Source organism: Spermophilus citellus (genome assembly GCF_964194105.1).
Source record: "Spermophilus citellus genome assembly, chromosome: 14".
In the NCBI taxonomy this organism is placed as follows: Eukaryota; Metazoa; Chordata; class Mammalia; order Rodentia; family Sciuridae; genus Spermophilus; species Spermophilus citellus.
Window position 1 is genome coordinate 50,083,595 of NC_138194.1, and position 288,358 is coordinate 50,371,952.

General features: G+C 34.3%; 2 protein-coding genes and 1 long non-coding RNA gene across 4 annotated transcripts; 2 read left to right on the plus strand and 1 right to left on the minus strand.

Moving 5' to 3' along the window:
* Positions 1–13,532: 13,532 nt before the first annotated feature.
* Positions 13,533–58,442, plus strand: ZC2HC1A (zinc finger C2HC-type containing 1A; the record flags this gene model as incomplete). 2 transcript variants are annotated; one of them, XM_081266111.1, is made up of 10 exons in its annotated part: positions 13,535–13,647; positions 26,686–26,762; positions 28,927–29,043; positions 32,822–32,963; positions 34,962–35,110; positions 43,621–43,720; positions 44,296–44,395; positions 49,107–49,223; positions 52,276–52,383; positions 56,005–58,442. In XM_081266111.1, 10 exons carry the CDS (start codon positions 13,590–13,592, stop codon positions 56,168–56,170), a joined length of 1,134 nt encoding a protein of 377 aa, XP_081122237.1. In that variant the 3' UTR covers positions 56,171–58,442. The 2 variants fall into 2 exon arrangements, with proteins under 2 accessions (XP_081122238.1, XP_081122237.1); XM_081266112.1 differs by lacking the exon at positions 49,107–49,223 and having other exon boundaries at positions 13,533–13,647; positions 56,005–58,440.
* Positions 58,443–70,399: 11,957 nt separating this feature from the next.
* On the minus strand, positions 70,400–134,127 carry IL7 (interleukin 7). The gene is made up of 5 exons (XM_081266816.1): positions 133,603–134,127; positions 127,497–127,630; positions 75,487–75,567; positions 74,338–74,469; positions 70,400–71,247 (listed from the first exon to the last, which is right to left on the minus strand). Exons 1-5 carry the CDS (start codon positions 133,610–133,612, stop codon positions 71,134–71,136), a joined length of 471 nt encoding a protein of 156 aa, XP_081122942.1. The 5' UTR covers positions 133,613–134,127; the 3' UTR covers positions 70,400–71,133.
* On the plus strand, positions 133,246–162,631 carry LOC308633771. The gene is made up of 3 exons (XR_014018859.1): positions 133,246–133,349; positions 134,367–134,410; positions 162,493–162,631. It is a non-coding gene; the product is annotated as an uncharacterized lncRNA (long non-coding RNA).
* The last annotated feature ends 125,727 nt before the right edge of the window (positions 162,632–288,358 follow it).

Below are 288,358 nucleotides of genomic sequence, written 5' to 3' on the forward strand. Positions count from 1 at the left end.
TTGTATAAATACCATGACATCAACATCATTAACATTACTTATTTATGATACTTTACAGCATTTCAAAGCAAGCATTAAGGATCCCAGGAAGTTGTATGATAATAAAACTAAAAAGGAAAGACTCTTGATATTTTTTTCTTTTCTCCTCCATTTCCGTTTGTCCTCATAGGAAAAGGAGAATCTGTAAAAACTTGACTTTCTTGAAGATAACAGGCAAAACTGGATAAAGATGAAGTTCTTAACTTCTCCAAATCAGTCCTGGGCATTTGTACCTATTCAAATTGTTGAGTTATCCAGTAACACACAAGATACTAGAATATTTTTTGTGGTTGCTGTCAGATTCCTTCTCCTTCTAAATCTGTCTTTTCTGAGGATTGGATTTAGCTGCAAATGAAAACCAATCCCCCTTACCACCTCCCTCCTCTCAAAAAATGCAAAATAATTTCTTTCTTTTTATAAATCTAAAGACCATGGTCCAGATGCAAAGATCTGTTCTTCCTCTGGCTTTTAGCTCTCCTAAGATTGCGCTCTATTCCTAAAGTCTCTTTTATGATTCAAGACAGCAGCGATTCCAGCTCCAGCTGTCATGTACAAATCCTAGCCAACAGGAAAGAACCAAAGGAAGAAGAATGGGAAGAATGGTACACTCTGTTTTTTAAAAAATACAATTAAAAATTACCCACATAGAATTTGCCATGATAGTTGGACTACCCAGCTGCAAGAAAGGTTAGAGAACATATTCCTTATTGTTTATCAATATGCTCAGCTAAAATATCAGTGATACTATTATGAAAATAATAGCAGAAGGCTATCACAGAACAGTGAGCAGTCTCTGCACAACCTCCCATATCTGTATGTTTCTGTATCCCCAACAGTTCAGGCCTCCCATGGTCTCATGTTACATTCTGGGAATCTAAGACTAAGCCATTCTTCTCCCACACAAACCTCTCTACACCCCTTCCTCCAACCTGATTCCAAACAAAAGAGCTAATTCTGTTGCAGACATGGGTTGCACCACAAATCTAGTTATTGGATAAATGTGCTTCAAATCAAGGTACACAATCCTAAATATGAGAATTTAGTCTTTAAAACCAGAAACACATTTTATCTTTTTCCAACCCACTCCCATTCCAACTGGTTAGTTTTCCAAACAGAGAACAATAAAATAATAAACTACCATTAGTAAAAATTCTCTAGATATTACATACCCTCTTCAACATCATCCTTCTTCCACCCACCATCATTAATCATACATACACATCTTTGGATTCAGCAATGCAAAGAATAACAAAAATTGGCACAGGAATGTATCTTAAAGATTTCAAATGCTGAAGCTGAATTAATTTACTGTCAATGCTTACAATGGGTTAAAAAGCAGAAGTATAAAATTTATGCTTTATTTTCTATTGTTAAACTATAGTTGCATTCCTAAAATAAATAAAATTTATTTAAAAATAATGATTGCTTTTTCTATTTCTATGAAGAATGTCATTGGGATTTAAATAGGAATTGCATTAAATCCATATAATGATTTTGGTTCTATGGCCAGTTTGAAAATATTAATTTTGCCTATCCAGGAGCATGTGAGACCTTTTCATCTTCTGAGGTTTTCTTCAATTTCTTTCTTTAGTGTTCTGTAGTTTTCATTGTAGAGGCCTTTCACCTCTTTTGCTAGATTAATTCCCAGGGTTTGTTTGTTTGTTTGTTTGTTTGTTTGTTTGATTTTGAGGCTATTGTGAACCGAGTAGTTTTCCTAATTTGTCTTTCAGTGGATTCATCGCTGATGTATAGGAATGCATTTGATTTATGGTTGCTGAATTCATTTATTAATTCTAGAAGTTTTCTGGTGAAATTTTTTGGATCTTCTAGATATAGAATCATATCATCAGCAAGTAGTAATAATTTGAGTTCTTCTTCACCTATTTGTATCCCTCTAATTTCTTTCTTTTGTCTAATTGCTCTGGCTAGAGTTTCAAGGATGATGTTGAATAGAAGTGCTAAAAGAGGACATCCTTGTCGTGTTCCAGCTTTTAGCAGAAATGCTTTCAATTTTTCTACATTTAGAATAATGCTGGCCTTGGGTTTTGCATACATAACATTTACAATGTTGAGGTATATTCCTACTATCCCTAGTTTTTCTAATGTTTGAACATGAAGGTGAATTTTATCAAATGCTTTTGCTGCATCTATTGAGATGACCATATGGTTCTTGTTTTTAAGTCTATTAATATGATGAATTAAGTTTATTGATTTCTATATGTTGAACCAATTCTGCATCCCTGGGATGAATCCCACTTGATCATGGCACACTATATTTTTAATATGTTTCTGTATGCGATTTGCCAGAATTTGATTGAGAATATTTGCATCTATGTTCATCAGGGATATTGTTTTGAAGTTTTCTTACCTTGATGTGTCTTTGGTTTTGGTATCAGGGTGATATTAGCCTCACAGAATAAGTTTGGAAGGGTTCCCTCCTTTTCTATTTCATGGAATACTTTGAAGAATATTGGTGTTAATTCTTCTTCAAATGTCTTGTAGAACTTGGCTGAGAATCCATCTGGTCCTGGGTTTTTTTGATTGGTAGGCTTTTGATGGCCTTTTATATTTAATTACTTCAAATTGATCTATTTAATCCATGTAGGACGTCCTCATTCAGTTTGGGTAGGTCACATGTCTCTAGAAATTTGTCAATGTCTTCGATATTTTCTATTTTATTAGAGTATAAATTTTCAAAATAGTTTCTAATTATCTTCTGTATTTTTGACGTGCCCATTGTGATATTTCCTTCTTCATCTTGTATTGTTTTCTCTCTTTTTATCTTTGTTAGCATGGCCAGGGGTTTATTTATTTTTTCAAAGAATCAACTTTTTGTTTTGTCAATTTTTTCAATTGTTTCTTTTGTTTCAATTTCATTGATTTCAGCTCTGATTTTAATTATTTCCTGTCTTCTACTGCTTTTGGTGTTGATTTGTTCTACTTTCTCTAGGGCATTGAGATGTAGTGTTAGGTCATTTATTTGTTGACTTTTTATTCTTTTAATGAATGCACTCAATGCAATAAACTTCCTTCTTAGTACTGCCTTCATAGTGTTCCAGAGATTTTCATATGTTGTATCAGTGTTCTCATTTCCTCTAAGAATTATTTTATTTCATCCTTGATTTCTTCTACTATCCATTCATCATTCAATTGTGTATTATTTAGTCTCCACTTGTTACAGTAGCTTCTATTTTTTATTTTATTGTTGATTTCTTTTTTCTTTTTTTTAAAGAGAGAGAGAGAGAGAATGTTAATATTTATTTTTTTTTTAGTTTTCGGTGGACACAACATCTTTATTTGTACGTGGTGCTGAGGATCGAACCCAGGCTACACTCATGCCAGGCGAGCGCACTACCGCTTGAGCCACATCCTCAGCCCTTTATTGTTGATTTCTAATTTCATTCCACTGTGTTTTGATAGAATACAGGATATTATCTCTGGTTTATTTTTGTATTTACTAAGAGTTGCTTTGTGGCATAAGATATGGTCTATTTTAGAGAAGGAACCATGTGTTGATGAAAAGAAAGTATATTTGCTCATTGATGGATGAAATATTATATATATATCTGTTAAGTCCAAATTATTGATTGTATTATTTAGTTCTATAGTTTCCTTATTTAGTTTTTGTTTGAAAGTTCTGTTCAGTAGTGAGACAGGTGTGTTAAAGTTACCCAGGATTATTGTATTATGGTCTATTTGACTCTTGAAATTGAGAAGATTTTGATTTATGTACATAGATGCTCTGTAGTTTGGGGCATAAATATTTATAATTGTTAGCTTGCTTACATATACTTCCCTTAAGAAGTATGAAATGTCCTTCTTTATCTGTTATTATTAACTTTGGCTTGAAGTCTACTTTATCTGAAATGAGAATGGAAACCCCTGCTTGTTTATGCAATCCATATGAGTGATAAGTTTTTTTCCCATACTTTCACCTTCAGCCTGTGGATGTCTTTGCCCATGGGGTGAGTCTCTTGAAGACAGAATATTGTTGGGTCTTGCTTTTTAATCCAATCTTCCAGTCTATGTCGTTTGATTGATGAGTATAGTCCCTTAACATTCAAGGTTATTATTGAAATATGATTTGTATTTCCTGTCATTTTGATTTATTTCTAGTTTTTTATTTGTCTTAACTTTGATGCTTTTCACTGTTTTTCACTTCATTCTCATGGAATATTTTGTTGAGAATGCTCTGTAGTGTAGGCTTTCTAGTTGTAAATTATTTTAATTTTTGTTTGTTATAGAATGTTTTAATTTCATCTTCAGATCTGAAACTTAATTTTGTTGGATATAAAATTCTTTGTTGGCATCCATTTTCTTTCAGAGCTTAATATATATTATTCCAGGGCCTCGTATCTTTGAAGGTCTGGGCTGAGAAATAAGTTGAGATCCAAATTGGTTTCCCCCTACAGGTAATTTGATTTTTTTTCTCTCACAGCCTTTAAGATTTTATCTTTATTCTCTGTGTCAGTCATTCTCATTATAATGTGTCTTGATGTGGGTCTGCTATAATTTGGTATATTTGGGGTCATGTAAGTCTCTTGTATTTGATTTTCCATACTACTCTTTAGGTTTGGGAAATTTTCTGCTATTATGTCATTGAAAAGATTGTGCATTCCTTTGGTATGTACCTCTGTTTCTTCATCTATTCTGATAATTCTTATATTTGGTCTTTTCATGTTATCCCATAATTCTTGTATGTTCTGCCCAGTTTCTTACCATCTTCTACACATGTTCAACTCTACTTTCAAGGTTATATATTTTGTCTTCATTATCTGCGGTTCTGTCTTCCAAGTGGTCTAATCTGTTGGTGATGCTGTCTATTGAATTTATAATTTGGCTTACTGATTCCTTCATTTTGAGGATTTCTGCTTGTTTGTTTTAGGATCTCTAACTCTTTATTGAAGTGGTCTTTTACTTCCTGTATTTTTTTCTCTGATTTCACTCCTTATACTATCCTTTTCTTCACATATCAATTTAACTATATACAATCTGAACTCCTACTTGGACATTTCTTCTACTGTGTTATCAGTGGTTTCTATTGTTGAAGCATCTTGGTTTGTTTGGGGTGCTTTATTCCCTTGTTTTTTCATATTGTTAGTGTGTTTTTCCATCTAAAAGTTTGGATCTAAGGCAGGATAATTTCTACCCTGTAGATCTATAGTGTCCCTGAAGGTTCCCAGCACTTCACCTTTACTGGAAAGACCAATATCAGCAGCACCCAATGAACACAATATATAGCATTATACATATTTAATGCAATTCCTATTAAAATCCCAATGAAATTCTTCATAGAAATAGAAAAAACAATCATGAAATTTATTTGGAAAAATAAGAGACCCAGAATAGATAACACAATCCTCAGCAAGAAAAGTGAAGCAGGAGGCATCACAATACCAGACCTTAAGCTATACTACAGAGCTATAGTAAGAAAAACAGCATGATATTGGCACCAAAACAGACTGTAGACCAATGGTACAGAATAGCGGACACAGAGACACACCCACATAAGTATGGTTATGTCATACTAAACAAAAGTGCCAAAAACATTCACTGGAGAAAAGATAGCCTATTCAACAAATGGTGCTGGCAAAACTGGAAATCCATGTATAGCAAAATAAGATTAAACCTCTCTGCACAAAAATCAACTCAAAATGGATCAAAGACTTAGGCACTAGAACAGAGACCCTGAGCCTAATAAAAGAAAAAACAGGCTCTAATCTTCACCACGTCAGCCTAGGATCTGACTTCCTTCACAAGACTCATAAAACACAAGAAGTAAAATCAAGAATTAATAAATAGGATGAATTTAAATTAAAAAGCTTTTTCCCAGCAAATGAAACAATAAAGTGAGGACAGAGCCTACAGATTAGGAGAAAATATTCACCCCATGCACCTCTGATAAAACATTAATCTCTAGGATATATAAAGAACTCAAAAAATTTAACACCAAAAAAATCCAAATAACCCAATCAATAAATGGGCTATGGAACTGAACAGACACTTCATAGAAGGAAAAAATACAATTGATCAACAAATATATGAAAAAGTGTTCAACACCTCTAGCAATTGGAGGAATGCAAATTAAAACTAATCTAAGATTTCATCTCACTCCTATCAAAATTGCAATCAAGAATACAGACAACAATAAATGTTGGTGAGGATGCGGTAAAACAGGTACACTTATACATTGCTGGTGGGACTGCAAATTAGTGCAACCACTATGAAAAGTTGTATGGGATTCCTCAGAAAACTGGGAATAGAACTACCATTTGACCCAGCTAACCAAGGAATGGCCTTGGTTTATAGCCAAAGGACTTAAAATCAGCATACTATAGTGACACAGCCAAACCAATGTTTATAGCAGCTCAATTCACAATAGCTAGACTATGGAACCAACCTAGATGTTTCTCAATAGATGGAATGGATAAAGAAAATGTGATATATATATATATATATATATATATATATATATATATATATATATATATATATATCACAAAGTATAATATATATATATATATATATATATATATATATATATATATATATATTCCCCCCCCCAATGGAATGTCATTCAGCTTTAAAGAAGAGTAAAATTATGGCATTTACCAGTAAATGGTTGGAGTTGGAGAATATCATACTAAGCAAAATAAGCCAATCCCACAAAACCAAAGGCAGAATGTTTTCTCTCATATGCAGATGCTAATTCACAATAAGATGGGGGACACTAGAGAAGAATAGCGTTACCTTAGATTATGTAGAGGGAAGTGATGGTAGGGAAGGGGAGGCGATCTGGGGATAGGAAAGTTAGTAGAATGAAACAGACAGTATTACTATATGTATATATGAGACTACATGACCAGTATGATTCTGCAACATGTGCACTCAGAAAAATGAGAAATTATATCCCATCTATGTATGATATATCAAAGTGCATAAATGCATTCTACTGTCATGTATAACTAGTTAAAACAAATAAAAAAAGTAATGTGAATGAACTTAGTCAATCCTATTTGGGACTTTTGCATATATTATTAGAAGAGAGATGATCCTATGTTTTTCACATATTACCTTTATATTGCTTGAACAATATTGCTTTTATTGGTCTTAGAATAATATTTTGAGCTCTTCCTCTTTTGTAATTTTATAAATAACCTGAATATAAATAAGATTACTTTAGCCTTCAAAAGTTTGTAAAACTCAGCTGTACATCCTTCCTCATCTGGGCATTAAAGCAAAGAGAAATATATCATTTCAATTTCATTAACACTTTTCATTCTACTGAAGTTTCTTTTATCCCAATTTCTTATTATATCCAGTTAAATCCATTTCTCCACGTTTTTATGTTTATAAGAACAAAGATATTCATAATATCATCTTATTTTTAAATCCAATGTATCTGAATTCATTTCCTTTTTTTTAGAGAATGTTTTAAAAAACTGAATTAGTATAAAGAGAAAACTAAGATTGTATTCCTAATACCTATCATATGTAAATATGACCTCCTGACAGAATAAGAAACCTGATTAGGAAGAATAGAAACTATAATGCAGAAAAAGAGTATAGGGAAATTCCCTCATAAGCCACAGGGGAAGAGAAATTTAATAAAAACAAAAATGAATCAGACATAACTTTCCTGTGTTCATATATGAATACACAACCACATCATGTAACTCCACATCATGTATAACCACAAAAATGGGAAGTTAGACTCCATGTATAAATGTCAAAATACATCCTGCTGTCATGTATAACTAAAAATAATAATAATAAAACTCATTATGCCCCTCCCAAACAATAAACAATCCACAAGAAAAATATACTATATTCCCATTTTGTCTATGGTTTTACTTCCATAGTTCCAGTTACCTGTGATCAACTAAGTTCTGAAAATATTAAATGAAATATTCTAGAAATAAACAAAGTATCATTTTTTTTAAAGAGAGAGTGAGAGAGGAGAGAGAGTGAGAGAGAGAGAGAGAGAGAGAATTTTTAATATTTATTTTTAGTTCTCGGCGGACACAAAATCTTTGTTGGTATGTGGGGCTGAGGATCGAACCCGGGCCGCACGCATGCCAGGCGAGCGCGCTACCGCTTGAGCCACATCCCCAGCCCAAACAAAGTATAATTTTAAATTGTGTACTGTATTAAATTGCATGATAAAATTTCATTCTATCCTGCTCTGCCCTGACTGGGATGTGAATCAGCCCTTTGTTCAGCATATTCATGATGCATATGCTTCCCATCTCTTAAATATGATTACCTTAGCCTTCAAAAATAAGACATATTGGTTATGAGATCAACTTCCATGGTATTTGTAATATTTACACTTAAGTAACCTTTATTTTAGTCTTGCCTCAAAGAGAAAGAGTAATGAAGATGGCAACTTTATTACACTGCATTGTTACATAATTGATCTATTTTATTGTTATTGTGTTAATCACTCACTGCCAAATTTATAAGTTAAACTTTATCATAGGTACCTACTTATAGAAAAATAATACAGTTAATATAGGGCTAAGTGTTTTATGTATTTTCAGGCATCCATTGAGTATCTTGAAATGCATCCGCCATGGATAAAGAGGGCTACTGTATTGATGGATTTGACAGAATTAAATTACAGAATGACATCACAAGGAAAATTATCAAGTATTTGACAAACTGGAAGAAAATGTTTCATGTAATTGAAATTAACAAGGGGTTACCATCTAGATTATACAGGAATTTACAAATGCACAAGTAAAAGATGACAAGCAAAATTTGAGAATATATAAAACTAAGCAATTTATTAAAAGTCAAATATGAATTTGCAAGTCAATGAAGAAAATCCTTGACTCTTAACTCACCAGAAAATATTATAGGTAAGCCAGCCATTAACAAAATATAGAAAGATGTATACTATGCACAATGCTGCTGGGAGTACACACTGGTACTGCCATCATAGAGAGCAATCTGGGCATATTTAGTGAAAATAAATATGATCCTGTAATCTATTCCAGGGAGGTATCCCAGAGGAACTTGAGCACAGGTTCAGAGAGGGACAGGCACAAAGATGTTCATTGTAGCAGCAAGTTAGAGGCAGCTGGGCCCACTTTGCTACAGAAATGAATAAGTAAAATGCTGTGAACAGTAAGATATCATCCATTGCTCAGAAGCAATAAACTAGTATCATATATAGCAGCATGGGTCAATCTTTGAATGAATGGTAAGAAAGATAACATTAAATTTAAAAATTAAAATTAATTAAAATACAACAATTAAAAGCAGAGTGAAGCCTACAGAAAAATGTCTTTATGGAAATTAAAAACAGATGCATATATAAAACAGCATCATATGTTTCAAGGAATCATATATACTCAAAGTTTTCTGTGAACTTGGAATGTAAATGCAATAAAATGGTGCTTATAGCAAGAGGGATGGTAAACATAGTCAAAATGGATGAATGAAAAATAATCAAATTTTTAAAAAATTTGACTTAAAATTCGACTGTACACAGACAATTGAGGTATGCAGTCTGTACTAGGATATATAGCTAATTCGATAAACTGTACCTGAGATTAAAAATATATAAATTATATAGCCATTTTGCCTGTCCTCTGTAACTTGGCCTGGAAAAAAAGAAGTGTTAAACTGAACAAAAATACTCTCCTTGCTTTTCTCAGAACATGCAAAGCTTGCAATAATTTAAGGAGGATTATGCCGTTGTCCCGGGATACTTAGAGATCTCTACCTATCCAAGTACATGCTTCAAGATACAGTTTATGCTCTGCTTCTCTACAAAACCTTTTGAATTGTTTCATTCACATAAATGTCTTTTTGAAACTGTTTTTATAATTTGCTTCATGACATCTAAGACTTAACTACACATACCCTCTCTATTGCTGTGTTATGTCTTTTCCAGGACTTTCTTTGCTAGATGCTAACATCCTAGAGATGAATTTCTTTGAAGATCCCTGTAAGGTCTAAAACAGTGTTGTGCACACAGGAAGACCTCAATAAATACCTTAATTAATAGATTTTCAGTTGCAATGGAAAATTTATTTGAAATGTTGGTAGCAAAGGATATATAAGTGGGATCATAATGGAACGTTGAAAAACTTTATTGTTTTGCAACTGGAAATTAGTTTTGAAAGTATGAGAGAACTGAGGTTCTGTTGGGAACTATAGTTCTTTGGGGAACTAGAGAAGAATAGAGAATAATCCCTATCACATTATGAATAGAGTAGCTCTCCAACGGTGGAGGGAAATGAAGTTTGCTTTAGATTCTTCGATATGTCAAGGTTTTCTTTCCTTTTCTTGGTGTTTTCTTGTCTAGGAAACCTTTCACGCAGCATATCTCCAGCACTGACAGGCTAATGTACCTTTGCTTTTTGATTGTCCTAGGCAATGATAAATAACACTACCTCTGCCCTGAATATGTAAATAATTTTATTTTACTTTAATCTGAAAACGAAAGCTAATAAAAGGCCACTCAAAATGTACCCCCTTAATCTATAAAACTGTTCTACAGCCCATTTTCCCAGTTTTAAGGAAAAATATTTTTTGTTTTTGATGAAAATTATCATTACAATATGATTACTAAATATAAGAATTAATTTTTGTATATAAAATTGTGGTAATTCCTTTCATTGCCATGGAAGGAAGAAATAGTCTACACAGCAGAGTTGATAAACTGAGCAGTGTTCTCACTGAGATTCTAAATCTCTTTCAGCTCTGCTCTACAAATAATCTGAATGGGAATCAAAGGTTCTCTTTGAAAGGGAACTTGAACTTTGTGCAAATCCAACAAAAGACTGTAACTTCCAAATAAGGAGATATGTGTCACTTGCTCAGCCCTCTAGAAGGTAAAGAAAAAATGTGTTCCTTTTGACCACCATTCCAGATTCAGGGAATGGTGGTCAAAAGGAACACAATGCAAAGTGGAAATCATCATGGAGATGAGGTAATAAAAAGATAAGCATTCAATATCTACTTCAACTACTTCCTAGTTTTGTTGTTTGAGCCAAGTCAGTAAGAAAACATTTCTGAAACTTTGCTTTTGGTATGATAAGAATGTGGGAAGATCTTTTTTTTATATCAACCAACAAGATCATTTGGCAGCTAAAAATAATATGTACATATAATAGCTGCCTGTTAGGAACATAAGAAACTGAGTTTCATACATTCTAGCAATTGATCAGTGATGAATGGACCTGGAGAATAGAAGGTAATCCATAAATACTTGCTGAATTAATGCAATAGAAAAATGGAATACAACATTGAGGAAGTTAAGTCAGAAAAGAACAAGAAAGAGACTCACAGGCCAGGCATGTAAGAAGCAGAGGAAGAATTCACAAAGGCAGAAAGAAAGATGTCCTCTTGATTCAGGAGTCAGTACCAGAGAAAAACTGCAGGACTCAAGGTAGTTGTAGCATAAAAGTGTTGCAAGCCCAGTGGAAAAGAACAGCAAGCACGTTTAAGGAATTAAGATGCACAGTAGCAATGAACTACTTAATATAGATTAAACAACCTATGTAAACACTTTGATTTACACATTTGAGGTAGCTATAAGACAAGAAATGAAGGAAGTTGGTATCCCAATGAATGCATTATAGACTTTACACTTAGAGCAATTTAAATTCAGGTTCTACCATTAACTCTGAGACATCTAGAAAATGAAGAATTCAATTCTGAGAAATAAAGATTGTAGTATCTACTTTGTAGGATTGTCTCTTTGACAAGAATATAAAAGGACCCAAAATATGCCTGACATTTCTGTCATTACCATTATTATTGGCATTACTGTAGATTTTCACGTCCAATTAGGTGTGTATCAGTACTTTTAGGTATATATGTCTTGACTGCAATTCAAGAACTTGTAATTTGTTAAGAAACTTTAATTTGTAACTTGTAAAGTAAGTGACTTCTTTATTTTTATATTGTCTTCTATGTGTACTTTTTACTCCTTCATGTCCTTTAAAAGCCACACTTCCAACCAATTAAATAAAAAAAATTTCTAAATCTGGCCTAGCACCACTGAAGGAGGAAAAGGGACCATTCCATACTCATTCTATAGTAGTTAGGTTGCCTGCCTATGTGGCTGCCCTCTGGCCAGTTAGGCCCAGGATCTCAGAAGAACAGAAGAGACTGGGCAGTACTAGGGGAAGGACAAGTGGTAATTCAGGCATAGTTGAAGTTTTCTTTTTCTTTTCTGGTATGGGAATTGAACTCAGGGGCATTCTACCACTGAGCTGCATGATCAACCCTTTTTATTTTATTTTTTTTAATTTTGAGACAAGGGCTTGATAAGTTGCTGTGGCTGGTCTCAAACTTGCCATTGTTTTGCTTCAGTCCCCAAGTCACTGGGATTACAAGCATGTGCCACTGTGCCCAGCTATGGTTGCAGTTTTCCTTACATGATTCCATACAAGAGTTAGACTACAACCTTCAAGTGACTTAGAGCAGCTTCCCAATGAGACATTCAGGCCTCAAATTTACTTTTTAAAACAATACCCTCATGTAAGTGGTTAGTAGTGAGAATCTTCCTTCCAAAAAGGTATATAAGGTGCATACTTTTAATTGTAGACAAAATGTCAAGATTTTTGAATTACACAGAATAAAGAGAAAAATAATGTAAGATTTGTTATTTACAATACAGGATATTGATGACTTGCCTGTATATATATATATTAGAGTTAACAAACAAAACTGCTTATCACTACTAAATCCAGTTTCCAAAGAAACTTAGTTCTGGTGAAATGCATTAAGAATGTTAAGCAAGGCCTTTAGAATGATTTACATAATTAGGTAGCTAGCTCCCCAGTTTAAACTCCCTGATCAAGCATAGTTTTGATGTTATCTCATTAGTTAGCAAGCCAGCACACTTTTTGGCTCAAGGAAGAAAAAGCATAGGGGTCAGGGTAGGCCAAGAGTAGAGGAAGATGGGGGAGGGCTAGGTTTCACTTCTAATTTTTGGCCCAAGCTTTCATGAAGCTGAGGAAATTGTTTTTACGGAGTTAGAGCAATCCCAGTCCCACAATCCCAGAGAGAAAACGTGATTTCTCAATGATAATGTTGTGTTAATTCATGAAGCTGTGTGTGAACATAAAATCTAGGGGACACCCTGTGGTAAAGTCGTGTGACCTACGACGGGGAAATGGAGAGAGTGCTGCTTACAAGTGTACAGCACCAGGACGTTGGTACGATTTGCTTTTTGCTTATGGAGTTCCCGCACAGGGATAAGCGACAGGACATACTTGCATCGATTGGTGATGGGGCGCTGATATACTCTAAAAAAGGAGACTAAGGTGAGAAGGCAAACGAAGCTGGATTTGAACAAAGGCGCTGTTGAATCGCAGAATACAGCTTTGGCTTCCCAAGAGGGTGGCGGTGAGAGCTGTGAGCCGGAGTGTGGTGAGCTCAGACCGCTGTAGGCACGTCCCAGCCGTTCGTCGCCGCGTCCACGCCCCTCTGGAGCCCCGCCCCCTTGCGCGGACCAATGGCAGGCCGGGATGTTAGCAGGTGGGAGGCGCGGCCGGGTTGCTACAGCCAAAGCTGGGCGGCGGCGGATGCTGCTGAGAGAGTTGCGGGGAGTCGGAGGCGGTGGCGCAATGGAGGGGCTGGAAGGTGAGGAGGTGAAGGGATGCGGGCCGGGAATGAACATGGATCCGGAGCACTTGGGGGCCCTGGACACCATTCCCAGGAAGGCGAAGGCCGTTCAGGAGTGGGGATCCCCGTCGTGCCTGCGGAGGCCCTGGCGGGTAGAGCTGGACAGCCCCCGGCGTCTTGGAACATAGGACTCCCAGGCTGCCCCGCCTCAGACGGTCGTCAGCTGGACTACCCCACCCCTGCGGGAGCTAGCCTCGGTTCAAGAGTGCACGTCCTCCCCTACCGTTTTCTGGTCTTGCGGAACTCCTGAGTTTACTGTAATCGCTGTAATCACAGGGGCTCTGGCCAGATTTTATTTTCCTTGCAAACTGGTCTTGGTAAATGTCCACGGCCTCTCCACCGCCAAGTCTTTGCTGGCCTCACGGGATTTATCTTTCACTTCCAGCCAGCTTCTGACACTTTCTTGGCCAGTTTCCCCAGATAACCGTTTGTCCATTTCTACAGCATCTTCCATCAGAGAGGTGCCAGAGCATTATCCTAAGGCAGTGTCTCTGGCCAGCTCTAGAGCCGGGACAATAGATTACAAGAAGTATTTAATGGTTTATTCACAAGGGCTGTGTAAGGTAGAACCAGTATTGGTTCCTTATCTTTGGGTTTATCCTTGTGCTGTAACCATGACTCCAGATTTTGCTTTGTTCCCAGTTCTTTCACTTTTTCTGTATTCTCTACCCATTTTATCTTGTGTAAGGACAGCAGTCGCTTAAAAACAAAGGAAGAAAAAAAAAAACAGCATTGGCAACAACGGTTTCAAAATAAATTTTTTTTTAATTGGTAATCCTTCTGATGAAGAAAAGGCTTTCAGATTGAAAGATTCTGTTGTCTTGATTCAGGTCCTTTTTTCTCCTAATTTGCGTGGATTCAGGTGAAATTAAGGATAAGCAAAGGCACTGAACCCTTTGTATTGTTGTGTGATAGGAAAATACTTGTGTTATGAAGTGAAAAGTGATAACTAGTAACTTCTTAGTAATCTAAAAGCAAATGCAATAACATGAGTATGAGTTTTTTCATGCTTTTCCTTTAGTCTAAAAATCTTATTGGACACCCTTATGATGATAGATAAAGAATTCTGACAGTTCTCCATTTTTGGGCAGCTATAGCTATGACCTATGAAGATCTTGTTTCCTTTCTGAATTTACTTTTATGAATTTTACATAAAATCAGAAATTATACTGATAGTACTCTTTTCTTAAAGGATAATCTATTTAGTGGACTTCTCTGGAGGCAGCCTATTTTTAAATTATCTTAAAATATGTAGTGATGTTATGACAAAGTGGCTTGGAGCATGGGTTCTGGAGTTCTTATAAGATTATTATAATACACATGAAGTGCTTTAATTTGCATATTTTTATTATTTTATTCAACATCTGCAATTAAAGCAATGATCTTCATCTAATTTTTTACTTACGTTTTCTAAGCACTCTTCTGTCCTGAAAATGTACCAAAGAATAAAAACAGTCAAGGTCTAGCCGATTTTGTAGAACTTACATTTTTACAGTTCTGGCAGTACTATTACATTTAAGATATAATGGAGCCTAATATAATATTAAATTACATGGGTCAAGAAATACATTCTAATGAAGTATGGAATGGGCATGTTTTATGGACCTAGCTTATGATATATCATGTTAAAAAGTACTTGACATTTTTAGAACAAAATAGGATGAGGTCCTAAACTATAATGCATCTAAATGTAATTAATTAGGTTGAAATATATGAAAATTGCTTTTTGTCTGGCAAAACAGTTGAATTTTGGGTAGTGGTTTAGCCTAATAAAGCTCTTTTGAGTTTTCTTTTGAAGGGAGGACAGTGCCTTTCTTGCTTAATTCCCCTAACCCCTCCTCCTTTAAAAAATTAGTTCTTATTAGATCACATTTGCTGAAACTTTAAATCTTAAGCTTGCCATTAATTAATTCATCCACCTATGCCTTCATTTAATAAATATTGATACAGTGATAGATGTCTTTTCCCTATATTGGAAATTTAAGTCTACTACTTTGACAGTGTCTGATAAACATTATATTGAATTGATGCATTATATTGCAGTATCTAGTGTAAAATCTTCAAGTTTGCATAATGTGTTGTAGTGGTATTTGCATGTAAATCATATACCACTTATATTTTTTTATCTTCTGGGGCTTTTTAAAAAAATGTCAAAGAGATGAGCTATTACACTCAATACTGTATTTTGAAACCAAATTTAAGTTAATGCTCATATTTTCTATAATTGATAACTGAGCACTTCTGTAAGGTTTGAACAGTTAAAACTAAGTCTTTATTTTCTTTCACCTTAAGGCTGTGAGGTGTATCTAAGAACAATAAAAATAGGTTTAGATTTAGGAGACTTACAGTCTCTTATAAGTTATCTTCTGTAAAATTAAGAGCAGATAAAATCTAAGCAGATTTTATATTTCATTGTCATTGCCTTCATAATGTCTTCCTTAGTGATGATAACAATTGTGGCAGAGATCAGACTACCCATTCCTCTTAGGTTGCCAAAATTATTACATCTTAGTATTGCCTTCTGAAACTTTATTAGAAATGAAATTGGTGTTCTATAGTATTGCCCTTTTTCTAGTTGAAGGTAGCCATTATGTCCCATTAAAGTTTCTGCTTTGTTTTTCCTTAGGATAAATATATACTAGGTCATTGAATAATTCTTCTGTCTCTATTAATTTTTAGAATTCATTGTATTTTGGGGACTGAGTTGGATGCCAGATACTTTAATGGCAAATGTAGAGGCTTATATTTGAATCCTTGCTTTGTTTCCTTTTATTTGTATGATTTGGACATTTATTTAATCAAAACCTCAGTTTCCTTAGCTGTAAAAAACTGTTGTTGAGTACTAGACTACCATATTATTAAATACTTAAAGCATTTAGCTATGTCTAGACTGAAGGCTCTTCAGCACAGTTTACTGGATGGATTAAATCAAAGGAGATGTGTTAGATGCTTAAGGATAGTCTAGTATTTCTTGCCATGCTGTATTTCACCACCCAATTGTCACAGATCTTATGACTTTATTTTTTTGCAAAAAGTTAGGATACGATATACTCTACTATCATGTATAACTAAAAAGAACACGTATAACTAAAAAAAAATTGGAGTACAACCATTATGTGAAACTTTTAAAAAAATCATTAATTATTAACTGTCCTTAGTGCAAGATTAGGATATTCAAAATATTCCTGAAAATACATTAAAATATATTAAAATTGAATCGTCCAAACCTGCACACATCATTTCTTCATGACAGTTTGGCAAACGTATTTCCAATCTGAGAAAAAAAAGTTAACACATTAGTTGTTATTGATTTTTGCAATATAGTCAAATTAATATACTTGACAAAATTTACTCCAGGGTTACAAAATATAGACTTAGAAAATTTAATTTGTGTCTGAAGATTTTGCACAGCTATCCTTGATTCAGTATCTGAGCACTCTCCTCAGCTCCACTCATATAAGATTGCTTATCTTTAATACTGCAGCCTTCTCAACACACCACAAATTGACTTTCAAAAATATACTGACCATGTATGTACACTGAAAATTGTAAGCTCTCCTGGCAGCACAAGAAGACAAATGCACATCCATGTGCTACTGTAAATACATTACTGTTCTGTTTACCTTATAAGTGAGGTGATGAACAGAATTATACCATGAGACAATTGTTCAATTTTTGGACTGAAAAACAGGGCACGCCGATTATGCAGTGGTGCCACTTATGCAGAGAAATATAGCAGGTAAAACATGATATGTCATCTATCTCCCTCGTTAATTATGGTAGTACTGGAGGTAGATTTGGATAGACTGAAAAAGATAGAGGCTGAAATTCTTAGATGTGATGAGGTTTGGAACTGAGGAATTAGTATAACAAATTAAAAGGGAGGACAGATATTTCTTAGGTAGAAAATTGAGATAGCATTGCTATATGTGTAAGGGAAAAGAAATCAAAGATAAAGCAGCTTTCTAGCTTTAAGTAGAAGAGGGGTAATATCTTTAAGAGGAAGATCTAGTTTGCTGGATGAGCTAATGAGTTTGGCTTTAGAGATGTTTTTGTGCAGTACTTGGGGGTATCCTGTGGAAAAGTCTCATAGTTGCTTGGAAATAGCTATCTATTTGGAGCTTTTGATTTAGTAGTAATTGACATATGTGACTCAAACGGGTGCAGTAACCCAAGCAAACCATAATTTACCAAAATGAGGGAAGAAACTTGCAAAAAAACTAATGCTTTAAAACTGAGCAGGTCAGGAAATTAGGGTGGGAGAGTCTTTAAAGAATTTTTAAAAACTGTCATGAAAAGAAAATGGGGAAAAAACTAATATTTATGGAGTAGTGAATGTGTTCTAGAAAAAGCCTATGGCACCTGGTATTACTAGGAAGTCTGGATACTAACGAGTCCAAACCCTGCTTAGTTTGTAACATCTGGAAATTTGGGGCTTAGGAGAAAGAAACAGAAGCCAAGAGAGGAAGGAATTTAAAGGTTGAAGGGTTTTTATCAACAGTGCCTCATGCTGCAAAAACAGGATAAGGATGCAAAAGCGGGACTCAAATTTAACAATTAGTAAATTAATAATGAGTGGTTATCTCTGTTTCTTTAAGTCTTTAATTATCCTCATTAACGAAGCTTTCCCTTATCCTACCCATTTCCCAAAGATAGCTTTATGACTCTCCTGTTTTCCCTTATTCTCTTCTTCCTTCATTGTGTTTATCACCACCTGGCATTTTATATATTTATCTATTTTTACCCCCCATCCCCAACCCCCATTAAAATAGTAGAAGCTCCATGAGATTGGAGTCTTTGTTTTCTTTATTCCTGGATTCCTACATTTTAGAACACTTCTTGTCTTGTGTTAAGTGCTCAACAAATACGTACTAAGTCGAGGAAAGAAACTGTTTTAATATAATGGTTAGGATTAAAAGTCTGCCTGCAATATAGATAGGGAGTGAATGAGAAGTAGGCAGGGACTAAACAGAAAATGTCAGTGTCTCAAAAACTGTGCTACTTAGGATTAGTCCTGAATATCTCTTTTAGGAGGAGGGATTCTGGTTAAGTCAGTCTCCCCCCCCCCCCCCCCCCCCCCCCCGCTGCCCCCATAGTATTAGGGATTGAATCAGAGCCTCATATATGTTAGGCAAACGATTGATCTACCACTGAGCTAAAACCTTCAGTCCTTTATATTTTATTTTGACACACAGTCTGGCTAAATTGCTTGGCTGATCTTAAATTTGCAATCCTCCTGCCTCTGAGCCTGCCTATTAAGTCTTTTTACTGTATTCAGACTAGGTAGAAAGGGAAGTGCAGCCAGAAATGGGTTTATAGGAGTGTCTATGGATATACATTTCAAGATTACCACTGGATACCTGAAACCATGACAGAATCAAACACTATATATTTTTTCCTATACATAGCTGTTATAAATTTTAACTTATGTATTAGGTGTAGTAAGAGATTAACAATAACTACTAATAAAATAGAACAATTATAGCAATGTTCTGTGATGAAAGTTGTGTAAATGGCATCTCTTGAAAGAGTTAAAACAGATATTAATATTTTTGGCCTGTGGCTGCCTGTGGATAAATGAAACTATAGAAAAATGAAACAGCTTGAATATTTTTTGAGTCCAGAAGTGGCCTTTCTAAGTCATTTTGGCAAAGTTTTTTGGTTTTTTTGTTTGTTTTTACTGAACTAGAATGCAAGTAACTAATGTGGATTGGAGGGTAAAAGTTGTAACTTGAGTAATTCTAGTGTGATTATCTCCTAAAATGAGGTAAAGAATGAAAATCTTCTGAGATTTTGGAGATCATTGGTCTAGAACCAGGCATATTTTGAAAAGAATCTTTGGAAGAAAGTGGTATAACAGATGATGTATGCTTCAGAAGATAGATTTGTTGGATGTTCAAGGTTGGATTCAGATGCACTATGATAGGATGTAAGTCTGACTGCTGGTGAGCAAATAGACATACTACTACAAGGTCCAGAACTGTTTCTTTTTTTTTTTTTTTTTTTTTTTTTTTACTATTATTATCATTCTGCAACTCAGTAGCCTTTAATTTTTTTTATCTATATATGACAGCAGAATGCATTACAATTCTTATTACATATATAGAGCACAGTTTTTCATATCTCTGGTTGTATGCAAAGTATATTCACACCAATTTATGTACTTTGGATAATAATGATCATCACATTCCACCATCATTAATTGCCCCATGCCCCCTCCCTTCCCCTCCAACCCCTCTGCTCTATCTAGAGTTCATCTATTCCTCCCATGCTCCCTCTCCCTATCCCATTATGAATCAGCCTCCATAAATCAGAGAAAACGTTCGGCATTTGGTTTTTGGGGATTGGCTAACTTCACTTAGCATTATCTTCTCCAACTCCATCCATTTATCTGCAAATGCCATTATTTTATTCTCTTTTAGTGCTGAGTAATATTTCATTGTGTATATGTGCACATTTGTTTTATCCATTCATCTAATGAAGGGCATCTAGGTTGTTTCCACAGTTTACCTATTGTGAATTGTGCAGCTATAAACATTGACGTGGCTATGTGACTGTAGCATGCTGTTTTTAAGTCCTTTGGGTGTAGACTGTGGAGGACAGCTGGGTCAAATGGTGGTTCCATTCCCAGTTTTCAAAGAAATTTCCATACTGTTTTCCATATGGCTGCACCAATTTGCAGTCCCACCAGCAGTATATGAGTGTACCTTTTCCCCTGCATCCTCACCAACACTTATTGTTGTTTGTATGCATAATAGCTGCCATTCTGACTGCTAGAGATGATGAACATTTTTCCATGTATTTGTTGATTGATTGTACATCATCTTCTGAGAAGTGTTTTTTCATGTCCTTGGCCCATTTATTGATTGGGGTTTTTTTTTTTGTGTGTGTGTGTGTGTCTTTAGCTTTTTGAGTTCTTTATGTACACTAGTGACTAGTGCTCCATCTGATGTGTGAGGGGTAAAGATTTGCTCCCAAGATATAGGCTCTCTATTCACCTCACAAATTGTTTCTTTTGCTGAGAAGGAACTTTTTAGTTTGAGTCCATCCCATTTATTGATTCTTGATTTTAATTCTTGTACCACAGGAGTCTTATTAAGAAAGTTGGGGCCTAATCTCACATGATGAAGATTAGGGCCTACTTTTTCTTCTATTAGACATAGGGTCTCTGGTTTTATTCCTAAGTTCTTGATCCATTTTGAGTTGAGTTTTGTGCATGGTGAGAGATGGGGGTTTAATTTCATTTTGTTATATATAGATTTCCAGTTTTGCCAGCACCATTTGTTGAAGAGGCTCTCTTTTCTCCAGTGCATGTTCTTGGTACCTTTGTCTAATATAAGATAATTATAGTTTTGTGGGTTACTGTGTCCTCTATTCTGTACCATTGGTCTACCAGTCTGTTTTGGTGCCAATACCATGCTGTTTTTGTTACTATTGCTCTGTAGTATAGTGTCTGGTATAGTGATGCCACCTGATTCACTCTTCCTGGTAAGGATTGCTTTAGCTATTCTGGGTCTCTTACTTTTCAAGATGAACTTCATGATTGCTTTTTCTATTTCTATGAGGAATGTCATTGGAATTTTGATTGGAATTGCATTATATCTGTATAGTGCTTTTGGACGTATGGTCATTTTGATAATATTAATTCTGCCTATCCAAGAGCAAGGTAGATCTTTCCATCTTCTTAGGTCTTCTTTGATTTCTTTCTTTAGGGTTCTATAATTTTGATTATATAGATCTTTCACCTCTTGCGCTAAGTTGATTCCCAAGTATTTTATTTTATTTTTTTTTGAGGCTATTGAGAATGGGGTAGTTTTCCTCATTTCCCTTTCTGAGGACTTTTTACTGATATACAGAAATGCCTTTGATTTATGAGTGTTAATTTTATATCCTGCTACTTTGCTGAATTAATTTACTAGTTCTAGGAGTTTTCTGGTGGAATTTTTAGGGTCTTCCAGGTATAGAATTATATCATCAGCAAATAGTGCCAATTTGAGTTCTTCTTTTCCTATGTGTATCCCTTTAATTTCTTTTGTCTGTCTACTTATCCTAGCCTGTGAACTATGTTAAATAGAAGTGGTGAAAGAGGGCATCCCTGTCTCCTTCCAGTTTTTACAGGGAATGCCTTCAATTTTTCTCCATTTACAATGATGTTGGCCTGGGGCTTAGCATAGATAGCCTTTATGAGATTGAGATATGTTCCTGTTATCTCTAGTTTTTCTAGTATTTGGAGCATAAAGGGGTGCTGTATTTTGTCAAATGCTTTTTTCTGCATCTACTGAGATGATCATATGATTCTTTAAGTCTATTCATGTGATGAATTACATTTGTTGATTTCCATATGTTGAACCAACCTTGTATCTGTGCGATGAATCCCACTTGATCCTGATATAGGATCTTTTTGATGTTTTTGTATTCGATTTGCCAGAATTTTCTTGAAAATTTTTGCATCTATGTTCATTGGAGATATTGGTCTGAAGTTTTCTTTTTTTGATGTTTCTTTGCCTGGTTTTGGAATCAGGGTGATATTGGCCTCATAGAATGAGTTTGGAAGTGCTGCCTCTTTTTCTATTTCCTGAAATAAATTGAAGAGTATTGGTATTAGTTCTTCCTTAAAGGTCTTGTAGAACTCTGCTGTGTATGCCTTCGGACCTGGGCTTTTCTTGGTTGGTAAACTTTTGATGGCGTCTGCTGTTTTGTCACTTAAAATTGATCTGTTTAAGTTGTGTATATCATCCTGAATCAATTTGGGCAAATTATATGACTCTAGAAATTTGTCGATGTCTTTGGTATTTTCTATTTTATTGGAGTACAGGTTTTCAAAATAACTTCTAATTATCTTCTGTATTTCTGTAGTGTCTGTTGTGATATTTCCTTTTTCATCACATATGTTAATGATTTGAGTTTTCTCTCTCCTTCTCTTCATTAGCATGGCTAAGGGTCTGTCAATTTTATTTATTTTTCCAAAGAACCAACTTTTTGTTCTGTCAGTTTTTTTCGATTGTTTCTGTTGTTTCAATTTCATCAATTACAGCTCTGATTCTAATTATTTCCAGTATTCTGCTGCTTTTGGTGTTGATTTGTTCTTCTTTTTCTAGAGCTTTGAGATGTAGCGTTAAGTCATTTATTTGTTGACTTTTTCTTCTTTGAAGGAATGAACTCCATGCAATGAACTCTCCTCTTAGAACTGCTTTCATAGTGTCCCAGAGATTTCCATGTTTTATCTGTGTTCTCATTCACTTCTAAAAACTTTTTAATCTCCTCCTTGATGTCTTCTGCAATCCATTGTTCATTCAGTAGCATATTATTTAGTCTCCAAGTATTGGAGTAGCTTTTTTTCCTTATTTTATGATTGATTTATAATTTCATTCCATTATGATCTGACAGAATGCAGGGTAGTATCTCTACTTTTTTATATGTGCTAAGAGTTGTAGGTAGGCCAGGCAGAGTGTGTCAGCCTTGGAGTCCCTATGGGCAGCCCCTGGTAGCGAGATACCTGAAGCTTTGAGAAAGAAACCAAAGCTACAGTGTACACCCCTGGATTAAGAGATGCTCATAGTGTGGACTGTCTGCTGAGGAAAGCTGCTGGTTGCCATAGAACCAGGCTAAGAGAGAGGCCATGAGCACTACAACTAGCAAGGCCAGAGAGATGGGAATTCCCAAGCCCTTTGGAGAGAACGTCTTGTCATACGTGCCCCAGATGCGGGATATGGCATTACAAGACCTAATATTTGCCTGGATGCGTTTTAATTTTGTTTTGGTCCCATCACTTCTTTTGGAATATGTATGCCATTATATATAGGATATACATATCCTACTTTTCACAGCTAAAAGTTTGCCTTGAGACTCAGAAGAGACTTGACTTGGACCTTTGGGCAATGATGGAACTCTTAAGATTATGGGGACTCTTGGAAATGGAATAAGTGTAGTTTGCATTGCAAGCTGAACATAAGCTTTTGGGGGTCAGGGTGGATATGAGGTGTCCCACAAAAGTTCCTGTATTAATGCAGAAATGTTTGAACATGAAATGATTTGATTGTGAGAGCCATAACCTAATTAGTTCATAGTTTTAAATGGACTAACTGGGTAGTATCTGTAAGTAGATGGTTGTGGCTAGAGGAAGTTTGCATTTGGTGGATATGCCCTGTATGGGTTCATATTCCCTGCAGTCCCTTTCCCTTGCTCTCTTTATTTCCCATCTTCCAGGGTCTTTGTAACTTTCCTGATTTGCCCTTCAGTCATGATAATCTGCCTCTTCCAGGGGCAAGAGCAATGAAACTGGCCGAAACCTTGAGACAAAATAAACTTTTCTTCTTCTAAGTTGTTTTTGTCAGGTATTTTAGTCTCAGCTACCAAAAGTTGAATAACACATCTACCCATGTGATTAATCATACATTTCCTTGTAGTTCATGTAGTGTGAAGACTTTTCCAACAAGAAGAAAGACAACATGTGCTTTGCTATAGATCCTTTCAGTTTCTCAGTTCTATATATAGAAAAATAGAAATGATTCATCAACGTACTTCTAAAGTATTTATTCCATCATTTGCATTGGTTTAATCATTCTCATATTTGAGGAACTTTTTCAAAATATAACACCAGTAAAAAAGATGCCTTGTCATCCAGGTAAATTTCTTGCTAATACAGTCAGAAGGTGTAAAATTTTGTTAAATTATAGTATGTTACAGGTAGAAGGGGGCCACATATGTCATTTAAGCTAACTTCTTTATTTTGTAAAAAAGGAATCTGGACCTTAAGAGAAGTTAAAATCTTACCCAGGGATTCATAGTTCTTAATGACAGCATTGAGTCTTGAAGTTAGATAATATTAAACAAATTCAAGTGTCTTTCTACCACTATCAATTCCTTTAATGAATAATATTAGAACAAACTGTGGCTTTGGACTCCATGGCCTAACCTATTTATCATGACCTTTTGAGTATACATTTTGTGTTTTCAGTAGGTCTTGACATCAACCCATTTGCAAATTCCATATTTCATGAACCATAAGGGTATGCTTTTTGATCAACTAATACTCAGGAAATTAGAAATTTGTGTGTATCCTTATTTTGAATGAAGAATGATTTTCACAAAGATTTTTCTTTTACTTGAGATAACTGCTCTTAAATGCATTATTTTTTATGCCTTTTAGTGACAGTGATTTTCTTTTCCTTTATGACATTTTAAATGTGCTTGATGACATGTGGAAATTAATTTCAATAATTGGATTTTATAGTATGGTAATATTATGACTATTTTATGTTTTGTATGAAAAATGGAATATGATTTGTTTTTAGATATATTGAATAAATAAATAGTATTGTGTTAGCTTTATGAGAACAGTGGTTTTGTCATTGCACCCTGTGCTACTATTACTTGGTATATTTGGTAACCAGTAGGTATTCAACTAGGTACTCAGATTATTTTAGTGTGTTGAATTGATTTTTCTCAGTAGTTAAATTTGGGGGCAGGTGTACTAGGAATTGAATTGCCAGGGCCTCAAGTATGATAAGTATGTACTCTGTCACTGAGCTACAGACCCAATAGTTAATTTTTATGAGATTTTGCTTTGTATTCAACAAGTAGATATTAAATTATACTTTCTAAAAAAGCAAATGAAATATATATTTTTAATATGTGTATTGATAAAGTTTTAAATCATTGCTTAGTATATAAAGGAATACATGATAAGTGTAAGTAAGCTTATAAACTGTTGAACATGCCATATCACTTTGACCATCATTTTTAATGAACCTAAAGGATAGTCTATCTAGTAACTGTTTCAGCCTTCTGGGTTGCTATTGGAATTAAGGGATCCAGATAAATGAGATTGCTCTCCTTAAATAACCTAGCCATTGGTATTATAGAAGGACAAATCAGGAGAATCTTAGCTTTACTTTTGTAATGTTCACTGCTGAACTGCAGCTATACAGACATGGAGTCCCTCTGAGGTAACAGTCACTTTTTTACTACTAGAATAAGATAGAAGAATACTAGAAAGATAGAACGAAGAAGTTTTTCTTTTGCTATGTTAGAGTGTTTCTCACCAGTGCATTATTTCACTGGTTTTATATAATCTAACCAAATGCTGTAGAACATATTAAATGGAGTCAAAATTGGCATTTCATGATTTTTTAATGTTACTTTTAGAAGAAAATGTTTTTGTTGTTCGTATGGTAAAATAATTTTAACAATCAATAAAATATTCAACAGAAAATATTGGGAAAATTTTACAGGTTTGTAAAAGTATCACTTTTAGAAAATTAGTGGTATGAAAATATATTTAGGTTTGAAAATTGGCTAGAAAATAAATGACAAGTGGATTTAGTTATGTAGAATCGCAAATAATGTAGTTTTTTTTAGTTTAATTTTAGTTGAATGAAAATTGTAGCTGCTTTATAATTTAATGAATTGTCCTTATGAGGTCAGAAAACCTCAATTTATTGGTCTAGTGAATCTTAATAAGTATTATATGTGTAAAAAATGAAAAATTTGCCTCATAAATGCAGTTTGCATTCTAACTAAGTGATCTTACCTTTGGAGCCTTATACTTTTTGTTTTCTGGTGGTAATTGGAAGAAAATTCTTTTTATTCTAGTTTCTCTGTATTATGTCAGGAAGCCACTTAACCAGAAAAAACAACGATAATTCTTCATGCCTTGAATATTAACAATATTGATTTTTAAAGTTACTAATTTATAATGAAATCAACTCATAAGTAAGAGATGATAAATTAATTTGGTTAAATAATAACAAGAAAACTAGATATTTCTAATATCAGTTTGGTTGTTCTTAATCATTCTCATTTACCATGAAATTTTTGATCACTGATAATTCTAAGCCTTATGCCATTTTAACAGGTAATTTTGCTTATTTTGAAATGAAACAAAGCATTTTTCAAAAGAACTAACAATTACCTATGAACTAAGAGAAAACATTGAAATTTGAAGTTTCACAATTTGAGCCACAGAAATTATTTATAAAATTCTTTCTGTTTTAGAAAATGGAAGTGTTGTCCAAGTTGGAGAGTTGTTGCCTTGCAAAATTTGTGGAAGAACATTCTTTCCAGTAGCATTAGTGAGTAGACTGAATCTATACCTTTTTCCTTTGGGGTTTAATAGATCTGTAAATGTTCAGTACTTCAGATTAACTCACATGGGGAGAATTTATGTAGAATGAGTTTTGCAGTTTTGTAAAACTTGTTGAGATGTTTGGATTCCATTTGTGTCATTCTTCCAGAATACTCTCTTTTCTTCAGAGTTTGGTCTTCTGACTTCTCTGTTAAAGTGTTAATATTATCAGAAGCAAACAGAACAAACACCCCCCCCTTTTTTTAGTACCATCACCCCCCCACCTTTTTTTTTCATTTGTATGTTGAGATAGGGTCTTGCTAAGTTGCCCAGGTTGGCCTAGAACTTATGATCCTCCTGCCTCAGCCTCCCGAGTCACTGGGATTCCAGGCATGTTCTACAATACCTGGCTACCGAACATCTCTTAATGTATACAGTAATCTATTTGTAGATACAAAATGATATAATGTCTAGGATTTGCTTTAAAATACTTCAGGGGAAAAAAAGTAAGGCTACACAAAACAAAAGTGCTAAAATGCTATTCATTGTCAAAGCAGTGAAGAGTAAATGGGAGTTCATTATACTAATCTCTTAACTCTCCTGTGTTTGAAATATTGCAAAGAAAAAAACATATTTTTTTACAATATACAAGTGTACCTAAAATGCATTTTTCATTTTTTAAATAGTTTTAGTTTGCAAAAATGGTTTTGTAATCCATACAAATAGAAATACTTCTAATTGATCTTAATAAAAATTAGCTAAGTAAGAAAAAATAAAAATTATGCCTTATATACTTTAAATATTTTAACTTTAAACATAATTATATATTAATATTTTGATAAATAATATGTTAAAAATAGGGATCTGCTGGCAAATTGTACTGTGCATATCCTTGTTTCCAGTTTATTTCTTTAAAGCAAAATGAGGAATTAATGATAAAAAATGTTCATTTGACAGTAGACACCTAAATAATTTGACTTTTTTGTAATCCTTTAGAAATATCTTTCCCACACATGTAGGGATTTTTTTTTCTCATCAAATCACTGTTTTTCAAAGTATTTTCAAAGCAGTCAGCTGAATTTTCACAGACAAAAATGCCAATTCTCCCTCAGTTATTTATCTAATATTAAATTAAATGATATAGTTATAATAACTACACTTTGTATAATCAGGTTTGGAAATGAACTCCACAGGCACTTGACAAATAACAACTAAATTTGTGAGACGGGTGTAGTAGAAAATCACACGCTAGCCTCTTATTATTACTTAAGAACTCTTATTCTAATAGCTATAATTATAGTGCTTATTTGTTGAAATTGAAAACAGATCTGTGAAACAGTTGATTACTAATTGTCTACTGAAAGCATAACAGGCTTCTGACTTCAAATAAGCCAGCTCTCAAATTTGCTTTTTTTTTTTCCAGATAAAATTTAATGGTTCCAGCTTCTTCAGAGTTTCTTAGAACACAAAGGAAAAATTGCCTGTATTATAATGTCATCAGTCAATGTGCTTTGTATAGTGAAGGAAGAATTTGTTTTATCTAATTGATTAATTAAAAGCCAGTTAAGAGAAGTTTACTGGTATTTAAAATGAATGATTTGGTGACTATTTTTTAAAAACCCTATAGGAATAGAACACTAGATATCTTTAAAAAAAAATCTTAGTGAAGAAAAGTAGAAAGTGTGAATTCTAGAAGGGAAGAAAGAGATAAAAGACCATTTTGTCTTTATTTTTGTGTTAACATTATATTAACATACAACTATTATATTACTTTTGTTAATCTACATTATTCCTATTATGTTAGCTTTTGTTAATCCTAAAATCAATGCATTCTTCTCTATTTGCATTTCTTTTTCTAGTACCCATGTTTAGGTGTGAAGACCTTTACTTTTCATTCAAGTAGATTTGATTTTATATTCTTTTCCTTACCAGAAAGGTATTATATAACTCTTAATAAAATTTTACAAAAGTAAAATTTTACAAAAGAAAACTTATGCATTTTACATATACATTTTAAAAAATTATAGTTAAGACAAAGCATACATTATCACTATATGATCTTCATTTTTTTAATTAGGCTCAGATTTTTTAAACCGATCTAAACTTAACGTTTTATAATGTTCTCTTCTGTAGGGAAGAAAATAATATGTTGCATGTTTTCATCTTAACAGAAAAAGCATGGACCCATTTGTCAGAAAACTGCCACTAAAAAGCGGAAGACTTTTGATTCAAGCAGGCAAAGAGCTGAAGGAACTGATATTCCAACAGTAAAACCTCTTAAACCTAGGGTAACTTTTTAACAGAATTAACCTTACTGTTATGTATATTAACAATTATAATTATCTGTTGTTAACAATTATAATTATCTGTTATGCTATGATTAATAAAATTCTATGTATGTGTTTAGCTTAAAAATTTTTATTAACTTACATTGTAATTGAAATTTTTAACTGTAAATGGGACATCAAAGTGTCATCTCAAACTTCATCAAATATAGTGAGAAATTTGTAGCATTGGAGAACCAGTTGCTTATCTATGAATGGGAAATAATTAAAACAAATGTGTTCATACATTCTTTTTAAGTCATTGTTAATACTTAAGATATAACTTAAGTTTTGAACTCCTTCTTACCATTAGTATAACCTCTTAAGTTCATATATGGAAAATAAAGCTTTTTTTACAAACATGTTAGCATAATAGAAGTTGATTACTTTGATGAATTGGTTTATGGCCAGTATTTATAATTTATAATTTATATTATGCTTTCTGGGGATAAGATATATCAGTTGTTCAGTTGTCCCACATATATCTGTTACCTTATTTTCTTTCTTGAAACCAAAGCAAAGAACCTCTCATGATAGTCTCTTCTTAATATCTGTCGTATGTTACATAGCTAAGAATAAATCATTTAAATGCATTGTTACATATAGTTTTAAATGGTCAGTTCATTGAAATGATCTAGGTGAAGTACCTTATTGAATGGTTTTTGAAACAAAAAAAAACCCCCACTGCTTTCAATGCTAATAACTTCTTCCAAGGTATAAGAGGAACACTTCCCTAAAAGAAATTAATCTAAGAATAAAATTATTTCATTATAGGAAAATCAAATATTTATCTTCATTTTATAGTCTGTGAATATTTATGGTAAGAGTGGTGAAATTTGAATAAGGTGCAAAAATCAGTATTTGAAGTTTTTCTTAGTAACCTCCCAGATAATATGATTATATTAGTTTAAGTAGATAAACTATCCCAATCTTTGAATGTAGCATTACTTCATATGTATAGCCACATATCTGGATTTGACTCTGGCTATGTAACATACAGTGTTATTTTGGGCAAATTATGTATGCTTCCATTTACTATACAATGGTGATAGAAGTAGTATCTGTATTGGGGGTTATTGTGGAGATTAAATAATTTATCCATAGGGAGTTATATTTAATAGTTTTTTTAAAGCAAAGTAAAAAACCATTCTTTTGCATTAATTAATTAATTGCCTTGCTCCCAAAAGTGTGGTCCATAGAGCAGTAATATCAGCCATATTTGAAAACTTGTTGGAAATATGGAATCTTTGGTCCCACACAGAGATACTGAATTAGAATTCACTTTTAACAAAATCCTTGTACCCATTAACAAAATCATATACCCATGCAACTTTGAGGACAGTGTTTTAGAAGATTTGAACATTATAATATGGTTCTCAATGTTATTTACCTAGATCAAGGAAATCCTACAAAATGATAAGCAGAGTAGGGGCACAACAACTGTATGAACTCTATTTTTGGTAAAACTAAAGGCACAGACTACCAAATACATATTAGTGCTGCCCAAAGCAGTTGAGATCCAGGTTAAGGTACTGAAAAGGGAAAGTCCTGGAAGTTTCTGAAAGTCCCATGGATCAGATAGTGAGAATCTCATGCCTTAGAGGGGAAAGATCTCTTCAACTTGAAGGTGATTCTTCAGAGATGAGAGGTCTTGTTAGAAAGAATATATCCCTTTGTTAACTGCAGCCAAGGCAGGAACCAAGATAAAGTGTAGGAAATTGGATAGCCAGGCCCTAGAATGAGCAGAACTGAAGTTGGACAAAAGCCAAGGATGAGGAAGACAGAATTGAGCAGGCCCAGTAGCATAGGTTCTTGGAAACTTATGTGGAGAGGCCCAACTTAAAGGTCTGTGTGCTTTTTAGAAGTGGTTGTGGGAACTGAGAGAAGCAGAGCGGGCAGCAGTAGCCTTTTGTAAACATACTATTTTTGTTTTACACAAGTAGAAGAGTCAGAAAACTGCCACTAAAAAACGGAAGACTTTTGATTCAAGCAGACAAAGAGCTAAAGAAACTGATATTCCAACAGTACAACCTCTTAAACCTAGGGTAATATGGAAACAAAACAGAGAGATCTTATTTGTAGTAAGTAGTCTATATTTGGTCTAACAAAGAAAATGGTTGCTGATATGTAGCCTGGAAGTCTACCCTGGGCCTCTCTTCCCCAAAATCTCTTGCAAGTAGTTGAGCCAGGACAATCTGATGCATTCAAGGATGAGTAATAAGAAACCTGTTTACATTGATACAAAGATACTATGAGAAGAAAAAATACCAAGGAGCAGTCAAACTTACCAATAGATGAGTAGTACTCTTTATGGAGCAGATGAATTTTATGAGTAGACATTTACCTATAAAAGAAGAAAGTTTTTATTTAAGATTTTTTTGTGTCTATATCCATAAAAGATGTAGGTCTTTAATTTTCCCTTATATCAAAGTTTTGTGGCTCTCATAAACTAGTTGGAAAGTTGCTTTCTAGGTATTTAAGTAATATGATAAAATCTTTATTTCATGGTACATGAGTCAGCATCCTATTTATTGTAAAGACATTGGTAGTCCATTAAAATTAGGGATGAGATTAAACTGCAACCAATAGAGTAAGTGCTAACTGATACTGTTAGATAAGAAAAAGAAATTGGATTTATAGAAATTGTAAAAGAGTTACTAGGAGATACAGTATACTGGAAGGTATAATATTGCTGGTTAAAAGAATAACCAGGAAAATATTGCAAAAGATAATAAAATAGGATTACCCTGTTATATCAATATATGTTATAAAGTCTCAATATTTAAAATACTAGTACTAACTTAATGATAGTTAGAAAAATGGAATGGAAGAGAAAGTTTTGAAATATGCCCAGATTCAAAAGGGTTTAGTTTGTGATTAATATGTTTTCACAGTTCTGTGGGAAAAAAAAGTTTAAGGGTGGTTTGATAGCTGCATTGTCTTGTTAAAAGAAAATAATGAACTGAATTCATATATTTCACCATTTACCAGAATAATTACAACTGAATACAATTTTAAAATTTAAATTTTTAAAATGGAAACCATGCATGTTCCAGAAGGAAACATGGGAACATTTTATTTTGCCTTGGTATGTGTTTGGCTCAGGCAAACTTACTATGTTGGCCTTGGTATGTGTTTGGTCCAGGCACTTACTGTGATTGCAGACTATGAAAGAAAAGATTAGTAAATTAAACTACCTTTAAAAAAGTTCTGCATTTTAAAGGACCCATAGCAAAGTCAAAAGACAGGCCAGTTGTTGGAGGGAATAATAGCTAAAGAACTACTAGAAATTGTCACAAACAGACCCAAGAACCCAACCAATAAACAGGACAAGGAATATAAAAAGTTTATAGGATAAATGATACAGATGGTGTTTAGTGAAGTGAAAGAATGTTCAATCTCAAGAAAAATCCAATTAAATCCACATTAGAGAGGACAATATTTCACCTTTTAGTCAGTTGAAATCTCAAAAGTTTGCTAAATTTCATTGGAGATATTATAGGAAAACAGAAAAATGCACTATTACTGGGAGCATAAATGCATGTTACACCTATAAAGGATGTCTGTCAATTAGAATTATATTTTAAAAGTTGCATACAGTGCGACTGCATAAAAAGTTAATTTGGGAAGGAATCTTTTAAGGATTCCTGTTAAGAGAATATGATATTAAATGATTTGGCATTATCTCAAGTTTTATTTATATTTATTAATAGTTTTGATATTGGGTTTTCTTTATTTATAGCCAGAACCACCAAAGAAACCTTCAAATTGGAGAAGAAAACATGAAGAATTCATTGCCACCATAAGAGCAGCTAAAGGCCTTGATCAGGCACTTAAAGAGGGTGGCAAACTTCCTCCTCCTCCTCCACCTTCTTATGATCCTGGTATATATGGAATACTGTTGATATAAATATTCACATGGACAGAAAATAATGATAGAATATTTATGCATTTTAAGTTGTAACAAAACTTGAACCTAAAGCATAATCTCTAAATACTTTCATATTAAATAATGGTCATATCCCAGCCATCTAGGATTATAAAGATAAATCTGTGTGGAATGTAGGAGTACATTATCCTTTTATCACAGTACTTATATTTAAGCATAAAAATTATAGCATGTTTAAAAATTATATGGCAAATTAAATGTTAGTTTTCTAGGAGATAAATTAATCATGTTCATTGTGGGTTGAGATACAGTCATTGAGTAGAATTCAGATAGTTATGTTGACTGGTTCTTTGGTATCTTCTTATCTAGGAAGAAAAAAAGGCCAATATTTGTAAGGTATATATCTCACATAGGAAAACTATGATATAGACTGATTACCTAAATTATGCTTTTAATTTTATTTTCTTCATTGAATAGCTAAAAGTTGCCTTGTTCAGGGTTAACAAAATGTAAAACAAGATTTTGGAAAACCCACATGAGATATTGTGATCCTAATAGACAATTAGCTATTGGTTATTAGAACAGCCTAAAGTTTATTTTAATGAACAAGTTAGCCACATTACAATCGAGTTAGTATTCTAGATTTAGGTTTATTTCTTAGGAAAGAGAATGCTGTTCAGCAAATCTAGACATGATCTTTTTTTAAAATATTTTATTGTAGAGGAGAGGTCTGCAAACTATTTCTATAAAAAGCCGTAAACTTTTTAGACTTTGTATGCCATAAGGTACCTGTTGGAACTTTAACTCTTTCATTATTTCAATAAGTCATAGATAATGTATAAACGAACAGGCATAGCTATGTTGTTCCAATGAAATATTATTTACATAAAGAGGCAACAGGCAGGCTGAATTTGGCCCATAGGCTATACTTTGCCAAGTACTACTTTAGAGTATTAGTAATTACTTTTAATTGTTTTGACTATTTCTGAGATGCTCCAACTGGGCTTTGAAACTCTTCTGTCTTTATTTTCCCCATGAAGTTCTCTACTTTGGAGGTATTTGGATATTGCATACATTTTTTTTTTTCTTTTCATGTCTGCATTAGTGAGTGAGGGAGTACCAGTTCTTTGGAATGGTAATGGGATTTAGAAAATTCTCTTTGGCTTGACAAAAACTACTTCTTTGTTATTAGGGGTTTTAGTGTAATTTTTAAAGATCACACTCCCTATCCAAAAGTAAACATGTTGAAATATGTGAAGATTTTTTTTTTTGGCACTAATTTTTTGTTTATTCCCAGTTTTTCATTCAGTTGAGGTCCTTTGAAATGCTTCAAAATTTGGTTATGGGTTAATTTTGACATTCAATATTAAAAGAAATTTTATTTACAGTTACTACATTTTGGAAGAATATTTTGTCTTAGAAATATTCATTGTCTCTTAAATTTAAATTAATTATGTTAATTTTAAGTTTTTTAAAATCACTTCTTCCATCTGTTAGGACCTCTAAAAGAAAGTAAAGTTGTTGGAAGTGAATAAAACTATTTTTCGATGGCTTTCTCTAATGGATGTATAAGATTCTATGGATAAATCTATATTTTAAGTGGTATATTAGTACGGTATATTAGGTTTAACTAGTCTACCATATACAGTATATATACAGAATGAAAGCATACGGTATTATAGAAGTAAAGGAGAAATGATATCTTTTCTTCTACTTATTCATTCTTTTGTCCTGAAGATTTATCTTTTGTTCTTTTTTTCTCTTCAGTTCTCCTCAAATTTGATTCAAAGTTAGAAAAAAATTAGAATGAATTCATTGGACTTTTTCTTTATAGTCTTTACTAAGTTTATCAGGCTGGATGTTATATGGAAATGGGAGTTTTTGCTTATCAGATATTAACTATGTTATGCATCTTTAATTATTGTTCATTAAAAACCAATGATTCTTAATATCCCCTTTCAGATATTCTCTTATTAATCTGTTTCTGTCTTAGATTATATTCAGTGTCCATATTGCCAAAGGAGATTTAATGAAAATGCAGCTGATAGACATATCAATTTCTGTAGAGAACAGGCAGCACGTATTAGTAACAAAAGCAAGTTTTCTACTGACACCAAAGGAAAACCAACTTCTCGGACACAGGTGAAATGCTCAATTTTAATAATTTCTATCGATCAATGAGAAAATGACACTTTGAGATTCATAGTTTATGTTTATGCTTTATAGGACATTATACTATAATTTTATCACCTGATAAAATAAATGTCTAAGGGATTAAAATGCTTAATTGAAAATAATTATTAAAACTAATTGATTTGAGAAGTACTTGAGTTGTTAGGGACTTGAAAATGTATCAGTTTAAAGAGTAATAAAGTAATAAAATAAATTAAACATAGGATTACCAAATTCAGAGGAAACATAAAAGGGTTGGAAGACTGAGTTAATGGCAATAAAAGTCAAAGTTTGAAAATCATGTCAGTACTGAGAAATGTACATGAGGGAAGGGAAACTTGGATTCACATTCTAATTGTTTCTTTGGAACTTCTAGACAAATAACGTGCCATTAAGTGATAACCACCTGATGATTATGAAAAACAAATGAAACAATGTAAATGAAAGCACTTAAACTACTGATATATAAGGTTTTTATAGTAAATTAATTTTTATAACACTATTGTTTTTCTTTAAACACTATTACACAAAAATATTGATAATGTTAGACTTATGAGCATATTTCTGTTTCACATAGCTTTTTTTTTTACGAACAAATTTTTTTCTCTTTTGAGAAGGGGTTGCACTGTATTGCCCAGTCTTACCTTGAATTCCTGTGGCCAAAAGATCTTTGCTTTCTCAACCTCCCAATTAACTGATACTACAGATGAGTATCACTGTATCTGATCTAGCAGGTTTTATTGAGTGTTGTAAATCTAAACAACAAATGGTTGAGTCCATATCTCTTGTTACTTACAAGTAATATGTTAGATTAAAAGACCCCCAATACAATAGGGGCTTCTTTGAGAGAATCTTTGTACTGAGTTCTTAAAATGTTATTGAAAATAGACCATATCATTATTATCATTGTCATTTTGGGGAAAACACCTTTTGTTAAGCTGAGCACAATGGCACATGCCTGTAATTCCCTGGTCCTCTGGAGACTGAGGCAGGAGGATTGCAAATGCAAGGCTAGGTTGGCAAACATTTGATTTTTGACTGTGCAGTACTATATTAGCTAGCTGTGAGTTTTCATCTCTGACTTGTGTCAAGCTAAGAATGTTCTCCTCTATTTAATGAGGGTTTATTTGTTTGTATTTGTTTTTGTTCTTTAACTGCAAATGTAATTTGAATTTTGTATAATGCTGTTTGTCTATTCAAACACTAATGTGGTTTTTCCTGTATTATGTTATGCTTATGATAAATTACACAGATTTTCAAATGTCAAACTAAATTTGCATTCAGTGAGTAAATTCTACTTAGTCAAAAATTATTATTTTTATGTTTTTTAATTTGATATACTAAAATTTTGTTAAAAATTTTTTCATCTATCCTTATGGGGAAGGATAGATGAAATGATCTATAATTTGGCTGGTATTGATTGAGAGTAATACTTGCCTCATCAGAGGTTTGCAGTTATTTCCTATTTTCTGGAAAAGTTTTTGTTATTTTTTTTTCTTACATTTTCTTCTGGAATTCAACAGTGAAGATTTCTAGGCATACAGTTTTCTTTTTTCTGAGATTTTAAATTATTACATAAATTATTTTATTAATTGTAAGGTTGTTTAATGTGGTAGTTCTTGGTTTTCAGTTAGCATTTTGCTTTTTAAAAGCAATTTACCTCTTTTATATGTGTAGCTGAATTTATTGACATAAAATTATTAACTTTTTAATGCCTACAATATTTATAGTGTTTTATTCCCCTTTTTCATTCCTGATACTGATATTTTATATTTTCATTTTTCTCTCCAACAAGTAGTTTTGTTTTGTTTACCTCTTTTTCCAGCCTTGCAAGAGGCTTATGAAATTTTATTACATCTTTACAAAGACTTTTTTTCATTGCATTGTTCCAGTGCATCTTACAATTCTTTTTCTCCGCATTTTTTAATAGATGCATTATAGTTGGACATACTGATGGGATTTATCACAATACAGAATATAACAATACAATTGACCAGTTTCACTCCCTAACACTTTTTCCCTTCTTCCCAACCTCCTCTGGTGCCTTTTCCCTTTACTGATCTCCCTTTAATTTTCTTGAGATCTGCCCCCTGCTTTTGTTTTCCTTTTTTCTCTTTAGCTTGTACATATGGAAGAAAAACATATAACTCTTAAATTTCTTTTTTTTAATTATTTTATTGTTGGTTGTTCAAAACATTACATAGTTCTTAATATACCATATTTCACAGATTGATTCAAGTGGGTTATGAACTCCCATTTTTACCCCGTATACAGATCTTAAATTTCTTAATTTGACTTATTCACTTAACATATGGTCTCTAGTTCTATCCATTCTCTACAAATGACATCATTTCATTTTTCTTTATGGCTGATTAAAACTCCATTGTGTATATATTACCACATTTTTAAAAATTTGTTTGTCTGTTGGTGGACACCTAGACTGCTTTCACAATTTGTGAATTGTGCTGCTGCAAACATGGGTATGCATGAATCACTGTAGTATGATGACTTTAGTTCTTTAGGATAAATATTGAGGAGTGGTATTGCTGAGTTATATGGTGATTCCATGTCTAGTCTTTTGCGGAACTTCCATACTGATTTCTATTGTTGTACTAAATAGCAGTCCTATCAATAGTGTAAAAGTATTCTTTTTCTCTCCCCATCCTCTCTAGAATTTATTATTAGTGTTCTTAATGTCAGCCATTCTGACTGGTGTAAGATGAAATCTCAGTCTAGTTTTGATTTGCATTTTCCTAATTACTAAGGATGGTGAACATTTTTTCATATATTTGTTGGCCATTTGTATTTCTTCCTTGGAGAAGTGTCTGTTTAATTCATTTGTCCATTTATTAACTGGGTTATTTGATTTTTTTGGTGTAAAGTTTTTTGAGTTCTTTATATATTCTAGATTTTAATCCTCTGTTAGAAGATTAACTAGCATACATTTTCTCCCATTCTGTGGATTCTTTCTTCACACTTTTAATTGATTATTTTGCTGTTCAGAAGCTTTTTAATTTGATACCATCCCATTTATCATATTGTGAATCAACTCTTTTGATATTATTTCCTGAGCTTCATGGGTCCTATTAAGAAAGTTGTTGCCTGTGCCTAAAAGTTGAAGTGTTGGTCCTGTGTTTTCTTCTAGGTGTTGCATAGTTTCTGTTCTAATTCCTATGTCTTTGATCCATTTCAAGTTGATTTTTGTGCGGGGTAAGAGATAAAGGTCTAGTCTCACTCTTCTACATATGGATAACCGGTTTCCCAGCACCATTTGATAAAAAGGCTGTCTTTTTCTCCAATGTATGTTTTTGGCACCTTTATCAAGAATCAGATGACTGTAGATGTGTGGGTTTATCTTTGTATCTTATATTCTGTACCATTAGTCTTTGTGTTTGTTTTTATGCCACTACCATGCAGTTTTTGTTACTCTAACTGTAGAATAGTTTGAAGTCAGGTATTGTAATGTCTCCAGCATTGCTTTTAACCTCAAAATTGCTTTGGATATTCTGGGTCTTTATTCTTCCAAATGAATTTTAGGACTGTTTTTCTAGTTCTGTGATGAATGTCATTGGTATTTTTATGGGGATCATATTGAATCTGTATATTGCTCTTGGTAGTATGACCATTTTAACAATATTAATTTTTCCTGTATATATATGATCATGGGAAGTCTTTCCATCTTCTGAGGTCTTCTTTAAATTCTTTCTCAGTATTCACATCCTTGACTTATTCTAAAGGTGTTTTGTTGTTGTTTTATTTGTTTTCTGTTTTTTGAGCCTATTACAGATGGAATTATTTTCCTGATTTCTTTCACAACACGTTTATTATTGGTATATATGAAAGCTGTTGATCTTTGTATGTTGATTTTGTTCACTGCTACTTTGCCACATTTGTTTATTAGCTCTAGAAGTCTTTTGTTGGAGTTTTTTGGATCTTCTGGATATAGGATCATATCATCTGCAAATAGTGATGGTTTGGTTTCTTCATTTTCTGTGTTTATCCTTTTATTTCCTTCTCTTGCCTAATTGCTCTGACTAGAATTTCTAGCACTGTATAAAATAGGAGTAGTGAGAGTGAACAGTCTTGTCTTCTTTCAGATTTTAAAGGAATGCTTTCAGTTTTTCCCCATTTACCATGAAATTGGATTTGGATTTTTTCATATATAGCCTTCATAATGTTGAGGTAGATTCCTTCTATCCCTAGATTCTTTGGTGTTTTTATCATGAATGGGTATTAAATTTTGTCAAAGGCCTTCACTGCATATGTTGAGATGACCAAGTAATTTTGTTCTTAATTCTTTTTATGTGACGAATTATATTTATTTTATGTATTAAGCCATCCTTGCCTCTGAAATAAAACCAACTTGACTGTGGTGTACACTCTTCTTCATATATTGCTGAACATGATTTACTACTGTTCAAGTATTTTTTAATATAAGTTCATCAGGGATATTGGTCTGTAGTTTTCTTTCCTTGATGTGTTCTGTTCTTGTTTTGGTATGAGTGTAATATTGGCTTGATAGAAGGAAGTATTCCATTCATTTCTATTTCATCGAATAATTTGAAGAGTACTGGCATTACTTTAAGGGTTTGGTAGAATTCAACTAAAAATCCATCTTGTTTTTTCTTTGTTGGAAGGCTTTTTATTACTGCTTTTAGCTCATTGCTATAGTTATAGGTTTGTTTAGGTTTTCTATGTCCTCTTGATTCAGTTTTGGCAGATCTTATTTATCCAGATATGAATACATTTCTAGGCTTTCCAATATATACAAATCTCAATATGCTTCTTATTGTTCAGTTTAAAATATTTTCTAATATGTAATTCTATTACTCATAGTTTATTTCAGAGTGAAGCATTTAGTTATGGATAGTTGGGGCTTTTTCTCAGTGTTTTATTTTTGTTTAATTCTGTTGTAGTCTGGTAAAACATTAGGCAAAATTTCCACCTTATTGAGATTTGTTTTATTGATGCACATATTCTTTTTTTGGCGGATTTTACATGACATCTGGAAAAAAAATATGTGCTCTGCTCTTGAGTTTTACAAATAAGTGAATTTCTCTTTCTCGGACTATTTCCTGAAGACCTTAAAAGAGCACACTACAGGGATACTGCCACATCGATGTTCATAGCAGCACAATTCACAATTGCCAGACTGTGGAATCAACCCAGATGCCCTTCAATAGATGAATGGATAAAAAAAATGTGGCATTTATACACCATGGAGTATTACGCAGCACTAAAAAATGACAAAATCACGGAATTTGCAGGGAAATGGATGGCACTAGAGCAGATTATTCTTAGTGAAGCTAGCCAATCCCTAAAAAACAAATACCAAATGTCTTCTTTGATATAATGAGAGCAACTAAGAACAGAACAGGGAGGAACAGCAGGAAGAAAAGTTTAACATTAAACAGAGACATGAGGTGGGAGGGAAAGGGAAAAAAAAAGGGAAATCACATGGAAATGGAGGGAGACCCTCATTGTTTTACAAAATTATATATAAGAGGTTATGAGGGGAATGGGATAACAAACATGGAGGGAAATGAATTACAGTAGATGGGGTAGAGAGAGAAGATGGGAGGGGAGAGGAGGGGGGATAGTAGAGGATAGGAAAGGTAGCAGAATACAATAGTCACTAATATGGCAGTATGTAAAAATGTGATGTGAAACCGATGTGATTCTGCAATCTGTATTTGGGGTAAAAATGGGAGTTCATAACCCACTTGATTCTAATGTATGAAATATGATTTGTCAAGAGCTTTGTAATGTTGTGAACATCCAATAAAAAAAAATAAAGTACACGTATTATGTCCAACTACAACTAAAAAATAAATATTTTTTAAAAATAAAAAAAAATATTTATAATTTGTTATATATGTCCCTTTTACCATATGATGTATCCCTTTTCTGTGGCAGCATTCCTTTTGTTCAAATGTGTTTCATCTGGTAAGAATATAGCCATTTACTTAATTATTCATTTTTTGTTCTTTCTTTTCTTTAAACGTCTTTGCATACTCTGTAGACAAGCCTATAATTCATTCTTCTTTTTGTTTTTTTAATTTAGCTTAGCAACCATAACCTGTTGGTTGAAGTGTTGAGACATTTCTGTTTAATGTAATTATTCTTGATAGGTTATGCTGAGGTCTGCCATGTTGCATTCTTCAATTTTTGATTCTTCTTTTACTTCTCTGTCTCTTTTGTCTTAATAAGCAACACTTTTTTTTTGTTGGCTAACTCTGCTTTTTGTTTTTTTAAATTTTCTATAGGAATAGCATAACTTATTCTTATCTATGAATTTTTCCATTTACCTCTTACCATCTTTAGTGCTAGTGTGTATATATATACATATACACACATATATAGATATGTATGTGTATATATATATATATATATACATATAAAATATATGAAAAAAATAATGACTTTATAGACATGATAAGCCTGTCAGTACTCTTGATGTTGTTGTTATGAAATGTTAGACTCATTGTTTTAAAAGTCATCTGCTTTTAGCCAGGCATATTGGTGATATGTGATGCCATTGACTTAGGAGGCTGAAGCAAAAGGAGGCAAGTTAGAGACTAGCCTCAGCAACTTAGCAGACCTTGTCTCAAAATAAAAAATAAAAAGGACTGGGGACATATCTCAGTGGTAAATTGCCCTTTGGTTCAATCCCCAATACTAAAAACAAAACAAAGCCCAATCATCTGCTTGTAAAGTAATTGAAAATGTATAAATATTATATACATATGTACATAATATGTATATACAAATATATATACACACCTATATTAATTTATACATGTACTTTGTTTTAATTTATACATACACTTTGTGTTTTATATTACACATGTATTTATCTTCCCCAGACATAATCATTCTTGCTTGCAAATCTAAGCTGCTATCTTTTTTTCATTTCCCATCAGTCTGGAAAGGTTTCTTGAGTCAGTATTGCAGATCTACTGGCAATGAATTCTCCATTTTTGGTTATCTGAAACATCATATTTTCCCTTCCTTCTCGATTGAGATACCCTACTATTTATTTACTACTTATCATATTCATCGTGTTCCCCCTTAATTTTATTTTCAGAAGCATTTTGAACATAACTATAATAATTATTTTTTAAGTCTTTGATTGCTAAATCTGACACCTCTGCCCATGTGGAGTTGATTTCTGTTCACTGTCATTTTTTTGTTGAGTACGAGCCATATTTCTTTTTTTTTTTTTTTTGAGAGAGAGAGAGATTTTTTTTTTAATATTTATTTTTCCGTTTTCGGCGGACACAACATCTTTGTTTGTATGTGGTGCTGAGGATCGAACCCTGGCCGCACACATGCCAGGCGAGCCGCGCTACCGCTTGAGCCACATCCCCAGCCTGAGTACGAGCCATATTTCCCTGTTCATTTGCTAGAAATATTTTGCTGAAAACTAATTATTGTAGTTAATATACCAAACTGGTTATTTTTCATTGTTATTCTCTTTTTAGGAGTGGGAGAGTATCTTATATCTTAGGCAGTTAAACCCAGAGGACACAGTTTTGGGTCCTCTCAGTCTTGTTTTTTATGTTTTTTTTTTTTAAATCCTCTTGTAATTATTATCTACAGGAGAGTTATACAGCTACTTTACCCCTTTACACTGAGATTGTAATTTGTTACCACATTTTTAATTTCTTGAAGTTTTTTTAGTTTCCTACATTTTATTGTTTCCAATTTCTCATAAACTATTCTCATATCCATCATTTATTTAAGTATAATACACATAATTATTTTGTTGTAATATGTGTCTGATAATTGTAGTATCAGGCAGCTTTAAATGTGTTCCTGTCTTCTCCCCCATATTCATGGCATATACTTATTCCTTGGTTATTATTGACTATTTTCAATTTGTTACCATTCAGAAAGTATTTATGATGGTTATTATGCCTTCTTATATCTGCCTTCTCACAGAGAAATTTTGTGTTTGTTCCTTCCAGGTATCTAGGAGTACTATGACCCTGGAAATATTTAAATTAAATTATTAGTGTTATTTTCTTGACTAGTCTAATTTGTAAAGCAAATACATGTGATAGCCAAGCAGGTATTATAAATCTCAAATTGGAGTTAGGTTGGCAATTTCTTTTCCTCCCATCTGACTTTCAGTGCTTTTTAAATTACTTTGTACATACATTGTTATACTTTCATGCTCGTTTTTAGTTTTTCATTAAAGGGTTAGTCCAAATAGACCATTTTTGAGAAATAAACTTTCTATGATTTCAGCAAAAATCTTTGTAAATATGAATATTTTACTTAGACCATAAACATTTGAGTGTATAGTCAGTGGGATTAAATACACTTATAATGTTGTGCAGCATCACCATTCATCTCCATAGCTTTTTTCTTGTAAAGCTAAAATTTTAGACTTGAAGAATGTGAACTTTTGAATTAGTTTATAATTCATAATCAGAAAATTATGTTAATAGAATATTTTATTTTTATTATTTTAGTATAAGCCACCTGCACTTAAAAAGTCAAATTCTCCTGGAACCATGTCATCAGGATCTTCACGATTACCACAGCCAAGTGGCATTAGCAAAACTGTTGTAGGTAATGAGATCCCATAACATCACTTAATTTTTAAAAACTGTTTAGAGAAGGAAGTAAAGATTGTGCTCTATTCTGGATTATTAAAATAGTTTTATAATAAAGAGATGTGCATTAGTAATTATTTATGGATACAAATAAATCACCTTTCAATAGCTTATTCTTTAGATATTTTATTGTTTTTTTTTACTTAATATATGTTCAGAATAACTGGCCAGGTTCTTTTTTTGATTCACTGACCACAAGTATTTTCCTCTCATTTCTACCTTGGTTCCTCAGACTTCTCTGATTTGACAATTTTCCTGATTAAAAAAATAATAATAATGGTTTGAAGAACATATTGGCCACTGAAATGTACCTTTATTTTTATGTATATTATAATCTAGAAATTAGAAATGAATATGTTATTCCCTGGAAATAACATTTTAAAATATCACTTTTAAGAAGAATTTGTTTTTATTAATAACTTGACCTATAGCTGTAAAAAACATTTCTAAAGAATTGTTTTCCTTGTCAGATACTGTATTCTATGTTAATTTTTTAGAGAATTCTTTAACTGTTGCCTTTTTTGTCATAAGGTACACCTTCAGGTAAAGTGCCTTCAGTTAGCAGCTCTTTGGGAAACAAACTTCAGTCCTTATCTCCTTCTCATAAAGCTATAGCAACTCCTCAGGCAGGGTAAGTTTACATTCAATAATTTATTCATGGTATGTCTTTAAATGGCATTGAACTTTTATTTTGATTCTGGTAATCAGCCTTTTCATTAAACTTAATTTTCTAAGTTTTTTTTTTTTAATGTATTGTTGATTAGGAGCATACTCATCCTTGTTGAGAACCTAAACTAGTATTTAGAAAATAATCTGATGGTATTTATCATGAGCCTTAAAATGATCATATTTTTGGTTGAATAATTTTATTTCTGGGAATGTACTCTCAGGAAATATTTTGAAATATTTTTTTGAAGTGTTATTTAATGCTTATAACTTGCTAAGCACTATGTGTCAGGCACTGTGCTAGACATTTTGCATGTATTTTTATTAAAACCTCTCCACACCATGAATAACAAAATCAGAAGCATTTTTTTAAAGCCACAAGCTGTTAAGAGAAACAAGATACAAGATGAGATCTACTTTAAATATTTGAATATTTATTTATTTGTTTTTATTATGTTCACATTCTAATGTAAAAAAGTGAAAAAAATCACTAGCTTTGATTGAATAGTATGCTTTGAAAATCTATAAAGGGATATTTTACAGCCAGAAAAATATAAATAAATTTTAATAAGATAATTCTGCTATACACAGAGAAAATTATGTGTAGAAATATAGACAATATATGCTGAAATATCAAATGGGTAATTCTTTTCCTTTTATTTAATCCTTTTTTTGCATTTTTCACACATTGTTACCTAGATGGCTTTTAACCCATTTTGTCCCATATCCCATTTATGGAACATCTCTAAAAACTTAAAAGTGAAAACAAGTAGGCCATTCTTGGATTTTGAAATAATTGTTACATTGACAGAATTGAATATTTGGGACTTAAAAGGATTAATGAAGTAGCTTAAATCAACTTTTAATAATCCATTTTAATATGGAAAATTTGTTGGTAATGCCAGAGATTTTAATATCAAGTCACCTGTTATAAATTTACTTTCCCTTTCATTTTAATAAATCAGAAAATTAGGCTAATAATATAGCCCTATTGTTATATAAAATATAGCCATATTATTTTCAAATATAAGTTATCTGTGGCTCACATTCATTTTGATTTTCTTGTAGGAAATATATATAAGGGTTTTTATCAAGTGAGATTAACTACCTGTTATTTCCCAATTCATACCATATGCAAAATATAAGACCTAAAAGAGTTTAATATAGTTATTATTATAGGAAAAGAAAAATTTCAACTTGTTAGAGCTGATGAATTGAATATTTTTCTTACTATTCGTTATACTCCAAAGAGAAGAAGCAGGCTATCTTTTTAAAAAGATACATAAAAGAATCATATCTGTTCAAATTCTCATTGTCCATTTTATGTGTTAAAAGAGGGTTTCCCAGTACTGGAAAGAGAGCAAGGGTATCTGTTTCTGAACAATATATGCACTACATAAACCAACTTTTATAAAGAAACATTTGCTATGTTTGGGCTACTGAAAACATAAAAATGAATATTATTTGTTCCTCCTCAGAGTGCAGAAAAATTAAGCTATGCACTTGAAAAAATTCTCATGTTTGGTGATTAAATTCTAGACATCCTATGGGTCAACTTCAACAGACTTTTTAAGAAGCAAAACATTCCAATGTAAAAATTTTTCCATATTTTAAAAGATAATTATCTTTAATCCTAGGAAGTGTAATGAAGTGTAATGAAGCACTAAACTTTTAAATATTGCCACAGCCACATTTGAGTGTTGTACAGTTTTGCATTGAGAACTATGTTTCTTTTAAATATCAGTTTAAATGTATATCTCTACTAATAATTTCCAGTAGCTGAAATATCAACTTTAAGAGATTTACTTTTGTTCAGTTACTATGAAAAATGTAAGACTAAAAAATGTAAGATTACTTTGGAGATTAATAGATGAGGTTAAACTATAAATATGTATAAGAAATATTTTAACAAAAAAGTTGAATTTGCTCATACTTTCTTATGTTAAATTGTAAGAAACAAATATAGTTTTTGTATGAATGGAAGCATGTTTTTTCATAAGCTAATTTTTCCAATGTGTGTGAATTGAATTGTGGAACAATATTTAGATTTTTATAAACTTTTCTATCTTACTGATCTAGATTGCAGAACTTGGTTTGTTATGTGGATAAAAATGAGGCTATTAGGAGATAACTTTGCAATGGAAATAGAGTACTGATTTGTCTGTTAAGGCTTGATGGATTTAAGATTAAAAGTAGATATTTGACACATTTCAAAACTTTGACTACCTCAGAGCATCATAAATATAGAAGTCCACAAAGATATTAAATGCTACTTGGTAAAATATGAATTCAGAAATTTTCTTTTTATTACATCTCAATTTACTATGCTTAGTATATATAGTCTTAGAAAAGACTTGGTAAATCAGAGTGAGTGATTTATTTCCTAATTGATTTAGTAGTAAACAGGGACCTTTCTTAGTAAATTGGGAATGGATTAATGGCATTGTCAAATATTTCTTAAAATGTCCATTGAGTTGGATGAAGTAACATACCTGTAATCCAGTTACTCAGGAGGCTGAGAGCAGAGGATCACAAATTTGATATCAGACTGGCCAACTTAGCAAGATTCTATCTCAAAAATAAAATTAAGAAGAGGGTTGGGGATAGGTACTGAGTTTGTGGCTCAGCAGTAGAACACTTGCCTAGCACGTGCAAGGGCCTGGGTTCCATCCTCAGTACCACATAAAAATAAATAAATAAAATAAAGGTATTGTGTTCACCTACAACTAAAAAATAAACATAAAAAAAAGAAGAAAGAAAAGTGTTGGGGATATAGCTCAGTGAAGGTACTAGTTTCAATTTCCAATACTTAGAAAAAAGAAGAAAAAAAGTTCATGAGGATGTGCATATTGTGAAAGCCTGCAATAATATTGTATAAAATTTTGATCACTATTGAGGTGTCTAAATTTTGGCTTTGATACATAACCTAGCCATAGCAGATTATAGCAGAACATAAGTTTAGGTCATTTTAATATAAAAATAACATTACTAACATTGAACCTAGGAAATATTTGAGGTGTGTGTGCTTATGTGTGTATGTGTGATAACACATATACACTCACATACACTAAGTTGAATTTTATAACAGAAGTATGTAGGAGAAATCATCAGTGGAACCTGCCTTTCAGTTAGGTTTTTAAAATCTGAAAATATTTATAATTACCCTTAGATTTTTATTAGAGTCTATACATATCCTCTCTTAAATTGAATTTTGTTGATTTACTCTCCTCACCATATTAGAAAATCTGATTTTTTTTTTTTGGTGTTCAGGATAAAACCCAAGAACTTGTTTTTGCTTGGCTAAAATTTTCCAAATTTTAATTTTAGTATCTGTTATCCTGAGAAAGATTTTTTTATACCTTATTCATAAACCACTGGTGCCCTTTTAAAGATAAACCTAACCACATTTGGAACAATAATGTCTTTTTAATAATTGTTTAACAATTCAAAGAAAAAGCTAATTAATTCGAATACTAATAATCTTTTTCATTAAGAAACCAAATTTTAATATCAAACATTTTATAAGTTATGTTTAATATATATTTAAAGAAGGCAATTTTTAAATTTTAATTCCAAATTTAAATATCACCACCTGTAGAATATTAATACCAACTTTTATAAAGAAACATTTGCTATGTTTGGGCTACTGAAAACATAAAAATGAATATTATTTGTTCCTCCTCATAGACCTTTATAATATAGAAAAATGAATTGATTCTTTTTGGACATTAATAGTTTCTATTTAGTATTATGCCCCCAGAAATTAGCACAGTGTTTGACATCTGACACACAGTCAGTGCTCAGGGTTTATTGAGTTAGTGAATGAATGGGAAAAAAATGAATGAACAAACATCTCTTAAATATAATGTAATTTGAAGTTAAGCAGTGTTATTCAGTAGTCATTTAAGGTAGTTTTAAAAATTTCCTAATTTTATTTGTTGGTGATGGTATATGTGATTCATTTATTTGATTGATTTAAAGCAGGGAAATAACCTATAAACCTGCAGTTTGTACTTTATCCTCTAGATGGAGATCCTGTATACCTTTGGCAGAAAAAAAAAAATAGTTTTACCTGGCATGCTTATTTAACATATTATGTATGATTTTTTAAATTGTGCATCTATGTTTTTTTCACATAGTTAATACTTTACTGTTTCCTACATAAAGTTCAGAAATAAACTCATTCCATTATCAGAAAGTCAGATACAAAACTATTTAATTCTTATTTTTAGAATCATAAAATGCAGGGAAATCATAGAATAAAATAATAGAGAAGAAAAGAGAAAAGGTTAAATAATTTGTGAATAATAGTGTAGTTCACTTCTAGTTTTACAAAATTTTCATTGAAATATTTGTTGTCTTTCCTGATTGATTCCATTTCCCTGTTACATGTGAATGTGGCAGTTGTTCTTATGTGCATCAAAACTGTCAGGGTGAACTGGATAGTCAGAATTTTGGGATCTAATCATGGATATTGTGTGAACTCTCTTGAGAGTTCTTTTTAACATTAGTTGTTATACTCTGGAAGTCAGATAATTAAGGGATGGTAGTGGATTTCTGATGAATCAGAATGTCTTTTTCTAAAAGAAAGAAAGAAAGAAAGAAAGAAATTCTTTATATAAAGAAACAAAACAGTAGCAATCTCCTTATGGGTACACCTTTATATATTTTAATAGTAAGATGGACAAGTTAGGCCCTCCACTTCGAACTGGAAGACATGTGCAAAGGTTGTATGACAGTGATACAAAATCAGACAGTGCCATCAAAAGACATGAGTTGTTACCCATTTACAAGTAAGTATTTGTAACTCAGTTTGGTTAGTATTTTCTAGATTTTTAAAAGACTTTATATAGTAGATTACTGTAACTCTTACCTTCTTAAAAAGAAATCTTAATCATTTTAAGCTAAAAAGTGCTAAATAATCTTCTAGGACTTAAACACTTCATTGTTGTTCAATATTTCTATTCTAACTAACACTGTTTTTAAGGCATGTATTTTACTCCATTAAATATTTATTTTTAAAGGGTTTAATAGAAGTCACCTTCAACAGTTGTTTTTGTAGAGTTTATTAGCAGTAAATAATACTTTTGAAAAGAAAAATAAAGGAGAAAATTATGTCATGTAATATTACTAAATTATCTGTTAAGCAGACGCAGAATGATGTTAGCCGGGGGTAGGACGAAGGTCTTAGAAAATAATCAAAGGATTCTTACTCTTTTTGTTATTAGATGGCTGTAAATTACATATAAAACAGGGAAACGATATTACACTGCCAGATTCACTCCTTTGTGTTCTGACATAACTGAAGAGAGAGTGTGGCAAAAACAGTTATTTTTGAAACTCTACAGCAAGAGTCTACAGGGTTTACTAATTTAGACTTTTAGACTTCAGTACCAAATCTCATTGGAAATGATGAAGTTAGGGCCCAGTATATATTAATTTACTTATTAAAATTACAAAATACGTTACTAAATAGTTTATTTTAAACCAATATGTATTACACATTCTGCTTATTATATATGTATGATATATAATAATAAATTTAACTAGATATACAGTCGAATAAAGATGGGAGGAATCTTTATCATACTAGTAACAGTCATGGGTTATTTTTAAGTAGTTAGTGATAGGTCCTAGAAGGAAGACTTTGTCCTAAGCCATTTGTCTTTGTGCTACTGTTACTATCTGTACCCTCTGAATCATATCTAAAAAACAAAAACAAAAACCTGCCTGTCAGTAAGATGGATTAAAGTATAATTCTACAATGAAACTTACTTTTATTATGTTTGAGCAAGCAAATTGTAGATAATAGATTTTGGGTAATAGTCTTAAGATTGTGATCTAGAAGAAAAACATTAATATTCAGAACCTACCTCTTAGAGTACATTATTAAAAACAAATGTTAGGGGCTGGGGATGTGGCTCAAGCGGTAGCGCGCTCGCCTTGCATGCGTGCGGCCCGGGTTCGATCCTCAGCACCACATACAAACAAAGATGTTGTGTCCACCGAGAACTAAAAAAAAAATAAATATTAAAAAAAAAAAATTCTCTCTCTCTCTCTCTCCTCTCTCACTCTCTCTTAAAAAAAAAAAAAACAAATGTTAGGTTATTTAATATCACAGCTATTAATGCTGATAATCTTGTATTTCCCTCTAAATGTAAACATTTTAAATGTATGTATAGTTAAATGTATGTACTTTCATGGGTGTATTTGTGTCAATGGTATATCTTGGCATGCCATATTATAAGAGGTGATAGGATTTCTAATAAGATGTTCTAGAGCTTTAAAAAGGGGAGGAAGTATTCTTCCCAGTCAAATGCCATTCTTTGGCAATGATTTAAGAGATTAAATTCCTTAAAAGGCACTACAGTCATTCTACAACATCCCTAGATAGACTATAGAAATAGAGTAGAATGAACCTCATGGATGAACTTGGAAAGACTTTTTGAGGAAGTTTAGAGCATCCCATTCACATACCAAGGTAATTCTTTACTTACTCTGAAAAAGTAACTACCCAAAGCAACCACTTTGTAGAAGGTAGAATTACATATAATGTATGGGTGTCTGAAAAAAAAAGTCAGTTATTACCTATGTGAATTTTGGAAGTAATTAATTTAAAATTTTAGGAGATTCTCTCAACTTTATTATGCAAGTAGAATAGGGACAATTTCAGTCAAAGCTTAAGAATTTCTAATCTAAATGAATTTTAAAAAATATTCTGCTTGTTCTTATAATGTAACATTGGTTATGTGTTAAATGAAAAAAATTGACTATATCTTTAGAGAAGGTACAGGAACTAATGCTTTATTGAATATTGAATCCTGGCTTTACAGCATATTAACTGTTCACCTTGGGTAAGTTACTCAAGGGTTTTTTGTCTTATTTAACTCATGTATAAAATTAATCCTTATATGTTTCATAGGATTATTAGGATTAAATAAGCATATATATGCAAAAATGTGTTTGGTATGTAGTAAGCATTATTATATAAGTATTAGCTTGTATCAGTGACAATAGTATTAACATTAGTATTAGTAATGGTAGTAATAGTATTATCATCATCACAAATGCTAAATGTTTATATATATTTAGGTCTTATAACTTGCCTATAAATGATCATTTTATCAGTGAATGAACTCAAAGAGGTTGATCATATCTCAAAGCTGGTCAGTAGCAGGATTTGAATCTAGTTTTATCTGATTGAAAGCCTTGTAATGTTATATCATCATTCAACTTTATAATCTTTCTTTGATTTCTGAGGTTTCAAAATGGGAATTCAGTGATGATTCATCCAAGTCTCCCTGGTAGTAGATAGTCCAAGCTGTGTAGTTCTTATGGTTAAATTTCTAAAGGGAAAATTATATTAACCTATTTATTTTAGTTGTTCCTTTGAAGACCTTTTATAAGTTGAGTATTATCCTGTAAAGTGATTAGCTAATAGTTCTTATACTTTTAAGTCATATCTCATGCTTAGGATAATAATAAATTGCTTGTTTAATGCATTATTTAACAGTATGCCTAGTTATTTAACAGGAATACATATATGTTTTGAGGCATGTAAAACTTTATACTTTCAGAAACCTTTCAGATTTTAAATTTCATGTAAAGCGTGTAAATATTTTAATTGACTTTTATTATCTGGTAAGTGTTATTGAATGAAAATGCTTTGGTTTATCCTTAATATTAACTATAGCTTGTTTTCAGATTTAAAATAATTATGTGAACTTTTATCTTTTGAGCTTTTCTGTAGCATCTAATTATCTTTCTAATCATGTAGATAGATAATTTTAAAAATAAATGTCTATATTCAGTACTTTTTCATCATATCATTTCTGTCTCTTCTAGAGCTAACATCAAATCTCGAAATACCACACCACCTAGTTTGGCAAGAAATTCTGCCTCAAGTATACTTACAAACAAAAGAAAAACATATACTGATAGCTCCATAGCCAGGTATGTTTAACTTTCCCATCCTAAAACCAAAATAAAAATTAAGTGTTTGTAATTTTCAAAGTACCATGTAAAAAATAGATAACTGGATATTTATAGATAATCTGATTTTTTCTTTGTTATAAGATTTACTATAGTTTTCAAGTTATTCACAAAATAAATGGTTGGGAGTAACATTTTGTAGACTTTGTAGATTCAATTATTGTTTTAATGCTCAGAGATAATTTTTTCAGTTCTATTTGGATTTATTTGTGTTTCAATTTTAACTACAACATGTTTTTTTTTTAACCTCATGAAGTAGAATAATAGACCTGTGGACCACTGCTATTATCATTTTCAGCACATTTTAATATTTAAAACTGACCTCTTAGGTGATTATCCATGTACTGCTCTTTCTAATTTCTCATAATATGTACTTAACTTTGGCACTCACTGTTTTTTAACCATATAATTAACTCATCTCAATTGTATATAGGTAGGTAGGTAGGTAAGTAGATAGATATTCCAACTTCTTCTGGAAAGCTTTAAGGCAAAGCACATAAATCCATGGTGAGATCCAATATTAAAAAAAAAAAAAAATCTTCTAAAACTGAACATGTCCAGCACTCTCCCAGAGATTTTGATATTTTGGTTTGGAGAGTGGGCATCCTCATTTGCCATATTAAAAGCTTTAAAAGTAAATCTTATGCATAATTAAGAGATGAAAAATCATAGAGGAATTGATGAACTGCTGTCTTTCCAGCTAGATTCTTTAATAAGTACTTATTGTCTCTCTAAAATTCTTGATGTGTACTAAATATCAAAGAAATGAGCATGTTTCTTGGGAGTCTGAAATGTGGTTTCAATATGTTGTTTTAATCTGTGTAGATTTCAGTCTGTTTCTCAGCAACAGAAAATGCAGTTTAGAAAGATCGCTACAAAAACACACTCAAATTTAACATATATAGGAATCAGTTTAAAAGCCAAGCAAGAACTTTAATTTTGGTTGAAAAAATTTAGGAATTTCAAAGACAACTTAAAAATCTAAATAAATATGTATTTTTCATAAAATAGAAAGTTTAATATCATAAATCTGTCATATAAAGCTGCCTGTACTCCCCCCACCTACAGTGCAATTTGCAAACAAAATTCATGAGTCTTGACAAATTGTTTTCACAATATATATGAAGAACAAAATCCTAAAATTGGCCAAGACAAGTTAAAAATAATAAGGCATGAGTGTGAGTGATATAGTAACTAAGATAGTTAGTTTGATATCAATTCAATGAAAGACAAATAGAACAAAAAATCTGGGTGGAGTGGTTAGAAAAAAAGCCATTTCCACAAATGACTAGAAATCATCCATATTTTAGAGGTAGCAAAGCAGATTTCAGAAGTGGGCATACTGGGAATAATAGACATGTATATGTGGAAAAAATTTTTACACCTAAATCATCTCAGGTATTTAAAAAAATTAGTTGCAGAGCTGGGTTTGTACAGCACTTGCCTAATATGATTCAATCCTTAACAGCGCGCGCGCGCACACACACACACACACACACACATACACAAATAATTTATAAATTCATTAAAGTCCTAAATACGGAAAGGAAAGCTATTTGGATTTTAGAATAAGACTCAAGGAAGTATCATTATCATTTGAGTTAGGAAAGGATTTCTTGAATAATTTAGCAAATACTAATTGTACAGCAAGAGATTGATATGTTTGATCATATTAAAATGAAAAAAAAAGTGCTGTAAGACTCCCTGGATAAAGTGAAATAGCATGATGGATTGGGAGAGGATACTTAGCATATACATAAGTAAACAAATTATAACCCAGGACATATTAGGAATTTCTACAAATAAAATAGTGAACCCATATAAAAATACACCTGGTTTTGATGGAGATAGGACAGGGAACCTAGGAAATTCACAGTGAAAAAAAATACATATGCCAAAGAAATATATAAAAAGATGTTCAATTTCAAAAGAGGTCAGAAAAATGTATATTAAATCAATAGTAGGCTACCATTTCACTCTTGTCAGGTTAGCAAAAATGAAAATCTCTTAAGAGTACAAACTGTTAATAAAACCTCATAAAGTGAGAAACCTCATGCTACAAGTGGGAGTTTACATTTTCTGATCAGTATGTAGAGAAATTTGGCAGTATCTACTTAAGGTGAAGTTTTGATATTGTGTTAAATATGTATTAATGTATGAACATTTCCTCAAATGTATGTATCATAGTATTTAAAAGATCTTTTATATTTTGAAGTAATTCTTATGTATTTCACTGACAATAATGCTGCTTTATTTTGCCTTGGTACTTTCCTTTGTTTGGTGTTTCATCTTTGAATTCATTAGTATTTTCTTTGCAGTTTAAAGGAATTATGCTGATGCTATTAATTTACTCTCTTAAGAGAATGTGCTTTTAGTGTAGAAGATTATAATTCTATAACCCTTTTCCAGTGGGGCTATAATCAAGAAAGAGTAAGAATTTTTCAACCACATAGAATGCTCACATTGTGTTCATTTTTCTCTCTTTGATTTTTAGATCCATAGTGGCTCTTCTTGAAAATTACAGTATTTTTTTTAATCAACCTAACCTGTTTGTATGAAAGAAAGTACCCAAATTGGGGGGAGTATGCTACAGTTCTTCAGTAATTACTTCTGTATAAAAAAAAATATTTTTCTATAGTGTCAGTCTTATAATCAGTGATTTAAGAATCCCCTTTCTTAGAAAAACACCTGCCAGGAAGGAAAGTAAAGATGCCCGTATAGAAAACAAATAAAAATGTTTTTCCAATTAATTAACATTTGATCAATAGAATCTGAATTTTTTCTTCTCTTTTTTTCGGTGATGAAACCCTTTAAATTCAGGCACTTTGCTCTAAATTTTTGTTGGGGTATAGTTCTGCTAAATTATTCAAGAAATCCTTTCCTAACTTAGATGATAATGAGACTTCCTTGCGTCTTGTTCTAAAATTGTAATAACTTTCCTTTCCATATTTAGGCCTTTAGTGAATTTATGACTGTTTTGTTGTTGCTGTTGTTGGTTTTTTTTTTTTTTGTGTGTGTGTGTGTGTATGTGTTATATGGTTTATAGATTGAACCTAGGACCTATTTTGCCTTCATTACTATGTCTTGTTAATAAAGCCTACCCTGCTAGTGCATGTATAGAAATTTGTTGAGGATTTATTGCATCATAATAATCTAATGTAATTGAATAATAGAATCAAAATAAATAATAAAATGTAAGTGACCAAATAGAGAGACCTAGAATCTAACATCATCCTCAGGTCTGGGTTGCTGTTTTTCTCCTTATAAAAATGGTTTTGCAGAAAGGACATTGTAAATCTTCCTTTTCCCATTTTGTGGTCAATGGCTACATATTGAACAGATGGAAAGTATGGCTCCATTTGGTCATGATCAGTTCTCCTAACAGTGACAATTGTAATGTTAAAGCAAACATTTGGAATTAAAACATATACCAGCAGAGATCCTTTTTTCACTTTATAAGAATATTAAAAACGAAATTAAGCAAACTTTTAGTTAGATCTATTTTTCAAGGGTTCTAAGTTATAACTATTGAATGATGTAAACCTTTATTTTTATTTATTTTTTCTTTCTCTACTGCTTCAGGCCAGATATAGACTATGCATCTTCATTTAATGGTGGAAACATTAAAGGCATTGAAGGAAATTCATCTGGACACTTACCAAAATTCTGTCATGAGTGTGGGACAAAATATCCTGTAGAATGGGCAAAGTTCTGCTGTGAATGTGGCATTCGAAGAATGATTCTATGAACAGAATCCCAAAAGAAAGAGAGCCAGGTTGACAGTTTTATGATCATTGCTGCTTGAACAGCTAGAGTATATCCTCTAGTTATTTTGGGCAAAAACTATTCAAAATACCTTTTCCAGTAAGTTTTGGAGCATAATTCTTTTGCTGTATAATGTGTGTTTGTATATATTTGTATATATACTGTATATAATAAATACCTGATACCCCAAGCTGTGCCATTCAAGGAAATACTCATTAACCTCTCAGAAAATTACTTCAATGGAATCATTAACTTAGATGTCACCCTTCAGTGGTTGTTAATGCACATTCAGTGTACCTCCACAAATGCTCCTTCTCTGGTGGTTGACCCTTCAAACTTTAGAATAATCACAACTTCAAGCAAAAAATCAGAATAAACATTATTGGTGCTATCTGCAGATAATATCATAGTAGGATGGACACTTGGAATTTTGTAATTGAAGAAACTTTTCATTATTATTAGTTGATGTGGGGTCATTTTGGTATTGAATTCTCCAACAACTAATATTCCTAAAAAATAAGAGAAAGAAAAAACCTAAGATCTATTTTTACTCTTAACTTGTGACTTATTAATTAATTATATAATTTAAATATGATTACACATTCTGTGAAAATGTAATTATGCAATTTCCTTTTCAGAAACACAAAACTAAAAATACAAATGCATTTTATTCTATTTATAACTGAATGTTATTTTTGTACTTCTGAATTAGTTCAACATATATTCTTTCTACTTCCAATAGTGTTCCAAATTTCACTTATTTTATTTTTCATAATTTGTCTGAAGAATAGTTTTAATTTACTGCTATATTTTTGCAGTATTTGAAAGTATAACTCTTTAATGTAAGATGCCCAAAATTCTTTCTGAAATCTTACATGTTTACCCATTTTATTTCTGTGTTTCTGAATTTTTAAGAAAGTAATGGATTTTAAAGTAAACCACCTTATCCAATAAATAATAATTGTGTAATTATTCATTAGTGTTGAGCATGCAGGTAAAAAGTATTTGGATTTCAGTTTCTTATAGTACACTTAGAGGTAGTTATGAGTAGGTTGAGTATCTCCAATGTTTTCTACTCATATTTTCTTCTTTACTGTTTAATGTTGAGATACCATTCATATCACAATGAAAAAAACCACTGAAAATGTATTGTTTTGATGCATAGTTGATTTATTATGTAATTAAACATACACAAAATCTGTATTTTCTCTTTAACTTGACTAGCATAGAACTTTTGATCACTGTCACTCTCACTGTTACACAATATTTAGCAATAGCTTTCTTTGATGGCTTGTGCAATTTTATTTAGTAATTCTATAGTAATTCCAGTTAAAACCCAAGTGAACTTTCTTTTATTGTAATAGTACAAGCAAATCTTTTATATTTTATGTATTTTCTAGCTTTTATTATTCATATCAACTATAAAGATCAATGTAGAAATATTTTAAAATTTTATTTCTCTGAAATTTATTTAGTTTTTGTTTTGTTTTAGTTGGGGCAGGGGTATGACCTTAGTGGTAACAAGAATTGTCATTTTACATACATTATAGTTTCTTTTCCTGATATTTCATTTCAGTTATTTTATTCAGCCATGTTGATTTAAAAACATCTTGCTCAAGTAAGTTATAATCAATTTAGAAGACTAATGTACATATTAGTTTTCCATTTCAATGACTTCTGTCCTAATTGTTATAAATCATATGAAGAACTTTCAATTCTTATTTATCTAGGAATGAACACTATTTTCTTTCAAGTATATTTTTGAGACAACCTAATCTTTTTTTTTTTTCTGCTCACAGAGGAGTAAATAAATGAGTTTAAATAAATTGGCACATATTTCTCACTGAATTTTGCAGTACTAAAATTATTATAAACAGTAAGTAGGTAAAATAAACTTATGACTTAAGAAATGTTGTGAAAATGTATTTAAGTGTATTTTATATTACTTGCATATTTTACTCTCACATTAATTTGTTGTACAATAGTTTTTAAGCAATCTTCCTATGCATCATTTATTTTTATTTATTTGCACAAGTGTTTGCCAATGTGGTAGAATGATAAATGATTGTAAACTTAAATTTAAAATGTAAAAATTGCTTCTATATTATTCTGAAAGTTATTAGCTTGAAAAAGTAAGATTATTGTGACTACTGTTGTCTCTTGTTCATTGTTTTTTATTATAAATATCTTCATTTTGAACCAATTCAATAAAGACACAAAGCATAAAAATGCTAGTTGTTATTTATTGATGTCTTATCTTTTAGCCAAACATAGATAGATAGATCAATAGATAGATAGATAGATAGATCGATAGATAGATGCATGTATGGATAGATAGATAGATAGAAACACACTGATATATAAATAAAATATTTGGAATAAAAAATAATTTGTTTAAATGAAGAAGTGCCTCTTCATTTTTTTTAAATATCGTCAGTTTCTTTTAAATTACTTTTTATAGGATTAAAGGTTTTTATGGCTTCAAGTATTTTAAATGTTTTGGTTATAAAATTTTTAAGGGATAGAATAATTTTTTTATATCCTGTAAAATTTAGAAATTGAAAACAATGTTATCAAAGTTAGTAGGAAATATGATACTTCTATTTAAGTACTAAACATCAATGGCAAAAATCTATTTGTGGTGAATAAGGATTCAGGCCATATTTTATAAAGTTATTTCTTGTGAAAATGTGATTAGAATTGATTGATTTACTTGGTAATCAGTTTTTCTTTGACTAGAAGAGAACACTTTAGGAGTAGAAGCTTAGAGAGTGAAAATATAGTATGAGAAATGCATAGATGCAATCAGAAGACCTTTTGGAAATTTATTTGCATTGAATATAAATGCAAATATTTTATATGATATTTTATATGGTGGGGAAAATTTTAGTACTAAAGTAGGCTGGGTTTTTTCACTTTGACTATATTGTTGCATATAGCAGTGAAGAATTATTAAAACAAAGTTTGTGATAACCACATTCATTTTTATTTTTATTTAGAAAAATTTAAGTAGTATTCAGAGTGCCTAGTAAAATATACAATTTTGCTTAGCTTATATATGAATTGCTTTTTTTGCCACTAGAGGGTGCTTTGGGATAATTTAATATCACTAGCCTCCAATTACTTTAAAGACCTTTCAGCAGTATAGTTATGATTTTTTTGACAACATAAAATGACAGAGATTCATAGAGCAGTTTTTTTAGCAATTTATATATTGATATCCTAGAAACTTAGTTCAGCTCATTTTGGGCATAGATGATAATAACTAATAGAAATGTTAAATGTTTATACTTCCAAATATTTTATTAGCCCAATTAAACATCTCAAAGGTATCACTCAGGAAAATTACCAAATATTTGAAATATATCTTTGATGTTTCATGAGAGTTGTCTACCAAATTAGTAGGGGATATATAGAGAGAGACCTCTTCCTGTCCCACCTCCAGTAATCTAGGCTAACTTAACATTGTCTAACATGAGAGTAGCATGTATTTGATCAATATATAAGTGGTTATACTAACTGATTTAAGGTGCACAAAGCTAGAGCTTTATACTTACAACTTTTAGAAAAGGCTTTATGTATTCATCTTTCTATAAAGTCCTAGAGATCAAGAGAATAAATAAGATATGATTAAGTCCCTGCCTTTAAATTATTGGAGAGGCTGATGTGTAAACCCATAAATTACAATTTAGGACAAAAAGGAAAAAAATTTTTTACATGGAACTTTATCATGAAGGTACCAACAAAGTATTACAGAAGAAGGGGCTTCTTACCACCACAAGTTAATACAGCTGGCTATTTCCTATTTCCTTCTTTTATTTGAATGCTTAGGAGGAAACCTGATAGAACATGAGGCAAAATTGCATTACCTTTGGGTAAGGAAAAGGCAAGTGACTATGAAAACGATGTGTGTGGTACGGACCCTTCGATCTGAAAAATATGAACTCCTTCATTCTGAGAATGCAAGAAAAGCCGCATTGAGTGAAAGTTACTGATAATTCTCTCTGATCAATCTTTCTTCTCACATAACTTAGTCCTCTCATTTCCTTCTTTCTCCTTGTACAATTATTTCTATGCCTATTTTGAATTCACAGCAGTATGGCTGGGGTAAGAGTACCCAGGAGTGCATAGTACTGTTGAGTATAGTCAACAATGGAATGCTGATTTTTCACTCATCAAATGAGCAGTCTTAAATTATAAAACTAAAAACTGCTATGGGCTATTATCCACTGATAGCATAACTATAAATTGATAATACTTTTTTTTAAAAAGTTGACTAACTTTAAAAGACTTTATGTCTTATAAACTAGTAATTTTACTTCTAATTTTTTTAGGGAAATAATCTGAAGAACAAAAAAATTATGCAAAATGTGCTTAGTAGTTGAAGAAAATTTAGTAAATTAACCATCTTAAAGCACTTCCAAATAATTTTAAGACTATAACAAGGTAATAATTAATTTTTTAAAATAGTGCATATGTACAAATTGTTCCAATTACATAAAAACTACCATAGATTAAAGACTTGAATCTATTCAATATATTGTGCTTGTTTCATGCAAAGAATATTTGATAAGTTATATTTTATTTATACTTTTCAATTTTCTAAATTTAATGAGTATTATGTTTGTGACTAGCATCTTGTGACAATCATTTGATGAATTTTCTATATTGAATCTTACTGCAAGGGTTTGGTTTTGCATCCTTTTTTTTGTAATGAGAGAGTAGCTGTGTGACTTGGAGACAACTGAACAAATATAGTATAACCACATCTATATATAGATATAGATGTGGATATACTATATATCTATATCTCTATATAGATATTGATATGGATATGGATATCCTCATATATATCCTTATATATCTATATATTTATGTACATATACATATATATAATCTCATTCGTGGGATTTATTAATTGACTTACATTATGAGAAGCTGAATAGTCCCACAATGGCCATCTGCAGGATGGAGAGGTAGAGAAAACAATAGCTGCTCAGTTCAAGAAGCTGGAAGCATCAGAACAAGAAAGTCAAATAATGGAACCCCAGTTCCTCTCCAGGAAATCCTGTGGAGAGTAGTTTTTGCAAGTCTTAATTCAAAGTCTAGACAATCAGGAGTCTGATATCCTAAGGCAATGGCAGCAGCAAAAAAATCACATCCACCAAAAAAGAGTAAAGCATACGTGTATATGCAAGTTTCTGGATTATATGTTTTGTTCCATCTGGGGCCCCAGACAATTGAATGGTGTTGCTCACCCTCAAGATAGGTCTTCCCCACTGAATCTACTGACTCACGTGCCAGAAGTCTGGAAACACCCTTATAGACACACCCAGAAATATGCTCTACCAAATTTCCTGGTGTCTCAGTCCAGTCAAGTTTTCAACCAGGTTTAACCATCACACTTGAATTCTAAAACCAATAATATAAAGCACATGATGAACAATCTCCTTTTCCAAGTGAGACAATAGTAACAGTTTACCATGATCATCACTGTCATCCCAGTGAAGGGAGGCTCGGGCAGTCTAAGTGTCCCAGACCTTGTTTGAAAATAAAAACATTTTCAAAAGGCCTGAAGATGTGGTCCAGTGGTAAAGTGCGCCTGGGTGCAAGCCTCAGTACCAAGGGGGAAAAAAAGAAGGGGGAAAAAAAAAACAGCAGAGAATTAAGAATTGGCACTGTTATTTCAAGATGTGGCAAATGTCCATGGTAGCATTTTATTCTTGCCCTGTGTTTAATTTGTGCATTGTCTCTGGCTAAACACTCTACAGACTTGACTGTCTTATTCTGTCAGAGATTCTGTGAATTATTCAGTAACTTTTCACAAATTCTTTTTTGTTTGAACTAATTAACCTGGGGTCTGCACTTTGCTTGCAAAAACTCTTCACCAATCAAATCTGTAATGTTCTTATGCTTCCCCTTTACAATGCCCTTGGTAATGGTTGAAGTACTTAAAACCATATTCTATAGGAGAACTCTTTAATATAATGAATTACAACACATTCCTGATCCTAATCGTGGCATTAGATTACTCGCAAACTGATAAAAGAAAGAAAGAAATGTGCTTTGAGTTTAATGTATGCCTATCTTGCAGGACTAATTTGAGGATTATGAGTAATACGTACTAAATCTTTGCCACAATTTCTAATGCTTAACAGGCTCTCAGTAAATAGGATTAATTATTATATAACTTTGGATATTGTGCATGTTACACATTGATAAAATATTTATATAATTCCTACCAGACATTTATTTTAGTTCCAGTGAGCAAGCAGTCAAAAAAGCCTGCCCTTTATGTTCTAGTAGAGAAAGACTGAAAATAAAGAATATCAGTAAAATTTATATTAGATTATGACAATGCTATGTGGGAAATAAGATAGGGGATATTAAAAGAGAGGAAGGAGAATGGAGGCATGTTATAGTTTTAGATTAGGTGTTCCGGTATGGTTTTGTGAGAAAGTGATATTTTAACTCAAACCTGAATGAGGGATTGAATCTTTTTTTTAGTTGCATGCAATTGTTCATTGGATTATTTCCCCAGTTAGTTCCATCTGTCAGATTATTCAATATAGTTGAAATGTGCAAGGGAATGAAAAAAAAAAAAGAGCATTTCATGCAGAGAGTAAAGTTAGTGCAAAGAATCTGAAGTGGAAAAAGAATAAATTAAGTCAGGTAACAAGGCAATCAAAGTGTATGCTCTAGAGACCATAATATGACTGGTTTACTCAGAGTAAGAAAGGAGTAAGAAAGCAACATGATCAAGATTAAATATATAATCTAAATATAGGTTACTGGCATTAATTTAGTGAGAAAAAAGTGAAATAGTTGTCCCTTATTCTTCCCTAGAGTGACCATATATATTGATCAAATTAAGTAGTCTTAGCACTCAGCTTTCTTAAACATAATACACTTTTCCTCTTTGCATGATTACAACACAAAGGAACAGTTTTCTCACTTAACAGTACCCCACAGTCCATTAATCTGACCTCTGTTGTCACAGTCCTTAGAAATAAACTCTATTTGCTATTAGATCAACTCCTTTGTCAAGGAGGCAAAGTTTAGTCATTCCTCTACTTTCTAAATATGATTCCTAACATTCATAAATAAACTTGGCTTTCATTCTCATTTGTTTATTCAGCAGTGTAAAATAATCTCAATAAAACCCTAACATATAATGGACAGAGATCCCTCCAATTAAGTATCTTGAAAAAAAAGTTTTATGTAAATAGCATGTGGATTAGAACTGTCTGAGTGTATAATTTTATTGGTTCAACTCTCTTATTCTTCACTCACTTTATACCCTAAAAGCTCCCCTATTCATTCCTTCAGCTTGCCAATGTCCAACTTAATTAAACTTTATAAATTGCTCTCTATTTCAGACATTTTTGGGTAAAATCCATGTGGGTTTGTGGCCCCAATTCCAGGTACAAAGCACCTGAATAAACACATTTCGTTGAGTTATATGACTATTTCATCAATAGCAGGGCCTTATTGCGTTGCTCAGGGTGGCCTCTCATTCCTGGGCTCATGCAATTCTTCCACCTCAGAAACCCAAGTAGCTGGAACAACAGGTACAAACCTCCATGACTGACTGATAACATGCCTATATCTAGAAGACCCAAACAATACCAGAATTCATTTATCACTAGAGCTGATAAATAAATTCAGAAAAGTTGTAGGATACAAGATCAACATACAAATATTAATAACTTTCCTATATCCAAGAATGAATCTGCTGAGAAAGAAATAAGGAAAACTATCCAATTAACAATAATGTTTCTAAAAGAAAATAAAACACTTGGGAATAAATCTAACCAAGGAGGTGAAAGACCTCCACAATGAAAATTTATAGAACACAAGGAGAGAAATTGAAGAAGAAAGACCTTAGGAAATGGAAAGATCTCCCATGTTCTTGGATAAGCAGAATTAATATTGTCAATATAGCTCTACTACCAAAAGAGTTACACAAATTCAATACAATCCCCATAAAAATACTAATGATGTTTTCCATAGAACTAGCACAAAAACAGACCAATAGTGAATAAGAAGAGTGATGTTGGCAGCATCACAATACCTGATCTTAAATTATACTACAGAGCTATAGTAAAAGAGAGAGAGAGAGAGAGAGAGAGAGAGAGAGAGAGAGAGAGAGAGAGAGAGAGAGAGAGCGCCCAGCATTGTATTGGCATCAAAACAGACATGAAGATCAATGGAATAAAAGACACAGAGACAAACCCACACCCAGTCATCTGATATTCAACAAAGGTATCAAAAACATGTTTGGGAAAAGATAGCCTTGTAAAAATGGTGCTGGTAAAACTGGTATCCATATATGGAAAAATGAAACTAGACCCTTATCTTTCTAAAAATCAACTTGATGTGAATCAAAGACCTAAGAAATAGAGCAACAACTTTGCAACTGCTTGAAGAAAATAGGATCAGCATTCTAACATTAGTGTAGTCACCAACTTCCTTATCAAGACCCCTAAAGCTAAAGAAATACAACCAAGAATCAAGAAATGGGAAGACATCAAATTAAAAAACTGATACACAGCAAAGGAAACCAGAGAGTGAAGGTAAAGCCTAAAGAATGGGAGGAAATTTTTGCCAGCTGCTCCTCTGACAGGGGATTAATACCTAAAATATATAAAGAACTCCAAAAACTTAGCACAAAAACCCAATCAATAAATACATAAAAGAACTAAACAGACATTTCTCAGAAGAAGAAATACAAATGAAAGAATGTTCAACATCTTTAGCCATCAGAGAAATGCAAATCAAAATTATTATATTTTAAGATTTTACCTCATTCCAATTAGAATGACAATCATTAAGAATACATATAATAAGAAATTCTGGTGAGGATGTGGGGAAAAGTGGTATACTCATACACTGTGAGACTGCAAATTAGTACAACAACTTTGAAAAGCAGTAGGAAGACTCCTTAAAAGACTAGTAATGGAACCACCGTATAACCCAGCTATACCTCTTCTTGATATTTATCCAAAGAGCTAAAATCACATACCATGGTGATACAGGCATGTCAATATTAATAGCAGTGCAATTCACAATAGCCAAGTTATGAAACCAGACCAGGTGACTTTCAACAGATGAATGGATAAAGAAAAGGTGTTATATATACATACTGGAGTATTAATCAACCATAAAGAAGAATGAAGTTTTTGTATTTGCTGGTAAATAGGTGAAACTGGAAAACAACATGCTAAGTAAAACAAACCAGACTCAAAAAGTCAAGGGTTGAATGTTTTCTCTCATATGCTAAAGCTAGATCAAAATAAGAAAGAAAAAAAGGCAGTAGGGGGACCCCATTAAAATAAAAGGGAGATCAGTAGAGAAAAGGAAGTATGTCAAGGGGGATGAGGGAGAGAGTAAAAAGAGAGAAAAAGTGGAATAAATTTGACCAAATTATGCTATGTACATATATGAACATACCAGAGTGAATTTCACTTTCATTTATATCTGTAAAGTACCAATTTAAAAAAAAAAAAGGAAATGGAAGATTACTAAAGTAGAGGAAAGGGAACAGGGTGAGGGAGAAGAGAAGGAAAAGAGGAAGTCCTGAGGACTGAAATGGAGCAAAGTATATTCCAGGCATGTATAATTATGTCAAAATGAACCCCACTATTATGTATAACTATAATGTACTAATAAAAATATTTTTAGAAAATGTATATAGATATTTGGGGGGGATACTGAGAATTGAACTCAGGGGCACTCTACCACTGAGCCACATCTCCAGCCCTATTTTGTATTTTATTCAGAGACAGGGTCTCACTCAGTTGCTTAGCGCCTTGCTTTTGCTGATACTGGCTTTGAATTTAGGATTCTCCTGCCTCAGCCTACTGAGCCTATGGGATTACAGACATGCACCACCATGCCTAACCATTTTTATAAAGTATCTAAAACTATGTGAACAGAGACTGGCAATTATCAATGCACCTACTTATTTTGTTGTCTCTACCTGTAACAGTTACATATATTATATTATTGATCAAAATTAATTTTGAGAGAAATTTCACCACAAAATAAAATTTAAAAATCAAAGCAACTTCTACAGATTTTTGAGGACCCAAAGCTTTAAAGTCATAGTCTTAAATTACTTATAGCATGTAATACTAACATTGATTTTTTGGGGGGAAGGTACTGGGGAGTCAACCCGGAGGGGCTTAACCACTGAGTGACATCCCCAACCCCTTTTTATATTTTACTTTGATACAGGCCCTTGCTAAGTTGCTGAGGCTGCCTTTAAACTTATGATTCTCCTGCCTCAGCCTCCCAAGCTGCTGGTATTCTAGGCATGCACCACAATGCCCAGCTTATCATATTGATATTTAAGTAAGTTATATTTTATTGTAAAAATGTATTTTCTGTATTATTTTGTGGGTTTTCATAAGAAAATGGCATAATGCAGTTCATTCTTGTCATGAGCCATCTGTGGCCTGTGTGTGGACTGTGTTGCACATAGTAGCCTAATGAGGGGATAAGTCTGGCATTGGGAACCTCCCGTGGCAACCCCATAGGTATTGATCACCTGATGCAGGTGACTTTCCCCTCAAACTCTGCCAGAGATCCCACACAGCCCCTGTGATGGGTGTGAACTGCCAAGATGTTAGTCAACCTGATGACTGCAAGACAACATGAAGCAAGACTCTGTCCTTGAAATCTTATTCCTGCCATTGATGTCCCCCAATATAAATAAAGCAAGAGTGGGCTCCATTTTGCCAGAGTATAGAAGCTTGATCCATCTGATCAGTCTGCCTGTCCTGCCCCCTCTTTTGAAACTATTTCCTGCGTTCTGTAGTCTTTTCGTCACTCTATTTTTCTTAACCTTTATTCCACAGCCAGCTAATTTCCACCTCTTGCGTGGGATGTGGGCAAGGATCCTTACTTGGTAGCTACAAGTATGTCTATCTTTGCCCATGAGAAACTGGGTGGAAGACAAAAGGTTGGGTATTCATTCAGGGGAAATAACCTCTGTTAAATTATTTAAATAATGATTGTATTTAAAATACAATACTAAGATGAATCTTTTTAAATAGTAATTCATGATACATGTGTCAAAGTTCTGTGAGCTAAGGAAACAAATTAACATCTAGATTATCATTGAAGCCAGAACAATTGAGGAGAAAGAAATTGAGGTGCTCCTTGAAATTTGAGCAGGATCTGCACAGAATTTAGAAAAATTTTCTAAGCAAGTAAGATCTTAGGATAGACATGAAAGTTGTATGTACAGAACACCATAAAGATGACCTGATTTAGAGTGCAGGGTGTATGTTTCCAGAGAAATATTTATAGTAGAGTTGAAATGTTATTCTTAAGGTGATTGTCATGAAAGTATGGTCTACTAGAAAAGAAACTTCTCTAGTGCATGGTAATTCACTGTACTGCCCCATATACAGAATTTTGAGTCATTTTTTTTCTGTTCAATTATCACTGTATCAAGGTAGAGAAAGGTTGGTCAATGGGTACTAACTTACAGCTAAATAGGAAAAATAAGTTCCAGTGTGCTAGTATACATTATGTTGTGCATAGATAGCAGTAATGTACTGTATATTTTCAAAAATTTAGAAGAAAAAATTTAAATATTTTCACCATAAATAAATAATATTTGATGAAATAGATGTTTACCTTGATTTGAACATCACACAATATATACATACATTTAATCTTCATATGGTACCTCAGAAGTGTGTAGAATTTTGTGTTGATTTAAAAATGATATGATTATCTTAATCCTGAAGTATATGTCCTTCAATATACTAATGAAAAATCTGTTTTAAAAGATTTTTGACTGAGACCTTTTGTATGAAGTAATATTTATCTTGCTACTTTTTTAAAAAACATTGTATTACTTTTGTGCTGCATCAATGTTTTTTTAAATAAAAGTAGCCTTCTTTAATAAAAGAGGAACATCCAGCTAAATTCCTCTCCCACACGAGTTTTGGAAATGCTACATTGATGTTAAATTTCTTTAAAAAGTTATATTCATTGTTGAGAGCAGCAACTTAATTATGGGTCCTGAACTGTCCTGTGACAGAGGCGATGCCACTCTGGAGAACTCTGAGTGTGAAGCCATCCATTAAGATAGCCCAGTTGCTATGGTGATGTCCTGTTCAATTGGAGGTTCTGTGCCAACCATGAAGCTCTTCAGTTTTTATCCTTGAGGTTTAGATGCCTGCTTCTCGGGAGGTTGAAAGTTATGGGCACAAGCTGATACTCCTAATGAGGCTGCTCATACTCATGACCTTGATTCTGCTTGCTTTGAAGAAACTTTCTAACAATAAATCATTTTGATGTTTAAACATATATAATAAACATGCCTCGCTTGCTCATGGTTAGACTTCCCCCATCAGAGGTTAACTGAAGTACTGTGTCCCAGCTTTTTCTCTATTTGTGTATTTGTTTGTCTTTTCTCAAGCCCTTTACCTCCTAGTTAGGCAACCTGAATAAACAGCTGTACAGATCATGACAACTAATAGTTTTATAGACCACTGCATATACTTTTATGAATTATGAATCTCTAAGAGAAAATTTATATGACTTTCATCCTCCTTCCTAGTTTTGTTTTGTCTTGTTTATCCTTTTTAGTAGCATCAATAATGAACATGACTTCTTGGGACAAACTGAGAAAATGCTGATTTAAATCCACCTACAGGGAGCGTGCTATCACTTGAGCCACATCCCCAACCCCCCCAAAATAAATAAGTAAATAAATAAATCCACCTACATACATATTTCAAAGGGAATGTTCACTGAGATGAATTTCTATAATTAGAGAATTAGAACTAATAAAAATTAAATAACCAAGATAATTATAAACTAGCCTTTCACCTATACCTACTTTGCTGGTGGCTAAGACACAATGAGAAGGGAAATACAACCATAAATGTATGGGAAGGTTTTTTCCAACCATTTAGCACAAACGTTTTTTGCATCTGAATTTTCTCTAAAATAAAAAAAAATAGGAAGAAGATTATAACAACTCTTTTAATAAGTATTTTTTTTAAAATATTGCCCTTTATTCGGCCACAATCTGAAATAAATTATTTTCAGCACTGTTAGAAAACATTATAAACAGCCTGCAAGGTTTTAGAAGTTTACCCCTAGAAAAGTAAATGTCTTCTTTCCTACTTGATGGCTTAACAATAACACTAGTTCATCAAGATAGAAGAATACCACATGGTTAGATTTACCATGTTTTATTGTGGCTACAGCCTTGTTAGGGTCATCTGTAAAAGAAAGTTTTGTGAGGAATTCTAACAAGTTTAGTCCAGTCCCTTTTCTGGAGTAAACAGTGATAATTGAACAGAAAAAAAAAGATTCAAAATTCTGTATATGGGGCAGTACATCAAATTATGTACAAGGGACTATACAATTCTCTTCAGCTATTTGTTTTATGGAGCATGAAACTCCTTATAGGCTGGAGAAAATGAGGAGCAAGAAGGTGTGTCACCACACATTGAAGGTGTCACAGGAGAATCTTCTGTACATCCAACAGCCTCAGTCAGCACATAACCAGATGGCAATTAAGCTATAAAAGGTCACAAAGGGTGTGAATTTAGCAAAATGCATAATGTCAGTTGTTTGGGGGCCTTGGCTGCCTGAGGTTTTCATTTCCCTTTATAATTAGTTGAAGACTGATTGCAGCCTTTTCTAAACAGGATCTAAACAGGATACAAAATGTTCCTTTTAAAAGACTAGAATTTAACATAAAAACTGGTGTTCTTACTTATAGTTTTGGGATCCGTTCTCATGCTGATTCTTAGAAATAAGGTATTAAAGGTCATGCATTCATGAAAGTAGGGAAGATCAGATAGTTGTGGAGTATTACAAATTTTCTAGGGATTAATTAAATCTGACAGTTTAAACACATAGGTTATTTATTATCAAAGGAGAAATGTCATCCAAAGTAAGCACAAAGTAAGAAATTTGCAATACTGTATGAAAATATTTTATATACAGAAATAATGTCAAAATGAAATATATACAATCCATTATTTAAAAGGCTAACATATATTATTCTCTTAAAATATACTCCCTAAATTGGAAACTCTTTAAGACAAGTTTTATTATACATAAATGATAAAAGTATCTCAGTACTAAGTGAATTTCTATTTTTTGAAAGTATCCTTTGTTTTCATTTAAGAATATTTGCTATACTGTTATTTTTAAAAATATTTTTATTTGTAGATGGACACAATACCTTTATTATTTAACTTATTTTATTTTTATGTGGTGCTGAGGATCAGACTCAGTGTCACATGTGCTAGGCAAGCACTCTACCACTGAACCACAAGCCCAGCCCCTGTTATACTGTTATTGAAGGCACTGTGTTATACATTCATATTTAATTACAATCTCTTCAGATCTCTCTTAAGTATCTTGGACTTCTTTATGATGCTGTTTTTCAAGGTATAGAATACTTTTGTTCTCTGAGCATTATCCATATATCGCTGTTAACTCTAACACATCTCCAGTATAGAAGCTGACAATTTCCACTCATAATACAGTACACATATGCACAGTGGGTCATAGAATTGCTTTGATAATAAAACAATTTTAATTTTGAATCTTTATAAACTTTATATACTTCATAGATTTGATGTTTTCTCCTGAAATATTCATACAGGTTTAGAAAGTATTATTGCAGCCAATACCTTACATGATTGTCTTACAAAATCAGTACAGTCTCAGTATCAAATGACATATGTCCACATACATATGAAATATTTTGTTGATTGCAGCATTCATCTTCCATTGTTTATGTACATCTTCTGGTACTACAATATGCATTTCTCAATCCTTTCAATCATTCTTATCAGAATGCATTCAGTAACTTCTAGGAGGCTTTCTATCCTGAAAAATTGCATTAGCAGATCCATTCTTGAAATATTTTTATGTTTCTATATTGCCACTCCATACTTTTCAGTGTTCTTTATTGCCCCTCAAAATTTTATTCCAACAAGTTTTTATCTTTTGTAGTAATGTCTTTAGAAAACAAGGGTCATTCTTTTTCTGTTCCTTTAAATTTTTTTCTTCCTAGAGAAATAAATGAAAAGTTTAATTTTATATTTTTGCAAAAGTATATGCTTTAAAATATTCAATCTTTAATTTCCATTGTATTAGGTCATACTGAAAATTTGGTGTAATGTAAAAGGAGAATCTTGCCTGATATTTTAAAAACTGCAATCATATCTATAATTGTGATAGTAAATGTAGGAAATTCAAGTTTGTTATGCTTTCAGATTCAGTTATCACTTTCACAATTGCAATACTGAACAAAATAATACTGTTTAAACTTTCATTAAAATTTTGTAGACTAGTCAATTGAATTTTTAATGTGGAAAAAAATGTATTTTTAGTAGAAGAAATACATAACACTAAAACTATTTAGATTATTTTGGCAAAGATGATCAATAAGAATATGCCTGTTGAACTTATGTCCTATAGTCTACTCCAAAAATCTGGCCATCATTAGAGAATGGCAGATGTCTGCCTCAAAGGTAGGTTTTATTACCTGCTGAGACCCTTATAAAAGGGCTACCTATACAATGCAGAGAAAAATGGAGAAAGAGATACTTTACATGGAGCAGACACAAGGGAGCAGCTCTGTGTGGACTCATTCCTCTGAGCCCTCCAACATGGTAGGTTAATTTTTCATTTAGATAATAACTAGTTATTGCATATTTTCTAGGCCAGATATTGTACTCAGTCCTTTACATATATTATTTTATCTGCTTAATAACCCTATGAACTTTCTAATTTTACCATATTTCCCAGATGAGAAAATTGAGCCACAAAGAGTATACATAAGCACCAAGGTCACATGTCAAGTAACTATAATGGCTAAATCTTGAGTTCATCTGTACTATTTTTAGTTTAGTCACAAATTCAGATCTCTTTTAATTATATAGTTAGTAACACCAGCACATGCCATTAATAGTTTCAAAGATTAGCAACAGATTTTGAGGATAAACAGGAGGGAAAATTTTTCATCCTCTTTTTAGTAAGGTTCTAGGACATGTTTTGAAAGTACAAGTTGAAGTTTACTTAAGTAAGAGGATATAATTGAGTAGTAAAAATACAGTTGCTTTCCATATCCACAGGTTTCACATTCTCAGATTCCGTCTGTTGCAAAATGAAAATATATGGGGAAAGAATGCACCTGTACTGGACACAGATAGACATTTTTCCTGTCATTATTCCCCAAACAATATAGTATAAAAAATATTTACATTGTATTAGGCATTATAAGTAACCTGCAGATTATCTAAAGTATACTGCAAGACATGCATAAGTTATAACAAATGCTGTGTCATTTTATTAAGGGACTTGAGCATCCACAGATTTGATAAGTAGGGGTAGGTACTGAAACCAATTTATCATCAATACTAAGGGACAAGTATATATAGGTATGAAAAAAGGGCAGAAAAAAGAAAGTTTGATTTTACCTCTCCATTCCTGAGAACATATCACCTTTCTAAACTTTCCAAATTCTCTTAAAGACCTCAGTATTTTTGTATTACCTCTAGCTCATGTATTCATTTCATTTGTCTAACATTTTCTACTTCTGTTTGAATGCCTAAGTGTTTCCTAACTCCCAGAGTATGCAGACTCACTCTGATTCTCTAAGAATTGTATGGAATTTCCATGCTCCCATGTATATATTTGTCAAACAACATAATAACAAGGGAAATGTGAAAGAACCTTTCACTCTCATGAACTAGTATGCTGATTTTTCTTTGTCCCACCCTAGTCAATACATCTTTTAAAAGTTGGCTTTTTTTTAGTTGTGGATGGACCTTTATTTTTAATTATTTATATGTAGTGCTGAGAATCAAACCTCCTTTCTTACACGTGCTAGGCGAGCATTCTACCACTGAGCTTACAACCTCAGCCCTATATTTTTAAAGTTTAATCAGATTTAATTAAGTATTCTGCCTTTTAAATTCAGAAATATTTTCTATACTGATATATAATTTTCTATAATAATACCTAATATATTTATATATATAAAAATAGAGAAGTATATATAAATATGTTATATATATTGTTAATCTATCCTAAAAATAGGTATAAGATGGGTACTCATTTAATTGTTACTTATTTACAAAGGTGGCTTTTAAAAAACAGCATAAGCAAGCACAGAATATTGGAAATAAACTTGTCAAATCTGGGACACCAAGAGGACACTGTCTTCTATCGAGTAGATAAAGTAATAATAAACAAAACTGTCCAAGTTATATAATCTCTATTTCCACTAGTGCCAATAGGGTTCAGAGGTAATCTTACCATTTTACTTTCTATGGGAAACTTCTGGTACTGAAACAAAAAAAAATTGTTTTTTTATGTCATCAAATGTTTTTTAAAAACTTTAAGAAATTTAAGAAAACTTGACTTTGTATGTCAGATAGTAAAATTCCTAAAGGGAAATAATAATGGCAGTAATGAATATTATATTACATTTTGAATGCTTTTTAGTACTAAGCACTTAACATGAATTAATGCCATTTAATAATTTCAACATCCTACAATGTGGATACTATTATTTTTCCATTTTGCAGATGAGGAAATTGTTGTCTAGAAGTGTCAAGATAATGTCTTCCAAACTTTGTTGGTTGTTCTTAGTCCCTAATTCTAAGTGGAAAAGTAAAGGGAAATTAGCCTTAGCTTGTATTACAATTGTTAATGGCAAAAATTAAAGAAAAAAAAATTGACAGGCTTATATATCCCCAGTTTTAACACATATCTGTCAAACACATGTTAGTTGCTGTTTTACTGAGTAGGAATCATATGATTTTGGACATATCTGGATTAAAGTTATTAAGTTTGGGAGATAAAAATTGATCATGCCCCATGCAATTCATCATCCTAATCTCCTTGCAAGTAATTATGGCAATGAAGTATTCTTTTTTAGTCCCCTTTCACAAACTATTAGTTCCCTTGCAACAAACCAATAGGCACTTTCCAAGTGGAGACTTACTCCCAGAATGAAGTAAATATATCTCAATATTAGGTAGCCATAAGCACTTTCAATTCTGTGATATAGAATGGGATGGTGAAAGAATAATAGTATCCAAGCACAGAAGTAATTTATATTTTTGTTCAGACTAAACACTCTCAGCTTACCTTGCTGGGGCAGCTCAACAACTTTAATGTACCTTCTGAAATTCTTGATAAGTGGAGTTCGAAATCCTCACTCATATTCATTTTAAGAAATTGGTTCAACTTGCGAGCAGCACGATTTAGAAATGCAGCTTCCTATTATAGGAAAAAGTTACAAGGGCTGTGGTTCAAATAAAATATTAGAAACTGCAGCATTCTTAAGGAGCCTAAAGTCAGAGCAAATTATTAAGTAATACCCCACCTCCACCCCAGCTTTCTCTTCCTGTTAATCACGTGACTGACAAGTACAGGACTGAAACTGTTTAGCTCCTAGGTGACAGCATAAAATGCCCAGAACTTGGTTTAATGATTATCTGACTCTTAATGTCTTTTTACTCTGTTATATGTGACCTTATCATTTATAGGTGAACGCATTATAAGATTACTCCGTTTTAAACAGAATAACTAAATGAGAAGGCTTCTGGAAGCAGTAATGATGAAAGAGGTATGTGTGAGTTTTTTCTTACTGATACTACTTTCTAACCTTTGAGCTATGGATGAATAGCTAGCTGCTAATAAATAAAAAGTTCCATAGTCATGTAAAACACATGTTTTTTAGATCTTTAAAGAAATTAAAAAATAAAGAATTTATGGCTATGAGATGCCATGAGATTAGTTCAGATACTGTGAGTTAAAAAAAAATTAACAAATAGTACAAGAGATTCTGTAGCAAGAAATGATACAAACTTTTAGAGATTTTGTACATTGTATTACACCAAGTAGAGGTGGTATTGATTTAAAGTTAAGCAAATATTGAAAGAAAAAAATTTTCGAAATGTCTACATGACTTATGTTTGTCTATTTGCAAGCAAGCAAACACTTTAAAAAGTCTTTTCCCAAATAAAAAATTTAGAAAAAAAGAGATATGTGAATTCAATAGTTTTAATATTTTGAAGGTGAAAAATAGGATGGTATATAAAAAATTATTATCTATTAAGCCCAGGGCTACTTGTAAAATAATAGCATAAAAATCATAATATAATTTAATTGAATAATGGACTTGTGTGGATAGAACCAAAGGAACATGCCCTTAATATAATTGTCTAACAGGGGCACACAAAATTGGAGCTTCTATAAAATCAAGAACGACAAACTCTAAATAATTATCATTACCTTTGAATCACCACATGAATGTCTTTTAAAAAAGTTAGATTCATTGTTTACACAGTCGCTATCAACTTCTATCATTTTGTCCTGTAATAAATAAAATAATATGGTTAAACTGAGGACTTTTATAATATTTAGTAATTATAAAAATATCCATCTTATATATAATACCTGGTATTTATATGTTCTTTTTAAGGAGAATGATTTTTGCCTGGTTTAACTTACTAGGCATGAACAGTAGTTTTCTATAGCTAAAGGATAAACAAGTATTTATGCAATCCCCTCACATATTTAAAGCACTTCTTACATGCAATAATTTAATTCCAGAATTCACTAAGAGAATTTGGCTCATTTAGGGAAATAAACAACCTATTCTAGAGGTCACACTATGTAGACAAAATACTGTAAAATTTGAAATAAAAAAAAATTGATGAATTTAAGAGGTCACATCCCATTCAATAGCTTGATATTGATCAAACAGGGAAGGGAATTTACATTAGAATGAAGAGAAAAACTTCTTGACACCAGAGTTAAGGTTGAAATCCATTCTACAGCATTTTTAACAAGACAATTTGGTATTGTTGATATAGAATTTTGCTGAGAAATAGTGAGATTGAATATGTGTGTGTTTGTTATAAACGTAGAGTGGAAAAACACTGGCACTTGCTCACTTTTCATTTCTAAGAAATGCAGTTTAAGAAGTCAGGATTATCTGAATCAAGGATTTAGTTGACATACTTGAAAGAACAAGATTTCAGATTCTCTTTTGCACAAGATTGGACTAGCTCTGTCCAGCAAACTAGCAATTTCATGCAAACAGAGCTTCTAGAAGGACTTCATGCAGTCTTAGACTACATGACATCATCAAAGAAAGAGGATAAAAGTACAACAAGGACAGGACTTAGTTGTAGGATTCTGATTTTCATCTGCCCCTCAGAAAAGTGTCTATTCCTTGTCACTCTTATCATGTATAGAAATCATAAATGGTCTCTGTGTTTGTCCTGGCTTTAAAATGTAAATACTATCTGTTTTACCCACAGGATATCATGTCTGAATACACAATGTTTTTATTTACCCATTCAACACATACTAAAGCCCAATGTGCAGAGTTTTCTACAAAATTCTGGAAAATACAGTCCTGGTTTCTTGTGCCATTTGATAAAAAGGGTGATTCTGCATCTCTGGCACATTTACATCACTTCTTTAGAAAAATATACTTTTGAAAATAGAAGATTTATTTCTGTCAAATACACACATACTGCAAATATCTCAAGTACAAAAGGTATATTTTCTTTAACTGTCTTCAAGTTGCCATTATGCACATTCCCGAAAAGGTAGTGAAGAATTAATATTTTCCTGTCAAGCTATTTTTCTATTGACTTTCATTAAATTCCAAGAAGGACAATAAATCATATATAAATTTTTCTTTGGTTAAATATAGAACATTTAATTTTTGCCATGCCACCGTTCAAGAAAGAAAGCAGACCAACATAAGCCCTTAGTTATGATATTTTCCAAATTCACCAAATACATTATATGAAAATGTGCCACATAAATTGTGATAATTTCTTGGCACATTTTAACAAATTGCCTGACACATTGTGTGGATATTTGAAAAACATTAGTGCTTAGGCCAATGTTCCATGTAACTAATAGAACTTGTTTTGGGCAGATCTTCAGAAAGGTAATGTTATACCAGTTGATTTGTTGGCCAAATGTTGGATAGAGATGTAAAGGTGTTACTAGAACCTTAAAAGATGGACTTATATAAAGGTCACATTTATTATTAATAATTTGACTTTAGCAAAATTTATGAATATATTTAACATAGGTTTGCATGGGTGCCAATTACAATTGCTTTCTAAAACTGTTTTTATTCAAGTCCTATCAGAGAGTACTTCAGAGTAAGACTGTACACTTGTAGGACAGAAGCATAGGTCCTCATCTCTTGATTTAACAGAAAGTAGAATTATTTGACCAGTACCACAATAAGTTTCTTACACATATCTTAACATATGTAAAGATTACTTCAAATTTGTTGTGTATGTGGAAAATCAAAGAGAAAGGCCAAGATTACATTGACTGTAAGCTGCATTATTTTCCAGTATCAAATATGATGCCACATTATTTCTAAAATACGTAGTATCTTTTCAATTTGTAGAATTAGATCTTTGAATTCAGCAGTTTTATTTTATCTTTGAAATTTTTTCTATTACATATTTAAGTTTCTTCTATCGTAAAGTATGTATATATCACTTCTTCTTTTATGTATTTATCACTTAGGAATTTTGTTTTCATTTTGTGTGGTTTTCTTTACCATGTATTACACATGCATGTTTTAATGGTGCATTCATTTCTGGTCTATGTTTTAATGTTCATTTATTTCCCCTGAAATCAAATCTAATCTCTTCTCTGACATTGTATTTTTTTTAAATGTTTTTACTTTGTTTCTTAAAGAGTACTGAGAAAAATGTTAGCTGTTTTTCCCCTGATTTCATGGATAATTAATCTTTTGATGTATATTCTTCCTTTCCTTTTTGCTTGCTTATATATTTGTGTGTTCTTTTATTTATTTTGGTAGCATCAGAGTGCTTTATTTTTTTGTTTTCTGAAGAGATGCTAAAGCAGAATACTGTTCAGCTAGTATTTGACATCTGTACCCACTTCATGGGAGAATGTATTAGTTTCCCAGGGCTGCTCTAATAAATGACCAAAAATTTGGTGGCTCAAAACAGTAAAAATTTACTCTCTCATAATTCTGTAGCTCAAAAATCTAGAATCAGGCTGTCAGTTGAAGGCTCTGGGGAGGATCCACTTTTGTGTGTCTCTTTTATATTCTGATGGCTGACAGCATGCTTTGGAGTCCCTTGCCTTATGATCACACAGTTAATCTCTGTCTCTATATTCACAGTCCCCTCTTTGTATGTGTCTAGAATCTCCCTATGACTCTATAAAGACAATTGTGAGAGCAGTGGATCATGCAGGTTAATCTCCCTGTGTCAAAATTCTTGACTTCAATTTGTAGATTCCTTATCTTATAAATTTTCAGGGATCAGAATTCAATATCTTTGGGTGGCTATTAGCATACTAGAGACACAGATGTTCATCTGACCATTGATGTTGGGTTTGACCAAAAGGTACACTTTTGGTAGTGGATGTTAGCAGACTGTACTGGAACAAACAAAGTAGAAATGTACTTGCACTACTGATTTTGGTTCCCTTGTACTCTTAACTTTTAACATGAAGGTAAGTATCTGGTAGTATTCATATCTATTACTGTATAATTAACTACTACAAAGGTAGCATAAGACAATAAAAATTTGCTATGGTACAGTCTGTGGGTGAGAGATTTGGGAAGCATTTCTGAATCTGGGAGCTTCTGGATCTGCACATTCCATGAGGATGCAGTAAAGATGTAGGCCTTGTGTGTGGTCACCTGGGCTTGAGGAGGACAGGAGGATGCATTTGCAAGACATCTTGTGTGTATGGCTATTAAAGGAGGCCTCAATGGCTCATCATATGAGCCAAGCCATAGACTTTCTTCAGTGTCCTTACAGAATGATGCCTAGTTTTCTCCAAGTGTGCATTGCACAAGAGAGGAAGGAGGAGGCTCTATACCTTTTGCAACCGAATCTCACACTGCCATATCTACCTAATTCTATTTGTAGGGGATGAGTCACTAACTCCAGTCCACACTTAGTGGTAAGGAATGAAACTCACCCTTTTAAAAGAAAGAGTGTAAAGGAATTTGGGGGCATATACTAACACAACCACACAGTTACTCCTCCATCTTTTGATCTTTTGACTTAGAATAAAATATGTGGAGATCATCAACTCCAGTCAACCTGAATACCTGTGAATCTGAGATGTGTGTGTGTGTGTGTGTGTGTGTGTGTGTGTGTGTGTGTGTTTGTGTGTGGTCGTATACTTTTTTGGTTATTTTTTATACAGCAAATGCTGGCAGATAGAGAAATCCTGCTTTGGGGATCAATCAGTTGTCCAAAAATAAAGATGGAAGGGCAAAGACAATGAACAGGGTCAGCTGCTCATTCTTATCCAATTGCTATATTCTTTGTTATAAGATAGTTCTATTCTTAATTTTTCCAAGTTACTCTCTTCAGTAGAGGAATTCAATATGGCTCCCAGTGCATCTTCAGCATCACATGTGCTAAGATGACTAAAGTCTATCAATTGCTCATAGCTGATTCTGGTCAGTAGCTACAAAACTGGTTGTTGCTTCTTTTACTCCCACATTTCATTTATTTTGTGGTGGTCTTTGTAAGGATTGCAAAGTTTTAACATAGAGAAGAAAGATTCAATCTTAAGTCTTTTGCCATTTTTTGAACATAAACTTGGTTCCTACATAAAGATTCATCATTTCTGATCATACTTATCACACTACATCCATGGACAAAACATTGTTCCATAAAAAGACTCATTTGAGGCACATTACAAAACGTGCTATTTATTTTAGATAATCCATATTCTGTATAAAATTGTAAAAGTTTGCACAATTTTTGGAACACATTCAACTGGAACAAATTTTACCTATCATTTGTTAAGTAGCTTATCAGTTTATAACATTAATTGGTATTTAATTCCTGGTTAAAATGAAATCATTTATTCTTCATTAAAATACTTGTTGAGAATCTACCATGTGCCACTTAGTAGTGGGGATACTACTGATAAAATTATATATGGTTTCTTCTCAAAGTTTGGTGGGAAAGACAAATATTAATCCAGTAACCACAATCAATTTCCGACTTGATACTTTTTGTAAATAAATATGCCACTATGGAAATATATGCAAACAGATTTTTTACATAGGGACCTCAAAGGAGACTTTTTCTAGAAGAGAACACTTCAACTGGGATGTGAAGCAAGAGTATTCTAGGGGAAAAGGGAATGAGAAAATTCAAGATGTATAAACAGTTTGCATGGCTATCTTTGAACTTAAAGGGAACATGGCGTGTAGGTGGCTCAATATAAGACAGAAAAGGAAAGAAGGGTTGTGTCTAGCAGAGCTAGTGAAACCTCTGGCTCCTAATTAAAGCTAGAAGGTCTAGAAGAGACCAAGTAATGCATGGTCTTAAAGGAATTTTAAAGGAGTTTTTCTTAAATCCCTAAAGCAATAGAGGAATGGTATTCACAGATATACCTTTTCCAAGGATCATATTTATAGCAGTATGCTAGAAAGTATGGATTCAAGAAAGAGTTTCCAGATGGCTCTTTACAAGGTTATTATATAATTTATTCTTGAATAATTTTTTATTGGAGATGGTAATAGGAGAGAATCCAGAGAAAGGTTAATAGATTCAAAAAAACATTTAGGAAGCAAATTTAACATGATTTTTAGATGAAAATTGAGGAAGATTGATAAATCAAGGATGACTTTGGGTTTTATGATGTACATAATAGAATAAACTATGCTGCCATTCACTGAGATAAATAACAGTAAAATAGATGGAATAGATAAAAATATGTGGTTGGTTTTAAACACATGATGTTTTAGCTGATTTCAAAGATCAGAGAGCAGTTACATATATAGATACAAAATGAATCTAGAGTGTTAGAAGAAAAACCAAGGGAATAAATTGTTTGAAGAAGTGGCAATTCATAATATAAATGTCAGCCAGAAGGTCAAATTGAGTTGTGTACAAAATTTATCTGCATATGGAAAACAAAACTATAAAGGAAAATAAAAAGTCTAAGATAGGATGGCAATGTAATGATAGAATATAAAATGCAAATTTAAGCCAATATTATACTTATTTTGAGGTAGTATTTATAATAAAACATTCAAAGAAAAAGATACTTAGAAGCATATATGGAAATGTGTATGTATATATATGCACATGAACACAAACATCCGGAAGTACCCTTAATGGACTTCTGTTTAGCTGATCCTATCATGATCAATATTCTCTATCTTTCTATAAAAATGTTGACTACTGCCCACAAAACATAGCACTCTTGACTGGTAGTCTAATTTTCTCAAAATGTGCATGGTATTTTAACTCTAACCATTTCAGCTGTATATTTACTAAGCAAATTCCTTAATACTGTTATGCTTATTATTTAACTATAAAAATATTAAAAAATGACATGTTAGTTATGCAAATAGAGTTATTTTGAGGACTTCTAGCCCCTAGTCTGGCATGTAAGGAACCTAGAAGTTGCTACTCCATACTAACAGCACAAAGGTGAATCCATTGAAAAATCAGCTCTTCATAGATCACAGTACACATATCACGTAAAATATAATATCTGCTTAATATTTCATTTTATGTTCTATTATGACTTTTACCATTCTATTATCACTTTCTTTTTTCCATTTCAGTTTGTTTTTCTTATGCAGATAAATTTTGTTCAAGACTCAACTTGACCTTTTAGTTGGCATTCGCATAATGAACTACCACTCCTTAAAGCAATGAATTCCCTTGATTTTTCCTTCTCCGATTTAACTAAGTAGATGAGCAGTGAGGGCGAACTGCTGCCTCTAAAATTGAGAGAAACCGGCAGATACAAAGATGTGGAGATGAAAGTATATATAAATATAGTAAATATACAACTGAAATGTTAGAGTCAAAATACCATGCACATTTTGAGAAATTGTAATTCCTTCACCAAATTGGAGAAAGAATTACAAGTTATTGAAGCAAAGATTCATGAGCAGGAAACTTCATAGGAATCAGTGTGGGAGTAGAGATATCTAAACTGTAATAGATGAATTTCTAGACACACACTATGGAACAACTCTGAGAGAAGTCTCACATTTCATGAGTTCAAGTCCAGTGTTTCTAGCTACAATATTCTCACAATGAATATCAGAGAAAAAACAAAATGAAACAAAACAAAAACCCTTATGTTTCTGGCAGGAGGAGGGGAAAAGGAACTACTATGATATAAGTCAGAGCATTCTGTTCTCTTTACCAATTCCTACTTGGGAGAAACAATTTTTACCAAAGCCTAAACTTTTAGGGCCTTCTCAGAGCCTGACCTTCCTAAAGGAAGGGAAAGACACAACTCCATTTCCCTCTATACTCTCATGTATTGGAATGCCATACTATACCATCCACAGAAGAAAAAAAAAAAAACTGGTAAAGTTCACAGTCCAGGAAGGAAGGCTGATCAAAAAAAGACCTAATCACAGGCCCAGAGAGATACTCTCACCATGACATCATTATCAGCCTATTTAGCATTTTCTTTCATCTAGAACATTCATGATCAGATATTGATAAACAATTACAAAGCACATTAAAAGGCAAAAGCCATAGTTTGAAGAGACATAAGAAACATTAGAACCAGACTCAGCTCAGACAGTGATGTTTAAATTTTCAGGCCAGGAATTTTAAAACTCTGTAATTAACATGCTAAGGGAGTTAGTGGAGAAAGTCAGATCACAGGCTACTTAAAATTGCCAGAAACTAGGACTCTACACAGAATGGAAAAGAGTTAGAGAATAAATGAAGATAAAATGGACTTTTGGTTTTCTTCTTAACTGATATAATAGATAACACTTCAAATAATAGCAACAAGTGTCCAATTATATATATATATATATATATATATATATATATATATATATATATATATATCTGTGTGTGTGTGTGTATGTATAGGTGCTTACGATTTTTATGTATAAGTGAATGACAGCAATAATAGAAATAAGAGGTAGGAATTGGTAAATTTTATTAGTGGAATGTCCCTGCTATACCTCTGCAGCAGTACAGTGTTCTTTGGAAGTAGATTTGGGCGAGTTGTATAGATGTATATTACTATTTTAGTCAGCTTTTTCACCTTCGTAACCAAAATACCTGGTGAGAAGGAAAGTTTATTTATTTATAAGAGGAGGAAAAGTTTATTTGTGTCTCATGGTTCCAGAGGTGATAGTCATTGATGGCCAACTCCATTGATCTGAGCCCAAGGTAAGACAGAGAGAGAGAGAGAGAGAGAGAGAGAGAGAGAGAGAGAGAGACTCTGCTTACCAGGGAAAAAATATAAATCCCAAAGTTATGCCCTCAGTGACCCACCTCCTCCAGCCAAACCCTTTGTGCCGACAGACAGTTATTACTCAGTTAATACCTAACAGGGCCTATCAGGGGATTAATGTACAGAGTAAGTTAAGATTCTCCAATCATTTCATCTCTAAACTCTGGTGCATCATCTCACACATGAGCTTTTCAGACGACACCTAATATCTAAACCATAACAATTATAAATTCTAGGAAAACAACTGAAAGGGGTGAAAAAAGAAATATTGTATTTGGTATTATATTATATATAATATTATATTGGTATTCCAAGAAAAGAGAAAAAGTAGAATCATAAAATGCTCAATGAAAAGAAACAAACAAAATTATGGAAGATAAAAATAACATAACAAGGTCAATAAGTAGAAAACAGTAACAAATATGGTAGGTATGAATATTAATTCAACTATGTCAATAATCATTAAGAAAATCAATGATCTAAATGCATAAAATAAAGGAAAGATTCTCATATTCGGTAAAAATAAAGCTTAACTGTGTGTTGTGAAGAAGCCAATTTTTAAGTAGAAAAAGGTATTAATTTCAAATAAAAGGAAGGAAATATACCTTGCTCGTGCCAATAAAGAAAACATAAGTAGCCATATTGATATGCAAAAAAAATCAGAACAAAGAAAGTTATAAGGGACAAATACAGGCATTACATATTGATGAGGGCTCAATACTCATTAATATAACAATCCTTGATATGTGCGTGCCTAACAGCATAGTGCCAATATCTGTGAGGCAAAAACTGATAAAACTATAAGGAGAAATTGAAGAATTTACTAATATGGTTGGATACCATGATACCTACTACTAGAAATGGACAGATTAGCAGGAAGTAAATCAGTAATGACATAGTTGAATTCCACAGCACCATCAATCAATAGATATAATTGACATCAATAGACTTCTTAATCCATGAATAGTGTAATACATATTTTTCCTAAGCTTACATGGAACATTCAACAAGATGGATCACATTCTGGACCATATATATACCTTAATGAATTAAAGAATATAAGTTATCTAGTGTATGCTTTCAGACTGCAATGGGATTATAGTAAAAATCAATGATGGAAAGAGCTAGAAAATTCTCAAACACACCAAGATTAAGCAACACATACATCAAAGAAAAAGCTGGAAGAAAATTGAAAAAATTTTGACTAAATGAAATTATGAATTATCAAAACTTGTAGGATCCAGGGTAATTGATAGCTTAGATAAAATTTGTAGTATCAAATGCATATATTAGAATAATGTCTAAAATCAATAACTTCAACTTTTGAATGAGAAAATAAAATAAATACAAATTAAATACAAAGTGTGCAGAGCTAAAGATGGATCAGAAATCAATCAAGTTAAAAACAGTAAATCAAGAGAAAATGGAAAAAAGCAAAGACTTTAGCCAAGCTAAGAAAAAAAGAGAATATAAATATTGCTAATATAAAAAATGAAAAAGGGGACATAATTGAGGTCCCATGGAGATTAAAAGTATCATAATAATATTATGAACAAAATTCTATGTCCAAACTTTTCATCTGATGTTACTTGAAAGACTATGCCAAATTTCACACAAAAAACAAATAGAAAATCTGAATAAGCCTGTTTATTAAAGATATTGAATGAACAATTTATAATGTTACAAAAAATTTACTAAGCCCCTTAAATGTTCTATCAGACATTTAAGGGAAAAATTCTTCAATTCTATATAATATCTTTCAGAAGATGGAAGCAGAAAGATGCTTTCTAAGTCATTTCATAAGACCACCATTATCCTAATACCAAAACTAGACCAAGATATTATAAGAAAAAAATAACTAAAGACCAGTATCTCTCATGAACATTGATGAAAAACCCTCAGCAAAATACTAGCACATTGAACACAATAAAGTACAAGAGTGTACACTTAACCAAGTGATATTATGGCAGGTATACAAAGATGATTCAATATTCAACTGTTAATTAATGTTATTGATCATATCCTTAGGTCAATGAAGAAATATTGCATGATCATATTAATATATGCAAAAACAGGAGCTTGACAAAATCCAACCTCCATTCATAACAAAAATACAACAAACAAGAAATAGAAAATAACTTTCTTAACTAATTTTTTAAAAATCTACAAAATCTATACAACTAACATCATATTTAGTGGTATGAAATTCAGAGTTTTCCTGCTAACAAAATATTTACTCTCTCATCACACATTTCAACACATTAAAATGCAATAGACAATAAAAAGAAATAAGTGTATACAGATTGTGAAGGACAGAATAATCTGGTCTTTTTAGATGACACAATTGTCTATGTAGGAAAACTAAAAGAATAAACAAAATATCTCAGAACTAATATATGATTATTCTAAGATTCAAGGGTACAAGGTAAATAACCAAAATCAATTGCTTTCCTACATATAGTTCACTAGTCCACAACACATTCGTTCCAAATCTGCATATTTATCAACATCAGATTGAAACTATTCAGGAAATTACAAATTTGAGTTGCTGATGTGTATGATGTAATTAGGCCTACAATGCAGTGTGTGTACTGAATATGTACAGACTTCAGTTTATTGTCATTATTCCCTAAATAAGAAAGTGTAACAATAATAATAACATAACATTTACATTATATTAAATATCATAAGTAACTAGAAATGATTTAATGTATATGAGAGAATTCCAGAAATATATGTAAATACTACATCACCTTATGTAAGGAATTTGAGTAGCCATATATTTTGATATCTGTGTGTGTTGTGGAACCAGTCCCCCATGGATATTGAGGGATGACTGTATCAGTAATGAACAAGTAAAATTTGAAATAAGATATGTATTCTCATCTAGCTTAGCATCACTAAACTGATGTATTTAGGCATAAATCTAGCAAAATATGTATAAGATCTGTATAAGGAAAGCTAAAGACTTTAATGAAAGACATCAAAGGAGAAAAAAGAAAGGAGAGAGATTTCATGTTAATGGATAGGAAGACACTGTAGTGTCAAGATGTCAGTACTTTTCAACTTTATCTACTGATTAAATGCAATCCTATTTAAAATCCGATAAATTACTGTATGAACATTAACAAACTGATTGTAAAGTTTATGCTGAGGAGAAAAGACCCAACATAGCAAACTTAATATTGGGAACAGAATAGAGATCAGAAATAGTCCCACATAAATATAGTTAACTGATATTAAAAAAAAATGATTAGAGGCAATACATAATGGAGTAAATGTCATTTTCAGCAAGTAGTTTTGAAACAAGTGAAGATCCATGCGCCAAAACAAAAATATGCACACAAAGCTTACACTTCTCATAGAAATTAACTCAAAATGAGTTATGCATCTAAATATAAAATTAAAAAACTCTTAGATGATGACCTAAGAGAAAATTAGATTACCTTGTGCATAGTGATGATTTAAAAAAGAAACAACAACAACAACAAAAAACCCCAAAGGCACAATCTATGAACAAAATAATTGATAAATTAGATGTCAAAAACTTCTGCTTTGCAAAAAATAATAAAGAGAATGAGAAGGCAAGTCACAGTCTAGGAGAAAATATTCATAAAAGATACATCAGATTAAGGACCATTATTTTTATCTCAATTCTAAGTGGATCAGGGACCTAGGCATTAGACCAGAGATAGTGTACCTACTGAAGAAAGAGTAGGCCCAACTCTTCATCATGTCAGTTTAGGAACCCACTTCCTCAACAAGACTCCTAAAGTATAAGGAATAAAATCAAGAAACAATAAATGGGATGGTATCAAACTAAATAACTTCTTCACAGCCAAGGAAACAATCAAGAACGTGGAGAGAGTGCTTACAGAATGGGAGAAAATCTTTGCCGCCTGCACCTTAGATACAGCATTAACCTCCAGGTTATACAAAGAATTCAAAACACTTGACACCAAAAACTCCCCAAATAATCCAGTCAATAAATGGGTGTAGGAACGGAATGGACACTTCAGAAAGAAAAAAAAAAGAAATGTGATTGGTCAACAAATATATGAAAAAAAAATTAACATCTCTAGCAATTAGAGAAATGCAAATTAAAAGTACACTGAGACTCCATCTCACTCCAGTCAGAATGGCAATTATCAAGAATACAGTAACAATAATTAAGTGTTGTTGAGGATATAGGGAAAAAGGTACACTCCTACATTGCTGGTAGGACTGCAAATTGGTGTAACCACTATGGAAAGCAGTGTGGAAATATCTCAGAAAACTTAGAATGGAACCACCATTTGACCTAACTATCCCACACCTCAGTTTATACCCAAAGGACTTAAAATCAGCATACTACAGTGATGCAGCCACATAAATGTTTATAGTGATTCAATTCACAATAGCAAAGCTATGGAACCAACCTAAGTGCCCCTTACCACATACACAATGGAATATTACTCAGCCATAAGGAAAATTAAATTATGGCATTTGGATGAAACCAGTCCAAAGAATCAAAGCTGAATGGTTTCTCTGATATGGGGATGCTAGCACACAATAAGTGGGGGTGAAGGATGGGAAGAACAGAAATTTATTGGCATAGACAAAGGAGAATGAAGGGAAGGGAGGGGCGATGGGTTTAGGAAAGACAGTAGAAGGAATGAATTAGACATACTTTCCCATGTTCATATATGAATACATGACTAGCGAAACCCCACATCATGAACAATAAAAAATGGGATCCTAATTAGAATAAGTTATGTCTTATGTATATATAATATTTTGAAATACACTCTTCTGTCATGTATATCTAAAAAGAACAAATAAAATATTTAAATTAAGAGGAAGGAAAAAACATTATTTGTACACAGAAATCCTAAAAGTCAACAAAATAAGCAACATAGTAAAAATAATGTACCAAAGACTTGTGTAGAGAACTCACTAAAGAAGACGGATGCCATCAGTCTTTACATTTTCACTAAAGAAAATATGCAGATGACAAAGTATATGAAATGATGCTTAACATCATGTATCATCAGAGAAATACAAACTAAAACAATGAGCTGCTATGGCACACCCTTTAAAGAAAGGACAAAATCCAAAATACCACACCAAATATTCTCAAGAATATTAATCAGTAAGAACTCTCATTCATTGCTGGTGGGAATGAAAAAATGCTATATAGCCATTTTAGAAGACACATTGATGATTTCTTAAAATGTTAAGCAAACTCTTACTATACAACCCAGCAATCTTGATCCTTGGTATTTACTCAAAGGATTTGAAAACTTATACTCACACAATACATGCAAATGGATACTTATAGTGGTTTTATTCATTGTTTCCAGAATGTAGAAGCAATGAAAATGTCCTTCGATAGACAAATGAACAAATAAACTATAGAACTTCCAGACAATGGAATGTTTTAAGTGCTAAAGAAGCAGTCTGTCAAACCACAAGAACAGCTGGAGAAAATTTAAATGCATATTACCAAATGAAAGAAGCCAATCTGCAAAGGCTACATATTGCTTGATTTTGATTATACGACATTCTGGAAAAGGAAAAACTATGGGTACAGTAAAAACTTTAGATAGGGAAGAGGAGGTGGGAGGGGAAAGGAGGAGGCAGGGGGTTAGTAAGGATGGTGGAATGTGATAGACATCATTATCCAAAGTACATGTATGAAGACACGAATTGGTGTCAACATACTTTATATATAACCAGAGATATGAAATTGTTCTGTATATGTGTAATAAGAATTGTAATGCATTTCACTGTCATTTTTTAAAAAATCATATAAATTTTTTTAAAAAAGAAAATTAACCAAGTAATATATCTTTTAACCGACATCCTCCAAAACTTTTTCTGTTATTTTAACAATGACCAGTTCCAACCAAGTTAGGAATATGACAAGTTTCAGCAAGGGTGCTTTTGCTTCTCAAACTTCAAGGTCTACTTTTTTATCGTCACATAACCCTAGGTGCTGAAGAGTACAATTCCTTTACCTATGTCTTATGCACACACAACACAATATCCTTCTTGCTCTCAAAGCCTACACATGTGTGTATGAGGCATATAGCATACAAAATATAGATATGCATGCAAATGCAGTATTTACAAGGGCATTTTCCTCTCTTGTTTTATTAAAAAATAGAATAATAGTTTTATATATATAAGTATATATATCTTCAACTTGTTTTGTATTATTTTAATTTTGCTCTATATGATTACTCTCATTCTACATAAAACACATTGAGAACAATTTTTCATAACTATGTAATAATACACATTAAGTGTATTCCACCATTTATTTAATACTTCCCACATTGATGAGTAAACAAGTATTCGCTCCTATAAACAATGCTGTAATAGACATCTTTGTATATGCAGTTGTATATACACACATATTATCTCCTATATTAAGGCCTCCCTAGAAATGTTTTTCAAAAGTGAGATATGCTGAATATCATTTTTAAAGTGATCACACTTTTACCACACTTCTGCCAGCAAATAATGGACTTGTTTTGTTATATTCTTGCCAATGCCAGATGCCATCAGTCTTTAACACTTACCAATCTTGATAAGTGAAAAATTATACCTCATTATAGTTTTAATTGGCATTTCCTTGACAAACTAAAAGATGAGTATCATTTCATGTTAATCAACAATTTGCATTTCCTTTGCTGTAAATACTATTCTTATTGATGATTTTATGCTGTTTGTCTTAAGTGATCAATTTTTACATTTTATATTTTAAAAAGTTTCAAGGCTTTCCATTTTATCTTAGCTGTATTTATTATATAGCAAACTCTGTGGTGTGTGTGTGTGTGTGTGTGTGCGTATGGTCTTATTTTCAGAGTCTAAAATATATTGTCAGATATTCGTTATCTTTATGTTTTATGATTTTGGTGTGTAAATGTTTTATTTTCCTTTTCCTATAGTGACTTGAACAGATTATAATTCTTTTAAGCATTTTTTTCAAAAACTTATTAATTTTGTATTCTCCATCAGTTTATTTGAATACAAATATCTACTAATCATTCTTGTATAAGAGGAGGGATTTACTCCTTTTTTACTTTCAGCCCTTCTATAACCAAGTAATTTGTAGATTATTAATTTTTAGGTGAAACATGTCACTGTAGTCTTTCTGTATTTACAAATTCTATCTAAACATCACCAAATATTTCAGTATTTAATACTGATTGTGTTATATCACCATGTTTTTTCAAACAATTTTTTATTTCTATCTTTTTCAATTGGAATAATCTTAGAGTCAGGTTTTGTGGTTATTTTTCAGATAAAAATAAAGATCAGATTAAAAAAAAAGATCTCAGGATCTTATTTTCCTTGGCATAGTGAATAAAATTTGCCTGGGTGTGGGATTTTGGACCCACAGTCAGAACTCTTAGTAGTTCTCACAAAATTCAGCAGACATTGGCTAATTAGAGGTAAACATGGATGAAAATTGATAAGTAGTCTAATTTTATTTTCTTTTGTTGTAACTCTCCTCCAGGAGAGACGTTTTCTTGAAAAAAGAAAAAATCATCTTGCTATAACTTATTGTTTGCTTTCTCTTATCGTTTTTGAGAAATAATCAATACATGACTATATATATTAAAAATTCGTCTCTTCAATTTTGGAATGTTTTCTTTTATTTCATTGGTTTTTTTTTTCCATCAGAAAAATTTATTAGTCATAGGTTAGTTCTAATGGAGATAAACTCCCCTCTCAAAGTGCCTGTGATTTCTGAAATTCTCATAGTGTTATCTATTGAATTATCTGTAATAAACTCTGTAGGATCTTGTACTTGACCTCCACAACTTCCTGCCAAAATTCTAGAGATGATGACATTCATGAAATCACCACTTCCCTGAGCAAAGCTGTTTCTCTAGTGAAAACCACTGATAATCACACTCCATTTGTGGAGATGGAGAGACTTTATTATGCCAAAAGATTTTCCTGACTTTTGTCTGATTTGGGAACTTGAAAAAACACATTGTACTGTATGTGTGGTTATCATTCCATATCTATTTCTCCCTCTTTATTCTTTCATTAGCATGTGTTTTTTTCATGAAAGTTCATCTCACTCGAAGATCTGGGTTGGGTTTTTAAAAAATTTATTACTTTTTTTAAAATTTGAGGTTTTATGTTTTTGTTTTGTGAGATGAGGTCTCCTTATGTTGCCCATACTGGTCACAAACTAGGCTCAAGTGATTCTCCTGCTTAGGTCTCCAGATTAGCTGGGACTACAGACCTGAGCCACCACACCCAGCTTTGGACTTTATCTAAGATGTGGATATTAAGTCAAGAAGAGTTATTCCACTTCTCCATCCAGAGCAATTTGCTCAACTACCCATGGTCTAAAGTGTTTTGTTCTTCAACTGACATAAGAATTGTTTCACAAGGAATACAACCAGAATATACTTAATTTTAGGTAAGGAAATGATCATTCTACTGGATATTTAAAAAAAAAAAAAAAGCAAGAAAACCTGGTTGCTCCTGGCAAGCCATAGCATGAAGCTAAATGACACAAGGAGAAATGCAGAGCCAAAAGAACTCAACTTTAGTTCTGACTGAGTCACAACTGACAGCAATCACCTGTGGGACTTTTGAATCATTACAGGCTAATAAATGCTCTTACATGTTCTATTTTCTTCTTGTACGGGAAATCATACCAACCCAATTACTTAAGCATCCCAGAGAAGCAAAGCTTCTTTATCCTGGAGCCTTTCATAACTGATTCCCAGGCTATTATAAAAACTGCCCTTCCCTTTTGGATGCAACCACTGTCACCAGTGAAAATATATGGCTTGCTCCTACCACACATTCATGTGTCTAGGGGGAGTTTGTTCAAAACATCAGATCAGATCTAGTCCTCTTTCAACAGATTTCTAGAGCAATGTATTTCCAGGCCCAAAGAGAGGATTAAGTTTCCTCTCCTGTTTTAAAAAAAAAAAAGTCACTTTCCTATCCCAGGAATTCCTCTTTCTAGAATGACTGACAGTGCAAATAATGCCTAACAGTCATTACCACAACCATTATACTGCACCATCCAGACAGAACAGATTCATAAACAGATGAAGTGGGAAAACTAATGACTGTGAGAACTAGCTTGCAGACACAAGATTATAAAGCCCACGAGTTTTCAACTAAATTAAGTTTGCCATATCAGTAATGTAAGCATGACTTTTAGTTTCAGTCAACAAAGTTTAGTAGAAGAATTGAGGATACAAATTCTAGTAAAAAAAAAAAATACCAGGACAAAACACATTCTTTTTTAAATTCTGAAACCTGCCCTATGTGGTAGTGTTTGTGATAATTTTTATTTATTTTTTTATTCATGAATGTGTTTACTTTAAAATATTTATTTGCTATATATGCATATTTAGATTTTATGCATAAAATGTATAATGATTTCATCCTTAGCAATAATCAAGATAAGCTGCTACAAAAAGCAAAAGTATTTTTGACTTCCCTCCAAATACAGTAGAACCCAAGCTTAACCTTAAATAGAACTTAGATTTCTGTATGTGATTAACTGGAAAGACAGGGTAAGGAGGAAATTCCAGAATGGGAAACACAGAGCAAAGGTACTGTGGTACAAAAATATTGAATCCAGTAATAAATCCAGTTTGTTTGTGGTATTCAGAGTGTAAGGGACAATACAGAGTGAAACACATCAGAACAGATTATGTTTCTGAAAAGCCCCCAGTTAGGGGTGAATTCTGCATTCAGTAGACAAAGAGTAGCAACCTCTGGGAAGTTGTTGAACAGGGATTAGGCATCATTTCAACCCTGTTTTATGATGTTAAATCTGTATGTAGGAAGTATTCATAATGTTATGTCTGACTATGAAGCTTATCTACTTGCCAGAGCAGCAAATTTGGGGCTGGGTAGAGGTGAATTATGGGAGAAATAGAAAATGAGGAGGAGAGAAGGCAGAAGAATCAGAAGCAAGCCTGCTGGTGAGAATTCTAGCTCACTGGAAGGGTACAACTGGTTAAATGAAGTCACTAGCTCCAATTTGACAATATCTTCTTAGGTAAATAGGCATTCTTTAGTTTGGAATGTCCACTGTGAAACAAATTATAAACAACTCCAAATTTATAAACATGTTCTACCCAAAAAGTAGGGGAAAGAAAAAAACACATATAGATATTTGTGAGCTTAACTGTGTTTACTTTGCTTAATATTTTAAATTTCCTTATTTATAATATATCATTCTTAGTTAATAATTTTTGAGAAGGTAACAGATACCAATTATTTGCAAAGACTATGACAGTAGATCCTTATCAAACCTTATATGCCTGTCTCTTCCTCATTTACTGCCCAACATTGCAATTTTAACAAGAAAAAGGGGAGTGTGAAAACAGTAGCTGGAAAGTTTTGGCTTTAGAATTATTTCATTATTATGATCATAAATAAACACTATTTTCTGACATACAAAACATAGAAGATATGTAATACAGTAGTTTAATACTCAAAAGGTGTTTCCTGCTAAGTTTCATTCTCCATTCTAAGGTGAATACATACTACTATTAATTAATTAATTAATTAAAGCGCTGAGTATACAAAATGTGATCTTGTTAATTTCCCAGTTCATCTTATGACAAGAGTAAGTCAGTGAAGCAGTTCTCAAAGCAACTTATTTTACCATGCTTTTCATTTAACTTATAGTCCTAAAATAGCATATTTCATATTGCCTGTCTCTATAGTACAAAAAAGTTTAAATATTTAAACATTTAACATTGATGGTAATGCACTGTAGAGGACAACAACAATAAAAGCAAAGAATACCAGTCTGAAAATGATGTTGAAAACAATTATATTCTTAATTACGGTGTTTCTGAATAGCATTATCATGAAGGTGACCCTCCCCCATTTATTTAATTAAAAAAAATTTTTCGATGGACACAACACCTTTATTTCATTTATTTAAATCTGTGTGGTGCTGAGGATTGAAACCAGTGCCTCACATGTGCCAGGTGAGAGCTCTACCACTGAGCCACAACCCCAGCCCCCCATTTTTTTATGTATAAGAATGAGAAACGAAAACTTGAGATTGTGAGTTTCTGCTTGTGAAAATACCTCTAAAGAATTTCTTTGATGAAGTTTAACTTAAAAAAAAAATAATCTGCCAATCCATTGGAAATGCTAGTGGTGCTGAATACAGAGCAAAGTGGTTTCTCACAAAAGGGTAATTAATGAGTATTAAATCCATTCTTTGTCTTATGTAAACTTACATATTCATTGGATTCCATTTTCTGGAGGTGAATGTATGTTTTCTTTTTGTGGGAAACCCTCTCCACTTTACCAAAGTACCTTAGAAACCCCTTGTGGTATTTTATTAGTTGTATTAGTTAAGATGTGGTTATGTAAGACTGGGGATAAGAAACGGTGTTCCAGGAACTATATGATTCAACAGTTGGCAGATTTCCCTAGATAGCAATGTTTGTGTAAAATACAGACACTGCATAATTATTGAGAACCTGGCTGCATATCCACCTGCACTTGGTACAGAGCCACAGATTATAAAAGTATGTGTAGTATCCTTCTGTGGGTGTGTAGAAGTGTTATTATAGGATTCATCCAGGGCATCCATGCACAGGGCCCTCTAAATAACTGGCAAGCACACAGCAGTACATTGGGAAGAACACTGAACTGAAGGTACAAACTGTGTCTGCAATTGGAATTAAAGTAATTTTATAACAGGGATAGACTTTAGAGATTACACAACTCAAAATTATTATAATAAATTAGGAAAGTAAGGCTCTAAAATGATGAATGGGTTTGTCAAAAGTCTCATAGCTGAAGTGGCAAAGCTCTGACCCAAGCATTTTTTGTTTTCTAGTCCAATGTTCTTCCTGTGGCATTGTGCTGACTTGTGCAACCTTTCCTTGGGTTTCCTCAGATGTAAAATGGGAATGCTGGACTAAAGCAGAGGCTTTCACACAAAGTAGTCCATTGTAGTCCTGGGGTTTCTCAAGGCCAACTGAGGGCCACTTGGTAGTGGACATATGACAATGTAGGATAGTCAGAGTTTAGGGCCTCATTGGAGTTCTCTGTAGTATTTTATTAAAAAATAACTACATAAAAATTTCATGACTAAATAAAAATTTGAAAACAAGTTAATATTAATCCACTTCTAAATTCTAAAAATGCAAATTATCTTGTATATTTGAATTTTATTAGAATTTTAGTTTCACAAGTCCAGCAATTTATAGTCATTTTTATTATAGGTTTTTATTTTCATCTGTTTTTATGGATGTGAGATAGCAAATTTAGAAAGCATTGTTTTCAGACATATTATTTCTAAAATAGATAATAAGGACTATCACTTTTTGAATGCTTACTAAGTTCCAGGAACTCTTCAATGAGACTTACATATAGTAACTCATTTAATCATAATAGTAACTCCCATGAAGTATGGGTACTAACATTGTTAACATTGTCCTCATTCTAGATATAAGGAAACTAAGGTACAGAAAGATGAAATAATTTACCTAGTGTCATATAGCTAGAAAGTGGCAGATTCAGGGGGTCCAGTGAGTCATGACACCAATAAGTACAATTTAAATTAATTACTCACTGACAGAATAAAACATAGCTATAGTCATTGTAGTACACAGAAAACTTACTTTTCTGTATAATAAATTTGTACTCTCATATTTATCCATACCAATGATGATCTTTGAATTAATAACTTGCATAAATATCTACCAATAGTAGAAAAACAACTGCAGCACAAATATTATGTAATCTACAATGTCTTGATCAGTTATCTGAGATTCACCTTTATAAACACATAATAAAGAAGCGGATTAAAATCAACTTACAATGTCTAATGCTAATGTAGGTGTGGCTCATTACTCATATAAGAATTTTAATGAAATAGCTATTAAATAATAGGGGCATTAGACATAATATTGTCTTCCAAGATGAATGCACTGACTTAAGAGAAGCCTGGCCAGATTGAGTAAAATAAGCCCTTTACAATAAAAGTCAAGACTATTCAAAAAGGAATTTTGAAGGCGTCTTTTTCATCACTAGGGATAGACTGTAATCATGGGGCCTTTGCATATTGCTCCAACTTAGAAAAGCTTCTGCTTCCTATCATGGTGCTAGAGTCATTTGAGTCCCACACTCCTTTTGGGAAATGTCTTTAAAAACTCCATTTATTTAATGAATATCTACTGCATTTTATTTACTTTTTCCTACTGTAAGAACTATGTTGTTTTATCAGTCTTCAAGATCTTCATTGTATTTTCATATAATAAAAAATTACTGATGGAATGACAATGTCAGAAGTCACACACTCCCAAACTTTCAGTGGATGTTGGCTGCCATCTGTAAATTTTAGTAAGCTTTCAAAAAGTAACATCGGGGCTCTGGCTGTGGCTCAGTGGTAGAGCACTTGCCTTGCACTGGATTTGATCCTCAGCACCACATAAAAATAAATAAACAAAAAAAGTAACATGCCCTAAGCAACTTAGCAAGACCCTGTCTCAAATAAAAAATAAAAAGGGCTGGAGATGTGGCTCAGTGGTTAAGCACCTGAAGGTTCAATTCAGTATCATACAAACAAACAAAAAACAACTATGTTAAATTGTGAATGATGAGATAACCTTTCTTTCAGAATGCTTCTCATCTCCATTTATTTTATATGAGTTCTGTTAGTTATCTTTCTAAAGTCAAGATCTAATTCTACTGCCAATTAGAAATGATGGTGGATTGTGATGGACATTATTATCCAAAGTACATGTATGAAGACACAAATTGGTGTGAATATACTTTGTATACAACCAGAGATATGATAAATTGTGCTCTATATGTGTAATAAGAATTGTAATGCATTATGCTGTCATATATAAATGTAAAAATTAATTTAAAAATTATAACATTATAAAAAAGCACCTTCACATAAGGCCTTCCAAGATCAGATCATACCCTAACTTCCAAATCTTCCATACTCTAATCTCTACCTAAGCTCAAGCCATGGGCACCAATGACTTTTGAATCTAACTACCAAGCCCCTCGGGTCAAACTATTCCCTAAACATTTACAACTACAATTATCATTATTCCATTGTGTTGCAATCCTATATTTTGAGTCTGTGCCTCCTTTAAAACTGTGAACTTCACAGGATTGTGACCAGTGTATAGACTGGTCTTTTTAATATTTGTGTTCATTATTTGCATACTACAAACCACTAACACATATTTCATAAATACATGCAAAACTGCATTAAAAGTCAAGGTTACAGGTTTTGAGTCAAGTAGTCCTTTCTGATGAAAAAGAATTCTCTTTCATTTTAGTCTTCTAAAACCTACTCATTCTTCAGTGTTCTACTAAAATTGTAATTCTCCCCTTCGTTACTAGAGTTCTTGGAAAGCAGGTCATATCATTCACATTTGAACCGGTAAATTACTACTAGGAGATACCTAATAAATATTTAATTAACTGACCTATTAAGAAACAGAAGTTGAGATTTTATAGAGGTCTTGAAAAACTGATTGGAAACCTACCAACTTCTATATGTTAATCATTTCAGAAGATTGTAATTGCTCATCAGTCTTAAGGTTAATGTGCAGTAATGGTTGTATATTATCTTAAAAGTGGCAATCTAATCAGCAATTAACAAATGTGCAAAATGTGATTTTATAATCACAAGTATTTATACGCTTTACTCTCAACTGCTTTACTATTTGCCTGAATTTTGTATATTGATTTCAACTCTAGGAACCTTGGGTTTTATTAATGAGAAAATGTGAGGATCTCAGTATAACTAGTCTGAATATATTAAAAGATCTGGTAAAATGACATGGGGTGGTCACAGGTAGAAGAAAAATATTTACTATAAAGAGATGGCAAGCAAAGCAATTAATCAAGTTTGGTAGGCCAAACTGTCATCCAGAATGAGGAGGGAATGTTTTGTTCTGAGAGCCTAACTAAAAACACAGACTTATCCAGCAACAATCAGCAAGCCATTGGGTAGGCTGAAAGGGTTTGTGTCAGTAACACACAAGCCAATAGCTGTGAGAAGTCACTGATCATTAGGAGTTGGGCCTTTGGGAGTGAATTAAGTCATGAGAGTGGAGCTCTCATGAACAGAATTAACACCCTTATAAAAGAGATACCAGGGAGCTCTCTAACTCTCTTTCCGCCTCCACATGAGGTTATGTGCAGTCAGCAGTATGCAATTAGGAAGAGGGCTCTCACCAGGATCCAGACATGCTGCCACCCAGCACGAGGGGCAGCTTTATCATTTCTATTGCTTATGAACTACCCAGTCTGTGTTGCCTTGAAATGGCCATCAGAAATAACCGAAGTTGTAACTCATATATACCAACATCTTTACACTATAATTTAAAAATAACCTTTAACTATTTTTAACAAATATATTAAAGTATGATAATTCATTCAGTCTATCCATATTTTTTTAAGGAGACTAGACAGTCCCAGGTAATATTCTATATGCTGGGGATTCAGTGACTAATGAGACAGAGTCTCTACCCTCACAGATAAAATAATTTCAGATGGCAGTTAAGAGCCACAAGAAAAACAAAAGAATAGAAATGTATGGCAGGGAGGGAAGAGGCTGCTCTGATTCTAGAAAGACATGAGCTTTAGGTTATCAATCAACCTTTCACTGCATTTCTGCATTTTTTTCATTTGGTTGTATTTTATGTCTAGAATTTCCTTCCTTCCTTCCTTCCTTCCTTCCTTCCCTCCCTCCCTCCCTCCTTCTCCTTCCTCCCTCTTATTCCTTTTTCTTCTCCTTTTCCTTCTTCTTTTCTTCATCCAAAGAAGGTTCATTGTGGTTCTATTCCCTACATCCTGACACACTTAATTTCCCACCTGTGCACTTCATACTAGAGCAATGACTTGACTGGATATAAAATTCTTGAGACATTTTGTTTCCCTCAGAATGTTGTAAACATTCCATTATATTTTGCAGTTAGCTCTGGAAAATCTGAACCACCTTGATCCTCCCTCAAAATGATTTGCCATTTTTACATTTCTCTTGAATTTAGTTACTTTACCAGTATACAAGTTAATGGCAATCATTATATATCATTTTTTAATATTTCATGATATGTCTTTTTACTTGTTATTTTCCTTTTTTTCCAGATAAATTTTACTTATTGTAGGTTACTTTACAGTTCCATTTGATGAGTTCTCTTTTGTAAAAATCATTATCCATAAAGTGGTTTATTATTGTCTCTGTATATCTGATTATTTCAGCAACTACTTCATGTTTGTTTTATTACATTCATGGTGAATATAGAGAATTTATTTTACTCTTTTTTGTTCTTTATTACTTATATTACTTCTAATGCATTTGTTATTTCTGAAGTGAGGAAAAGGTATATGTAGGGATTTTAATGTGTTTCCTTGTTTCTGCAATACTTTCATCTCATTCTGTTCTTGGGCCATGCCATCTTCCACTGAATCTATATGAACTTTAAAAAACTATGGTGAGAAATATTAATGAATATCTTTATTCTGTTTCTTGGAATCTATCTCCTTCCATAGTGGATTGTTCTACATGTTAGGTTTCTTGAATTTTTTTCACTTGGCTGTGGTATACCTGTGTGGTTGCTATGTTTTTTTCATCTAAAAGTGAACCACACTCTGCTGTTATTTGACTCCAAATCTCATGGGTTTCTATCTTATCAATAAGAATCTCCCTTTAGAAATTTAAATTTTTTAAAACTTAAATAGATGACATTATATGCATTTATCATGTACAACCTAATGTTTGGGGGAATATAATATATATATTTATATTTTTTTCATAACATTGTGATTAAATCTATCTATTTAACAACTGTAGTACCTCCCATCATGATTTCTGAGGTGAGAACACTTAACTTTTCCTTTTTCCAGACCACAATACATCATCAATAACTTGAGTTATCTTGCTATAAGAAAAAAAAAGATCTTTTGAATTTATTCCTCTTATTTAATTATAATTATGTATCCTTTGGTCAATGGCTCCCAAGCCTCTTCTCTTCTACCCTCCCCAGCCTCTGGTACACACTATTTTACTCTCTACTTCTATTATATCAACTGTTTTAGTTTCCCCATATGAGTGAGATTATACATTACTGCGTTTCTATGCGTAATGTGTTTCTATACATTACATCCTGTCTAAGTTCATCCATGTTACCAGAAATGACAAGATTTCATTATTTTTTATGGATGAATAGTATTCCATGTGTATATATACCACATATTTTTTTACTCCATGTATTTATTTGTTAATGGACATTTAGGTTGATTCCATTTCTTGGCTATTGTGAACAATGCTAAAATAAACATGGGAGTGTAGATATCTCTTCAACATACTGATTTATTTTCCTTTAATATCATATACTCAATAATGGGATTTCTGGATCATAGGATAGTTCTATTTTTAATTTTTTAAATAAAACCTCCACATAGTTTTCAGTAATGACTGTACTAATTTCCATTCCCATCAACAGAGTGTGAGGGTTCCCTTATCTTCACATCCTCACCAGTGCTGTAATTTTTTATCTTTTTGAAATTAGTTATTCTAACTGGATTCAAGTGACCTCTCAATGTGGTTTTGATTCGCATTTCCCTGATAATTAGTGATACTGAACAATTTTTTTCTGTACTTATTACTATTTATATGTCTGCTTTTTAGAAACATTTCTTCAAATCTTTTGCCACTTTTTTCATTGAGTTGTTTGTGTTTTGTTAAGTGAGCAACAGTGTTATGTACTCTGCTTGTTAGAAAGCCTGGGCACATAGGCTATGGAAAACAGGTATGTGGCACTGGTGTGCTGCACTGGGGAGTGGGTAAAGCCATGGTCCATCACATTGCTGGATGAAGACTCTCTCTCAGACTTATTTTTAGAGTAGTTTTCACTTCACAGTAAAGTTGAGAGGAAGGTACAGAGATTACCTGCATAATTCCTATCCCAATACATGCATAGCCTGCCACGTTATCTATACTATGGTCTCTTTTGAACAATCCATGTCTTGTTAAAGTGAGTCTCGGAGTGTGGTGAACTGACTCCCTTGGTGAGACCAGGGTCACTTTGCTTTTGAATTTCCTTGCAGTTGAGAGTGAAGTGTTTGCTTCAGAGAGAGACCATCACTTCTGAGCATCCCCTCACTTCACCTGTCTTTCCCCAGCAGGCATTTCCACGAACTCTGTGCAAAGTGGAATATCAGAGAGCCATTTTACAGAATGTCGTCCATTTTTGGCACCATCTGTATGAGTTTCCATGGTTGGTATAACAAATTCTTACAAAGTTGGTAGCTTAGAACAAAATTAATTTATTCCTTCACAGTTCTGGAGGTCACACTTCCAAAGTCAAGGTATTGGCAGGGTTGGTTCCTTCTGGAGGTTCCCAGGGAGAGCTCATTCCATATCTTTCTCCTAGCTTTCAGTGGCTACAGTAGCATTCACTGGCATTCTTTGGTTTGTAACTTTGTAACTCCAGTCTCTGCCTTTGTCTTCATGTGACCCTTTCCTGTGTGTCTTGTTTCTTTTAAGAAAACTAGCTATTAGATCTAGGATCCACTTAATCCAGAATGACCTCAACTAGAGAGGCTTGATTAAATATGCAAAGGCCCTTTTTCCAAATAAGATGACACTGACAGGTTCCAAGTGGACATAACTTTTGAGGTATCATTGTTCAATCTGTTGTGCTATCTATATCTTTACCTTGGGAGGAGTGATGTTTTAAGAGATAATGTTATTCACATGGGTATTTGGAACATTTTCTTCATTCTGTGGCTGTCACTTTTCAATGACTTTTTAGATAAGGAAGTATCTTTTCTTTAGTTTGAATTTCTATTTTGTACTTCTTTTAGGTTTAAGCTTCAAATTTTGACTCATTGTAATATTTCCTTCAAACATCCCAGAAATACATTTTAAATCATGAGTAACAGTGGCACATATAATTTTAGTATCATCCCTAAAGCAAAGGGGGATGGTAAACCATCATATCCCTGAATGCCTCTTTTCAAATTCCAAAAACCTAGCCAAGCCAAGGGAACAATGAGAGCAAGCCTGGGATACAAAGTTCAGGTACATATTATCTTGAAGGACACTTGCTTTCTCTTATGCACACTGGGAACTAGGACAAGTTAGTGTTATCTGTAGGAAGTTACTTTCTTGCATGTGTACCCAGACAGTTGCTTCTTGGAGTATTGATCAGACAAGCAAACTAAGCCAGCTAATACTGAGGATGCCACCAGTTCTTGCAATCTAGTATATAAAACCCCTGTAGGCAGAGGGACAGAGGCAGAACTGAGGGCACTATGGAAAGGATATGTGTCACTTGTCTAGTGAACTACCATAGTACAAAACACCATGAGGGAAAGGAGGTGATGCAGGGCAAAGCCCGTGAGGCGTGGAGGTGCTCTCTGTCAGCCTGACCCGAACTCTTCTTGGAGCAGTCCTGATCCCTTATAAGTTTTCCCCCAATGAACCAAATATCTCCCATGCCATCTCCAGGCACTTTCTTTGTCCTGCCTGCAATTTACCCCTCTGCCCTATAACCAGGCACCTTTAGACTATTGTGTGACCATGTAATGCAGCACAGTAAGGTCCGTTACGAAGTTTAGAATCTGTCTTGTTATCTTTATGTTGTAATCAGATCATGCTACTCTATAAATATAAACAGGTATGTCATGCTCCAGCAGATTGAGAGTCCACAACTTCAAATCTTCTCAGTTTTTCATTTAGACTAACTTTATCACCAGGTAGACTAGTAGAAATCTCTCATCAGTCTTCTGAATTGTCCAAGAATATGCAGAGTTTATTTAGTTCAAAATGAGGAGGTTTCCTTCCATATAGAGAAAATGGGACCATTTTATCTATCCAGATTTTGTCTTATGTTTTTTTCTTTCTGCTGTAGCCACAAAGTATCAACACAGAAATTCAGCACAGTGTGGACACATATTCTTGCTGGATTCAGTTATCTGTACAAACTCCAATATGGCATAGACCTGAGTACAAGTTTTATAATTATTAATTCATATTTATATGTAAAGCATTCTCTCCAAAGAGATTTGTAATGGCAGAGTACTTGGATCAGAAAGGGAGGCTAATCCTAACATTCTTTTCCAGGTTAAATAACCAATTTGAACCTGTTGTTCAGTTCATGAAACCAATCAAGAATCCTTTTCCCCAAGAGGAACTCCTCTCTCTTATCAGTGGATACAAGTTAGGAACAGTTCAGTCTTCCCTAAAGGTTCAAGAATTCTGGAAACTCAAAAAATAAGGGTTGGGTTCTTCAATTCATTCTTCATGGAAAACTATCTATGGAAATATAATTACTTCCTCCCTAGCAACTAGCTGTGCATGCCAAGGGATGCTGCATGTGGAGAATTTATATAGCTACAAAATAAATACTGCTTGTTTCCTTTAACTTATTTTGTTTCCTAAAAATATATTCAGTTTATGTTCATTTTTATACATATATTTTAAAAACAAGGTTAGCTTTCCAGAACAGTTTTCCTGTCCTTATAGAAAAAAGTTCAGAATTTATATATAAATTCCTATCCTTATGCCCCAGTTTCCCCTAGTTTTAATGTCTTACATTAGTGAGGTACCTTGGCTACAATTTATAAACCAATACTAAAACACTACTTACTGAAGTTCTTGATTGTATTAGGGTTCATTCTTTGTGTCATAAAGTTCTATGAGTTTTTACAAATGTATTGCTATTGTTTAGATATGAAGTTTCCCCCCAAAGCCCATGTGTTAGACAATGAAAAAAATTTCAGAGATAAAGAAATCAGATTATGAGAACCCTAATCCAATCAGTGGATTAATCCCCTGAATTGGATTAACTGGGCAGTAACTGTAGGCAGTGGGGTGTGGCTGAGGAAGTAGGAGGCAAGCCTTTGGGCTTTATATTTGGTCCCTGGTAAGCAGAGCTCTTTCTCTGCTTCCTGATTGCCATATTCTGAGGTGCTTTCCCTTCTGCCATGATGTTCTGTTTTACCTTGGTCGCAGAGCAATGGAGTTGGCCATCTGTAGTCTGAGTCATCTGAAACTGTGAGTGCCAAATAAACTTTTCCTTCTCTGTGATTGTTCTTGTTAGGTCTTTTTGCACACCGGTGAAAAGCCGACTAAAATGTGTATGAAGTCTTGTATCCACAATGACAGTGTTTACAGAGAGAGTTTCACTGACCTGACATTACCCTGTATTCCACTTATTCGTCTCTTCTTGTTTCCCTCTGAAACCCTAGCAACCACTGCTCTTTTTAGTGTCTCTACAGTTTGCCATTCTAGAATGTCATATAGTGGGAATCACAGTAAGTAGCCCCTTCGGACTGGATACTTTCACACACTATGTATTTAAGATCCCTCCATATCCCTTTATGGCTTGATAGCTCATTTCTTTTTATCATTGATTTTACTGCATAGAATGAATATATATCAGTTTGCTTATCTGTTCAATTATTGAAAGATGTTTTGGGTCTTTCATTTTTGGAAGTTTTGAAAAAAAAAACCTCCTATGAAGGTAACTATGCAAATTTTAGTATAGATGAGAGTTTCAAACCCATTTGGATTGCATGGTTGCGACATTACGTGATTATGTTGAGATGTGTAAGAAACTGCCAAACTGTGTTCCAAAATGGCTGTGTCATTTTGTGTTCCTACCAAAAATGAATGAGAATTCTGTTGCTTTACATGCCAGGATTTAGTGTTGTCAGTGATTTAGATTGTAGACGTTTTAGTAGTTGTGTAGTGTTAGTTCACTGTGCTAGTTTGCAATTCTTTCATGAAATGATAATTGAGCATTTTTTCATAGTCTACTTGCTATGTATTTGTCTTTTTTGGTGAAATGTTTGTTCATATCTTCTGCTCAGTTTTATTGCATTTTTTTAAGTGTTGTGTTTAACAGTTCTTTGGATATGTTGAATACAAATCTTTCATCAAATATTCATTTTACAAATATTTTCTACCAGTTTCTGGTTTATCTTTTCACTCTACTCACAGTGTCTCAGAGCAGAGTTTTAATTTAATGAATACCAATTTATCTTTTTTTTTTTTTAAATTTTTGGTGCCAGGAATTGAACTCAGGGGCACTCAACCACTGAGCCACATCCCAGTCCTGTTTTGTACTTTATGTAGAGACAGGGTCTCACTGAGTTGTTTAGCGCTTTGCTTTTGCTGAGGTTGGCTTTGAACTCAGGATCCTCCTGCCTCGGCCTCCCCAGCCACTGAGATTACAGGTGTGCGCCACCATATCCAGCAATTGTTTTCTTTAAATGGCTTGTATGATTTGGTATTGTTTTCAAGAAGTCATCATCAAATGAAAGGTCCCTGATTTTTTTTTTACATTATCATCTACTGCAAAGTTTTGCATTTAGGTCTATGATCCATTTTGGGTCCACTTTTATAAAAATTATAAGATCTGTTTTGTATGTGGATATTCAGTAGCAGTGTCACCTACTGAAAGAGTTATCCTTGCATCATTGAATTGCCTTTGCTCCTTTGTCAAAGAATATGTGGTCCATATACACCATGAAGTATTACTCAGACATGAAAAAGAATGAATTTATGGCATTTGCTGGGAAATGATGGAACAGGAGATTATATTGCTACGTGAAATAAACCAGATCCAGAAAGTCAAGGTTTGAATGTTTTCTCGGATATGCTGAAGCTAGACCAAAATCAAAGGGACAAAAGACAAGAAAAAAGTTGGCAGTGATTCCAAATTCCATGAAAATAGAAAAGAGATCAGTGGAATAGGGGAAGGGACCTGAGAGGGAAGGAAGAGGGATGGGAAAAGGAAAGAAAAGAAGAATGAATCTGACCAGACTTTCCTATGTATGTATATATGAATATATCACAGTTAATCTCACTTTTATATGTATCCACAGGGCATGAATTTTAAACATATATAAATAAATAGAAGAAAGATCAGTGCAGTTAGAAAAGGGAACAAGGAAGGGGGAGGGAAGGACAAGGGAAATTACTGGGGTCTGGATTAGAGCAAATTATATTCTATGCTTATATAAGTATGTCAGAATGAACCATAATATTATGTATAACTATAATGAACTAACAAAAATACAAAAAATAGATTAATTTCTCTTGATATTTGATCCTTCTATTCTTTCATCAATAACACATTACATAATTATTGTAACTTTATAATAGATTTTAATCTTAGGACTTTATTCTCCTTCAGTATTGTGTTGGTTATTTGAGGTCTTTTTATATTCTGTTTGATACTTTAAAAATCAGATTTTAGAAATCCACAAAATAACTTGAAGATTTTGACTGGAGTTAAATAGAATCTGTAAATCACATTGGAAAGAATAGGTGTCAATATTTGATCTTCTTTTCCATGAGCATGCAATATCTCCTGTTTTCAATTTCATCTCCAATTTTTATTATCTTTTTCATTCTACTCAGTTTAGTTTTGACTTTCTCTATTATACTAAGGTGGAAGCGTTTATTGATTTTATATTTTTCCTCTTTCCTAACACATGCATTCACTATTCTAAGTGCTTTAATTCTTTTGTTCAAAATATTATTAAATTTCATTTGAGAATATGTATTGGACTCATATATTATTTATAGGTCTGTTGTTTAATATAAAACTCTTTTGAAATTTTCATCTATTTTTCTGATTTTATAGATTTCCAGTTTAATTGGTTTGAGACCACACTCTACATGACTTATACATTTTTAAGAATTTAATATGTTTGTGGCCCAAGATCTAATCAATTTGGTGTGTTTCCCATGTGAAATTGTGAAAAATGTGTATTAAAGTAGTTTTGGATGAAATATTTTATAAATGCAATTAGATCATGCTGATTTATGGTTCATTTTAGTTCAACTATGTCCTTACTGATTTTCTGTCTGCTGAATATGTCAATAACTGACAAAGACTATTGAAGTTTACCACTTTAATGGTGGATTTATTTATTTCTCCATGCAATTTATCAGTGTTTACATTACAGATTTCAATGCTGATATTAGGCACATACACGTTAAGGATTCTTATCCCTTATTAGAGAATTGACCATTTTATTATTATGTAATGCCCTGCTTTATTCCTGATAATCTTCTTTACCCTGAAGTCAGCTTGTCTGAAAAAAAATATGGCTACTTCAAATTTCATTAGTATTAACATGGTATATCATTTTCCATTTCTTATTTTTAATCTATATATACCTTAGTATTTGAAGTGAGTTTCTTACAGACAACATCTACTTAGGGTCTTTTTTTTTTAAATCCACTCATATAGTCTCTTTTAATTGGTGTAGTTCCCTTCATTTTTATACCTAAAATATTCATAAAGCAAAAAGACTCAGCTCTTAAAAAACAACATACTTTGTGAAATTGCAACTTACGTTCCTATACTTTATATATAGGAAACATGTATATACTGTAGCGTAACCTGATGTAATAATCATTTAATTTTTTATTTTAGTCAACTTAAATCTTTTCTCTGTTAATTACAGTTACTTGAACATAGAATATTCAGACATTTTAAAAGTTGTATTTTACAAGATTTTGATCTTTCTTCAGCCACTTCTGTTCATAAACCAATTAAACGCAAGACAAAATCCTCACAGGTATTAAGAAAGAGAGATTTCAAGGTACAAGAGAGCTTTTTCTCTCTGTTTTTAATTTTTTTTATAAGTACATTATAGTTGTACATGATATTGGGGTTCATTTCACATGGAATATAATTGGCTTCGCTTCAGTTTCTGGTACTTCCTCTTTCTCTCTTGTCTTCCCTCTATTTATTTTATAGATTTTTAAAAATTTGTGCTTTATAGATATACATAAAGTTGAAATATACTAGAGTATATTCATACATACACACAGCATTATTTGGTGAATTTCATTCCACCATTCCTCCCTTTTTCTATCTCTCCTTCCTCCCCTCTATCCTCTTCTTCTACTCCACTAATCTCTCTTCTATTTTCATGGGCTCCCCCCATCTTTTTTTTTTCTTCTTATTTTGGTAGAGATTCAGCATAGGAGAGAAAATATTCAACCCTTGACTTTGTTGAGTCTGGCTTATTTCACTTATCATGATGTTCTCTAGTTCCATCTATTTACCAGCAAATGCCAAAATTCATTCTTTCTTATGACTGAGTAAAATTTCATTGTGTATATCTGCCACATTTTCTTTATCTAAAGGTGCCTGTCGGCAGGCGCCTAGTCTGGTTACATAACTTGACTATTATATATTATGCTAATAGAAACATTGATGTGCCTGTATCACTATAGTAGGCTTATTCTAGTTTTTGGATAAATACCAAGGAGTGGTACATCTGGGTCACATGGTGGTTCCATTCCTAATCTTTTTTTTTTTTTTAAGAGAGAGAGAGAGAAAATATTAGTTTTTGGCGGACACAACATCTTTGTTTGTATGTGATGCTGAGGATCGAACCTGGGCCGTACGCATGCCAGGAAAGTGCGCTACCGCTTGAGCCACATCCCCAGCACCCATTCCTAATCTTTTAAGGAATCTTCATACTGCTTTCCAAAGTGATTGTACTAATTTGTAGTCCCACCAACAAATATATGAGTATACCTTTTCCCCCCACATCCCCACCAGAATTTATTATTATTAGCATTCTCATTACCTTAGAGAATAAAAAAGCAAGGACATTCTAAAAGTGATGAAGACATTAGTTCATCATTATGAGTGTATGCCGCAATACAATTGGGTAGATATTTCTAGATGTTATTTGAAATAAATGATCTTGAGTTCACGGGGAAAATGTAAACCTGAGGCTATTTGAATCCATCAGAGAAAAGATGGAAGTTGAATCTGTAAGGGCCCTAGAATAGAGAAAAAGCCAGAGTTTAAAATATGGGATGTTTTAAAAGTCTATTATAACCTATCAGTAATTAGATCATATAACAAGACAGTCTTTCATGTGACTGTAATTAGACTGTCATTCCTAGAAAATGACCACATCTAGCAGCCATTATATTTTGAAACAGCCTCTGTTTTGGTGACTGAGTTACATAATGCAGTCGTATTAGCTAGGCTTAGACCAAATAAAATATAACATCATAAATATTGTAAAATAACATTATATAGCATTCAAATAAGTTAACATAAAAAAGTACCTGACATTTGACTCATAACACATTTACAAAGAAACATGTTCAACAAAAAATACTTTCTAGCCTATTTAAAACAAATTCTAGGTCCTTGTTAATTTATGTTAACAATTTTCAATGCTTATAAGATTTGAAAAAAAAAAAAAAACCCTGAAAATACTGTGCTGGGCATTCTGTGAGATTTAAAAAAAAATCAAACATATAATTTGTCCTTACAGATTCTGGTAGGGTAGTATGGACAAATAAGATACATATTTAATAAGTATGCAAAATGTACAGAAGTAGGAACCACAGGTTATGTTAAAATAAAATTATGAAAGCATAATATAGGATGTAATAAAGTTCTTAGAAATAAATATAACAAGAGATGTATAAGCCTTATAGTCTGGAAAAAAACAAAAAATTGTTAAAAAGAAATTTGAAAGGGTCTATATAAATGGAAAACATCCTGTGTTCATAGATCATAAGCAGTTTTAAGAATTATTCAGAAGACAATGCTCCCCAAATTGCTTTACAATTGCAACACCATCCCTACAAGCTTCCCAGCTGACTGCTTTGTAGGAAGCAAATGAGGTAATGAAGGAAAAGAGGGTAGAAAGAGGAAGGAAGAAATTAATGTAATTTTTTTTCATTCTCACAACATTTGAACACTATGAAATTATCCCTCTTCCATATTTTATAGGAGATTCAAGAGTCCCAAAGAGCTTAAATGAGATATTCAAGATTCAAACAGATTATGAAATTCACTTGAAACCACAAGGCAACTGAAATAACCAAACCAATCTTGGAAAGAAAGAACAAAGCATAAGGATTCACACTTTCTAATTTCCAAACTTTGTGGCTTAATGGAATAGAACTTGGGAATCTAGAAATAAACCTATGTATCTCTGGTCAATTGATGTTTGGGGAAGGTGCCACAAGTGTTTAAGGAGGAAGGGAACAGTCATTTCTTTTCAAAATATGGCTTTTGTTTTTTAGCCTCATAAGACAAGTATTTCTGAGTAGATTTCACATTGGCTCCTTGAACGTATCCACTGAAGATACATTATGAAGTCCTCCTTCTCTTTCTTCTTCTCTTCCTCTTAACACAGAGCAATGCACATAGCAGAGTATCAATAAGAAAGGAGGTAAATGAGACAATGTAGGAAGGGAGGGTAGAAAGAAGGAAAAAAAATAAAGTAATTGTTTTCATTATCAAAATATTGGAACACCAAAAAAGGACCTTAGAAAGAGTCTCTGTTCCATATTTTATAGAAGATAGAAGAGTCCCAAAGAGGTTATATGAGATATTAAAGATTACAGTGATTGTTAATAACAAAGCTAATAACAATTTAGGTCTTCTGATCCTTTACTAATGTCACTTACACGATGCTTCAATGTATGTTGTTTCACAGAAAGTAATCTAATCGAGGCTATCATTCCAAATATAATACTTATTGCAAAATATTACTTTACTGATATTTAATGGATATGTAATCATATATTCTAAAAGAAAATGTATCATTTCAAAGAATTCTTAATTGAATTTATGGTTTGGGCAGTTTTTTCTTCTGTATTATTTATACTTCGTTACTGTAGTGGAAGTAAATACTGAAAAACTGAAAAACAAAATAAAACAGCTAATACCCACAGTGTGCTATAAATGGTTTTATAGATCTGATGCAGAAGAATTCAGAAATTAGACTTCAGTCGGAGGCTGTTTGAGTATTTCCTCTACATTTATGAATTCTTTTCATATGAGGAAGGGAAGATGAAATGTTACCTAGTGTGCCTCCAAGACTGTAGAAATTCCTCAAAAGTAGGACACTCTGAGGGTGAAGCCCAGCCATCTGTTCTAAGAAGGCTTTTAGTTCATTCAGAAGTGTCCTACAGGTATGAGTCTTGGTCAATGCCCAGAAATAAATTTGACTTAAATTACTTCAGCTGCTTACTATTGTTTTCAGTCCTGCTCCACAAATTATCTACAAGTTTTCCAGAAAAAGTTATAAGACGAAAATCTTGATGATATCATTATGTTCTTTATCATTCATCATTTATTGAAACTTTTAGAGACCTCAGAGTATAGCAGTGAACACAAAAGACGAAAATCTCCATTCCCATGGTCTTTGTATTCAGTATCTTCTCTTTACCCTCCCACCGAACTCCTCCATGACTTTCTGGTACCTAAGGAAGTGTTCAAATTCCTTGATATGATAGGAGTAGCACTGAGAAGTCCAGGCTTCCTCTGAAGTCTTGGTTCTTCTATCCTACAATCCAGTGGCACCCTGCCAGTATACTTCCTCGTTTCATTCCTTCTATCTCCTTCCCCTTTTTGTAACACCTGTGTGTATTTTAAGATTTAAGAATTGTGTCCACAGTGTAGTTTTATCTGGCCTCTTTCCTAAATGGGAAGACCTCTCTCACCTTGGTGCCCATTTTGTATCCTGTGCTATTCTATCACATGAATGTGATTACATGAAAAAAAATGTGTATATCAAAAGTGAGAGAAAAAAAAGTGAATAACTGGAAAAATTGTCAACAATTATGGAGATATAAAGTAATATATGTTGCACTTACCAAATAATGGGACTAATCAGTAAAAGTCAATGGCAGAATGAAGAAGGATCTTGAGCACTATAAGGGAAAATATATTCTTAAGCTTCCCTTCTCTTTTCTACATTCTGTCCTTGCTTCTGTCCATGTTGAGTATTGCTTACTTATGAGTAGTGGCTGTGGTTTAATGCATTGTTGGAAGAAAATCTTCTGAATTGAAAAAGTACAAAAGCTACAGTGATTAAGACTCTGTCATAAAGCTAGACTGTGTCACAAGGCTAGACATGTAGATCACGGAAATATAATTAAGAGTCCATAAGTTAACCCAGATATTTGAGTTCAATGATTTTCAACAACAGTGCCAAGACAATTCAATGGGGAACTTAATTTTTTCAATAAATGATACATGTACAACTGGATAGCCACATGAAAAATCATCAGCTTGGACCACTACATCCCACAATGTATAAAAATTAACTCAAAATGATCAAAGACTTAAATGTGAGACTAAAACTATAAAACTCTTAGAAAATTAAAAAAAGCAAAGGATCTTTGTGACCTTGGGTTAGGAAATTTTTTTTTTGAATGACATCTAATGCATGAACAGTAGAAAGAATAGATGAATTGACTGTATCAAAATAAAATGGTTTGTGCTTCAAAGGTCACTATTAGGGAAGTAAAAAGACAGCACATGGCATGAGAGATAATGCTTGAAAATCTGAAATGTCTGATAAGGTTTTCATCTCCAGAATGTATACATAATTCTTACAACCAAAATATAAAAATAAAATAACCTGGCTGAACACTGAGCAAAGGATTTATGTAAACATCTGGTAATAATGAAGAATAATTAAAGGATGCGTGACATCATTAATCATTAAGGAAAGAAAAATCACTGTCAGATATCACTTACTATCTACAAAAAAAAGTGCCTAGAATAACAAATTCACAACAAGAAGTTGTGGTGAAAATGTTGGTAAATTGTAACCCTAACACACTGGTGGTAAGATTGAAATGATGCAACAACTTTGAAAACAGTTTGATAGTTACTCAAAAAGTTCCACATAAAGGAGCTGAATCCAAATTGGCTGAAGAGAAGTTTCAGGAACTCCAAACAGCAGAGAGTCATCAAGGCAGCACAGAAAGAAGAACAAATCATACCGCAAAACCTGGTCCCCTGGCGGTAGCAAAGCTTCACATTTCTGAGAAAAGGTAAAAGGAAAGGTATATGGGATTCCCACAATAGGAGCAGATCAGCAGTTTGGACAGCAGAATTCTACAGTTCTCAGAGGTTTCAAAGCTAGTTTGGGGAGCTAGCTGGGATCTGAATTACTGATTTGTAACAGAGAAGCAACTTACATTGCCCTACTCTCTAGTCCTCAGAATCCTAGTTGCTACAACCTACTGCTAGATGCCATTCTGCCTCAGGGGCCAGTAGCCAACTCTTTTATGTCAACAGAAGCCTTAGTCCAGAGCATACCCCATAAAGTGAAGGACAGAACCCTCAGTGTTTGATAGCTACAGGACCTCAGCTACCAGTGTCACAGCCAGGTGCAACTCATACTTGCTCTGAGGGGCATACTTCTATCCACATTCTTCAGCTCCAGGACTAAGACAACCAGCACTACAAACCCTGGAGTCACCTGCACTCATCCTGTGGGACCCATGAAAATCTCCACAGCCCATTGCTTTGGGACTGCAATTCCTGGTGCCAGATTAACTCCAGAATCACCCACACTTGTTTCTCAGAACTGGGGAAGTTTGCATGCATGTCCTACAGCTTCAGGACCATTGCTGAAATCCAAGCATCAACTATACATACCATGTTGGTCTAGGGAAGACCCAATGTATATATATCCTGCAGCTCCAAGAATATAAAAACTCACAGCATCAAACTGCACTTGTCCTGTGAGACCTAGTGTAGGACTCTTCAACATCCCATGGCATTGGGACTCTGGATGCTGGTGTCAAATTCCTTGAGTCACCTTTGCCTGTCCCATGTAATATGGAGAAGTCCTCTTTGTGTTCCACAATTCCAAGACCACAGTTGCCTGTGCCATGAACACATACCAGCATTAGCTATGTTCATCCCGCAGGATATGGGAATGTTCCCTTCTATATTCTGTGGCTCTAGGACCACAAACGAAGGTTGCACAACACCAGGCATCAACAATAGTTGCCCTGTTAGACTGGGGGAAAGTTATCTCCAGATCCCATGCCACCAGAACCATGGCTGTTGTTATCATAATCGCAGAATTACTGACACTTAACTCTGTAGGACTAAGGATGTGCACCTTTGGAAACCCACATTAACTGCAAAGTCACACAATTATCTTCATGAATAGGTGCAACCTACATTATTACATCACTAGTAGACACTGGTGACATTGTCTATACTTGAAAAATCACATGGAGGCTATATTGTTGAGCTCACCTAGAACTAAAGTCAAAATATCTTTTCAGTTGACACCCTGTATCTCATGTAAATAAAATTATTTTCCTACAAAAGCTATTCCGAGCACAGGGGTACATGCCTGTTAATCCCAGCAGCTTGAGAGTCTGAGGCAGGAGGATTATGAGTTTAAAGCCAGCCTCAACCAAAGTGAGGTGCTAAGCAACTCAGGGAGACTGTGCTTCTAAATAAAATACAAAATAGGGCTGGGGATGTGGCTCAGTGCCCCTGAGTTCAATCCCTGGTACCAAATAAAATAAAACAAAATAAAATAGAAAGAAGTGACTATTCCACCACATGTGTAGGCATTAACATATGGACCCAAGACACATAAGAAAGCATGGCACCTCTAAGGAAACTCAGTTGTTCTCCAGAAACAGATTCAAATATGCAGGAAATCTATGAAATGCCTGAAAAAGAATTCAAACTAATGATCCTAAGGAAACTCAGTGAGATACATGAAAATATAGAGAGACAATGTAATAGAATGAGAGAAACCATTAATGATATGAATTAGAAATTTAACTAAGATAGAAATCATAAAAATAATCAGAAATCGGGGCTAAAAACTTCAATTAATTAAATTTTTTTTATTGGTTGTTCACAACATTACAAAGCTCTTGACATATCATATTTCATACATTAGATTGAAGTGGGTTATGAACCCCCAATTTTACCCCAAATGCAGATTGCAGAATCACGTCAGTTACACATCCACAATTTTACATAATGCCCTATTAGGAGTTGTTGTATTCTGCTACCTTTCCTATCCCCTACTATCCCCCCTCCCCTCCCCTCCCATCTTCTCTCTCTACGCCATCTACTGTAATTCATTTCTCTCCTTGTTTATTTTCCCATTCCCCTCACAACCTCTTATATGTAATTTTGTATAGCAATGAGGGTCTCCCTTCATTTCCATGCAATTTCCCTTTTCTCTCCCTTTCCCTCCCATCTCATGTCTCTGTTTAATGTTAATCTTTTCTTCCTGCTCTTCCTCCCTGCTCTGTTCATAGTTGCTCTCATTATATCAAAGAAGACATTTGGTGTTTGTTTTTTAGGGATTGGCTAGCTTCGCTAAGCATAATCTGCTCTAGTGCCATCCATTTCCCTGCAAATTCTATGATTTTGTCATTTTTTATTGCTGCATAGTACTCCATTGTGTATAGATGCCACATTTTTTTTTATCCATTCATCTATTGAAGGGCATCTGGGTTGGTTCCACAGTCTAGCTATTGTGAATTGTGATGCTATGAACATCGATGTGGCAGTATCCCTGTAGCATGCTCTTTTAAGGTCTTCAGGGAATAGTCCGAGAAGGGCAATAGCAGGGTCAAATGGTGGTTCCATTCCCATCTTTCCCAGGAATCTCCAAACTGCTTTCCAAATTGGCCGCACCAATTTGCAGTCCCACCAGCAATGTACAAGTGTACCCTTTTCTCCACATCCTCGCCAGCACTTGTTGTTGTTTGACTTCATAGTGGCTGCCAATCTTACTGGAGTGAGATGGTATCTTAGGGTGGTTTTGATTTGCATTTCTCTGACTGCTAGAAATGGAGAGCATTTTTTCATGTACTTGTTGATTGATTGTATATCCTCCTCTGAGAAGTGTCTGTTCAGGTCCTTGGCCCATTTGTTGATTGGGTTATTTGCTATCTTATTGTCTAATTTTTTGAGTTCTTTGTATACTCTGGATATTAGGGCTCTATCTGAAGTGTGAGGAGTAAAAATTTGTTCCCAGGATGTAGGCTCCCTATTTACCTCTCTTATTGTTTCTCTTGCTGAGAAAAAACTTTTTAGTTTAAGTAAGTCCCATTTGTTGATTCTTGTTATTAACTCTTGTGCTATGGGTGTCCTATTAAGGAATTTGGAGCCCGACCCCACAATATGTAGATCGGAGCCAACTTTTTCTTCTATCAGACGCAGAGTCTCTGATTTGATATCAAGCTCCTTGATCCATTTTGAGTTAACTTTTGTGCATGGAGAGAGAAAGGGATTCAATTTCATTTTGTTGCATATGGATTTCCAGTTTTCCCAACACCATTTGTTGAAGATGCTATCCTTCCTCCATTGCATGCTTTTAGCCCCTTTATCAAACATAAGATAGTTGTAACTTTGTGGATTAGTCTCTGTGTCCTCTATTCTATACCATTGGTCCACCCGCCTGTTTTGGTACCAGTACCATGCTGTTTTTGTCACTATTGCTCTGTAATATAGTTTGAAATCTGGTATTGCTATACTGCCTGATTCACACTTCCTGCTTAGAATTGCTTTTGCTATTCTGGGTCTTTTATTTTTCCATATGAATTTCATGATTGCTTTATTTATTTCTACAAGAAATGCTGTTGGGATTTTGATTGGCATTGCATTAAACCTATAGAGAACTTTTGGTAATATCGCCATTTTGATGATGTTAGTTCTGCCTATCCATGAACAGGGTATATTTTTCCATCTTCTAAGATCTTCTTCTACTTCTCTATTTAGGGTTCTGTAGTTTTCATTGTATAAATCTTTCACCTCTTTTGTTAGGTTGAGTCCCAAGTATTTTATTTTATTTTTTTTTTTGAGGATATTGTGAATGGAGTGTTTTTCCTCATTTCCGTTTCAGAAGTTTTGTCGCTGATATACAAAAATGCCTTTGATTTATGCGTGTTGATTTTATATCCTGCCACTTTGCTGAATTCATTTATTAGTTCTAGTAGTTTCTTTGTAGATCCTTTTGGGTCTTCTAGGTATAGGATCATGTCGTCCGCAAATAATGATAATTTAAGTTCTTCTTTTCCTATTTTTATGCCTTTAATTTCTTTTGTCTGTCTAATTGCTCTGGCTAGTATTTCAAGGACTAAATTAAATAGAAGTGGTGAGAGAGGGCATCCCTGTCTTGTTCCACATTTTAGAGGGAATGCCTTCAACTTTTGTCCATTCAGAATGATGCTAGCCTGAGGCTTAGCATAGATAGCTTTTACAATGTCAAGGTAAGTTCCTGTTATCCCTAGTTTTTTTAATGTTTTGAACATAAAGGGATGCTGTACTTTGTCGAATGCTTTCTCTGCATCTATTGAGATGATCATATGGTTCTTATCTTTAAGTCTACTGATGTGGTGAATAACATTTATTGATTTCCGTATATTGAACCATCCTTGCATCCCAGGGATGAATCCTACTTGATCATGGTGCACAATTTTTTTGATATGTTTTTGTATTCGATTCGCCAGAATTTTATTGAGGATTTTTGCATCTAGGTTCATTAGAGATATTGGTCTGTAGTTTTCTTTCTTTGAGGTGTCTTTGTCTGGTTTCGGAATCAGGGTGATGTTGGCCTCATAGAATGAATTTGGAAGAGCTCCCTCTTTTTCTATTTCCTGAAATAACTTGAAAAGTATTGGTATTAATTCTTCTTTAAAGGTTTTGTAAAACTCCGCTGTATACCCATCCGGTCCTTGGCTTTTCTTGGTTGGTAGTCTTTTGATGGCTTCTTCAATTTCATCCATTGATATTGGTCTGTTCAAATTGTGTGTATCCTTCTGACTCAGTCTGGGCAAATCATATGACTTAAGAAATTTATCGATGTCTTCACTATCTTCTATTTTATTGGAATATAGGTTTTCAAAATAATTTCTAATAGTCTTCTGTATTTCTGTAGCATCTGTTGTGATATTGCCTTTTTCATCCCGTATGTTAGTAATTTGAGTTCTCTCTCTTCTTCTCTTCGTTAGCATGGCTAAAGGTCTGTCGATCTTATTTATTTTTTCGAAGAACCAACTTTGAGTTTTGTTAATTTTTTCAATAGTTTCTTTTGTTTCAATTTCATTGATTTCCACTCTGATTTTAATTATTTCTTGCCTTCTGCTACATTTGCTGTTATTTTGCTCTTCCTTTTCTAGGGCTTTGAGATGAAGTGTGAGCTCATTTATTTGTTGGTTTTTCCTTTTTTGGAGGAATGACCACCAGGCGATTAATTTCCCTCTTAAAACTGCTTTCATTGTGTCCCATAGATTCCGATATGTTGTGTCTGTATTTTCATTTATCTCTAAGAATTTTTTGATTTCCTCCTTTATGTCTTTTGTAACCCATTGATCATTCAGTAACATATTGTTCATTTTCCAGGTGATGTAGGATTTTTCCTTCCTTCTTTTATCATTGATTTCCAGTTTCATTCCATTATGATCAGATAAAATGCAAGGTATTATCTCCACCCCTTTATATTTACTGAGGGTTGCCCTATGGCATAATATATGGTCTATTTTTGAGAAGGATCCATGTGCTGCTGAGAAAAAAGTATATCCATTTGATGATGGTTGATATATTCTATATATGTCAGTTAAGTCTAGGTTATTGATTGTGATATTGAGTTCTATAGTTTCTTTTTTTTTCTTTTTTTTTTATTGGTTGTTCACAACATTACAAAGCTCTTGACATATCATATTTCATACATTAGATTGAAGTGTGTTAGAAACCCCAATTTTACCCCAAATGCAGATTGCAGAATCACGTCGGTTACACATCCACTATTTTACATAATGCCCTATTAGTAATTGTTGTATTCTGCTACCTTTCCTATCCCCTACTCTATAGTTTCTTTATTCAACTTTTGTTTGGAGGATCTGTCCAATGGTGAGAGAGGTGTGTTGAATTCACCCATAATTATTGTGTTGTGGTCTATTTGATTCTTGAACTTGAGGAGAATTTGTTTTATGAATGTCGCAACACCATTATTTGGTGCATAAATATTGATAATTGTTATGTCTTGTTGGTGAATGGTTCCTTTTAACAGTATATAATGTCCTTCTTTATCCCTTTTGATTAACTTAGTCTTGAAGTCGATTTTATTCGATATGAGGATGGCCACCCCTGCTTGCTTACGAGGACCGTGTGCATGGTATATTTTTTCCCATCCTTTCACCTTCAGCCTGTGTATGTCTTTTCCAATCAGATGTGTCTCCTGGAGGCAGCATATTGTTGGATTTGTTTTTTTAATCCATGATACCAGCCTATGTCACTTTATTGGAGAGTTTAAGCCATTAACATTCAGAGTTACTATTGATATATGGTTTGTACTTCCAGCCATGTTTGATTATTTATCCTTTTTAAAAAAAATTTAGTTTGTTTCTCCATGATTATCTTTCCCCTCGCCCTCTGTCTTTACCGAGGCACTTCCTACTGATGGTTTTGGTTATTGTTTTTCATTTCTTCCTCGTGTAGTGTTTTGCTCAAAATGCTTTGCAATGCTGGTTTTCTGGCTGCAAATTCTTTTAACTTTTGTTTATCATGAAAGATTTTTATTTCGTTGTCATACCTGAAGCTTAATTTTGCTGGGTACAGAATTCTTGGTTGGCATCCATTGTCTTTCAGTGTTTGAAATACGTTGTTCCATGACCTTCTTGCTTTCAGTGTCTGTGATGAAAAATCCGTTGTTAACCTTATTGGTTTACCCCTGAATGTAATCTGTCTCCTTTCTCTTGTAACTTTAATATTTTCTCTTTGTTCTGTATATTGGATATCTTCATAACAATGTGTCTTGGTGTTGGTCTACTGTGATTTTGTGTGCTCGGTGTCCTGTATGCATCTTCAATTTGTATATCTGTTTCCTTTTTTATTTCTGGAAAGTTTTCTGTAATTATTTCATTCAGCAGGTTACTCATTCCCTTGGTTTGAATCTCTGTACCTTCTTCTATCCCGATGACTCATAAGTTTGGTTTTTTTATGTTATCCCATAACTCTTGGATGTTTTTCTCGTGATTTTTTACCAGCCTTTCTGAGTTGGCTAGACTCTTTTCAAGATGATATATTTTGTCTTCATTATCTGACGTTCTGGCTTCTACTTGCTCCACTCTGTGATACTCTCAATTGAGTTTTTAATTTGGTTTATCGTTTCCTTCATTTCTAGAATTATTGTTTGATTATTTTTTATAATCTCTATCTCCTGATAAAGATGCTTAACTTCTTCTTTTATCTGTTTATGTAATTCATTCTCAATGTGTTCTTTCGCTGCTTGAATTTGCTGTCTTGTATCCTCTTTAAGGTTCCATTCCATCTGTCTAAGGTGTTCCTTGAGTTCTTTATATGACCATTTTTCTGATGACTCTAGATCCTCCTGAATATTTAGGCTGTCCTGCATTGTTTGTACTCCTTTTCTTCCTTGCTTTTTGAAGCTGCTCATGTTACTTCTTGTTCTGTTTGACTGATGAGTTACTGTTTACTCCTATAAATTTATTAGATGCTTGGGAGGAAAGGTATTAGAAGGGAAGGGAAGAAGTCACTGTAGCCGCAGGTTTCAATGAAGTTATCTCCTCCGCCGCAGTCTGATGACGTCAGTTCTCTGCCATGGTGGTATCTCTTGCAAATGGCGAAAGTTCGTTTCCCTTTGCCAGGCGACCAATGCAACGGGTGGGTCCTTACTGTCTCTCCCAAGCCTGTGGCCACTACGTATGAAGGCTCGGTAGGCATTTACCTCCGTAGAATGAGAAGGGCTGACCAGTTGTTTCAGCCAAATGGATTAGTGCTGAGTCACAGCTGTTTGTCATTAGTGTTATGCTCATCAGAGTTCTGTTATCTGTAGCCTTCCTTTGTGAAACTTTCTGGGCTATAAAGCTGGGCTGCAGGAAAGCTGATGCTACTGTCTTGTTCCTGTGGTTTTGGGTGGGAGAGGCAGCTTGGCTGGTCAAAATAATAAGCTTGCTTTAATTTGATTTTGATTGGATTCAGTGGTCTTTTCTTGCATTCTGGTCTTTCACCTAGCGCGGCTTCGCCTGCTTCCAACTGGACATATCAGGGCTTCCAGTGCTCCCTCACTATCCGCGGCCGGCTCCCCCGCCGCCCCCCCGCCGCTGGGGGTAGCCCTTCTCCCACTGCTCCACCTACCTCTCGGAAACTTTTTTTTTTTTTTTTGCAGCTGTGTCACCGGCTTCGGGGAGCCCACCGCAGGTCGGGGGCGGCCTCCCTGGAGGGGGGCAGCCCAGGCCGGCCAAGGCCACTTGGGGGCGGGGGGAGGCCCGGGGGGCACGCTTGGGCCCTGCCTGTTGCAATGGAGCAGCCAGGGGTGTGGGAAGTCCTGAGGCCAGTCGGCCTAGCAGAGTTATCAATTAATTAAATTAAAAAATACAATTGAGAGTTTCCACATCAGGCCAAATAGAAGAACGAATGTCTAAACTAGAGTATACAGTAGCTTAGACAATTAAAGAAAAAAGATGAATAAGAGAATTGAAAAAAAAACAAAGAATAAAAAGAAAAATAAAACTCCCTTGAATGTAAGTAGATTAAATTTAGCAATCAAAAGACATAAATTGACAGAATTGATAAAAATAGCAAGACCCAACCATGTGGTGCCTACAAGAAACTCCCTTCATTAGTATATACACAGATTTAAAATGAAGACTTAGAAAAAGTTATGCTAGGTAAATAGCAACTAAAAATAAGCAGGAATAGCTATGCTGATGTTAGGTAAAATAAACTTTATATCAGAAACTGTAAAAAGATTCAAAGACACTCATATATGATAAAAGCTTCAATCCAGCAAAAGACATAACCATTTTAAACATATATGCATCCAACATTGGATCAGCCACTTATATAAAGCAAATATTATGAGATGTAAAGGGACAGGCAGATTTCAATACAGTAATAGTTGGTGATTTCAACACCCATTTTCATCAGTGAACAGATGGTCTAGACAAAATTAACAAAGAACACAGGAGTTTAACCACACTATAGAGTAAATGGATTTAACAGACATTTACAGAACATTTAATTCAATAGCAGCAAAATACATATTCTTTTCATCATCATATAGATTTTTCAGGATAGCCCATATGTTAGGTCACAAGTCAAGTCTCAAGTTTTAAAAATCCAGATCATGTAGTATATTTTCTCAGACTACAATGGAATAAAACTACAATTCAGTGAAAAGAAGAACAGTGAAAAATATGTAAATATATGGAACTTAACAACATTCCTAAATCAATGAGGAATTTATTACTGTAAAAGGGAAAAATTCATAAAACAAATGAAAACCCAACACATCAAAAATCTGGGAATCTAGCAAAAGCATCATTTAGAGTTTATAGTAATGAATGTATACATGGAAAATTCTTTTTCAAATATTATAGATATTTTAAATAAACAACCTAATAACACATCTCAAAACAAAAAGAAAAGAAAAAAAAACCAAGAACAAACAAAACTCCACATTAGCAGGAGGACAGAAATAATGATGATCAGAGAAGAAATAAATGAAATCAAAACCAAAACACAATACAAAAGATCAATAAAAAGGTTGCTTTTTTAAAGATAACAAATCTTAGTCAGACTAGCTAAGAAAAACAGAGAATATCCAAGTCAATAATATTAGACATGACAAAGGAAATATTAAAAGGGATACCATGGAAACAAAAAATCATAAGAAACTGCTATGAGCAATTATATGCTATCAAATTGGCAAACTTAGAAGAAAGTGATAAATTTCTGAACATATACAACCTACCAAGACTGAATCAAGAAGAAATAGATAATCTCAACAGACCAATAATGCATAATGAGATCAAAGCAGTATTTGAAAATCTCCAAACAACAAAGCCAGTTGCAATGTGACCCAGCAATTCCACTCCAAGGTACAAATTTTTTTAAAAAAACTATATCAAAATTTACATACCAATATTTACAGTAGCATTACATATTACAGCAAAGAAAAAGAAACAAATGTCCAGCAGCTGATATGTCATATCCATGCAAGATAATTTTATTGAGCTATAAAGAGAAATGAATTATAGATACTTGTTATAATATGAATGAAACTTAAAAACATGTTGAGTCAAAGAATCCTAATTAAAGAGCTCTATATTGTATGATTCCATTTCTATGAAGTGTCCAGAAAAGAGAAATCCATAGACAGAAAGCATATTAATGTCTGCCAGTGGCTAATGAGGAGGAATGAAAAATTACTGGTAATGGGTACAGGATTTCTTTTTGGGTGATGAAAATATATTGGAGTCAGTAATGATGATTGTACAACTTCTGAATATACTAAAAGCCACTGAATTGTGATTTTTTAAAAGGATAAATTTTATCTCAATGCCAAATAATTTTATTAGTGCCTTATGGTTGGTTGTATATCATATTGGAATTCTTTTTGACATAATCATACAAGCATGAGATATAATTTATTCCGATTCAGTCTCCTGTACTTCCCTTTTCTCTCCCTTTGCCCATTCCCTTTTCTCTGTTCTACTGTTCTTCCTTCTATTTATTTATAGTTTTTAAATTAGAAGTTTATAGATATGAAGAAAAAACTCTAAAAATATTCAATGCACTAACACTGGAAGAAAAACAAATTCAAACAAGAGGTCAATATTCTATTGCCTTGGCAGGTGGTTTTAAAAATAAAAATAATAAAAACTGACAAGAGTAATGTTCTCATATGCAGGGTGTATAAGAATTATAAACCTATTCATACTTTCCATAAAATAATTTGTCAACATGTATCAAGAAACCTAAAATGCTGATTCTATTTAATTTAGTCACTCCAATTCTATGAATCTGTACTCCATGCTTGGCAGATCATATAGAGTAAGGTACCTTATCATATATTATGAACCTTTCTTTCCCTCTGCATTAAGTAGAAAGAATGAATCTCCTTCTTATCCTGTTCCCTGTTTGGACTTCAGATTAGAGTTAGAATAATTTCCATATTTTTACTACTATAACTCTATTCTATGTCCACTTGAAGAAAATTTTAGCAATTTTATCTAGTTTTTTACTTCATTTTATATAAATTTTTATTTCTGTGTATAACATTATTAATGTACATAGAAGTTACCATGAGGATATTATACTAAATAAACAAATGCTAAATTTGTATGGGAAGGGCAGGCTCAACAAATTTTACTTAAAAGGTATACTATCTAAATATATTGGAGATCAGCTCAGTATGCACCAACATGCACTTTCCCTTCAGCTGAAACTCATCTGTGTTATACCACAATGTATGTCTATTCATTTCCAAATGTGGCTCACAACCAGTATGTTGAAATAATAGGGTGGTGGTTGCTCTTCCTCCTTTTAAAGCTACTATTTGCATTCTTTACCACCAAAACTTACGTACCACCCAAATGCAAGCTTCTTAAAAGGAGGATCTATCCCTGGTTCACACATATAGTCATTTGTAAATGTGGTTGAAATAATGCTATTTGATCCTCTGCCCAGCTAATAAAATTGAATGGGAAATGTTATGTTAAATCAAAAGATTTCTAAGAACACTTATTACAATGTCAAAAATAGTATGAGATATAAATTGCACGTGTATTGTTTAGTATGTACATTTTTTTTTCTTGTCAATGGGCAAAATCAGGGATCTTTGTGGTACAGCTTTCAACATTACCTTGAATTCCCAAACTCTTCCAAGAGGCAGAATTCTCAATTTCCCAGAACATCAAACCATTTCAACATAAGTATGTGGAAGAGAAAGAGACAATTTGTGCCATTTTATGAATATTTGAGAGAGGGTTTATCTCTGTTATGCAGATATTCAATGTAATTGTAAAGAACTGATTATATATGAAAAAGTCAACACATCACATTGTATTGATATATCTCTTAAACCATATAAGAAAATTAACTTTTGCAAATGGCATGATTGTCAATGTAGGAAATCTCAAAGACCATCATTAATAAACTCCTGGAACTAATAAGCAATTGTAACACGATTTCATGATACAAAATTAATATTAAAAAACCATAGCTTTTCTACACATCAGCAATGAACAAGTGGAATTTGAAATTAAAAACACATCATATTTCAAGAGCCTTAGAATATGAAATATTTAGGTATAAGTCTATCAAAATAAAAACAGGACCTATAGGAAGAAAAGTACAAAACTCTGATCAAAGAAATCAAAGAAAGATATAAACAAATGCAGAGCTGTTATAGGATATGGCTAGAAGACTCAGTATTGTTGAGATGTCAGTTCAGATGTGAGTTCATATACATTATCCATAAAGATACATAGATTGAAGTAAGAATCTGAGAAGACGTTCAACATCATATTACTAGGTAACTGTAAATTAAAACAACAATGGCAAAAGTCCCAGACTCTGACAATACCAGATGCTGGCATGGGTGAACAACCTTAGGATTTTATTCACTTCTGGGAGAATGTGGAATGGTACAGTCACTTTAGAAGACACTTTGGCAGTTATATTCAGAGCTAAGCATAATTTTATAATCTGTTATGGTTTGGCTCTGGAAGGCCCCTCCAAAGTTCCCAACACAGTAATGTCCAGAGACGGGGCTTTTGAGAAGTGATTGAATCTGAGGCTCTCACACTATCAGTTGATTAATCCATTTCATGAATTAATAATTTGAATGGACTACTGGGAGGAGGTGGAACCTATAGGTTGGTGGGGCATGGTTGGAGGAAGTAGGTCACTATGGGTATGCCCTTGGGGACTATATTTTGTCCCTGGCCCCCTTCTCTGTCTTCTGTCTCCTCCATCCCTCCCTTCCTTTCTTCCTCTCTTTCTCCCTCCCTCCCTCCCCTCCTTCTTTCTCCTCTTCTTAGCCACCAAGAGCTAGGCAGCTTTCTTTTGCCACACCCTTCCACCATGATGTTCAGCCTTGTCTCAGGCCCAAGCCAATGAAGCCAGCTAAGCATTGACTGAAACATTTGGAACCATGAGCCAAAATAAATCTGTCCTCCTCTAAGTTGTTCTTGTCAGGTATTTTGGTCACAGTGAGGAAAAGCTGAGTAACACACCATATGATTCAGCAATCAGACTCCTAGATATTTATCCAAATGAATAGAAAACTAATGTTCTCACCAAACACTGCACATGTATGTTTACAGAAGCCTTTATTTATAATTGCCCAAACTTGGAAGCAACCGGGATACATCCTTCCATCTGTGAATAGATAAACTGTAGCCTATCGATTGAATGGAATATTACTCTACAATGAGAAAATAAATGAGCTATCAAGCCACAAAAAGCATTGATGCACATTTCTAAGTAAAGGAATCCAGCCTAAACAGGCTACAGACTGCATGATTCCAACTACATAACGTTCTAGAAAGGGAAAAACTAGAGAGACAGTAAACAGATCAGCGGTTGCCAGGGGTGCAGGGGGAGAAAGGGAAGGATGAGTCAGTGGAGCATAGGCAATTTTTAGAACAGTGAAATGAATTCTGTGTGATACAATACTCATGGATACATGATATTATACCTCTACCAAAACCCACAGAACTGAATAAAACAGTGAATCCTAATGTCAGCTATGAGCTTTGATTCAATAATGTATTAATAATAATTCCTCAATTTTAACAAATGTACCACACTAATGCAAAGTGATAATAATAAGGAAAACTGTGCAGAGGGAGAAGTACATGGAAATTCTCTAATTTTTTTTTCAAATATTCCATAAATCAAAATCTGTTCTAAAATATAAAATCGATTAATTAAAAACAGTGTTTACAGAAAATAAAAATTAACTTTCAGGATATTATATATGTACAAAGTATATATGCATAAATATGCATGTATACATATTCTGATAAAATAACTACACACTTTTTTACACCTTGACTTTTAGATGTTGTACTCTGATATTCAACCTCTCCTTATGTAATGTGTCTACAAAGACTAACACCATAAAGGTGAGATGGGGAAATGCAGGTAGTAATAATGAATTATGCTTATGAGAAATTTGGTCATAAAGGGTAACAAGACTGAAACAGATAGTGAGAGTCTTAGGGTCTAGGAGAGATTTATTTTTAAAGGACATTAAAATATAATGATGGAACTAATAAAATATATAGTTATTGGTACATTACATTTTATTTAGTAGTTATTTCACTTTTTGTCCATAAATATAGATGGATACTTGATTATAAAAGGGCATGACAAAATATATATGATATTTCCCCAATGAGCAAAAATGTAAGAAAAACAAAAAAAAGCACATACCAATTCATTGAAGCTGATCATTAGAACATGCTCAAATTCTTTACCTTCTTTACCTTTAATATCACAATCAGATGAAGTTACTGGTAACAGAGCAAGGATCAAGGGAGGAATTCCAAAGATATACCTAAAAGAAACTAAATTCAACAGTAAATAAGAATGAGCTAAATGTTATGTCATGTTATATTTGATCATGGTTTTACAATGGGATTGACCACTTATTTTTTAATAATTTTAAATATGTATCTCAGTTCCTGAATAATGGGGGAAGAACTCTGTACATTGAAATTATATAGCAACCAAACTAGAACTACATTTTGAAATTTAAGTTTCATTCTTTTTTTTTTTTTTTTTTGTAGCATGCATTGAACTCAGGGGCACTCAATCACCAAGACACATCCCCAGCCCTATTTTGTATTTTATTTGGAGGCAGGGTCTCTCTGAGTTGCTTAGTGCCTCGCTTTGGCTGAGACTAGCTTTGAACTTGAGATCCTCCCGCCTCAGCCTCCAAACCATTGGGATTACAGGCGTGTGCCACCACACCGGGCTTCATTCACTTTGTTAACATAGAAATTTCTGTTAGGAAGTGTAGAACAGGAGTGATGAGATAAAAGAACACTTCTGAAAGACACTTTAGGGGTAATGATGACTTAGTAAATATGGACTTATGTTGAACATCCTTGTAAGAGAAGGTATCTGCAGGCAAAGAGGTATGCTACAGTTTTAAAAAGTTACACATTATTGAAATTTTATGATGTATGGCATGTGATTGTTTATGTGAAAACTTGAACATGGTACACTTAAAGGAATATTCATTCACTTCTCCCTGGAGGGCAGCACTGTGGGAGGTGCATCTCCACAGCACTACACTGTGATCCTGTTCTTTCTTTTTAGTGATGGAACTTAAAGGGTTTACCCTGCCCCCAATTCTTATAGAATTACTTTTGTATTTAGATACTCCCTTTTCTTCTTTTCATTATTTTCTGAATTTATGGACTCAGAGATCCACATTTTATTCAAACACATCTTTTCTCAGCTTCTTGCCATGTTAGAAAAACCCAACAAATAAATTCACACCCTGTGAATTCATTATGTCTGTTTTAGAGAAGTCTTCCCCATTAGAAGCAGCTATACAATAAAAAGAAATGAAATTTTTAATGGTGTGATTTGGGGCTGTAAAAATACACAAACTGGAAATTCAGTGATTCCCAGAAACATTAAATTTGATCTATTTCTTCACCAGCCTGCCATAGTGTCTTGTTTGCATTGTTCCGTGAACTCTGAGTTATGTTGAGTTCTTGGGAATTTCACAAAAGAACTTTAATTGTGCTTGTTCAGTGCAAGGCATTTCCACATGTGTACCATCCTTAATTAAGAGTTCAATTAACATTCCTTCCACTCAATGAACTAATATTGTGTCAACTGCCTAAAAACTGTTAAGGATATCATAAAATTTCCAATAACTGTATTATGTTATCATCTGTCTTAAAAAACCAGTAACTCTCCCTAATAAATTATGCTTTTAGTGACTGATATTTTTACAAATACAGAAAGTAGACTAGGCAAAAGTTAAGGAACACATGTCAATCATACGTCTTATCTTCATGTGACACTTGATATAAAGAAATATAATGCAGGAGTGAAACACAAAATCTGTTCATAGATCTAATACTAACTACCTGTATGCACTGTAACTAAGAATACATTTAGGAGACAAGTGATTATGATCCTAGTTACTTACAATCAAATATCTACCAGATGCTGGTTGCTGGTGCTAGGGACTGTTTGTTAGGAGTATTTATATATATTCCTGCAAGTAGCACAGAGGTAGTAGGTGTCAAGTTTGGACATTCACCTAAGTTTACTGTCTTTCCAGAATTTGATCAAAAAAAAGCCCTAATATTTTGATATCATGTAATTTCATTGGCCTTCTGCATAAAAACTGCTTCCATGTGATAATATTCAGTTCCGCCTTTCTCTTCTTCTATGATTTCTTCCTCCTGAAGATCTTCAAACAGCAATTAATTGCTCATTAATTACTGGCAATTAATTCTGACCTGGTATTGGATATGTACAGATCATAGAGAAACATACTTTTAATTTCTCTTTACATTTCCAGGTATACTAAAGTTATAATTTTGGAGAAATAGACAAAGAAGGAAAAATTATAAGGCACATAATTTAGAATGAACTTTAAGGAGATTATAGTAAAATAATTAAATGATAGAGTGAAAAGGAGATATGTTTACCATTATACTTAAATATTATTTCAGAGGCCCATATTTTATATATTAAAAATGAGGTGTTTTATTTTCCATAAGCACCATCTTCTTCATCCCAATTTTCAGTCATAATTACTCCCAAAACTCATATCAACCTACTATTTCATTGGGTGGCATTTTATCAATTCTTTCCAATGAGGTTGGATGGAAAGTTCAGTCTTTGGGATGCTACAACTAATTTCTCAATGCTAAAACATAATCTGTCTTGCCTGTAAAGAGAGTCTTCTGTTACCATGGTTGTTGTGAAAAAGCTAGCCCCACACACTAGGACAATACAAAGCATGAGGCTTTGGAAACACAGACACCTGGGACTTCTGTCCTCATGGGATAGTGGGTTGTGTTACTGAGTGAATGGCTTTATCTACCTGATTTTTAAGTGAAAACATTAGACTAAATGATCTCTTAAATCTTTTTCAGCTCTTAAGCCCCTTCATTCTGTCTTACCTGGCCATTCAAATAGAGAAACTCTTCAGGTTTAAAATTGCTTTCAGGACAATTCTGCAAAAATATCCCAGGCCTGAGACCCACATCTCAATGATTCTCAGCTCTCTCAAGATCTGGTTTGTTTTACAACTGAAATCTTTTCTTCCATACTACATACTTAAGTAATATATGAAGATTGTTTGGCTTGAGGGGACTTTGAACAGTGTCACAATGGGAAAGAGACTCAGCTTTATTTTATTTTGTTTGCATTTGTTTTATACTATATAGGCCTCTGCCCTTCCCCCTCCCCCTGAACTTTTCATTGGATTACAGAAAAGACAAACCCTAAGGAACAATGCAAGGCAAGTGTGGGCTTGTGGAATTGTCTTTAAATCTCCTGAAGGGACTGAAATTGGAGAATTTGTTTTCAGTAGGGAATTTGGTTAAACAGAATGATAGCGGTTTAAGAATTCTTGTTAGTTTTTAATTTAAGCCAAATAATACATTCAATTCTTAGCTGCTCAAGTTATGGGGTCAAAGTGAAAATAAATAAATTGTTTCTACAGCCCTCCAAATCCAGTCTTTTATCAGAATTCAAGAACAATAGTGTTTATTGAATGCTTATTACACAAACCTCTTTTCACTGGGAATATAATTCCAAAATCATTTCATGAAGTACTTAGAAATTATTTACATTTTTCTGGGTGCAGTGGCACAGGCCTGTAATTCAGAAGCTGGAGAGGCTGAGGCAAGAGGATCACAAGTTCAAAGCCAGCCTCAGCAAAAGCAAGATGCTAAGCAACTCAATGAGATCCTGTCTCTGAATAAAATACAAAATAGGGCTGGGATATGGCTCAATGGTCGAGCACCTCTGAGTTCAATTCTTGGTCCAACACTCCCAGAAAAAGAAATCATTTACATTTTTCAGATGTAGAATCTGGGGCCCATAGAACATTTTTCTAATATAGAATGTGCCTAGTAAGAACCAAGATTCAAATCTGTTTTGTTCAGGTTAAGGAATCTAGAAACTCAGCTTTTAGCTACTGAGGCACCCCACTTCCTATAAAAAGGTATACATGGGTTTAAGAGGAAGGCAAAAGACTCATTTCCTTTTCTGCAAAAACTTCACCAAGGTAATTTCTGGCCAAGCTCAGAAACTGTATCATATACCCTTATCTCAAAAAGATATTAAATATTTGCTTTTATTTGAGTAGGTAATATGAGTGAGACTAGGAGAAAAAAAAGATCTCAACACATAAATATGATCAGACATCTGAGTTGGTCCTACAAAATAATCTTTTCTAGTTTCAAGTCATTTAAACACTGATATGGTGCGATTTGTAAATTCCCTTTGTAACTATTCTAATCATTTTGGTTTTCTGCTTTTATTACTATTCTATTTTTTTTTTGTCCTCAAATATGAAGAATTCACCCAAATCCAATTGCATAGTTGAGGATCACATAGTGAGTCATCATCTACTTAGAAACTGAGCTGTTTCCATGTTTTCTTTGCAATACCCTTGTTTCTAATGCAATTACTTCTTTCTGGTTCTCCTCCTCATTCTAACAGATCTTGGGTTTTTTTAATTATTATTTTTCCTTGGTATTGAGGTTTGAACCCAGGATTGCTTTACCATTGAGCTACATCTCCAGTCATTTTTATTTTTATTTTTTAATTTTAAGACAGAGTCTCCTTAAGTTGCTTAGGATGGCCTTGAACATGCAGTCCTCCTGCTTCAGCCTCCCAAGTGGCTGGAATCACAGGTGGGCATCACCTCATTGGGCTTATCTACTTCACCTCTCAAAAGAAAGAGCAAAGAAAGAGATGTAAATAGTATTCCTATGTACAGTCTTGGAGTTTGAACTTCTCATAAAAATCACTTGGAACCAAGATGTAGAAAACCACTCAATATAATAATTACATTATAACACTTACATTAGAAGCTTAGAATTCTAATATTTTGTTGCTATTAGTAGTTTATGATGCATTAATATAGATGTACATCCAGCAATAAAGTTTCCTTACTAGAAGTATACACCCTGAGTTTCTTTTGTCTTTTTATGTCTCTACTTTTGATAAGAGGTAATACAAGGATTAGAAACAGGAGAGAACCAGAAAGAAGTAATTGCAGGTGGTGAAACCAAGGGCATTGCATGGAAAACACAGATACAGCTCCATTTCTAATTCTACATTTAAACTTCTGGAGCACTTTTCTAACAAAACCGTAATTGTCTTGGATGTTCTCTCATGCTCCTCCTCCCCTCTTTTTTTTTTTTTTTTTTTTTTTTTTTTTGTTACTGAGCTATTTCCCCTAGTTAGTCAATTCTAGGTGTTTTAATATTTATGAAAGAGGAAATGAATCTTGATCTAACAGAATAGTCATGGGAGTACACAGACTATCAAAAGGAAGAGCAAAAAGCTGGCTCCCTATTCTTCCACCCTCTCCCACAGGTCTTCTAGCTTAATGAAGAGCTTAGAGTAAAACATACCAATTTCCCTAAGTAGATCCTCTCCCCTCACATATCTTTCTCCTCTGTTCACTTCCAGTATTTTTAATTTATTTATGTTAGCCCCTTACAATAGCCACATGGCGCCAAATGGGATCCAACCCACGTTAATTCTGTCCTTCTCCGTTTTAAGTCCTTATTCCGCGGAAATAAAATCTAGCAGATATCATCAGGGGTTTAGAATTTAGAAGGAAGTCTATTTAATCCTGCCTCCATCAAGGATCCAGCATATAGGACAAAGCAACGTCTGGCTATTTTCAATGCAAATTGCAGGACATGAGTTCCCAGCAAACAGCGCAGGGTACAGCCCCAGATGGAAACTCCCAGCCCTACTGAGGGGGAAAAAGGGGGTTTTACGGAGACCTGTCCCTTAGGGCTTAAAAGCGCGTCCCCAGGGAGCTTCGCTTTCAGTTCTCTAGGAAGTTCGGAGCTGCAAGAGCCCAGCTACCCAGGCTGCCTGTGAGTAACTTTCGCGCAGCCTGGAGCACGAGTAGAGCTAGTTTGGCTCAGTGTTCGCCCAGGGCAACGCTGGCTAGGGACAGACAGACTTTCATTGGAAGTCACTGACTACCTCTGAGATCTGGCTGTAGGTTGCCCCTGCTGAGCGGCGCGGAGGTTGCAGCGCTTAGTCTCAGGACAGAAGGTAAGCCTCCACTCTGCTTTTCACAGCCCGCTAGGGACAGCAAACCCAGGTGCAAATGACTATTGGCCATTGTACTTAGGAGTGGGTAGCGGCTGACCACAGGAGAGGCAGTGTTCTCTGCAGGTCCAAAGTGCAAGCCAGGCTATTCCCGGACGTGCCTTGGCGCTGGGGGGTGGGGAGAATCGCAGCGCGTCCGGGAGTCCCCAGGCGCGCCTGGCACGCGAACTTGTGCGCCCGGGAGAAGAGCGCTTACCATGGAACATTGTCTGCGGGAGGCGGGCGTAGTCATGATGACCGCAACTGCAGCAGGAGCACGCTCTCACCCATAATCACTCCCAGGACCAAGGTCTTCCGCGGAGTTGACACAAGTCCGCGCTGGATAGGCCAGTCTCTGCAGCTGGTTTCTTTCACCCACCGCGCGCCTGTTGTTTCATCCATCCCAGGAGGGGCGGCACACATCACAGCCTGGCTCTGTGCTTTGCCTTTTCCATAACTTCCGTAGGATCAGCCCGCAGTGTACTTTCAGTTTCTTCTTTCGGCTTGGTCTGTAGGATCAGTCTTTAAGTTTATCCTCTGGACGCCTTTACCATCTCCTCAATGTTGGGCGCCCGTGTTCTTCCTTAGCACTTCCCATGCATTTGGACCAGGACCAGAGGGAGGTGCAAATTTGCCAAGTACCGCAGGACAAATCAGGTGGCCTTCTGATTCAGAGCGATTCAGGGTAAAAGACTTTTCAGATGACTCTTAACCGCCTTGGCAACTCTTGGGCCACCGAGACTAAAACCATTGGTTGCTAATGTGTCCCCGAAAACCACAAATGTGCAAGGCGAAAGCTGGGCAATTGCAAGCGGACGCCACAGAGGAGGCGTAGCCTCTTCTGCCGCGGATGTGACAGACGTTGCCAAGTCATCTTATAAAAAAAAGGAAGTGAAGAATGATTAAGAGGATCACGCCCTCTGCCTCTCCAATCTCTTTAATCAGTTTCTTTCTCTCTCTTTTGTACATGTACCTGCTCAGGTGGGACCTTAAGGAAAAACAATTCTGCGGCCCCACCTAATCGGGTAGGTAAGTGCTACCTTTAGATAATCAAAACTCAACTAAAGTGGAGGACATGGAAAATTACTATAACTTCCACATGTGTATCTGACATGGATGGATAATAATTCCAACTATCCATTTTGATTGTGTGTCATTGAGGAGTTAATTTCTTAGACCTGAATTAGCTAAGTATTTCCTGCTTTAGTTTTGTTTCTGATAACTATTTTGCAGAAATCCTGCTTAAATGAAGGTGGGTTATGTAAACCAGTAATGATAGGGATAAAGGTTATTGTTTATTTAGCATTTGCTCTATGCCAAATATTGTGTTAAGCATTTTACACATATTGTCCCATGCAAACCTTTCTATGAGGTAGGACCTTTTCTTATTTGCACTTCACATATGTGAATCAGACACTTCCTTAAGTGATATGCCAGTTTACTGAGAGAGAATTAAGACAAAAAAAACCTGCTACATTCTGGCTCCAAAGTTCATGTTGAGAATACTTGTGTTAGAAGGAAGACCTTGCAAACAGTACAAGTATATAGAAATTGATGCTGGGAGGAGGATGACATCATGTGGGCGTGCCCCTGCCCCACAGTGGGGAACTCAAAAGAGGTTTCTAGAGTTGTGACTTCTAAATTGACACATGAGCAGGAATGAACTTGGATTTGGTAAAGAGCTTCTGTAATAGTGCAGCAAGGAAAAGAGACAAAGAATAAGGAGGGAGATAAAGAAAACAACAATGAATTAGAGAGTTAGACAACTGACTCAAGCCTGAAACTTGGATCTTTTGATTCCTCTTGTCTTTTTTCCCCACAACCAATTTATTGGCAAGTCCTGTAAGTGCCACCTCCAAAATAAACCCTGCCAGATGACTACAAAGGCTGTCCAGAGAATCTTCCAGCTTTCCCTCCCTCTCAAAACCCCTTCTCAGAGAGGCATGATACCTGATTGTGCTTCTCACCCTCTCGCCACTTCCCACTGTGTACCAGGTCCTCAAGGCCCTGTGTGATGGGATCCTACCACATTCCCTGTTACCTATTTCAACCTCACTATGCTGCAGTCATATTGGCCTTTTCTTCCCTGTGCCCAGGGAAGCTTGCTTCCATTTAAAACAGTGTGTCAGCACATGGTTGGCATTCAGTATTGCTAATTGACAACATGAGAGAGAATGATGGCATGAAAATTGCTCTGTGGCAATATTATCATTTTACATATATTGTCCCCAAATATGCAAAACTTCCTGTGAGGTAGAACATTTTCTCATTTGGCTTCACAGGGGTGGAATCAGAGACTTCCTTAAGTAAATGTGAGAGTTCCTAGCAGAATTAGGACAAAAGTAGAAAATGTATAGTGAAGGCAGAAAGGAACTAGAAGAAAAGTAGAAGAGACAAGGGAAACAAATGAGACAAGAAGACAGAACAGAATGGGAAAAGCCAACGATTTCCAATTTTTTTTTTTTTTGGAACTAAATGAGGAGTAGGGAGTAGGGAGAGATGAAGCTGAAGTGACTGTTGAATATAAATTCTATAACAAAGCATGCCTGGGTTACTTATTAGTTATTTAAATCTCTGACAGAAGCATGGAGGCATGTAATGACTCATGGCTTGCTCTTTTTCCCCCCTTCTTCTGTTTTCAAACATTGCAGGGACAGGACACAAGAGCATCCATCAACAACTTGCACAGGAGGAAATCTGTCTTCCTTTTTGCAATCACCATAAAGCCTGGCAGAATAAGGGCCTTTGCATAAGCAAACTTTGGGGGAAAATTACTTAGAGTTCCAGGAGAGATGTAAATTTCTCACTGGACACTGCCTTTTGAAGAGAATATTCTGAAAGCATGTGGGATTTTCACGATTATGTTAATAGATGCACCTTCTAACTACATTAAATTATGGAGAATTCTAACACAAAATCAATATCATTTGTAAACATTCCCAAAGCCTTAAGTTAGCTATTGTAATTTTGATTAATTGAATACAATTATTTATCTCACAGATGGGAAAGGATAAAGGATTTTTAAAATTGCTAAACTGCTAATGATTTATGATTAAAGAAATGGAGCAGTTATTATTATGCTTGCTCATTTTTAGAACCAATGAATTGTGCAAAAAAGCCAAAAGGAGACAAATATAAATTTTTATGAGTTATTATCATTAAATTTTAAAAGGGAAGATAATATTCTTATAATATAAAAATATTGAAATGAAATGATGTCAACCTAAAGAGAAAATTGTTGTAAGTTAATCAATTTCTTTTTAATGTTCTACAATCTGCAGTCAAAATGGTCAATTATTATTTTTAACCTGAAAATATTTTCCTATTAACTGTACTATCTTTGTCCAACTTAATATGACTACTCTTTATAGGCAGGAATCTGAATTCTGTATATTGTACTAACCCTAGATATTTTCTGAAGTTCCTGTGATTTAATTTTCCAACCAAATATTAAATTTGTTTCAAATACACACATGCATGTACACAGGCATGCACACGCAAAGACAATGTTAGGGACATGGGCTCTATGTAGTTCTGCAGGGTCCTGTGCTTTGAAGAACCCCTCTTTTGTTTACTGCTCTGCTGTCACTGTGTTGAAATTCTTAATTATTTTTGAACATTTTCACTTTGCACTGGGTCTCACAAATTCTGTAACTGGTCATGCACTCTACAAATGTTGTTACACATGAATAACGATGCATGTCTTTAAGGTGGCTTCAGTCTGGTGTGAAAAGCAAATGTTAAATTTGTAATTCCAAGAATGAAAAATGTTTGGCAAGGAAAAGATGGCATGTTATTTTTAACCAGAGATTTAAGATAAGTTAAATCCATTTTGTAGTGAAATAAGGGCCCAGAAAAAGTTAATTGACCTGTTTAATGGAAACAAAGCAACTAGAGGAATGAATTACCTTTAACTCCAGATCTGCTCTGTTTGATTTCCAAGTCTGAGCTTGGGAGAAAAATTTGAATCTTATCAAATGACGACTAGGCATCTATTTACATGGTCATGTTTTTTCTTGTAGCATTACTGAACAAACCATACATTTAACATAATGCTGAATTTAAATTGCTAATATTGGGATTTTGCAATTCTACTTACAGTCAGGGTATGTTTGTACTTCATATTCAACTTGAATTGGTCTAGTTTTGTCAGATTTTGCTAACGTCATAGTAGGAATTGGAGTATCATTGTTTGTAGAAGTTGCATCAAAGCTTTCTATAAACTATTTTTTTTTCTGGAAGACTTACTGGAGAATTCAAAAATAAATCATACTTCATTTTAGGGAACAAAATTCAGCTATAGGATGAGACTGTCAGTTTTGAGTATTATAAGAGACAAAATGAAAAGGTTTGTTCTCAAGGCTCAATCAAAATGGCCGTGTCAGAATGTCAGGAACTCTGTTGGAGATGTACGTGTCAGCATACTGGTGATGGCCAGAGTCATGGAAATGAATGAAATCACTCAACCTGCATATTAGAAAAAGAAAACTTGTGCCTGGAGGAATCTTGAAATACAGCACCACAGTGTAGATGGGGACAGTGCCTACTGACAAGTAGTGGCATAAAAGTCTGAAAGTCAGGAGTCAGCACCCCAGAAGGCAAGGGAGGACAGAATTTCAAAACAGAGTAAGCAGTTAGTGTTTCCAGAAGTCACAGAGAGGTTGAGCAAGATAAATGTTGAAAAGTATGTCTACTAAATTTGGCAGAGCAGAGATTATCCATGGTCCTCATGACAACAGTTTGAGAAGAGCAGTGTACATAGATTTGTGGGGAGCGAGGGAAGAAGGAAATAAAGTGAGAGGGAACAACTCTTTCAAGATGTACGGTAACAATAAAAGGAAGAGAACAATGGTTTGAGTAAGGCATAATGGAAGCTTTAGTTATCAAGGAGTACTTGAGAATACTTACTAATTAATTAATAGTTCAAGTAGGAGAGGATGACTCAAAGAAACCAGAGATGGCTGACTTTCTTTTCTTATATTCTCTTCATTTTTGTTTCCTTTTTAATTTTTTCCCTTAAACTTTATAATTCTAAAGTTCTACCCAATGTCTAATTTTATACTCTTTTAAAAGTGATCCTTATGATAATCACTTGTATATTGCTGGAATAATGGTCTAAAAGAGAAATCTAATATTTCCCAAGTTGCCTATCTGAGTGAGCAGCAGCGATAGCTTATGTAGTTTGCATTATGTGACCCTTTTGTATGTCAGTAATGTGTTGTTGGCAATCAAAACTTTCTTTTGTATGCCAGATTTTAGAGGAACTATGCTCTTAACCACGCCATTTATTAAAAAAATAAGTAGAGAAGATTATACCTATAACAATTTTCTTCATGCATAGTATTTGAAATAAATGGAAAAACATTTTGCTTAAATGCATGGACAAATCCCTTTATAGTATAAATTCACTCTGTGAGAATATTGGGTTGTTTTGGGGAGACAGCAGTGACTGTCTCACTCAACTTAAAATTCTCTGAAGTCAAGTTACAGACTCTATCCAGGTATGACCTGTGGAAAGCAGAGACATCAAATACACAGATCTTGGCATGCTTTTTTTTTTTATAGATAATCAGTATCTCAGTGATGTTAACATCAAAGAATATTACAGTACCAATTACTGACTGACATTGATATGGCAAAATTCTAATATTTAGTAGAAATTTAGAGTATTTGTTCAATGTGGAGAGTCATCTTTTTTGAATCCCTTTATCGTTAGATTAGAAAATTAGTGCAGTCTTCTTCCCCTTCCAGCAGGTTTGCTCCACAATATTTCCTATTACCTTGGACTCTTAGTACATCCATTAAGTCATATATATGACATGGAGTGATTAGATGTTTTGCAGAAATAATGAAGTTAACAAACATCAACCTAAGTGGGATGTGGTGGTACATGTCTGTAATCCCAGCTATTCTTGAGGCTAAGGCAGGAGGATCGTAAGTTCAATACCAGACTAGGCAATTTAGGGAGACCCTGTCTCAAATTAAAAATAAAATTTTAAAAAGGGACTGGGGTGTAGCTCAGTGGTAGAGTGCCTCTAGTTCAATTCCCAGTACTATAAAAATAAATAAGTAAATAAGTAGATAAATAACAATCTAGAAAGATTTTTGTACCTTCCTGAGTTCCTGGGGTACTGGTTTTGCTCTATGCCAATTATGTTTTAATTAACTAGCATCTGAAAAACCTGGAACTACATTCACATGAGCACAAAAATTGTCAAGAGACTTAAATACTAAGCCATTGAATATGGTGTGTCAGACAATGATTTCTTCAAACATGGGAGTAGAATGTCATTATTTCTTGAGTAGCGTGTCCTATTAAATGGTGGCGGTATCCTGTGATTTTCTTATTCCTTTTACCCTGTCAGCAATTCTCCCTAATTTTTGACCCAGACGTTTTCTTCTCATGTCTCTTTATTAGATTTTTTTATGACCAATTAGTTTTTTGATTTTCCTTTGTAAGACATTATTTCAAACAGTGAAATGTGAAATTTTCTATTTCTTCTTATTTGTGTTTTTCAAAATAATACATCATTTTTATTCTCTGAGACCTTTAAACTTTTATCTAGATTGGATAAATAGAATCACTTTGATTCTAATTCTAAACTAACCCAGATTATAACTTTTCAATTCTAAAGTAAATCCCATGAAATTAAGGACCATTTACTAAATACAAATAATGTTTTTACACATTCATCTAATGGGTTTTCTTTTTAAGCTTTTCAGTATATATTTTTTTTCTTTGTTTTCATGCTCTTTTGGCCTAAAATGACACCTAATCAATAAACAAAATGAAACTGAATATTATTGCATGCACTGTGTATGCATTCAAAAATGATCTAACAATTAGGACTAGAGGTGTTTTGCAGGCATTCTTCAATAACAACCATATTTAAGTCAGCAACTTTAAAATCCAAATGCATCCAAACCAAATCAAAACAAAACATCAAAACTGAGGATTTCCAACGGTCACAAAGATAAGTATCCAAGTGCAAAAAAAAAAAAAAAGAAGAAGTTTGCAAAGTTCAAAGAAATCTCATAATATTGAATCTATAAAAGCACCAGGAAATATCAATTAATCAGGTCAAATTTTGTCCCTGTGCTGCTTTAATCTCTGTAGAAACTACTGTCTTTTTACTTTAGATTTCCCTAAATCTTTGTAGGCTCTTGATACACTTAATAAACTCTTGTTTCATTGAATTGATTTTTATTATTTTTTTTTAGTGCAAGGCAAGCACTCTACCACTGAGCTACATCCCCAGCTATTTTGACTTGAAAGTGACTTAATACAAATCCTTTTTCTATTTTTCATATAATGTCTTTATTGAATATTAAATTGCAAAAGGAGATAAGCTTTATGGCAAATCTGTTCTTGCAAGTAGACCTTTTTGGCAGATCATTTTGCTAATTTCCATTGTTTTAGTGCAGCTAAGTCACTATACCATATCAGTAAATGGAATTATCTGGAACTTTGCTTTTCCATGACAATAAGTTCTAACTCAAACAATATGTATCACCTCCCCCTCAAAAGCTAATGTGTTTTAAGCATGATCCCCAGTACAGTAAGGTCAGAGGTCAGAGCTCTAATCACTGCTTAAAAGCCTCACCTTTGGAACTTACTGCACTGGGGATCATGTTTTCATGTTTTCAGCTTTTCAGGGGACACTTCATATCTAAGCCATAGCAGTCCCTGTGTGAAATAGGTTGACTGTGTTGAAACTATATTGTAATTGTTTGAACAATTTTATCCCCACAATGTGAGATCATTGAAGGCACAAGTGACTCTTCTGTGTGATGTGTTTTGAGCCTAGCACAGTGCTTGTCTTGCCTCAGATGTTTGATGTGTGGTTTCAGGATAAGTGGATGGCTTCTTGTGTTATCATATGAGTCATGTGACTAAGCTTTCTGATTCCTAATGACAGACACCTATCTTCGCAGTTTTATTCTTAAGCACTGTCCCCAGACATCAGGGACACTCAGTAAGAAAATAACCAATATCACATTAGAGGGAAACACATTTATGATTCTGATTTTATCAACTGGTAAAGAAGATATAGATTAATTAGAATACCTCACTCTTCAGAAATTCAAGTTGTAAACTGACTCCACCTCTTAGATACAATCAATCTAGTCATATATTTAAAAAACAAATCCACTATTAGGATTATATCATTCATATTCTATATCAACAATGGTTAAGTAGCATATAGGGATATGTTCAAAACATGGTTCTAAGTATGTGGGACACCCTATCATAAGTTGTTTAATATCCACAAACCTCATAAAATCTTGATAGAACAACACCATATAGATGAGGCTTTCTTTTTTTCTAACATGGTCTTCAGATGGATCTAATATTAGCCAAACATGCTTGTGTATGTGTTCTACATTGAGAAATAGATATGCTAAAATAGGACTATGAAGAAGAAGGTTATTTAGTTAAATATAGATAGCCTCTTACATGAAACATTTATATCAACCTTTCCCTTTAAATAATATGATTAAATTGAAAATGTTTTAATTTTTATTGTAAGATCAGCTTTAGTTGCTTTGTGTTCCTCTGATACTTCCCCAAAACAAACAAGACATTTCAAATTGAGGAAAGTGACTCTAAATAGTATTCCAGAATTGCTTGGCTTTATTCGCAACATTTGGTTGATGGGAATTATTTAGTAACAGCAATATTTCTGATGACTAATAGTGGTTTCTAGGTGGCATTGTAAATAAAATTTGTAAGTGTCTTGGAGATGGAAGGTTATGTTGCATAAATTGAGTCCATAAAATATGCTTTGTAAACTAGTGTAGGTGTCAGTTTTCTTGTTAATTTTGAAGTTTATTTGTGCTTTGAAATTGTGAATTTAAGATACATTTTCTATAAATTGGATGAACAATAATTAAATGACTTCCATACTATATTAATGGACAAATAAATATTTGTACTTATTTGTAATGCATGTTTTAACTCCTCCATGTTATTCAATATATTTTTAATACTTTAAAGTATACCCTGAATATGAAATACGAAATATTTCAGTAATGCTGATAGGGTAGAGGGCCACAGGAGGAAACTGTGCTCTAAAACTAACAATTTATGTTGGGCCAGGTACACACTGAACAGCAGTATGAGTATTTGTATATTATGTGTCTCACTTATTAATATAAGATATTATGAATATTTAACAAGGTGGAAATTTTATTTTCTGATTTTTTTTCATTTCAACATTACCTAGGGAGTTTATGTACCTATTTTATAATCATGCTAACATTCCTCAAAATGTTCCTTGGAAAGTTCTCTTACAGTAGGTTTCAAGAGTCTCCTGCACTCTGTATTTAGAATTATTGTAATTTAATAAGGTGTTTGATTTTTGAAAACATGGGGAAACAATTTAGAAACAAAAAATAGATTTTGGAATTGGGGAAAAAAATCATGACTCTATTTGGACAGTTTCCCAAATTCAAATGCCTCCAAAAGCCAGGTAGGTAATACAAACTGAGTGCCTTGAGCCTTCTGGGGACTATAGTGGCTGGAGAGCTCAGGCCTTGTCTAAAGGTCACTAGAATGCAAGATCAGCATTACCCAACTTTCCAGTCTGGCAGGCTAAGCTGAAAATTGGCATATTTTACTGGACCTTCCCAATTGTCAAATGTTGGCTCAGTTATTTAAGTACTTGATTTGCAATCTCTGCTTTACAATAATCCCTTTTCATAGAGTTTATACCCTGTACAGGTTCTACTTGAACTTTCCATGCATTCAAATTTCTGTGCAGAGAGTATTTTTCTCACTAGTTTATTTATAGCATATGACAAAGAGTGAGAGAATGAGTACACAGAAATCATATGGTCTCCCCCAAATGAAATAGCATTTGTTCTCTACCTTAAACTCAAATGATTTTCTTTATAGCATTTATCAACATTTGATACACTGTATCTTTACATATTCATTTATTGTCTTTTTTCCTAACACTTGGCACAAATTCCAGAAGAAATTTTAACTGGTGTTTTTCTTTTTTTTTAGTTCCTAGAACATAAATGGGCAAATAACAGACCATTAAAAGTCTATTGAGTGTGGAATATGAATATTCCACAGATAACCAACTATAGGTGAGAAGTAACCAAAGAATTATGCATGCTGGAACTGACTCATCCTGGCTTGTGAGAAATGATTTTATGAATATATTCTCAGCTCTGCATGTAGAAATGTCCCATTGGTTGCTAAGGTCATCATAGTGTGATTAATTTCACCAAGGAAATTAGCAAATGATACAAATATTTTATCACGTACAGCATAACACTGGATACGAAAGTTGTGAAATACTGATTAAAAGAGGCCCTTTCTAATATTTAAAGCTTTCCAGTAAAGGGATGACCTGTCTGACAGGGAGTATTTATCCTGGTGAAAGAGTCACTTTTTTGAGACTACACATGGTAAAACTTTTTCAGGCAGTAGAATTGCTGGATCATAGGATATGTTGCTCTTCGAAAATAACCTGCCCCTCTTCCTTTGAAAATAACCAGCCCCTCTTCCTGTGGCTACTTTGAAGAATTTTCCAACTGTCAATGGTTTTTCTAAAGTTTTACTATGGTATTTCTTTTCTTTTTTTTAATATTTATGTTTTAGTTGTAGTTGGACACAATATTTTTATTTTATTTATTTATTTTTATGTGGTGCTAAGGATCCAACCCAGGGCCTCGCACGTGCTAGGCATGTGCTCTACACTGAGCCACAGACCCAGCCCTTAGTATGGTATTTCTAAATGTAGATTTCTTTCTATTTATACTGCTTAAAATTTATAGACCTTCTGAAATATATGGTTCAATATCTTTTAAAAGTTCAGAAAATCATAGCTATTATTCTTTAGATATTTTCTCTACCACATTCTTTGTGTTCTGTTCCTGGATTTATCCTCTTTCATTGTTCCATCAAAGTCTCCTATGTGTCCCATATATCTATTTCTTTGTTTTCTAATACTTCACACTATTTAGTTTCTTCTAATCTTTCATCCAGTATTATCATTTTTTACCATGTCTAATCAAGTAATAAATACTGTAGACACTTTTTTCAAAGTTACATTTTTTTGTCTTTGATTTTGATTTGGTTCTTTTATCAAATCTTCTGTTACTTTTAATAGTTTTAAAGTATCCTGTTGAAATATTTAAACTTTAAAAAAATTTTATTGAATAAAATAAACTTATGCTTCATCATGTTAAATTTTATTTATGATAAGATTAGAGTATCCAATGTCTGTGGATGGTTCTTCCTGCTTTTGTTTCTGTTTGGTTTCACTCACAGGTTTTCGTTTCTTTGTATGCCTGGTAGTGTTTGCATGCTAGACATTGTTTTGAAAAATTATTTGTAAAATTAATTAGAGTTTCTAGGATGATGGGTATCTTCCTCCAGAGAGGAATTTTGTTTGCTTTTTCTGTGTTACTGGAGGCACTTCCAGTCTGAGGCCATCTAAATCTGAATTCATGCTTTAGTATTTCTCAGAATGTCCTGAGGATGGAAAGGAAGCTAAGTTTATACAAAGATTGGTTTACTTGGTTACTTCTTACAATGAAGGTATAGCTTTTTGGTGTCTTACTGTTTAAAACAGTGAATAATCAGTCTTTTTTTGTTAGGATCAGACTTCAACTTTAATTCTACAGGCTCATGCGATCAAAAAAAGTTCAGCTGAACTTCAGAGCTTTTCCTTTGTATTGTTAGCCTTACCACTTTAGCTCTTCTCTTCTCTCTCAATTTATCCATTTTCTTGTTAATGTAAAGGTGCTTTGAAGATTTTATTTTTATTTCATTTAATATTTTTATATTTCTACATTTGGAAGATTTTTGTGGACTCATTTTCTCCATTACCCCAAGTAAGAGATCAATATTTTGAAAATTTCCCTTAATATATTCATATCCTTATTTTACTTATAAAGAATAGTTTGCTTGGGTATAGAACTCCTTGTGAAAATAATTTTCCTTAGAGATTTTTACCTTAAGGCATTCTCCCAGGTCTTCTAGACTAAATATTCTTGAGAAGTTTAATTCTGATCTTAGTTTCAGATGTGACCATTTCTTGTCAGTGATTCAGTAAAAATTACTAGAATTATCTCTTTATCCCCAGTATTCTGGATTTCAAATAATGTGCTTTTCCATGTGTTTTACTTCATTTGTTGTATGTTAGTCTATCTGAGTCTGGAGACTTATGTCTTACAGTTGTGGCAGACTTCCTTTTATAATTACTTATCCTTAATTTTCTTCCTCTCTGGCCCTTGATCTCCCATTAATCAGATAATGGACTTCCTGAGATAATTTTCTGACTTTCTCATACTTTGTCTTCCATTATCCACTCTTTTTTGTTTTAATATATGAGGAATTATTTTATTTTATTTTCCTAGCCTTATACTGAATTTTAAATTACAACTTACATTTTTTTATTTCCAAGAGTTTTTATTCTTTGTTCATTCTTTTATATAGGGTTCTGCTCCTTTTTGGTGGCTATAATGTTTGTTTTTTTATGTTGAGAAGATTTAAATGTTCATTTAAATGACAGATTTAATGTTTATTTTCTGCATGGATTATCTTCATTTATTTGAGTCCTCCCCTTTTAAAAATTGTGTTCTCTATTCCTCTTGTTAAAAGCAGAGAAGGTTCTTCCAGTTGCTATAAGCCTGGGTAACCAGAGGCAGGTATAGAGGTCTAACCTTTAAGTGCTCAGACTTCTCCTTAAACCCCTTAATTTCTGTCTTTCACCATTGTCCTTCTTCCTCTCTGCTTTCTGTACCAAAGTTTACTACCTTGTGTTCTGGTTCTCCAAAAAATAAAATTTCAGACCCTTGGAAGTGGATGGGAAGATGAATGATACAGTCTCTGCATATTTCTGTGTGACAGGGCTGTGGGACTGGGCTCAAAATAAGCTACAATATAGTGTCTGGACTTTTAGCTAAATCCTTTACTCCTACCTTCTACAGAACTTGAGAAAAAGTCTTTTATTAAGGAGAACCTATTCTCTTCTAATTTATATCTTCTCTCCAGATGCTCTTTTGCTTACTGTTTCCTTCACCCTGCTAAGTCAGTTACCATGTCCCATATTTCAAAAATTTGTTGACATGTCTCATGTGTTCTGTTTCCTCCTGCTTTCAATATTTTGTGGAATTTTGTAATGTTTAATTTTTTTTAAATTTAGTTTAGTTGTTGATAGACCTTTATTTTATTTATTTATACATGGTGCTGAGAATCGAACCCAGTGCCTCACATAATGCCAGGCAAGTGTGCTACTGCTGAACCACAGCCCCAACCTGAATTTTGTAATTTTTATGTCTATAAATTTTGGGAAATTTTTAGTCAGTTATAGCTGAAATAAAAGTATGCTTCTACCCGTCATACTTAAGAAAGAAGGTGAAATTATAGGTTTCTAAATGCTGAGATCTCCCAAACTTTGTCATGTTCTTTAATAGCCACTTTATGCTTATTTTCAGATCCACATTTCCAATCCAATTTCAGTTCTGCTACTACTACTACTACCACCACCAACACCACTAGAAATGATTAAAGGAAAACATTTAAATAGCACTTATTAAATGCCTGCCTTCTTTTACACACTTGGCATGTCTTCTCATTTAAGCCTTCACCCTCTGAAATAGTGTAATAGTTATCTATTGCCACAATAATGCTGTGTAATAAACCATTCTAAAACTTAAAATACATAAAAAATTGCAAATTACAAAAATCATCCCCCTACCCTCACAAGTCATTGTGCTGATCTGAGCCAGGTTCAAAAGACATTGACTGGGTTCCCTCCCTGGTCCACTGGGTGGGAGTGGGGTCTGTAGGATGTTTTGTAAACTATGTGACCCATCTCTGTATGGTCCATTTTTCAGAAGGCTGTACTGGGTTTACCACATGGTTATAGCAAGGTTCTAAGGAGAAAAGTTGGAAGCACACAATGCCTCTTGAAGCCCAGCCTCAAGCCACCTAACTCATTTCTTATTTATTCTTTTTTTTTTCAGTGTCTATTTTTATTTATTATCTTGCAAACATATTATACATAAAAGAGTAAATCTGAATGTCCTATGTACAGAAGTCACAGTTCTTACCCTCTAGAACTTTACATACCACTTGGGACATAGCAAAGTTAGAAACTAAAACTGCTCATGAGAAAAAAAATGTGATTAATCCTTTAAGTAATTTAACTCAAGACTCCCATCTTAACACTGCATGATTTTCACATATAATATTGTTTTAAAGATTTAATAATATGAAAAATAGAAAACATAAGAATTCAATTCTATTAGAGAAATGGTGGAATGATAAAGAAAGGAAGATGATGAAAGTGGAAAAAGAATATACTGAATTCATAAAGGTAAAAGATATATGAATATCTTATTGACATATAAGAGTACAGAAATCATTATACAATCTCTTCAAAAGTTACTAAGACAATCCAATATCACAACATTACTTTCCCTAAAATTACAGGATGCTGCTTTTTTATTTTACACTCAAACAACTCTTCATACAAGATAGTGCAAATTTTAACATTTTAACCACAACTGGTAATTCTACTCCCCCTCAAGAATTATAATAGGTACTATTTCACATAATTTAAAAGAGGAAAGCTCTGCTGTATTTATTGAATAGTTTTATATCTCTGATAGCCACTATCTGAGTGATTACACTACTGAAATTTAACTTCTAGTGTAGTGTAGGCTTCTTTTATCAATAAAAGTACTTCCTGATCTATTTTCTCTCAGTGACTTATAGCTCTGTAATAACTTAAGTAATATTGCTGCCATTATCTTCTATGCTTTTGCATGTCATTTCTCTCATATTCTATTGGAAGAAGCAAGTCAAAACACTAGCCCAAGTTCAAGGCGGTGGGGGAAAGACTGCTTCTTAATAAGAAATTCTACAAAGTCAACGTACTAAGTATAGGAGTAAAGAACTAGGGCCACTTTTTACATTTCTCCCCATGATGGGTCTAATTTTTAATCTCGTTTTAAAGATAAGGAGACACTAAGATAAGAAGACATGACTTCAAGGTCATGAACTAATGAAATTGTGGCTGTCCAGTTTCAGCATGTGTTTTTCACTCCTAAGCTATATCTTTTCCCTCTCAATTCAGATATCAAATCAGTTCAAAGAGTGATAGAGGAAAGGCAAAAGATGGTAAAAAATATTTTGAAGTTACCCTACAGAAAGAATAAAAAGATCCACACAAAGAAGGCAAAACAGTGTCACTACCAAAAGATGACACTAACAATCCTACTCCCTTTGTGAAACCAGGCTAGGTCTGCATGGATCCTGTGCATGTCTGGAAGAGAAGTTCTACTGTTGAAGGTGGTTGACTTACTGGAGGCTGCAGCTTGTGGGAACCCGTCTCATCACTTTAATTGGAAGGAGGCCACAGTATAGAAAGAATTTGATTATATGGATAAGATCTTGGTGGTATGAAAAGCTAAGAAAAGGGCATTTGCAATTTCTTCTACCAGCTGTAATAATAGCTTTAAATTCTGGAGCTTGGATGAATAAGTTGGTTTATGATACTTAGTTTTTATAAGATGTACACATGATATAATGAGTGAACATAAGAGATATTCTCAAATGTGTGATGTGGTTGGTATTCTTTATATTTAACATTTTTCCAAAATTCTACTTTCATTATAGTCTGTAATAGCATCTTCCTTGACCCCTCACTTCCAATTTTTCTACCTTCATTTTTTTACAGGAGCCATAGTAATCTGACAAAATGCATATGTGGTCATAGCACTCTTAAACATCTTCAGGAATCTCCATATGTTCATAAAATATTATTTCACTATTATTTTGAATATTCATTCTTGGCATTATTAGTGAATTGGAACTTTCATATATTTATTGAGCACTTATTTTGTTCCTTATGATATTTAGTACTTCTTCAATAAAATGGCTATTCAAAGGCTTCCTATTTTTGTATGAGGCTATTCATATTGATTTAAATTATATTAAACTTTTATACCATTGATGATAAAATTTTTCCAATTTATTAGTTGCCTTTTAATTTTATGATATATTTTAATACTCAAATGTTTTAGAATAATCTGTCTTAAAATTATTTTGGTTTTCCCATTTTTATAATAAAATGTGATAGGCTGACATTTCTGGTGTTTTTTTAAAATTTCCTCTTTTTAAAGCATGAAATTCTGCAGTCTGTTGTGATTTATCTGTTTTTGATTGCTTTCTTTTTTTAATTTTTGTTTGTTCTAAAAAACATAACATCAGGATACATTTTGATTCATTTTACATAAATGGAGCACAACTTTTCACCTCTGGCTGTACATGATGTAGAGTCACACCATTTGTGCAATCATGTATGTACTGAGGATAAAGACGTCCATCTTATTCCACCATCACTCCCACTCCCATGCCCCCTCACCTCACCTCACTCCCATCTGCTCAATTCAAAGTTCCTCCATTCTTCCCTTGCCCATCCCACCTCCTCTCATTATGAGATCAGCAATCCATATATCAGAAAAAAACATTTGGCCTTTGGTTTTTAGGGATTGGCTTATTTCACTTAGCATGATATTCTCCAACTGTATCCATTTACCTGCAAATGCTAGAATTTTATTCTCTTTTAATGGTGAGTAGTATTCCATTATGTATATATACCACAGTTTCTTTATATATTCATCTATTGAAAAGCATCTAGGTTGGTTCCACAGTTTGGCTATTGTGAATGGAGCTGCTATAAACATTGATGTGGCTGCATCACTGTAGTATGCTGATTTTAAGTCCTTTGATATAGACAGAGGAGTGGGATAGTTGGGTCAAATGGTGGTTCCATTCCAAGTTTTTAAAGGGATCTCCATACTGCTTTCCAGAGTGGTTGCACCAATTTGCAATCCCATATTGTGATTTAACTTGGTGCATGCTGTTTAGTAGGGACATAGTAATGAACATGTTCATCTTAAAATTTAACTTGACTTCTCCTCCTAATTAAAAGACAGTTTTAGTGGTGTGTTTCTGAATTATTTTTTAATCTGCCTTCTTGGGATATTATTCCACTTGGTTAAGTGAAATAATCTAATAATTTACAATTGTGGAGACTTTCATTATGCTTTGACATAAATGGTACAGTTAGTGAAAATTTCTCACTATGTTTTCAATTACATGGTACAGGTTCTAATATTTATTATACTAGGATGTAGTAATGTTCAGTTCTTTCACCAACACATGTAGATGCTCCTCCTTTGCCACAAAGGTCTGATAAGGACCACAAGATCTAAAGAGTCTACAAGACAGATTTTGCACATTGTAATCGGAAGTGTGTCTGAGTGGTGATGTCTATGTGTGAATGGAGGGGAGAAAACAGAGAAACAGAGATGCAGGGGGTGGGTTTACTTACCAAATCAATAGTCTTCTGCTTTAATGGAAGTTATTTCTCTTTTGTAAGATAGATCACCCATCCTGCTTTTCCCGAACTCACCTTGGAAAGAATTTTTAATGCTTCTGGGTTATAATGGTTCTGGAAAGAAGGCATATGGGTCTACCTAGTATCAACAACAAAGAAAGCTGGTAAGAGCAGCCATATTATCAGTTTTCTGTATTTGTAGAAAATACCAAATCCTACAGTGCTAGCTCAAAATCCTTCTAACTATTTGAATTTCCCAGGAAAGCATGGTTGAAACTATACCGGGAATTGGTCAACTGGTTTAATATAAAACCCTTAAGGACAAATGCTTTATGCTTTAAAGATAGGTATTCTGAATATTGACAGGGTAACATTTCTAAACTTCTCAAGACTTAGAACATTTCTTTAAATAATCTATTTGCCTTTCTTTAATGTTTGGAGATTATTTATTAATTATTTAATGTATGCTAGATATAATTCCATTGTGATAGTGATTTATAACAGTAATACCCTTGTTGGTATGTCATTTTGGAAATATATGAGTGAACAAAATACCAAATGTTTCTGCCCTTATGGAGCTTCTATTCTAGAAGCTATAAAACATAATAAATAACCTAGTTACATGATGTATAAGATGACTATATGTACTATGAAGAAAAGTAAATATATGTACAGGATCTGGGGAATACCTAGAGCATGAGAAGCTTCTATGGTACAGGGCTATGTGAGCAAAGAGAGACCCTTCTGGATAAATGGAGCAAAAAAAATGTGAGTACCTTTTGCATTAAGAAGAGGTATGATTCTGGAATTAACTGAAAGTAGAGACATTGGCATTTGCTAACAGATTGAATAGAGGATTTAGAACAGTAAATGCAATGGCTCTGAGGTAAAGAGTTTCATCATTCCAGGAATACCAGGAAATCCACTGAAGCTGAAGCCAAAGGATCATCAGGATAAGAACAACAGGAGAGGAGGTCAGACAGGCAATGATGGGGCAAGATGTGCAGGGCTTCATAGGCAATTGTAAAAATTTTAAATCTAAAGTGGAAAACCGTCTATTTAAGGTTGTCATTTTACAATTAAAAAGGTTTACTCTGGCTGTCTTGTTGAGAACAGGCTGGAGGATTGGGTTAAGGATGAAAGTAGGAAAACCAGTTTGGAGAATGTTGTAATAATCCCGGTGAGAGAATTTAGTACTTAGTCCAGGATGCTAACAATGAGGGTGTTAGGGAGAGGTTAGATCCTATATGTAATTTGAAGGTACAGTCATCAGTATTTGTTAACAGATTGGATGTAGAATATGAAGAAAAGAGACACATCAAGGAGAAGCTTAAGGTGTTGTGTCTGAGCAGCTACCTTGATGGTAATTCCATTAAGTGAGATGAGAAAGGGAAACAGCAGTTAGAAGAGAATCTCTGCTATGGGGATGTTAATCTAAAGTGCAGTTGTCATGTTAAATCCTTAGATATGTGGATATGGAGTTCAGGGGAGAATAGTAAGTTGCAGACATAAACCCATGACTGGGTGATATTGAAAGTAATGAATCACTATGGAATCACCTTTGCCAGTGAAGGTAATTAGAGGAAAGTTGCAGTGAGGCACCTGGGTATTGAAAGGTTTGGAAGAAGAGGAAGGGCTAGCAAAAGCAGCAGAGGAGGAGAGTCAATGGGGGAGGGAGAAAATCAGGAGCAAGTCTCGAAAGCCAATTCAGATTCATTTCCACTGCAGCTAGCTGATAGAATGAAGTGAAAGCTGAGAATCTGTGAGTCCTTTTAACAACCTAGAGGTCATTAGAGGTTTTATCTATGCAAGGTTCAGTGGAGGGGCAAAGGCAGGAGAAAGAGGAATAGCGGTGTACAAGGGCAGAATCTGAAGGGAGAGATGGGTCCAAAGAGTTGAAGGTGTGTGTTCTTTTTAAAAAACGTAATATGTAAGAAATAACAACATAGTTGTATGGTAATGGATATGACCCAGAGCAGAGAGGGAACTGAAGGTTCAAGGGAAAGAAGGGACATTTGAGGAGCTGTTTCCTTGGGTAGGCTAGGTTGAAGGCATCCTTGTGATTAATTGGGGGTTGGCTTTAGATGAGAATGTGGGCAGTTTGTCGGTTATAACAGGAAAACAGATCATGTGAGGAAGTTGTTACTGCATATATAATGATGGGAACCCGTGAGGTGTCTTCTGATGTTTCATTATTTTTTTTCCTACAAAGTAGGAAGCATATTTGTAAGCCAAGTGTGACAATAAGCAGATAGAAGAGGCTTGAAGGAAGGAGGAGAGAAATGTTCCAGAAAAGAGTCATCTAGGAGAATGGATGAGGAATGTGGGGTGGGCTTGCAGGAGAGGTGTCCTCATGGCTTGGGGAAGCTGGGCACTCCATGACTAGTCAAAATCACTGCAGTTCTACCCTTAGACTCTCCCTTGCCCGGTTTCCTGGGAAGTCTAACCAGGAATACTCCCTCACTAAATTGTGCAGTTTTTTGGGGGGGTGGGGTGGGGTGGGGTTGGGGATTGAACCCAGGGCCTTATGAAGGCTAAGCAACCACTTTACCACCTGAGCTACATCCCCAGCCCAAAACTGTTCTTGTTGTACTTTTGTGATTCACTTAGTATTCTTGTCGCTAATAGTTTGTACTTTGTAACTTAGTCCTTTAACATATTAATAATTAATGTCGACCATTGAAGCAATGTTCAACTAACCTTGTATTTTATAACCAGATTTAAAAGAAGGAACTGTGTTTCTGAATCAAGTTTGTGGATGGGAATTATGGAAACAAGGTTATAAATTAGTCTAGCTATGTGATGAAGAGAGTAATATCTGAACTCGGGCCATGAAAACTTTTAGTCTGGATAGTTTTATGAATGGGCAAGGAGGATATAGATTTTATGAATATGGAGGAAATGTTTCCTTTAGCAGTTCTGTTTGTGGATAGATAGGGAGGACAGCAGAGGGCAAAGGGACCCCTGAAAAGGGAAGCATATTCTTATATATCTCCTTAGCCCAAAATACCATCTTATGGCTATTTCAGAAATGGCTGTATCAGATGAGAAAAGCTATGTGCATTTTCTATGCCAGCTAGTCAGAATCCCAAAATCACCATTGACAGATTTTGACTCCAAGCAGAAATTCTTACAGTAAGTAGAGAGGTTTTATTAATATTCCATAATATGCCAAATTAAACAAATATCATTAATAGCTAAGAATGACTATTTTTAGTGTAACAAAGTATGAAACAGATAAGAAAAGTGAAGAAAAAACAAAATAACTATGCACTCAAAATTAGAAGTTCTTAAAAAAAATAATTAGAAATCCCGAGTTTTAATCAGAGCTGAGCCGATGATGGAAACCTTAAACAAATCCTATAATATGAGGCCCTAGACTTCTTATTTGAATATGCAGGCTTGAGCCACATGTTTTCAAAGGACTGTTCAGTACTAACAAATAATTCTATGAAGTATTTATCATTTATTAAAATAGAATGAGAAAATATGTTGATGTTTATCCTAATGTGCTTTATTCTCCATTGCTAAAGAAAATGGACCTTTAGTTATTTATAATAAAATTAATACATTTTAATAAGCAACAGACAACTGAAAAATAAGGAAAAAAGCACATTTAATTTCATCTCTCACAAATAATGTTTTGATGTACTTAAGACTATTGCATAACACTTATTATTGGAAATGGAATATATTTATTTTATTTTAATTAGATTTTTTGCTATCAGAAAGCTAGATATAAAAATATTAATTTCTTAACTGAATATCTTTGCTGGTCTCTTATTTTAAATTATTTGTAGTCAATATATTTTTTATTCCTGCAGAAAACTATTTTATCAGCAAATAAAAATTATTTTATAAATTCTGATCTTTTTAGTTAACTATACTCTGTATTCATAGGAAGCGATTTTCAGCAAAGTTTTTGCCTAACATCATCATCATCATCATCATTATAATAATAATAATAGAAAAAAATTATCCCTGCTAGTTCAAACTTTCAAAACTCTTATTAAAAAGTTTTTATAAAGAAGTTCAGAAAATTTTAATGTAGATGTTCTATAGATTTTTGTATTTATGATGATTACAGAGTTTCCTTTGGTTTATTTGGGAGAAATTATACTAACAAGCCTTCAAGCAATGAGCCATTTTTATATTCCGAGGTTGCGCGTAAGTTGGTCATGTAACAGAATTTCAGTAAAGGACTGGATTACAAATGTTTAATTTTTTACCAATTTTGGTTGAGGTAGGTCTGTGGCCATTTTTAGGCTATTCTGATTGGGGTTTTTTGTTTGTTTTAGGGTTATATTAACTTTATGTAAAATAGTGTGAATATTTTCTCCTTTCTGTGAACTCATAAAAAAATCATACTTAAAATCTGGATGAATTCTCAGGTAATATTGTGTGTGTATATATATATAATCTTTTATTTACATACATATATATGTATGTTTTATGTATAACATATATAACATATATTTTTGACATGTGCATATCTTATGTATATATAGTGTGTGTATCTTTTCAGTGTTTCACTCTTGATTTGTCTTAAGACAATTTGAGTCTATTTATTTATTAATTATTGTTTTACAGTAGAATGCATTATGACATATGATACATAAATGGAGCACAACTTCTCATTCCTCTGGCTGTACATGTTGCAGAGTCAGTTCAGTAGTGTAATCATACATGTATAGAGTAATAATGTCAGTCTCATTCTACAGTCCTTCCCATCCCCATAGCCCCATTCTTCCCCTTACTCCCTCTATAAAAACCAAAATTCCTTAATTCTTCCTCCCTCACCCCACTATGGATCAGCATCCAGCATCTACTTATCAAAGAAAACATTCAGCCTTTGGTTTTGGGGGATTGGCTTATTTCACTTAGCATGATATTCTCTAGTTCCATCCATTTACCTACAAATGCCATAATTTCATTTTTCTTTTAGGCTGAGAAATATTCCATTGTGTGTATGTACCACGTTTTCTTTATCCATTCATCTGTTGAAGGGCATCTAGGTTGGTTCCATAGTTTAGCTATTGTGAATTGAGCTGCTATAAACATTGATGTGGCTGCATCACTATAGTATGCTGATTTTAAGTCCTTTGGGTATAGATGGAGGAATGGGATAGTTGGGTCAAATGGTGGCTCCATTCCAAATTTTCTAAGGTATCTCAATATTATTTTCCATAGTGATTACAGCAATTTGCAGTCCCACCAGCAATGCATATGTGTACCTTTTCCCCCACATCCTCGCCAACACTTATTATTGCTTGTTTTCTTGATAATTGCCATTATGACTGGAGTGAGATCAAATCTTAGAGTAGTTCTGATTTGCATTTCTGTAATTGCTAGAGATGATGAACACTTTTCCACGTTTGTTGACTGACAATTTGATTCTTCTTTTTCTAGGAAATGATTCTTTCAAGCAGGTTTTCAAATTTATAAGCACAAAATTAGTAACGTAAAGTTACTAATTTTGTGCTTATAAATTTGAAAACCTGCTTGCAAAGAATATAAAAAATCTGTGTTCCACATGCTGTGCTTTCTTCCATATTTTTTAAACTTTTTTTTTTTTTTTTTGCTTAAACTTACCTTAAGACAAAGACTGTGATAAACAAATTTTGCTCCCCAAATAGCATAGAATGATTATTCATGGTTCCCCACTTTCTCCCTGGCTGACATTTTGATTCTTTCTTAAAAATGAATTATAAATTCAGTTATGCTGCATCTCAGGCAGGTAGGAAAAGAGCTCTTGTCATGGGAAACTTTATTTTTGCTTTTATTTTCTGTTCATTTGGGCAGGGGAAGAAATGTACCACATTACAATTGTAGAATGCCGTGTGAGTTCCACAGTATGTAAATTGGTGAGGGAAAGGACAGTGTTGTGTGTTATGTCTTGTGTTGATGTGGGGAGGAGTACCCCTTTTTTGTGGATTATTCACCTTTTAAGGTAGATAAGTGAGAGGGAGATTGGAAAACAGTTTCAGGGCTTTTAGTTTGATGGCCTATGCACAATCACCTTTGCATTTGTGAAAATTGCTCACCTTTGCTCCTAGAGTATAAAGATATGGGGGGGGGGCTGGGGATGTGGCTCAAGCGGTAGCGTGCTCGCCTGGCATGCGTGCGGCCCGGGTTCGACCCTCAGCACCACATACCAACAAAGATGTTGTGTCCGCCGAGAACTAAAAATAAATATTAAAAATTCTCTCTCTCTCTCTCTCTCTCTCTCTCTCTCTCTCTCTCTCTCTCTCTCTCTCTCCTCTCTCACTCTCTCTTTATAAAAAAAAAAAGATATCGGGGGGATTCCTTCCCTACTGCCATATGGAGGAAAAATATGTCATTTTTAAAAATAGTGGAATATTGAACAAACAATAACAATATATTGAGGAGTGGCTACTCATTTTCTGGGTGTTTGTTTATCTTGGGGGCAGTCTAGGACAGAGCTCATCTTTCCCAAGGCTGCCTGTTCTTCTAGCCTTGTTCCCCAATTATTCACTCAGTGAGAGTTGGCAATATTTGCTTTACTTACTTCCCTGAAAATGGCACATTTTCAGGAAAGGAAGTTGCAGTTCAACTTTTGATGTTTTTTTTCTTCACACTGACTCAAATTTACTGTATTTGGTAGTACTTCCTGCCAAAACTTTGTAATATGTCTTGGCAATATTTACTAGTTTCAGAACCGATAAACATTTCTGATTTTTGCTTCTTTTTGGCTATCTCTTTTTGAATTGCATCTCAGTTTCTATGAGGAGGATTTTATGTTTCCCATAAGAAATGACCCATTTTTTATGTCCTATTAACACAAATGAGCAAAACTATATAGGATGTTGGATTATTTGAACAGTGAAACAGTTACATCTCATGTAGCCATTTTCACCAAAATGTGTTCCTCAGTTCCGATTCATGTTGACCAGAACTGCAAAAGAAAAGGTTTCCATGGTCAAATGCTAGTAAATGAAACTATTAAACATGATTTTTTTCTTCAGGACTTTTCAGCATCAAAAGAGCATTGTAACTCTGCAAGACAGACATGATGTGCAGTATACTCTAGAACTTATTTAGATTTAGTATCTTTATTTATTTATTTTTTTAGAAAGTATCACAAAGGAAAAATAAATTAGTAGAACAGACTCTGGAAAATACAATTTGTGTTACTCAGTTTTACATGGCCGTGACCAAAATATCCAACAAGAACAACATAGAGGAGGGAAAATTTATTTTGGTTCAGATTTAGTTCTTGGTAGGCCAACTCCATTACTCTGGGCCCAAGCTGAGGCAGCACATCATGGTGGGAGGGCATTGTGGAGGAGTAATGCTGCATTCATGGCAGCCAGGAAGCAGAGTGGTCAGGGAATGGGCCACAGGGAAGATGAACCCTTCCAGAGCATATCCCTCTATGACCTCTCTCTTCCAGACAGGACCCACCTGCCTACCATTACCACCCAGTTAGTCCATTTGAACTGGGCTAGAGTGATTAGGCTACAACTCTCTCAATTCAATCCTTTCCACCTCTGAACACTCTTACATCAACCTAGGATCTTTTGAGGGTCACTTCATATACCAACCACAACACTGATATAAAAGCAACATTTCTTAGTTGTAGGTGAAGCAGTTTAAAAGGCAGGACAAGTTTTCTAATGTTAGCCTTGCAAACTCAATCTTAAAAGTGTCTCTCCCTCTCTTCCTCTCTCCTTTTCTGTCTCTTCATTTATGCATCACAGGCTTAGTCCACTATGCAGGAAAGCCATCCATGCAGAAAAGACTTGCCCACAAAGTATGCAAAACAGAATAGCTTGCTTGAATTATTATTTCTTATATGTTTGAAAACAATAGTTGATATGAGGGAAATAGTATCTTCATCTCCCACCCTGTAAGAATGAGAACTGAATAAAGAATGCAGGTAAAGTGCAATAAAAGTCCCATTGCCCTACATTAAAACCTATAGAATGACACCTAAAGCATGCTCTTATAACACACAGTTATTTTTAGATTCATTGTGATGTACATTACAAATTCACAGTATTTTCAATTTTGTGCTATTATGTAGTTTTTAAGAAGAAAAAAATTTGTGTATTTATAGTTTCATTTATAATAATATTGTTGTTATTCATTTGCTTTCTGAAATGTTTTCTTCAGTGGAAGAAAGAAGGAAAAAGTGTTAGCTAATCTGTTAGAATTTTTCTGGTAATGGACTCTCTCTGTTATTATTTGGCACATTCATTGATGTGAACAGGTCTCCTGAAGTTCATGTGTTAGAAACTTCATCTCCAATGCAATAGTTTTGAGGGGTGGGATCTTTAAGAAGACATTAAACCAGGAGGGCTGTGCTCTTGTGAATGGATTAATGCCATTTTCTTGGGAGTTTGATTGTCATAGTCAGAGTGGGTTCCCTAGAAAAAGATGAGTCCCCTTCTCTCATACGAAAGAGTGGTTTCTTGATCTTTTCCCCTCTGACATAGGATGATACAGCAAGAATTTCCTCACCATATGCTACAGTCTTGATATTAGACTTTGCAGTCTTCAGACCTATAAGAAACAAATTCAATTCTTTTCAGAAACACAAATTGAACTTAGGCAAAAAATGGGTACTAGAGACCTTAGGTATTGCTTTAACAAATTGAAAATATGGATATATATGTAGAATTGGGTAATGGGAGGAGGTTGAAAGAGTTTGAAAAAGTCTACATCTTCCTGAATGGAGCATTATAGAAGATTCTGTTGAAGAGTCAGAAGAGAACACTGAGTCTTCTTAAGAGATTGCTAGAGTGCTGTCAGAAAGATGAACAGTATAAGGCAACTCTGGTGAGGTCTGAGAAATGAGGAACAGGTGTTGGAAACTATAGTAAAGACCATCCTTGTTACAAAGCAGCAAAGAACTTGGATATATTGTGTGCATGCACCAAGACTTTATGGAAAGCAGAACTTAAGAGCAATGAACTAGATTACCTGATGGAAGAAATTTCTAAGCAGAAGGTTAAAGGAGCTACTGGCTTCTTTTAACTGCATACAGTAAAATGAGAGAAAAGAGAGATGCTTTAAAGACAAAATTAATAACTCAAAGGGAAACAGAATGTAAAAATTTGGAAAATTCATAGCCTGCCTATGTAAAGAATGAAGAAAACAAAAAGGGAGCAAGGACACAGCCAAGTGATGCTTTGATAAAGGGATTAGCGTGGCTAGAAGGGAGCCAGGTGCTGTTCATCAAGATAATGGAAAAATGACCCTAAAGGCATTTCAGAGATTTTCAAACTGCCCTTCCTATCACAGGCCCAGAGCTCTAGGACAGAATAGTTTTGGAGGATCGGCCTTGGGTGCCTTCCATGGGCTTGCTGCCCAGCACCAGTGCTTCAGGATTCTGCTCTGTATTTTATTTTTTCAATGAAGCTTTCCCGCCCCAGTTTTGGCACAAGTGGCCTCAAGTGCACCCTGGCCAACCTTTCTGGAGGGCACAGGTGGTAAGCCTTGGTGGTGTCCGTGTGGTGCTCATTCTGCAAGCATGCAGAGCACAAGAACTGTGGGCACATGGCTTCTTTCTCCTCTTCGAAGGATTTCACAGACAGTTTGGGAGCCAAGCAGAGACTTCTTGCTACAGGGACATAGCATGGACTTAATAGGATATATTCCTCACACTTGTTCTCTATGTTTTGGAATTCAAAAGAATTGAATTACCTGCTTAAATGCAGGTATTCCAACTGGAGCTCTGGGATTATGCTGCTGAGGTCTGTTTGGAAGCTAGCAAGTGAGCCAGAGCCAGATGTGAGGACTCTGACCTTGCTGTTAAAGTTAACTCCATGGAAAGCTGTTAGATGGTGACCTGAGTGACTGGACTATTGAATCCATCTCATTTTAAATTCTAGAGGCATACCAAGCAAACAACTCTACAGTCTTAAAGGTGGTGTCTGACACTTTAAATGATTGATTCATTTCAAAGTTGAAGGCCAGGTGGTTAGTGATTTCTAGAGAGCCAAGTCTTGGTGGAAGGACCCTCATCATAAGGCACAGACACACAAAGTAAGGGACACAGATGTATTTCTCAGAATCCAGAAAGGTCTTCATGTCTTACAGGAAAACTTAATTAGAGGGACAGGTGAGAATCATAGGTGGAGTCACTTGGGGGTTTGGATTGTGGCTAGTGTTAAGTCCCTCCGGTCTCTCTTTGCTTTCACTTCTTTTGCCACCATTACCCTTGTGTCTTCGAACAAGCTTTTAGTGAATGAAAGACATGGCGACATTTCCTCAAAAACAGTGGTGGGCAAGAAGGGACAGGACTATGGAAAGAAATTCAAGGAGTTATTACCCAGAAAGGTGCTTTCCTTTGACTATTTACCTTAAGTCTGCAACTTAGGGCTACCCAGATGCATCTAAATATATCAGTATTAGTGCCTCTCCCCAAATCATTACTAACAGGATCTCTGTGTGAGAGGCCTAGGTACTTTATAAGCTCCTTGGGTCATTATACTAAGCAGCTGGAATTGAACTCTAGTGATGTCTATCAACCTAACCTCCCTCCGTCCTCCTCATCTTGCTCCTCTACCCTTTCTCTTCCTCCTCCTCCTTCAATCCAGTGGGAGACATAATATGAACCATGTCCCTAAGGTTTTTCTCATACTGCTCAGTAGAGCTTTCCAAGGAAAACGGAGCCCCAGGTAATATAACCTTGTGAGACAGATAATCCTTCTTCTCTCTTTGTTGTGTTTGCCCATAACATGGCCTGGACTACCTAGAGAACAAAGTGTAAGAAGATACCCTTGTATAAATATCCATGGCCTCAGAGGTGAAGGGCAATGTATTTTCTTCATATGACTTTGTTTGACAATTTCTGAGCATGCTCAGATTCTGAAAGTTGAATCTATAAACCTAAGGTAATGATTTTGTTTTCCTATATTTCCTTCTGAACTTTTCTTCTTAAAGTACAAAAATCAAAATTTATTTCAATCAAGTACAGAGGAAGAGATAAACGTGGCTTATTTTCTTTATGGTGTCCCCAAGGATACCATGTAGAAAAAAGAAGCATAAAAAAATTGGGGGAAGAACGGAATGATGGACAGAGTTCATGGTCTTCACATTTCCATAAACTTTCTAGAAATTAGAACCATTGTCCCTCTTGCTACTCCTGGAACATCCATCCCCATAGCATTGAGTGCTCTGTATATCATCAGCTGAGAAAACTTACTTGAAAAAGAACCCTGACGATAGCAGGAATATTTGATGCTTCCAAGAATTTTGTCAGATGAGAATTTTCGGGTCCATTCCATATTTCAGAAAACAGGGCTCTCACTTTATTCTCTGTTATCTCTGATAGAAATAATAATCCATCTCATCTCAGTGGGAAGAAAAGAAAAGGTAAGGAAGAGTCAAGAACCAACCAACACTCATTCTTTTATGAGAAATAGGAAAGAATAAATAAATTCTTGTACCAAAGAAACCTTCAAGTGAGAAAGCAATTCTTTCTGCTTTGAGCTAACCAGGAACAAATTGGTCTAAATAATAAAGTTCTTGAGACAAAATATTGGTTATAGTAATGAAAAATGCTATTAGTATCTCTCTTGTTCTTAATGCCACATTTGTTAGTAGTTAGGCATGCTAGAATTTTTATACTGTTTGGGATTCTCAGAATATTTTTCCAGTTTCCCTTTTGCTTTCTAGAATTTTGTTCATTTTTAAAATTTTGTGCTTTTAAAAATTATGTGTAATATGTTTTTAACTAACATTGCCTTTTCTGGTTGTTTTGCCAGGTTGTTTTCGATCACATCCTCTATGACTGTGGCAATCAACATGAGTCAGATTTCATACAATCCCTCTTATCCTCCTCATCATCGTCATCATCATCACTATAATCAGCATGCCACAATGACTACTATATCTTAAAAAATCAAGACTTGCATATTCTATAGGAAATTTCAATGTAGATGATAGCTTTTTATTTAAGTTAGTTTATTTTTTTGGATTACTAATATAAAAACCATATTTTATTCAGCCACCAGAGGGAGCTCCCAAATCTATGGATTCTAAAAGAAAATAAGGCTGAAATAAATTTGGAAAAGTTATATTATGGTTGACAATCAAAAATTCAATCAGCTGAGACTCACGGTGTTGTTGACTCATCTGACATGTCTTCTGTACATTGAGTGCCTAAAATCCTGCCACATTATTTTAATGCAGTTCTTAAATAATAGTCTTTTTCTTCTTTTTTTTTTTTTTTAGTTTGAGTCATTGTTATTTCAACCCTATTTTTTTTTTAGATAGTATTGACTAACTCCCTTGTTTTGAATGTATAATTATATGTTCCGTGTCTCCTACTATTTCTCTTTTTGGTCCCAAATTTTCTTAAATTTTATCTTTACATTGTCAAACTTATAGTACTTTACCGTAAATTCAGAACTTACCGCATATCTCGCTTTCTACTTTCCTTATTCCTTTGTTTGGATTCTTACTGACTAGATTTCATTGTTAAATTTTTTTCTATTTATTTATTTATTACCAGGAATTGAACCCAGGGGCACTTGACCACTGAGCCACATCCTCAGCCCTTCCTACTTTATTTTTTTTTTTATTTTGAGACAGGGCCTCCTTAAATTGCTAAGGTTGGCCTTGAAGCTGCTGGGATTCCAGGTGTGTGCCACCATATCCAGCTAATAGCTAATAATTATTATTATTATTTTAGTTTGTTTTTTTAAAGAAACATTGTGATCTGGGTCCTCGACATTTTTACTTTTGGGGATGACTTCTTGTTGCCTCACCTCTGTATGACAATGAAGCTAGTTATGATATTGTCAGTTCATGTTTCCTCTCCCTCATTTATGATTTTATCTTATCCCAAGAAGAATGGGGTGTTTCAATTTTTTTTTCCACAAATATTTTGTGGGTGTGGGATGGGGAAGGAAATTATCCAACTATTTCCTGTAGGCAGAGCAAGTTCCTACAGACCTGGCTCTCCCATTATGATGGGTCCTGGATCTCCCAGAACAAGCCTCCTTTTGGATGTCAGGCATCTTAAAAGTGAGCCTCTCAGCTACATTTCCTTGGAGCTTGCCAGTACTTTCCTCTCCTAGCTTCACTGAAATATAATTGGTATATTAAAAAAACTGCACATTTTATAATTTGGGCATATGCATACATCTGTGACACTATCACCACAATCAAGGAAATACACATATCCATCATCTCTGAAAGTTTCCTAGACCCCCAGCACCCCTCCCCACCAGATACACATGTGTGTGTGTGTGTGTGTCTGTGTGAAGAATGCTTATCTTAGTGGGACAATTCCGGGGAGGGAGAGCGCCTAAAATAATTTTGTGTTTACTTATTGCCTTTGCACTCTACTTTAAAGTGTCCCAAAGTTTTCTCACACAGACATGTAATCAACCCCATTTTGTAGCTGTGGAAATTGATGAGCACAGAGGTTAAGCAAAATACCCAAAGCCATGGAGCAGATGAGTGAGAGACCTGGGAGTGGATCCAGGACTCTGAACTGCTGGGTTGACATATCGTCTTCCACAGCTTCACAGTGCTGTGAGCTGGCCTACTTCTTCCCATCACATTTAGTCAGAATCAGCTATTCTAATTCCCATTTTTTTATTTGAAATCAATGGTATTTCACCACAGTTGCTAGAATATTGTCTCAACAGAAAACTGAATTACAAATAATGAATAGAGGTGAAATAGATTCCTTCAAAGTCAGTGTTGATCTATTCATTCTTCTTCACTTTCTTTAACCTCTTAATTTCTCCAGGCTACTTATAAACATATCCAGGTTGCTAACAAGACGTTTTAATAAAGATACTGCCTGAATATCAATATTTTGGAAAAAGAAAAAAGATATTCTATTTGATGTTGGCATAACTGTATTTTAACTAGATATTTATTTCTCTGTTGATAATTAAAAAGCTATTTATAAATAAATAAATAAATAAAATCACCATTTTGATTTGTATTTTTCCACAAAGGATAGCCATTTTTAACAAATACAAATATGTATTTAATAGAATGATGGATTCATGTTTTTGTTGTTGTTGTTGTTGTTTTGTTATTGGTACTAGAGATCAAACTCAGGGGTGCTTTGCCATAAGCTACATTCCCAGTTCTTTTTCTTTTTCAGGAGACTGAGATAAGAGGATTACAAGTTGGAGGGTCTCAGCATTTTAACTAGACCCTCAACAACTTGAGACTCTGTCTCAAAACAAAAAATAAAGTGGATTCTAGTTTTTGATGAGTCAAATGGGCTCACTTCCCTTCCTACTGAAGAAATTTAAGCAATGATCTGGTCTCCCAGACACAAAGGGAAGTCAGCAGGCTTCCTACCACTGCTGTGATTGACTCCTGGATTATTGCTGTTTTAATCTGGTTTTTCGAGGCTGTGACCAAAAGACCTGACCATCATAATTATAGAAGAAGAATAATTTATTTGAGGGCTCACAGTTTCAGAGGTCTCAGACCATAGACAACAGACTCCATTCCTCCGGGCTCAAGGTGAGGCAGAACATCATGGTGGTAGAGTGCGGCACATGGAAGTAGCTCACGTGATGATCAGAAAGCAGAGAGAGATCTCCACTTACAGATACAGATATATACCCCAAAGCCATGCCCCTAATGACCCATCTCCTCTAGCCACTCTCCATCTTCCTTCAGTTACCACTCGATGAATCCCATCAGGTGATTAATTCACTGATTGGGTTAAGGCTCTCATAACCCAATCATTTCTCCTCCAAACCTTCTTGCATTGTCTCACACAAGAGCTTTTGGGGTTCACCTCACATCAAACTGTAACACTGCTTTCCCAGCTGCAGTCACAAATGTCAAGGAATGTACTATAGTAGGGCCCTTGATGCTGTGACTACCCTAGAAGCATGGGACATCCCAAGCTCTACCCCTGCCTCCCACTCCATCTATTAGTCTACTGGTCCTCCACTGTCCAGCTACCCTTCCTAAGAAAGTCACAGGACTGGTTTGGTACAGGGTCCCTCATCACACACATTCTGTCCCCTGCACTAATAAGGACCAGGACTGCTGCCTCCTCAGCCTACCACAAGGGGCAGACACTGACTGATAAAGTGTTTATAAAGAAACAAATTCCCAGGGAAAAGCAGGCAGATATAAAAATATAAACAAACAAACAAAAAAAGATTAAAAAAACAATAAAATTTGATATGTCTCCATTGCCACCTTTAATAGCACATCACATGAGACAGGGTTTATTTCCCTCTTTTAAAAATAAATAACTCTTCATTAATGCTGAAAAAGTATGAACTTAAGCTTTAAAATGGGTGTAATTTACATTTTTTCTAGATAGCATTCACTTTCTTATATTTTGTATTTCAAATTTAATAATTTTATAAATATGTTTCACTCAGATGTCCCAGCTTTGTTATAATTCTCTCAATGAATAATGCATTCCTTAGAAAGCACCCTTTGCAAAGGAGAAAGCATGATGAACATTCATTTTAACTTCACTTGCCAGTCAATGGTTTTCATCCTTTGCATTTTTAAAAACCTGAGCCAAGGTGCATAAAACATTCTTATTCTTAATGAGCAGAGCTATATGCAAAATTCAAAATTTTCAAGACTGTGGAAAGCATTATGAAGAAATATCATTCCTGCTGATGGCTGAGCACACTCTTGCCTACATAATCCTGACTTCAGTTTTTAGCATGGTAGTGACAAGTAAGAACTTGAGCTCAACTGCTGGGATCTGAAATTTGGCTTCCCTACTAATGGAATTATCTTGGGCATGTTATATAATTTTTATGTATCTCAGTTTCCTCATTTATACAGTTATAAAATGGAAATAATAATAGTATTTATCAGTTTGTTAAGTGAATTAAATAAGATCTAACAGTGCAGGACACTGTTTGTTTATTTATAAGAATTAAACTCAGGAATGCTCTGCCACTGAGCTACATTTAAAGCGCTTTTTTACTTTTTGAGACAGGGTCTCACTAAGTTGCCAAGGCTGTCCTCGAAATTACAATCTTCTTGTCTCTGTCTCCTGAGTCTATGGAATTATAGGCATGGATCATCACACTTGGTTGTTAACTTGTTTAAATAAAATAAAACACATACTTTTTCACTGCATCATTAAGTTCTAGGTCGACATTATATACTTAATAATTGAATCGTTTCCCCCTGACCTACCCAGAATCTTGCAGTAGAAGTCCTGAGAGTGGGATGCACTCTGGAGCTGTCGGCGGGTCCCAACTTTCTCATCTACAAAATGGTGACTGTGATTTTCCTTGGAGTTGTGATGTGAAATGGAGGGAAATGGTACATGTGGAGTTCGTAGAAAAGAATCCAATTGGAAATAGGTACTTGCTAATTGCACATGAATAAATATAAATAACAGATTAGCTCAAAAAAACCCACAAAATTCAAGAAGATAAATAACTACCACAGAAACGAAAAAAAAAAATTGTTCAGATGGTCAGATTGTTTGGGCCTTTTTTTATCAGATTCAAATTAAACTATTTCAACCCACACTTTTTAAAGTAAAGGAACTCTTCAGGAAGAATTTCTAAAAAAAGTTATCCCTTCTTTGTTTTATAAACATTTCTTGAGTTAGAATTTTAAAATTCAATCTTTTCATAATAATAATAATAACTTTCTATTTCTGTTACGGTTTACTTAGATGTACATAAAACAAATGGAGATACTTGTGTGTGTCTTTCTTCTTGTGCAACTCAGTGGTGAAGCAATAACCACTCAGGGCTTTTTTTGTGAAGATGACTGGAAAAAATGAAAAGCATGGGGTCTAATTATAAGTCAGTGATTTATATGCAAAAGGGTGGTAAAATTGTGTAGTGCAGAGTAGGCACCATCTTCATTTTGACAGATTGGGTTTTATGAAAACATGACTGGGAATGAGCCTTAAAAATGCCCCTCAAACACTGTGGAATGGTTGATAGATAATTTTGAAGTATATATTGTGGTGGCCTGAGAGTTTAGTGACACAGATGATTTCAGATCATTTTGAGAATTGCATGGTGATGCATAACCATGTTAACTGGGAGCTTGGTGGATGGTGGGAGAGATTGGATTTAGGAATCTGCCCAAACAGAGGGTACATAAGAGCACTGAGATAGAACAGGCTATCTGGGAAAGTCTCTGGAGTTGGCCACTAGAAGGAACCAAACAGGCCCTGATGCAGGGCAAAATCAATGAGCAAATGGTGCTTGCAGAGAAGGGGGATGAGGAGTGCTGTATGGGAGACATTTATGTCAGGGCAGTCCCTCTAGTAACAGATAGGCATCATCAGTCTATCATAGGATCTAGAGGACAGGTAAGGACAAGACAGAGCACAGACCTGCTGGGAAAGATACAGTTGTACTAGAATAGAACTCAGTTGATACTGAGTTATAAGAAAATAGGATTGTTTGGGGAACTAGGACATCTTATGTAAACAGGATTTATAAAATTTCCTTGCTTAGAGAAAAGATAGATTTTAAAACCTAGGTTTATGTTGAAGCTACAGGTGACAACTGTACAACATAATTAAAACAATCTGTGCCAATAACTTATAGTGAATACATTTGTGAATTTCACAGAAGGATGTTATTTACTATCCCCCACAAAGGCACATGAAAACCAAAGAGCAGTTCCATAAAATTCAAAGCAGGGCCACCGAGAGGAATTATTCCATGGATCTATGTGAGCTGCTCTCTGTCAAGAAGTTTTTGTTTTGTGCTGGTGGTACCAATCAATACTCAAGAGTCTGGGTCACACAACTTTTCTTTTGAAGAGTAAAGGTGGAATTCAGAAGTATAAATAAATATGAAAGTCTAGGAATGAGAAATGAAATAAGTTTCATCACCTAAATCCAGAAATGAATGATGGAAGCAAGGTGTCCTTCAGAGGGCATGCCACTTGGATTGCTTTTCTCTTCTTTAAAATATTGTTTTGGGCTCTACTTATAGAATTAGAGGCTACAGGATTTACTCCTGGCATGGGCAGTCCAAACCAAGCCAAGGTGACAACATGGAGGACAGCCTCTAATTGATGTAGGCTGGCCTCTGTGGAGCTATGCCTCCTCTCTGATATGGGCAGACAGGCAAATGATAAGTCACATCATGTAAAGGCTCGCTTCTTTTTCAGAAGATAACACAGGAGAAGAGAAGGAAAGACCCTGGTTGAAATATGTTAGCTTCTACTACCTTCACTGTTTATCCAAAGACAATCAGATGGTGGACCTATTTTTTTTTTTTTGTTCTAGTAACCAACATTATTTAAATGTTGACGTGAGAATTGTTCCTGCATGACTAACTGTCTGGGGAAAAAACAGAATTGTTTTTCTGAGGAAAAATGCTACCATCTAAAAACCCTATTATCTGCCAACTATTGGTCATATACTTTAGAAACAGAAAGTTATTTTCTCAGGTGCAAATTCTCAGGAAATATAATGCACACATTCAATTTGGAAGAAAAAAAACTCTGTTTATGATCTGTTAAAAATACAGGTCATAAAAATAAGAAAATTATGGTATAAAAAGAGACAGTAAGCACTGAAACTATTTGAACATTGTTTTATTTAATCAATAGATATAGTATGTATGGAAATACAAAAACTAATTCTTTAAATGAAAGATACATAGCATGTGTCAATACCAAATTGGACCTACGAATCCATATTATCCTTTATTAAAACCAACGACTGGGGTGGAATTGGTAGGTAGACAAAGTAGATCATGCTCATTTTTCATCTTTCATGGGGGAAATTAATAGATGACCCTTCTGCACTGATGTAGAACATTGTAGAGGTACACAATGCAGCATAATTTAAAAATCTTAAATAATGAATTAAAATCTTAAAATCTTTTAAAATAATGAGTAGAAGCATAAAAGAGAGTGGCTTCTAAATAACTATAGAACTTGAGCAAGCAAAATACCCATTAAGGAAACACAATTAAAAGTAAACAGAAAACACAAAAGAAATAGCAAAAATACAGGGATGTTTATATCCTTAAATATTTCCTGTGCAACCATAAAAGAAACAAAACTTGAATTCATTGTGAAAACATAATGATTAAAATCAGACCACTCCAAAATATCTAAATATCCACTCTATGCAAAAAAAAAAAATAGCAAAAAGTAAACAATAACAGGATGGATGAAGATACATTTGGCAAACAACTTCTAAATAAAAGAGTAGCACTAATAATATCCACTGACATACAATTCCAAACAAATCAAAATTCCAATGATATTCCTCATAGAAATAGTAAAAGCAGTCATGAAATTCATCTGGAAAAATTAGAGACCCAAATAGCTACAGCAATCCTTAGTAAGAAGAGTGAATCAGGCGGCATCACTATATCACACCTTAAACTATACTACAGAGCAATAGTTAACACAAACAGAAAATGGTATTGGCACCAAAATAGACTGGTAGGCCAATAGTACAGAATAGAGGACACAGAGACTATTCCACATAATTATAGTTATCTTATATTGGACAAAGATGCCAAAAAACACACATTGGAGAAAAGAGCCTCTTCAACAAATGGTGCTGGGAAAACTGGAAATCTATATGCAACAAAATGAAATCAAACCCTTATCTCTCACCATGCAAAAAACTCAACTCAAAGTGGATCAAAGACTTAGAAATTAAACCAGAGACACTATACCTTTTAGAAGAAAAAGTAGGCCCCAACTTCCTTAGTAAGATTCCTTTGCTGCAAGAATTAAAATCAAGAGGAGAAGGGGAATAGCTAGGATGGTGAAAGGAGAGGGTCATCATTATACAAAATACATGTATGAAGATGTGAATTTGGTGTCAACATATCTTATGTACAGAGATATGATAAATGGTGGTATAAAGGTGTATTAAGAATTGTATGTAAAAAAAGTAAGAGAGCTCATGTATAATGGCATAATTTGGTGTGAACTTACTTTATATACAGAGTTACAAAAAATTGTGCTGTGAATGGATAATTATGAATGTAATGCACTCCACTATTGTCATGTATGTAATAAATAAAGAAAAAAGAAAAAAATCAATAAATGGGAGAGATTCACACTAAAAAGCTTCTTCCCGGCAAAAGAAACATCAGAGCAGTGAATAGAGAGCCTACATCTTGGGAGCAAATTTTTACCACTTGCACATCAGATAGAGCACTAAACTCTAGGGTATATAAAGAACTCAGAAAGCTTAACACCAAAAAAACAAATAACCCAATCAATAAATGGGCCAAGGAACTGAACAGACACCTCTCAGAAGATGATATTCAATCAATCAACAAATATATGAAAAAATGTTGAAGATCTCTAGAAATTAGAGAAATGCAAATCAAAACTACTCTAAGATTTCAGCTCACTCCAGTCCGAGTGGCAGCTATTAAGAACACAAAAACAATAAGTGTTGGTGCAAACTGGTGCAGCCAATATGGAAAGCAGTATGGAGAATTCTTGGAAAACTGACTGGGAATGGCCCTCCCACTCCTCGGTCTACACCCAAAAGATTTAAAAAAACAGCTTACTACAGGGACACAGCCACATCCATGTTTATAGCAGCACAATTCACAATAGCTAAACTGTGGAACCAACCTAGATGCCCTTCAGTAGATGAATGGGTAAAGAAAATGTGGCATATATACACAATGGAATATTATTCAACATTAAAAGAGAATAAAATCATGGCATTTACAGGTAAATGGATGCAATTGGAGAAAATAATGCTAAGTGAAGTTAGCCAATCTCAAAAAAACAAATGCTGAATGTTTTATCTGATATAAGGAGGCTGATTCATATATCAGAGAGGGAGCATGGGAAGATTAGATGAACTCTAGATAGGGCAAAGGGGTGGGAAGGGAAGGGAAGGGCCATGGGGGTAAAAAAGATGGTGGAATAAGATGGATATCATTACCCTAAGTACATGTATGAAGACACAAATTGGTGTGAATATACTTTATATACAACCAGAGATATGAAAATTGTGCTTTTTATGTGTAATATGAATTGTAATGCATGCTGCTGTCATATATAACAAATTAGAATTTTAGAAAGACAAAGGAAAGACAGTATCTGGGCACAATCAAAATATGCAGAACCAAACTCTAAGGAGCAAGTAAAGCAACCCTAAGAGATGCAGAGCAGAAACTGCCAGAGAAAAGAGGGAGGAAGTAAAAGCTATGGCTTCAGACATGTAATTGATAACCACATTCAATTTCTGATAAATAATTAGATATAAAAATGAATGAGGATCTAGAATACCCTATTTAATACTTTTACTTACAAAGATGAATATATACATTTTTTTCCTCTAGTAATATTTTATCCTTTTCATTTTCTTTAAAACATTTACTACCGACATGATAAATAAGCCACAAAAGAAATCCCAATAAATTCCCCAAATGGAAAAATTTCAGGTAAATTTTAAAACAAAACTCAAACTTAAATTATAGAACTAACAACTTTTTGAAAATCAAAGATAACTCTCTAAGGAACTCTCGAACCAGAAATGAAGTTCAAATTTTCACAGTTTCTATTTCTGACAATAATGTGGAGTACATGCCCTGAAGAGCCACAGCACAAGTACATTTCCATGAGGACAAAATATAATAAGTCATTTTTAATGTGTTCACTATAATGGTAAGGGAATTCTTCAGGGTAAAAAGCAAAGCATTAGAAAGCTGATTGAGAAATAGAACAAAAATTCAAGATTCCTCTGAAGAATTGTTTCAGAAAAAGAGGAAGCTTTCCCAGGAGACCAGGCTTTGGCTCAGACAAGGAGATGGGGCTAAGTTGGAAATGAAGCTCCCGAAGAAAGTTGAAAATCAAAAGGGCTAAATATTAGTGAAAGAGAAATGGAGAAAAAGGTAAAACAAAACAAATGACACAGAAAAAAAAAACTTCTTGTGAATAAAAGTAGAAGATACACATATTTGTTTTGGCTTGGACTTCCGGTAGATAAACAAACAAAAATGTTTCCACTGAGAATGTGTGACCATATTGGCTTGGAGTTCAAATTTACACTACTCATGAGAGTTGAGGAAGTACAAGCTGGGAGGTGAACTTCAGTTGATATACAAGCAAGTAAATTGTAGCATGCACAGCAAAAGTCAAGTAAAATGAAACAGAAAGGAAGGATCAAGTCAACAGCATGACTTGAGCTGCCAGATTGTGTGGGAAGGACAATGTAAATCCTGTGCAGATAAATATGCCCTTCTCCCAGGTCATGTAAAAAGTCCACAAAGTCCTCTAAATATAAATTCACTATCAAAATTGAAATGCACTAAGAAGTTAGCCTCAGTGAATGAGAGCTGAATGCAGAAAATATGAGAAATAAGCTTATACGATACAAGGAATTAAAGGAACTTATAATGAAAAATAAAATCAAGTACATGTTTAACAGGATTTTCAAAAGAGGAGCATGGAGACAAGAGGAACTATTTAAACAGATAAAACCTAAGATTTTCCGTAACTGATTAAAGGTGTGAATCCTTGTCTTTAAGGATAAATGGATCTTGAGCAGATAAAATGAAGATGAAATCAATACCTAAATGCATCATAGTTTCCTAACAGAGTACTCAAGATAAAGAAGTCTTTAAAAAGCCACAGAAAAATGAAAGTACATATGAATAAAGCTGATAGTGAATATCTCAACAATAGAAGCGAAAAGGGAGTGGAGAGATACTTTCAAAGTGCTGAGAAAAAAATAATCTGACATTTTTGCCCTATTCGAAGAGTGAGAGTGAATAACAACAACAACAACAACAACAAAAGAGTTTATTACCAACTGCATTCAAGGAGCTTAGAAAGAATAATACTTCAGAAAAAAATAAAAATTATCAGAGAATATGAGATGCAGTATTAAAGGGAAGAAAAAATAACGTTGCTTGCTATACATGTAAATAAATAAAAATAAGTATACTGCACACATTTATATTGAACACATAAAACAATAATGGCTACATTTTGGAGTAAATAAACAAATTAGCTATAAAATCTTTCACAACAGTGGCAAAAAATATGGGGGGGACAGAATTGATTAAATGTTGTAAAATCTCTGTTGTTGCTGGAAAAGAAAGTAAAAGAAAATTTTACTTTTTTGTTTCAATTTTAAAATTTCAGAATAATTATTAGAAAAACACAAATAAGGTCTACAAATCTGAGAGAATATGAGACAGAAATGAAATAAGAAGAGAAACATTTTGCTATCAACGTAGGCATCAAAGGAAAAAAAGAAGCCACAAAGTCAGGACAAATAGTAAGTACAAAATAACAAGGTGAAAAATGTTCCAAATATGTCAATAATTAAAATAAATAGAAATGGAACATAATCACCTGCAGAAGTTGATTCTCAGCTTACATTAAAAAAAGTCTGCTATACACAATTTAGACTCAACAACTTAGATACAGAAAGATGGCAAAAAAGGTCCTGAGAATATACCAACCCAAAGAAGTATTATTAATATATTAATATCAACAAATCACATTTTAAGATAAAAGATAGAAATAAAAAGAATCACTACTTAAAAATTAAGTGCTCATGTAAATGGGGTTATTATATTTTTTGGACACTTCTCTGTATGCAATTACAGTGAATATGCCTTTGCTTATTGTCTTTTTCATAGTTGATCTTTCTCTTATAATTTATAGAAAATCTTTTTTTTTCTACTCTATATTTAATCATTTATAGTTAAATGCATTGCAAATATTTTGTACTGGTATGTGTCTGTATTTTTGAACAGTTATATTGTCTTTGAGGATTAGTTCAGATTTTTTCTTGAAATTAACCTTGAATGTAGTGCTGAGATCCTGCTAGAAGGACATGGGATCCATATTCATCAAGGTATGGTTTGAAATGGCATGTGATTCGCAAACTTACCAGTTTTTGAAGTGCCCAGTGAAGCAAGCATTTGGAGAACTGAGGGACTACTCTGTTTAACTCTCATGGCTACAGTGTTGATAAAACACACTATGGAATAAGATGGTTGCTCCTCAGTTCACTGAAGCACTTCAGAAAGAAAATGTCTCAAGTCTTTAAACTTTCAAGGGATGGGATTCTCAGTCAAATAACATTAGAAGAATCTGGTAAATTTTAGAGTAAATCTAACATTATCTCTTTGTTTATTCAACTTCTATGATGATATCTCTGAAAAAGCAGAAACAAAATTTAATTGTATTGATGACAGAGGGTGAATTCACAGCCTCCTCAAATTTCTCTTGCAAAAGTTAAGAGTGATTGGAAAGGAGTAGAATAGATATATTTGGGAATACTTATATGAAGCTTTGAATACTGAACAACAGAATGACTATGAACATTCTTTGCTAGTGTAATCAGCCCTTCTTCCTGTCTTTGAGGAGATCAGCCATTTCTAATGAAAAATTCTTTAAGAACCTTCCTGGTGGAATTGTCTTAGAAGAAGATGCCTCTTCTCAAAATTCATCCCAAGCATCTAATAACTAATGCCAATTCTCAGCATGCTCCAAGAAAATATGTACAAAGTAAGTAGGAAGAAAATAGCCTGTATTTTAAAACTTCAGAAGGTGTATGAATGATGAAACTAATTTTATCACCTACCAGACAATTTGAATTTAATGTATTTGTTTGGCAGGTGAAAGGAGCTCTGGCATTTTTCTGGTTGTTTGGATAAAGCTTAGATTCAGTGGGAGGAAACATCATTTGTTCATTTATTGATTGATTGAGCTACCTATCTATTTGTTTTTGTAGTTGTATATGAACTGCATGCCTTTATTTTGTTTGTTTATTTCTACGTGGTGCTAAGGATCGAACCCAGTGCTTCACAAGTGCTAGGCAAGTACTCTGCCACTGGGCTACAGCCCCAAGTGGAAGGAAACTTAATGAGATTGAGATGCAAGAGCATTGTTGGTATAATACAGAGAAAAGAATCCAAAGGCTTAGGAAAATTGGCAAGTTGGAATGGATTTATCATGCATAACACCTTTGCACATTGCTTTTTCTGAGAAGGCCCAAAGGGCTTTTCCTTCGCTAAGTCATTGAAATAATATGTAACTGGAGGAAATGCCCTCATCCTTGAAACCTGGGGTTGTCCTTTAAAGGCTAGATGCAATGTTGGAAGAGGCCATGATTGATTTGGACTTTCCATGAAAACAATGCAACATTTACTTGACAGAGACTAAGTAGGCATATTGACTGTAATGTACATTAGAGGTTAAAGTTTTGACCTACAGAGATCTTTACCAGGAATAATCAATCTTATGTTCCTAAAATTGAAGTAAATATGTAGTCTACTAAAACATTATTTGACCCATATAACAACAACAACAACATCCCCAAGTTGAGGGACAAATTAATGATTTGAGTTACCACAATGGGAACTCATATCTTCTCCCCTAATTCTTAACCTAGTCAGTTCACAGACCTAGAGCCTACCAATTGAAGAAGAGTATTAGGTTCCCTGCAAAATCAGGTGCCACATACTTTTCAAAAGAGATGTTAAGGCAGCTAGTGGATAATTCTGCACTGGGGAAAGAAAAATATCTAACCTTTGGGCAACTGACATAAATTCCTAGGGATTCAAAATGCCAATGTGGGGTTTATAATAGATAATGGAGTTATATGTTGTATACTAAATTTGAAACACCCAATCTTCAATATGTTTTTGGACTCAGCTGTGGTTATTTCTTTACTTCCTGGATATTAAGAGAAATGGACATATATATCCTCTGGAAGAATCCCTTCATTGAAGTGATGGTTATTATGGTAGGAAGGATAAGTGGAAATCACTGAAACTTTCCCTTCCTGCCAGCTCTTATGGGTAGAATATTGAACCTATCAAACATGACATTTCTTTGGGGGATTTGTAGAAGTATGTGCCGCCATGAAAGACCTCAAAGATTCAGGATGGTAATAGAAATCATGTCCCCATTGATCGATCAATATCTCTCTCTCTCTCTCTCTCTCTCTCTCTCTCTCTCTCTCTCGTTTATTAGAAGTGATGGGTTTTTTAAAATAATTGCATTATTTTAAACTTTATCAGGTGGTAATTTGAATTTCATCTTCTTGGGGAAATTCAGATTTGGAATTTACAAATTTCCTTAGAAATTGTAAACAGTCACTATTTTGAAATGATGTGCTCCAGGATGAAGTGGGCTCAATATATGATAGGAGTAGATTTGAGAAGTGCAAACCTAAGAATAAAGTGAATAATATTGGTACTCTGCCAAGAGCCCCTCAAATCTTTATTTTTACATCTTATTTTATTTTTAAAATTATTCTTATATGCCAAGGCTTTAGAGTGCATTAGCCTCTAATCACCTGAATTTGTGACGTTTGTTTTTTTATAACTGTCCTTAGGTTACTGGTGCTTATGTTGTCTTAATAAACAGAGAGAGTGACTGGAAATGTATATTTCCTGGATCTATTCACTTACCACTGATTGACATATGAAGGTATGAAAGTCCTAGCTTCTTTTCTATGAGTCTTAGCTTACATTTCACAGTTGTTTGTGAGATTGGTTAGAAGCTACTATTTGTGTGGCTTAGTCTAAGATTGTGACTTAGTTTGGCTTGGAGTCTTTCTTCCCTGGTTTTCCCTGGGAACTCTCCCTTAATAAATTACTTGTGCATGATTCCTTGCCTCAGTACTTGCTTTGGGAGGAAACAACCTGATACATCAGCAATGCCATGTTAGAAATATATGTTGGAACAATGATTTTATTCATAATGAATTGCAGCAAATTTGTGAAATATGTGTAAATAACAATATACAGTAATCTATAAAATGTCAATGAGCAATATTAAAAGAAGGCTTGAAAGTGGAGAGATAGGCCATGTATCATGTAGGAAGATTAAATATCACGTAAATATTTTCTCTTAAATTTGTATAATAATTTAGAAGTGATTCCAAAGTGATTCTATAAAAACCTGTAAGAATTAGAGGTCAATAGTTACTACTCACCATGCTGACATTATCATGTTAAAATTTTGCTGACACTATGATATTAATTTTACTTCTAATAAATTTGATTTGCTGTTTTTAAAAATGTACTTATGTCTAAAGGTATTATTTACAAAGATTATAGTAAAATAACTTCATAGAAATCTCTTTACCAAAAATATGAAGAGAATTATGGTCTATTTATTAACTATAATAAGAGTAAACATATATTTAACATTCCATATGTGCGCATTGATTCTAGCCACATATCCACATATAAATTCTAAAAACATCCCTGAGAATTGTGTATAGAGTTAAAAGGAAGGGCTAAATAACTTATTAAAAGACTCATATGCAGAAATTGGTAGTGATGGGATTTAAAGCCAGGTATTTTTTTTCACAGATTATGCTGTTAGCCACTTTGCTATGCATATAAATATATGTAAATATTATAGGTAAATATATAATATTGCTATATACACATATATTACTAACTATATTTTACAAAACATAAAATATTAGGACTCAACACAAACAGATAATCTTGTCATCACATGGAAGATATACATCTTTACCAGAAAAATGTTTCAAAATTGTTTTAGGCAATAGCAAAGACTGAAAATATTGGCTGTTCAAAGTAATTGCCCCGAGGAACAGCACTCACATGGATGTCTGAACTGAATCCAGTTGGGCTTGTTTCTGTCATCTTCTCAGGATCACGTACTCTACCAGTTATCTCTGTTTCTTCACTGCCATTCCTCCTCGACCTGTGTTTTAAGAACTGGAATGAGTTAGTCTTTGTTATCCTTTACCTTCCATTTTATCTTCTACAATATCTAACAGCTTCCAACAGAGATTTATTGATTTATTAAAACTTGGGTCAGAGCAGGACTTCAGCGCGAGCAGTAAGGCTGCAGCCCGAGCCGCCCGGCTCCATCAACCCCTTCTCCTTCTCCCTCCCCTTCTCCTCTCCGCCTTTCCACCTTGCTTCTTTCTCCCCAGCCGTCTCTCCTCCCAAGCTCAGTCTCTAAATTTAGATCTCAACTTCTTTCCCCCACCCCGCCCGCTCTCCTGCGTGTCCGGTACCCCGACCGCGTGGCCTGAGGCGCCGCCTCCCCTCCCCCAACCCGCACCCCCTCCCTGGGGGTCCCGAAGGCCGCCGCCGCTGCCGCCGCCGCTGCCGCCGCCTCCCACAGAGCACCACAGAGCAGACGCTTCACCGCGCGATTGAGCTGCCGAATTATATGAAACAGCTGATAAAATGAGCGACAATTTAAAATCCAAGTGATCCGAGAACACGCACTGAGCTCTGACCCGCTGAATTCAAACTCCCGGTCACCTGCTTCCCGCAGACAAACAGCTATGACTCGGCATTAATTCATCCCGCTGAAACAACGGGTCAGCCCTTCTCATCCTACGAAGGTAAATGCCTACCGAGCCTTCATAAATAGTGGCCACAGGTTTGAAAAGGGGCTTGGGAGAGAAGGACCCACCCGTAGAATTAGTCTCCCGGCAAAGGGAAACCGTGTCATCAGACTGCTGCGGAGATAACTTTGTTGAAACAGGTGTGTGATCCCATAGCCTTGCCTCTCCACACATCGGGAAAACTCTAAGAGCCCCTCCCAGCTCTCCCCTAAGGGCACCTCCCAGCTCTCTTGTGAGTGCTTCAGCCAGCCCGAGGGAATCAGAGGTGGTGCGGGTCTCGCAAGCGGAAATACCGCTCCCACCTGGGCTGATTGCTGAGGCCTCTTGCACCACCTACGGGAAGTGGATACCAGAGGGCAAGTAAAAGCCGCTGAGGATTCTCAGCCCCAAACTCTACAAGCTTAGGGTCTGAGGGAATGGCAAACTGGAAGAGTGTGCCCAGTCGTTCATGAAAACAGGGCTCCCGGGAGCAGCAGACTTGGCGTGTAGCCAGTATTGTGGTGAGAGGGGCCTGGCTAGAGAAAAAGTGGGAAGTGACTAGACACAAGAGGAGGCCCTAGACACTCAGGATTGGAGACTCGCCCAGTCTGGGAGGAGCTGCTGCACAGTGATTGGTTCCCGCGTATTGACAGGAGAAACTTGACCTGGTGGGCACAGCGCCATCTACTGGAAGAGAAGTTAATCAAACTCTAAGACTGCAGTTATTAGGTTTTTTTTTCTTTTTCTTTTCTCCTTTTTTTTTTTCTTTTTTTTTTTGATTTAGGTTTTTCTTTCATTTTCATTTTTTTCTTTCTTGTTGTTTTATTAATTTTTTTTTTACAAAATATTTTTTAAATTTTTTTTCTACTAATTTTAACTTAAATTTTTTTAATTATTATTATTATTTTTTTTAAATCTTTTTCTTTTTTAGTTCCTATTCTTTTTCTTCTTTAGTCTTCTCATTTTTCTTATCCCCCCTTTTTTCTTGAATTCTACCTGCCTACTCTCATTCTCTTTAGAGACTTCTTCCCTTCCCTTCAAATACCTTTCCTCCCAAGCATCAAACTAATTTATAGGAGTAAACAGTAACTCAGCAGTCAAACAGAACAAGAAACAACATGAGCAGCTTCAAAAAACAAGGAAGAAAAGGAGTACAAACAACGCAGGACAGCCTAAATATTCAGGAGGACCTAGAGTCATCAGAAAAATGGTCATATAAAGAACTCAAGGAACACCTAAGACAGATGGAATGGAACCTTAAAGAGGATACAAGACAGCAAATTCAAGCAGCGAAAGAACACATTGAGAATGCATTTCACAAACAGATAAAAGAAGAAGTTAAGCATCTTTATCAGGAGATAGAGTCTATAAAAAATAATCAAACAATAATTCTAGAAATGAAGGAAACGATAAACCAAATTAAAAACACAATTGAGAGTATCACTAACAGAGTGGAGCAAGTAGAAACCAGAACATCAGATAATGAAGACAAAATACACCATCTTGAAAAGAGTCTAGCCAACTCAGAAAGGCTGGTAAAAAATCACGAGAAAAACATCCAAGAATTATGGGATAACATTAAGAAACCGAACTTGCGAGTCATCGGGATAGAAGAAGGTACAGAGATTCAAACCAAGGGAATGAGAAACTTACTGAAGGAAATAATTACAGAAAACTTTCCAGAAATAAAAAAGGAAACAGATATACAAATTGAAGATGCATACAGGACACCGAGCACACAAAATCACAGTAGACCAACGCCAAGACACATTGTTATGAAGATATCCAATATACAGAACAAAGAGAAAATATTAAAAGCTACAAGAGAAAGGAGACAGATTACATTTAGGGGTAAACCAATACGGTTAACCACGGATTTTTCATCACAGACACTGAAAGCAAGAAGGTCATGGAACAATGTATTTCAAACACTGAAAGACAATGGATGCCAACCAAGAATTCTGTATCCAGCAAAATTAAGCTTCAGGTATGACAACGAAATAAAAATCTTTCATGATAAACAAAAGTTAAAAGAATTTGCAGCCAGAAAACCAGCATTGCAAAGCATTTTGAGCAAAACACTACACGAGGAAGAAATGAAAAACAATAACCAAAACCATCAGTGGGAAGTGCCGCAGTAAAGACAGAGGGCAAGGGGAAAGACAATCATGGAGAGACAAACTAAAATTTTTTTTTTTTTTTAAAAAAAGGATAAACAATCAAACATGGATGGAAGTTCAAACCACATATCAATAGTAACTCTGAATGTTAATGGCTTAAACTCTCCAATAAAGCGACATAGGCTGGTATCATGGATTAAAAAAATAAATCCAACAATATGCTGCCTCCAGGAGACACATCTGATTGGAAAAGACATACACAGGCTGAAGGTGAAAGGATGGGAAAAAATATACCACGCACATGGTCCTCGTAAGCAAGCAGGGGTGGCCATCCTCATATCGAATAAAATCGACTTCAAGACTAAGTTAATCAAAAGGGATAAAGAAGGTCATTATATACTGTTAAAAGGAACCATTCACCAACAAGACATAACAATTATCAATATTTACGCACCAAACAATGGTGCTGCGACATTCACAAAACAAATTCTCCTCAAATTCAAGAATCAAATAGACCACAACACAATAATTATGGGAGACTTCAACACACCTCTCTCACCATTGGACAGATCCTCCAAACAAAAGTTAAATAAAGAAACTATAGAACTCAATACCACAATCAATAACCTAGACTTAACTGACTTATATAGAATATATCAACCATCATCAAATGGATATACTTTCTTCTCAGCAGCACATGGATCCTTCTCAAAAATAGACCATATATTATGCCATAGGGCAAACCTCAGTAAATATAAAGGGGTGGGGATAATACCATGCATTTTATCTGATCATAATGGAATGAAACTGGAAATCAAGGATAAAAGAAGGAAGGAAAAATCCTACATCACATGGAAAATGAACAATATGTTACTGAATGATCAATGGGTTACAGAAGACATAAAGGAGGAAATCAAAAAATTCTTAGAGATAAACGAAAATACAGACACAACATATTGGAATCTATGGGACACAATGAAAGCAGTTTTAAGAGGAAAGTTCATCGCCTGGTGGTCATTCCTCAAAAAAAGAAGAAACCAACAAATAAATGAGCTCACACTCCAACTCAAAGCCCTAGAAAAGGAAGAGCAAAACAACAGCAAATGTAGCAGAAGGCAAGAAATAATTAAAATCAGAGCGGAAATTAATGAAATTGAAACAAAAGAAACTATTGAAAAAATTAACAAAACTAAAAGTTGGTTCTTCGAAAAAATAAATAAGATCGACAGACCTTTAGCCATGCTAACGAAGAGAAGAAGAGAGAGAACTCAAATTACTAACATACGGGATGAAAAAGGCAATATTACAACAGATGCTACAGAAATACAGAAGACAATTAGAAATTATTTTGAAAATCTATATTCCAATAAAATAGAGGATAGTGAAGACATCGATAAATTTCTTAAGTCATATGATTTGCCCAGACTGAGTCAGGAGGATATAGACAATCTGAACAGACCAATATCAATAGATGAAATTGAAGAAGCCATCAAAAGACTACCAACCAAGAAAAGCCCAGGACCGGATGGGTATACAGCGGAGTTTTACAAAACCTTTAAAGAAGAATTAATACCAATACTTTTCAAGTTATTTCAGGAAATAGAAAAAGAGGGAGCTCTTCCAAATTCATTCTATGAGGCCAACATCACCCTGATCCCGAAACCAGACAAAGACACCTCAAAGAAAGAAAACTACAGACCAATATCTCTAATGAACCTAGATGCAAAAATCCTCAATAAAATTCTGGCCAATCGAATACAAAAACACATCAAAAAAATTGTGCACCATGATCAAGTAGGATTCATCCCTGGGATGCAAGGATGGTTCAACATACGGAAATCAATAAATGTTATTCACCACATCAATAGACTTAAAGATAAGAACCATATGATCATCTCGATAGATGCAGAGAAAGCATTCGACAAAGTACAGCATGCCTTTATGTTCAAAACATTAGAAAAACTAGGGATAACAGGAACTTACCTTGACATTGTAAAAGCTATCTATGCTAAGCCTCAGGCTAGCATCATTCTGAATGGACAAAAGTTGAAGGCATTCCCTCTAAAATCCGGAACAAGACAGGGATGCCCTCTATCTCCACTTCTATTCAATATAGTTCTCGAAACACTGGCCAGAGCAATTAGACAGACGAAAGAAATTAAAGGCATAAAAATTGGAAAAGAAGAACTTAAATTATCACTATTTGCAGATGACATGATTCTATACCTAGAAGACCCAAAAGGGTCTACAAAGAAACTACTAGAACTAATAAATGAATTCAGCAAAGTGGCAGGATATAAAATCAACACGCATAAATCAAAGGCATTTCTGTATATCAGCAACAAAACTTCTGAAATGGAAATGAGGAAAAACACTCCATTCACAATATCCTCAAAAAAAAATAAGATACTTGGGAATCAACCTAACAAAAGAGGTGAAAGATTTATACAATGAAAACTACAGAACCCTAAAGAGAGAAGTAGAAGAAGATCTTAGAAGATGGAAAAATATACCCTGTTCATGGATAGGCAGAACAAACATCATCAAAATGGCGATATTACCAAAAGTTCTTTATAGATTTAATGCAATGCCAATCAAAATCCCAATGGCATTTCTTGTAGAAATAGATAAAGCAATCATGAAATTCATATGGAAAAATAAAAGACCCAGAATAGCAAAAGCAATTCTAAGCAGAAAGAGTGAATCAGGCGGTATAGCGATACCAGATTTCAAACTATATTACAGAGCAATAGTGACAAAAACAGCATGGTACTGGTACCAAAACAGGCGGGTGGACCAATGGTATAAAATAGAGGACACAGAGACTAACCCACAAAGTTACAACTATCTTATATTTGATAAAGGGGCTATAAGCATGCAATGGAGGAAGGATAGCATCTTCAACAAATGGTGTTGGGAAAACTGGAAATCCATATGCAACAAAATGAAACTGAATCCCTTTCTCTCGCCATGCACAAAAGTTAACTCAAAATGGATCAAGGAGCTTGATATCAAATCAGAAACTCTGCGTCTGATAGAAGATAAAGTTGGCTCAGATCTACAGATTGTGGGGTCGGGCTCCAAATTCCTTAATAGGACACCCATAGCACAAGAGTTAACAACTAGAATCAACAAATGGGACTTAATTAAACTTAAAAGTTTTTTTTCAGCAAAAGAAACAATAAGAGAGGTAAATAGGGAGCCTACATCCTGGGAACGAATTTTTACTCCTCACACTTCAGATAGAGCCCTAATATCCAGAGTATACAAAGAACTCAAAAAACTAGACAATAAGATAACAAATAACCCAATCAACAAATGGGCCAAGGACCTGAACAGACACTTCTCAGAGGAGGATATACAATCAATCAACAAGTACATGAAAAAATGCTCTCCATCTCTAGCAGTCAGAGAAATGCAAATCAAAACCACCCTAAGATACCATCTCACTCCAGTAAGATTGGCAGCCACTATGAATTCAAACAACAACAAGTGCTGGCGAGGATGTGGAGAAAAGGGTACACTTGTACATTGCTGGTGGGACTGCAAATTGGTGCGGCCAATTTGGAAAGCAGTTTGGAGATTCATGGGAAAGCTGGGAATGGAACCACCATTTGACCCTGCTATTGCCCTTCTTGGACTATTCCCTGAAGACCTTAAAAGAGCATGCTACAGGGACACTGCCACATCGATGTTCATAGCAGCACAATTCACAATAGCTAGACTGTGGAACCAACCCAGATGCCCTTCAATGGACGAATGGATAAAAAAAATGTGGCATCTATACACAATGGAGTACTATGCAGCAATAAAAAATGACAAAATCATAGAATTTTCAGGGAAATGGATGGCATTAGAGCAGATTATGCTTAGTGAAGCTAGCCAAACCCTAAAAAACAGATACCAAATGTCTTCTTTGATATAATGAGAGCAAGTATGAACAGAGCAGGGAGGAAGAGTAGGAAGAAAAGAGTAACATTAAACAGAGACTTGAGATGGGAGGGAAAGGGAGAGAAAAGGGAAATTGCATGGAAATGAAGGGAGACACTCATTGCTAAACAAAATTACATATAAGAGGTTGTGAGGGGAATGGGAAAATAAACAAAGAGAGAAATGAATTACAGTAGATGGGGTAGAGAGAGAAGATGGGAGGGGAGGGGAGGGGAGGGGGGATAGTAGGGGATAGGAAAGGTAGCAGAATACAACAGTCACTAATATGGCATTATGTAAAATTGTGGATGTGTAACTGACGTGATTCTGCAATCTGCATTTGGGGTAAAATTGGGAGTTCATAACCCATGTCAATCTAATGTATGAAATATAATATGTCAAGAGCTTTGTAATGTTGTGAACAACCAATAAAAAAAATGTAAAAAAAAAAAAAAAAAGAATTAAAGCTGGGCTGGGAATGTGGCTCAGGAGGTAGCGCGCTCGCCTGGCCCGGGTTCGATCCTCAGCACCACATACCAACAAAGATGTTGTGTCCGCCGAGAACTAAAAAATAAAAAATATTAAAAATTCAAAAAAAAAAATAAAAAAAAATAAAACTTGGGTCAAATATCAGATTGTAGTGTTTTACTGAAAAATCTCTCTGCTGCTTCCACTCAGATGCAGAATTAGAACTACTGTAAGGTATTTCCACCTCTTCTGTTAGCCTATATGAAACATTGTCATTATGGGTAGTTGAATGAACTACAGAATCATCATAGACATTTAACCTGTTTCTAACATTTAGACCATCAATTGCTGAAATGAAATGAGTATTCATACAAAAACCAGTTTAGACTCAATTATAAAATTTTAATTCCTTTTTGGATAGCTTTTTCAAAATGTAGCACTGAAAAGAAAAGTAAATTTTTATTTCAGACATATACCATCTGGGTATGGTGCTGCATGCTTGTAGTCCCAGCTACTTGGGAGGCTGATGCAAATGGATTGTAAGTTCGAGACCACCCTGGGCACTTTAGCAGGACCCTTTTAAAAATAAAAATTAAAACAGCTCAGGATATAGCTTAGTGGTAGAGCACTTGCCTAGTCTGTGAAAGACCTTGGATTTAATGCCCAGTACTGTAAATAATATTTTATTTTAAACATATTTTGATATTAGGTTTTACTTATATGTTGATCACTATTATTATTTATTATCCTTTTTATCCTAATCATCAAAAATTAAATTAAACATTGGCATTCTTGCTGAAAATAATGAAACAATGATTTTAATTATGTCAATTGACCATAAAAATTGTACTTAAAAGTATACATTATAGTCCTCTACATATACGATGCTATAGTTATATAAGTCCATTTCAGTATCAATTATTTTCTTCCATTTAACTCATGAAAAATAAATCCACAGCTAATAGTTACTAAATCTGCTTTTTTTTTTTTTTTAAAGCACACTGACTTTGTTATACTTGGTGAGTAGAAAGACCAGAGATTAACCAACCTGTATCAGTTCTCCTTATCTGGTCACTTTAATCTTCAAGCCAGATTTGCTGAAAAGTGAGAAAGGATGGAGTTAAATACAGCAACAGAAATAAGTATGTTTTTCATTTGGTGTGGTGGGAGGATTACCAATGAGTGTGATGATTTTGTATCTCTACTGATGAAAAATGACTGACTGGTAAGGAGTGAGCATTCTGGCAGAAAACAGGAAGCAGACACATAATTCACAAACCAGACAGTGAGAGAGAAGCCCCTGAATAAAAATAAGTGTGGACGTATGTGTGGATGACAGAGCACAGTGGTGGAGGCTGCTGCCCCTGTAGGAAGGGCAATGGCATAGAAGTCTCTGAGCACATTTTATCAGCAGGTACTACAGAGCTACAGAAAAGTTATGATTTTTTTTTCAGGGAAGAATAATTAGTAGAGACACTTTAAAATGAGAAAATATAGCTTCACTTTCTTCTCATACATATTTAATAAAATTTATACCTAGCCTGGCATTCAATATACATAAGCTTTAGAGAACCCATTTAGTCTGTCTGCATTTGTATACCACTGGACATACACAGAAACTGAGGCCCAGAAAATCTAGTTGGCTTTACAAGGTTCTGAAGTTCAGTAGTATCAAAGCTGAGACAAATGCCAACACTTTTTAGATATCAGGTTATGTTCACCTGTTTGCATTTTAAATATTAATATTCTCCTCAACTTCTTAATACAAATTAGATATGTATCAAGTACAGCATGGACTTAAATACTTACTTTTAACTCCAAACATTTATTGCATGCCCATTATGTGCAGGCAGAATATTAGGAAATACAAAGTTGAAAGAGACACTATCTCTGCACTGAAGAAGAGCTTATAAATTAAGAGAATCTAATATAGAACTACAGCCAATCTGCTAATAGTGTGTTTCCAATTCTACCTGATCGTAAGATTTACTTATGATGCTTTAAAAATTCAGACTCATATTCCTGTGTCTTGGAGATTTATACTATGTGTGTGTGTGTGTGTGTGTGTGTGTGTGTGAGAGAGAGAGAGAGAGAGAGAGAGAGAGAGAGAGAGAGAGAGAGGTATGCACACAGATACACACATTTAGGTGTGGTATAAGGCTTTTAAAATTACTTAATAGACTTTTCAGGTGATTTTTATGATCAAGCAGTTTGGAGAGATATTATTGTATCTCTACTGATGAGATACAGATGGCTTGGTGGCAGAGTGCTTGCCTCGTGGCTGTGAGGCACTGGGTTTGATCCTTAGCACCACATAAAAATGAATACATAAAATAAAGGTATTGCGTCCATCTACAGCTAAAAAATATTAAAAAACAAACAAATTCCTCTGCACATTGGAATCACCTGGGGAAACTTCAAAAATTACAAGTGCCCTGTTTCACTCAACCCAACCCCCACTCCAGAGACTGTGACTTGTTCTGTGATATGGCAATGGAGTCTCTGAGTGACTGTCACTTGATTCTAAGATACAAACCAGTTTGGGAACTACTTTACTCCACTTGTGGGGATGTGGTGCACAAGCAAAGTGCCATGATGTAAATGTCACCCAAGAAACATTTATTCTAACACATATTGAAAACCTACCATGTCACAAGCATTTTTGGAATGTTATCTATTTTAATCTTCAAAATAAACCTATTGGATTGACACAATTATTACCTGTATTTTATAGGTGAGAATGTGATGTTTAGAAAATTATTACTCAGCCTCATAAGGTTTGAAAGACGCTGAGCAGGTATTTGAAACTAGAACTGCCTGTCTGGAACTTGAGCCTTTGTCACTTCGTCTGACTGACTTTCAGATACGTCAGAAGGATAGAAACATTTATGATGGATAGAAATTGGGGTGAAAGGCATTCCAGAAGGAGAAACCAGTGTTAGCAAAGGAAGAGCTGTGGCAAGAGAAGTGGGAAAGTTTAGCTTTAGATAACAGAGGTTTTGAATTCACTCACTGTTTTTGTAACCATCAGAAAACTGATTCATTCACTCACTTGATTGCTACTTTATTATGACAAGTATTTTATATATATATATATATATATATATATATATATATATATATATGTTCAAAAATAGCCATCTTTAGATTGAAAATCACAGGTTAAATATTTACCTAGACTTTAGAGGTTAAACTTGTTTCAATTTTTATTTTGCTTGTTTCTGTTAATGTATTACTTCAAATTATAAAAGACACATTGAAGCCCAGGCCATAATTGGACAGAGTGCTGAGAAGTGCAGAACAATCATTTTCTCTATGCTTTTAAAAGACCAGGGATAATGTCTGTCTTTCCCAGCAAGTGGGACTCCAGAGATTTCTAGCCAAGACAAATGGTATAAGCATTTATGTCCTCCCCACCTACAAAAATGCTTTACATCTACAAGAACATTGTATTCAGTCTTTTATTTCAATGCAATTTAGGTTCTTCTTATTATTAAGGAGAAAAAGCAGTTGGGTACTTGCTGTCTAAAAATGGCTAATTTCTCTCACAGGAAGGAAATGTCATCTTAGGACCTGCAGACAAAAGCCATCATTAGAAAATGAACATTCTGGGACTTTGAAGAAGGGATCCTAATATCTCTGAATCTTGAAACTCTGAGAGGAGTTATTTGAACACTAAAACATATTTTCTCTGCTGACTGTGAACTTACTGGTATTTATATTAATTATATGATTAGTGGCTCTGTATTTAATCAGTATCAATGAGAAATCACAAAAGCGTGTGAAACAACAAAGGGACTCTGTAAAATGTTTTTGCCCATTATTTATTGCATGAAAAGGAAAAAAATGATCATAGTATGATTTTAATGTTTGGTGTTATATTCTTTAGAATTTAGGAATTTGGGAATTGAATCATTGTTTATTCATCATACATGTTTTAAACATCTATAATGTCGCAGTCAGTGCAAGTATGTGGTAAGGACACAGAGCAAGCAAAATGGAACATTCTCTGACCTCACTGATCTCACAATTTGTGGGGGAAATAATTGAATAATAATAATATACAAATATAGCTGATAAGTGTTGGATGTCAATTATTATGTTATGTAATAAATCCAACAGTGTGCCCATTAAGGAATTTTCAATTTAGAGGGGGAATATATTTCAATTAAACAGTTTCACACTGCTCTGTTAAAATTATATATATATATATATATATATATATATATATATATAGAGAGAGAGAGAGAGAGAGAGAGAGACTATATTTATGATAATGTACATAAAGAGAGGTATGTATCTTTCAGATGTGGAAATGACACCAGCCCAGGTTTAGAGGCATGAAAGTCCATGTTCAGACTATAGCGAATAGTTTGAAACAGCAGATTGTAGGAGGTTTGAATTAGAATTTTAAGGCATAAAAATAAAAGATAGTTACAGGCCAGAATTTAAAAGACATGGAATATCATGCCAAGAAGTCTGGGATTTATTCTTGAGATATTTGCAAACTATGCACCATTTCAAATGGAGAATATTGAGATCAGATCTTCCTTTTAGAACTATAACCCGGGTAGGGATACAGGGGAAATATTGAAATTGATTGGAGAGGGGAGTAAGAAGACAAGACTGGAGGTACATGCACTAGTTAGGCAGCTATGTACTGATACAGGTGGGAAATAAAGAAGGTGATCTCATTATGGAGAGGTGCACATTAAAAAAAACATTTTCAAAAGTAATGTAGAAAAGAATCATAATTTGGAAGAGAGTGAGGATGAAAGGGAAGCAAATAAAATGACTCACAGTTTCCTACTATATAAATCAAGGATGAGTTTGTCATAACTTCAAAATTTGGCCCTGGAGCTCTGATAATAAAACCATTGGTTAAATAACTATTAAAAAAGATACAGAGACTAAAAGTTAATCTATGCACTGTGTAATATTTAAACTATAAAACCTCTATGTTCTAATATGGCATATAAAGCATTATTAAACATAAGGGTCTGTATAGGGTAAGCCAAATTACCTATCTACATAAGGCAAGGACTTATCATTTGAGCACATTGCCTAGCATAGAGAAAGTATCTCTGCAAAGAAGCCATCATCTAAGAGATATGGCAAAGCAATGGCCTTTTAAAGTCTTTCTGTTAGTATCTCTACCAGATATTTGGTTCAATTCTTTAGTAGGGAAGAGTAGTGGGAAACTATTAGAAGAACTATATTTTATAATGCTAGATATATATCATGTGTTAACCTGCACTGTGAACTTAATTAATACTAAATTTATTTATTCTTTTTTTTTAATTATTTTATTGTTGGTTGTTCAAAACATTACATAGTTCTTATTATACCATATTTCACAGATTGATTCAAGTGGGTTATGAACTCCCATTTTTACCCCGTATACAGATTGCTGTGTCACATCAGTTACATTTCCATTGATTTACAAATTGCCTTTCTAGTGACTGATGTATTCTGCTGTCTATCCCATTCTCCACTGTCCCCTCACCCCTCCCCTCCCCTCCCCTCCCCTACTCTCTCTCCATCCCCTCTACTATAAATCGTTTCTTCCACTTATATAATTTTTCTCCTACTCCTCCTTTCCTCTTATATGTAATTGTGTATAACCCTGAGGCTCACCTTCCAATTCCATGCAATTTCCCTTAACTGCAAAGAGTTTGCCCATTCTAAGGATATATATTGGATTTGATTTTTTTTAAGATTGATTAAAAAAAATCCAACCTATTTCCATAACCCAACAAGTACAGTGGAATGTAGTTATAATAAAAATCTCCTTAGAAAAGGCCATATTTCTATGTTATTGGGAATCTGGTTAAATTTAACTTAACAACCAATTAAACTGCATTTATTTACCTAAGGCTTTGCAAACGCATAGCAGAAAACTATTTTCCAAGTTCAAGTTTCACTGTGGATTTCAAGGGAGTTTCCACAAAGCAATTTCCCACAAAAATCTCTCAGCCAAGTTCTATAATGTCAAGTGTAACAGACTCAATAATTGAATCTTTATCCAGCATGGAGATGAGATGGCTTCTGATCTAGTATTACACCAGCTAGAACATGTCACAGGTCAGTAAGAGCAGTTAAATTAGATGGAATGCATGCTGTGTGTGTAGTGTGTGTGTGTGTGTGCGCGCGCGCGCGCGTGCGTGTTTATACGTGCACTAGCTTTATGATGCTGAAATACAACCTATAGTGTTCACCAAGTTATCATAAATAGCTACAAGCTGGAGTTAATGGGGAGTGATATTTCTATCTCAAATGTGTTATGGTATACTTTGTTGTAATGTAATGCAACAGGATATTTCCAGGTTCCTTTGATAGTAATCACTGGTTTATCAAACTTTCACTATGTAAAATAGAGAGGTTTTTAAGAAATAAGAGAAGAGCAATCATGGCAGAGCTGATGAAAATAACCAAACTTAAAAGTGGTGCTATGAACAATTTGTCTTGCCACTGTGAGTTGAAAATGTCCTATTTCTTTTCACCTCTTTAACTGTGAAAGTAATAATGCTTAAAAGGACTTCATTATGAATTTATTAAACTAATGCATTTGTATTAAAATACTAGGAATTGAATAGATGCAATGTTGTCAGTTTTTTCATAGAAGAACTTAAAGGTCTCTTAAGACTGTCAAATTCTTTAGGGACTTTTTAAATATAATGTTTTAATTCATTCTCAAAAGTCTTACAACCAAGTTTTTGTTAGTTGAGGCTGGATTATTGAATTGGAGGAAAAGAAATACAGATACCCTGGGGGAGCTCACCAATCTCTGACCTTTGCCTTCATTACTCCATGGCTACCAGATTCTCCTTAAGTGTTTGGGAGAGAACTGTTTATACTTTTAATGAATTCTTCTGTTAGGTCTCTCCTTCAATCAGTTCCTTTCTTCTTTGAAAATTTTTTTTTTCTGTATGTGTTTCTTAAACTGGTTTAAACTTTATTTCTGTTTCTCAGGATAACAATACAAATCTTCATTAAAAGGGAGGCAATTTACCCTATTTGTGATTATCAATTAAAAAATTCTCTTTGAATCTCATATACAAAAAATATGGAGAGTCCCTCTGATGGAAGGAGCTGGGTGTTTTCCCAGGGCTCTCTTCCAGTTTCTGCTATGTTCCTTGCCATCACCACCACATGAGCACCCTGCCACCCAGGGGTTCTTTCTGGAACCCTGGGACTTTCTAAACCATAGCTTGAAAATCATGCTGGTGTCTCCTGGAGTTCACAATAGTGGGGCATGTCTTTTGTATTCCCCCTTTGTAGCCAAAGAAATCCATTGATTTCATTAGGAAGTGAATGAATTTGAGAAAATAACTTTCTCTCTAGAGATAATCCTCAACAAAAGTATAGCCCCCGGACCTGGGTTATCTCCCAAGTTGTACAATGTGTGCTTAGCTGTGCAGATCCCTGGGTTCAATGCCCACAGCACAGAAAAAGAAGACAGAGCAGGCACAATGAATTCCCAAGTAGATAAGAACATGCCTTGACATGAACTGTAGTTTGAAACCCAGGAGCACAATTTCTCCAAATTCCCTAAGAGACCAGGGATTTCGAATTTCTGACTGTTCATGTTCATTCAAATTTTCAAGCGTTATTTTTCATTTTCAGTAATGTCGAATGTGATAAATGAAGGAAAGTGGGTTTGCATTATAAATAATTGAGAGAGGAACAGTTGTTTGAAAGCTTGTGAAGGGAACTATTATTAACTGAATAACATATGCTAACAAGTATTAGGATCTTTACCTTATTTTTTTGTGGAGCAAGTTAATGTAAGTAAACTGAATGTGTGAGTATAATGTACTGAGACTTAGAACATGCAGGGGAAACATAAGAAAGACTAAAATGATCCCATTAATGAGACCTAGTTTTCATTCGAAAATTTCAAACATTAGTATTAAATAAAAATCCTGTGCCTGAATGAAGTATGCATGAGGGTTGCACATAAAGGGGTTTTTAGAGTCTGGATGTGGTACTGGTAAGGGTATATTAGTGAGACATAATTAGCGTTTTAGAAAAACGTCCTCATCCTTCAGGTGATCCTGATTTGCTCTGGGCACTAATTCTCAAGAGCAATGTGCCACAGTGTTTTACCTTTAGTTGGTTATTCTCTCTTGATTAAAAAAAAATTACTAGTCAAGAATCAGGAGGTCTGAACTTCTTTTAACAATTAAAGCCAACCTTTTTTTTTTTTTTTTTTTTTTACTCTATGAAACAGAGTCAAAACTGTAGTATCTTGTAGTTCTATCAATATGGGAAAGTATATGCTGCAAGTCAATTTCTGCTCACAGATGACACGTTTTATGACTCCAGGTGGCTCTCCTCACGTGGAACACACAGTATTCCAGAGCTGATGAGTCAATATTTTAATCAATCCTATCTTATTTTCATTCAAATTAATTAGCATCATGGCTAGATTTTACTGAGCATACCAAATTTAATTTACAGACACATAAATCACTGACAGATTCCTCTGGCATTTCTATAAAAGAGATACTAACCTTATCAATGGCTTTTTTGAATATCATTTCCATTTTGAAAAATGAATTAGCCAAGAACCAGAACGAAACCTAAAACCAAACTGTAAGTAGTGAGGAAGAGAACATCAATCCGTGCTTTTCCTAGACTAGGAAATATTTTCTTGCTTTTTTTTTTTTTTTTTTTGCCTGTAAATCCTTTTTCATCTGAAGGCAAAAGTGAATAAACAAAGAGCAAAAGGGAAATTACAGGATATCAGACCATCTTACAAAGGAGGCCTTCTCTTCAGTTTCTATCTTGCTTTAAATGGCATCCTTCCTTGATTAATTTATAGCAGATGCCAATTGCTTGTAATCCTATTTTTTGTTTGCTTTTAATTGACACATAATAATTGTGCTGATTGCTGGGGTTCACTGTGATATTTTGATAAATGTATACATGTGAAATAATCAAATCAGGATATTTAGCATATCTATCACCTCACACATTTATCATCTCTTTATGGTGAAAATAGTCCTTTCTTCTAAGCTATCCTGAAATATTCAAAACAATATTGTTTTAATTCTCCCCATAGATTTGTCACAATCCTAAGTTTTTAGATTAATCATTTTTTATATCTATATCTCCAATAAAATAAGCTTCATGACTAAGCCTATGTTACTCTCTTCAATATCCTCAATATTTAGAATAGTTAACAAAGATGCAGTTATTTGTTAATGAATAAATGCTAACAGTCCTCTGCCTGCCTCAAGAGAGAAGTAGCGGAATGCAGTGATCAAGAGGAAGTTCACGGGGCTGGGGATGTGGCTCAGGCAGTAGCGCGCTTGCCTGGCATGCGTGTGGCCCGGGTTCGATCCTCAGCACCACATACCAACAAAGATGTTGTGTCCGCCGAGAACTAAAAAATAATAAATATTAAAAATTCTCTCTCTCTCTCTCTCTCTCTCTCTCTCTCTCCTCTATCACTCTCTCTTAAAAAAAAAAAAAAAAAAAGAGGAAGTTCACCAGAGACCTACCACTCTGTTTTGAATTCAAGTTGGATTAGGTACAATTTGTAGGACCTAATATAAAATTAAAATCTAAGGCATTTTGTTTAAAATTTATTAAGCATTTTGTGATAGCAACTATTGAGTATTAAATCAAGTGTGAGCCCTTCCAAATGTGGGGTCTTTCAACATAACAACACAGGTTGTTTGTTCAAGAGTACTGTTAAATAGCAGAGGCTTAATAAATTGTGTTGAATAAGAAAAAAGAAAAAATTCTTATCACCTTGAGATCATCTGCATGTAAAGGACATGGCATAATGAAGCATAAGTGACTTGGGTGATTTAGCTTCTTTCAATTGTCAAAAGATATGAGTGCAGATTGCATTACATGTCTTTAATTCAGAGTATCATAAAAACAGAAAAGGAATTAATTAAGAATAATTAAAGTCACAATTCTTTAACAAAGTTTTATTTATTTAATACAATCAATTTCACTATGCAGACACACGTAGTAAAAATTTTATAATGATATTAGATAATACGCAATAAGGTGGTATTAATTTTTAAACCCTTCCTTATAAAGAACTAGTGGATCTATTTTTGTCAGATGACATTAAAGAAAATATTTGTTTTTCTGGTCTCATTTTGCCTTTTAAAAATTATTTTATCTTTTCCACATTCAGACCATTTTTAGAGTAGCTATGTTCTTGAATAAAAGGTCTTCCTTATTTTAAATTAACAAGTACAGCAAAATTCCATGATGACAGCACATACATTTATGAAATCTAACATTTTATCCTGTTTGTTTTAGACTTAAAAATGTACACATTCAGTACACTCAGCCCATCAACAATTTTGTTGAGCTTCTACTACGTGGCAGGTGATACTGTAGTTGTGGAAGGCACAGCAGAACAATGAGCCAAAGCCTTTGTTCCTAGCAGTTTCCATTCTAGTGGGAAGAGTGCCCAAATACCAATGCAGAACTGCTATATAATATGTCAGGGATAAGAAATGCCATGGAGAAATTTTTGCAAGGAAAAGGAAGAGAAGGGCAAGGCAGGCTACTGTAGGTAAAGGTGGAGATAGAAGTCCTCTCTGATAAGGTGGCAAAGGAGCAAAGGTTAGAGGAGAGAACAATCCATGTGAGAGATGCACCTGAAGGGTAGTCCAAGGCCTGGCGAGGGGGAAATGTGCTTAGATTGTTAAAGGGCCATAGAAGAAATCAGAGGAGGGATTTTTATCCTGAGTCATTCAGGAAACAACGGAAAGCTTTCAGCAGAGTAAGGATATGATCAACTAATCTTTTAAAAGAAACAAGTCTCACCACTGAGTGGAGAACTGACACTAAGGGGCAAAGGTAGAAGCAGGAAGGTGAGCATGATAACTACTATATCAGGCCAGATGCAGTGGGAACTGTAACCAGGAGTGTGGTGTGATGTAAAATTAATGACTCAACTCTGCACATACTGCATCTTGATATTAGAATCATCAAAATTGGTCGATGAGGGTAACTTGCTATTGGGTCCCTCTTTCACCTGCAAGAGTTCTGTTTCTATTCTTCACATTTGAATAAGTCCTATTCCTTTCCAAAAACAAACAAATAAATAAAGGCTGATTGGTTGGATGTAAGGTGTGAAATGTAAAGAGGAACTAGGGATCTTTCCAAGGATTGTCATCTAAGCATCTGGATGAATGAATTTGTCATTAATAATAAATAATTCTAGGTAAATCCATGAAAGGAGTGGATTTTATATTTTTAATTATCTGGCGTGTGTGTGCATGGTTCCTCAGAAAACCAAGTGCTCACTTTAAAAATGTTAATTTTAAAATGCTGAATTTCAAAAGAGTTTAAAAGTTGAAGTTTTCAAAAGATTTTAAAAAGTTGGAGGCTCCCTGTATGATCCAGAGGAAATTCTTGCCCTTTATTTATTGCTTAGCATTTCCTCCTGTCTTTTTATATTATTAATGCACAATGATGCATCAAAACATAATGTATATTTTGCATATTTTTAAACTTTATATAAGGACATCATACTAGATAGATAGTATTGCATTGTTTTCTCCATTAACATTATATGGTATAAAATTTATCCAGGTTATATATGTATTTATTTCATTAATTTCAGCTACCAGATGCCATACCATTGAATGACTAATGTTAATACCTTCTCCTTATGATATTTAAGCAGCATTTTTTCTATCATAAAAACTGCTGCAAGTATTATTGCATATACTTGTATATGTGTGCTAGAGTTTCTTTAGGATAAATTACAAGATTGAAAGATATGGACATCTTCAGCTAGATTGAATCAAATTGCCCTCACATGTGCTGTATCAATTCATTCTCCCATTAGCCTCCATGGTGATTTTAATATTATCAGATATTATTTTCTCTTGCCATATTGATGAATGGAAAATGCTACTCATTATGTTACCTTAAATTTCTTTGATTTACAATGGGTTGTGTATCTTTTAATATTCATTTCCATGTACATTCCATGAGTATGTAATTTTTACAAATTCTCTGTTCCTATTATTTGCTGATTTTATATATATTAGATCACTTAGAGTTTATTATCAGTCTTTGAGAACTTTGGCTGTCCTGCAATTTCTATGTCTCTCTCTTTCTCTATTACACACACACACACACACACACACACACACACTTTTTTTTTAGATGCTAATTCTTGATTCGGTCGGTTTTTCACAAATAATATCCCAGAGTCTATTGTTTCTCTTATTTATTTTGTATATCTTTGTTGTGAAGATCTGCAGTTAACTTAAACACTTATGAAAATGATTTAAAGTGTATAATGTATAGTGATTTTATACAATAAGAATTCCAGCCCAGCATGGTGGCACATACCTGTAATCACAATGGCTCAGGAGGCTGGGGCAGGAGGATTGTGAGTTCAAATGTAGCCTCAGCAACTTAGGGAGGCCCTAAGCAACTCAGTAAGACCACGTCTCTAACACAATATTTTATAAAAGGCTGGGGATGTGGTTCAGTGGTTAAGCGTCCCTGGGTTCAATACTTAGTAGAAAAAAAAAAAAGAATTACAGAGTACTTGTGTTAAACATTTCTCTTCTGTCTTTTGACTTATTGCTCTCTTTGTCACTGGGTGGCTACCACACAGGCATTCACATACAAACATGGAAAAAACTAGTAGTAGAAAAGTTACTGGCATGATCTTTAGGAGCAAACAAATCTGAGGAAGAACATCACATTTTCACTCTATCGCGATGGTTACTCTGAAATCAATGACAAACAAGGCTCCATCTGATAAAAATCAATGATTGACATAGGCTTTTTGGAATTGACCCCTGCACTGGGTGGGAATGGTGTTCTTTTATTGGGAAATAGGAATCTGCTCACCATCAGACTTCTATCAGCAAAAAAGAATAGATCTCTACTTTGCAGACAAAGCAAATAGATCCTAAGGTCTATTAATAGTTTGTGAATATTGTAAACATAATCCCCAGTCAACTGCATTTTCTTTGCATTTATTACTGATTTAATGATTGTTGATATTTTTATAAGCAACTGTTGAATTTTCTTATGAGCTCAAATAACAGATTAATGTAAAACTTTTATGAATATTTTCTTATCTTAAGGGCAATTTTGTATTTTTCTTGTCATTTTTTATTCTCCTTACTTTCCTTGTCTTCACTAGAGGTTTTGATATAGTGTTGAATATTATTAACAACAGTGACAACATCTTTGTCTTGTTTCTTAACATCATGGAAATTATTTTTTGTGAAAGGATTCACATACCAGAACTAATATCAATGTGTGGTCATTTCTAAGAACATACATATATCAGCTATGAATATTACATAAAAGTTATAACAGTTTTACATAAAATAAATGGAATATTTTGTAAGGCCTTAAGTTTTTCACTTTAAAAAATTTTCAAGCAATGGCTTTCCACATGCCAATAGTGGAATGTGTTACACTCATTATTATCTATTTACAGCATAAGTGTTCATAACTCTGTATATAAAGTTTGTTCATGCCAAGTTATGCCATTATACATGTACTTTTTTGTATTACAATTCTTAATACACATATATACTACAACTTTTCATATATCTTTTTGTATATAAGGTATGCTGACACCAACTTCAAATCTTCTTACATATATTTTGTATAATGATGACCATCACATTCCCCCATCCTTGCTATTCCCCTTTGCCCTCCCTTTTCCTCCCACCCTCTTCCCTATCTAGAAATAATAATCCACCCATGCTCTCCCTCCCTATCTCACTTTGAGTCTCCCGCTTATATCAGAGAAAACATTTGTTTTTTTGGGATTGGCTAACTTCACTCAGCATAATCTTTTGTAACACTATCCATTCCAAGTTCTTAATAAGTATATTTGTAAGAATAATTCAAGATTATTTCAAAGATATAATCTCAGCCCTGGGTTGTACTCACAGAATTTGATATTTATTCTAGTCCCAATACTAATAAACAGGGATGTATTTGTTGACAGTGTTATTCATTCATTTTCTTCACTCAACAAACATTTTTAAAAAATCAGCAATTCTGTGCTATACACACACGCACACACACACACACACATTCTTTGTGGGAAGATAAATGTATTTTAATTAGTTATAGAATTGCGGAGTAAATGCTATAAGTAGCTAAATACTAAGTGCCAGGGAAAGTAAATGGAAAAATACACCCACAAGAAAAATTTAAGGATGCAGAGAATGTGAATCAGTGGGTAGATCCATTATAGAAAGAGTACACATACAATTAATATCAGCTGCACAGTCAGGGGTTGCAAGCTTCAGCAGAGGGGGAATGGCATTCATGTTCTTTAGCAAAAGCTCGAAGTTTCTTAATTCCATCCAATTCCTGAGGAAAACAAAAGCCTTTTTTTTGTGTCTTATTCTAATAACTATTTTTCTTCCTCTGCTTGTTCTGTGTTTTCTTTCCTAGAACAAAATTTCTAAATTGGTTGATGTTTTTGAGACAATGTCTGAAAATATAGCAGAAAGAAAAAATAGGATGGGAGAGTGGATGGGAAGAGATATTGTACTGCTTTTCTCCTTTTTCTGTGTGGATTGTTTTTTTTTTTTTTTAGCCTGGAGACCCAATACTTCTGTAATAGATTCTGTCTTAGTAGGTAATTAATGCTGTTCCATTCTAAGTCACTGCATTCAAACCCGTGTACAAATGCTTTATTCTGGAAACCCACAATCAACCATGAATTCTGCGGCTGCAGAGTACAGCCTTGAGCATCCCATAGTTTCTATTCATAGTGTGCCCCATTCACAAAAGAGGAGGAAAGGTTCAGACACGGCCCTGCAGTTAAAATTAAAACCCAGCTAGGGTTACTTTCTGAAGATTTCTCTTCTTGTGACTCCAGGTCCATCTGGACAGAAAGATAAAGCTTTTCATAGATCATGTAAATGACATACAAGGATTTAATTCCAGAATTGTCTAAAAAGCTTTTAAGGAGTTGTAAATGCTCAGTGTTATCCAAAGTTTGTCATTACCCTGTGACTCCTTAGAGAGTTAAATTACAATCTGAGAACCTGAAGAAGCCAGTGTTAAATTAGCACCTTTGTTTGTTTTACTTCTGTGCTGTCAAAAGGAAGATTAATGTGCAGTTTTTCTGCACTCCATACAGCTTTTCTTACAGGAATGTCGCATCTAAATCAAAATTCCATTTAGAGGTAGTGAAACTCGCTAGTGTGGGTCATGATCTTTTTACCTTTCTTCAGGTTTCCCCTCTCTTAATTTTTTTTTTTTTTTTTTGGCTGGTAAGCAAACATTTACTCCTGTTTAACCCTTCTTCTACACCTGTGATGCCAAATACTATAATCTGAATCTCATTGAATAAGGGGGGAAAAGGAAAAAAAAAAAAAACAGTTCCACAAAGGTGGAAGCTGAGAGAAAACACCTGTAGGGTCATTTCACAAATGGAATCACTAAAAAGCAGTGCTTCTTGCTGGGTAATAGCACAGAACCTTTAAATCACAGAAATTAGAGACAGGAGACTTGCCAGGTCACCTGCTCCACCTCCTGTAGTAGCTCTATGTATTTCATGTGAAATGACATGAGTAGTGAAGCATTTACAGCAACCCTGGGGAGATTCGACTTCTCAGTAATACATCTCCCTGTTGAGAAAACAGTCCAGCTTTTCTTTTGCCGAATTTTACATTGTTGGGCTTTGCTATATGCTTTAAAATGCAACCACCCTTTCCTTTTCGTTTGCTCCTCCACCTTTAAAACCTACAATCTTGTAAACCTACAACATTATTTTTGTCTTCCTATGTGATTATTTGAGCCAAACTATGCAAATTTGCATCTTAAAATACTATGTCATAAATTAGTCCCCTTTGCTAATGCTTTTCTAAAAGCTTATTCATTGCATCCCTGTTCCTTCTGACCAGAAGCTGTGTTTCTTGTCATTTCGCTCTGTGTGCATGCATGAGCTCAGTTCTTACAGAGATTGAAAGTGGTCCTCAAGCCAGTGACAGGACATCACAAGTCCATTAAGATTCAGATAACTCCTACAGCCATGATTTTTCCCCTAAAGCCACGAGTTACCAAGACATCATAAAATTTAGTATCCCACAAATCTAAATGTTTCCTGGTGTGGCTGGCAGTCCATGTGTATATCTGAAGAAACACAGGCATTTAATAATTCTTGCTCTGGGCAAAGTCCAAGCAAAATTGTAACTGTTTCTTTTTTGAATGTTATTCTGTCCACATGCATCTCAAAATGACAAGCATTCTACTACTTCCCAGAGGATAAAATTCCACATTTTGCAGTTACAAAACCCTCACTACTTTTGAAGTTACAAAAAACCTCATCCTAAATCAGAAATGCAGAGGAAATCGCCACTCAGGTTTCTGGGCTGAGCAAAAGCCAGTTGAATCTTAAAGATATAATTCCAAGATACTCTACCTCAGAAGGTGGAGGGCTTTTGTTACCATTTCTCCTAACCTACCAGCAGCAGGACCAACACAACCTCCCTGGCCTCGAATATACTGCTCTCTGCTTACCATCTTGACCCAGCTGGGGCAGGCGGTCTTTCCCATGATGCTCCAAGGAAAGGCTACAACATTTAATCAGCGCTGTCACAAAGGCATTTGGGCAACCACAGGGACATGCATAGAGAGAATCTGGCATGCATGGAATTATAGTTCAGATGATTGGAATTCTATGCCTCATCCCATTTTAGTTTTTGGCCTATTTCCACTCACAGATTTTTTTTCTCCACCCAGAAGCCCAAGGTCTAACATCTTAAGTCTTAAACTTTAGACTCATTTTAACCTAAGAAGAATAATGCTGAAAGTGGTGAGTCATGTGTCTTACACCTATGTACTTTGCTGAAAGCAGGAGCTAGGATTGTCCAGGCTATGCCAGTTAAACAATAGTAAACTTTTATAATATTTTCTCTCAGAAGGAATCAGAATACTTTTGGGCCAAAAATTCCCCCTTGAAAAACACAGAACCCCATAATCCCAATAAACTTATCTTAGCTTAAACTATCATAGGATAACGGAGAAGGAGAAAGGAAAGTCAGAGAAGCAATGGCTGGTGGGAGAGAGAAAAGGAGAGAGAATTATATGTACAGTGCTTACCATGCAAGAAAGTACTTTATGCACATTATCTCATTTACTCATTTCCTAAATGATTTCCAGGTAGGTAAATGGAAAACAGGTCTGGCTGACTCCCCCTGGCTCATATGCTTCCATCCACCCACACTGCTCTATTTTTCAGACATGAGGATTAATGAGACAATAATGTTGGTAAAGTGTTCTAATTTCCTTTGAGAAAAAGAGCTATAAAATTTTATTGTTATTGTTACTCTTATTATTGAAACTCAATGAATGCTTTAGTAGTGTCATTGATGTAACTAATATTACTCTCATTTATTTCATTTAGGGAAATAAAGTCTAAAAATAAGAACAAGCAGATTTATTGGGTTTTGGATTCAGCTGATTAACCAGTGCAGCTTTGCAGATGGGGACCTTCAGAACTGATTCTACAACCAAGGTCACAGATCATCTTGGGGGTAGAAATGCAGACTAGGATCCAGTAGGTACTCTTTCTATTGCTTGACTCACCTAAGGAGAGAAAAGGGTAAATTAAGATGAAAAGTCAGAAATACTCTGTGTTCTCAGTCTGCAGTTGTTAAAGAAACAATGTAATAAAAATTCTTCCACTTGTTTATGTAAATAATAGACTCAAGTCAGATAATTTGCTTCTCTAGGAGGGCAGACATATCCTCCCTTTCTATGAAAGGGAGTTAATTCTTTTACTAATGAAAAACAAAATTATGTAAAGGACAGGAAGGCATTGCAGAAGGACATGGCGTCATGCACATGTGCAGGTACAAACAAGAAGCCTGACATAAGCAGTTACAGTTTTGTCATTTTAAAAAGTCTAATAGACAATAATTCAGTTTTTTCCCCAGTAGCTACATTTATACTCAAATAATCACCAGCTTGAACTGTAATTGAAGATTGGAAGAATGAGAATTCAACCTCAATTTTTATGTGGCAATTATATGTTTAGCTTTCACTTGCCTAAGCTTGAATTTTATTGTGTTCAGATGTTTTTTCCATATGTACTGCCCCTTTCCCCATTAATGGAATTCTGCACTTTGTTCCGTCTGGCTCTCTGACTGAAACAGAAAAGAATGTCCATATGACTCATCCTCTTCAATTTTGGAGAATAAACTGAGGCCCGGAATAAACAAGTACCCTAGTTTCACAGTTATTTAGCAATGCTGGGAAATTTTATATGGGTCCAATTCCACTATAATATCCTTTTATTTCATCAACTACTAATTTGTACAGATGAATCTTTTTGCTGATCTATTTTACCTAGAATTCTCTAACCTTTCCACTGAAAATCAATGCAAAAAGGGGACAAGAAATTCCTTGCTGACTGTCACTCAGGATGAGAAAATGATAGTGCTCAAGAGCTACTGGAGTATCTTTTCTGTGCCCCTGTAAATGGTACTAATATGTAAAAGCAGAACAAACATCAATGTGCATTGCATTGAAGTGCATATATGTCTAGGATAAAATTCTCATTGGTTGATGCAAAATCTGGTATAGCAAATTATTTTGCCATTGTAATCTGGAAAGCTGTGTTCTGCTACTAACCTCCAGATCCCTTCTTTTTCTTGCCCTATCTTGATTTGCAGCTAAAACTGTCCAGCACTGAGAGTTGGAGTCCAGGGAAGGGAAATACAGGAAGTGGACAGGAGGAAGGGAAAATAGACATTAGCAAATGACTTTAAGCTAGAAATAAATTGCACTTTCTTGTGCTCATAGTACTTACATTTTATTTTTTGATGATCTTACTTCTTAAGTGGAAAAAGAAACAACAATATCCTCATTATCACCTCCTTTTCACACTCTCAGCCAACTTCCTGGGAATGTTGGTCTCTTTAATCAAAAGTACTTCTGTAATTGAAAAGAAAAGGAAGAAAACCTTTTTTGTTTTATAGTTTAGAGTCACATTTAATTTAGATGGGGGAGCATTTACTTTGCCAAATTATAATTTGATACAATATCTAATATTTAGTTTAAGTCAAGAATACTGTTAAGAGGATTAATTCCTTTGGTGATGGGTTTAATTATGTTTTTCTGAGTACTTACAACTGGTCACTCTTTGTGGGAAGGAGAGATAGTCCCTGCAATAAAAGTGTTTACTACGGTCTAATAGAAGAGGCATACAAGTAAATAATAAAAATAGTGCAACATGATAAGTGTCATTAAGAGATAGGAACCAACCCTGTGGAATGGGAGAAGCAGCAAAGTCTTACCACTGTGTTAGCACATGAGTTGCCTCTTAAAGGATAACTAAGTCTGCCCCAAAATCATAGGTGGATAAAAGCTTCCAAGGTTGTATAAAGACTTGCAGGCTAGGGGAAATTGGCACATGTGCTAAGCAATTAAAAGTTTAGTGTGGCAGAAGCATTGAGGAAAATGGAAAAACATGATATAGAATGATACCAGAGTCTAAAATATCTTGCCTCTCATTCTGTGAAGCTTGGATTTTATTCTGTGCGCATCAGGCAATCAGCAGAGGTTTTCAATCTGGAACATAATATGTTTTATTTATTTTTTCTTTTCAAGAAAGGAAATCTAGAGATACTATCTATCAGGGTCTTGTCAGAAACCAGTTAAGAAATACTTTCAATAGCCCAAGTGAGATTTTGTCTTAGTTCAGATTGCTGTAATGATACATCCTAGGCTAGCTAGGTGTCTCATAAAAAACAGAAATGCATTTCTCATAGTCCTGGAGGCTGGCAGTCTGAGATCAGTGTGCAAGAGTAGAGTTCTAGTGAGGGCCCTCTTCAGATCTCAAATGATGCTCTCCTTGTCTTCTCACATGTTGGAGTGAAGAAAAGCTAGCTCTCTGGTGTCTACTCACTAATGCCATCCCTGAGAGCTCTACCCTTGTGATCTTTATCTCCTAAAAGCCCCACCTCTTAACACTATCACTTTGGCATTAGGGTTTCAACACATGAATTCAGGGAGCACACAAACATTCAGTTTATTATGATGTACTAAGAACTCTCAATGACAGGGGTGATAGGACAGAGGTCTTCAAAATAGACTAAATGGATGACTGGGTAGGGATTTGACAGTATATTTGAGGTCCTTGTAGTAGTAAGTGATTAAATTAAGAACACAGGGTGCAGGTGAGATTTTCATTTATTTAAAACCCCTTCCATTAAGTGTCTTTCATATATCAAAAGCTGTGTAGGAGCCTGGAATAAGATGAGTGAGAAATAATTCCTACCATTAAGTTGAAGCTATACAATAATAAAATTCAATGTGCCAGTGGACAAATGAAATGGGTGGTTTATAGAACAAAGGAAGTTATAGTTTGTTAAGTCAAATAAGCAAACAGAGTTTGGAAAATAGTATGGAGGAGGGAGTGGACACAGTAGATCATTGAAACTCCAATTCTTACAATGCATCCAAAGGAATAAAATGGCCCAGGGAACTGGGGCGATCATTCACAGTGCGTTTTACCTGCACTCCGACTCCATTGTGTCATAATCTAACAATAAAACCCGTATTTTACTTTTATTTACTCACCCATGTATTCATGCGTCTTTTCAATAAATGTTATAAGCTCATGCTAAGTACCATGCATACAGGATGCATGCATGTGCACATACGTTAGTGTGTTCGGAGGAATGGCAGAGAATGGAAGAGGACATAGGTGAGAGGATAGAAGACTGACATGGGAAGTTGGAGAATGCAAAAAAGAATGGCCCATTCCCTAAGCTATGTGTAGTACAATGGAACTAGAGTGTGTGCGTGTGTGGGTATCCACCGGAGTATCATTGGCAGAAAATGGGAAAACTCCAGTCAGATCTTAGGATAGAGAAGTAGTTTTGTATCAGATTTTATTTATAAAAATTTAAATACTATATATTGACATTAAACTGTAAGATTAGTGCCAGCAAGAGGAATAATATCCTATATTTCCTCTCTGAAAATATGCCTCAACTTCATATTTATGAATATGGGGCACACATCCCACAAAGAAATTATTTTATTAGTATGTTAGCATTTTTAAGCTAACATCTTAATCTTTTTATATCTTTTCATTTATTTTTTATTGATAAGAGTTTTCTACCATGCATGGAGATGGCATTGATGAATATGACTTCCTGGGCAAAGCTGTGGGTAGAGATCATTTGAAGAATAACAGATTTCTTCCGGGAATCTTCTTCACCCAGCTCATGTGGTACCTTCTAAGCCAATTTACTGCCATACACTGAAGAAATGGTCTAGACTGCAATGAAAATAGCTCTTTGAACTCTGTATGGCAGTCATGGAAAGGAGAATTGAAAAAATAGAGAAAAAAATGTCACAGGAAATTGCAATGAATGGAAATCAGGAAAAGGCTAAAAAAGAAAGGAGAGAAGGCAGGAAGGGCTGGCAATACTGAATGAGAACCTCTGTTGTAATTGGCTTAGGTGCGGTGCAACATATTTGAATGAACGGAGGCTTATTTTTTTCTCTGCTTTTTCCACTGTGACACACTGTATAAGAAATGTTCATAACCCACTTGATTCTAATGTATGAAATATGATATGTCAAGAGCTTTTTAATGTTGTGAACAACCAATAAAAATAAATAAATAAAATAAAAAATTAAAAAAAATAAAGAGGCAATCAAAACTGAAAAAAAAAAGAAATGTTAATCTGTTGCAGAGCAAAACTTAAGACACCAAACATCATGTATTGTTTTATTTCCCTGTGACATCCCTTGTTCCATAAAGACAGAAAACATCAGTGCTCATTACTTGATTTTGGACCATCAGTGCAAAACAGCAGAAAATCAATTCAGAAGGTTCAGCTTCTAATGTAAAAATCTGTTTTTGTGTGATTGCAAAATGAGAAGTTTCCCTGAGAAACATGGGGAAGAAAAGCTGACATGCTGTTTAATGGGGGTCATCTCAGAAGCTGCCAGTCCCAGGCCCTTTCCCTGTTTGGAGATGGGAAGGGTGCTGTCTCAAGGTGCACCCAGACTTCATAACTTCTCACAGAGTTTGACGTGTGTCACTGTGTTTTGGAGCACACAGCAACAGGTACCTGACTTCTAGCAAGACTGGTTTGTTGGGAGTCAGGCTCCAATGCATCAATTCAGAATGATGGAGGATGAGGATGTCCTAAGATGATCCCACATCTAGAGGGCTTTTTGTCACAAAAAAAAAACTGCTTCAGAATGAGCCTGGGAATAAATTTCTAGACACAGAAGTTGAAGGCAATGGAGCTAATGCAAGTTGCCAACCAGATGGAAGGAGCCATTTTCAGCTCCAAAAAAAAAAAAAAATATAATCAGGGGTCCCTATTGAGATGAGTATTTCTAAAGAATCCATAAAAGTATCTTAGGAGAGAAAGAGTCAGAAGATCAGATTTAAATCTGGTAGTCTTAACACTTTACTGCCCCAAACATCCCTGTGCTACCCCAATCGACTCATTCTGAAAGGGCCAGAAAGGAGAGCAAGTAGGATTGAAACAGCAAATCAGTACCTTCCACCTGAGGAGTGAAGGTGCTTTTAATTGGCCCCAAGTTGACAGTTTCTATTATTTTTGATGATCATGTTAATAATTTTGTATATCTCAGTAGCTAGTATTAACAGGAGAGGTAAGAAAAAATATCCTTGGCAAGTCCACTTATAAGACAATAATTCAGGATTCTCTTACTATATCTGTAAGTACATTATTTTACAACTAAAAGAGTGTTACAATGTAAAGTTCTCTCAAATTCTATATATATAACATATATATATATATATATATATATATGAAAAAAGAGATTAGAGTTTTAGTGTTAGATGTCTTACTATGATTTTCTGTGACAGTATTCTCATATGTAAAAACATGATCATTCTGTTTTACTGAGTTGCTTTAATTTTTAATTTTAGGCTATGTTTTCTCATTAATGTACTCACATATGTTTGTGAGTTTTATTTTTTATAAGGTATTATTAATTAAAATCATCCTCTAGTCCCTCTATGTGTTCTCTTTATCCATGAATCTACTTTACTGGTGTTTTGTAAAATTGGACCACATTTCTTCTTTATACTCTGTTACTACATGTATCATTTTTTTTTATTTATTTGAGCTCCTAATTATTAAACATGATGGGAACTTAGGCTTTATCTGGGCATTTTCAAAATGATGAAAATGGTGTGTGTGTGTGTGTGTGTGTGTGTGTCTCAGTATGTCTATTAAAACATATTAACTTACTGGCATCCATCTCTCCATCTCCATTCATCTCTTCCCTTACCCACCCCCATGGACTCAACCCTTTTGGTATTCAGCATCATCTCTAAAAGGATAATTAATCACTAGGACAGATGTGTTTTCCTCAGTTTTTTCCTTATCTAGTAATTTTCACCAAATTCTTCAAAGAAGCTGATATAATCTGCCTTCCCTCTCACCTCATCAGTTCTTTGTATCTCATCTAAGTTATTACTGTAAATCCTAATGCACATTCTCATCTCCAGGCTTTCACACTCCAATCTATGCTGCTGTCTGTGAAATTTCTAAAATGCACATCTGGTCCTGTCATTTCCAGGTTTAAAATCCTCATATTATTCCATATGATCTACAGGGGATGATTTTCAACTTCCAATTTAGTTTGACATTTGAGGCTGTTTATAATGTGAACATAATTTGCCTTACTCATGGCATCTCTTATTCTCCATGTTCTGTACAAGATTCACATCTCTCAGCTTGTCCTTCTACAGGGTAACCTCTGGCTTTCTTCTCTAGTTATCAAATTTCTTCCTTCACATTCTGCTCAAATATCAACTATCGAATACCTCTCTGTGCAGCTTTCCATATTATTCTAAGCAAAATTAATAACCCATGTTGTGCTTTCATACTCCCTCATTTCTCATTTTTCTTTAGTTCATAAACTGAATGAGGACTGAAGTCTTCTTATTAACCCCTTATGGGTGAAGTGAATGCTCTGGATTAGTCATTAAAATGGATTATTTAATAGTTATTAAAATTTACCTTGCACCAGACATGGAGGGCTTTATATATATTTATTTTTTTTAATACCAACAACACTACACTGTGATTTCTTTAAAGGAAGAAATTGCTCAGTGTGGATTCCCAGTTTCTAACATTTCTGGTCCCAGCAGATGCTCAAGAATTCTGTGTTGACTGATGGAACGAATTAATGAAAGAATAGCTCTATGAGGGATGGACTATCACAATTCACATGAGAGATACTGAATTAGTGAAGTGATTTGTATGATTATTACATACAAAATATGTGGTAATTAAAATCATGTCAGCTAATACCATAGCCAATGCTTTTTAAATATGAATGCAATGCTGTTCTCTCTAGTTGGACTGAGAAACAACTGTTACTTTAGAAGGAGCCTTTGGGAAAGTGGCAACACAGAATTCAGTTTGTGTGCAAAGCAAAATAAACAAACACCAACAACCACCGTAGTCACCACCACCACCAACATCTCTTTAGTCTGCAATGAGATTTAATTGCAGAAAGGATTGTTAAGGAATTTAATTAATACTTGAAACCCAAAATTAGACCAGTGGGATTTCAGACACCCCCACCAACCATAACCCAGAACATGTGATCAGGGTTTGCCTGAGCTTCATGAAGGAAGCAGTTGTAGTTGTTCCCTTTACAATGAAAATTATTTAGTTGTATTTTACACATATACAATAAATACATAAAAGACATATTTAATTATGTTTTCACACTTTGACTCTATTATATCCTTTACATACTAATGGTTTGAAGTGGACTGGTAGAAACATTGCTTAAAAATATCACCCTAAAAGAATAGAGCCCATCTTACATTATGAAAGGTATTTAAAGTTTCTAGAGCTGATTGTTGAAAAAAATGACTTATTTTAATTTTGTTAAATGTTGTAGAAGTTCTAGTTAATCATTAATAAATTGCTCTCAGGGAAAATCTGTGGTAATTAGGAGATAATCAACTTGTTTCGTTGTGAAATTGCTGGAAGATTTTGAGAGGGGCCAGTTGTGTGATTCTCCTATAAAGTCACCTGTGGTCTCAATGGAATCGTGTGGTGATTAATAATATCCTTTCAGGTCCAGGCTGTATCAGTTCAAATCATGACTCACCTGCTCAGTAGCTATAGTGTCCTGAGAAAGCGCCTGAACCTCCCTGAGCCTCGGTTTACTCATTCGTGTAGACCTAAGAGTAGAAGCTCATAGGGCTGTTGGGTGGATGCGATAAATAAGAATGCAAAGGATTTAGGATTGTGCCTGTCATCTGAAATAAGTTAATAAGGTTAATTATTATTATTTGTGAAGGGGGAAATTCAAGGCAGAAATAGAATAAAATGCAGTTGTAAATCTCAATGCCTGCTTTTTTTCTATTCAGATTTGTGTAAATATTAATAAGCAAAATAATTCTATGAGCAAGGTACCATGGAAGGCAGAGGGCATGCAAAAACAAATAAGAAATGGGCCTTGTTCTCAAATGACAAGCCGAACAGATGCAACAACCTGTGATAACATGAGCACTTAAAGCAGGTGGGTTTGGAATTGTTTATAAAATCCCCCATGAAATTCTATCCACTGACATGAAAATAGCATTCTCTTAATTTTGATAGCATTGAAATCTCTTTCCTTTTCTCTTCACAGCAGGCAGTGCAATGGAAAGAACAAGCACTTATACAGGCTATTGGCATTGTTCCCCATTTAATTTACATTTCCAGAAAGAGGGGGGCCCTTACCAGCTGTCTGAATAACTCTGAAAGTACTTATGAAATAATCCTAAACTGAAATCAGAATTTCCATCAATTTATAGCAAAAGATTGTTCCTGAAAACTTCCAGCAAACCAGATTGGTAAGCAGATCACATATTCCACTCCATGGCACTAAACTTGCCTGTGAAACTCTGAAACATTGATATGCACCCTGCACTCTCATTTGAAAATCCTGTGATTTAATGCTTTACGTTTCTGACAAGATATCAACCTGATGAAAACCATTCCAATGACCTCAGTAGTGTTCAATCTGATTGGACTTCTTGGTAGTGACTTTTGGAGTCCCTTAAAAGAGTGGTTTTCTCCTACTTGACAGCACAGCGATAGAATTGGGTGCTTCATATCCAAGCCAGGGGGTTTTAGTTGTGTGGTGTGCTCTGTAGTGGGGCAGCCTGAGAACCTTCAGTTTGAACATGGATGAGGAATTTGGAACTGTAGTATTGCCTGTGACATTAAAAAAATAATAGATTACACCAACTACATTTCTCTCATCATATTTAACATAGTGTATGTTTTTCTTTGTGGAGGAGGAGCTAAATGTTTTTTTCTGATCCCACTCCATCACTGAAATTTTAATTATTTCAGCCTTCTATGATGTTGTGATTTTATACAGTATAATACCTGTGCATTTTATTGTGAGTGTGTAACCTGATTTCTTTGCAGAGTAGGGACACAGGGAACATTAAAGTCAAATGTAAGGACATTTTACATCCTCCTTCAAAAATTAATATAATTATCTATAAATTTTTCATAAAAATCCATTCAGCAGAGCAGGGAGAAGCCTCACATATCATATTTAGCTACTGCTGAGAATATGTGAAAAGCTTTTTCTTAGACACGCTGTCATTTCTATGAATGCCAGGCTTCCATACATGACATGCTTGAAAAACTCACTTCAATTTGGATAGTAGCTAAGAGCTTGTCACGTGCTAAGTCACCGGAACTATTTCCTACTCAGTCTTGTGGTAAAGAAAACAGCAAGCTATCTCCAAGATTTCTTTTATTTTCCTCCTCATCTCCCATTAGCAAAACACCATTTTCTGTCACACCCACAAAAAGGTTTTTTTTTTTGAGTATTGTGTTCTGTCATGAAACTTTATTGTGTATCATTCTATTCCTATTACCAGAGGCTTCTTTTGACTTGTTCCTTAGTAGCAGCTTCTTATTACAGCTTGATTATGTATAGCTTTTTTTTTTTGAGAAAGTATGAAATTACTGCATTAATATTTATTTTCAGAGACAAATGAGATACCAAGGAGAGGCTGAACCAGCATTACAGGTAGATAATGTGCAGAAGCTCTGTGCCTGCCATTAAGCTCTGTGTAAGTTTGATGTTTCTTTATGATGGCCTCAGGGAAAAGCTAGCCTGAAGAGAAGGTGAGCATTCTTTCTACCAGGAGATGTTAAATAAATAAAGGGCTAGTATTGATCCTGGGTTTGTGTTGCTGACCGTTGTAAATTGTTTTGCCCTCAATTAACCATGCTCAGTGGGGAAACAACTATTTCTGAGTCACAGGGAATTATATATGATCATGTTTGATTTCCCACGAAACAGTAGACAGCTTGTGTTTTAGGAATATCTCCTTGATATTAGGTCTCCAACTCTGGTTGAAATTCCTTCAATATCTTTAGTGACTACCCTGAAAACTTCTATTGACTCATTTGCACACAATCAAGTCCTGGCTCTTAGAGAAAGGAGAAATAACATAGATGGACAGACATTGGTGACAGATGACATTCATAGGCCTTATAAGCATTTGCAGAAGGGGACTTTGAAGATGGATCTTCAATTGCTTGGGCAATAGATATTCTAACCTCGTGGCTTGAATCTGGAGGGATTGATGTCACCAATCAGGGACAGGGAAGACACTTTTCCCAGGGACCCTGTAGCTGTCTGACAACTGACTTCTTGAGGTGTTATATCTGGTCACATGAAGACAGTGGTGTCAGTAGTGATGTCAGTGGTATTCTCACCAGGCTATTCTGAGGCCTGATTTTAGTGGTCCCCTGGTCCTTAAGTTTCCTTTAGTTTCTAACACATATCAAATATGAAACTTCACCCAATCACATGCATTCTGGAAGCCAGCCAATAATATGCCTATAACACATTCATTTTCTGTTAAAGGAATATTGCAAAAGGTCAAACAATTCATGGTGGTTCTTTTCTTTCTTTCTTTCTTTCTTTCTTTCTTTCTTTCTTTCTTTCTTTCTTTCTTCTTTCTTTTTTTAAATGTCTAATCTGTCACAGCCTTATCCTTCCATTAAATTAAGAAAAAATAATTAGAAAAAAATGAAACTAAGAAAAAATAATAGAAAATAGAAGGTCTGTTTTTATTACCAGGTTCATCAAGTTTAAAATTACATATTGCAGTAATAGTCCTTGGTATAAACATTTCTATGTGGTTACTCTTAATTTATGTCTTCTCAACCATACACCAGTTGTGCCAGGGCAGTGGGTTAAGTTGCAAGACAGGCAAAAGAAAATGCCTGGGGACTGCATGGGAGATATATGGTTTACTGGGAAAGCTTGCAAGAGATCAGGACTGCTCCAAGAAAAGTTCAGTGGCGACAAACTGACAGTACCTCCATCCCTCACTGTGGTCTGCCAGGCTGTGCTTCTTCTCTCTCAAGGTGTTTTAAGTCCAGTGGCTGCTGGATGCATGAGTGACATGTATCATTTCCAGAGTGCCCTCAGCTCCACCCCTGTCCCCACCCAGAGAGGGGTTTTATGTTAGGTTGCAAAAGCAAAGACATCAACAGGGTTAGCTTGCTTAGTTTGTTTGTCTAATCAATACCCCAAAGGAGCAACTGTCCTGGTACACTTCAAGAAAGTAGCTTTCTGCAGATAACACTGACTTACCCAAGTTCCAGGGTGCATAAGAGAAAGTCAATGTCCTTTAAGACAATATGTATCTGGACTTTCCTGCCCAGAAACAGTCCCAATGTTCCCTTAACGCTGTGAGGATTTGGGGACAGAAAGGAGACATTCAGAGACACGCTAATTTACTGTCCCTTTTGTTTTAGGGACGACTCATATATTCTTTACTTAAGTGGAAACAATCTACAGACTGGTAGACCACTAATCCAATGATTATTACTCTGGAAAGAGGGCGAGATTTGAGTCTGTGTTAAAATATCCTTCTAAATATTTAATGAGCATGAAAGATGTAAAAGAATCACGAGGAGGAAGTTCATGGTCAAGAGAGGAAGACAGATAGTTGAAGAACCTTAGGGCAGACATTTATGCATAGAAGATTGTCTTGGCCCTTCAGAAGAGGACCATAAATAAGTTAAAAGTTCTGTTTTAATATAAATCCTAAGACTTTGGGAAATAAAAAAGGGTTTTGCATCCTTCCAATAGGTGGAAAGGAAAGTATTCTCCTCAGCTTTGCTCCACAAAATCCTGCAAAGCTTTGGCACTTTGAAGACTTGAACACAGAGTGGAGGTTCTTACAACAGGCAGAGGTCCTGTGGGTGTGGCAGTGCCCAAGAGAAGAGAGAAGAAATGAATGATGCTCCTCCTGCGTTGGGAGTGCCAGCTGAACTAGTATCTGTCAGCTCGTGAGACACTAAGCCAGGTAATGAGTTTAAGAGGAAGAGGAGAAAAGGAATAATGTACCCCAGTGGGTCTAACCAGACCTATTTATTAACCAATTTAGACACCAATTGGACATTCAAAAGTACATCGGTGGGATGAGGAGAAATTTGTTCTAGCTTTTCACCCCACATTTTTAGTTTTGGTGCTTCACTAAAACTGTGTTTCCTTTTTCAAGTATTGTATTAGAAGACTGACAGGTATTATTAAAAAGAAGTCTTTGAATATTGTGGATCCAACTGTTAATAAATATTCAACATCTTATGCAGAGAATAGGAAGATTGGGAAGCACACCTGCTTCATTTGGCTGCGATGTCACAAAGAAAATTAATTATATGCAAAAAATATAGATACATATGTAGATACAATGATATTGTTGTCTCTCTATAGACTAGGTAATCGCAGTTAAACCTGGTTTGCTGATTGAAATATACATGTGCCAAAATGTACAGCATCTTGGGGGTATGCTGATGAGCTAGTGGTAGGGCTTACAGGAATCAATTTTCATGAGGAATTTTGTTACTGCTTTTGCTTCTAAAAAGAGATATTATATGAGAAAAAAAAGGTGGGGGAAGGGAGTTAATGGCGCCATTTCAGAAGTTTCAGATATTGATCCATTTTGTTCCTGCTTTATCTGAGTGGTGAGAGGAGAAACAAAATGATGGTGAAGAAGCCATTTTTGAGGGTTCCTGGGGGAACAGACATGGTACATGACACTGTGCAGTCTATGTTGTTCTATATTGCTTATGTCTTAAAGTTATCACATTAGTAAATTAAATTTAATTAATTAATTTTTGAGGTGCTAGGGATTGAACGCAGGAAGTTGTTCTTTCTGGATAAGTGCTGTACCTCTGAACTATATCTCCACACCTATATTCCTAATCTGAAACCCACCAGGAATAAGTACAGAGGTATAGCACCTCTTATGATCTAAGCTAGTCACTGCCTTCTGGTCACAACATGAGAGGTCCTATTGTATTCATTCTATTTGTCTAAAGCAGCTTTGTGTCTCTTGAAAAACTGCAAGTTTAAAGGTATATGTTGGTCTTCCTTCCCCCATTTTGTTGCTAGATAAAAAAAATAATAAGTCCAGAATAATAGGTATATTTTATAGAAAATAAGTACCATTGGTAGGTAGTCTCTAAACATGTAAAAAGACATCAATTTTAAAGCAATAACCTAATAAAATAGTCAGTGCTTCACACAGGAGAAATTTAGAGGTAAATTGCTTCAAAGGTGGCATGCTGTGCTAGAAGTGGGGTGCGCTGCTCCAGGTGCTTGACTTAAATGGTAAATAACTTTTGCAGTAGTCCCCACTCCCTCTTTTTCTGGTTATAATCAAGGAATTCAAAATTATGCCTCAATGCAGAATGATATTGAGCATCTTAATATTAATTTGCTTTTAATTTGTTTTTTTCATGTTTTACTCTGTGCCCTACTATTTGAATGAGACAGTTCTTCACTGTGCAGGATTGTGATGACAGGCTATTTAGCATCTCTGGCCTTAGAATGTTGAGTACCAACATAAAACCATAACAATTATGGTGATCAAAATATTTCCTCATCAATTCCCCTTATTGGAGAATTTTCTTTCTAATTTATTCTATATAATCAGCCCTTTTTTATATAGCATTTATGTCTATGATACTTAAATACTGCTCGAAATAATGATAAGTAATACTTATTGAATACTTATCTATGTAAGTATTGTGCTAAACCATATACCTATTTCATTTCTTTTATATCTGCCCCAAAACTCTGAACTTCATGTTACTAATTTCTTCATGTTACACAGTTGAAAAACTTAAAGCTTATAGATGCTGAGTAAATTCATTAAACAAATCAAACTAACAAGTGTTTATACCCAAATTTAAGATATCAGAGTCTAGACCTATAGAGTTGCCTTTGAAGAATGATATGCTACATGAAAATTAGGGGTATTAGTTCATTTTCTCTTGCCATAACAAAATACTTTAAGGGTGGATATTTTATAAAGAAAAAAGGTTTATTTATTTCATATCTTTGTATGTGAGAGCCTTATGGAAGATGACATTATGGCTGAGTTGATGCAAAAGTGATAGTTTACATTGTGACATGACATCAAAGAAACTGGAAAGGGGCAGTCTTGTTCTTTTATAACAGTGCTTACTTGAGAAGTAATTAAAGTTCCATGAGAACAATATTTTTAATTCCTTTCAAGGGTGATGTCTCCCAGTGACCCAATCATTGTGCAAGAGACTGCCCCTCTTAAAAGTTCCACCACCACAAAATATTTTAACACTGAGGACCAAGCTTCTAATACATGATGATTTGGGGCACATGCCTAAACCATGTGTAAACCATATCCAAATCTTCTCCATAGCAGTGAGGAAATAAAATCTGAGAAATGAAGAGCATTAGAAAATCCCTTTCGGATGTCCTTGATTTTCCATATGCCTTGACCAACCTGTGCTTCTTATGTGAGCTGCAGACATGCTATTGTTGGGGCCTTAGGAAACCAACAGAGGACTGAAGTTAGGGGAGAAGCTCTGCAATCTAACAGACCACGTTCCAGTCTTAGCTCTTCATGATTTTTGGATGTCAAACTATCTTTTTTTTTATTGGTTGTTCAAAACATTACATAGTTCTTGATATATCATATTTCACACTTTGATTCAAGTGGGTTATGAACTCCCATTTTTACCCCGTATACAGATTGCAGAGTCACATCAGTTACACTTCCACTGATTTACTTATTGACATACTCATGTCTGTTGTATTCTGCTGCCTTTCCTATCCTCTACTATCCCCCCTCCCCTCCTCTCCCCTCCCCTCTTCTCTCTCTACCCCCTCTACTGTAATTCATTTCTCCCCCTTGTATTATTTTTCCCTTTCCCCTCACTTTCTCTTGTATGTAATTTTGTATAACCCTAAGGGTCTCCTTCCATTTCCAAGCAATTTCCCTTCTCTCTCCCTGTCCCTCCCACCTCTCATCCCTGTTTAATGTTAGTCATCTTCTCATGCTCTTCTTCCCTACTCTGTTCTTAGTTATTCTCCTTATATCAAAGAAGACATTTGGCATTTGTTTTTTAGGGATTGGCTAGCTTCACTTAGCATAATCTGCTCTAATGCCATCCATTTCCCTCCAAATTCTATAATTTTGTCATTTTTTAATGCAGAGTAATACTCCATTGTGTATAAATGCCACATTTTTTTTATCCATTCGTCTATTGAAGGGCATCTAGGTTGCTTCCACAGTCTTGCTATTGTGAATTGTGCTGCTATGAACATCGATGTGGCAGTGTCCCTGTAGCATGCTGTTTTTAGGTCTTTAGGGAATAGACAGACACTTCTCAGAGGAGGACATACAATCAATCAACAAGTACATGAAAAAATGCTCACCATCGCTAGCAGTCAGAGAAATGCAAATCAAAACCACCCTAAGATATCATCTCACTCCAGTAAGATTGGCAGCCATTATGAAGTCAAACAACAACAAGTGCTGGCGAGGATGTGGGGAAAAGGGTACACTTGTACATTGTTGGTGGGACTGCAAATTGGTGCAACCAGTTTGGAAAGCAGTATGGAGATTTCTTGGAAAGCTGGGAATGGAACCACCATTTGATCCAGCTATTCCCCTTCTGGGTCTATTCCCTAAAGACCTAAAAACAGGATGTCAAACTATCTTGCTTTAGGTTTTTCATCTGAGAAATGGGTAAAGGAGAAAATATAAAAATGAGAAAATACATATGAAGGTCATAACCTTGAGGCCCAAGACAGTAAAAGATTGAGACTGAAGTGGAAGATTATAGCGTTCTTACTGCCTTCACATCTTACCCCCACACCAACAAGTCGCCATACAGAGAATTATAGTTGGAAGAGCTGTAAGATGCAAATTTTGAAAAGAACTTGGGAATTCCAAAGTAAAAAGGGAATACTCTCTAGCTCATTCTATGAGTCCCGTATCACCCTCCAACTTAAAACAGATAAAGACATTAAAAGAAAAGAAAACCACAGACCAATATCTTTCATAAGCATGAATGCAAAAACCTTCAACAAAATATTTTCCCATCAAAACTGTCAACATATAAAAAATTACATGGTACCCCAAAGTGGGATTTATTCCAGGTATGCAAAGATGTTTGAGAACCAATAAATGCAATCCACCACATCAGAAATCTAAATAAAATCATGGGCTGGAAATATAGCTCAGTGGCAGAGAGTTTGCTTAGTATAAATGAAGGCCCTAGTTCAATCCCCAGTAGCACAAAACAAACAAACAAACAAATAAATAAATAAAATAAACAAAAAATAAAAACCACAAAGAAAAACAATTTGATGAACTTCAACACCCACTCATGATTAAAATTGTCAGGAAACTAGGAATAGAAGCAAAAATTCTCAATTTGATAATGTACATCTATAAAAAATTGCAGTTATGTCATACTCAACAGTGAGAGACTAAATATTTTTCCCCTAAGATTAGGAACAAGGCAAGGATATCTACTCTCAGCAGCCCTATCCAACATTGTATTGGGAATTCTAGTTAAGATGTATGATAAGGGCTGGGGCTGTAGCTCAGTGGTAGAGCACTGGCCTCGCATGTGTGAGACACTGGGTTCAATTCTCAGCAGTGCATATAAATAAATAAAAATAAAGGTTCATCTACAACTAAAAAGAAATTTAAATATGTACCATAAGATACAAATAATAAGTTAAATATAAATATATTGGAAGGGAAGTAATAAAACTATCTTTATTCACAGATGAATTTACAAAAGAAAAATCCTGGAACTAATAGGTAAATATAGCAAAATGACAGCATGCAAGGAAAATATGAAAATGTCACTCATTTTCTTATACACTAGCAATGAACAATTGGAATTTGAAATTAAAAGGAAAATTCACAATAGTACTAAAAAAATGAGATACTTTGATTCAAATCAAACACATAACTTTCCTCTATGTAGAAAACCACAAGACACTGATGAAAGAAGTAAAAGTTTATTTAAATAAATGGAGAGATTTTTTGTGTGTGTCCTTGGATTGTAACACGGAAAACAATATTAACATACCATATTTTCCCCATCTTGATGTATAAGTTTGGTTTAGTTCAACCTGACATCTCAGAACAGTAATTTTTAGATATCATCAAACTGACTTTAAAATGTGAATGGAAAATCAATAGGCCTAGAAGGGCAAACATAACACAGAGGGAAAATATCAAAGTTCAAAGAAATTTCACACTTACCAATTTTAAGACTTAGTTTAAAGTTAAAATAATTGGTGAAAAAATAGACACATACATCAAAGTAGCAGAATGGAGAGGCCAGAAACAGACACACAAGTAGAGTAACTTGAGTTAGTCGAGGGAACAAAGGCAACTCAATTGAGAATCCATTGTGGATTCAATAAATGGTTTTGGAGCAATTGGACACTCACCTTTCAAAACAAGTCAAAAAAATAGAACAACCTTGGAAAGGATTTGCAGACAACACAAAAATTAACTCAAAATGGACGATCAACCAGAATGAAAATGCAAAACTATAAACCTTTTAGAAGAAAATATATAACCTTTGTTTGAAAACTTGTTTTTAGACAAAACACTAAAATTACAATCCATGAGAGAAAAAAGTTGGTAAGATGGACTTTATTAAGTTAAAAACTTTTCCACTAGGAAATCACATTGTCAAAAAAGCGAAAAGACAAGCTGAAGACTCAGAGAAAATATTTGCAGAACACATACTTAATAGTGTTTAGATTCAAACTAAAGATACAATACTCTTATAACTCAATAAGAAAACAGTCTAATATACAAAATGGTTCAAAGAGCTGAATTGATATTTTACCAAAGAAGAAATACAGTTGTCCAAACATAAAAAAAGATACTTAATGTCATGTGCCATTAGAAAACTGTGAATTGAAATCGTGATTAAACGTCAATGTACTTTTATTAGAATAACTACAATCCAAAATAGCTTACAATTTCTGGTAAGGGTATGAAAAAAAGATAGGAATTGACATTGCTGGTCAAAAACCAAAATGGTACTGACAATTCAGAACATCATATGGCAGTTCGCTTTTGTTTCTGAAATCTCATGTGATTTAGCAATCACAGTCCAAGGTACGTATGCAACCGATTTGAAAATTTCTGTCAACAGAGAAACAGATGAAAGAGTGCTTATAGCATCTTTATTTAAAATTACCCAAGACTAGAATTAACCGACAGATCCTTCAATGGGCAAATGGATAAATTTATAGTATATCCATAAAGTTGAATACCACTCAATTGATAAAGAGAAATGAACTCCAAGTTGTGTGAAAATAGAGCTGTCTTAATATTTTAAAGAAGTCAATATGATAAGGCTATATAATATAGGATTCATGTATTAGAACTTCTGGAATAGACAAAACTATAGGGGCAATAAATAGATCAATTCTTCCCGGGAGTTTGAGAATAAATGGTTGAATAGGAGAGAAGCCCATAGCATTGTTAGTGTAATGAATTACTCCTTGCAATTCTGCAGTGATGTATTAGATGGAACTCAACTCTTGCTATAACCCATGAACATGACAATATAAAGGATGAACCTTAGTGTATGCAAATTAAAATTCATTCAGGAGGTCAAGGAATTTCAGCACAGAATAAAACATATGAAAAAAGAATTTAACTGTGTTATACATTTATGACACACTCACTGAATAGAAAGAGGGAAAACGTGTGGCCCCAAGTAACTTTGGAAATGGGTAGTGACTGTGAACAAAGGCAAAAGGAATTGTACGTAAACATTGAATTCTAGTGGATAAAGTTCTTTTTTTCCCTATGATTGGTATAGATTAACAATTCTGAAAGCATTATCTGTGTGTATTGGAATTGAATAAATTTAAATAGAAATGGGTATTTACAGACAAGTGAAGGGAAAATGGTTAGAATGATTTCTGTGGCAATGGATTAAAGTTGGAGAAATCAGTAGGAACTCACTGAGATGAATACAGATATAGATCATTACTGTCTTAGTGAATTCAGACTGTGATAACCACAGACCACAACTGAGTAGCACAGAAATTTGCTTCTCATAGCCCTGGAAACTGGGAGGTCCAAGAACAATGTACAAGAGGATTTGGTTTCTGGTAAGGGTCTGCTTCCTGCATTTTAGAAAGTATCTTCTTGTTGCACAAAGAAGCTCCCTGGGGGCCATTTGAATAAGGGCACTAATCCCATGCCAGAGGCCTCTGCCTTCATGACCTAATCACCTCCCACAGTCTCCAACTTCTAATATCAGCATATTTGTGTTAGTTTACACATGGATTTTGAAGGAACACAAACATCTGAACTCCAGAATTTACACACAGAAATATTTAGAGATATGTGTACATAAACAGATTAGTATACATACATACATTTCCTTATTCTGTAATTTCTGAGGGCCTAGGAAAAAATTTTGAATACAATGTGCACATCTAGTACCCAGGTCTCATTTTCAGATCCCAGAATTCATTGGAGAAATAGCTATTTCTAGGATTGGGGCAGGGGCTATACAAGTTGAGTCTACTGACAACTTCAGTGGCCATAGTTAAAAATATTTGAACAACAAAATAATTGGAGTAATATTAGATTATAACCCAAAGTATAAAATGAATTTCCATTATTCCACAAATAATTGAAAAAATAACTGGGAGAAAATAGACAAATATCCTGTTTAGATCAACTCCAAAAATTTACAAAGATATTCTACTTCCCATGAAGTGAAATAGAATTTCCTACTCCAAACATGTGAACATATTTTAATGATTTATTCCAAAGGGGAAATGGGAAGTATAACTATATGGCATAGAAATATGATGAAATCTATTTCAGTCATGTGTCAATGTTAGTATCAATAGACATGGGTCATGTTGATAGTACTCACCCAACACATATTAGGTCAAGAGAATAACACTTTACTTCTGTGTCCTTTCTCCAAACACACAATTCCAGCCTACTCCTGAGAAGTATAAAACAAAAATACCAACTAATGGACCTTCTATAAGCTGCCTAACCAGTATTCCTTGGAAATGTGTTGTACCAAGGAGGATAATAAAGAGACATGATAGCTAAATGCAACTTGCTGTCCTGCAAAATAAAAAGGAGAAAGGGCCAAAACAAACAAAGAAAACACAAAAAAACTAAATAATGCATGAATGACTTACATTGTTAATAATAATAATAACAACATCGATATTGGTTCATTAATTGTGACAGATCACTCTAAGGTTAGCTTTGGATAGCTGAGGAAACTAGGTTCAAAGTATTTATATGTAATTTTAAGATCAGAAAATATAAAAATATTGTGAAGATCTAGCATAATTTCATTCAGTGGTAAACATAACTCATTTGTTATCTTCATTTATCCCATTTTAATGGGAATATTTGTATATTTTAATTTGGAAATTATCATTTGATAGCCATGCCCTACTCCAAACCCTTCTAGTCAGGTTGTAAAATGTAAAACATATGCAACACACACATACCCACCACATTGCCTTTCTAAATTCTAAAATATTTGGAATTCTGGAACTCAATTTCCTCCAAAGATTTAGTCAGTAAATCTAGCACATAATATATAATATCAATACTATGTAATAGTCACCATCAGTTTTATTTCCTAACATTCCATGAATCAAATAAAATTTCCATTATGCATTCTGAAATCCTAGGAGGCCTTAGTTACTTGGAGAAGTTGGAGGAATTCTGTTATCCAAATTAAGAAAGATATTTTTTTATGCCCGCCCTGCCCATCGAATCATTAGAGAGACATTGGCTGGTACTTATGCGATTGACTGGATCTGTGCAAGAATCTGATTGAACTCATCTTAAGGATGTTCTAACTTTGTGGCTGAATTTCTGTCACACAAATTGTACTCTCTCCACTCAGTTTCCTTGCACTTTGATGCATACTTATCCTCAATCCATGAGGGGTTCTGCTTGTCATCATGATCTTTCTGCTCTTGTTTTTAATGATACAATTGTGCACTCACAGCTTTTTTATTTTCCCGCCAGATTTACAAGAGAATAGAAAGTGGAATAAATCCATCTCTAGATCATCACCTTGTGCTGGGAGTGATCCAGGTGGCACCAGCTTTGTTTTCATTTAGAGATAACCAAACACAGAGAGGACATGAACATTGTTGTCCTTTTATGGAACCTGACTCAGATGCTTCCTTCTCTTCCTGTTTGTAAGCCCCGGTGTTTAGGAGGGCTTGGTAGTGACCCAACACCCTCAGTTATGGTTCAGTTTCCAAGGGTGACTGGATGAGGGAACATATTTTCCACATGTTTTTGACTGAACCTGGCAGTCTTGCCCTTGTGATTCTTCCTGCCCTGAAAACAAAATTCTTTTATTATGACTCTTTTTTTTCTTGCTTTGTGTCATTGCCTTTTCATTCCTTTTGCTGGTATTGTCATCTTTCCCTTGTCATTAAGTCACATTTTGACTCCAGGGCTTCCCTCCATTTGGGAGGGAGCCATAGCTGTGTCATGGAAACACTCTGAAGCCAGCCCTGATGTATTCTTTTAAGAGAGGAGGTCTTCAAAGGTGTAAATGTTGGTTCTCACCTTGTTTCTTAAGACTACTTAGTGAAGAAGATAGACATTTTGCCTTTTGTGAGCCTGTGTTCTTCATGCCATTTAAAATGAACCACAAGAACTGGTATTACTGAAAGGTCTATATTACAGTGGTCACATCGGAAATGGTTTTAGCTGTGTGTAGCCATATGGTTTTAGCTAACTGTAGAAGGAAACAGAGAAAGGAGTAGTTACTTGGATTAATCTCAGCCAAATATCTTTGTTCTGGTTTCATACTCCTTGTCTTTCAAACCTACCTACATTTAAAAGTTGAGAACCTCAAATTCCACTCAGTAGAATGTTAACCTAAGACTTTGGTCCTTGTTGCAAGTTAGTTATATGAAGTGTGAATGTATGATCTGAAGTAGGTTTTAAAGTATAAATGAAAGAAGGAGAAGGTAGAGTTGACATTACTAGGAGTGAGGGAGAAGGCAAAAAAAGGAAAGCTGGGGAGGAGAATTTATACCTTGCCGCTTATTTTATAATATCACATGAATCTGCACCTGTTCTAAAATTATCTTGTTATTTGGCAAACTTTACGGCTTCATATTTTCAGCTAAAAAATAAAGAGGAAAAAAAATTGCCTGTAAAGCAGCTCAACAAGCTACATTTCTAAAAGTGAAGACCATTTCTTTGTTTCTTTTAAAGGAAGACATCTTAAAAATTCTTATACTAGCAAGTGGCCTGAATGTATTAAATGTATTCAAAACTGTACCAATAATTAATCTGGGCCTAGCCTTCCAAATGGGTGACTAACTGTCATCATCATGTTGGCTATATCTGGGGCTACTTCTGAGACTGCATGTGACTTTCACTACTTTCCTTCTTCTTCCCTTTGGGTACAAAGAGGATCCTGGCTCTTTCCCTCCCCCCAACTTAATTCTTCTCTACAAACAAGATTAAGCATAACCAAATTTTTTTTTTCTAAGATAAATAGCAGTTATGATGGCACAAAATGCACCAATACCAAAAAAGGAAAAAAATTATTCAGTTATTCCAATAATTCATGATTAAGGTACACCTTAATTTTAGAATTTATTAGGATAATGGCTATTGTTCCTTTAGTTTTCCAGATAGATTCTTGCTTTCTGTTGTACTACATTAATGCTCTTTATTCAAACTTAATATTTCCTCTCAAAAATTTCTGTTCTGGATTAAAAAGTATCATATCCCAAACCATATGATAAACTAAATTTGGTGATTTAAAAACTCTGAAATGTTGCTATGAAGGACAGATTGCTTGATAGGAAAAGAAAATTTGGTCAATACAAGAGAGAGGTCCCACAAGCATCTGTTTGAAAGTCAAGCATCTGTTCAGTTGGTTTATTTTTCTTCTTAGATCTACCAAAAAGTAACTCTTTTTAAGTGGAAGTCTAAAGAGATTCCGAGAAAAAAAAATCCAGATTTTGCCTCTTTGTCCTACAAACAGTTATGTTCAAAAGCCAAATGCCATATAATTACTAAACAGTACTGCATATTGATTTTCTTGCAAATTCTTCTAACTTTATAAGAGGAATCAAAATGGCCCATAAAAAGCAATTTTTGGTTGTAGTTGTTACAGAAAGGGGGATGATCCAATTATCCCCCTTTGCTGCCACCTGTTGTCCCACCAAAGGAATTACACATTTGTAGATTTTTTTTTTCCTTTTCCCATAAAATAAACAAATTCATTGTTTTCAGTGTTATAATCAGATTATCTTCATGATACTCTTTTGCACAGGGAATCTTTTTGTCTCTAACAGTTGGGGAAACAAGTTTTTGAGTACACACACATGACCATACAGATTTAGATATTCACCGGTATTTGTAGTAGACAAGGTTGAAAAGACAGAAACAAAGAAAGCCTATGGTTTCTACCCAAAGGTGCTTGTAAAATAATTTCCATAAAGTAAAGGCACCTAGTGTAAAGGCAGCACTCTTAGTCCTAGTAGTAGCCCTAAAATTCAAGAGTCCCTGTGTCCCCAGTCCCCTAACTCCAATTGCTGTGTATGGGGTACTGTACTAAAGACTGGAAATATAGATATGAAAGTAATGTGATGGCTGGATTGAAGCAATTTGCAATTTAAGACAGAAGAAAAATTATGCTGTGACTGGTAAGTCTTTGGTTTGTGTTGATACTGCACATATTAGTGATGATTTAGGAAAATCTCAAGATAGGTGATTATGATAGTAAAAAGGAACATAATGTGGATATCAGAATCGAAAAGCCTAGAAATGAGATAATTAAAAGGTTGAGATCTGGTAAGTAAAAGCATTAGGAAAAAAAGAATACATTCTAAGTTCAGAGTGAGGGAGGATGGAAAGGAGTGATGGTTGGCAGAGATTAATGATTCTTTAACTGTCACTCATAGGCAGATCTCTGCTACTACTGCTGGTCTCTGAAATATAACTCACCAACCACCAAAGTATAATAAGTAGAAATTCTGTGGCAGACAGTTGAGTAGTTCTATAATAGGTAAGACAAAGGTATTTGAAGTTGAGTTTTTCTATTTTATCCATATTAGATTATTTTTTTCACTTGTAAAGTGGTACTCATTTTTATTTTAGAAATAATTTTAAAAGATAATATTTGTGGGGGTACTGGGAATTGAACCCAGGGGCACTTAACCACTGAGCCACATCCCCAGCCCTTTTCATGTTTTGAGATAGGGTCTTGCTAAGTTGCTTAGGGCCTTACCAAGTTGCTGAGGTGGCTTTCAACATGCCATCCTCCTGCCTCCACCTGCTGAGCTGCTGGGATTATAGGCAAGCCTCACCACACCTAGCTAACAGATAAAATTTTAATGCATAATAAATTAGACATAAAATACTAGTAAGCAATTAGAGTTTGATTCTTGTTTGATTGTGTTCTGATTTGAACAGTTAATATTAAATTTATATGTTTTTAAAAATGTTTTAATATGCTGATTTTAAGTCCTGAGGAATGGGATAGCAGGATCAAATGGTGGTTCCACTTCAAGTTTTCTGAGGAATCTCCATACTGCTTTCCAGACTGGTTGCAACAATTTGCAGTCCCACCAACAATGTTTGAGTGTACCTCTTCCCCCACATCCTTGCCAACACTGATTGTTGCTTGTATTTTTGATAGTTGCCATTCTGACTGGAGTGAGATGAACTCATAGAGTAGTTTTGATTTGTATTTCTTTAATTGCTAGAGATGTTGAACATTTTTTTTATGTATTTGTTGATTGATTGGATATCTTCTTCTATGAACTGTCTATTCAGTTTCTTAGCCCATTTACTGATTGGGTTATTTGCTTTTTAGTGTTAAGTATTTTAAGTTCTTTATATATCCTAGAGATTAGTGCTGTATCTGATGTGTGTGTGGTAAAGATTTTCTCCCAATCTGCAGGCTCTCTCTTCACATTATTGATTGTTTCTTTTGCTGAGAAGAATTTTTTTTTTATTTTTTAAAATTTGAATCCATCTCATTTATTGATTTTTTATTTTATTTCTTGTGCTTAAAATCAGCATTCTATAGTTATGCAGTCACATCAATGTTTACAGCAGTTCAATTCACAACAGCTAAACTATGGAATCAACGTAGGTACCCTTCAAAAAATGAATAAAAAAAGAAAATGTGGTTTATATACATAATGAAATACTATTTATCTTTAAAGAAGAATGAAATTATGGCATTTGCAGGTAAATGGATGGAGTTGGAGAATATCATCCAATCCCAAAAAACAAGGGCCAAATGTTTTCGCTGATCAGCGGATGCTGATCCATAGTTGGGGGTGCTGGGGAAGAATGGAGGAACTTTGTTTTTTTTTTTTTTTTTTTTTTACATTTTTTTATTGGTTGTTCACAACATTACAAAGCTCTTGACATATTATATTTCATACATTAGATTGACATGGGTTATGAACTCCCAATTTTACCCCAAATGCAGATTGCAGAATCACGTCAGTTACACATCCACAATTTTACATAATGCACTAATAGTAATTGTTGTATTCTGCTACCTTTCCTATCCCCTACTATCCCCCCTCCCCTCCCCTCCCATCTTCTCTCTCTACCCCATTTACTGTAATTCATTTCTCTCCTTGTTTATTTTCCCATTCCCCTCACAACCTCTTATATGTAATTTTGTTTAGCAATGAGTGTCTCCCTTCATTTCCATGCAATTTCCCTTTTCTCTCCCTTTCCCTCCCATCTCAAGTCTCTGTTTAATGTTACTCTTTTCTTCCTACTCTTCCTCCCTGCTCTGTTCATACTTGCTCTCATTATATCAAAGAAGACATTTGGTATCTGTTTTTTAGGGTTTGGCTAGCTTCACTAAGCATAATCTGCTCTAATGCCATCCATTTCCCTGAAAATTCTATGATTTTGTCATTTTTTATTGCTGCATAGTACTCCATTGTGTATAGATGCCACATTTTTTTTATCCATTCATCTATTGAAGGGCATCTGGGTTGGTTCCACAGTCTAGCTATTGTGAATTGTGCTGCTATGAACATCGATGTGGCAGTGTCCCTGTAGCATGCTCTTTTAAGGTCTTCAGGGAATAGTCCGAGAAGGGCAATAGCAGGGTCAAATGGTGGTTCCATTCCCAGCTTTCCCAGGAATCTCCAAACTGCTTTCCAAATTGGCCGCACCAATTTGCAGTCCCACCAGCAATGTACAAGTGTACCCTTTTCTCCACATCCTCGCCAGCACTTGTTGTTGTTTGAATTCATAGTGGCTGCCAATCTTACTGGAGTGAGATGGTATCTTAGGGTGGTTTTGATTTGCATTTCTCTGACTGCTAGAGATGGAGAGCATTTTTTCATGTACTTGTTGATTGATTGTATATCCTCCTCTGAGAAGTGTCTGTTCAGGTCCTTGGCCCATTTGTTGATTGGGTTATTTGTTATCTTATTGTCTAATTTTTTGAGTTCTTTGTATACTCTGGATTGAGCATAGGGGAGTGCGGGGAGGGGAGGAATTGTGGGGGGTGGGAAGGATGGTGGAGTGAGATGGACATTACTACCCTATGTACATGTATGATTATACGAACAATGTGACTCTGCATTGTGTACACCCAGAGAAATGAGAAGTTGTGCTCCATTTGCGTACAATGAGTTGAATGCATTCTGCTGTCATGTATAACTAATTGGGATAAAAAAATAGTTTAGGAGTGTTAAACAGTGATTGTGCTCCCTTCTCAAAAGTTGCCCTTTCTTTCCATGCATTTCACATGCAGAGATGAAATCTTTAGAAAATAATTTGTTTTCTATTTCATTCCCCAAACTCTTAGACAAAATAATTTAGAAGTTTCTAAGATTGTGTCTTTCTCTTTCAATAATTATTTTTAAAACATTTTACCAAATCCCAATCATCCTGCCATCATCAATTTAGGAATAACTCTATGAAAGGTAAACTGGAAAGTTTGTCATTTTTTGTTGATAATTTTCTCCAAGGATTTTGTAAATATTTTCTTATTCAAACATTTCAGAAATATTATCATGATATGTTGTGTGTGTGAGTGTGTGTGTGTGGGGGGGTGTGTCTGAGCATGTGTTCATTAAAATTACATATGGCATGGTGTGCTCTTTTGATATGAAGACTAACATTTAGAGTAGCCCCTTTTCTATTTTATTTTTTTAAACTCTTGACTAATAATTCTTTTCCCATCTTCATTCCACGCACTCACTTGGGAACATGCTCATTAGACATCCTGGGTCTATTCTGCTGCCTGGCTTCCTTTCATTCCTCAATGACAGCTTTGTGGAACATTACTTTTTTGTTGAAAAAAAAATTTTAAATACTTGAAAACCCTAAATAGCTTATTTGCATGCATCATTCTTTGTTTTTGTTTCTTATTTTTTTAACATTTTTTTAAATTGTAGATGGACACAATGTATTTATTTATTTTTATGTGGTGCTGAGGATCAAACCCAGTGCCTCATGCGTGCAAGGCGGGCACTCTACCACTGAGCTACAGCCTCAGCCCCTTATTTCTTCTTATTTTTAAATTTAACGTTGTTAAAAGAAGAAACCATTCTTATTAACTTGAGAAAGTCTTTTTGGAATTCTACCTCCTTGAGAGCCTTCATTATCTTTGCTTAGCTTTTTTATCCATCTCTGCCATGAGATATATTTCAAGTGAAGCTATCAGATTGCTTTTCCAACTTGAGTTTCTATCCTTGAGTGAATTAATACCTTAAATATTGCTTGTTAGGACTTTTGTCATCACTTCACTTGCAGAGAAATTACAGCAGTGTTTTTTTTTCTATTTCTTGCTGCTGACTTCAAGGAGGCAAATGGTTGACTGCTACTGCCTTTGAGCAGGGGTCCACATGAGATGGTTAGGGGTCAATACTGCAGTCATTACCTTCCCAACCCTCAGACCAGGAACTCTTGCACCTGCCAACACGATCCATCCAGTTCACTGCTGTCTCTGGGTTGGGTGCTATGCAAAGATCCACAGACAGCAAGTGGTCTAGAAGATCCCCTTCTGAGACCCTGAAGAATTCTGCCGGCATGTCACTATGGAATTCTAGAGGAAAAACTGAAAAATATACATTAAAGAAATATTTTGACATGTGGTTTCTATCTGAAAAAGAGATATCTTGAAATGTTTGTAAAAATACTAAACTATAAAAATTGACAGCTCCAAGTTAACAAGATTTCAAAATTTATAAAATATAGAAAATGTCATTTAACTATGCTTTAAACTGTTCAACTCTTCAACTTGCAGTAAAATTTTAATTTCCTGAAGCCTAGAATAAATCTAGAAAATTCTTAAAAAGAAATTGAACTTTAAAGTGATTGTATAAGAATATTCATAATTTCAACTATTTTTAGTGCATTGCTTATGAAATCTAGGTTGGGTGTGGCACATTTGTTTAGCTTTGTAGTCCCTGAAGAAGTCATTTTACCTTAACATAGCTTTGTATTTCTCTTTTAAAATATCAGTCAGTGCACACCATATACATGCATTGATATATTACACTTAACTCCATTAATATGTACAATTAATACATAGTAATAAAAATACGATTAAAGATATGTATATCCCATCTTATTTTCCACACACACCGTATCCATTGTCCTCAAATACCCAATGCCATAATTTTGTTCTTAAATGTCTCCTAAAGGCTCATGTGTTAAATGCCTAGTGTCTGTCCTATGGTGTTGTTGGAAGGTGGTGGAACTTTTAAGATGAGGGACCTAGTGGAAAGAAACTAGGTCACTGGGGATATTCACTTTCTTTCCTTTCTGGCTGCCATGACATGAGCAGATTTCTCTCCCAATCATTTCCACCGTGATGTATTGTCTTGCCACAGGCCACAAAGCAATAGCACCAACCAGCCATGCACTGAAGTCTCCAAAACTGTGAACCATAATAAACACTTATGCTTTTTAAGTTAATTATCTTAGTCATTTTGATTGGTGATGCAAAGCTGACATATTGAGTAACTAATTATTTGCACAAAAATAAAAATAAAGTTACACACACACACACACACACATACACAATACAAAGAAGATAGTGAATTCTTAATTAAACTCACCCATGAGCTATATATAATGTGCTTTTGCAAAACAGTCTCAAAAAACGCTTTTGTCTCAGTTATGTAAAATAGTTACAAAATCTTATTGTCCTTTGAAGTTGATAAAACCTGGGATGATAAATATGTGAATACCAAAAGCCAGTGCTATAGTTCTAACCTCATTTTAAATTTCCAGCCTCTGTGTATGCGCATGCACCCATGCATATAAGAGGACAAGTGAGAACATGTGGTTCTAAGAATGACATTTTATTAATAAAAATATATCTTTAAGTCAATAATAAGCTAAGAAAGTATTTTTTAAAACCCTTAAATGAAAACTTAATTTTTTTTTTTTTAAAGAGAGAGTGAGAGAGGGGAGAGAGAGAGAGAGACAGAGAGAATTTTTAATATTTTTATTTTTTAGTTCTCGGCGGACACAACATCTTTGTTGGTATGTGGTGCTGAGGATCGAACCCGGGCCGCACGCATGCCAGGCGAGCGCGCTACCGCTTGAGCCACATCCCCAGCCCGAAAACTTAAATTTTTGAAAATCCAATCTTTAAGCTTGCTCTTAAAGAAAAATACTATTTTATGAAGGATTCGAGGAAGGAATAGAAACTAGGATAAGGTTTAAAGAAATTACACACTGACATTACTAATACTACAATGTTCTCTATCCGATAATTCTTTTCCTCTGGAATTCTGTTTCTATTAGCAATTTTTATCTGCCTTGGGGTGATTGATTGGAACTATTTAAATTTCCTGGTAGCTGTAACAGCTGGGTAGACTAATAGGCCTTTGGGAAGTTAACAATGTCCCACTACATTTATTGCTTTTGTATACAATTAGAACACCTAGGTCTTGCATAGATGTGGATATCGATTGAAGCAAGGTGACAATCCTGTCTAAAAGAAAGAGAGTGTGTGTGTTTAGGAATGAGTGAAGTGAAATGTTGACTCCTTATTGAAAATCTTGACAGAGATTTAGAAAACAATGTACTTTTATTGTTACTGACCTTTGCAGCTACACATATTGATTTTTTTACGATGCAGACGATGTGAATAGATGCTGCTGTAAGGCTCTACCCTTTATAGTTCTATCACATTATATATTTTCTGCTCAGTAGTACCATCAAGAAATATGCCTCTCCCAGTTCTTCCTTCTAATGATATGCCTTGGCACACATGTGGAGAGGACACAACATGGCCCCTGACTTCAAGAGTGACCATGAATTTATTTTCTCCTCTGTGCATTACTACATTTGACTTTATGAAAACACAATATATTTTTTAAAACAATCAATTTTATTAAAACCTTTCCATGGTTTTATTTGCCAGCAGAAGTCAGTCTATTGCACCTAATCATTTAAAATGATGGAGCATTATGTATTTTGTCTGTCCCCCTCACTCATACCTCCACACTTACACTCTTATTCCAGAGAAATAAGATCTTTGTCTATTGTCTGACAACTTAATTTTATTTTGAAAGAAGATCAAGTAATTGAATCAAGATATTTCTCAACAAGTCTGCATTTGTTTCTAAATATTGCATGCTAACTGCCAATTTTTATATAGATTGCTGGCACATCTACACTGGAAACAAGAGAGTTGGTACTGAATAGAATATCCCTTTGTTATTTTCTTGGCCATGCCACCTACTTATTTCTTTATCATGGAATTATTGTAGCCCATATCTACCACTACTTAGTGAGCAATCATGTGCTGAGCCTTTTAAAATTCCTCCTTAATAACATATGACACATGGTATATATTTCTTTTTGAATGAATAAGCATTGTGCATGTCCCCCTCAGTGCTGATTTATGTAGAAGTCAGTGCAGACAGTCTCTTGTTTTACAAATTCATTTGCCATTTCCTTTGTTAGTACAACCTCGTGACAATCCGTTGAAAAGTCAAAGCTTTTTTTTTTGCCTGTTAACTACTTTGTTTACACAGGACTAAAATACTAATTTTTATAGTTGTTTTGTCACAATAAAGTAGTATAAATTTTAATAGCAACTTAATTTTAGGGCAAGGGCAGTATAATATGTCTTTTTATGATTATTATTTTGAAATTAAAAGTGTTTTGTATCTTGAGAAGAAGCAAAGTAAATTATCAGGATTAAGATCAAATATTTTAAAAATAAATATGCAGTTCTGTATAATTTGTTATAACTAAGAGGAAAGACCAAAAAAACTAGAATTTTTTGAAAAATTTAAAGTACCATCATCTTCTTTTCAGTGAAAAGCTCAAGATGTATAAAATTGCAGTCAAGAGAACATTTTATTTTAAATTTAGAGTTCACTTTCTTCTCTGTTATTATACTATGTAACTTCACTGGATTTTTAAGGACCTATATAATTTTTTTTCACTTGTATGACCAATTTAAAGAAAATCTATTTCATCAAGTCCCTTTTATAATTGTCTGTATTGATTCCAGTTCATCTTTTTATGATTATTATTTTGAAATTAAAAGTGTTTTGTATCTTGAGAAGAGGCAAAGGAATTAATTATAAAATATATATTGATGTGAACATGATCCAATGATCAGATGCAGCTGAAGGTGATCTTTATATCTTGCAGTGAGTTGTCTGGACAATGTGTTAGGCTGGGAAAAGTTGGAGTGAGGGAGGTCAGCTCTTTCTCCTAAGTCTGCATCTGCTTCCACTTCCCACAGGATCAGAATAAAAGACTACTTCCTATGATCTGCAAGTTACCCACTGCTAGACAGTTTTCCAAGCCAAATCTTGAAAGGGGCAGGGGCATCAAATTCTAGGTTGATTGAAGCTCAATTCTCTCTCCAGAAGGATGAACATCAAAGAAGATGAGAAGAATGTCAAAGAGGATAGGATCTCTCACTAAAAGACCCTTTATATGTCTGCCAGTACCTAGGACCAACTCATTCTCCATGGACTGATGGAAAAAAGTTTGGCTTGAAAGCTTTCCTAATAAATCTCATTGCTTAACTCATGCCATGTGATACTGTGGGATTCAACTACTTACCCAACAATAGGGCTTCCTAGTGTATTTCACTACTGTCCTCCTTGCCCTATCCTATCTATCCTCTGTTTAGCCATTGGATAGCTAAGAAAGTTTGTGATGGTAGAAAGGAAGAAAATTTCTAAGCCTCAGCGGAGACTAGGAAACAGGACAAATTTTCAGGTATCCAAGTATTAAACACTTAATTGTGTTTTCTCATTGAAGCAGAAACCATGGTACTATTTGATGTAGTTTTCAGTGCCTGTTGAGGAAATATTTAAGATGTTCACATTATAAATGATGGGAGGGCATAGTGGGACAAAGGGAGAGAAATTTTCTAAATTTAGTCATTCTATAATGGTAAATGTCAACAGAAGTATATCATGACAAAAGGCTGGCAGCAATGCAGAGAAAAAAACATCTCCCATGTATTGAGGAGGGGATATAAAATGGTACAGATACTCTGGAAAATAGTTTTGTCATTTCTTACAAAATCAAATATATGTTTATCGTATGTATGACTTAATCATTTCACTTCCGAGTAATTTTCCCAAAGAAATAAAAGCTTATGCCTCAAATGAAAGGTTGTATATGATATGAATCTATTTATATAATACTCTAAAATGACAAAAGTATAGAAATAGAGAACAAAATAGTGGATGTCAGGGTATAGGGAAGGAAGGGTGAAACCTCTAAAACCTTGATTCCCCAAATAAGCTTTCCCTCTTCTATGTCTTTTGATCACAGCAGCAAAAAGGTTCACTTAAACATCACCATAATCAAGGTATGAAGTGCATTTGACATGTTGCAATGTGTCCTTGTGTTCCTTTGTTTTGTTTTGTTTCAAGAATATTTAACATGTTATCTACCCTCGTAACATATGATATAGCGGTCTCACATCTGTGCATACATCCAAAGAAACTGAAATCAGCTTCTTGAAGAAATATCTGCTCTCCCATGTTCATTTTGCAACATTATTCATGATAACTTAAAATATGTAAATATCCTACTGATGACTTGCAGGAGAAAGGTTAAAGAAATTGTGGTAAGTAAATATGATAGAATATAATATAATTTAGCCTAAGCAATTAAGGAGATACTTGAAACTCTGTGGATGAACCTAGAGGGCATTATGCCAAGTGAAATAATCAGTCATGGATAAATAATGAATGATTCCACTTAGCACTCGGTTTCCCTAAGAGTCAAACTCAGAAGGAGAAAATGCAGTAGTGGATACCAGAGGCTAGAAGTAGGGTACATGGGGATTTTTTTGTTCAGTGGGTATACAGATTCAGTTATGGAAGATTAATAAATTCTAGAGATCTGTTGTATAGCACAGTGCCTAAAGTTAGCAACATTCTGATCATCATTATTATTTAAAGGAAATACAGAAATGTGTCCTATGGTCATCTGAAATAAGATCAACAATAACTAAATCATCATCATAACAAAATATCATTTTAAAAAAACTTCAAGTAATAATGATATATATTTCCACAAGACTTTACTAGTTTATTTCAAAATGTGCAAATGCCAGGAAACTTAGAAGTCCTAATAAAGTCACATAATGGACTTGATAATTCTCTGTAATTGACCAAACATAATGATGCCTAAAACCTGCCAGATAGGAAAATGAATCTAAGTTTAACTTTACATCAGGCAGGCTCAGTTACCTTAGAAATGATTTCACAGGATACTAGTTTAGTAAATCAACACATTCAATGATTTATAGGCAGTAGGCCAGATCTTTCATAGGCATTTGCTAAATTTGCCACAACTGAAGTTTCTGGAGAATGCTTTTCATATAAGAAAAAAAAATTGGACAAACTGCTCATGAAGACTATATTGTTTCTTCTTTTAAACCATTTTACTAAGTTATGGTTGATAAGAAAACTGGACATATTTAATGCATGACATTTGGGAAATACACATCCATGAAACCATCACCACCATTAAGACATAAACACATCCATCACCTCACATCACTTTCTTTCACCTCCTTTAACATCATTAGGGTTTTTCTAATGAAAATACTGAACAAAGCTACCCCTGAGTAAATTTTAAGTACATAATACTTTTTTTTTCATATTAACGAGTGTGATTCCTTTTTATTTTTATTTTTTTTTGGGGGGAAATGTACACTTTTTTTATTGGTTGTTCACAACATTACAAAGCTCTTGACATATCATATTTCATACATTAGATTGAAGTGGGTTATGAACCCCCAATTTTACCCCAAATGCAGATTGCAGAATCACGTCAGTTACACATCCACAATTTTACATAATGCCCTATTAGTAATTGTTGTATTCTGCTACCTTTCCTATCCCCTACTATCCCCCCTCCCCTCCCCTCCCATCTTCTCTCTCTATCCCATCTACTGTAATTCATTTCTCTCCTTGTTTATTTTCCCATTCCCCTCACAACCTCTTATATGTAATTTTGTATAACAATGAGGGTCTCCCTCCATTTCCATGCAATTTCCCTTTTCTCTCCCTTTCCCTCCCATCTCATGTCTCTGTTTAATGTTACTCTTTTCTTCCTACTCTTCCTCCCTGCTCTGTTCATAGTTGCTCTCATTATATCAAAGAAGACATTTGGTATTTGTTTTTTAGGGATTGGCTAGCTTCACTAAGCATAATCTGCTCTAGTGCCATCCATTTCCCTGCAAATTCTATGATTTTGTCATTTTTTATTGCTGCATAGTACTCCAAAGTACATAATACTGTTTTATCAGCTATAGACCCTATGCTATAGAGTAGATATTCAGAAATTATTCACCTTGCACAACAGAAACTTTCAATCATCACCTCCTCTTTTTCCTCATCACCACCACCCCAGTCCCTGACAACATTTTATTCTCTATTTCTATGAGAATGATGGTTAGATTCTACATATAAATGAGATCATACAGTATTTGTTTTTCTGTGCCTGGTTTGTTACCCTTTATATAATGTCCTCAAGGTTCATTAATATATTCTCAAATGGCAGTATGTCCTCCTTTCTAAGGCTGAACAATTTTCCATTATATCTATATACATTTATCCACCCATACATCCATCTGTGAACATTTTGTTTTCATATCTTGACTGTTGGGATTAATTCTGCAGCAAACACATGAATGCATATGTCTCTTCAAAATCCTGATTTTAATTCATTTGAATTGATACCCAGAAGTCAAGTTGCTAAATCACAATGGCAATTCTATTTTTTTAATATTCTTTGGAAACTCCATACTATTTCCTGTAATTACCATATTTATATTTCCACAAGAATTTCCTTTACTGCATATCTTCATCAACACTTACTATTTTTTTTTAAACCTTAGCTATACTTAACAGGGGAAGGTCATATCTCATTATGGTATTGATTTGAATTTCTAATAAACAATAGAAAAGGTCAAGAAAAATAGAAATCACTTTATGAAAACATTAACAAAAATGCATAAATCTTTATCTAGGCTAAGAAGAAAAGATAAAATAAGGGGAACAGGGTAAGGGAGGACAGGAAGAAGAAAGGAGATATTGGGGAATAAAATTGACCAATTTATATTGTTCTATTAGGTGCTTATCCAAATATGTAACAATGGATCCCACTATGATGTATAAATATAATACACCATTGAAAATTTTTTAAAAGTGGAAGGGTCCAATATCTAAAAATATAAATAGAAGAGGATACATTACAATTGATACCAGATAAATACAAAGGATCATACAGACTATTATGAACAATCATACACCAAAAATGGAGTAACCCAGAAAAAATATATTCCTAGAAATACAGAAGCTATTAAGACTGTATCATGAAGAAAATATTAATGGACAAATAATGAATAAGGAGACTGAATCAGCACAGAAATATCTCCCAACAAGGAAAAATTCACTGGCAAATTTTACCAAATATTTAAAGAAGAATATATTGTTCATGCATGCATTCAATTTTGTTTTGAGTTTCCCCCGTGTCACCAAGACAGATTCAAGGCAGTCCAACAATTTCCTCATGACTATTGATCATAACAGCAGACAAGTGCTTCCCATTTACTTTAGTCCAGTTCAACCAGACAAGCAGAGCCATTAGAAGATACAGGTTGAGAAATTTGTTTCAAGAAAATAACTTGTGGGGGATATATAGGGAATTCTCAGATCCATAGGGTGATTCATGAGAAAGAGAATTTGAACCTTTGGCACAGGCTGAAACTGCTATCCACATGTGGAATTTCTTAGGAGAGCCTCAGCTGCCTTTTCAGGACTTTCACCTGATTGAATTGGTCTCAGCCATATTAACCAGAATAATTTCCCTTTCTAACTGTAAATTGATTATAGATTTTAATTACATCTACAAAATACCCTGGCAACATCTAGAATAGTATTTGAATAACTGGAAGCTGAAATCTAGCCAAGTCTACACAATAAAAACACTATCACAGTTCACCTGCCAATTTGGCACCTAGAGACACATCCTTAAACTTAAACTCTAATAAAGACAAGAAACCCAAACTTCCACATAACATGACACACCTATTCTGTTTACAAAATTTAAAATACTTTTTCCCAGAAGAGGGCTCAAAGTCCTCTTCTCCTTTGTTACTTTGTAACTTACTATGCTATAAAGCTGTCATTTATATGTTTTATGTGTTGGTTGGTAAAAAGATAAGCGAGGGAAAATAAAAATATTCAGTTGACATATCTGCAAATATATTAAAAATAAAATAAGTAAGAAGTAATTATTACTGTATTTTTTTCAACGGGTCACATAATTATATACATATGAATAATTATAATCATAAGCCCCATTTCTGGTTCCACTTTTGTGGATTCAAGCAAATACAGATAAAAAATACTGGGAAAAACTGGCATTTGTACTGAGCATATATGGACTTTTCTTTCATTGTTATTATTCTCTGAAAAATACAGTATAACAATTATTGCATAACATTTACATTGTATTAGGTATTATAAATAATCTAGATATGGTGGGTTATATCATGAGATTTACATAGAAGAATTGAGTATCCATGAATTTTAGTATCTGCAGAAGGTTTTCAACCAATTCCTTGTGGAAACTGAGGAATGACTGTACTCTTCTTCCATGACTCATTCCCATATCTCCCTTCTTCTCAGCAAGCATTTCAATCAATCATGTTTCTTTGCCTGCTGGAGTGACCTTCATGCCTGGAACATTGAGCTTTTAGCATTCTTGCCTAAATTGAGTAGTACTTCTCCATTGGCTTTAATCAAAAGATAGGACTTCTTAGGATAAAAAAATCAGATCTATAACTTCAGGAAATAGAGTAGTTTCCTGCTTTGCCTGTTAATTAAGAAGCATAAGAATACCAAAGTGGTCAGAAAACAACCTCAATATTCACTTTCTTATAATCATTGTTGTGTTTTCTGGCATAAATATTTCCACCTTTTAAGCTAAGAAATCTAGACCATCAGAGCCTACAATTTAGAATATAGGAAGCAAAACTTTTGCAGATGGATCACTAAAGGTAATAGTTCATGGAGTTATTTTAATTTTCACACCTTAATTCCTGGACCCATGGACCCTGGCCATGAGAGAAATATCATGATATATTTTATGCTTATTTGGAAGATATACCACATCCTGGAGGCATTTCTCCAATCCCTTATCCAACTAGGTGTTTCCCTCTAGCTGTCACAATAATTGAGTCTTCAAAAGACTATCCAGCATTCCATCAAGACTTCTGATTCAAGAGATAGTAAAATATGAAAAAACGAGTGAACTCCATGGAGTCCATTACCACATTTAATTAATGCGAAGCGAGTTCCTTGACCAGAAGTCATGTGCAATACTATGATGGTGGATAAGAAATTCTGTAAATTGACATGTGATGGTTGGACAGGAAAAATGCATTCAGGAAAAGCAAATCTATATCCAGAGTACTTCCATAATGTAAGTATTTCCATAATGGAAGCAGTTTGCTGCCTCAACCTGTCATCAGGTTGCTAGCCGATCATATTGGGGAATGGTCCCATAATGGAAACTTAGTATTGGTCTCACCTACTAGCACAGTAGACAGCGTGCAGTGAGGGTAGCCAGTTCAGCCTTTGTGAATGTAACTCCATGTTTCTGAGCCTATGGGAGACCTCCATCTCTGACACCATAGTCACTTTGTTCCTGAGTTCATTGAGTAGGGACAGGAGTGGCTAGAGAAAGGGATGATTGATATCCACATAACAATGCATTATATCCAGTTGATTAAAATTCTCCTCTGTTGATGTCATCCTTTGATAATGAGTTACATAAGACACTAGTACATTCTTTTCCTTTGTACAGAGAGGTGCATAGAAAAATAACGCATCTTAGACTTTCTTGTTACCAATGTTTCCAGTTATGTTACTTCTAATTTCCATCCAAACTACTGAGTCTCTGTCTTTTGAATGATTTAGACACATATCTATGACCATTTCTCCATGCAAGGAAAATGAACAACTAGGTGAACTGCTCTGAGTTCTTCCCATTGGGAATATTTTCCTTTACCATTGTCCTTCAGTGTTGTTTCAGAAAAGAATTATAGTGATGAGGAGCTCTACTTTTGGCTGGTGCTGAGTATTGTGTAGATCCATGTATAAACCAGACCTAAGTTTTCTCTTCCTCAGTAAGCTTTATATGAAGGCATATGGTTGGGCCAAAATAGAGAAGGTAATCTAGATGGAGCAGAGCCATGGAAATTTGGGTCACTTTCTCTTGAAACTCAGTAGTGCCTTCAAAGCCTGCTCAAGATCGATCTTACATATGCCACTTCCTTTTGATAATAAAGGATTGCTGTGCACACTACACCTTTATGTCTTGGTGGGTTAAATAACAGTTCATGATGGGTAGCTCAGATTAGTTTGTGATCCATGATTAAGTGTCCAATCTCTACTAATTTATCATGTCTCATTGTTCCATATATTAGAACACCAATAAAAACTTAAATAATTTAATAGATGTACTATGAAATTGTATAGGTGTTTATAGGTGTCCTATACATAGGACAATGGCACATAATGACATAATGTATAATAGCAAGCCAAAATACATTTCTTAGAGTAGCTGTCTGTAGAGGTTAGCAGGATTTCACCACAAGATCTCAAGGATCTGTGTTGTGATTCACCTGTAGAGACCCAAACAGAATCCCTTTCTGATCTGGACACCCGGAATCATCAGGTCTTCTGGATCATGGCTTGGTGGTGACAAGTGGCCTAAGTGCCAAGGTAGTTTGCACAACAGGCTGTACCTGTTATGGAGACTCTCTTGATTTTGGTACCATTCAAAACTAGAAGCATTTTGAGTCACCTACTAAATGAGCTGGAATAATACACTCAAAAAAGTAATGTGCCTCCTCCAAAATCTAAACAAGCCCACTAAAACATTGTGGTTCTTTTTTTGGTTATGGAAGAGCCAGATGCAAAATAATAATAATAATAATAATAATAATATAATAATAATAATAATAATAATAATAATAATAATAATAATAATAATTCATCTTAGATCTTCCCTTCACCATTAGACCGGAAAAAACTTAGCTGAGATGGAAGGCCTCTCAGTTTTCCTGGGAAACATTTCCCATCCTCTGAAGCACAAATGTCTAGAGAAATTGCTATTTTCTGCTCACCAGGTCCGATCAGCTTAATATCATCAATGTAATGGATCAGTGTGATATCCCATAGACAGGAAAAGCAACCGAGTTCCCTGTAGATTAAATTATGATATAGAGATGAAAAATTGATCCCTTAAATAGGACAGTAAAAATATATTGCTGTTTTTTCCAACTGAAAGGAAACTGCTTCTAAAGGTCTTTACTAACATATATAGCAAAAAAAAAATCATTTTTCAGGTGAATAGCTACATATCAAATGCCAGGGGATATCTTAAATTGTTCAAGCAATGAAATCACATCTGGAACAGTGGATGCAATGGGAGTTGCCACCTGATTGTTTATATTAAGCCACATCATTCTCCAGAATCCATCTGTTTGGGGCTTAGATCACATAGAATCATTAATGTTTTTAAGTCTAATCAGATCAGACAACCAAATCCCCAAACTCCAGAAACAGTACTGAAAACTCATTTTTAAAATTATGTTCCACTAGAACAATATCTAGTACCAAAATGTCTATCAGTCAGGGTTCATCCAGAGAAAGAGAAAAGATGTAAAGAATAATAATAATGAGACAGAGAAAAGGTGCAGAGACTGGGAAGGTGGCAGACTGGCTCTTTGTTCAAGTGGCCACGTTTATTTAGAACAATAAGTTACATTAGGTCATTACTACCATAACCACATCATTGTTTAGCATATCAGTAAAGTTGCTTATTCTGCTGTTACATTTCAAAGTTACAATATACAATGTCAGGAGCTTTATGCAGCTCTCAAGAAGGTCCATTGCCTGAAGTTACTGTTAAGCTCCAGAGCTTGGTGAAACATTGTAGCAAGTTCCTTTATTTCCAGGAGTTATGTGCCTAAGGTTAAGGTAGAAGCAAATAAGACTCAAGCATGGAGGGCATTACCATAGCAACCAGGCATCCTATGCCTTTGCACAGAAACTTTCCTAGGCACCAACCATGCCACAGCCATGAAGTCATCAAGGACTCCAATACCAAACACAGAACCCTTGCAAAAAGATATATTTTAAGGTTTTTTTTTTTCCTTTTATGTGTGTGTGTTTCACTGTTTCTTTGTTTTTGCAAGGAATTGGTTAATGTGATTGTGAAGGCTGACTGTAGAGCAGGTCATCAGGAAAGGTAGGCTGGAACTCTTGGGTGTGGATCACATCTGTTGACCAGAAGCAGAATTTCTGTCTCAAATCTCTTCCTTGCTTTTGATGCCTTTCAATTGATTGAATTACAGCCGCCTGCCAGACAGAAGTCTAGGATAATGTCCCTTACTTAAAGTCAACCGATTATGAATTTTACTTATGTCTACAACATATTTTCACAATAACACTTAGATTAGTATTTGATTGGATAACTGGGGAGTGCAGCCCAGCCAAGTTAACACATTGAAAATCCATTGCCGTTCTATATTACAAATCTTCAACTTTATTGGAAAATGAGTTATGTGAATACAGGTTAGCACCATCTTTTCTGTCTTAAAAAAATTCCTTTCAGTTTTTAAATAAAGTCTCCCAAATCTCCACTTATAAATATATTCAATTCAAGGAATCACAGAATGAACAAGTTAAGTATCAATAGCAGAATTACTATTTCAAGTTATTGATGATATCAGTATTATAAGACTGAATATAACTGGAAAGTATTTTCATATGTATAATATACAAATTTAAATTTATTATTATGCTTTGTAAATTGAAAATGTTTATAATAAGTGAAATAAAACAGGATGACAATAAGTTAAATACAAGTTAAATACAATTAAGTATATTTTTGTATGAAATAGATACATGAAGAAATAAAATGAAGGACATACATCAATATCTTCTCTGTGTGCAGAGACCCATGAATCACCAAAGGGTGATGTGTGATTTTCATTGAATTGCTTGAGTGACTTTATTTACTCATGAAATTGCAAAACCCACTGCTCCAAAGAATATTGAATTGATACCATTTGTTACCAGGAAGGATGGCAACACCACTTGATATAATGAGTTGTCCCTGTGGAAAGAAGCGAAAATTTGCATGGAGACCAGAGATTCACTTGGGAGAAAAGGGGTACCAATCTCATTCTTCCTTTTAAAAAAATATTACAGTTGAGTTGAAGTGGTTTATATCAGATTCCCTGAAAAAAAAAAAAAAAAAAAAACAGGACATTAAAGACTCCAAAGAAGAACTCTCCTCCTGCAAAGGGAGCATCAGTGTTGGTAACTAGAGTGTAACAGGAAGATTGATATGATAGCAGGCAGTGGCTGATTCTGCCACAGGCATGTAAGAAGAAACAGAGTCCCAAGTGGATGGAGTTCCCAGTAGACCTGTGAGCAGTGCTCTCAGAGCCTCGGGCTTTGGAACCAATATATCCTTTTAAAAATAGCAATGAGAGCTGGGCACAGTGGCATGCTTCTATAATTCTAGCTGTGCAGAGGCTGAGGCAGTAGGATTGCAAGTTCAAGGCCAGCCTGGGAAAATTAAGGAGAAACTGTCTAAAAATAACATAAATTTTAAAAATCTGCCGGGGGGGGGGGGGGGGGGATGTAGCTTAGCAGTGGAACACTTGAATAGCACATGTGAGTCCCTGGGGTTCCATTCCCAGTACAGAGAGAAAAAAAAAGTCACAAGGCCACACTTTTGTAATAAAAACACTCCTTTATTGTGCTGATAGTTACAGGTAACAGCATCATAAACATGCTGCTTGCCACTTGTGAAAGCACAGGATAAAGAAAGAAGGAAGGCCACTGAGAGATCAAATGCTGGATAATTTAGTTGTTAATGGGAATAATAATGGTTTTCAATATTTAGCTTCTCAAAAATGCCCTATGGAACTTACACAAGTTACAAAGGAAATAAGGCCTGTGAAATTCCAACCGAGGTCATCAGTGGAAAATGAGAAAGGCTTTGAACATATTCTTCATCTCCTAAAGTACCAGAGTAGATAATTTGAGGACCAGTATCACGACTGGATAGGAAAAGTTGTTGAAGTTGCAAAGTCAATGAGATACTCAGTTCAGGTAGGTCTCATGGTAAGAACAAGGCATTGCTAAGGCAGGAATGTGATCCCAGGAAGAAGGGTGGAGACTTGGTCCATACAACAAGGCTGAGAACTTTGACATTCCATGTTTTCCTAAATCTGTCTTCCACCTCACAACTCTACCAGTGCACTCAGCACTGAGAAACATTGCCATCTGTTCTTGTCAAGGACAATGGTTGATTAAGTGCTTTCTGTATTAATTGCAGATGGACCACATTTAATCACAAGGTTGTTTCTTTAATTTAACTGTTGGCACATGAATGCACACAGTAGATCAGTCTCTTCACATCCAGGAATGTCATTACCACTCACGTTTTCCTGTGTTGCTGTGACTTCAGGAAGAAGAGATAATGCTGGGCAGATAGGGAGATGGACCCAGTACCTATGGATATTTGCTAAGAAACTTACAAAAAGGCTATTTTTAAATAAGAACCTATGTGCAGGGGGTCCATGCCTCTCCAAAGAAGGAAAAATTCCTGATTGATATTTTGATTGGACTAAAGTTTGCATGAATACCTTGTGGACACTGAATGCCTTGAACTTCCTTAAACTTATAGATCCAAGTAAATCTCTAGACAATAGCCACTCTTTGTTATTCCTCTCTTAGGACCCCTCTGTCTGTGGGAACTCTGCTTTCTATTACTCTAATATATTCTGTTACTTTGCTCTCATCCTTGTGTCCATGGGTTTTATTCTTTAAATTCATGAGACCAAGAACCCAACCCTGTGCTCCATGATAAGGCAGGATTCCTACCTTACAGTGAACACACCCTATATTCTGCTCTTCTTTTCGCTGTAAATGAAGCCTGTGCTTACAACATGATATCACTTTCATTATAATGCTTTATTACATGCAGTACAATTTTTACAAATGTCATTAAGTCACCAAGTCAGTTGAGTTAATCACAATAGAGATTATCTCACAAGGATCTGATCTCCTCAAGTGAGCTTTTAAAACAGGTCTAAAGTTTGAAAATGTAAGAAGTCAGAAAGGCACTCTCTCTACAGGCTTAAAAAGGGGGGTAAAATGCAAATAGTCAAATTTTAATTGCTATAAAATAGAATCAATTTTAGGATCTTAGGGTCTAAGATCCAGAACTGCAAGAATGGAATTCTATCAACAAATGAAATGAGCTTGAGAAAAAAATATTTCATGCCAGATGAGCCTCCTACCCAGCTGATGAACTTATTTCATCCTTGTGAAACTCTAACTACAAAACCTAGCTGAACCATCTGCATTTCTGACCTGTAGAATTGAGAGAAGATAAATAGATAAATGGCAGGTACTGACTCACCAAGTTTGTGGAGGTTTATTATGTAACAATGGAACACTAATGCAATAGTGCCTATTGCCTCTGACAACCTGCCCTAACTATATGGAAAATGGAAAATAGTATAGGGCCACCATTTAATAATGTGTCATGGGTTGATATTACTTATTTCCTTCATTTTAACTTAAGAAGGCTAAATATCTCTCTCTCTCTCTCTCTCTCTCTCTCACACACACACACACACACTTTCCTCTATTTATAGATATTGGAATTTAAATTTCTTGGATACTATCAAATATAACTTTCTTCACTTTATATTAGAAAAACAATGTATATCAGATTGGCTAATAAGTTTGTTCCAAGATTACACATCTAGATAGTGGTTAAGACTTGAGTCAGGATCTTGTTTAAAATTTCTTTTTTAATTAAGACAAATAAAAAAATTAAAAAACAATTTCTAGATTTTTACCAAAAGCTAAGAAATTGATGGGTATGTAGACAGCGATGATCATCATAGATGCTGTGATACGTTACATGGGCCCTGTGAATAAAGGGTTTCTTCCTGCAGCAGCTGGAAGGTCTCCAGCTGCTACTCCACTCCAAGGAATGCTTCTCTGGGTTGGAGGGAGCCGCCTTGCCCAACATCATGCCCTTTCTTCTTGCAGCCCACTTCTAAGGACTGCTGAAGGAAGAGATATAGAGAATGGCTTCCTCCCACACTCAAGCCAGTTCTGAACAGCCTCATGTTTCAGAACTCCCCATGGGCTCAACAGTGTTTTTCACTGAGACTGCACAAAGCTCAACTGCTCTCTGTTCAGTTTTACTCCCTCCTTTTCCATGTGTTGATACTACAGGAGAATAAAATATCCCACCCAAATATATATTTTCGGCATATTTCAAGCTGATTATTCAGAGGAAACTGTAGACCTCTGCAGACACAAGAAATTATTCTGAAAAGCTGTCCTTGAGAAAGAAGAAACTTTCATCTGTCGAAATTAGTGATGTAAAGAGCACACGTGTGCAGTCTTTTCTAGCGGATACCCCACTTTCTGCCTAGGAAAAGTCTTTCATAGGTAGAAAAAATTGAGGACCTGACATTTGGCCCAGATAGAGATGACATAATGACTGTCACCTGGAAGACCTCATCTGCAAAAGAAGACAATCTTTCTTGCTCTGCTATCCCCTTCCATAGCCTAAATCACCTATCTTCCCCTGAGGAAGCCCAAGCCCCGGTTCCTTTATTTAGCACCATGTAAATTTTAGCCATCTGGTCCCCCTCTGAGTCTCAAACCATATGTGCTTAGGTATATAATAAAACTTTTCTTTTTGCCGTTATCTGTCTATTGTCAGTTTATTTCATAGAGTAAAATTATTGACACTCCAGAAGGAAAACAGTACATTTAAAACTGCCCTGCAATATGAACAATACTCCCTAAATGTCCTGCACACTAATCTCTATTTCACAGTTGGCTTTCCAGGGAACCCAACATGTTGCAGGACAAATATAATCATACCTCTATAAAACTGGTAATGTGAGCATTAGATAAAATGCATTTTAAACCACATTACTTTTAAGAAAAATGATTTTAAATTATTGTTGTTGAATTAATCTATATATGATATTATATTATTACAAATTAAATTATAATCCAGGGAAATAAATTTGAAGTTGACATATGTAAAATGTTTAAATTATAGTGGTAAGGGATGAAGTCATTATTTGGTTTACCCGCCTCAAGATAAGGCTCCATCACTGTGTCATCCCAAAGTTATTTAAATCATAATTACTAAACATATCTTCAATAACTCACTCAAAAAATTGTACTGAGAACCTGTTATTTTCCAGACATTATGCTAATCCTCTTTTCTCATGAAAAAATGTCCTTTCTACTATGGGAAAGAGATCGGTAACCATAATCCTGCCATATGCTTGGCTTACATCTGTTGTCTCAATAGCCCATGTGGTTTAGTGTATCTTGATTTTCCATATTTTAAGGGGATATTTTTACTAATAGTTTTCTTGAAATAAATTTGAGTGTTTTGATAGAATTCTACTTTTTATTTTTAGCAGAGTTTGAATAAGTAGTGTGTGGGACACATGCATAGAATGATTTTCAAATTAACAAGTGGTTAAATCTCAAAAATAATCAGCAAGCTGCCTCCCTTTCCCAGACCCTTTTTTGATAAATCTTAACTAATCTTTCATTTTCACAAATAGTATAGATCTGTGTTCTCTGATTAAAAAAAAAATACTTAATATGGTATGTCTTGTAAATGAGTACTATTCAACCATAAAAAGTAATATAAGTGATATTAGTTACATGTTACAACATGAGTGAACCTTGAAAATCCTCAGGCTCAGAGAAGCCAGTCACATGAGATCACATATTGTATGACTAGATTTTTATAAAATTTCCAGAGTAGGCAAATAAAAATAGAACTAAATTAGTAGTTCCCTATAACTGGTCCAGGGAAAGTGATAGAGAATGACTTGTAATCAGCATGGGTTTCTTCTGGGTCATGGAAATATAAAATTACATTGTGGTTATGATTGTAAAACTCTGTGTTTACAAACTATTGAATACTATAATATAAATAGACTACTTTCACTGTATTCAAATTATATCTCAATAAAGATGTTAGAAAAATGATAAGAGTGATTTAGAGATAACCAGCTTCTTGTGACCCAGGTGGGAGGAATATTGAACACTCTCACTCCTGGGTCATTTGGTGAGGCAACTAATTGTACCAGGACTGTATGGCTACCAGTTAATAAGCATGGTGAGAAAAATGGAAGATGACAGCTTAGGTTTGTGGGAATTGTGTATAGGAGATAAAGACTTAACAGTCCTACTGTGGAATGTACAGAAGCAGCCTTAAAAAATGTTTTTATTATTCACAGTATCATTTAATTTAACAACCATTTACCCTTCCAGCAGCAAGTGTGTGTGTGTGTGTGTGTGTGTGTGTGTGTGTGTGTGTGTGTATATATATATATATATATATATATATATATATATATATATTTAAAGAAAGTATACTGTTTTAGTCAGCTTTTTTTTTTGCTGCTGTGACTAAAAGACCTGACAAGAACAACTTTAGAGGAGGAAAATATTATTGAAGGCTCAGGATTTCTCAGGGGTTGAGGTAAGGTAGAATGTCATGGTCGAAGAGTGTAATGGAGGGAGGTGGCTCACATGATGATCAGGCAGGAGAGAGACTCCCAGATATAAGATATATACCCCAAAGGCCCACTCCCAATGACCCATCTCTTCTAGCCTCACCCTACCTACTGTCTATTAACACTTACTGATAGGATTAAGGATCTCATAACTCAATCATCTCTCCTCTAAACCTTCTTGCATTGTCTCACACATAAAGCTTTTGAGGGACACCTCACATCCAAACCATAATATACACATATAATTAAAAACATAAGAACTATAATTCCATTTTTCAAGAAAAATTGTGTAAACTCTGCAAATCTTTATTGACACTTATTACTGCAATCGAATCTGTAATGATAGCATTGACCATATGAAAATTTAAATGATGCATATAAATCAAAAACATCACTGGCACCTACTTCAAACATTAGCAGTTATTTTTAAAAGTCTATGCCTTAGATGATTTAAAATGTGCAACATCATAATGTATATTAACATATTTCATTTTGAAGCCTAAATTTCATTTAGATCAAATAATCACTCTTCTGAAGGAATTTGCCCATTATTTGTTTCAAGGGTTCTTGTGCATGTATAAGATAGGAAACAAATCACATTGTTATATTACATGCATATATGAATATGTACCAACAATTCCAAATATTATGTATAATTATAATGCACCAATCTAAATACGGGAAAAAAGATATGAAACAATAGCTCTTTATATGTTTGTTATATCAGAAGATGAGCTAGAAGTACAATGGTATAATTATCATTTCACTTCAAATGATATGACTTCAAATAGAAAAATCAGTTAATTTCTGTAACTGAGTTTTCATCAAAGATAAGGACTTAAGCTAAAATTTTCAAAGTTTGATTTTTGAACACCTTGCTTTTGTGAATGATATTATAAATTAGTTAAAAGTTCAACATTGGAGATTGTTTTTTTACCATGGTACTATGAATACAAAGTTTGATGAAACACAGTATGCATAAAGAAAACTATAATCCTACTAAGAAACATTTGTTTTGAGTTGAAGTGTGCTAGGAATTAATTGTGCCCCACATATTATTCATAATTAATATTCTTTTAATTGCAATAAAAACGATTGTCAGTGTAACTAACCTTCAGTGTTCTTGAGGCTGGTTTTTGATATAAACATATTCTAAATCGTGAAGGTTTATGTAGTTCCCTCTGAGGTGGCCATTATGAATCAAACTTGGTCATATTTGAACATCTGAAGAACTACTATGTTCCTCACCTTAAATCAAACTATATACATATGTGAAGTCAAAATTCTTCAACTTATGAAATTTTACCAATTCATAATTCTTGAAAGCAAGGCTTGCAAAGAGGAAGACATTGAAAATGAGCTCTGTTGGGGAAAAATGGGAACTGAGCAAATTAAATACTGATAGTCTAAATGATGTAAAAAATACTATGTTCACTTGCAAATGCCAGCAATCTGAAAATTCATTAACATAAAACACAAGTTTGAAAGTCATAAGCAGTTTTATGAAAAAAATAGAAAACAATCTGATTGCATTTCAAAAATCATCTCCATAAGTAAAATAATAATCACTGTGTATTACATGTACAACTAAGAATCTGTTTCAACTCTATGAATATGTAATGAGAATAATCATTCTGCTTATGTTGTTTTCAAAGTTCATATAATTATACAAAGATTCTTTTTCCTTTAACGAATCAAAACATGTTACTTTTTAAGTAAACATTTTACTTAAAACATTTTATAAAACTTTTATAGGTCTCAAATCCATTTGTTGGTAAATGCTCATTTTAAAAGGTATAAAATTATAGTTATTATTTGCTATTTTTACCTGAAAATTATCCTGTGTGGATATTTTTTTATGCAGACTTCCTAATTAGGGACAAATCAATCATATGATTCTAGTGTGCTAGCATTCTTTAGCAACAGAAAAAAATTGGGTCTAATCCATTCTCTGGTCTGTACAGGGGTCAAGGAAGGTTTTTAAGAAGTCAGTGACTACATTAAAATCTGAAACATGAGGAGGAAATAGGAAAGAATACTTCAGAGAGAGTAAACTGCATAAAACAGGCTCACTGGCAAATTGAGTCCTGTCCATGAGATAAGCAGGGTCTTTGGCGTTGCATGAAATAATATAGAATTAAGCCAAGGGGAAGGGAGAAATCATCACAATATTTTAAACAGGTGGTTCCTGAGGAGGATGTTCTGAGGGGCATTTACAAGATTGCCTTCAAAATACACAGATTCTAGGCTGGGGTTGTGGCTCGGTGGCAAGCAAAGCACTTGCCTAGCATATGTGAGGCACTGGTTTTGATCCTCAGGACCACATATAAAAAATAAAATAAAGGTCCGTTGACAACTAAAAAAAAATATTTTACAAAAATACACAGGAATTCTTGTTCTTTGATTATGATTGATGGATTTTCTAGTTGAGCCTGACTCCCAACCTCGTGTTCTCTTTTCCTATATGACTTTCTTCAGGTCAGAAATCCTCAAAGTGCAACTCTCTAAAATTGTGAATAAAAGGTTATATCACTATTCACATCTCTTCTTCATGGCAGGGTATGGATAGGAATAAATCACTACATCTGTACATTTGTGGCCTGATTACCCCAGGCTGAACTAAGCTAAGCGGCCTGAACGGATGAGCTCAAGACTGGCAAGGTGGCAGAAGGGTTGGCAAACATTCCAGCTGAATGCCCTTAGGGGCTCTGAGGTGTTCCTTCTAGATAGCGCGTACAGTTCCCTAATGAAGCCAATGCAGCACGCAGTGTACAACAAGTTCCCAATTCCTACTAATAAGATGAATAAAACCAAGGATCTGAAATCAGTTTTAGACTTTATCACTATCAAAGAAATTACCCATTGTTTTACTTTTATGGTTGTTGTGCTTATTGGAATTGCTCTTTTTTGGATAGGTGATGAAAATAATGTTTCCCTTAGTTTAGATTCTTAGAAGAAAAACTCTATGAATATGTACATAGGATGTTATTATTGAGTCATCAGGGACTAGTGATAAAAATCATGATTTTCAGTAGTCTTGGAATAGTCTTTGGTCATCAATGGTTGCTGGTTTTCAGTCACTGTTTGGTGTCACCTGATTCCCCGTGGACTGTCAACATTCTTCATCCTGTAATTTGAAATCAGTTTTGTTGAACTATGGAGCCATCTCATCCCACGAATCAACTGAGGGTGCCTGAATAAATTCAGGGTGGTCAGATTATTCCTAACAAAGCCATAAAAATAGTAGATTGTTACAATTGACAAGGGACCAAGTTCTGTCTAGTCAAGCAGAAAACTTGAATTAAAGAGGTATTCTGTGCAACATAGAAAAAAATGTTTCAAAGAACAGAATCATTAAAATTGTGCTGTTTTAAGCTGCCAATTTGTTTAATGGAATACTATTAGTCAAAGAAATTAAGTAGTGCTAAACATGTGCAAATCTTGAAAACATGCAAAGTGAAAGAAATCATACACACAGAATCATATTATATGATTCTACTTATATAAAATGTCAAAAATAGACACATTTATATAGACAAAAAGGAGATTAATGGTTGTGAAGGAAATGACTGATAATGACTATGCAATTTCTTTTGGGGGTTGATGAAAATGTTCTAAAACTTGATTATGAAGATGTTCGCATAATTCTGTGATTTCAGAAGAAATCATTGAATAGTGCAAGTTCAAAGGGTTTAATTGTATGGTTTTATGAATTATATCTCAGTAAATCCATTTAAAAACATAAAATGGTTGAACATAGCTCTGGTTGTACTAGTGAACAACAAGCTATCAATGAAATGTAGACTGATGACACTTCATGAATCTGATATTGTGCTAATAGGTTATTCACTCATACTTTTCCTCAAATCAAAATGACTCCCTGCACAATGAGTAAGGCCATCCAACCTCAAGCATGGCTGTTTCAGTCCATTCTCATTGACATAAATAATTGTAAAAATCTTTGAAAATTTAAGAATTGGGAAGATCTTATTTTTGTAAAGTATCCATTTGAATTACTTGCAATGATAAATTTGTACATGACCAAATCTAAAAATCTTGTACTTTGTGATTTCTATGTTCGTCTTTTAATACTTAGAAATTTTTCCTCATCTTGTGATTCAAAAAACTGTCCCATGTTTTTTTCTCTTGTCTTTGGGTTTCATTTTTATGCTTAGTGCTATGACACATCAAAGATTCTTTTAGTTTGGGTCTTTTTGTGGTGCTGGGGCTCAATCCCAGGGCTTTGCACATGCTAAACAAGTGCTCTACCACTGAGCTGGGGACTGATATTGGCCAATTATGTTGCTATATTGTGTGTATGTATGAATAGGTAACAATAAATCTCTTCAATGTGTACAATTATAATGCACCAATTTAAAAATGTGGGGAAAATGAAATTAGTTTTAAGTCATGAAGTTAATGTAGTTTCATATTAAATATTTAAGTAATTTTTACCTTTTACAAAAACTAAGATATACAGATATGTGTATATGTGTGTGTAAGATGTTATAATGTGTGTTATGTATTTATGATACAATATATTTGGTGATAATATATAAATATATGTGTGCATACATATATACAAAAATCTTAGGTAAAATATAGTATATTTCCTAGTTAACTTTTTCCCCCTCTGTATAACCACTTCAGGGTAAACAGTCTATGAACACAGAGACAAGGCAATTGTTCAGGGCAACAGTTTGCTTTGGTGTGGAACACTCTAGAGGCCCGGGGCCCTTCTTAACTCTTGCTTATCCTTTAAGTGACCTTCAAGTTTTCTCTCTGTATTTCATGCTTTATTGCAATAGTTAGAACTTCCATAAAATGATAAATAGTAGTGATGTCAAACATCAGCAGCTTGTATCTGATTTTTCTTTCTTCTCTTTTGTGGTAGAGTACCCCTGGGTTCAATCCCCAGCAAAACACACACACACACACACACACACACACACACGACAAAGAAATGGACAATTGTACATGGTGGTAAGAGATTAGGACAGCGAGATGCAGAGTGATTGAGGAGCAAGTCTGTAGTTTCGATGGTAAGGGAACACCTCCCTGAAGATACCCCTTAGTGGGGAATGAGCCATAAATAAGACAAAATTCTGGCCAGTAATGATCAGGAGGAATAGGAATGAATCAATAGTATGTTCTGAAATGTTGAAGTCCATAGTGTTGGGAAAGCAGGAGGATGATCGCTATGTCTGGTAGTTTAGTGAGTAAGGTACAGAGGGGGGATGGCAGCTGTAGTAGGAAAGAAAAACCATGGAGGAGAATTAAGAAGGAAATAATTATAAGTATATCTAAGATACGTGGATGTATACACACATATATTTACATATAACCACCAACAGACAGTATATTGCATTATAAATCAGATGCAGTCAGACATAGGTTTAAAATTCCTAAATTTGATAAAAAATATGAATTTACAAATATATTAGGTTTTGAGGTACTATTATAAGTGGTACAATATTTTGGTACATTTTTCTTTTATAGTTACTCATCACTAAGATCCAGTAATCTTTTATTATGTAAAATACAAAGGAATAACATCTAATGAAATATGTAGATGTCTGAATTAAAAGTGGCAATGAATAAATAAAAAATATGCTATTCTGTTTCTATTTTTAAGCATGAAATATTTCAAACACATCATGTTACATATAGTACATAATAAATACTTAGGTAATATTCACTACTTGAGTTAAAAATCTGTTAATATTTCATATGGAAAAATCTCAGATCTTTTTAATACCAATGAATGGAAATGTACAAATATAGTTTGCTTATATTTCTATGAGATACATCATGAATGTGTTTTTTTTTTCTAAAATATGGAGTTCTGACTCTGTCAGTGTAATGTATGCCTGCCATATACCAAGTGTATGTGTATATATGTATGTTTATATGTATATATAAAATATATAAAGTATACTATTGAACTTTTATATGTATGTACTTCCCATGCATCATTTTTCTATTCCTGTAACAATTTCATACTCTTTAAATTGTTAAAGGTTTAAGAATAAAAAAGGGCAATTCTAAGGCAAGCATTCCTTCTTTCTTTGTTCTTCTTTCTCTTCAAAATACTCTTGTCTATTTTGGGAAATTAATCGTTTTATATGGATTTCAGAATCATCTAAAGTTCCGTGATAAACTGTATTGTATTTTGATTTGAGCTTTTTCAAGAATAATTTGGATAAATATTGCAATTTTTTGGTAAAATATTCTTGCTCACAATGTCTATCCATTTATTCTAGATTTTTTGGGGGGTATATCAATATATTTTCTTATGTATAAAAAGAAGATAAAAAGATTCAGAAATGCATATCCCTTAAATTAAGAACATAAATTATTTTCTATATCTATGGAAACTTTACATAAATAGAACATATAATTTACCATAAAGCAAATCTTGAAAAAGTTTTTTTTTTAATTTTCAATTTGTTATATATTATATATTTCTGATTGTACACAAAATAGAGTCAACATCCTTTTTGTCTTCATACATGTACTTAGGGTAATGATGACCATCTCATTCCACCATCTTTCCTACTACTATGCCCTCTCCTTTCACCTCCCTCCCCTTTTCCCCTTTGCCCTATCTAGAGTTCATGTAATTCTCCCATCCCGCCTCCACTCTGGCAGCATATTATGAATCAGCATCCTTAAATCAGAGAAATCAATTATCATTTGTTATTTGGGATTGGCTAACTTCACTTAACATTATATTCTCCAGCTCCATCCATTTTTCTGCAAATGCCATGATTTTATTCTCTTTTAATGCTGAATAATATTCCATTGTGTATATGTACCATATTTTCTTTATCCATTCATCTACTGAAGGGCATCCAGGTTGGTTCCAAACTTTAGCTATTGTGAATTGTGCTACTATAAATATTGATGTGGCTGTGTCCCTATAGTATGATGTTTTTAAGTCCTTTGGGTATAGACTGAGGAGTGGGATAGCTGGGTCAAATGGTGGTTCCATTCCGAGTTTTCCAAGAATTCTCCATACTTCTATCCATATGGCTGCACCAATTTGCAGTCCCACTAGCAGTGTATGAATATACCTTTTGCCCCACATCCTTGCCAACACTTATTATTGCCATAATAGCTGCCATTATGACTGGAGTAAGGTGAAATCTTAAGAGTAGTTTTGATTTGCATTTCTCTAATTGCTAGAGATGTTCAATATTTTTTCATATATTTGTTGATTGATTGTATATCATCTTCTGAGAAGTGTCTGTTCAGGTACTTGGCCCATTTATTGATTGGGTTATTTGGTTTGTTGGTGTTTAGCTTTTGAGTTCTTTATATATCCTAGAGATTAGTGCTCTATCTGATGTGCTTGTGGTAAGAATTTGTTCCCAATTAGTAGGCTCTCTATTCAGTTCACTGTTTGTTTCTTTGCTGAGAAGAAGTTTTTTTTAGTTTGAATCCATCCTATTTATTGACTCTTGATATTAATTCTTGCAGTATAGGAGTCTTATTAAGGAAGTTGGGGCCTAATCTAACATGATGGAGATTTGGGCCTACTTCTTCTTCTAATAGACACAGGGTCTCTGGTTTAATTTCTAGGTTCTTGATGTACTTTGAGTTGAATTTTGTGCATGGTGAGACATAGGAGTTTAATTTCATTTTGTTCCACATGGATTTCCAATTTTCCTAACACCATTTTTGAAGAGGCTATCTTTTCTCCAATGTACGTTTTTGGTGCCTTTGTCAAATATAAGATAACTGTATTTATGTTGGTTAGTTTCTGTGTCCTCTATTCTGTACCATTGTTCTGCAAATCTATTTTGGTGTCAATGCCATGCTGCTTTTGTTACTATTGCTCTGCAGTGTAGTATAAGGACTGGTATAGTGATGCCACCTGCTTCACTTTTCTTGCTAAGGATTACTGTAGCTATTCAGGGTCTCTTATTTTTCCAGATGAATTTCATGACTGCATTTTCTATTTCTATGAGGAATGTCATTGGGATTTTGATCAGAATTGCATTAAATCTGTATGGTCTTTTTGGTAGTATGGTCATTTTGACAATATTAATTCTGCCTAACCAAGAACAAGGTAGGTCTTTCCATCTTCTAAAGTCTCCTTTAATTTCTGTCTTTAGCATTCTGTAGTTTTTATTGTATAGATCTTTCATCTCTTTCGTTAAATTGATTACCAAGTGGTTTTTTTTAATGTTATTACAAATGGGGTAATTTTCCTGTTTCCCTTTCAGAGGATTTGTCACTGATATACAGAAATGCCTTTGATTTATGGGTGTTGATTTTGTATCCTGCTACTTTGCTGAATTAATTTACTAGTACTAGAAGTTTTCTGGTGGAACTTTTTGGGTCTTCTAAGTATAGAATCATATTTTGGCAAATAGTGCTAATTTGAGTTCTTCTTTTATCCATATCCCTTTAATTTATTTAATCTGTCTAATTGCTCTGGCCAGTGTTTCAAGGACTATGTTAAATAAAAGTGGTGAAAGAGGGCATCCCTATCTTGCTGCAGTTTTTAGAGGACATACTTTCAATTTTTCTCCATTTAGAATTAGGTTGGCCTACGGCTTAGCATAGATGGCTTTTACAATGTTGAGATATGTTCCTGTTATTCCTAGTCTTTCCAGTGTTTTGAACATGAAGAGGTGCTGTATTTTGTCAAATGCTTTTCTGCATCTATTGAGATGATTATATGGTTCTTATCTTTAAGTCTATTGATGTGATGAATTACATTTATTGATTTCCATTGAACCAAACTTGCATCCCTGGAATGAACCCCACTTGATGGTGGTGTACTATCTTTTTGATATGTTTTTGTATTTGATTTGCCAGAATTTCATTGAAAATTTTTGGGTCCATGTTCATTAGAGATAAATTGGTCTAAAGTTTTCTTTCTTTGATGTGTCTTTGTCTGGTTTTGGGATTAGGGTAATATTGGCCTCATAGAATGAGTTTGGAAGTGCTCCCTCTTTTTCTATTTTCTGAAATAAATTGAAGAGTATTGGTAATAGTTCTTCTTTAAATGTCTTGTAGAACTCATTTGTGTATCCATCCAGTCCTGAGCTTCTGATGGCATCTTCTATTTCATCACTTGATATTGTTCTGTTTAAATTGTGTATATTTTCTTGATTCAGTTTGGGCAAATCATATGACTCTAGACATTTATTGATGCCTTTGGTATTTTTAATTTTATTGAAGTACAAGTTTTCAAAATAATTTCTAATTATCTTCTGTATTTCTATAGTGTCTGTTGTGATATTTCCTATTTCATCAGATATGTTAGTAATTTGAGTTTTCTCTCTCCTTATCTTCATTAGCATGGCTAAGGGTCTGTCAATTTTATTGATTTTTTTCAAAGAACCAACTTTTTGTTCTGTCAATTTTTTTCAATTATTTCCTTTGTTTCAATTTCATTGATTTCAGCTCTGATTTTAATTATTTCCTGTCTTCTACTGCTTTCGGTGTAAATTTGTTCTCCCTTTTCTAGGACTTTGAGATGTAATGCTAAGTCATTCATTTGTTGGCTTTTTCTTCTTTTAAGGAATGAACTCCATGAAATGAACTTTCCTCTTAAAACTGCCTTCATAGGGTCCCAGAGATTTCAATTTGTTGTATCTGTGTTCTCATTCACCTCTAAAAACTTTTTAATCTCCTCCTGATGTCTTCTGCGACCCATTGTTCATTCAGTAGCATATTATTTACTCTCCAGGTGTTGGAGTAGCTTTTCTTTCTTATTTTATGATTGATTTATAATTTCATTCCATTATGATCTGACAGACTGCAGGATAGTATCCCTACTTTTCTATATGTGCTAAGAGTTGCTTTGTGGCATAATATAAGGATCTATGTGCTGCTGAGAAGAGAGTGTGTTCGCTCATTGAAGGATGAAATGTTCTGTATATGTTAGTTAAGTCTAAGTTATTGATTGCATTATTGAGTTCTATAGTTTCTTTGTTCAGCTTTTGTTTGGAAGATCTCTCCAGTGATGAAAGAGGTGTGTTAAAGTCTCCCAAAATTATTGTGCTGTGGTGTATTTGACTCTTGAACATGAGAAGAATTTGTTTAATGAGCATAAATGCTCCATTGTTTGGGGCATATACATTTATAATTGTTAAGTCTTGTTAGTGTATAGTTTCCTTGAACAGTATGTAGTGTTCTTCTTTATCCCTTTTGATTAATTTTAGCTTGAAGTCTATTTTAAGTCTATTTGATATGAGGATGGAAACCTCTGTTTGCTTCCATAATCCATGTGAGTGGTATGATTTTTCCCAACCTTTCACCTTCAGTCTGTGGATGTCTTTTCCTATGAGATGAGTCTCTTAGAGGCAGCATATTGTTGAGTCTTTTTTTAATCCAATCTGCTAGTTTATGTCTTTTGACTGGTGAGTTTAGTCCATTAACTTTCAGGGTTATTATTGAGACATGATTTATATTCCCAGCCATTTTTGTTTATTTTTGGCATTTAACTTGACTTGGTTTCTCCTATGATTAGTTTTTCCTTTAATGTAATATCTCCTTCTGCTAATTTTCTTCATTGTTTTCCATTTCCTCTTCATGGAATATTTTGCCGAGGACGTTCTTGCAACGCAGGCTTTCTAGTTGTAAACTCTTTTAATTTTCGTTTATCATGGAAGTCTTTTATTTAATCATCAAATCTAAAGCTTAATTTTGCTGGATATAAGATTTTTGGTTGGCATCTTTCTTCTTTCAGAGCTTGGTAGATGTTGTTCCATGATCTCCTTGATTTGAGGGTATGGGTTGAAAAATCTGCTAAATACGAATTAGTCTCCCCCTACAAATAATCTGATTCCTTTCTCTTGCGGCTTTTAAGATTCTTTCCTTATTCTGTATGCTAGGCATTTTCATTATAATGTGCCTTGGTGCAAATTTGTTGTAATTTTGTACATTTGGTGTCCTGTAAGCCTCTTGTATTTGGTTTTCCAATTCATTCTTTATGCTTGGGAAATTTTCTGATATTATCTCATTGATGAGATTGTACATTCCTTTGGTTTAAAACTCTGTGCCTTTCTCTATCCCAATAACTCTTAGATTTGGTCTTTTGATGCTGTTCCATAATTCTTGGATGTTCTGTTCATGGTTTATTACTATTTTAACTGTGTCATCAACTTTATTTTCATGATTGTATACTTTGTCTTCATTATCTGACGTACTTTTTTTGAAGTGATTTAGTCTGTTGGTTATGCTTTCTATTGAGTTTTTTATTTGATTTATTATATCCTTCATTTCAAAGATTTCTGTTTTTTTTTTTCAGGGTCTCTGTTTCTTGAAGTAATCTTTTGGAACCTGCATTTTCTCTCTTATTTCTTTGTTAAAGTGATCAATTTTTGCCTGTATTTGCTCTTTTAGGTCATTCTTTAATTCACAGGTCATTTTAATTATGAACCTTCTGAACTCCTTCTCTGACATTTCATCAAATTTGTTGTCCGTGGGTTCTGTTATTGTAGTATCCTGGTTTGTTTGGGGCACTTTTCTCCATTTTTTTTTCATGTTGTCTATGTGTCTTCCTTTCTTGCAGTGTGGATCTGAGATATTACAGTTTCTTCCCTATATTCTTGTAGCACTCGTGCAGATTGTCTATACCTCACCTTGATGTGGGCTTCCAGACCCTGCTGGTGTCCCTTAAGGAATGCTACTGCATCTAAAGGTGGTGGCAGCAATAGCTAAGGTAACTTGAGATAATAGTGGAGGTGCCTCAAGATGAATGCATCTAGTTACAGAGATGGGGCTGAAAGGGTGGGTCTAACACTATCTTTGGGATGCCTGCTCTGAGATGCAGCTACTTGTAGGCTCTGTCTGTTGTCAAAAAGGTAGGGGCTACTGCATGGGGAAGGATATGGGAATGTCTGCAGTGTCCAAAGTTGGAAGTGGATTAAGCTTGGGGTTCCAGGTGGGGGGTGGTGAACTCAGATCTACCCTTGGTCCTGCATATGTTGGTTTGGGAGGATCTGGGCTGGGCCTGAGCTCTTGTGGTGGTCTGCTGTTCAGAAGAGGTGGCCCTGTGCGAGAGCCTGAGTTCCATCAGGTGTCTGCTGGTGGCAGAATGGACTGGGGCCTACTGTGAGCCTGGGTCCCAGGCAGATCGGTATGGGTCTCTTCTAGATTTTGAACGTTTATAACAATCATTTTACATATTTTGATGTATTTACTCAGGAATGTTATATTCTGTAGTTGTATTATCATAGTCACTTTATTAATTTATTTACCACATTTTAACTGCTTTCTTTTTCTTTTTTCTTTTTGCAGGTATGTAAAATGCTATTGAATTTTGAATACTGATTTTGGGTCTAGCGATATTAATGGAATCTTAGTTTACTAGAACGTTTGTAAAGTTGCTTGCATTTTCTATGTATGAAATCATATGAGCTTCCAAAACAAAACAACAAAACATAAACTTCTATCTCCTCTTCTAGGTCTTATCCAGCATATTCTATATTTTTTTTTCCTTAGTCCATTGGCCCAAAGCATATATAGAGTAATTTAAGAAAAAAATTACAGTGGATGGAATGAGGTTATTAAAGGAAGAAGATAGAGAAAAGAAAATATTTGAGGAAAAAATCTTGGAAGATTTTTATGCTTAGGGATTCCAAAGATGATCTAGAGAGCATAGGCCAAAAATGAGCAGAACAGAAAATAAATCCAGACATGACAGTGTCACAGAACTGGGTGAACGACTTTCAAGATAAAGCTGTTGCAAGCAATATCCACACTGCTGAAGAGGCGATCATTGTTGAGAAAAGTCTGCTGGCTTTTGTGATCTTTGATGATCATTGGGAAACCAGCTTTATAAGAATGCCAAGGCAAGGTTGGGCTTCTAATACACAAAGTACTAAAATCTAGTGAAGAATTACAGTTGAAGAAAAGTGATTTTTTCAGACTTCAGAGGAAAATAAATTAAATGGGATAGTAACTTAGGGGATAAATGTTTGAAGGGAAACTTTCTGTGTTTAATGACTTGATAGGATCAGAAATGACTGCAGGCAGAAAGGAAATAGTCATTGGTAATAGAATTAATAGAGTAAGATGAAGTTCCAAAAGGAGGTGAAGAAATATTAAAACATAGGACAAAGAGAGAATCCTCACAAAAAATAAAGAAAACTTCTACCTCAAATATTGGTGTGAAAGAATTTAGGGAGAGTGAAGATACAGAAATGTTAGGAGGAACTGAAGAAATACATTTGGAAGGTTCAGGAGTGGCTGGGTTCATGTGATTAGCTGAGGTTGCTGTGTCAAGATGTCCTCTGACCTTGCCCCCATATTCTCATGCTTAAGAGAGGCTACAGTAAAGGGCTCCGTACTCAAAAAAATCTCGGTGCCTCAGGTGTCTCTAGGATTTTGTAAGCACAGGTTGGCACTCATTTTTCCTATAACAAAACCCCGTGAATTTTAGGGCAAGATGTACAAACTCAAATGGTCAACAACATTGAGGTGGAAAGGACACTTTAGAAACAACATTTTTCATATATACATATTCAAGTGCAACAATCTTAAAATATTTAACTAAAAAAATACATGAAAAACAACAAAATACTGCCATAAAATCTTTGCCCTGCTTTTTATCTGTAAGTCACCAATTTGTACCCAGACTTTGAACACGACTGTGGCTCAGCCTTGTGACTTAGCAGTTGCTTCCACGGCTTTGACTTCATCTACCTTCACCTTGCAGGGAATTTTCTGCTCCCTTCTGTGTCCTCTGATCCTCAACAATCAAAGATTGAACAAGTCAGAGCCAGCCTCACAAAGAGAATCAAGATTTGTTCTAGCATTCTTATGGCAAGCTTGTGTGTGTGGGAGTGTGAGGCTGGTGAGGAGGTTGCCTCAGAATCCGAGAGCCAAAGGGAAACCAGTATCAGTTTTTCTGTATGATGGAGCAAGGCAGATGGTCGAATACTTGTCTAGGCAACAATGGTTGGAAACTGAGGGACTCAGACCAGAGAAATAGCATATAGTACCCAGGATGGGAGTATTCCATGGGCATTGCAGGAACCTAGCTAAGGCACTTCGGAGGAACCCCCATCCACTTCTTTACATCTTTAAAGTGAAACTATGAGGGAAGACAACCTCTTGGCCAACATATTAGATAAAGATCATTTCCATCTTTGTGCCTCAGACTTTGGCAGAAAGTGTCCCTGCTGAAAACTGAAACAGAAGGGGAGGAAATGCCAGATCCCTGCAGGAGCCACAAAGATTTATCTCCTCTGGGTTATTCATGTGTGATAGAGAGAGCACTCGAATCCATAAAGTGAGTGGGAATCCTTGGAAAGCAGTGCCATCCTGTTTCCTGTTTAACTGTAGGAAGCTGTGTATTAGGGAAGGAGGGTTCCAATTCAACAAGGATCAGAAAATGCAAATTGAGGTGCTGGCCTTGAAGGGTAGATTTATTGCCCTGGGAGGAAATTACAAAATAGGCAGAATTTAATTGATGGAAGAACCTGTTAAATTAATCCTGCCTTAGGGGCAGGTGGAGTATTGGAAACAGGTTTTGAATATCTAGCTTGTTGCCTAATTCACAACTTGAGAGGTTTTTTTTTTCTTTTTTTTATTGTTGGTCGTTCAAAACATTACAGAGTTCTTAATATATTATATTTCACAGTTGTTTGTTTTTTAGAGTCCACTAAAGGACAGGATGATAATTAAACCTACAGAAGTGTCTGTTATGGTTTGGATAAGAGTGTCCTCCAAAAGCGCAGTGTAAGACAATGCAAGAAAGTTTGGAAGAGAAATATTGGGTTATCACCTTAATCTAATTAGTGAATTGATCCTTGATGGGATTAACTAGGTGAGAACTGGAGGCAGGTGGGTGTGGCTGTAGGAAGTGGTTAATTGGGGGCGTGGCTACGGGGTATATATTTTGTATCTGGGGCGTGGCGTCTCTCTCTCTGCTTTCTGATCTGCTTTCCCTCCGTTACACTCTTCCTCCAGGATGTTCAGCCTCGCCTAGAGCCCCAGGAACAAAGCCAGCCTTCTATGGATGAAGACCTCTGAAACTGTGAGCCCTCAAATAGACATTTCTTCCCCTAAAATTGTTCTTGTCTGGTCTTTTCGTCACAGCAGCAAAAAAGCTGACTAAAACACTGTCACTGCTACAATGATGTTAAATGATAAAATGTACATAAAATGGCTGAGGCATTATAGGAATTCAATTGTGAATACACAAATAATATTGCTGAATACTATTATTTCTACACATTTAAAAAGAATGTTGATGCTGATGCTTATGGTAAAAATGTAAAGGGCATCAAGGACTGTAACGATTGTCGTACTGTTTAATTTTTCATATGGTTAATGTATGTTTTTGGTTATTCTCATTTGGGGACTAATTTTTTTTTTTTTTTTTTTTTTGGTATTGGGGATTGAACTCAGGGGCATGGAGATGGTATGGACAGACAGTCTTTTGAAGGGGTTTTACTGTAAAGAGGGTCAGAGAAATGGGCTGTAGTAATTCTGGAAAGTGAGGTTAAAATTTTTTATTTTGAAGACAAGAGAAGGAGCATGCTAAATTCTGATGGAAATGATTCAGTAGGGAAGGTAAAATGAAGAATAATAGGACAAAAGGGAAGGATTTCTGGAGTAGGGTAACTCCTGGTGTTCCAGAAGGGGCCTTAGCCTCTGGAGCTCTGATCTTTCAAGTATAACCGAAAGAAGAGTCTGAGGTACAAATTCTGGTCAGGGGCGAAACTCCTCAAACTAGAGTATTCACACCAGTGTAACATTTAGTAATAAGCTTTGGTGGTAGATTAAAAATATGATTTGATTTGTAAAAAAAAAAAAAGATGAATTTTAGACATAAAATTAGCTGCTGATTATAGCAAAGGAATCTACAATTTGTTGGAATTTTAGAGCATTGAGAATTCATTGGGATTGACAATATTAATAATATGTTTTTTCATGAATAGGCCATTATCACAAAGTGTTTTCGGCTCAGAGTGTGCCTGTATCGACTGAGATTGGGCTAACTACAGCTTTTGGGTCAAATTGGCCTGCCATCTGCTTAATTAAATAAGGATTAATTGCAACATAGCCATGCCCATTTATTTATTATCGTCAGTGGTGCCTTTCATGCTATGAAGGCAAAGTTAAGTGTGACAGAGATGTTATTTTCTGCAAAGTAAAAAATATTAAGTATTTGGACTTTCACAAAACAGTCTTGCAGATGCTTGATTAAACACTGTGACTCAGTTGACACTGGCTCCTAAAATTTTAGATGAAAATAGAATGCTTCCTTAGAAATATGATGTTTGGTTAAAATAACTTTAAGTGAATATTTCTTAAAGCATTAATGTTTTTTGTGGACATTTGCGCTTCTTTTTAATTTAATGATTTAGCAGTTTTTATGTTGGTGGTGGTAATAACAGTGGTAGTAGCAGAGTGTATCAGTGTAAGTGTATTTGTATGTGTTTACCTTTAAATTTCTTTTGTATTTTGTTTTGTTTTGGTGATTTGGCACTGAGATTATTTGGCTGGAATAAAAAGCTTTGGGTACCAAATAAAGATGTTATCCAGATGGTGTTGTAGCAAGGGATAATGACACATTATCTCTTCTTTGGTTTTCTTTCTTTTATTTTATTTCATTGGAATTTTTGTTTTTTGAGAGCATTTCATAGAGGAAATCAGCAGAAACTGCAGAGACCTCCACAGACTACTGTGTGCCCTCTTCCAATATCCACATTCCATAGCCTCGAGAGCTCTGATCTTTCAACTAACAAATGTACCCTGTGGTATATTTGTTATTGCTAGGGAACCCACACCAACACAAGTATCGCCCAAAGTCTGTACTTAAATATTAAGTTTCTCTCCTGGTGTTGTACATTCCATGGGTTTCCACAAATGTACTATCATGCAAAATATTTTACTGCCCTAAAAATCCTCTGTGTTCTCCCTATATTATTCCTCCTTCCCTATATTCCCTGGCAACCACTGATCATTTTACTGTTTTCATACTTTTATTTTTTCCAGAATGTCATAAAGTTGGCATCAAACAACATTTAGCCTTTTTAGATCAGCTTACTTTGCTTAGTAATATGCATTTAAAATTTCTCCATGTATGTTCTTGGCTTGACAATTTATTCCTCATTTTAGAGTTGAATAATATTGGTTGCCTGCAGGTTTTGACAATTATGAATAAATATGCTTTAAATGTTTGTTCACAGGTTTTGGGGTAAGTATAAGTTTTCAATTCATTTGGATAAATATCCAGGTGTATACTTATTGGATATAAGAGCATTTGTAGTTTATTTTTAAGAAACCACCAAAGTGTCTTCCAAGATGGCTTTATAATTTTGTGTTCCCACTCACCTTGAATGAGTTTTTGTTGCTCTCCAGCTTTGCCAAAATTTGGTGCTTAATGGTTTGAACTTTGCTGATTCATTATAAGTGTGTAGTAATACCTCACAATTGTTTGATTTTGCAATTTCCTAACATATGATGTTGAACTTTTTTTTTTACATGCTTATTTTCTTTCAATATATCTTATTTAGTGCGGTGTCTATTATGATCTTTTGTGCATTTTGAAACCAGGTTGTTCATTTTATGGTTTTGAGTCTTAAGAATTTCTTATATATCCTTTATCAAATATGTCCCTTGCAAATATTTGCTTATAGTCTGTGGCTCGTATTCTTCTATTGACAATGTCTTTCACAGAAGCAGAATTATTTTAATTTTAAAAAAGTCCAGATTATTTCTTTTATGTATCATGGCTTAGTGTACATAAAAGCCATCAACAAACACCAAGTCATCTAGACTTTATACTTTGTTATCTTAGGAGTTTCATGGCTTTGCATTTTACATGTAAGTGTATGTTCCATTTTGAGTTACTTTTTGTGAAGGTTGTAAGGCCAGTGACTAGACTAATTATTTTTCTCATGTTGATGTCCAGGTTTCCCAGCATTATTTACTGTAAAGCCTTTTTCCATTTTATCATCTTTACTTCTTTCTCAAAGACAAATTGACTATGTTTATATGGGTCTATTTCTGAGTGAGCTATTCTGTTCCATTGAGTATCTTTTGGCAATATTGTAATGGTTTGAATCTTATCTTTATAGTAAGTCTTGAAATAGGCTAGCTCAATTTTCTTTCTTCTTCTCTATCCATCTTATGTTGATTATTTTGAGTCATTTTTCTCTCCACATAAACTTTGGAATTAAGCTGTAAACATTCACAAAATAACTTGTGTTTGAGTCAGCTTTTTTATTTCTGTGACTAAAGGACCCAATTGGAACAACTGTAGAGGAAGAAAGTTTATTTGAAACTCATGGTTTCAGAGATCTCAATCCATAGACGGCAGACTCCCATTCCTTGGGGCTCCAGGTGAGGCAAGGCATCATGGTGGAAGAATGTGGCAGAGGGAGTCAGCTCACATGATGATCAGGAAGCAAAGAGAGAGAGACTCCACTCTCCAGAGACAAAATATATACCCCATAGCCAGTCTCCCAATGAACCACTTCTTCCAGCCACACCCCACTTACCTCCACTACCACTCAGTTAATCCCATTAGGGATTAATCCACTTATTAGGTTAAGGCTATAACCCAATCATTCTCTTTCAAACCTTGCATTATCTCACACATGAGCTTTTTGGGGGATACCTAATATCTAAACCATAACAACTTGTTATGATTTTTATTGGAATAGTGTTGAATCTATAGATTAATTTGAGAAGAACTGATATTTTGACAAAATCAAGTCTTCCTATCCATGAACATGAGATAATGCTCTTTATTTTTTCTTTTATTTATTTTATTGGGGTTTTACTCACACAGATACTATATATATTTTGTAATCCCTTCACCTAAGTATTTCATTTTGCAGGATGCTAACGTAAATGATATAGTTTTTTAAATTTCAAGGTTTTATTGTTGATTGATGGTATATAGGAAAGAAATTGGCTTTTACATATTAATCCTATATCCTGCAAACTTGCTATAATTGTTAGTTCCAGTAGTTTGTTTGCTTTTGTGTCAATTTTTGATTTTTTTTACATTGATAATCATGTCATCAATTTTTTAAAAAGTGCTATATTTTCTCCTTCCTATTCCATATACCTTTTTTTGTCTTACTGCATTAACTAGGATTTCTTGTGTGATGATAAAAAGAGTAGTGAGAGGGACATCCTTCCTTTGCTTCTGATATGACTGGGAAAGCTTCAAATTGCTCATCATTTTGTATGGTTTTGGTAGTAAGAATTCTGTTGAATTTTTTTTTCAAGTGGAGGAAGTTACCCTGCTTATAATTTGTAAATTTTGATCATGAATAGGTGTTGGATTTTGTCAAATTCTCTATCTACATCTGCTGATATAAATGGTCATGTGACTTCTTTAACTCATTGATATAATGGATTACATCAATTGATTTTCAAATGCTGAAAAAACCTTGAATACTTGGGATAAATTTCACTTAATTGTGTTATAATTCTTTTTGTACATTACTGAATTCAATGTGCTGATATTTGTTACTTATTTTTTTAACATCAAGATCCATGACATATATTGGTCCACAATTTTTATTTCTTGTCATGACTTTTTTTGTTTGTTTGTTTTAGAATTATTAACTAAAGCAGTGAGTAAGTGTTCTGTTTCTGTTTGCTGAAAGAGATTGTAGAGGATTGTTATAATTCCTTCCTTGGTTTGGTAGAATGCATCAGCAAACCCATCTTGGTGCTCTCTGTTTTGGGAAGTTGTTATTGTTGTTTTTATTTCCTTACTTGAAATCTATTCAGATTGTCTATTATTTCTTTTGTGAGTTTGACAGATTTTATCTTTCAAGAAATGGATCCATTTCACCTAGTTTTCAAATTCACAGGTAGAGAGTTGTTCATATTTTTTGTTCATTGTATTTTTAATGCCCTACAATGATGTTCCCTTTTTAATTTATAATATTAGTGATTTGTGTCTTCTCTTTTATTTTCTTAGTTAGCCTAGATAGAGACTTATCAATTTAATTTATTTTTCTCCATTGATTTTTCTGTTCTCAAATGCATTGACTTCTGCTCTAATTTTTGTCATTTATTTTCTTCTTCTACTTAGAATTTAATTTGCTCTTCTTTTTCTAGTTTCCTAAGATAAAAGTTTAAAGTATTGATTTTATACCACTCTTCTTTTGTAACATATACATTCAGTAAACTTCCTTTTAAGCAATTCTTTCACCAAACCCCATGCATTTTGATGTTTTATTTTCATTTCTATTTATTTCAAAGTATTTTAAATTCCTCTTGAGCTGTATTCTTAATTCATGTGTTACTTAGAATATGCTTTTAAATCTCCAAGTATTTGGGATATTTTCCAACCACCATTCTGTCATTGATTTCTACCAAAAATCCACTGTATCTGAGAATAGACTTTTATAGTTTCTATTACAAGTTTATGATTGTATGCTTTATAGTCAAGTATATAGTCTATGTTGTTGAAGGTTCCATGTGAACTTGAGAAAATTATGCATGCTCTTGTTAGATGAAGTAGTCCCCCAGATAGTGTTATAGTTTAGATATAAGGTATCCCCAAAAGCTTATGTGTAAGACAATGCAAGAATGTTCAGAGGTGAAATTACTGGGTTATGAGAAATGTAATCTAATCAAGGGCTTAATCCACTGATATGAGTTATCTAGGTGGCAGGTAAAGTATGGCTGAAGGAGGTAGGTCACTGGAGCCATGCCTTTGGAGTATATATTTTATCTCTAGTGAGTGAAGCACTCTCTCTGCTTCAGTTTTGCCATGTTCTGAGCCACTTTCTCTGTCATACCCTTCCACCATCATGTTCTGACTCACCATGGGCCCAGAGCAATGGAGTCAGTCATCTATGGACTGTGATCTCTAAAACCATGAGCCCCAAATAAACTTATCCTCCTCTACATTGTTCTAAGTTCTTTTGGTCACAGCAGCAACAACAACAACAACAACAAAAATACAAAAAAAGCTGACTAAAACAGATGTCAATTATATCTACTTGATTGTTGATGTTGTTGAGTTGGACTGTCCTTATTTCTCTGGTATTGAATCTGTACACTTCTTATAGAAGGGTTTTTTATTTTTAAAATACATAATAAAAATAATTCTTTTCCAGATTAGAAAAGTATGATAGGTTTCTTTATTAATAGTTACTGAGTGTTTATTATGTGGTAACAATTGTGGGTACATTTGTGAGCAAAAATAAAGAGTTCCTTGCTCATGGTGACCCAGTGTGTTTTACAAAGAATATATGTATTTGAATATACACACACTGTTGTATCTAGAAGTAGAAACAACGTCTCCTATGTGATTTCCAAAGTTTCTTAAATTTCTCTCATGAAAATTTAACTAATTTCCTGATAAGCACGTGAGTCTTGAGATACATAGGATATTGGCCATACAAGATATTATTTCAGTAAATTGTTTTTATAAATTGGATGTCTTTGAAAGAAATATGCATTTTCTAAGGCATCATTTTTTTCCCATCTTAGACTCACTCTGATGATGTTGAAATTTCTGAAATATCAACTCTATAGATTTTTGTGCAGCACAACACACACTATGAAGTCTAAATTTTCTCTTTTAAAGTCATCCAGAGCAATGTAACTTGCTAAGATGGGATAAACAGAAGTTGCTCTTCCTCCATACTTGCCCATGTTGTGAAACAGGATAGTGATTCTTCTCCACAGTTGAGTGCTGGGCTACTAAACAGAAAAAAAATGAGCGTGTAATACATATACTTTTTAAGAATAGTGAAACAACCTACCTGGAAAAGTCAGTCTCCATTTTCATATGCATGTTAGAGATGACTTTTATCTCCTTTGGCATTACAAGCTCAGACTGAGGAGAAATAACTTCTGCCTGATTAACAATATTTAGCATCTGAATTGTAGGAAATGGTATATTTTGGCTTTGAAAATATTCTTGGTTATTCCTTTGAAAACCCAATCATTCTGTTCCAGAGAGTAAAGGGTGCCCGAGGAGCTAGGGCTGAGTAGATACTGTTTATTATAACAAATCAGCCTAATTGACTTCACCCGAAGTGAAAAGAAGCTTATTCTTAAATAAAAAAAGATTTCTGTGCCAAAGGGAAAAATTTGGAAGAAGATAATCTTCAATGAATCATCAGCTATGGAAAATGGAATTCCTCAGTCCCAGAAAAATCATACTTGTTTTGGGAAAGAAAAAAAAAAGTGGGGGATTAGTCAATAGCTGTCAGCAAAGGACTAAGTTTAAAGATGTTTTCCATTTGCCAACCCTGCCAACACTAAATTTGTGATGTATTTAGTATATTTTATTTGAGGATTTAAATTTTGCCAATTATCTTTGTTTGTCCCAGAATTAATCATTCAGAACATCAGAGATCCAAAAAGTGAGTCACACATGTAGGACAATGTTCTATTTCCTCTATAGATCTGAGGAATTCCTCTGTTCACACTGAGAAATGTTATAAGCATTTCTCATGAATCTTTCCTCATACATTAGTAAAGCCCAATTTCTTCAGAAGCCATTTGAGAACATTATTCATAAATTTTTTCTCAAATCTACATTGAATTAATTTGTTATTTTTATTTTATTCATTTATTTATTTGGTACTAGGAATCTAACCCAGAGACAATTTATCACTAACCCCTTTTTATTTTCCATGGCCCTTTTAATTTCTTATTTTGAGACAGGGCCTCACTAAGTTGCTGAGGCTGATATTAAACTTGAGATTCTCCTGCCTGAGCCTCCTGAGTGAGCCCAACTACTTTGAATTAACTCAAGTTCCTGGATAGTGCTGCCTTTTGAAGCGAGAACAAGCTGTTCTAATTTTGTTATATATTATATGATGTGAAAATATGCAAACCTTTGCCCATCAGATTACTATGCTTGACCTCATTTAAGGGTTTGGTAGTCTGTGTTCATTTCACCTAGTTTATTCAGGGTAATTTTTATTTGATGGTTTCCCCTTTTTAGTCTCTGAATTTCAATGCTTCAAAGATGTAGATTAACAGAAATACTATTAGTAATATGGAGTACTGTGCAACATAGTTCATCTTGTTTGGAGGGATTTAGTTTAACATTATCTATCAGAGTTTAAAATGTGTATACCATGCATTAGGCTATAGCAGTTCTAGGAATCAATTTTACATAAATGCTCACATGTAAAACAAGAACTACATACATATGTAAGAGGAATTCCAGTCTAACATGTATGTAAAATTAATTTTAGGTAAAAAATAAGACTAATTATTTTGGTCTATGTTATTTAATAAATAATAATGTGTGTATATATAAAATAATGTAAAATAAAGGAAACATGTTTACATTTATAATTTACAAAATATTTGTGGTTTGGAACTGGGAGTCAGGGAGACATCTTAAGGTTTTTCTTAAATTTTTACTGTTTCAATATACAAGTATTACTTTTTAAACAAACTTCTGTTTTTCATCAAATCTAAGATTCTTGTTATTCTTGATTCTACCAAAAAACATCAAAGAAAAGCTTCAGTCAATTTGGATCAAATTTTTCTGCCATCTACTCAACTGTGTTATTAGGCTCCCTTGGTTTTCTGGTGCATCCCAAGTTATTTTGATTAAAAACAAATTATTAATATGTTTATACCAATTTTTAAGAACATCAAGAAATTATAAACTAAAACTATTCCAAGTAATTCTCAGGTTAATATAAATTCAAATAATTGTAAAAAATAACCAATCACATCATTTAAATTTAAGCCATAGGAATATTTTATTGTTTTTTGATTTTTTTTTTGAGAGAGAGAGAGAAAATTTTTTAATATTTATTTTTTATTTTTCGGTGGACATAACATCTTTGTTTTTATGTGGTGCTGAGGATGGAACCTGGGCCTCATGCATGCCAGGCGAGCGCGCTACCGCTTGAGCCACATCCCCAGCCCGAGATTTTATTCTTAATCTATGAAATTGGCAATGAAAATTATGTTAAGTATTATAATGCCTTGGTGGATGTGCAAATTGTCACAACATTCTGAAGGAACAGGTGAAATTTTAATGTCTTTAATCCAATTATTCCAAGGATATGATATGCACAAAAAACTTATACATACAAGAATATTGGCCACATTTTTATTTGAAAGAAATGGTTATTTAAATTTTATCCCTAAAAGAATTAAAAGTAAGCTGAAGAAAAAGTTTTTTTGCGAAGCATTTGATGTCTTATGCTAAATTAAAATCAGAAAGCCAAGTAAATGTACACTGATTTCAATTTGCAAGATTTATTTACATGATATATATAAAATACATGTATGAGGATATATACATACATGCATCCTCCCCCACAAATACTTGTATACACCCTGTGTAGAAAAATCTAAATTATATATTCTATGTATACAAAGTAAAAAATGAAAAGTCAATTATTTCAAAGTAGGTCAATTGGATTGTTTCTGGGTTTTTTTTTTTTTGTAACTATCCCTATAACACATACACTAAGTCTCTATGTAACTCATAAGTACTATCTTTATAAGCTGCTATTATAAACCTGACAGTAGCTTCTATTGTTGTATACACTCTCCTCTTAACTTCTAAACATTTCTCTTTGCTTTACCCAGTTTTAAGAATTTATCCTATTTCTTGTTCTGCACTGTATATTTATGTTCACAGCTGTACTTTCTCTTTGGTCTGAGAGCTTCATACTCCTGAAATGTAGAACTCAAGGTCAATAAACTAAGTGGACATTGGCTGTGCTCAGTTTTATGGACCTCCCAGACTTTATGAGTTTTGTTAACATGTTTTGAACACAAAGTCCAGCTACACTTCCCATATTAGCTTCTTCTGCACCTGTGCACCATTCTTTAGTGGTTTGCAGGGTCTGTTCTCACTCCATCTCAGCATTTTGGTTAAACAGAATTCATGTTTAGTGTACTAGAGAGGAATTCTCTTTTATCTCAATGCCATGATTTGAAGCAGGAAGAAAATCACTTTTTAAAAATGAGCTTTAAAGGTCTATCTTTTTAAAAATAAGACTCCTTTCTCCATCTCTCTCTCAGTGTCACTTTGTAATCCCCAGCAGAGTAGGCTATAAAAAAACTAAAATTGCCAAAAGCCGGTACTAGGGAAACCTATTTTCAAGATATTCTGACTTGTGGGCTACGGTGGTGCCTCAGTAGAGTCCTTGCTTAGTATGTGTGAGGCACTGAGTTGGATTCTCAGCACCACATATAAGTAAAATAAAGGCTCATTTATAACTAAAAATAATTTTTAAAAAGCTATTTTGATTTTTTAATATTATTAAAGTGACTACTATATGAAATTTGTTAAGTGAGTTTAATTATAGAAAGCCGAATATAGTTCTAGAGATAAATGCAATTGATATTTCAGTATGTCCTTCCAGACTTTTTACATGTATATATGAATGTGTGTATTTGTTTGAGATTTAATCACCCCATGTTTATCAAATATTAATATTTTGACTTATTAATAAAAAGGCCTTTTAAAATATATTAAAGTTCTCCTTTTTTAATTTTCATATGGTGACTTTATATTTTTGTTACATAAGTTTTGGTAAATGCATAAAACCTCATCCATAATCAAGATATGAAACTTTTCCATCTTCATAAAAATTCCTAATGTTGCCCTCCTCTCAATACCACCCTTAGGTTTTCACAATAATTTATCTATTCTCTATCCTTAGAATCTGTCTTTTTTAGAATGTCAAACTAATAAAACTAGGCAGTATGAATCCTCTTGAGTCTCTTTCCTCTAACATATTAAATCTGATACATCCATGCTGTAGCATGTATCAATAGTTCATTCGTATTTATTGATGAATAGTATTTCATTGTAAGAAGTGCAGTAGTCTTTTTATCCATTCACCATCTGTAGGACATTTAAATTGTTTCCAGGTTTTGGAGATTATGAATAAAAAAATTGCTGTATTTACATAAGATTTTGTGCAAACGTAAATTTTTACTACTTTTGATCATGGGATTTATGTATCATGTGTTTGCTTAAATTTATAAGAAATTGCCAAATATTTTCCAAAGAGATTGTACAGTTTTGCAGCTACCACAGTAATATATGAACCTTCAATGACTCTCCTCTTAACTTCCAAACTGGATCAAATGCTAACACATGACATTTAAAACAAACAAACAACTTTTAGGTATTTTAATGGATGTGTAATGGTATCTCATGTTGTGTTTATTTTATTTAATTAATAACTAATAATGCCAAGCAACTTTTCATTTGCTCCCCATGTCAAAGAACTCCCCTTCAATTCTTAATTTAGTCAGTGTTTTTTAATTTTATCATGAAAGGATGTTGATTTTTTTTCACATGCTTTTTCTGCATCTATTTAGTTGATCTTTTTTTTTTAATTATTTTATTGTTGGTTGTTCAAAACATTACATAGTTCTTATTATACCATATTTCACAGATTGATTCAAGTGGGTTATGAACTCCCATTTTTACCCCGTATACAGATTGCTGTGTCACATCAGTTACATTTCCATTGATTTACAAATTGCCTTTCTAGTGACTGATGTATTCTGCTGTCTATCCCATTCTCCACTGTCCCCTCACCCCTCCCCTCCCCTCCCCTCCCCTACTCTCTCTCCATCCCCTCTACTATAAATCGTTTCTTCCACTTATATAATTTTTCTCCTACTCCTCCTTTCCTCTTATATGTAATTGTGTATAACCCTGAGGCTCACCTTCCAGTTCCATGCAATTTCCCTTAACTCTCACTTTCCCTCCCGCCTATCATCCCTGTTTAATGTTATTCTTCTTCTCCAGCTCTTCGTCTCTACCCTGTCCTTGGTTACTCCCCTTATATCAAAGAAGACATTTGACATTTGTTTTTTAAGGATTGGCTAGCTTCACTTAGCATAATCTGCTCTAATGCCATCCATTTCCCTCCAAATTCTATGATTTTGTCATTTCTTATTGCAGAGTAATACTCCATTGTGTATAAATGCCACATTTTTTTAATCCATTCATCTATTGAAGGGCTTCTAGGTTGGTTCCACAATCTTGCTATCGTGAATTGTGCTGCTATGAACATCGATATAGCAGTGTCCCTGTAGCATGCTCTTGTTAGGTCTTTAGGGAATAGACCGAGGAGGGGAATAGCTGGGTCAGATGGTGGTTCCATTCCCAACTTTCCAAGAAATCTCCATACTGCTTTCCAAATTGGCTGCACCATTTTGCAGTCCCACCAACAATGAACAAGTGTACCCATTTCCCCGCATCCTCGCCAGCACTTGTTGTTGTTGGATTTCTTAATGGCTGCCAATCTTACTGGAGTGAGATGGTATCTTAGGGTGGTTTTGATTTGCATTTCTCTGACTGCTGGCGATGTTGAGCATTTTTTCATGTACTTGTTGATTGATTGTATGTCCTCCTCTGAGAAGTGTCTGTTCAGGTCCTTGGCCCATTTGTTGATTGGGTTATTTGTTATCTTATTATCTAATTTTTTGAGTTCTTTGTATACTCTGGATATTAGGGCTCTATCTGAAGTGTGTGGGGTAAAGATTTGTTCCCAGGATGTAGGCTCCCTGTTTATCTCTCTTATTGTTTCTTTTGTTGAGAGAAAACTTCTTAGTTTGAGTAAGTCCCATTTGTTGATTCTGGTTGTTAACTCTTGCGCTATGGGTGTCCTATTGAGGAATTTGGGGCCTGACCCCACAGTATGTAGATCATAGCCGACTTTTTCTTCTATCAGACGCCGTGTCTCTGATTTAATATCGAGCTCCTTTTTCTTCTTCTTCTTTTCTGATTCAGAGCATTCAAATAATGAATTAAATTTCTTAGTATTTTAGGGTTGAAACTATCTTGCACCCTGGGATAGATTCTACTTTTTGATATATATATCAAAATGTGATATATATACACACACAAATACACACACAGAAAAAACACACACACACATATAAGTATGTGTGTGTGTGTGTTTATGTATTATATATATTTATCTATTGTTACATATGGATTTCTATTATTTCTTTGGGAATGAATTTTTTCCTATATTCTTGTGAGGTACATTTGTCTGTATTGTCCTTTTATTATAATGTCTGTATGGTTTTAGTGTCAGGATAATACTGACTTCATTAAACATTCTTTTCATTTGTTCCTATTTTCTGGAAGATAGTGTATAGAACTAGTATTAATTCTTTCCTTCAAAATTAGTAGAATTACCAAAACCATCTGGACCTGCAGTTTCCTTTGTGGAAAATTAATTAAGTATGAGTTCATTTTGAAAATAGACACAGAACAATTTAGACTATAAATTTCTTCCCAAGAATATTCTGGTAGTTACAGAATTTAGGGCATAAAAGACCCAGTTGTGTTCCCTTATTATCCTTTCAATCGTGTGATATCTCCTCTTATGGTAATAATTGGCATATTCTGCTTATTTGACTTATTGGTCTAGTAAAAGTTTAATCAATTATTAATCTTGTCATGAAACACCTTTAGTGACATGGTTTCCACTGTTCCTTTGTGCATTTTATTTATTTCTGCTTTATTTCTATTATTTCCTTCATTTGCTTGCTTTGGGTTTATTTGCCTGTTATTTTTCTAGTTGATTAAAGTAGAAGTTTAGATTATTTTTATTTGATAACTTTTCAAACATAAGCATCTATACCTATAAAAAATCCCTTTAAAATTGCTTTAATGGCATCTCACAAAAGTTGTTATGCTGTCGTTCAGTGCAAAATATTCCCTAATTTTCCTTTAGGTTCCTGTTTTTATTTAGGAGTATGTTGTTTAGTTTCCAAATATATGTGAATTTTTTTTTCCAGAGATCTATTACTGATTTCTAGTTCAATGGCATTTATATCTGAGAAATATTTTGTAGAGTTCCTGTTTTTTTAATTTGTTAACATTTCCTTATGTTAACATTCTCCTAACTCAGCTCATGGTTTGCCTTGTTTTCATGTGTCTTATACTATTCACAGAGGGAGGGATTTCTTTTAAGTTGGTGTCTACTGTGCCTGCTGTATGAATTCAAAACTTGGCTGTATTATTAACCAAGTGTGTCTGATACTTTGGCTTCTGGGGTCTGCTTATCCTGGAAACACTGCCCTTTGCAGGGCAGCCAATTCCTAAATAGTAAACAAAGCCTGCCCTCCCCCATCAGGCTCTTACCTTCTATTCCACCATTTCCCTCCCAGTTACCAGATAACTAGGCACAGCTCCTATACCCTAGATCATGCTTAAATTATGCAAACTAGCAACCCTAGGCCTACATAGTCTTTCTTACCCTTCCCCCCCTACTCGCCCCCCCTCCCCCGCCTGCAGACACCAAAATGGGAGCTGGAGGTGTTGCTCAGAGGTAGAGCACTTGCCTAGCATGCATGAAGTCTTAGATTTGATCCCCCAGCACTGAAAAGAGAAAGAAGAAAGAGAGAAAGGAAGGGAAAGAAGAAAGAAAAAGAAGAACAAAATGTTACTGAAAACACAAAATCTTAAAAATAAGTCTAAAAACATTTACATGGTTAAATTACACTCTTTTTTATTCTCAAGAGTCTTATTTTTAAAAGTCTAGCTTAGACCATTTTAGACCATTTACATGTATTTTGCTACAGTTCTGCCTATGGACTCTGTATAAAGATAACAGATGGTTCCGCTGAATATAACAAGTTTATCAAGCATTAGGGTATTATCATTAATTTTTCACCCAATATAGTTTTCAGTATAGTTTCATGAGTACTTAATTTCTGTTCCTTAAAAATATCCTGATCTGATATAAAAAATACAGTTATTTGCATTTATTAAACATCTAATGCTATGTGGTTTAAAAGGCAGCACAATTCACAGTATTGAAGTAAGGAAATCAGCTTAGGTGTCCATCAACTGATGAATGGATAAAGAATGTATAAAGAAATGTATATGTACACAATGGAGGCTTATTTATTAAGAATAATGAAATTCTGTCACTTGCAGGAAAATGATGTTAAGTGAAATAAACTTGTCAGAAGATAAGCATTGTTTCTACATATGAGAGAAAATAGGGTGGGTGAGGCTTACTAAAGTAGAAGAAAGTGGGAGACCCATCATTAGGTAGAGGAATAGGGTCTGGAAAAAGGAGGGGAGTGAAAGGGGAGGGACTGGGGTGTGACACGAAATTATGTCACATGCATGTATAGATATGCCATAATAAAACCCACTTACTATATAATTAATACACACCAAGTTAAAAAACCTTCCAATTAATTCTATCTTTGCTCTTTTTCTTAATCCCAGTGAAGGAAAAATAGTCTTCTCTACACCCTTTTCAGCCCTTAGTCTTCTCTCCCATTGGGGTGCACAAATATCCAAAAATTGCCTTGGCAACACTACTGATCTTTCCCCTACTTTGGTTTTGAAAGCCTTTTGCCTATGAGCTCCTATATATGGAGCCAAGGGGATTGCTGAGATTTCTTCTGATGGCATGGACTACTGAAATATAACACTCCCTCTTTGACTACATTCTGTTTACTAGTAACCTACTTGTAATGTCTGGTCTCACAAAACCCCTGACCTTAAACATCTGCATGCAAGTAGTACGCCCCAGAGTGCAGAAGATGTAAAATTATGCCAAGAACTCTTCTGATGCTCTGCTGTGCTCAACAACAATGCTTAGAAGCACTTTCATGATTAACAGGACACCTATTCCATTCTTTAGGTGCCCCACGTACATGAACCATTGTATTAATTGGCTCCCCTCATACTCAGTTTCATGGTGATTACATTAAACATGTCTCTTAGCACTGGGTCTATTGCTCATTGTTTTGCCATGCACCATGCATGCTATGACAGTTGTGCATCATACCTCATACCCTGGGTGTGAAGCAGAGCAAGCTATTGTCTCTGGCCTCAAGTAGCCTGTCCTCTAGCCAACTTGGAAAAGCTGGTTTGTGAATTACATCTGTGTGCACATAATTTACAAAGACCACAGTGTTTTGAAATGTGTCCAGTTCACTCACTGTCCAGATCCCTTTTTATTCAACTTAAATTGACATTTTAAATTAATGAGAAACAAAATGTTTCTAAACTACTGGATTGGACACTGAGTAGGATTTTAGTTGCGTGCTAACCCAGTAACACACCGGGCTATATTTCTTAGACTAGGCTAGGCAGTGCCACAGTAAAAAAAACTCCATAATCATAGTAGTTTTTCTGAAAAAAACTTTTTTTTTTTTTTTGCAAAGGGAAATATAGGTTAGAGTCATCAATACTCAAGGGAAACTATCTTCATGTAGTAATTCAACAATCAAGATTAGTGTGTATGTGTGTGTGTGTGTGTGTGTGTGTGTGTGTGTGTCTTGAAATAAATAAATAAATAAATTTATATATATATATATATATATATATATATATATATATATATATAAAATTTAATTAATTTATTTTGGGGGGTGGCCCTGGGGATTGAACCCAGACATACTTCACACTGAGATATATCCCCAAACATTTTTTTTAAATTTGTTTTAGTATATTATAGTTATAATAGTAGGGTTCATTTTGATATATTCATACATGCATGGAATATAATTTACTCCATCTCAGTCTCTAGTACTTTCTCTTTCCCTCCTCTTTCCCCTCTTATGCCCCTTATTCTACTTTACTGATCTTCCTTCTATTGATTTTTTTTAATTGGTGCTCTAAATATATACATAAAGGTGGAATTCATCGTGGTACATTCATACATCCATATGCATAATTTTGCCACTGTTATTTCACAATTACTTCCTTTCACCATTCCTCCTTCCTGCCTATCAATCCCTTGTCTCTACTTCCTTATTTTGAGACAGAGTCTCCCTAAATTACCCAGACTGGCCTCAAAGTTGCAATCCTCCCACATTAGCCTCTCAAGTAGTTAGGATTTCAGGCATGTGCCACTGAACCCAGATAAGATTTTATAATTGTGTTGCTGTGTTGTCTCCACATGAAGCTCCAAAATGTCTGAGGCAAGTAAAGAGTGGAGCTAAAGAGTTTCCAGAAAGGGATTCATAAGGGAACCAGGACCGTCATATGAGTAGTATGGAATAAGGGACTATTTAATGAGGCCTTATCTATTGATGGGAGGATCTGGTAAAATAAGTGTTTGAAAACTGAAAAATCAGACAGATGTCTCAAAATATTCCCATGTTAAGTGATGGCATATGTGAATAAGATAAAACCTACAAGGAAATTTGGAACCTACAAAGATAATTAGTTAACAGAGTAGGATTGCAAAAGTGGTTGGTGGAGAAGTCTACAGCAGATTACAGCTTCCTCTGCCCTTGGGTGGTAGACCTGGGGTTGCCATGGATTTCAACAGTCAAGATTGAGAGGTAGATAGGGAGAGTGAAGCACAGAGATAAGCTGGAGCCTATGGGATGGAGCCTCCATCACTGTTTCACTGCATCTAATCATAAAGACCTTCAGAAAGGGATGATTTTACCTCTGCTTTTTAAAACTTGTGTGAATTTCTCTTTAAGCCAACTTTAATTCAAAGCCATACAATGATAGGAATTTTTCAAAACACAGTTCTGGGTCAATTAGGTCAACATAGTCAAACCAAGCCGTCACCCTCACCTTCCAGTTTTTGCATAATATGGGATCTGGAATTGACACACAATACTTCTGTTCATAGACCATTGGATAGAACGAGCCATAGGACCTAATTTAACTGTAAGGAGATACGGATTTGGGAACAGTAAATACATATTCATCCAGCAACAATTCAATGTCTCTGCCATGTATACTATGTCAGGAGGAAATGTTTATAGATCTCTACAATAATTTATATGAATGTCAACTTGACCTGCAACAAAATATCTTGTTTGTTTTGGCTTGATAATTTTTGTTGTTGTTGTTGCTGGGGATTGAACCCAGGACCTTGTGCATACAAGGCAAGCACTCTGCCAAGTGAGCTAGATCCCCAGCCCCATGGCTTGATAATTTTTTAAAATTGTATTACAACTATGTCTCTGTAGCCAGGATTTTGTCTGCAAGTTTGAAAATTCTGTTCTTCACACTTAGCCTTTTTCACAGAAAGTGTCCCAGAAGAGAAATCTTCAGTTACTGTCTTTTCTGATGCTTTTCTTAAGCAATATTCAATCTCAGCATTACTAAAGGTATCTAGCACTGAGCTTTCCTCCTTATACATGTATAAGCCCTCAGAGTGTGCTTTCAATATACATATACACATACACAGATGTATGAATATGATTGAAGGATATATGCATTTTTGATATATGTATATTTTTGGTGGATGGAGATCAGAGAATATGAGGAATAAAATGGAAGAAACCTTGCAAATTAGAAAACTAATAGAGTGTTTCTGTATGTATTCTTCTGGCAAATTTGTTGTCAACTGGAGTAGAAATATGAACATTTAAGGAATGTTAATTTTCACTGCATCTTAGAAATGGAAAAGTAGGTCATTTTATCTTGAAGACATGAATCACTCTGGACATTATAAGGAGTGTGGAACAATTGTTATAAGCAACTCTTCGTATATATTCTGTTATATAATACCAATAGCAAGAAGTCAACACAAAGGTGTTGCAGTTATTCAAAGGAAAAAAGGAATTAAGATTCTTCTTTCAAAAAAAAAAAGAGAAAGAACACTTAGATTTAATAATGCTTTTAAAAAGCATGAGGGGACCAAGAACTGAAGATTTCTTCACTGAGATACTTTCCATAAAAAAAAGGTTAGAAACAAAAACAGAATTTTAAAACTTGCAGAAAAAAATACTGGCTGTAATAACAATAATTCTGACACTAATTTAAAATTCTTAAGAAAAAATACATGCAGTCAGACAAATTATTTTGTTAGTGTGTCAGTGGTGAAAAGCTGGATAACATAATTATCTGAGATAAATAACTTATGAGCAGGACAGGTTTATTTTGGCTCATGATTTCAGAGGCTACAGTCCATGTAAGTTGGCTCCATTGCTCTTGGGCCTGTGGCCAGGCAGAACATCATGGTGAGTTCTGTAGGTGGAAGAAACTGCTCACTCCATAGGAGCCAGGAAGCTAAAAAAGAGGAGACAGTGGGACACCATGATCCCCTTTAAGGGTGTTCCCCCAGTGAATTAGCTTTTTTTCCCAAAAGCTCCACCTCCCAAAGGTTCTGCCACCTCCCAGTAGCACCATAGGCTGGTGACCAAGCCTTTATCACTCTGCAAGACATTTACTCAAACTACAACAGAGGTCAGAAAACTTATTCAAATTGTTGTGTGCTGAGAGCTATAAGTGTTTCCTCCTGACATAGTGGGTGGGCCAGGGATGTTTAACAGTCACTGAATGAATATCCATGTGCTTTTCCATATTTTCCAGCTCCCTTCCATTAAGTGAGGTCACATAAGTGGTTCCATATAATGACCTATGACATAAATGATGTGTGTCAATTCCAGACCATGTCACATCATGTTGAGGAGGGAAGAGACAGACAGATATAAAGACTTACTGCCATTTAGGCAAAGAAAACTTAAAACCTATTAAATTAATCCAAATTTATGTGAAAAGAAAATAATATTATTGTAGAGTTTGATTCCATTAGAGGCTAATATTAAACCTAATTACAGCATAACATGGATGCTTCCTCTAAAATTATTGTTTTGGCATATGAAAAACTAATGATAGGGCAACATCAATAATAAGTTTGTGCTGAAACTTTCTAATCCTCCCTGATCTAGCACAGCACTAGTCATATGACCATCAGACATTTTTCTAGGAAATCTGGACTGGGAAGTCAGAAGTTTTAGAGCGTGGTCCTGAATGGCCAGATATGTGATCTTACATAGGTCCCTTAACTTATCTGGATCTTGGTTTTCTCAACAGCAAGATGAATTATTTTATTAAGATAACTTCTAAAGCATGGAAATAAAATGCAAGCCACATATATAATTTTATATTTCTAGTAGTTACATTTAAAAAAAGAAACAGATGAAGTTAATGTAGTAGTATATTTTATCTAAGCAATATATTCAAAAGAGTATAGTTTTAATATATAACCAATATACAAAAAAAAATACAAAATCAGCAAAGAGATTTCACATTCCAGAATCTGGTATGTATATTACACTTCCAGCATATCTGATTTTAGAGGCTAAAATTTAATTGAAACTATTTAACTCATATTTAGCAAATAATAAGTGTACAGTTGAAAATTTGTATTCATCAGGTTTTTCAAACATACTAAATATTTTCCAATAACTAAATTAAAGCCACCTTTTAAATTTAAATTAATTATTAAATATAACAAAAATAGAGTTATTTAGTCACAACAACCACATATTAACCACATTTCATATGCTCTATATCCTCAGGAGTTGTTGAGTACCCTACTGGATGATGTAGTTATGAAATCTCTGCTACCTCTGCTTCTATTTCACTGAAACTCTTACTGAGTATATTAGATAAATTTTTGAAAAATATCTATTTCATCTTTTATAGATACTTAAAATAATAATTACTATCCAATATGAGTTATTACATGAGAGAGAAAAGAACAAAACATATTTGTGTTTGATGCCAAACAGAAAAAAGATACATGTATACCTACATATAGTGTTATAATATACTTGTAAAAATCAATGAATTCAATGCATATGAATAAATATGAATCAAATGGTATGTTCAAAAACATTAGATTATGTGAAAGATTTAGGAACAAAAACAGGATTTAAAATGCATGTGCCAAACAGTCCTGTGGATTAAGAATACATATACCCACACAGTCACATACACCACACATAATTTTATGGACAATGTATTGGAGGGATATACATTCAAGATGGCCAAATGGGTGCTTATAGGATTGGACTGGAGGTTTTAGACACAAATAGATAATATGTGTACAAACAAAGAAATATGAGAAAGTGCCACAAAACAAGAAAGAGTATCTGATTTGATATGTGTTTGTCAAGTTCTGTATACTTGATGTCCCACATAAGATTAAAACTGCACAATGAAACTCCTATGATAATTGTATTATATACTTATAATCTCTGACTTCAAGGAGTTTATATTCTAGATATGGAGAGAGGTACATACAAAATTATAATTCTACATGATAAATAAAAACTGCAGCATAAATTGCATATGTCTCTAATGATAGAACAATTCTATATCTGAGAGATTTTTTTCCATTAAGCTGGGCTATGGAAGAAATAGAAAAGAAATATACTACCACATATATACTTCTTACCTTTAAAAACAACAATATTTATTTAGCTAACATAATGCCTATTTCATCATTCTACATATTGCTACTAATAACAAGAAAAAAATGATGGGAGAAGGCAGGTATTTTGTGAAGACCTACTATGAGCTAAACAGACTACCAGTTGTTTTACCGATTATTATAGTTTATCTTTTCAGTGACTCTCTGTGAGGAAAACTTTATTATTTTCATTTTACACAGGAGGAAACTGAAAATTGGGGGAGGTTGAAAAACTAGCTCAGTGCTATAGTTAGTCTGTTAGAAAACCAGGATTTATACATGAATGTCACTCCAAAACTTGAGTCTTTACCTCCACACTATGTCAACTTCACAATAAAATTAATGCCTTTGCCTCTGAAGAAGAAATTTATTGTTATGCTTTGAATTTGGAATGTCCTCCAAACTTCAAATATTGAAGACTTGGTTCCCAATGCAGCAATGCCCAGAAGTGGGACTTTGGGGAAGCAACTGGTCATGCAGGCTCTAAACTTATTAGTGAATTAATCCATTTAGTGGATTAATCCATTTAGTGGATTAATCCATTTAGTGGATTAATAATTTGAATGAAATATTAGGAGGAGGTGGATACTATAGCCAGATGGAGCATGGTTGAAGGAATCAGATCCCTGAGGGTATGTCCTTGGGGACTATATTTTATCCTTAGCCCACCCCACTGCTTCTTGACTGCCTGAGTAGCTTTCCTCCCCCATGATGTTCTGCATTGCCTCAGACCCAAAGCAATGGAGCCAGCTGACCATGTACTGAAACCTCTGAAACTGGGACCCCAAATAAATATTTTCTCCTCTAAGTTCTTTCTGTCAAATATTTAGGCCACAGCAAAGAAAAGTTAACACAATGATAGAAAGCTCTTTCAAATTAATAGCTGTAAAACACAGAATAGAAGCTACCATAAAATCACTCTTATCTGTTCCTTTCTCACCAACCTAAAGCCTTCCAAGAGGGGACCAATACTTGTCACATCTGTCTCCTCCACTTCAACCTTACAGGCAGTCACTGCACTAGTTTAGTTTTCTATTGCTTACCACTTTAATTACTGACTTATTTTCCTAATTGTTTTTTTCTCCTTTAGTGAGCAACCCTTTTATTCCACATTCCAAAATGCTGGTAGTGTGATCTATTTGAACTTTATACATTACCATGCTGTTCCTTTGTTTCAATTCTCTAGTAGTTTTCCTTTGAAACAAAATGCAAATTCTATAGATAAAAAGGAGACTTCCCAAACATACAAACCCACTTCTAGTCTTTTCCTAAAATGATTATTTTGTCAGTCTGATAGTTCAGCTTTTGTCCTTCAAGCTCTGTTTGAGTAATGCCTTCTCCAGAAAGACTTTTCTGCCCACATCTAGGATGGTAGTGGGTCTGGGGTCTTTTGCTCTGTTCTTCCTATTGTCCTGCACATGTGCTTTTGCACTCCATGCTATAATTGTTTTATTTATTGATTTGTCTCTCCCATTGTCTAAGTTCATTGTTATGCTCAGGAATAAGCATGGTGCTCAACTAACTGCTCAGTAAATGTTTCTTAAAAGGTGAGATTAATTTAGTAGAATGTTATTTCAAAATAAACTGATTTTTTCCTTGCCTGTACTTGTTAATGTTCTTCCTTTTGGATGTCACCTTTTCCTAATACTTCTTTCCAAGTACATTTCCTAGTACATTTTCCTTAAGGAGAGAATGGAGTAACCTCTGATCACGTGACTTTCCCCCTCTCCTTCCCAATTCTCAGTCATATAGAGGATGGCTGGCAGGGTAGGTGTGAGCAGATGTGGGGCAGGAGGCATCAAGATGATGGTTGAAGATTTCAGTGTTCCCTCAGCTGTCTGTTTTGAATTCCTAATAGAAGAGCAGTACCCAGTTATTTCGATAATATTAAGTACTTACTTCATTATTCTCCTAAGATTTGGGCCCTGTCTTAATCCATTTTCTGAAGCTATACCAAAGTATTTAAGACCAGGTAATTTATAAGGAATATAGGTTCATACAGCTCATGGTTCTGGAGGTGGGAAGTTCTAGGCATGGTACCAGCATCTGGTGGGGGTCTTGTTGCATCATCACATGGAAGAGGACATCACACAGTGAGACAGATAAACTGCTTTCTCAGGTTTCTCTTCCTCTTCTTATGAAGACACAAATGCTATTATAAGGGCTTCATCTAATCCTAAGGATCTCTCAATGATCTCACCTCA

What these genes read in the sequence shown, in the direction of transcription:
- IL7 (XM_081266816.1), bottom strand. An exon ending in ATTCATGTGGTGATTCAAAG is followed by an intron (nt 74,470 to 75,486) that starts GTAATGATAATT and finishes TTCCTATAATAG; the next exon opens with GAAGCTGCATTTCTAAATCG. An exon ending in TGTTGAGCTGCCCCAGCAAG is followed by an intron (nt 71,248 to 74,337) that starts GTAAGCTGAGAG and finishes TTATTTCTCTAG; the next exon opens with GAAGAAAAAAATTTAAAGGA.